The sequence below is a fragment of the Apostichopus japonicus genome, chromosome 14, assembly GCF_037975245.1.
Source record: "Apostichopus japonicus isolate 1M-3 chromosome 14, ASM3797524v1, whole genome shotgun sequence".
Lineage (NCBI taxonomy): Eukaryota > Metazoa > Echinodermata > Holothuroidea > Aspidochirotida > Stichopodidae > Apostichopus > Apostichopus japonicus.
Genome location: NC_092574.1, coordinates 12,007,323 through 12,247,282, shown reverse-complemented (window position 1 = coordinate 12,247,282; position 239,960 = coordinate 12,007,323). Strand labels below are relative to the sequence as shown.

The 239,960-nt window shown below is 37.5% G+C and overlaps 5 protein-coding genes and 5 long non-coding RNA genes across 31 annotated transcripts; 4 read left to right on the top strand and 6 right to left on the bottom strand.

Annotated features, from left to right (window-relative positions):
* The first annotated feature begins 371 nt into the window (after positions 1–371).
* On the top strand, positions 372–40,365 carry LOC139980284 (uncharacterized). The gene is made up of 4 exons (XR_011797498.1): positions 372–508; positions 1,579–1,626; positions 2,133–2,210; positions 40,345–40,365. It is a non-coding gene; the product is annotated as an uncharacterized lncRNA (long non-coding RNA).
* On the bottom strand, positions 18,163–22,285 carry LOC139979872 (uncharacterized). The gene is made up of 3 exons (XR_011797382.1): positions 22,147–22,285; positions 18,796–19,047; positions 18,163–18,226 (listed from the first exon to the last, which is right to left on the bottom strand). It is a non-coding gene; the product is annotated as an uncharacterized lncRNA (long non-coding RNA).
* LOC139980285 (uncharacterized) lies at positions 24,550–28,190 on the bottom strand. The gene is made up of 4 exons (XR_011797499.1): positions 28,100–28,190; positions 26,560–26,636; positions 25,095–25,175; positions 24,550–24,657 (listed from the first exon to the last, which is right to left on the bottom strand). It is a non-coding gene; the product is annotated as an uncharacterized lncRNA (long non-coding RNA).
* Positions 35,320–44,670, bottom strand: LOC139980280 (uncharacterized). Its single transcript, XM_071991824.1, has 7 exons — positions 44,641–44,670; positions 43,154–43,201; positions 42,571–42,648; positions 40,383–41,996; positions 39,736–39,799; positions 38,293–38,455; positions 35,320–37,281 (listed from the first exon to the last, which is right to left on the bottom strand). The coding sequence occupies exons 4-7, from the start codon at positions 40,794–40,796 to the stop codon at positions 37,158–37,160; spliced, it is 765 nt and encodes a 254-aa protein (XP_071847925.1). The 5' UTR covers positions 40,797–41,996; positions 42,571–42,648; positions 43,154–43,201; positions 44,641–44,670; the 3' UTR covers positions 35,320–37,157.
* Positions 44,671–46,919: 2,249 nt separating this feature from the next.
* On the bottom strand, positions 46,920–54,745 carry LOC139980073 (uncharacterized). Its single transcript, XM_071991438.1, has 5 exons — positions 54,550–54,745; positions 52,171–52,248; positions 50,832–50,915; positions 49,677–49,827; positions 46,920–48,636 (listed from the first exon to the last, which is right to left on the bottom strand). Exons 1-5 carry the CDS (start codon positions 54,743–54,745, stop codon positions 48,531–48,533), a joined length of 615 nt encoding a protein of 204 aa, XP_071847539.1. The 3' UTR covers positions 46,920–48,530.
* Positions 54,746–55,737: 992 nt separating this feature from the next.
* On the top strand, positions 55,738–62,736 carry LOC139980072 (galactosylceramide sulfotransferase-like). Its single transcript, XM_071991437.1, has 2 exons — positions 55,738–61,448; positions 61,666–62,736. Exons 1-2 carry the CDS (start codon positions 61,057–61,059, stop codon positions 61,859–61,861), a joined length of 588 nt encoding a protein of 195 aa, XP_071847538.1. The 5' UTR covers positions 55,738–61,056; the 3' UTR covers positions 61,862–62,736.
* Positions 62,737–63,465: 729 nt separating this feature from the next.
* Positions 63,466–203,862, bottom strand: LOC139980268 (clotting factor C-like). Of its 4 annotated transcripts, XM_071991809.1 has the most exons (20): positions 203,704–203,862; positions 100,918–100,996; positions 99,947–100,138; positions 97,856–98,032; positions 97,498–97,716; positions 96,371–96,589; positions 95,242–95,460; positions 94,115–94,333; positions 92,195–92,386; positions 88,660–88,836; positions 88,304–88,522; positions 82,088–82,294; positions 79,145–79,401; positions 76,292–76,430; positions 75,645–75,758; positions 74,973–75,182; positions 72,830–72,936; positions 69,551–69,644; positions 68,834–69,007; positions 63,466–64,286 (listed from the first exon to the last, which is right to left on the bottom strand). In XM_071991809.1, the coding sequence occupies exons 2-20, from the start codon at positions 100,985–100,987 to the stop codon at positions 63,850–63,852; spliced, it is 3,642 nt and encodes a 1,213-aa protein (XP_071847910.1). In that variant the 5' UTR covers positions 100,988–100,996; positions 203,704–203,862; the 3' UTR covers positions 63,466–63,849. The 4 variants fall into 4 exon arrangements, with proteins under 4 accessions (XP_071847910.1, XP_071847912.1, XP_071847911.1 ...); XM_071991811.1 differs by lacking the exon at positions 88,304–88,522; XM_071991810.1 differs by lacking the exon at positions 97,498–97,716.
* LOC139979865 (uncharacterized) lies at positions 105,202–161,434 on the top strand. 8 transcript variants are annotated; one of them, XM_071991034.1, is made up of 6 exons: positions 105,498–105,607; positions 108,110–108,219; positions 108,760–108,953; positions 109,435–109,591; positions 110,362–110,486; positions 159,401–161,434. In XM_071991034.1, the coding sequence occupies exons 3-6, from the start codon at positions 108,951–108,953 to the stop codon at positions 159,716–159,718; spliced, it is 603 nt and encodes a 200-aa protein (XP_071847135.1). In that variant the 5' UTR covers positions 105,498–105,607; positions 108,110–108,219; positions 108,760–108,950; the 3' UTR covers positions 159,719–161,434. The 8 variants fall into 8 exon arrangements, 7 of the variants coding, with proteins under 7 accessions (XP_071847135.1, XP_071847141.1, XP_071847137.1 ...); XM_071991036.1 differs by lacking the exon at positions 105,498–105,607 and adding an exon at positions 105,891–105,946; XM_071991037.1 differs by lacking the exon at positions 105,498–105,607 and adding an exon at positions 105,994–107,197.
* LOC139979854 (uncharacterized) lies at positions 110,861–139,799 on the top strand. 12 transcript variants are annotated; one of them, XR_011797377.1, is made up of 7 exons: positions 110,862–113,678; positions 114,008–114,037; positions 114,465–114,504; positions 114,742–114,964; positions 130,206–130,292; positions 132,311–132,407; positions 133,029–139,799. It is a non-coding gene; the product is annotated as an uncharacterized lncRNA (long non-coding RNA). The 12 variants fall into 12 exon arrangements; XR_011797375.1 differs by having other exon boundaries at positions 114,008–114,054; positions 114,465–114,493; XR_011797376.1 differs by having other exon boundaries at positions 114,008–114,054.
* LOC139979867 (uncharacterized) lies at positions 167,173–175,372 on the bottom strand. The gene is made up of 5 exons (XR_011797380.1): positions 174,685–175,372; positions 171,565–171,708; positions 170,588–170,761; positions 169,047–169,245; positions 167,173–167,309 (listed from the first exon to the last, which is right to left on the bottom strand). It is a non-coding gene; the product is annotated as an uncharacterized lncRNA (long non-coding RNA).
* Positions 203,863–239,960: the final 36,098 nt, after the last annotated feature.

Here is a 239,960-nt window from a genome sequence, read left to right as displayed (position 1 = left end):
AAAGAAGGTTTATCGTCCATATACATTTGCATTATCAATGGAAAACCTTGGATTATCGGTCGCGAAATCTGTAGCATCAACCGCTAAACCTAACTTGTATTACAGGTCGAAAATCCAGGTTCCTCAACGATAAACCTGTATCATCGCTCTAAAAACTCGGAATATCATCGTTGACCTTGGATTATCGTCTTTCTTACATATTCGTATTAGAGAGCATGCATCTGACATGACATTTCCCGTTTTATGCTATGAATCTAATCTACATGGATTTATCCAGATCACTTCAATATGACTACCTAAGTCTCCGCGACGACAACATAAATAAAGTAGTACATACGGCGCGCCATACTCTAGTACCGCGAAGATCGGATCCGACCTATTGCATGTGAAGCGGCATTGGTACTTGCTAGTGTATGCCCTGAAGACGAAGTGCGGGAAGTCAGCACGCAGTCAACCAACCGCCGGCGTTTATTTCATCTATCCTGTCAAAATGTCTGAGCAGAAAAAGGTAATGTATCACCATGCATGTGCTGTTGAGGAGTTCACCACCCAATGTGATATATGAGTCTAACTCCTACACCAAACATCGAGAACAATATTTTTATTGTTCCTTGTAAACAAAGCTAACAAAAGTTAGGCTAGGCCTAACCGATTAGTCACAATGATATAGGCCTATAGGCTAGGAAGCCTATAACCTGCCGTTGGGCTCGAACATGCCAACTATACCAAGCCCCGAAAAATCCACAAAATCAGTCATTTAAACCTACAATCAGAATCGCACTTTTTAATAAACTATCAGCCTTATTTAATTCGATTTATTCAACTAACTATTATATATTTGAAGACAATCATGTATCAACACTTATGAACTTACAATTCAAACTATTCATTCAATCAACATGTACAGTGCATCTACTCCCTAATATTGTCTTAACTACAATTCAGGCTACCCAGCGAACCTTCACATTTGAAGCAGTGTATACTTTCCTTATCAGAGAAAGCTTCCCTGATACATGCCTGTACACCAAGGTCAAATCCATACCTTAAATGTACCTTTCCGCCATGGCCGAAAGAGTAATGGAGTATTGTCTCTCCGTTTTAGAGTAATACTAACTTTTTTTTCTTTCTTTTTGTTTTTTTGTATCTGACATGAAGTAATTTCTCTCCTTTTTAAAGTACTTAATGTAAAGTAATCTACAAACTAGTTCCTAAACCATCTCTCACTACTCGAGCCCTTTAATGATCTTGGGATTCTTATGGAAAGACACTGGTACACGGCACACAGAACTGACAAATAACGCCCTACCCTTCAACTTTAAATGGAATTGTTTAGTGGAAAATGGGGTTCAGTCCTTTCGGTCATATCATTTTTTGTATTTGTATTGCCCTTAGCATTGCCCTGTGATGAATTTAAGTTCTGGTATGACAGTATATTTTGTGAACCAATAGTTCCCGGACTCATACCGCACTGCAATTTATCATACCTGAGCTAGGCGTACATATAACCTGCGTATATAATTTTTCTGACTTTTTTGTCAAAAATGTTACTTTCTCCAATTTGTTTCTTTTTGTCTGTAGGATGTGAAAGATGAATCAGAACACATCACCCTGAGAGTAATTGGTTCTGTGAGTATCAATCTTTCTTTGTATTAAAGACATGTAATAACATAACATCATTTACTGTAGCTTGTCAAACCATTTGCCTGCTGATCATTCCAACGTTTGACTCATTTTAGTTATTATTTAGCTATATCTAATATAACTTATGCAAAGCTGACATCAGGAGGTAATGACATCAACCACAGCACTCGTGAAAATGGGATTTGAGTGATTGAATTCCTTGAAGCATTTGTGGGGATATACTTGTATTCAATTGCTCAAATTAGGCAATTTGATGCAAGACAATTTACAATTTCTTACAAGACAGTTTTGGCACCTTTAAAGTACGACTCCACGATATCATACTTGCACTATGTACTACTGTGTACTGGTTAGTAATTTCTTTTCGGTCGGTCCCCTGGTACCTGTTCCCATCACTAATGTGTACCAAACAGTAGAATTTCCTGTGTACGAGTGGATGTTGTGAGAGATAATTAGTTTACTAACACCATCTTACATATTTTTTCTTGCAGGAAGGTTCAACCGTTCAATTTAAAATCAAAAGGCCAACACCCTTGAGGAAGCTGAAGAAAGCATACTGTGATAAGCAGGTATGAAAGCAGGATCGTTTTTAGTCTACCTAGCCAAATTAGAGTTTGGCCACAGATATTTGACCTGGATCTCACCAAGAGACTGAGTTAAGGGCCCTGTAGTCAAGGCTGGTATAGTCTGCTCCAGTACTTGACAATATTTTTCAGAGGAGCCTGTCAGGGCTTTGTCATGAGCCATGTTAACCCAATACATTTTGTAAGTGCTCACAACAAATGCATATATGTATATATATATATATATATATATATATATATATATATATATATATATATATATATATATATATATATATATATATATATATATAATGAAGAGGACAACATGTAATGCCTTTAAATCCAACATAATATTTAGAATAGAATAGAAATAACTACACAAATTTTCGGACCCCTGGTCCTTCGTCAGGTGTAAAAAGAGTGATTGAAATCATGTTAGTCTGCATAAGCCCCAGACTGCTCAAAGTGCTTGAACCCGGAAAGAAAAGCCATATCCCTATCGAGACCCTGACAGTGTGAACGTACTTTAAGGATCAATTCGACTTCCTTCAAGTTTCCAAGATGGATTATAAAACAAACAAGCAACAGTGAAGCCGTTATGGTATTGGTCTGTCTTTTTCTTCCTAAGTTTGAATGATCTGTTTCATCAGTCTGGCTCTTCTTGCTACCAATAAACATTTTGATGTATCTATTTATCTGCGAAAGGAGTTCGCCTGCCTGGATAGATATTGTTGATACAGTTTCCGGTATTTTCTGGTCACTACAGTTAACTGGGGCTCTGTGTGTATGTGTGTGTGTTTATTATCTACATGGCACAGTGCCCAAGGCATAGAACTCGGGAGCTGCAAAGATGAGGTTGAACTTGAGGTTCATTTACAGTGCAGTACAGGTCCTTTAATGCAGCGAGACAAAAAGAAATCAAGTACCCAAACCCGTTCTGTCTTCCTCCAACGACTGAATCTGCGACTTCAAAGAGATGATGTCTACTTCCAGAGATTTCACTTTACAGCCCATCTGCGTTTCCAGTCTCTGTAGCTCCTAGAAAAGTATTAGAAATATGTTAAAGTTAATCCAAAGTCAATGAACCTTAGTGCATCATCTCAGAATATTGGTACAAATGCTCTATTTACTTCAGAAACTGACTGTTCTAATCTTGTTGATAGAAAGCCAGTTCATACGCATTCACACACCAGTACACTCACTGTGGTCCAGTCTGTGACACAAATGTCTGAAGTCAGATTCCTACCTTTGCCTGATGAGTCCAAAAACTGCAAAATGGGTCACACACACACACACCCACACACATATATATATATATATATATATACATACTGTGTATATATATATATATAAATGAAAATCGTAATGAGTTGGAAAATCAAGAACAGTGAAAAAACTTTCAGCCTCCACCGGGATTCGAACCACGGGCCTCCCGCTCTGTACGCGGACACCCTAACCACTAGGCTATGGACGCTGATTGTATGTCCAGAGGTTCGAAACCGGTAAGGAAGATCGTAATTCCACTGTAGGCGTTTGTCACCTATATCGAACAATACTAGTTCTGTTTTTGGTGACATATTTTGCACTACTCTAGAGATCAAACATGATGCTATCCAACTCGAAAATCATTTGTGATTCCTAAAGCCGGATCTCGAAAGAGATACTTTGAACAGACTTTATGTTAATGCAATGGAGGTAAACGACAAAGGCAAATGAATATATATAAATGAAAATCGTAATGAGTTGGAAAATCAAGAACAGTGAAAAAACTTTCAGCCTCCACCGGGATTCGAAATATATAATATAATATATATATATATATATATATATATATATATATATATATATATATATATATATATATATTTATATAGCACTGGATTGGTATTTACGTTTACTTCTCCAAGTTGGTGCTTAGGTTTACCTGAGGTGAAATGATTGGATCAACTTGAAATTTTACATCAGTATACCTTATGGTACTAGGACTGCATATCAGTCGTTATAAGTTGCTAACTACTTTTTGGGTCATTTGGCAAGAAAAAATCCAATTGGTCAAACCCTTACGGTAAACCTAAGTCTTGCTCTCAAAGTATATCCCCCAGTTGGTATATAAGTTGACCTGACGTACAGGCATCCGTAGTTTTCTTGACAGCGGCAGTAGCCTGTATTCAGTGTATACGCTCTACACTGTGTACACTGTATACGCCAGGGCTAACGCTAAAGCATACCCGTAGGCTGCATTGCATGCAACCCAATAACAGTTTCGGCTAATATAAGATGATGTGTAGTACCTGTTTCCTCTCGATGCAAGGAGACTGGGCTTGAGATCGGGTCAGTCGTTCGCCGGGTAGTTTGGTTTTCGTGCCCAGGTTCTTTCCTTGTTGACTTTTTCTTAAAAAAGTACCGTTAAAACGAAAACGTCTCACCAACAACTTCAGGTAAGGTCCATGAGATTAGTCAATAAAGTTTGGTGATATTAATAACGTTGATATTATAACGTTGTTGCATACAGCTTCACGTTATTTGTTCATACCCATATTTCAATACTATAGTCTAGACTAGCTTCTAGCCTAAAACTTGTAAGGCCTAGCCTACGTTCGGCTGTAGCCTAGGGCCATAGTCCAAGTCCTAACACTACCTTAGCATTGGGTCAAGGGTAAACTGGTCTGTAGTTTGAGCTACAAATTAATACCAACTGCCAGATAAATTAGATTTCAAGTAGGTCAGCTTAACTTCTTAGCCTACTGTGCATGTATGTATCATGTATGTCCTTAGATTTTGCTGGACAATTATGTTACTGTACATTGCCCTAATCATGACCAGATACTGTAGCATGGTGGGCTTATAATTGACGCACTTAAGGAATTGATCAATGATATCTATCAAGGAAAAATCCAAATTACTCAACTGTATGTGTTTTTCATATGTGTAGTTCCTCAGAAATGTTCTAATCTCAAAATATTTAAGGTTCTGTGCTTATGCACCGTACAATTGAGCAGAATTTGACCACAAAATGTCTGCCGTGTCAAGTTCTTTCATACCTCTAAATTGACACATTCGTCGATAAGCTAACTGTAGTGTAGGCCTTAGTATACATCCATTGACTTTAGATGCTGTTTGCTATGCTCTGAGCCTCTAAGCTCTGACAGGTCATGTCCCAGAGAGTAGTGTTCTCATATTGAGGTAATGTTGGGTATTTTAAGGGTGTAAGATTTCCAAATGGCCAAAAAATGTGCAAAACTGGGGGGGGGGGTGTTAAAAGCTTAAAAAATACCACAATTTGGTCAGCAAATACCTCAAATGGATTTCAAACTCATGAAATATGTAATTTTGTTTGGCTGCAAAAAAGTTTAGGTGGACTGTTGTATCGTTGCTAGTAATCATTTAAGGTGCGTCAATTACGGGGGTGCGTCAATTATGAAGCCTTTACTATACTGTACAATAGCTATGCCTAGATTATTATAGACTGAAGTCACCATGCAAATGTAACTTACAAGTAGCTTGTATTGAATAAAAGATGCTATAATTGCTAGAACTTTTCAAAAAGTTCTTGGAAGTCTTTACTCTCCAATATATTCTCAGACATTCTAAACACCACTGTACTGTAAGATGTCTGAATATCCCAGTGAGGATATCAATAAAAACAGTTAAAGGATATAATACTAGAAAATCCAGCATCAAATTTGGGCCAATGCAGAATACCTTTAATCTAAGTCTCTCAAGTGATGCATTGTGTTTCAAGTGTCTTATTTATAACTAGCCAAAATTTGTACAAAATAACAATGCCATGCATCCAAAAGGTTATTGAGTCAGTACATTTCCATAATGTAACTATTACAAAAGCTGAGTGCACCTAATTAAAGGTTAACATCCTCCAAAAATCTATATAACACAAAAATTTGATAAAGCCTCTATCCCCTCCCTTGCATATACTGTAAGTCATTTTGTTAAGTCTATTTAGATCCATAAGTAATACCAAGTTGACTAAATGTGCAATATTCAGTGTTAAAGATCTGAGCTCTGTATTGGCCCAAAATATATTGGAGAGAAGTGTACGATAAAAATTGAAATAATGCACATCTACACTCTGACCATTTGATATTTATTTGATTGGCACTGTTAATGTTTTCTCAGACAAATTTGATGATCAACATTCTCAATCTCAAGATGAATGACAACAGCCCACTATCCAAGGGAATAACACTGTACGATGTAGCTGCCATGCAGTGAAAAAGTCAATGTTGGAACGGCAGCAATCATAGCTAGAGCACAGATGCCGTCTGGGACAGACTGATGTGGTGACCTACTGCATCATTGACAGCAAAATGGAAGACATTTTCTGAATTAACCAAAAAGAAGTTAATATTCTGTAGGTTTGACATCGCATAAACTTGATACCATAGGACTCTATTATCTCAAATACGAGTAACATCTGAGGTAATTTATTCCAAAGTTATGGAATGAAGAAAGAAACAATCAGAAGGGATGAAAACTTTTGTATGATCTGGTTAATGTGGTGGTATCTTTTCCTCTATCTCCATAGTATTTAACTACACTAGAGCTATATCCACTCACTGGTTTTTAATCTTAGGTCAATGCAAGACAACACCAAATTGTCAGGCTAGGTCCACATAAAATGTACATGCATATTTAAATTTTGAAATCTTTACAATTGGTAAAGCTTGAATGACTTGCAACTTTTAAAAGCACTTGCTATGGTAGGGAGCTGTTTCAGCTCCAATTGAATGCATGGCTGCATAAATAAAATGTGTTATGTTGTATACAAGGCAAGATGAATCAAGAATTAATGGGCCCAAAATGGGATGGATAAACGAATTGAAATTTACAGTGAAAATAGTATATATGAAAGGTTGTGAGATGATTAAAATATTGGCTGAATTACAGGAGATTTAGTTTTGTAAAGCAGTTCATTGTTTCCTTCATTTGTAGAGTGTGAGGTCATGTGAGGTCTATTCGGTAATCGCAAAACATTCCAAGCTATATTGCGCGTGCTATAATTGGGACCAAATCAGCATATCTTTAAGAGAAAGCTTTTCTTTTTGTACCAACAGATGGATAGATCTACAGGCTAATACAGCAAAGGATATGCTCTAATTAGAAATGCCAGGCACGATTATCACACAGTTTACAGTGGGATGAATACAATCATCAACCAAGCTTTTCATCATGCTGTACATAGTGGTATACAGTAGCTCCTTGTTGGGCTTATCAATTAAAAGCTTGCATAGAAGCCGATGCCAAGCAAAGCAAAAGTATGTCCTGTAAATCGCGAAGTAGATTCACACATCTCATGTATATCCTCTGGGACACAGCACATCTTTCAATGGAGTTAGGAAGTTGCTGGGAATAGTTGTTGGATTGGCACAGTAATGTAGTAGCAGTAACAGAAAACTAACTAGTTCCAGGATATGTTACACTGTTACACCATATAAAAGATAGAGGAAATTAATATTATAAGCTTCAAGCAGACAGAACCAAGAGAATGCAGACCAGTCTTCATGGGAAGTCTTCTACATATTTAACTGTATAAATGGACTCATTCATTTGCAATGTACTTCTTGAAATATTTTAGTTTGGTGACATTGTGGCACTACATGTTTTTGTAAGTATTAGGGAACATTTGCAGCTGCTTGTCAAGAACATGGAACTTGTTATACAACTAAAGTGGTCCTGATGGTTAAGTGTTGAGGTTACTGGATATTTTGCTGCCTTACCTTGCTTTAACTGTTCTTAAATGCATTACTCATGTTTTAAGATGTTTTAATTTTGTATTCCAAGCAAGATCAGCAAGCCATAGTACAGTAATTTTCAACAACCACCACACAGATACTTGTGCAGGACTAAGGGTATTTGTTAAGCAGATTACTATTATAAAAATCTTTCAAACTTTTATCCCTCAAAATCTCCAGGGGTACACTGCATTGTTTCTGAACCACAGTTTCACAATTCTACAAGTGGGGTTCAGGGGTTATGCTATGGGAAAAGTTTACAATGTTAGGCCTTGCTTAATTACTGAAAGCTTGTGGTCTTTTATTACACCAAGAACCAGTTTATTCTTTAAACAAAATTAAATTATTTCCCCTCAAAATTGAGGGGAGTGAATACAGCAAAGGCACATGCAACTAGCACCAATGTCATGGAAACCTAGTGCAGCCCAATGAAACATACTGTAAAACCACAACATTTGTAACTATAGGTATGAAATTGTGCAATCCAGGGGTATTGTGTATAATTTTGTCCCTCCAAGCATGGAAACTCCATGATATTGTGGTAATTTGCATTGGTTACGTTATTGGATACATGTTCCTATACTGGTAAGTCTAGATAAATACTTGAGGTATAAGTTAGTTCCCAAAATGTTTCTCATGTATGAGAGAGGTCAGTAAATTGAGGTCATGTAATAGTGCAAGTATCTTGGTTTATGTGAAATAAATCTTGTGGAAAATATAAACTGGGATTGAAAATACAATCAACTGCTTGAATATGATTGTACAATTTTTATTGTGTCTCGTCTATTAATATCATGCTAATCTCCACTACTGTATGTGTTTGGTAATAAGCCAGATTTCTGGGTAGAAGGTTAAAAAAGCAAATCGTCAACAATTTTTGATGAATTTTAAGCAATCACATTCACTGCCTCTATCTCTGTTTATGTTTTGAGTCAGCAACACAGTATACTGCACAGTAGTGTACAGAAAGGGACACTTTCTGTTGTATTCCTGATCAATTGAAAATTGTTTGTTGTTTGACTGTTTGTAGCAGTATTCCTCTGAGGAGTGAAAAAAATAAACATACAGTGAACAGTTGCAACTGTGCATGCATTTATACATTACTTAAATTATGTTCTGATGAAATTCATGTAATATTCACTGTCGATTCTAGTTCAAAACTGCCAGTACACCATTAGTTCCTGAGCCATAATTTTTTTGCTTTAAAAATCTGGCTTTGAGTGTATAGTATTTTGTCAAAAACATAAAAGTGGAGGGGCTGCTTATCATCATTCCCTGAACAGGCTTACCCAATTTGTTAACTATAATGGTAACATATCAAAATGTCTGGGGATTTGCCACAGTGCTGACAATTTTCAAATATTTCCATGGTTCCACCAGGGATGTTAGAGATGGACAAACAACATTTGAGCTTTCTTTAACGTTTGTTTTGTGCCGACATTAATACTGTTTTTGGTCCAATACTAATACCTAAATAGGGTGACAGGACAAAATCCCCCAGACAAAGTCCCCCTAGGACAAAATCCCCCAGAAACAAAATCCCCCTGGACAAAATCCCCCTAGGACAAAATCCACCCAAGCCAAAATCTCCCCAAGCTATAAAAAATCCCATCAATTCTTTACAAAAATGCGTCATCCCGGTCCCCGGTATCGTCATCCAGTACCGTCATCCGGTACCCTCACCAGTATTTCCATTGGTACTCTCAGTGGTTCCCGGACCAGTACTCCGACCATACCCCGACCGGTACCTTAATAGTGAGCCTGAAAGTTACCCCCACCGGTACTCCTCCCTGACCAGTACCCTGGACTGTACCCCGGCCGGTACCTCGACCGGTATCCCAACTGGTATCCTGAAAGGCACCCTGACACATACTCTGACACGTACCCTTACTAGTACTGGTACAATAAACAGTAATTTGACCAGTACCTTGACCGGTCCCTCAAATGTCACACCATGGAGCTATATCCCATGGCCACACTAACAGGTAGCCTTGCAATTACCCTCAATGAACTCCGGACTAGTCCCCTGACCAGTATCCGGACTGGTATCCTGACCAGTACCCTAACCAGTACTCTGAGTGGAACCCTGACTGGTAGAGTGACCAGTATGATGACCGGTACCCTGACCAGTCACATGACCAGTACCTTGACCGGTACCCTCACAGGTATCCTAACAGGAGCCCTCACAGTTACACTCGCCAGTACCCTCACTAGTACCCTGACCAGTCCCCTGACCAATCCCCTGAACGGTACCCTAACCAGTGCAATGTCCCATGCCTTGACTGTCACACCTGGGCCATCGCTGGTTGTTGCAGGCAGGCTTTGTATGGGTCAGTGGGATATTGTCTGGGGGAATTTTGTCCGGGGGATTTTGTCCTAGAACCCATAAATATCACTCAAAACGGATAATGGTACCAGACGGTACCTGTACGTTGTCTGCTAGATTCATACGATGTCAAAAGGCCAGAACATGCACTATAATACTGTTATCAGTCGTCAGTAGGTATATACCACACTCATCTCATATCAGTATTTTTTTCTAATGTCATAACAGGCAGTGACGGAGCGTCCATACAGTCAGGCGGGGGGGGGGCGGACTCAAATGGGAAGCTGGCGCCCTTTTCAGCTATTCAACACTTTTTACTTATTCGCGATTATTTACTTTTTTATTGCGCTCTCATCTACCTATTGACATTTGTCACATTTTGTTGGCGATGACACCTATACCTAAAGGGTCATTTCCGGCGATATAGGGAGTATCTTTACTCAAAAGATTTCTGTACGCTCTGCGCCAACCTGTGGTGGCGCTCCGCTTAGATAAAGTCGAAAGCGCCCGTACAGACCTTTCTCGCCCCTCTGACCAATATCCCTAGCTCCGCCACTGGCTACCAATCTTCTTCCCCGTCAATCCGTCTAGTACCCCCCCCCCTTCCCCAACCGAACCTCGTATGTTAAAGGAATATCTAATGATTAGAGACACTTATTCTAATGTTAAACCAGCAAAGAGCAAGCAATAATGATTTTATCACTAAGATTTTTTATAATTTCTCAGTTACACCGTCATTTAACTTCCCACTCAATCTTACACTCCCTGATACTCTTCCATCCCAATGTAGGAAACTTCATCGTTACACGCAGCACGCAACGATCTTTGTTCTACTTAATTGATCCTTACTGAGTCTTTCAACTAAAAAGCATATTTTTTTCCAAACAGATTAGTGAAAGTTACACAGTTTAATAAATTAGAAGCATCTCCTTGTTAATGTGTTATCGGCGTATAGTCTTCCGATAAGCGTAACTTAGGTTTGAAAGAAATCAATGGGAGCAGGCAGTAATGATATAAACTTACATATATATATATATATATATATATATATATATATATATATATATATATATATATATATATATATATATATATATATATATATATATATATATATATATATATATATATATATATATATATATATATATTCAAATCTCTTATTGAACGAATTATCAGCCCCCTGGTTACATCGTCATTTATCATCCCTCCCCCATCCTGCCCTACCCTTCTGCACCTCACACACTCCGCTCTATAGGGTTAAAAGAAATCAGCGAAAGCAGGCAGTAATGAAATTTACTTACATTAATGAATTTTTAAATCTCATTTAGGACAAATTATTAGGTCCCCCTGGTAACATCATTTACCCCCCCCCATTCTCCCCTTCCCTTCCTTACAATCACCGCTTCTCTTACACCTAATATATGAGATATCCTCGCAAAGCGTGATGAACTAGGTCCCTCATTTATCTAATGCGTGGAAGGAGCTCGAAACTTTCTTCCTTATCCGCCTATTCCAAGCTTTCTCCAAGAAAAGAGTTACAGTACCTATTACCCAGATTTTTAAAAATAGCCTCCCTTCTCATAAAACGTGATGATCTATGTCTCTCATTAATCTAAAGCATGGATGAACTACCAACTTTAAGCATATTACAAAGTTTTTCCACAAAAGAGCTACGGAACCTACTACACACTAATTATGTAAATGTCACTAAACGGCATCCGTAGGGACATCGTTTTTTGGTCCACATTTGAGTTTCCATCATATCTTTAATCTGCTTTTCATACATATCTTTTATTGTGATTGTTATGATAACCACATCTAAGGACTTTTGAGTCGTATTATTGTATCCAGTGGAATTGTCTCGCTGAGATATAAAAGGATGAATTTTCCGTACGTTTTCACGGTAGGCCCCTCTGTTCAAGGTCAATGCACGACTATAACATTAGGTCCACTAAGTGCGGATATTGGTCTCCATTTGCCACTATTGCAGTAAACCCAACCGAGCAACGTGTCTACGGTGTCTCTTAAAAGACAATATTATTAACAAATTCGAAAAGAATTTTTAATCTCTTTGGTGTCATTTTAAAAGTATTTCTGATAACATTACGTACAGAATTCTTTTATATGAGAAAGGTACATATGAGAAACATGACAATGACCGTGATAAAACCAATTTCAAGATTACTAGCGATCAATTCGCTCAATTTGTTTCAAAAAATGATTGAAAAGTGATATGAATTCCTCCTCATTCATTCTTTTTATTTGAGCATGTTGAACGCTTGTGATAACATGTCATTACGAATCATTGCAGACGCTCACCCAAACCGTTAAAAAATACCCTCCCTCCCCCCTTCTCTTCCTACACTGAGCTCCCAATAGTAGCGGGGCGTCAATACAGTCAGGGGGCGGATGCCCCCCCCCCTCAACGGGCTAATATGGACTGCTGGCGCCCTTTTCAGCTATTGATCACTTTTTTTACTTATTCGCGAGTATTGACTTTTTTATGGCGCTCTCATCTACCTATTGACATTTGTCACATTTTGTTGGCGATGACACCTATTTATTCTTCGTTTATCTGCAAATTAGCAAGGCCCGGAAAGGGTCATTTCCGGCCATATAGGGAGTATCTTTACTCAAAAGATTCCTGTACGCTCTGCGCCAACCTGTGGTGGCGCTCCGCTTAGATAAAGTCGAAAGCGCCCATACAGACCATTCTCACCCCCTCTTACCAATACCCCTAGCTCCGCCACGATAACAGGAGTGACTTTCCATATGTTATTGGTAGGAAATTGCAGGAATTATTGGAATCCTCAATGAAAACTATACGTAGGTAGTCTTGTTTGCGTGGGGATTGAGTTGTGTAGGTGTTACACAAAAATGTAGATATGCTTTCTTTATTCTTGTGGAAAGCCGCTTTCACTTTGATATCAGATAAACCTGTAGTACATGCAGTGACGTAGCCAGGATTGTTCCAGTGGAGGGTGTGGGCGCTTGGGGGGGGGGCTTGAACAATTCCTGGGAGGGCGTCTTGTTACTACCTGAGTGGAGTGCCACCATATGGGTTGGCGCTCAGCATACGGGAAATTTTCAGCTATAAAGACCTCCTAGATCGTTGGAAATAACACTTCCCAGGCCTTGTAAGCTGCTCTAAAGTTTCACAGCATCCTTTATTTTGAGATCCCCATGTCTTGATATGGTCATCAAATAGTTTAGAGAAATAGAAGAAAAAAGACAATCTGGTAAGTTGCTTTGAAATATCATGACATATCTCGGCCTATGCGCTATGTCACGTCAGGTTTTTCAGCAACTATAGCCTACTGCAGGTCCGCGGTCGAAGGGTCGTTCATGAGTGGTCATCATGGAGATTCGATACCATGCAGACCACTGAATGATATATTTTTCGCACAGTCTTGCAAGGTTTAAAGAAATGGCTCCTTACATAGTTGGCATGATTCAAATTCATCCAGTGCAAATTCATCCAGATGCAAATTCATCAATATAATTGGTCGAGAACTTGCTAGAACAGTAAGCTGTCTGAATTAGCATCTTCAGATCGAATATTGGTTTGCTGAGTTAGGGAGCAATATGTTCGAAGTACAAGGACCAACCAATGAACACAATTTTAACATAAGAGGCAGAGATAAGACACTTTAGCAAAAATCATTATGTCTTCTTTCTGTTTATTACTGATAAATGCAAATATTTTCATTAAAAATATCAATATGAAATTTCATGTTACTTTCAGAAATATATAAACAAAGCAACTTCAACAACTTCAGCTCATTCACATTCATGCTATCAGCTAGAAAATTCACCATGAAGCACATTTTCTATGAGGTATTGATGTGAATACCACTGACATAACTTGTGCTATTCAAATGGATAAAGGGCTTGGTCAAGTCATGAATAAGGCTCTGCCCCATATATTGCACATGTACAAAAAGGGTTACTGCTGTACATGCAATACTTTTTTGAAGGGGGAGAGAGGGGGGGGGGGGGGGAGATGTGGTAACATGTTGAAAAGACCACATCTTTTAATTTGTCATTTTTCTTTTGAACATATGCAAATGCTAGAAATGAAAGCACTTGGAAATTTCTTAAAGAGATAGGCAGTTGTTGCCCTTACACTGCTTTGAAATCTGCACCACTGTAAATATTGTTGAAGGAGTGGAGTTCTGCGAATCTTTTGATAGTCAAGTAATAATTTTTTCTTTCACTGTTTGTTAAACAGCTCCTAGCAGTAATATGCATTTGCACGACATTGTATCTGAGGTTCATTATGTAACCGGTGTTTTCTACATACAGTCAAATTAAAAACCAATGTTAAACTTGTTCACCTGCAATGGTCTAAATTCAGAAAGTACATCAATATCATAACTCTCTTGCATGTTGTATAACGGTACTGAATTTGAAGTGGATTATATTTATCAATGAATATAGCAATGTTTTGGGTAAAAGCAATTAAACCTTCCACTTGAACTTCATGTTTTCCTTGCATTGTTTGCTACTTCCTCCTATCTAGATTCGAAAGGGACATATAGATAAATGCTCAATACCTCAAACAACATAATTTAACCTTGTTTCCCACAAAAAATGTTCTGTCCCAGTTTCTGTAAACTACTCGAGATAAATGGAGTGGTGGGGGGGGGGAGGTGTTGGACAGGTTGGGAAACTAAATATTTGACAGATGTTGTATTTGACAATAAATTCACCTTCCAAGGAAGTACTGTAATACAGTTCTTTAAGTGGCATTTTATGAAGGACCTACAGTATGTAACGATAGCAGAAATGGTTATTGCCTCCTGCTGAAATGTCCAATAAAGACTTGCAGTATTGGAATGTTCATCAGATTCCTCATTTATAGAAACATCTGTGTTTATTGAAACTTTCCTAGGATGTTGCCAACAAGATGCAGTTGAAGTCTACTGTACCTTGTTGTCAAAGGTGGAGCTCACAAAAAGTCCTATCAACTAGTCTTATTCAAGCAGTGGCAACATATGGGAAAAAAGAAAAGCAAAATATGGTACAATTTTGTTAATATTATTTTGAACTATTTATCCCAACACCCTATCCTCCTTTTAAGACTTTTGCAAGCTTGTAAACCAGTTACAGCACTCATGCAACATGATATGACAAAGGTTCATTGCCAGAACATGAAACTAGCAATTTGGAGTAAATTTGTTAAAAGAATGATGAAGTTAATACACTGACATATTGAATGGGGCTCAAAAGAGCTTAAGAAGTCTTTTGAGGTACATTACTTGTTCTGATAAATATATTAATTGCCCTAAGATTCAGCTATTAAAGCAGCTACTAGTCAGATACTAGATAGTATGGGATCATGAAGGTTTTCAGATTTTACCTATATTGGCTTCAAATAACCTTTGACTTGGCTAAGAGCACTCAGCACATGATACACCTGCATACAAACTTCCATTCATCATTCCAATATTGAACTATCATGTTAACATGGCTTTCAGTTCAGATATCTAGTTATCTCAAATGGGTTTCTGCTATACTGTTTATAGAATAGTACTCAATGTCAGAAACCTATATGCACTACATATGACTACCAACTTTTCCTTGTTGAGTTAGATGCTCTATGTTACTCTACTGACCTTGAGTAGCCTTTGACCCTCAATGAAGCCAACACCTACTGAAAATTCCAGTATAAATATAAAATTAATGAAATGATTCAGAAAATACTTTAACAGAAAGGAAAACTATTATAAACACTTCTGTTCATACTGACCTCAGCGTAAACAATTTAGAGACCAAGAACATATGGTATAATAACTATTAGCTAACATTTCTTCCTTCTACTCTGCAATTTTGAGAGAACAATAAGCAAAATTGATACTGGCAAATGTAACATGGCAACAATAACAATAATTCACAAATGATGATGACATCAGAAAAAGTAGCAACCATGACAATGATGATGATTTGAAAATCTTAATGAGCAATCCTAAATGTAACTAGAATTTCACTTTTAGTAGAGCAGGGTTCTCACAAGCACGTTCTAACCTGGCGGTGGTCGTGGTTTGAATGTGATTTTGCCTCTCCCTGCATGGTTTGAAAGTTGAGCGCCCGGGCTGAACATTTATGAACCAGGAAAAGCTTGCTGCCACTTATCTGGTCCGAAAAAATTATAGCATGAGGTAAATTTCCTCCTGGGTGCATAATTACCATAACAGTTCAAGAATTTTTACCAAAGGTGATCATATTTGAATATCTGGAGTCGGCTCGGACTTGAAGGGTCTTGGATTTGGCTCATACCAAGTGGGCTCGGACTTGGCTCAAACTCTGGCTAATTGGACTCGACTACAGCTCTGCCATAAATATAAAAAGATAATGGATTGTTAATAATTTATATATGATGTTGAGAAGGTAGAGACTTAGAAAGTTAACTCCTAAATGTAATGGATAGCATTAAACTCTTTGTTTCACTAACAAAAGGATTCTCAAATACAGTACTAGCAACATTACAGCTAAAATAATGGATCACCAATACGATGCAGTGAAGAAAGGGAGTTTAATAAAGAGCATCCCTCAATGTAATGACTAGGATAAAACTCTTAGTTTCACTAACAAAAGGATACCACATGCAGTACCAACGAGAGGGATGCCCATTATATTGAGGGTCCACTAGACTTGCTAGACCCAACACCCCCATTGTGGGAAGCATTACTGAGCGTCTAGTTAGCATTTATTGGGTAACTGAAGTATTGAAGGACCTTGGTGTCTCCCCTCCCAGTAGTTTTATAACATTTATGAACCAGGAAGAGCTTGCTGTCACTTATCTGGTCCGAAAAAATTATAGCATGAGGTAAATTTCCTCCTGGGTGCATAATTATCATAACAGTTCAAGAAGTTTTACCAAAGGTGATCTTTGGTATCTGGAGTCGGCTCGGACTTGAGGGGTCTTGTATTTGGCTCAGACAAGATGGACTCGGACTTGGATCGGGCTCTGGCTAGTTGGACTCGACTACAGCTCTGCCATAAATATAAAGAGATAATGGATTGTTAATAATTTATTATATGATGTTGTGAAGGTAGACACTTAGAGAGTACTCCTAAATGTAATGGATAGCATTAAACTCTTCGTTTCACTAACAAAAGGATTCTCAAATACAGTACTAGCAACATTACAACTAGAATAGTTGATTACCAATACGCTGCAGTGAAGTAAAGGAGTTTCATAAAGAGCATCCCTCAATGTAATGACTAAGATGAAACTCTTAGTTTCACTAACAAAAGTATACCACATGCAGTACCAACATGGGGGGGGGGGGGGAGGATGCCCATTGCATTGAGGGTCCACTAGACTTAAGGTTTGCTAGACCCAACATCCCCATTGTGGGAAGCATTATTGAGCGTCTAGTTAGCATTAATTGGGTAACTGAAGTATTAAAAGACCTTGGTGTCTCCCCTCCCAGCAGTATAACAACTGGAATAATGGATTGGTGAAACAATGTTTTATTTGATACAGTGAAGTAAGGGAGTTACATGAATAATAGTTAATGCAATGAATATGATTAAAATCTTTGTTTTACTAACGAAAATTATTCTCAAATACAGCAACATAAGAATTTGTATAAATGGATTATTAATAATGAATTTTATGATGCTGTAAAGGAAGAAAATTCATTAACAAATTTTAATTTGAATGCTGCATGTCATATACCTGTCCAGAAACTAAAAAGAAAAATTCAAACTCATAGAATGCACCGTACCTGGCTCCAAGCAATGACATATAAATCTAGTCCTCATTGTACGTACAGAAGTTGTTTGTACAATTTTAATCGAAAGCCTTTCCTTTCATTGAAAATTTTGATCTTCAGTAAAAATATTCTTCTGTCTGCAGATTTATGTCTGCAGGAAGTATTGATGACAGTACTTCCTTCTCTTGTGGAGAAATTCCATCAGCTCTCGTTAACCTACAACAAACCAAAACAACATTTCAATCATATGTCAAAGTTTCACTGAAGTACATTCCATGTAAATATTTTTTTAAAGCCTCACATTTTGATATTGACATTGTTGCAAAAGGTACAAATAAACACATCATAATCAAGGTTAAAATGTGATGGTGTGTTAACACCTCAAGTCTTTGCTTCACAATCCTACCTACAACTCATTCCAGCCTGCCAGATGGCAGATTTACAGTACATTTGGTTTTCAAGACTACACATAAAGTCATTTCAATTCTGATAACATTCTATGATGGTGGAAGTAGCAAAGTAAAACAAAAGGTTTGGCAGTGGACTTGGTGGGAAGTGGAAAGTCTTTCTTACATTACTTTGTTAGCCGTTGCCTTAGATCGTTTACAGTTTTTGAAAATAAACAGCAAATTTTCATCATCTTTGTTCGTGTTGAAACTTAGTACAGCAAATTTATATTATGTATAGTGTGTGTTGATCAGACTTAGAGGATATTAAAGGGAAGACTTTAGAAAACTAACTTCATGTCATAGGGATTTAAAATATATCTCACAGTCAATACTTACTGAATATTAAAGACAACTGGGATGTTTGCAATATATGCTTGTGGGAGCTCCTTATTTCCATATAAGCCATTTCTCTCTGCATCCCATGGTCAGCATGAACCAGCAGCTCAAAGTTACAGTATTTTGATATCCTGTGTCGACCTTGAAATTGCAGCCCTGTACTTCTTGCAATAAAGTGGAGCATATCTGCTGTGGTGTTCTCATTCTGCATTCATGCATTCCTCAAATTGTGCCAAATTTAAGCCATCTTTTCTGACAAGAGAATGAACATAAATAAGTCCAGATAATTGTTTCATAAATTGCAAGTGGGAGTCTTGACAGTGCAGTTCCCTATTTGATGTCAATACTTAGTGTACATGTTGTCCAATATTCATGTCAGTTTAGTTAATTTAGCTATCACTTTTTTCATGGAAACCGCATATGCAACAATTGAGAAAAATGCCACACTACTAAGTTTGAATATTGATCTATTATTTGGTATGTAAGTTGTACCCAGGAATTTAGCATGCAATCACTTCAAGAGATTGACTGAGTATTCATGCATGGTTCAATGCCTCATCCCGAATGCAGTTCATTTACTAAAAAAATGCATGCACCCTAGACTTTGTATACCGGTACATTTAGTCCCTCAACGTATCATTTGGGGTTTAAGCTCAGGACTACTCGTGTACACAGACTTTGGCATTATGACTGAGTTCATTTTTAATGTTTGGTTTCAATGATGTTGAAACTTTCCACTCACGATGGCATATGTGTGCGTGTGCATTGGTAGGAGTACTATGTTTGTGATCCTAGCTTGTAAACACAGTTTCTCATGACAGTAAGCTTTATTGGACAGATCTCATAGTTGGTACAGTATGTATGTATAGATGCATCACAAGTACAAGAAGCCTATTGTTTTTGGTGAAGGTCAAAGGTTATTTAGGTAAAAATGGTCAAATTGTGAAAACTCAATTTGAAGCATGGATAGATCTATTTATTGGTATGTCTAGGCCAGTGGTTGGGTCAACAGGGCAAACTTGTGAAAACCTTATTTAAACCATACATCTCAAAGCAGGGTACACTAGCTTGCAGAGATATAAAATGTTTAGTATCATGTTATATCGCTACAGAAGGCTTTCAGTGGTCTTTTTAGATCCCCAACTGTCACTTTGAAAATGTTGTTTATCACAGTTCTCAATAGTTTTTTGCTGTATATTATTAAGATACAATAAGTTGTACATGCAGCCTACACATATACAGTAGCATACATGTCAGATTGACAAATTCATAAAATGAAACTTATTACATAATGGAAACCATGTGCAGTGCAGTTTGCATAATGGTGATCTATTTATACACCCAACCAGCTAGTATCGGATCATAGCAACATGTTACCACATGTATGCATTTAAGTGTAAGGGAACAACTCCCTGGTTTGTGCTATGGACATGAGAACTATCTAGTGCCTGTTGAACATTATTCTTGTGCATTTTCATGTTACTTACTAACACCAAATTACTGCACACAGATGGTCATTTTTAAAAGTATGAAAACTGAATACAATCAAGAGCTTTTATTTGGACATGATACCCAGTATGAAACTACTTTAGTTGCACATACTGTATGTATGCTGGTTTTTATCATGAATGATTTTTATAGGAGCTATGAATTTTTTTTATTTTTATGAAGTAGGTCTGGATTCCCTTGGCATTATAACCTGATTGAAATTTAACCTCTGTGATTGCACTAATATGTGAGACCATTGATCAACCTAATTAATAGCTTTTAATGATGAAGACACTGATAACAATTTCATAACTCATTAGTGTGAACACAATGCAAGGTTCAATGAGGTATATACTGTTTATTTCCTTAAAATGCATAGCTGGTGGTTTTTCAACATACTCTAATCCTTTCAAATATGTTACATTGAATCTTTACACTTTTCCATTGATATATCGGAGACCGTGTTTTTTTGTTATGGGACTCCGTAAAACTGGATCAAACCTAGCAATTTTGGAAAAGGAATTTGCTCTTTTTGCAAAAACTCCTAAGTGCTCAAGTGACTGTACAGTAGGTCACCCTGTGAAGGCATTGTGGGACTTTGAGGAATACTTTTGATCAAGCTATTACTTCAGCACTATTAACACTACCCACATCATAACGTTAATATCAAAATGCCTAAATTACTTAGCCATGATTGCGTTGTTATTCTAAAATGAATACTCAATTGTTTACCTTCAGCCATGATTCATCCCATAGGTGCAGGGGGAAAAAACTCATGTTACAGTACAACAAATTGTGGTACACTGTTACAATGAGGCCCTATGTGACTTAGTTCTCTGAATCAGAACCAATGACACACCACTACTACTGTACGCACAGGGCTTAGTGATGCACACTAACACATAGATAGAGAATATTGTGGGGATGAATATTGTATAGTACTGAGACCGCAAACGTTTTCATATTTTTCACTTTTGTAACTCGTTCATGGAATCTGTCAGGCCCTTTCTTTTACTGTAGTGTTCCGTTTGCTTGTGTATCTGTTTTTGTGGAGTTGTGACTTTCTGACTGCCTTATTTTATGTCAGAGAGATTGAGACATACCCAAAGATTTATATTTCGTGAAATGGTTCTAAATTGCATCGCACGAATGCAAGTTCTTTCATACCCCTAAATTGACACATCTGTCGATTAGCTTACTGTAGTGAAGGCCTAAGTAAACATCCATTATCTATGGATGCTGTTTGCTATGCTCTGAGCCTCTAACTTCAGAAAGGTCAGGTCCCAGAGATTAGTGGTATTATATTGAGGTAATTTCGGTTATATTTAGGGAGTAAGATTTCCAAATGCCCCAAAACATGCACAAAAACAATTTGATCAGCATATACCTGAAATGGATTCAAACTCATGAAATATTTAACTCTGCTTGGCTGCAAAAAGTTATGGTTGCCTGCTGTATAGTTGCTAGTACTAGCTACAGTAGTAGTAGGCTAGTATATAGTAATAGTAGTACTAGGCCTAGTAGGCCTAGTAATATTTGGAGGTGCGTCAATTATTAAGCCTTTACTTTAAAAGATCTGGAAGATCACCAGGCTGCAAAATGTGTAGGTTGACCAGTCTGTTACAAGTATATACTTTAATTTATGTATCACATTTATTTTCCGAGTAAAAGTAAAAGGCAGTCGCAGGCAGCTGTGATTTACCATAGCCAGTAATACTGATGGGTCCAATTTAGGGCTAACGTTAGGCCTAGGCTAGTCTACTCTAACTCTAACCATGGTCTTAATATATTTGTGTTCAGCATGAAGGTATTTACTCTAAATGTTATTAATATATCCGGAACACTTTTAAGGAATTTACTTACAATGCATATACTCCACCAAAGTTCCAAAAGCCAACTTCAAATGGGCAACGTTTACGGTAACCTGCGGCACTTTCCTTTGTAGACTACATGGCTAGGCTCACATAAAGTAACGTTGAATGTAGTCTATTGGGATAGCAACGATACGATCCGATCGACTGCCCTGCCACCGAACACAGAAAGAACTGCTTAAGAATGGGGGCGTTGTTCGTTACGTGTAAATTTGGCAGTTAAAATAGAAACTCTTATTTTCTTAAATATCCCAAATTAATGGAAGAAAAAGTACAATTACGAAGATTTCAGTGTAATTAGAGGAACCTTTAAGTTTCGGAACTATATATGGCCGCATTTAGTCAAAATCGAGGTGTAAGGTTGGGATCAACATATATACCATGTTCGTAATTCTGTATATACCCTTCGGAATTACCTCCACTTTTGAGGGGAAATTTTACCCTTTAAATGAACGATTTTTTTTGGTAACTTCGGAATTGAAAAGTTTATGAGGTTTTCTCTTAACTCGAAATAATCATTCCTCAAAGGAAGTGAAATTGATTGAACAAGAAGACCCTAGACTTAGGTTTACCTGGTGTCAGGTAAACCTATCCCGAGGTAAACCTAAGTCCCAGCTATCATGCGTTGAAGTAAACAAAAATACCATATATATATATATATATATATATATATATATATATATATATATATATATATATATATATATATATATATATATATATGTATATGTATATATATATATATATATATATATATATACCCAGCATATCAGAAAGTAGCATGTTAGGAAAGGATGTTAAAACAAACATTATGTATTAGGGTTTATAACTGACCTCAGTTTTACTCTGCAGCTGGTCCTGCAGTAGGTGCATTTCTTTGTTTTGCTGGACGTCATGTCGCTTCTGTGATATTTCTATTCCTTCCAGCTGTACAAAAGAGATGGTTTTGTATCATTCAGTGAACTCATGGTTGCTTATCTTCAATCTCCACTTGGAAAGTTGGAATTAGTCTACATGAGTTGTTACACAGGTTTTTTTTTTCTTCATGTTCAGTGTAATTTTCTCTCTTTTTCAAAAGCCGAACAGTTAAAGGGGCATATTGCATTAATTACAGCCAAATGTCACTGCCTGAAAAGTTGTGTGAAATAAATATAGGCCACTTTTCAGTAGGCGCTGTATACCAAGCACACATTTTGTACATTCTGTAAAACAAAGGAAGTTGTAATTGCAAAAGTTGACTTACAAGATAACTTTAAAGGATGAGATTAGGCAAAAAGTTTAGTCTGGAAATGCTTAGTTCCAACAAAAACAGGAACATTCCAGTGCAAGAAATGTTTCTCTAGCTATTACTGTTTTCATATTATTCACCTTTAAAATATATGCTAAATCCCTGGCATGATCCTTTAAGGCTAAAATGATGATACTGTCATGTGCTCAAATGGTAATCCATTGTTTTTATTAACCTCTAATTACTCAACCAAGACATTTCCTTTGAACTTCACAGAAAATAACAGGTAAAAGGGCCAAGAAGAGCACATGCCCCGTGGAAAGCCCAACCATGCAACCCCAGCACAGGAATATACACACAAACATATATATATAAAAAGAAATAAATTTTAAAAACTCATTAATTAATAAAAAAGTACACCTTTAACTCCATTAAATACAACCACTCTCAGTAAAGACTTATCAATGTTTTCTTAAAAGACAGCACAGAATCAGAACTAACAACCCATTCTGGCAAGTTATTCCATTCTTTCACAAGCCACGTTTTCTAACAGCCAGACGAGAAAATCTTTCATTAATTTTAAACTATAACTATGAGAAACAGTTGAAACCTTCAAAAAATCACAAGCACCTAAAGAATCACTAATTGTGAGGAACTTATAAACCTGTAACATGTCACCTTGGACTCTCCTCAAGTCAAGTGTAGTTAGCCCAAGAGCTCTTAAACAACTTTCACAAGGTAGTTGCCGAATATTGGAAATAATCCTAGTAGCTCTCCTCTGAACCTGTTTCAGTACTACTAATTTATCCTTTCCATTAAAATAACTCCAAAATTTGTGTAGTGTACACAAGATGTGGCCTTATTAACTGTTGTACAAGTTCAAAACAACATCTTCACGTAGGAGAAGGAAGTTTAGAACTAAGAAGCTAAGAACAAGACTTTTGACCTGAGAGTTGCAAATTGAAAAAAAAAAAAATACAAAGTTCTGCATTTTTAAATGAACAAATGCCTAACATCTAGGAGTCTTGAAGTATTGATACATCTAGACTATGATAGTTTCTATCGCTAAAGGTAATAATCTGTTACCTTAGTTTTCAGGGTGTTTCTTGCTTTGGTAGTGTTAAGCAGTTGTTTCTCGGTTTTGGCCAGAGTTGCCTGTAATTCATACTTTTCTTTTAGTTTTCTCTGAAGATTACCCTCCAGTCTTGTAACTTCATTTTTCTCTTGCTGCCGTTGACGATCCAAGTAAGCCTGGTATTTAACCAATCTTTGTACCTTTCAAAGCAATGAAAAATAAGTGTACACCAAGATCATGTTGATTACCTAAAACAATCCACAAAGATCTAGCTTCAAATATGCCACAACAATTGAATGGTCATCAGAGATAAATGATTAAGATTGAAAATGTAGAGAATACTAGAAACATTTTGTAACATATCTATGATATAAAACCTGTACTGCAATAAGTTTGGAGTATATAGACGGTAAACTTGGTTTTATGATTTTCTGTAGTACTACTGTAGTAGTACTAAGTTAGCCACTAAATGTTAACAAATTTCTGCAAAATGGACAAAATCAATCTAAAGTGAATGTGTTGGAATTATTAACAACAAAGGAACTTTGCAAACTTGTTCACTTTGTTCTAGATGTTAATTGAATTCCGAAATACATTTTGCCACCTAACAAACTTATTTGACAAGTGTTCCTCTTACCTCTGATTCCAGTTCCTTGAGTCTTCTGTCATCTTGACTGCGAGAAACTCTCCTCTTTGTTTGTGTACTTCCAGATGGAGGCTGTGGAGCAAATGAAGATGCATGTTCAAAAATCCAGACATTTCAAAAACAGCAGTCTTACATCAGCTCTGATATGTCAGTAATAATCACAATTCTCATTTATCTCCAGTGCTCACTTTTTAAAAACTAGAATGTCAGTCAGACCATGGAGTGGCATAGAAAGTAAGACACACATGATCCTTTTCCTCCCCCCTCCCATTGCCAAAGTTCTGTCACCTCTAAACTGACATTAAAGCAGCATTTTGCGTCCTCGACTATGGTATTTCTCAACCTCACTGACTCCACTATGCCATAACGACATACATAACTAGCTTATCTATTTATATTTTACTTCAAATGGTGGCATAAAAGTCGAAAAAATTGCAACTTTCAACTTTGTTGTTCTCCAAGATATTTTCCGTTGGGAACCCAATAAACCTCGCCCATAATATGAATATTTAAACACTACGAACGTCATTGACAGATACGTAATATAACACCACGCTTGATTTGTGTACAGTCTATATGGCAGTTGTACCAGGGAGTTGCATAACAACTCCCAACGCAAAGTCTTGAATCTATTTTTAGCAACGGCTCATAAGTAAACCTGCATCTCTGATTGGTTGAATTCAAACTAGTGGGTTTGGGAACTGAATGCGATTTAATTTTGTATGTGAAATACTCGCCAATTAACTTTTTTGGCAGGGAAAAACTTGGCTAATATCTTAATTTGCTGTTTTGTGATTTGATATATGTAAAAAACTCGATGGACATGTTAAAAGAGTAGAAAACGGCGACCAAACGCAAAATGCTCATGAATAAACATACAATGATTGGTGGAATTCAAACTAGTGGATTTGGAGATATGAAAACTTTGTCGAGGACACTTTTACTCATTATCGATATAAATCGTTAATTACTCGCTAATTAACGCTCTTGGCAGGGTGAAACTTGGATGGTATCTTAGTTTGCTGTTTTATGATTGATACATGTAAAAAAATCGATGCACATGTTAAAAAGGTGGAAAAAAGTGACCCAACGCAAAATGCTGCTTTAATAGTAAGTTATCAGCAGTTATTTAGTTTTATATTAGTTTAAAGATGATAAAGATATCTAGATAAGACTTGTGCTTCTTTTATCATGCCACTCCATATCGATGGGCACATCAGAAATGGCTACTGAACTAAAATGAGGGTAAATAATTACACTTACTGTAAATAAGCAGAAAAAAAACTACTTTTCTATTTGAAACTACTTTTGTATAAGAAACTACTTTGCTCTTTTGGGAAGAGCTTTCATGCATCTCCTGGTAGAGTAAGTAGAGAACCTGGCTGTGTTTAACGAATTCATTAAACAACATCAAAAGTTGTGTGACAATGCATTATTTGATGTATGCTTCACTTACGAGAGACTCAGTAGATGATACTTTTCTTAAAGGTGACATGAACAACAATGTGTTGTTAAGAGACTTTGGTGCCAGATCTAAAGAGAAAATGAGAATAAACAGTATTTACCAGGCATAATGTGTGGACAAAGTATACAAGGAAAATGTATAGGACCAGTACTGCATTGCAAAGATGCCAGTCGATCAAGTTGCTGTTTAAGTGTGGATATACATGTATAATACAAGAACCATCAAGTAATTAAACTGAGACAAATTTCAGAGCCTACATAGCTGCAGCACAACAACTTGAACACTGTATTATTCCCATACAATATATTACCAAAGGCCACAAGAAACACATTAACATGTTTCATTGCTCCAGTAACAAACACTATATATTATTCACATATATATTACCAAAGGCCACAAGAAACATGTCTCTTGGCTCCAGTAACAAACACTATGTACAATATATAATCAAAGGCCACAAAAAACACATGAACATGTTTCATTGCTTCAGTAACATACTACAAAGACTATACTGTAGATGTAAGGGAAATGTTCAATGCAATTTAATATTTGAAAGCTTTCATCATTAATAGGCACTGTACTAGAATCTACTGCAGGTCTACTAAAGTAGGCAGCTACAGTAGGTACTGCACAATCAGTGTACATCCCGTACAAGCACCTAGTTTAGTTAAGTATAAAAAGGGATCAGGAGAGACACTTAAGTCCCCATCAAGGTCCCTATACAGAGAGGAATAAAAACTGAAGACACAAACACTCAGACCCGATTACAATGCTTAAAGTGCTTGTCCAAAGCGTTCTTAAACCCATTGACATTACTTGCAAGTTCAACTTTCTCAGGCAAACCATTCCACTCATTCACAACCCTATTAGAAAAAAAGTTATGCCGAATATTAATCCTACTATGCGACTTTTGGAGTTTAAGACAACGACCTCTAGTACAACTACTGTTAGCAAACATGAAAAAGTCGGTAAAGGATAAATTGTCGAAACCATACACAATCTTGAAAACCTGGATCAAGTCCCCCAGTCCACGTAACCTCCTAAGCTACAGTTGTAACCGCCTATAATAAGGAACCCTCTTTACGAAACTAATCATCCTACAGTAGTAGCCCTCATCTGGACCTTTTCAAGTACTTCCTTATCCTTAGCAAAATAAGGGTTCCACTTAAGCCTCGTCTTCCACCAAAAACACAAACAACACATTTACATGTTTCATTGCTTCAGTAACATAATGTAAGGGAAATGTTCAATGTCATTTAATGATTGAAAACTTTCATCACTTAGGCACTGTACTAGAATCTACTGCAGGTCTACCAAGGTAGGCAGCTACAGTAGGTACTGCACAATCAGTGTACATTCCGTACAATCACCCAGTTAAAGCCTCGCCTTCCACCACATATAAGTCTGCCATAGGTGAATAACCTGGAACTTGAGTTTTAAACTTGAAAGAAACAAATTTCTGGTTTCCTGAGGGGGCATGAAGAAAAGCATGTGGTACAGTACATCCTTGCCCAGAAGGTGTAAACTGTACCTTATGGCTCCTTGAATCTCTCAGTAGTTGGCAAAGCCACACCCTGTGGCTTAGCTGATGCACTGACATTGTACTGGTCTGGGGCAGGTGTTGCATCTACAAACAAACAGAACCAAATGTTGAATATCAGGGCTGCTTAGTAAGGTGTACAGTATATATATTATATATTGTGCATCTACTTTCAAAATAGGCCTACAATCACAACTGGTTACTCGCTATTCACACCAGTAAGACTGTCCGCTGTCAATTAATTTCTTGATTCTGCAGTTTAATGATATATTATATATATTATTATATATTTGATTACAGTGTATCGACAGTTTTACAAAAATTCAATTAAAACTATTCATTCAACCTGTACGTTAAAGACTATACATCTACAGTATTCCCCAATTGATCTTGTCTTAACTACAATTAAAGTCTATGCAGTGAACCATTTCATTTGAAGACGGTGTACCTATCCTTCTAAGAAAATCAAAGAAAGTTTCACCGAAATATACATTCCTGTGTAATAATTAGAAATTGTAGCTTTCTGTCATATATTTCGATCCTTTCCGCCATGGCAGAAAGGATCGAAACTTATGGCGGAATGGTATGGCGGTTTGTACAGTACCAATGGCGGAATGGCACTGGAACCGGCTAGGTCTAGCCTAGACTGGTAACAACTAACAAAGCTACCACATATCAATTTATATGAAATTTAGATGATTTCTGTATATCATCTGTGAGAACTCACATGAAGACAGTTGCTACATAGCCTGACCTAGCCTATAATGTACAGTAGGATTTCTATAGCGCCTTATCCAAAACAGAAATTGTTCTAAGGCGCTTTACAGTAAAATACATACAAACATGATATATAAATCAATGATGTAAGGTACTGTATAAAAAGGGTACAAAATTTGTTTATACAATCTGACAATAAATTGTATAAAAACTGCAAATGGGAAATCAAAATTTGGGTTATTCTAGGCTTACATGTTATTACTGTTCACTTACATAGCATCCCAGCTCTAGCGGGTACCGTTATTTTCCGCACACGTTACTTTCCGCTGAAACAAAACGGTGTTTTCCGCAAACAAATTTGTCAGCGGAAAACAACGTTTTTTCAGCGGAAAGTACCGGTTTCTTTTGGGAGGAACAGAATGACTTACTGAAATGATTAGGCACATGGAAGGATTTAGGAAGATGGAAAAGATAGGATTTGACTGTACCAGGATTAAATGTACAGTAGCTTCGAGACTAGATTATTATTAGGATAGCTATAAAGTTGTAGCTTAGGCTGTAAGCACTAGCTTAGGCTGTAAGCACAAGTTTAATTTTAGTTAAACAGTGCCACCCTTTTGGGTTGTAGTTTTCGATATGCCGTGAAGGTGAAGAAAGGTGAGCTGCCGTGACGATTTGGTCTCGCTACAACTTTTTTTTTAAACCATCATTATGCGGACCGCAGTTTTAATACTTTATAAGATACTCAATCCTTCTTAACGCGGGCGTCCCTTTGCCCTTTTATCCGCCGACTGCCTCATAGTTCTTTAATAATCCCTAATTACAAACACCCCAAGCCTGCTGTAAATTATAAGAAGCTTAACTTTTCTGACATGAACTCAGTCTAACCATCCTTTATCGACGTTGTTTGATACTTTCTCATGTTATTTTAATCATCCTGCCTGAATTTGGTATCCTAAAATTAAGGAAAATATATAGTGTACAGGTAAGTGAAAAAAATGTGTTTTCCGCAGACGAATTTTTTGAGCGGAAAGTAATCAGCAGAAAGTAACGTATGTGGAAAACAGCTGAAACCGCTCTAACACTAGGCCTATGCCTAAACTAAAGTTGAAACTTCACAGCTGAATCTGGTCAAAGGAATTGTGAAATTCATATGACTGTAGCCTATTCTTCAAGTAATAGGCTACCGCAGATTAAAATCAAAGTTATTATCATTTACCTAGGCCTAGCTTTAATTTAAAAGTAAGTTTGCTTAGCATCGAGAAGTTGCGATAATCCTAAACAAAATACTACTAAGTAGTAGTACTACTAGCCCATTACTACAGCTAGCCTAGCTCTAGTCTTGCTTTTTATTAGCCTCAAGATAGGCTACTGTTAATGTGTGGGTTTCGGCGTAGTTGCGAAGAGTAAATGTCGGTCAAAGGTTTTACTAGCGTTAGGCAAAGGTTTTACTAGCGTTAGGCTTAGCCTGTGCCTATCATCGGTCTGCGTTATGGCTACAAATTTCGACTTTTCGTGATCTATCATTACCTTTAACTTCTAGAAATCTCTTAGCTTTTGGGAAGGACATAATATAGAGATGATAACCTAACGAACCGCCAGCCGATGTCAATATTTTTTCGTAATTCGAACTCTACTTGTCGCGGCTGATATGTAGCTTTTAATTTGAAGATTGCTAGATTTAAATATCCAGCGCCAGCTGACTTCGGCCAATAGTAAAGGAAGGCCACACGCTGTTATAGAACGCTGTTTGGTTTGCTTTGCTGTACACAGTATAATCGGTTGTAACTGATTTATTTATAACTTTTTGCATAGCAGGGGGTAACTCGGTTAAAATTTGAAATTGATCATATAAAATAAAAATGGGAAGAAACATGGGAAGAAAAAGAATTGGAGAAAAATAAATAAAGAATATATGATTAAAAATAGGCCTACCACCTAAATAAGACTCTAACCCATGCCCTAAGGATCACTTCGGATTCATTGATAAACGCAGACTACCGTTCCGGTTTTGATCAGCCAATCAGAATCGAGGAAATAATGTCAGTGTCAGTTCAGTTTTGGAGGAAAAAAATCGCAACCGGGCGAATGTTCCCAGAGGCTTTGAGTTACAAAATGAGTATACAGTACGTCGATGGTTGAAAGTTAGACAGTAAACGAGCAGTTTATGCATAGGAAAGAGAACATAAAGCATACAAAGTCGGAAAAGGGACATCAAAACGTAGTGACAGAAATATGAACAGTACCGTATATACCAGGGTTGTCCAACCTACGGCCCGCAGGCCACAGTCCGGCCCAACGCAGGGTTGCGTCCGGCCCGCCAGAGATGCTCTACGGTGTGAAATTTAGTGAGCAGATTTATTGATAACAATTTGAAGCTATATAATCAATCATTCGAACCTTCTGGGTCCAAAAAACTGCATACAGGTCAGTTTGTGTGACACTCTCTCAGCGGAGGGGAGGGGGAGGGGTGCCGGCTGGACTTTATTATTTTCCAATTCTAAACGAATAATGGGCTAAAAACCTTGAAAAGTGATGGGGCTAACGGATATTGTGGGCCACGACGTAGAATCACCTACAAAAGCAATGATCCACAGGAGATGCGATGAGGTCGAACATGATGTGTGACTGGTGACAATCTTCAAAAAGGTTATTGATGGAAAAAAAAAATATTGGGAAAATACTTGGTTTACTCAGGCAAAAGTGAACATCTAGTTGGTCTTTTTCAAGCCCGAGATGTGCCATTTCCGGTGATCTGGGGGTTGTCAAAACCAGAAATTTTCTTGTACGCTGCGCGCCAACCGATGGTGGCGCTCCGCTTAGATAGTAATTCGCGCCCCCCGGTTTGGATAATCCTGGATACGCCCCTGATATGTGAATATTGTACATACTTGTCTGTAAAACTTTCTATACATGTTCACACTAATCCTAGAATGTCATTTGCCTTGTTTCTTGTTCATTATTATTATTTTTGTTGTTGCTGCAACCGTTTCCATATTTCATTATAAAGACACACTGGTTCTAGTAAACCAGTAGAGACATATATGGTGCGCCTATAGTGTGCTATAAGTCCTGAAATCGACATACGTCGAATTAAGTTGACATATCTCAGCTTCTTGTGCTCTCATTTAACGACCAGTGTCGCATGTTACTTTCTAGCGCTCTGATTGGACGAAAGCGACTTACATTCTGGTCAGTGACTTGTCGGACCGTTTGATATTGCAAGGGAGAAGTTACCCAAGATAGAGCCTTGGCACAAAAACTTGCAACTTGATCTACTTTCAAGCTTGGTTCCCTTTCGATGCATGTCTATAAGAAATCTTTGCTCTCCTTCTCAATTTGATTACATAGAGCTCTAACCACTCTTTGCTTAAAATGTTCCATTCTTTGTCTATATATTGTGACAACTTCGTAACTGAGTTAGAACAGCCGGATTAACAGTGATGTAGTACAAGTTTATGGATCCCTCGGAATTTCCACAAAATCACCCCTCGATTTGTCCAATGCATCCTCCAAGATATGGTGAAACCAGATGCCAGTCGGGAAGGATGTCGGGAGCCTTTGTATACATACCAGCAAAGGAAATATTACAGTGATAATAAGTAACAAAATATACCCCAAAGATCACCCGGTTTTGGGGGGAATTTTTTGGTTTCATTCCAACTTAATAAATCAGTTAACAAAACGGAAACGATTAAAGTTGAATTCGATAAGGAATATAGCACATGACATCCGTTGTATATAATTACATTCCAAGTAGTCACCTCCATAATCTACACATAACAGGAAGTTTAAAGTAACATATTCTTGACCTCGCAGGTCGCAGACTGGTACAATAACATGATAATCAGGCCAACATCTATATGGGGGACACCCCCTCCCATTAGACCCCTCCCCCATTTCAGTCACCACTTCCAGATCCTTCGGCAAATCAAATTTGACTTAAATATGCACCAGATTGCATCTAAGGACGTTTCAAAACTAAAAAATTGCCAAAGGGCAGGGGGACACCCCCTCCCCTTAGACCCCTCCCCCATTTCAGTCACCACTTCTAGATCCGTCGGCAAATCAAATTCTCCACATCCCCAACAAAAACCCCTTCGCTCGGCCCCTGGGCGATATATATAAAAATTGCCCTTGATCTAATACAAATGGCTTGTCATATTACACTGATCAATATTTTGGCAGTTGGCATGGTGTTTGCTAAACTATAGTTTACTTCTCCCTTTCCTGACCTCACGTTCCTAAGCGGGAACCTAAGATTTCTAAAGGCGGGTATAGCTGGCAGTGGTATCGGTGAGGCCGACTCCCAGGGTTTTCTGGGGATCGTTCGACAGAAAAATAAAATGGAAATTTTTGACCGGAAAGTTGCTATTTTATTAAATGTGTATGGGGTTGATAAGGAAGGGTAGTGGGGTTGGGTGGTAACAACCTTCCCCCATAGGATCTGCGCCTGATATAAACATGTACCTAAAGCGGAATAGGAACAAAGGGCTAATTATAAGCTTATCACCTGTTATCTGATTTGCGCATATAAATGAACCATGCATTAATTAATATATAGTGACGAGGAGTGACGTACCTATAGTCGATAACCGGGTGAATCATTCCTTTGTCACCCCGTGCAGGGGGTGGTTGTTGAATTGCCATCTAAGCACGGATCAGGCGGAATTGTTGTCGGAAGTGATTTTATGCAGAAATACATAGGCCTGTATTCCTGCACTCTCATTGGTCAAATATTATGTCAGCATTATATCGAATATATGCTGACAATAAATCGAATATATGCTGATATTAAATCGAAAATATGCTAGCATTTATTTGAATATATGCTAGCATTAATTCGAATATTTGTCTTTATGAATTCAAACTTATGTCCACATTAAATCAATTTTAAGTAGACATAAATACTGCCTACTGAATTAGCTCAGAATTAATGAATGCATAAAATCGAATTTATGTTACCATTAAATCGAATTGATGTCGACACGAATAAATGTCGGCATACATTCCCGAATTGTGTCCACTGTGGCCAATCAAATACGTCAAGGAGGGTCTTTACCCCATATAAATTGAAAAGGGGGAGGCTCAGCTCTCCACCCAGCCATACCAGCTACAAGAATATATGAATAGGCCTAGGTAAATTAGAGTGCGACAGTTCCAACTATAGTCAGTTTTACCAATATTGGGGTGGGGGGGTGAGACACCCCACACCCCCCTCTAGAGACGTCCCTTATCCATGAGAGGCTTCCGTTTAATTAGTTTCCGTTGGATTGAATTGTAATCAATTCTTGTTAGGGAAAGCTGGCCTGTTCCTGGAAAAGTTTACGACCAGCCCCATAGAGACGGATCTACCCTGGAAATAAAACAACACCTCAAAGGCCGTGACCCGGACCCGTAATTCTTTTTCCTAGGAGGGTTAGGGGTAATTATCATATATAGACGTATCCAAACCCTCGCGCATGCGTGTTACTCATGGAAACCGTTACTCATCGATCGCTGTAATACACGAGTGGGGGCCGTGGGCACTATGTACGCTGTACAAAGCAATAGATCTCCGCTGTACAGTTTTACACGTAATGCAGTTTGCTTTTTGGCCAAGGATTACTAAGTGAGAATTGAAGAAAATAAGTGATGGGATGCGGGCTAAAGAAATACAAATTACAGCGCGATCAAATCGTCACATCAATTATTAATTTTTGAAGGTGTTATGGCTAATGTGGTGGACTTATAGTCTGCGTATCGGCTGTAGGCTAGCAGATTGACATTAACCAAACCCTTAAATTAATGTCCGTCGCGCACATTGATAACGACGGATGAAATCCGTACATTGTGTCTAAAATCTGGGTGAGAGGATTACTTTATTATATACAATTGTATCGAGTAACTTTACCTCTAATCTAGGGCAAGATTCCAGCTAAAGATTGGCGCAAGGATTGCCAGTCGAACAGGTCTCCATCGCTGCATGAACGCATATATATGTATACATGTGCAAAACGTGGATCGCGTAGCACAAAATGTACACTGTTAAAAAAAATTCCGTAATTTTACGGTAAAAGTACTGGCAGCCAGGACGCCGGTGCTATTCTGTAAAATAACAGTTTTTCGAACGTAACGAAATTAAACGTTAATACCGTACAGTTATTTAACGGTTTGTAAATTACGCGGCATTGCTGTAATTTTACGGCAATCGTACAGTTTTAGCATTGTTTTTTAACAGGGAAATGCCACGTCATTTTACGGGTGTACCGTTATTTGACTGGCCAAAAATCACGGTGTAATACCGTAATTAAACTGCAAAATTACGCGGTGAACAGTAATTTAACAGGGGAAATATGTTAATTAACGGTTACTTAACCGTAACGTTATATAACGGTGAAGGGACTGGCAGCCAGGACGCCGGTGCAAATTCTGTAAAATAACAGACAACCCACGTAAATTAACGGTATAGGTACACACGGTACACACAGTAGAATACACCTACACGAATGAAACTGTTTTTACTTCAACTTTTTTTTATTAACTTCTTTATTAACGATAGTAATGTTATCTTTTTTATAAATAAAGGATACAAGTTATATTTTGCTTGACTGTATCTGTAACTTCTAAACATATGACGCGTACTTTCTTATTACAGAAATGACCATAAAAACACATACACTAGTTATTTTCAAATTATTTCCTCTCAAAACTTACATCTTACCTTTACCTAACTGACCAACAGGCTTTTTCAATTAATGCTCTGCAGCTAAACTTTGACAATTGTTAAAAATTGTCCACTACTACTACAACTATAGGCAAAATCATGTCACATGCAATTACATATACAATCAAGACCTTTAAACAATTGGATACCTATCACAATCAAAACATATTAATCATTCTAATGAGGCAAATGAATATAATCATTCAGTTACAAATATGTCTCTATTAGCACAAAAGATAATAACAAATAAATGAAGGAACAAACAATAAATGCTATAACATACTGTTATTTGTGTTCAATTAAGTAACCTACTCAACATGAAACTACAAAACAATGAAACCCCCACTTATTCAGAAGTTTCTGTTAGATGAAATATGAAGAAGAAATTTTAAGAAAAGTAGTATTAAATCCTTTATTGGCTTTCACACATTGCAAAGTTGAACAGAACTAAAGAAGAAAAATCTTTTTAAGTTCATCAGGGGTGGTGGGGTGATAGACATGTAATATATTAGGGAGCAATGCCTCTGTGCAGGTGTGGTTTTACTGCACTTCTTTTAGGTCCCTTCTGTGATAGTACACAACAAGGTAATATTCTATTATGAGCACAACCGCAGACTGCTCCAACACAGGAAAAAAGAAGGGAAAAAAAAGATGAAACAGCCAGAGCATTCTCCTGACAATGTCTCTGAACATGTCAACTTACACCATAATTGCTAAAACTATATCAAGCATCATAAAATTGTTCCTAAACTATCTCAATAAAAAAGACAGCAAATGTTTGAACGCTCACTAACATCTGCAGTATAATGACCCCAGATGGAGTGTTACCTGTGACACCTAATGAATTCATACTGACCACTGCCTGTAAGTCTCATGACCACTGTAGAGAAATTCAGGAGAGTACAGTTCGATGCCTTTCTCTTTTGAAAAGCATTATATATGCTCCATATTACACTTACGAACTATTTCAACACATTACCTATCTCTAACACCAATAGGCGAATGGACTTTCCTATAACTGATTTGCCTTTCTGCCAGGTGGATTAACTTCTAACTATATCAAGCATTATAACATATGAAGTTCATGAAATATCAACAAAACTGTCACAAAGATGAGCCATTTTGCATCAGCATCAGAACCAAAACTTCATGGACCATTAATGAATAATTGTTCCTAAACTCTCTCAACAAGTTTTGTGATCACTCACATACTGTACATCTATAATGACCACAGACAACATAAGTGTTACCTGAGACCTCAACACACTTCATACTGATCCCTGCCTCTAAGTGCCACAACCACTGATATGTACACACTGAATGTGGAGCATCAAGTTCAATCATGCAAAGAACAATCCTAAACTAAAATGCCTACAGATTATCATGACCAAATATCAACTGTATCAAGCATGGAGTGTTACCTGTGGCCTCAAACTAAAGAGCACATTTAAATTGACCACTGCCTGTAAATCTCATGACCACTGTAGAGAAATTCAGGAGAATACAGTTCGATGCCTTCCTCTTTTCAAGTTTTGTGTTCCCTCACTTACATCTATAATGACCACATACGACATAAGTGTTACCTGCGACCTCAACACACTTCATACTGATCACTGCCTCTAAGTTTTATATGCTCCATTCACTTTCGAAGTCTTTCAATTTATTACTGATCCTTAACACAATTGGGTGGATGGACTTTCCTTTAGCTGCTTTGCCTCTTCCTTCAGGTGGATTAATTCCAACAATGAATCTGGTCAAGAACAGATAAACCATTACTTATACATACATATATTGGGTAGTATATTTCAAAGACAATTTTGTGATGATCCCAGATTTTCCCAATGCATCAAGCCCAGGAACACACTAACTATGGGGGAATGTAAAGTTCTAAATCTGCAGACCATTCCAGATTTAAGCACATTTGTGCAAAGCAACCTATTTATGGGTGTATTCAAAAGCCTATTGAATATCTTTGTCAGCAGGAATGAAAACATTTTATTGTTCTTTGCTGCTGTTCATTGATTACATTCACAGGAAGATTTTTAATAAAGTATTACAGTAACAAAAGCAAATTCCATGAACTCAAAACTTTCTTTTCAGAAATAATGCTAAGCCATGCATCCTCATAAATATGCATGATATCAAGTGTAACACACATCAGCATGTGTAGGCTATCTACTAATATCACCAAACCAATTTTGAAGAAATTTAAACTGATAGGTTGCAAAGTTATTGCATCATGATATTAAAGCTTGACCCAGGGAGCCCATTACTTATCATGATATGATCACCAAAACCAATCTGGGTTCATCTATTTACTATGGGTCACCCCCTCCAATAGGGTAAGGATCTATCATTCCCTTGATGATTTATAGTGCATACAAACTTAACTGTAACACACAACGGTGCAACCCACTTATGCGCATCACCCTGAAAGCACAGGTTCCTTTGCCAATTTGTACCTCAGTGGGAACGAAATGACTACTCCAGTCCACACTACAATACTAATGTTACATCAATGGTGCCCATCGAAACTTCTGGTCAATACAAAGCTATTTGTGGATAACACACAGGGCACAAATCTTTATAGAAATATTCCCCATAAAAACTTCTCTTTACTAGTTTAACTTTAACAAATTAGTATGGATTTAGAAAGTTTCCTGTCAACAGTTATTAGCCCTACCCCCCCCCCCCATGAAATTTGAAGGCCTAGTTCAACAACTTATTGTAATATTTCACTGAGCAGCACTACAACATTTACCTTTGAATAAATTCGGCAGTAGCTGATGCGTTAACAGGGTATTCAAGGTTGAATACATAAAACGCACAAAACCACACACACAGAGCATCTATCGGGTTGTTTACAGTTGTGATGAACTGCCCGTCTACAGCAATTTGGAACCTTGTTGCTTCCCATGGTTCTCCTGCAATGGAAGAAAAGCAATAAAACTATGTAGCCATAATTGACCACTCTTCTCTGTTTTTATGACGTACAGTAACTATACAGTACATACTACATATAAAAAAAAATATCTACAGTACCAGGAGGGGCTCAAAATAATTTTTGGGCTGTTTTACTGATGACGGGGGCTCTTTTTGGTTTTGCGAGGGCTGTTTCTCCTGTATAAATTGTAGAAACAAATTGATTACATTTTACAACATTTTATCAATAAAATTTATTGTTTGTCCGGTATATCTGGGTACCCGGGTACTTTTAGGCAGATTTCCCATTGACTTAGTGTGGTGTTAGGCTACCATGTGGTCACGGATAACAGCAATAACTAAGGTACCCATCCTGAGCGATATACCCGGTTCCTAATTTATTACCCAAATCCTACGCAAAGTGTGATTTAAAAAAACAAAAAAAAAACAATTGCAAACCGATGGTTAGGCAGATTTCCCATTGACTTAGTGTGGTGTTAGGCTACCATGTGGAAGAAAATACTATTTATTCATTCGTTTATTTCATAGAAGGGAAGGCTGACAAGGAATTTATGAGATGTTTATGGATTAAAGATGGGATAACTAAAAAATAACAACCGCAAGTGGCTTTTTATTAATTATTTTATTCCAAATGCGATCAAATTGCGCGAATCGCGCGGCTAATGCGAACCCTGGGCCTGCATAATAGATAGAAGTAATAACAACTGTTTAAGAGCTAAATCAAATATTTATATGGTCTGATCCAATAGACGTGGAAAGCAAGCATAAGCAGCGGGAGCAGTGTGATGTTAGTAGTAATGTTAATTATATGAAGTTATATGACAAGTTAATGAAAGAAAAAAAAAAATAGAAATTATTGAGGAAGGTTTTATACCTTATCTTACACATACGTATTTGAACATGAAAACATTGTCAGTAGAGTATATAATTCATTTGTTATAACATCCAATATGTAATTTCTTGAAAATCTTGAAACACGAGGTAAAACATTTTTTCCGGGTACCCTGACACCCACCTAGCTGGGAGAAAAAAAATATGCGGCGCCCGTTGACTGTACTGAGCAGTACATGTGGAGGGCGATTTTAGCGGTATTTGCATTTTTTTTTTGCCCTTGTGATTTCTTTTCTGGGACGATTTTTCAACTTCCTAGGGCGAATCGCTCTTCGCCCCCGTCTATTTTGAGCCCTGGCACTGACTACCAGGACACTGGTAAAAATACCCAAAATGTGATGTTTATCCTCTTTGCAATAATGTCACTTACCAGCTGTAACAACACACGGGGTGTCAGGTAAAGCAAGTTCCCCAGAAGTTTGAGATCCAGGTTTCTTAAATTGAAATAAAAGTAGTAATTATTGAAACTTCTGCTCACTATATATATATATAATGACTTCAAGAGTAAAAGAAGGACCATTTGTACAGTGTAGACAACATTTTAGGTTTGATTAACTCTCCTTTGACTTTATGCAACACCAACTTGCTCTTTGACCCCTACATATATGATAAACACCAGGGGCCACCTGAAGATATTTTAAGTACTGCTGTATTGTTACAGATGTGCAGTATATACTGTACTGTGGTTATAAACTTGTTTTCTGTTCAGATTGTGAGTGAACAGAGTCCAAGTTTCATGAAAGGTTAAAGGTGGATTACATATATGATTGTGCAACATGAGGTCAAATGGCAATTCGAAATATCAGGAGCCATTCCGCAACTTTGAAGCCCAAAAGGCTAATTCACTCATATATATATGGAATTTTCTTTAATCTACTGGGAGAGGATAGTTGATTGCCCTACAGTAGACAAGCAAAAATGAGATCATGACAGTGGCACATTTTCCAGGGAATGTAAAAATGCACAATTTCTGTTTCAGTTCACAGTTCGATAACTACTGAAGAATATGCAACTTACTTTGACAAAAATTGCTGCTGTGTCATCATCAAAGTATCTGCATAGCAGAATCAAGGAACCAATAATCTTTGGCAAGCTATCACCATTACTTTCCATCACATCCTTGATAGAATGCAGAGTCTGCCTTAATCTCTGAGTAGTAGATGCCTGCTGCTCCAAGAACCTATAGAGTGTTGGTATCTTCTTTTTCGCTGACTCTTCCACTTTCTCCTTCAAGTTTACTCCAGTTAATGTACTGACATGATCGAGCAGGTAGGCCTCCTCAAAGAGATATGGCCACTTTTCCATGAGCTCAACAAGGACACAGTCTTTACTGTTAATCATGTTTCGTTGGCTGGTATAGGTCAGATTCATTAGTTCTTTGATATTAGCACCCTGCTGACCAGATTTGTGGAGTGTTTGCAATTCCTCCATTTTTTGCTGTTGTGTTTTTTCAGTTTCCCCAGCCGGAAAAGTATCCGGTTGCCAACTGATGCAGCCATAGCTGTCTGTTTTTCTCTTTTTGGGGGGAGTACTATCATTTACTCTGAGTCGCTCTCTTGAAAGGATGGCTACCTGGCAGTCGTGACAAGTTATCTGCCCTATTGACTAATTGAGCCAACAAACTATCGTAGCTAGATCCAACATCATCTTTAAATGACTCAGGGTGCTCTGCAATTATTTTTTGAGCCAGGATCCTTAACTGCTTTTTTCGAGGTAGAGAAGACGGTCCTTTGTGAAAATGATCAATTATAATTCTAATCATTTCTTTTCGCAGTCTAGATGTTGGTCGTTTCTTTCAGGTCAGTGATTCCGTCAATTGTTGTGGCATTTTATGCCAGGGTATGTCCCAAGTTCTGTAGACACAACACCAACCATCTGGGGGTCTATCAAAGTCTCAACCAGCTGAGCAAGTTTGACTGCCCCTATTTTGGGCAGCACAAACAGAATTGCATCTTCTATTTCAGACAGCTTGATGGTGTCACTGTCACTACTACTAGGTGAATTTTCTGACTGCATCTTGTTTTTTTGTTATATCTAAAATGTTCAAGAAGTTTCTAAATTACTTGGCGAAGCGCACTACTGTATGAAATGTATCTTGAATTAATGCAATTTTTCGTTGCAAAATTAAAAAAACACAGCTAGTGTTGGGCACTATTTCACACAATAATAAACTGCTTTCTACACCATCTTAATTTGTTGCTAGTTACTACCATGTATCTTAACTTTGATGCCTTATTCTCTTGCACCAACTTTCAAATCAATGGAGACAAACTTATAGCACTTGTTTCTTATAGTTAGCCTACCATATGTACTGTCAGTATGTGTCTTAAATCTGCAATGCTGGCTTATGTTTTAAAGTTACCATTGTAACACCGTTAACCCTATAACCTAACAAAGAATAGTGGTCAAGAATGATTTTAAATGGTACACAGGTAACAACTGACTCATTTAAGGAGGTATCAATTTCATAAATTCCATAATCTGAGAGATAATGGTGGGAGTGGTTCCTTACAACAAAATAGACAAGATAGACCCCCAGATGGTTGGTGTTGTGTCTACAGAAGATCTACAATTTGTGTTGGAAAGTGATATCAACCACATACTGACTGCAGTAGAAGTGAGGAAACTGATCTGCAATTGGAGAAATACTGGTAAGTTGCATTTTCTAATTTAGAGGTATGTTGTATTGGCCCCAAATATGCCAGATTTTCAAATTCTTTAACAGTTTTCATTATCACCTGGAGAAAATTTACCTCACTGGGACAGTCTGTCATCTTGTGTGCTCATGTTAAATGTCTGAGACCAATTTGGAGAGTAGCTCGACCACGAGAAAACTAGCTAATATAGCTTGCTATAATTTGGGGCCAATACAGATTTTCTTTAAAGTAAAAGAACGTTAATTTCTCAGTAAGTTTTAATTTCCATCTGCCTGCAATGTTTTAAATGGCCTTACACAAATCAATATGATATGCCAAAAGTTTGCAAACCAATAGACCTATATGTCTGTATCTCAAACAGATCTTTACAATGCAAATTGCAACTCATAAACAACTAATAATTAGGACTTGACAGAAAATGTGCCCAACATTGCAATAGCACTATTTATATATAGTGATTTGTTTATAGATCCAGGTCAAATATCTGTGGCCAAAGCCTGCAGACTCTAATTTGGCTTGGTAGACTAAAAACGATCCTGCTTTCATACCTGCTTATCACAGTATGCTTTCTTCAGCTTCCTCAAGGGTGTTGACCTTTTGATTTTAAATTGAACGGTTGAACCTTCCTGCAAGAAAAAATATGTAAGATGGTGTTGGTAAACTAATTATCTCTCACAACATCCACTCGTACACAGGAAATTCTACTGTTTAGTATACATTAGTGATGGGCACAGGTACCAGGGGACCGACCGAAAAAAATTACTAACCAGTACACAGTAGTACATAGTGCAAGTATGATATCGTGGAGTCGTACTTTAAAGGTGCCAAAACTGTCTTGTAAGAAATTGTAAATTGTCTTGCATCAATTTGCTTAATTTGAGCAATTAAATACAAGTATATCCCCACAAATGCTTCAAGGAATTCAATCACTCAAATCCCATTTTCACGAGTGCTGTGGTTGATGTCATTACCTCATGATGTCAGCTTTGCATAAGTTGTATTAGATATAGCTAAATAATAACTAAAATGAGTCAAACGTTGGAATGATCATCAGGCAAATGGTTTGACAAGCTACAGTAAATGATGTTATGTTATTACATGTCTTTAATACAAAGAAAGATTGATACTCACAGAACCAATTACTCTCAGGGTGATGTGTTCTGATTCATCTTTCACATCCTACAGACAAAAAAAAACAAATTGGAGAAAGTAACATTTTTGACAAAAAAGTCAGAAAAAATTATATACGCAGGTTATATGTACGCCTAGCTAAGGTATGATAAATTGCAGTGCGGTATGAGAGCGGGAACTATTGGTTCACAAAATGTACTGTCATACCAGAACTTAAATTCATCACAGGGCAATGCTAAGGGCGATACAAAGGCAAGAAATGATATAACCGAAAGGACTGAACCCCATTTTCCACTAAACAATTCCATTTAAATTTGAAGGGTTGGGCGTTATTTGTTATGTCAGTTCTGTGTGCCGTGTACCAGTGTCTTTCCATAGGAATCCCAAGATCATTAAAGAGCTCGAGTAGTGAGAGATGGTTAAGGAACTAGTCTGTAGATTACATTACATTAAGTACTTTAAAAAGGAGAGAAAACACTTCATGTCAGATACAAAAAAACAAAAAGAAAGAAAAAAAGAAAAAGTTAGTATTACTCTAAAACGGAGAGACAATACTCCATTACTCTTTCGGCCATGGCGGAAAGGTACATTTAAGGTATGGATTTGACCTTGGTGTACAGGAATGTATCAGGGAAGCTTTCTCTGATAAGGAAAGTATACACTGCTTTAAATGTGAAGGTTCGCTGGATAGCCTGAATTGTAGTTAAGACAATATTGGGGAGTTGATGCACTGTACATGTTGATTGAATGAATAGTTTGAATTGTAAGTTCATAAGTGTTGATACATGATTGTCTTCAAATATATAATAGTTAGTTGAATAAATCGAATTAAATAAGGCTGACAGTTTATTAAAAAGTACGATTCTGATTGTAGGTTTAAATGACTGATTTTGTGGATTTTTCGTTGCTTGGTATAGTTCATATACAAATTTATGGCGGAATGGCACATTTTCTATGGCAAAAAGAGCACATTTTCTATGGCGGAAAGTACCGATGGAGGAATGACACGTCCCCGCGTATAGTAGTACAGGCAAAACAGTTGTAAATTGCTCAATCATTGATGTTATGTGCCTACTTTCGTGAATTCATTTAGGCCTACGTTACTATGTCTGTGTCTAGATAATAACCTTGCGTTTGGAGAAAATTCATTTCAGTTCAACTTATATTTCCGAAAGGCATGGAATCGAGGTTATTGTTCTGGAAATGCTTATTTCGATTCGCGAATTTCGGATCGCTGCTGTGTGCATGTTGTAACGCTAGTCCTGTGTTCCTACCGTTGGGCATGTTCGAGCCCAACGGCCGGTTATAGGCTTCCTAGCCTAGGCCTATATCATTGTGACTAATCGGTTAGGCCTAGCCTAACTTTTGTTAGCTTTGTTTACAAGGAACAAAAAAAATATTGTTCTCGATGTTTGGTGTAGGAGTTAGACTCATATATCACATTGGGTGGTGAACTCCTCAACAGCACATGCATGGTGATACATTACCTTTTTCTGCTCAGACATTTTGACAGGAGATGCAATAAACGCGCGCCGTATGTACTACTTTATTTATGTTGTCGTCGGGGAGACTTAGGTAGTTATATTGAAGTGATCTGGATAAATCCATGTAGATTAGATTCATAGCATAAAACGGGAAATGTCATGTCAGATGCATGCTCTCTAATACGAATATGTAAGAAAGACGATAATCCAAGTTCAACCATGATATTACGAGTTTTTCGAGCGATGATACAGGTTTATCGTTGAGGAACCTGGATTTTCGACCTGTAATACAAGTTAGGTTTAGCGGTTGATGCTACAGATTTTGCGACCGATAATCCAAGGTTTTCCATCGATAATGCAAATGTATATGGACGACAATCCAGATTTATCGTTTTTGTTGAAAACCTGAGAGATAAATTTATTGGTATATATATCCGGGTTTTTCGACCGAAAATCGGTTTATCACCAGATAATCTTAGATTATCAGTCGAAAGCCTGGATTTATGACGAAAACCTGGATTTTCGATGAAAAGCTGGATTATCGGCAAATACCGTTATTAACATCGTAATCCTGATATATTCGAGATATTCCAGGTTCATGGGTTAGTAATCAGGGGTTTAAACTGAAAACCGGGAACATTCATTATTAGGCATTTGACTTGCCATATGAGTATCAAGCGTAATAGCTGTTCCTTCCATGGGATTCGTGATTCACACTTAAAAGGAAAGGGGACTGGGGTTGCGAATGAATTATTTAGAATTATATATTGGGTGACTTATCCTTAAAAGTATCACAAATATACATCATGACACAAACACACTTACACACGCATGAGAGCCAAAAATACGCGACGCATCGTCAAATTGATAATAGAAATTTTTGTATATTTCTGAAACAAACAACTGTTGAACATTTAAACTATAACTGTACCAAGATTATCAGTTTAGGAGCATATTGCGCTAAAGTATCATCCCTGCATACCATTAATTATGACCCGTTAGCTGCTTAAGTTAAACATGCACCTAACATATTTTGCGCGAAAATTGTCTCGAATGTTACCAAATTTAGCAAAAGGATGAACGTTTTCGTCAGCAAAATGGCTAAGTATCTAACGATAAGTCATATAAACGTTATCTGTATTACATATTCATTGTTCATGCATAAAGGTCACGTTGGACTGCCTCAGTAGCCTACTGCGCAATAATTGTTAATTTTCGGAATTACTGACCACCCCTTATACTGTTCCAGTGTGCGAACGCCGTTTGATGCACACATCAGTCGCACATGTTCGGTTTATAGGTTTATAGGCTCCAGTTTGGCGACTACGGTTTGTCCTTAAGTTGCCAAATGGTTTCCGTTTGCTCCTTGAATCTCAAACATCGGTTGTTAAAACTTCTACCCAAATATGCTAGGTAACTCACACAATATTTGTCAGCCATATATAGTCCTGTTTTACTGCCTCATGATTTATATAATCTCACAATCACATCGAGGTAATAAACGGATGATTTGGATTCACGAAGAGCAATGAAAAAGGAGGCAATATGTTTGATATCAATTCACCTAAATATTTGTTTATACAATTTCACATGTAGTTTAGGCCACCTTGCTAAAGTCTCTTAGTGATCCATTCACCTTGCAGTAACTGTTGTATATTGAAATCGTTATGACGATCTATTGTTCCATATCAAAGATTTATGGTTAATGTTTATTTCCAGTTGCCATCGGAATTATATCAATCAGAAACTAACATTGAAATATGTCATATTATTTCAGAGGTCTTTCTTGTTTCATTGCAAGACGTTAGGTAAATAACACACCTCGTATTATGTTGACAAACTCCGGTGCAATTTTACTGTTTTAAAAACTTTCCTGCATTTAAATACAGAATTTGCACCTACTTGATACTACAAGTCATAGTTTTACTTAATCAACATGATTAAAGTAAATCCAAACCCCTCTTTAATCGCATTCACCCTAGTTAGTAATCCTTTCAATAATGTTTAGAGAACAAGTTACAAAACTGGTTTAAAAAGGTGAGTTTTGATGTTGATCTATTTCTCCATATTAACCTGTCAGTCCATTCACTAGCTGTTGTGAGTTTGGTCTCAGATGACGTGGATTCAGCATTAAGTTGAAAATGTATACTTTTAAAGTAAATTTTATTTGTAAATATGTGAAATAATTAAGTATTTTTGCTAATTAATTAATGAGATGTCTTCTTTGTCGTCTATATGTAGACCTAATTCGTTTTATAGCCATCTTAAATAACAAAGACGCCTTTATATCATGAAAAGTTCATATTCGCGTATTTATTGTTATATAAATCGGCACATCTTAAATGTTTCTATATTCTTCGTCAACTTGCATTCTCAAAGAAGATTTTTAGTACATATTCTTATATTTAGTACATGATCATAGAACCATCCCCTAAGAGCGTATGTGCCCAAATGCTAAAGGATAGTTGCGACATATTGCTAATAATTTAAGTAAAGTGTAGCATAAGTTAATCTTCGTTAGCCGAAATAAAGATAAACTTCATATTGAAAAAGAAATGCGCTTCGTAAGAACACCAAAACATGCATACTTTGGTCTCGTTCTGCCAACACATACTTTCAATTGGTCGTTCTGCGTTCAAACGGATAGGTACAGAGTGCGTCAAAACAACGGATGCTCCTCTTGCAGTTTTTTTTTTTTTTGGAAGATATTACTCTGTTAAAATTCTTTTAATAATTGAAGTTAACTTCTGTAGTAATTAACGCGTCACATTCAGTTATTAAATACGAAATCCGGCAGAGAGAAACAGATCGCTTAAATTGTTTAGAAAATGAAAACTTTTTAAAGATTCTTTTGAAGTCTTATTGTCACCTTATTGTGTATTGGACTTTTATACAGTACATAGGTTGTATTAGAGAACGTGTATGTATATACGTTTATGTAATATCTGGTGCGTTTGTTAATGCAGTATGCATGCGTAAAGCTTAACCAGCTCGCTTTCAAGTATATAAGGGTAGAATTAACAGGAAAGCTACCAACTCATGTTAATCAGCATTCTTGAAGCATTCAGTGCAAGGCATACAGAATTTGCTATCTGCAGGTTAATTGTGACGAATGACGAGGAAAGATATGAGGATTGAGGCTTTCGGGGCGTTTGGGCCTTGATAGATACGGGGAAAGGAAATGTCGGTTCCTGCCTGGAATCATGGAAATTTATATTTACCCTTTTTGCAGTTTGTATGAATTAAAAAAGAAGAAGCTCATAGAAACTAGTTTTGAGAAACAATACTTTATTGTCAAAGACAAAAGCTATATAACTTTAGCACTGTTCATGAGATGTTTAGCTACCCACTCTACTATCAGTTACACATCTACAAAAGCTCGATTAATTAGTTTTCAAAAATTCATCAAATATCTACTTCAAACTAAGAACTATAAGTATAGTTAATTGATGGCGAATCACTTCATTAAAATTCTTTAGGATGTCTCTTGTTCCAAAGATTTCCACCTTCCGGTTGCAGTTTGCAACTCTCGCTCATTGGTCCCAAAGTGATACAAATCCTTAATTGACCTTACTTCTCTTGATATATCCTATTCATGGGATCAAACAAACGACAAAACGACATATTGATTTATAGCATGACGACATTAGACTTAAAACAAAACTGCAGATTATTTATTGAAAGCAGCTCTCCGTTCTCTTGTTATAAGAGGAAAAGAAAAAAAAATGAAATCTAGGAGAAGTTGTAAGACATGCTACCCGGCTAAGTTTAACTCTAAAATTATGGATAAAAGTGATTGGAACAAATAGATACCAATACCAGCTGCCACATATTCTCTAACTAATTTTAATTCCACGTTGCTGCTTCAGGAATTAAAATTCAACGCTTTTCAATTAGTTGCAGCCACTGTTACCAAAGCGGATGGGTATTCGGACTTCCTTGTGATATTTTTTTTTCCAACGTGTCATAATTGAATTGTTGTCAATGACGTAGCGATACCTACAGATAAATAAAAACAGAGGTTTAGAAGGTTGATGGTAGTATAATGAGATGTTGTGATACTGGACCTAAGCATTTGTAATTTACACCCAATAAGTAGTGGTTACCATCCACAAAAGTATATATAATACTTTGTTGCAGTGATTAAGGAATATGGGTGGCAAATGAAGCGTCTCGCAGACAATGATCGACTCTTACATTTCTAACCAATTAGTGAGCTGTTGGCGTTAAAAATAGCTGCAGACATGTTCGGCTAATTTTATTACTTTTGAAACTAAGGGAAAGTTTTCTCTTCATGATATCAAAATCTCATGTCCTATTGAAGTTAAGCACGCAAAGATATAGCCATGTTACACTGAAAAAGAGCCATTTGCGTACCATCATTTAAAACCACACTATATTCATATTATTCGTGGTGATTCTGGGAACAAGGCAATTTTCCTATGTGTGATATAACTGTTAGTCGAAATGTTACTATCACAAGCATTATATATAGTCATGACTTATTTCACAGAGTATCCCAGTAGTAGGAAGTACGACATGTACTTGTTATCTTATTATCATATATGAAGATTTTGTTTTGAACACTAGACATTGTTGATGGTTACTTATTCCCACCAGACAAACTGTATACTTTACTCAAATATATTTATCACACGCTTATATCTTTTCTACTAAAATGTTAGCGGGTTGTCCTTGAAATGTTTCAACGAAAGGTTCACAATTAGACATCATTAATTCAACAGAAAGACAAGATTAAGTAGTATGCTATTTCCCTAATGTTGCGGTTCATTACTAAAGTAACATAATAAACTTCAATTTATACCAGTATTTTGTCCATTATTCCTGTCTATTTGCAAGAAAAGTAGCTACAATATGCTGTTAAAAGACATGTCTTCGCAAATGTGTAAATCAAATTCAGTTTTGTCAACGGACAACCCATCTAATAAGTTCGACGCTTGTCATCGTTATATATATATTACAGTATTACGTAACATAACATATCATGTTATGCTTCGTTGGCATCTACATACACTCACCCTTTAACCGCACCATTCCCGTCTGGTTCTGTATACTCCAATGTATTACTGCCAATTAACAAGTACTGCCTAATTTTCATTTCGGGACAACGACAAGCTCTGCTGAGCCAGAACTCACGAGAGTCATGCATATGGATATCTCTTTCATCACCTTTGGAATCGAAAGAAAGGCTTGTAATTAGATATCATTTTCTGTGGAATACTGGAAACATCATACGAATGGCAGCATTAGTTTAAACACTTGGTGGTTGAAATGTATCAATGAATGTCTTTAAATATATACAGAAAGTTGGCGCACGTATTGAATGTCATGAGATATCGCAGAATTAATTTCAAAAAATTGTGTTGATTCTGTGCAAAATCGATACTGTATAAAAAACTAAAATCAGACAAATCGTAAATCGTACCAAAATCAGACAATTTCGATAGCAATGAGTGTAGCAAGTCAAAACATGGGCTGCGATCGTTTATAACATCTGGTTGTTGGTTCATGTGAGATTAAAGTCTTCTTTTTAATCTTTTCTGCTTATTTAATGTTCTTGGTTTCCATTTAAGGCTATTGATGTCAAGACCACAACTATACTCTCTGCAACGTGGAATTCATTACAATGTTCCCTAATTCTGACTGCAGATTGAAGTTTACAGATTGTTTGGTATCTGTCGGTTGTTTCGTACAGTATTTCTATAGTAGAGTCGTTGCTGACTATTACAGAGGACCATCCAACAAACAACGAAGTTAAAACGTTGAATGGCAGCGATTAGTAACCAAATTATACCAGCAAGTCTATTTTTGAACTGTACAAATGGGGTTACCACGACTAGCATTTTATAACACAATATATATAGCATTTATATTGTTGTAGTAATGTTGAAGTTCCTCCATAAATCCGTCTGCAAATGTCTTAATAATACTGCATAAACATTCAAATTATTAATTGTCGGCACAGCGAGTGGTAAGTCATAGCCTTTATACTTTCTGGTTTATTTTCAAGTAATTCGACGTTTGAATAATGCTGTGTCCAAAAATGTCAAGGCAACGAAAGTTTCTCTTTCGAATGTAACTTAATTAGTGTGCTATCTAAAGATGTTCATTTGGTGAACGAAACTATATATTTCGTACTATTTTTAACGTATATTTCCTCCATTTGTCATTACCTCTCTTAATTGGATCCATAATAGTTGCGGTAACGACTTTGTATCCGTCTTCCTCTCGTATGTTCGTAACCTGCAAAGGATACACTAAACGAAGAACAACAAAAGACATCGAAATATTATGAAAACATATCTTGGACATGTTTTGAATAGACTGCAGGATAAACAAACACCATGGTACTGTGATAATTGTCAATATTTTGTGTATGTATACAGTCAAAACGCTAATAATTGCTAGTCAAACTCAAGTGTGCGCTACCATGCTATTTGTTGCATCATCACTACTTGCAAGCATCGAACTAAAGGATAAACTTTAGACATAATTTTAGTATCGATGGTTGATAATCCAACAAGAAATGCAATAATTTCAACGGCTGGTTTTAATGTTATCGGTTTTCAAGAAGTTCACTTTTAAAATATTTTTGAAATGACCAGAATATATAAGTCGCATATTCTGATGACTCAACCACTATAGCAGTTATGTATCTGAGACCATATCTCCTTGAAAAATTAAGTCGTACATTCTGATGACTCAATCTCTATAGCAGTAATGTATCTGAGGTCCTAATTTCTTTGACAATTAAGTCGTTCATTCTGATGACTCAACCACTATAGCAGTAATGTATCTGAGACCATATCTCCTTGAAAATTAAGTCGTACATTCTGATGACTCAACCTCTATAGCAGTAATGGATCTGAGACCATATCTCCTTGACAAATAACCTGTGAGTATCTTCTCGCTCACTATAAGGTGCTAGTGAGAAGTTGCTCACTGTCATACTCATGAGAAGTTGCCCACTGCCTTAATGCTTTCTACTAATTACGGATTTCGATTACTCACTGTTGGAACAAAAGAATTTACTCGGGAGGAATCTTAATTTTCTCACTTGCTCATAGTTGTGCAGTTGAATTTGTGTTGAATACTCAGACTGCTCACTCTTTAGTAATGTCAAGTTAATCTAGTTGGTCACTATGCATTTAGCAAATTAGATTAATGGTAAGGTATTGCGGCCCGTTTGCAGACTCGTTCCTCACTGGTCCAATCATTAAAGGTATCTCCACTCTTTTCTGGTTTCTCACATGCGCTGTGTTGAAACTGTTGACTTTCGGCGAGCGTTGCAATACCACCGTCCACTTGGATATTGTTTTCATTAGTAGATGATGATAATGAATAGGATATATTATTATTTTGAAATGAAAATTCATATCAGATGTTTAATACTGCTGTGTAGCCCACGGCCAATGTCGATGCTGTGAGGATTGCACACAACGTCTTCAGTGATGATGACAATTAAGGCATATCTGTGACAGATGAAAAGATCTTATGTCAAAATATACTTACCATATGTTTGAGCACTAACACACGCAGCGATCAATAGTTCACCAGTATCCGGACTATCAAAACAAGGAGGGCATTTACCTTGAAAGAAGATAGAAAAAGCTGATGTAAACACACGTATTCCCAAAGAACGGTTCCGTGCCAAGTTAGCTTCATACTTAGTGAATGAATTCAATCCGAACACTTTCAATCGATTTCTCACATGTTTGCAGTTAAGAGTTTATTATTTTATAGTCATAAAGACATATTAAAACTGAAGAAGTTAACTCATAAACATCTGTGCAGAAGTTTTACTTTACACCGAGTATAGCAGTTTACTTCGATCATTTAAAATGTTTAGCTTTGATGACAGATGATATTCTTATCACTCTTCATTTGCAAAGCTTTAAGAATTAGAATAATCTTGTTGGTTCAATTGATCGATTCAGCTCTAAAGTAGGCATTAGCTGATGTTTAAGAATGACCTTATGCCTAGAATGACCTAAGAATGACCTTAGGCAGAATTTAAAAGACTCGAAATGTTATAGTCAAAGACAAATTATTATATGTTACATTTAATGCTGAAACTTTGCAATACTCCTTTAATGGTATATATATGGGCTCCTCAGTCCGGACTGTAAGCCTAACTTTTAATATTTATCCATTGCTTTAAAAATTAGAAAAATATTCTAGATTTCTAATGTACCATGAATACGCTTTTTGTGTCCATATGGATGTTTTCATTTTGAATCTTGTGTTGCATCTGAGGTACTAAATACGACACAATGGTCGCTGTGTTACACTAAGTAGTCCATGCTCATTAAATTGATGAATTCAGATGTTTAAATGGTCATTATATATATATATATATATATATATATATATATATATATATATATATATATATATATATATATATATATATATAGAAATATAATATAATGTGAGTACATGGCCAAAAACTTATTCCTATTTCATTAATCCATACCTAATTTGTTTAGATGAAATCAAACAGGACAGTTCAATTTGAGGTGAAAGAATATGGTAAGTACCAAATTTCTTATTACGGCAGGTTTTGCATGGGGTTTAGTGGGTAAGGTTACTTGAATACAGTGGCTGTTAGAGTGATGTTGACTATTGATCATTATATGTAATGGAAACAGTTACAGGACTATATTCTGGTGGCTGAAAATGGTTGCAAGGCAAAATGACTTAAAACGTATCTGCATAGGTAAATAACCTAATCGCAGTTTGTACGGAGCTTTTACAGTGTATTTAATTATTAACGCGTGTATGTTTCAACAGAAGTGCAAATGATGCCGTGATACTTATAGGCAATTGAGCTGATTTTTTTTTTTATTATGATGTTCAAATCAAATAATATTCCTACAACAATGTTGCAATTTTATGAAGTTCTAAATATGGCAAACACTGACAACTAAGCAAACTTATCACTTCAAGGATAAATCAACGACGAGATTATGATAGTCAAGTAAAGCTTTTGGCGAACTAAATTCTGTCGAGGTTACACGGGAGGGATAAGCCAATGGTAATATGTTAAATTTGAAAGGATTTACTAGTGGCTGTATTTTATTGCTTAGCATTTCGTATCGCGAAGATATGAGGTTTTCCATTTTTTTTTAGATTTGTAAATGCATCTGGCAACAGTAGGATGATAGATGATGTCATCACTTGCACCACAGTCAGAATGTCTTTGTTTTAATTTTAGATAAGGGTTACATTGTCTGCCACTAGAATATCCTCTCAAAATGAACATCAATCCTGAAAATGGATAAGATGTCGAGAAAAAAGTAGACGTGATATTTGCTATGCTGTGACAGTCTATAACATAGACAGTTACTATACTTGGACAGTGATGGGATGTTGAATACATTACCTACCGTTACTCATGTTTCTTTTCATGTTACAGTGCTTCCCACGTTTTTCGTGGAAATTCATCCTCCGAACTATATTCTGCAAACGACTAGGTTTCTCGATATTAAAGTGAGAGGCAGGTATGGTATACATATACATAAAACAAACCTTTTTGCATAAACTAAACAGTTTATGCACAACACTACCTGCTATGGAGATGTCCGATATATATGTAATCATTACAGTATCAAACCAATGGAAAGCTATCACCCTAAAAATCACTACACCGGGAGAGAAAGCTGGGGGAGGGGTGGGGTGGGCAGTGGGGATGGTAGGAATAACACATAGCTGATATAGTATGTATATATATGGCTCATCATGTACCCAAGTTGTAAGACGGTCGAATGGTTGTTGGAGGTGGGCAGGACTAAATTTGTCATACGTAAACACTAATAGGACTACCAAATAACCTCGCTTGTGGATTCATCTGTGATATTGCTCGAAAGTTTGTAATAAAGCTGTATTTACCATGTTCTTGAGAATTGAAAGAGAATCTTCCATCCCACAGATACGTATATAACAAACCAGTTGACGGGCACAGCGTCCTAAAGATAGGATTGATTGATCCAGATGGTGAAATAGAAATTAAAGTAACGGATGTCCAGCAGGTAAGTATATCATATACACATGCACATCTGTTACTTAATATAGCTTTACGTTTCATTATTTTCCATGGACGTTTAATTCTCTAACAATAGCGATGCAATTTAATCAAAGAGAGTATATAATGTATAAATACTTATACGTGGGAAATCCACTCGCATTGTGGTACCGAACTGATTAGTTCTTTGTTCCTGGTCACAAGTCATGAAGCAGACGTTACGTCACAGTTGATTCAATCATTCTGTCATAATGTTGCATGAGAACATAACTTTAATGTTACTTCTATTTGCCTTTAGTTGTTGGATGGTAGAGCACGTCACCACCGAGATATCACATATTGGGAGACAACTGGTTTGATGAATATATAAGATGTAGCTTGTACCTGGAGACCACCGTATATGAAGAAGCCACTGGTCATTTTGAGAATGCCTCTGATACATCAGTTAAGATTGTCAAAAGCCCGTACATCTTCAGTCGGGAGAGGACTGTGCAGTATTTCAAGAAGGGTTTGCCATTTCAAGTGAAGGTACAAAAATGACTTAGTGTGGATGACCTGGTTGAGTTCTAAGCAACTTTCATTGTAAGATTACCATAGAGAGAGAGAGAGAGAGAGAGAGAGAGAGAGGTGGAGAGAGAGGTGGAGAGAGAGAGGTGGAGAGAGAGAGTTGGTTGGTTAGCGTCTATCTTGGCGCAGAGTGCTCTATGTCCAGTGGACAGAGCGGAATATATGTTGATACTAGTTGAGACTAGTGGAACACTAGTAGTTGTAACTCGGAGTTTCACGAGTTTTAGCGATCGTCAGACAGGAGTTGTCTGACGATCGCTAAAACGCGTGAAACTCCGAGTTACAACTACTAGTGTTCCACTAGTCTCAACTAGTATCAACACACACACACACACACACACGCACACACACACATATATATATATATATATATATATATATATATATATATATATATATATATATATATATATATATATATATATATATATATATATATAAGGTATATATATAAGGTCTGTAATGTATGCAACGCCCGAGTCTACTGTTGGGTTACTACCTTGATGTTTCAGTTTTCACAGTTAGGGATCTGTTGGAAAAGGCTGACGATTTCATACGGTTTAACTGCAGTCCCATGTTATAGTGTGTACATGAAATGTTAAATTTATGAAACGGTATTTGATAACTGAAACTACCTGTTTTCGCCAGAACGACATATGTAACTACTGCACGTATATGTGAGAACCACGTGATATATAAAACCGGGAGAAACAATTACATGCTGCATGATGCTCAATAGGCCCTATGGGTTCTTCAACAATTGCTATTGATTTGCTACATATGGACTGCCAGACTTACTTGTTACCGACAATGGAAGCAAGTTTACCAGTTCAGAGTTTGCTGACTTTTTGAGAAAGAATGGTGTGAAGCACATACGTACTGCTCCATACAATCCTGCTTCAAATAGTAGCGGAAAGGGCGATTCAAAGGGCGATTCCAATAGTAGCGGAAAGGGCGATAGATGCATTGAGGAAAATGGCAGAAGGGGGCCATGGACACCAAGCTTGCAAGGTTTATATACCATAACAACTAACACCCCCCCCCCCCCTTCCGGACACATACACACACAACCACAGGACAGAATCCATTACACTTGATGATGGGCAGAAAAGGTGAAACCCACATGGATCTACTGAAACCAAAGCTTTGTACAGGACTTTTTCTTACATTGTTAGATTGGAAGATGGACGCACCTTGATCACATAACAGTGCATTTAGGATTATATCCTACAACCAGATACCCTTTCAAGTACAACCGCACGACCAATCAAAAGGCAACTTCCAGTTTCAGACATTGTCAACAAACCAACTGAAAAATACCTGGTCAAAATGAAACGGTCCAAACGTGTTAGTAAACCGCCCAACGTATAAGATTTGTATGGGGGAGTAGCTACCATCATACTGATGGGGCAGAATAAACCTTCAGGATGTATCGATGTTGATTAAGTGTAGTCTACCCATGAACTCGATAATGTTAACTATTAATTTGTAATCTTATCTTTAACCCAAAATAATTATAATATGATTCAGTGCATATTTAATCTTCCATTAATGTAGAATTAGCATTCTTAATTGATGTTCCAGTTTGCATTTAAAGGGTTGTTCCGAAATTTAGAGGAGGTGAGGAATGTAGTATTTGTTACTATGGTTAAAAGAGTAGAGCGCAACCAGTTTGAGTTGGCGATAAATATGATGTATGCCACTTCGTACTTAGACGAGTCACCTAAATAAACTCTATCCTAGTCACCTTATTTTCTATGGTTACAGCAAAATGATCATCAAACATACATACATAATTATTAGCGGCATGTTAAATCATGACCTTTTTAGGTAATCATTGTCGCAAACTTCTAAGTTATCATCTGGGCGTCACTTGCGCTGTAGGGTAGGAAGGTATGTGGGTGTAACACCACAGATATTATTTTAATTTAGAGCAAAAGCAAAAATTGTCGGGAAATGTTTACGATGTGTCAGAAATATCATGTTGTTTTGCGGTGAAAATCTTACCAGGGCGATGGTCTTCATGGCTGTTGGGTAAAATGATGATCGCCAGGTGTGTCGGGAAGGAAATTGGTACTGTCTTGTTTGTAACAAGTCTACCATTTCGAAAATAATTACAATTTTACCATATAGCTGGTAAATCTTTGACCCAAACATTTCATTGTTCGATGCTGTACCAGTTACGGTAACATCTAATGTTAGTGGAGAGTAATATTCAATACTTAATTTGGACATTTGGATGATTTACTTTACTTTACTTTACATTTTGTATGTACATTATTAAAGTTTCTTCTCAAAATCTTGACAATTCATTGCAAAATGTTTATATTTTGTGTCGAAATGTTGACGTTTTTATATACAAAATTCTACGTCCCTTCTCTAAATGTCACGTTCTGTAACTAAACCTGCGATGTTACACTTCAAAATTCCACATTTTATGTCGCAATTCCAACATTTTAACTCTCATTTTGACTTTTTATCTCAAAATGTTGATGTTTTATGTCAAACATTTTAAGTTTTATCTGAGGATTTTTACGGTTATATACCGCGTTACTTTTCATGTTTCATGCCAAAAATGTGACGTTTATTCTTAGACTACTGCTTTCCACATTTTGTTATTGAAATGTTGACGTTTAACATAAAAATTTCAAAATATAATCCGAAAATGTAATGTTTTACAAGCAAGTTGTGACGTGGTTTAACGAATTTGGAACGTTTTAACTTCTTGATATTGAGGTTTCATGTCGAAATTGTCAAACTTTTGACACTTGTTTCGAAGTGTTGTTGCTTTACTCCTTAAATTTGTAATTTTGACATACTACGGAAAATATGACAGTAAAACTTGATCAAGTGATTGTTCATTTGTTCGTTGGAGAGCCCGTGTCAAAGAAATTACTATACAGAGCGCTGTATTATGGTTCGAATACCGTTCTAGCCATAAATATCATTGCTCTTTTCTATTATTTTTTTTTTCCCAGTCAATATCCGTTGTTTCTTGACATGAAAAATGTATAGTATTATAGAAATTCGACCTGGACTAATAGCAGTGTGTTTTAAGGTCGACGACAAAATAAAGTTATCTTAAACAGACCCATTACCTCTGTGAAGGTTGCAAGTCAAAGCAATGTTCATTGAAGAAGAAAAAGGCCCAAATTCAGTCGCATTCACTAATTAAAACAAACACCCGAGAAGGTGTTTGCGTTTCTGTCACGATAAGATATTATTGAACAAGCAACGTTAGCGGAACATATCAATCGTTCAGAGTATATTTATGTATCTTAACTTGTAACGTGGAAAATATGTCTATAAAATATCTTTTAATCTTCTTTTCATTATTGGCTATTTATATTGTTACAACGCATATTATCTATCAGCTAACACGTGGTTCGAACGAAACAACTCGGTGAGTATAACTGATCATATATGTCCTGAACTTCACGATCCTTTACAAACATGAAATCGTCGTGAAAATATCATTTGGAATTTTTTTATGAAGACTTTTTACTACGAATGTTAGTTGAATTGGCATTTGTAAATTGCATCTCTATTATTGCTAAAGGCTGTGTTCACTTGCTCTCCGCCCATTTGCCACCCCCCCCCCCCATTATTCAACCATAAAGTCTTGCGTTTAGAGCTACTCATATATACCTTATTGTAGTATATAAATATGCTGTAGAATGCACCATTTGACGTCTAATTTTGTTATCATGGGAGTCGACTTCAGTGACCCAATGGCAGCAATCCTCCTTTACAAAATATTTGACTCGCCTCTGGGCTAATAAAGGTTCAGCTCCTACTTAAGTACAGTCACAGAAAGTTTTGACTCGATCCCCCCCACACCCTCCTTCCCCAACCCACACCTTAACAAACATTCAACGCCACTGCGACCTTGTATGGGAATATATACCAGCAAGCCAACAATAATAAGCTATACAACAAATAACACACTATGACATTTGTTTAATATTTGGTCCTCATACTGCGAGACAATATTCGAGGGGTCGAAGATTATTGTCCTGAATATGTTATTCTTACAGGGTGTAATAATGGTAGAATAACAATCCTCAGTAAACCTTCAACACCACACCTCTCTCTTTTAAGCTCTTTTTCTTGAATACAAAGTGCAACAACAGACGATACCTTGTCCTCGAAATCGAACTTGTTTTTGTTACGTTATTGAAGGTATGTTATAGCGAAAAATTATCTTATGCAGTTTATTTGTCATTTTACAGAATAATAGTTACATGTACAATGGCAGCTGCATGGTTTGGGTCGCGACTCTGATAAATATGCTGAGCTTGTAGGTGACCATGAACTAAACTATTCTCAAGCTAATGAAACAGAATATTTTGTTTTTCTCATATTCGCCGGATAAAGTTTTTATGGTTCGACATCTTATTTACCTTAAAACGTATATGCAACCTTTTCCAGGAAGTTATATGGTTCATGATATAACAATTCGCCGGGTCGCAAAATGTTTTTAATTTTCCAGCGCGATAAAGGCCATCATTGGCATACTTAGCTTCTCATTGGCTGGGTCTTGCACTTTTGATGCTGAATTATTCAAATTGGGAAGTTCTTGCTTACGCGATGTACACGCATGTGTATATATGGATATGTACATACACGTGTACGCAGTGCATCGTGATTCGCATACACGTACTGTATGAACTGGCGACTGTCATAAGACGAAAGCTTTGTTGACAAGTTTTTTCTTTGCTTTTGCGAGGACTTGTATGTGTTCATTAACATCCATCAGTTCGTAACAAAAGGTTCAATTATTGTCTGAAAATCATCTGTCTTGGTATTATTGGCTAAATGAGTTAAAAATATTCTAATTTGGTAGGGAATAAAAATTTGGACTCTACATGGTTTCAACCCTACAAGCTGGTATTGTTTCAGCCCCTTATAACCTATTTACAGTCACTGCCTCTCTGCAGTAAGAATGGTCATGATGGTCCCTCAGCTAAAACAAAATCCTTGAAAACTATTACCAGAACAAACCAGCTTTCAAAAAATGATGCGCACGTTTCTACTTAGTATACATGTACCAACAGTTTTTAATTCAGCATAAATCTGAAACTTGGAAGAAAAATGTTTAGTGGAACATTTCTCAAAGCGTTGCTCTGTGCTCAAACTTTCTTTTTAAAGCCTTGATCTGTTTTCAACATCATTCTCTTCAAACGTTAACATTAACATACGGAAAATGCATCAATTCATTTTGGGTGCAAAATTGTTACGTTTCTATCATATGGTGATATTTTGTATCATCTTCAAACTGTTTCGGTTTGATTTAACTTCTTTACAGAGTTGTGCGATGCATAACCACAGACCCTTCACACCCGTGGCATAACACGCCGACAAATAAATAAACTTAATTGTCTACTCAAACGCGTACATTCTGCTGCTAGACTGTTTTCATTTCTGAGTGTAGCAAACTGGCCTTGCGAAAAGTGGTATGTGATGAGCGATTCTGTGCAGCTGCTGCTAGTTGATATTGTTATGAAGCTTATGCATATGGACCCCAGCCATTGGGAGCGATAAATGCAAATCTTGGCCTTTACCGCGCAGGGTGACGGATTGGGCGCGAAGGAGAGGGGCTGCAAACAAGTGAATGTTTAAGTGCGATGTTTATTAGCCATGAAATTTCAATTGTTTGTGATAAAGACAAGTGTTTATGTGTGAGGATTAGGTATTAAAGTTCTGTCACACACATTACAAGCACTTTCCCTCCCATCAGACTTGCCTTATTTCCCACAGATCGTCTTGCATTACTTTATGTACGGCTGAAATTCAATTTATCGGAAATGAGAAAAACCACCAATTTCACATTTATCATCTTTTCTTTTACGTTCTGTTGTTTGAAAAGGTCCCAAACTCTTCGAATCAACTTACATTCAGAAGATAATCACTGTCAACCAAGAAACAGCATTGTACTTGCGAAAACGCACAAAACTGGCGGATCAACACTAGGCACAATCATCGCACGTTATGGGTATGGGAGAAATTTAACATTTGCTCTACCATCAACTGGATTTATTCTGGGTTACCAAACTTTTTCACAGGAAATATTACTAAGGCAACCGACAGATGAAGGATTTAACGTATTAGTTAACCACGTGCCTTTTCACAGAGCTAACATGGAAAAGGTTATGAAACCTACCGATCAGTATGTTACTATCTTGCGTGAACCAGTTTCGTGATGGTATTCTGTGGTGCAGTATCACTCATTATTCAAACTTGCTCTTCGTCTCACTAAAGAGCAGTACGGAGCCATCAAAACGTCACCTCTTGATGATTTCCTCTCAGCAATAGCGAAGTGCAAATATTTTTCATGTAGTCTGGGTTATAATGGGCAACTGTTTGATTTAGGATTGACCGAAAAAGTTGATTATACAGATGAATATGCAATATAGACTGAGGGAAATTAAAGCAATAGAAGAAGAATTGGATCTGGTTTTAATTGCGGATTACTTTGATAAATCCTTGCTGCTGTTAAAGAAAATGATGTGCTGGAAATTCGAAGACATAATGTTTATTAAGAAAAAGCAACGTCGAAACGTGAGCCGCGAGCCCACACGTATAGAACAGGCCAATGCGATACGAAAATGAAACAAAGGGGATGTCATGCTCTATCAACGATTCGATCGAACATTATGGAATAAAATCCATAAATATGGGCCAAATTTTCAGAAAGAATTAAGACGTTTTAGGGAAATGAGTAATGTCACAACTAAATTTTGCGTGAATACTACGTCATCAGATATCAACGGGAATTGATGAACGTTTCGATAGTCTGGCACAGAATGTATGGTAAGATGTGACTACACAAAATGTGACAATACGGTTAGGAGAGTATGGGGAAACATCAGCTAACGGACTCATTGAGAGAAAATCATTGCGTTATGGGAGATCTGTTTACTAGTTTAATTACGTAATCCAAATGACTGAGTAGAAAGAAGTGTGTTTCTGTTTATATAATTCATTTATTTGCTATGAATAACTCAAGGGGAACATTGAATTGGCTTCCAACCTTACCGGTATATGTCAAGTACTATTTCAACATATATCTGGCTATACCACGGTCATTTCATATCATATCCTTAACCACTTGCCAGATATCCCCCAAATTAAGTGGTGAGGTGTATCCCCTGGTGATAATACGGACTTGTGCCTTGAACTTTCTTCAGAATAAACTGCAGACACGAATGGACGAGTAAAAGTGAAAAGTGATCTTTCATGTTTTCTAAATTCACAGTTACAATGGTGGCTGAAATTAAGGCTCAAGTGATAAAAGAAAGAACGCTGCCTCACTCAAAGAGGAGTTCACTCAAAGAGGAGTTTATAAATGAAAGGTGCGATCATCTTTAAACAAGCTAATATTCTTCCCTTAATCAATTAATTGTTCATGGTGGGTGTTGCGTTGAAAGCTATATATATATATATATATATATATATATATATATATATATATATATATATATATATATATATATATATATATATATATTAATATATATATATATATATATATATATATATATATATATATATATATATATATATATATATATATATATATATATATATATTACTGGTAGGTGTGCTTTTATTCCACATATTTCCACAGTTTAGACAATATGCAGTATCCTATAGTAGCCTTTATGTAAAAAGATCGGTAGTGTACCAAATATGTGGACTCCATTGGTTGCCTTAGATTCCTAGTTTGTTGTGATTTAGCCATGATATTTAAACACATACTTCGCTGATGCTCTAGATAACAGCCTGCAACATACGACTGTGCATGCATTAATCCTTTATTTTGCCTGAATAGGTTTAAATTTTTTTTTCCCAGAGAGGAGAGTTACTGTGGATATGCTTCCGTTATTTCTTGCATCAATGTTAAGAATATGTGGAGAAAATTAATTGACTTTGCGGCCTTTATAAATACGTTGTGTTTTATAATCAGCCCCATTGATTTTAGTTCTACTTGTTGCTCTCATCTGTGGAAGCTATTTCTCTCACCGTTTTGTTTTGTCCTTTATTATTGTTAATTACGAAGTAACGAAATGCCAAACCACAAAAACTCACTGATCATATCACTGAAGAACGCTATCATCACTAAAAAAAAAGGTACGTCGGGTTTGTATCTGTGTTGGTTCATGCGATGATATTGGGGCAGGATGAAATCGGTAGAAACACTTCTACTATAGCCGTTAAACTTAAAGCATCAATTGTGCTTGTCTTTATTCGTAAGGTCACAAGTAAAACATTTCATCACTTCTTGTCTAGCACATTTGGTGCGATATCCTCTCAGTTTAATCTAAAACATTCATTGGTTCACTTTTTTTATATTATTATTCTCCTGCTTTTTAAAGTGAATCTTTTCGTGGCTTATCTGACAACATTATGTTACAATAACTATCGGCTACTAATGACATTTCTTTACAAATTATGAGAGATGCATCAACATTCAAAGTAGAAACAAAGAAACTATTTCCAAAGTCAGTTTTTTTTAAAGTTCTGTTATGGGAAGTGTTCACTATCGATATATTTGTCCCTATCTATAAACCGTTACCGGGACCACGTCTGTATCTAATCTATGTGTTCCGCCTCAACCGCGCTGCTTCCGGGTTGATATTTTCATTAATCCAAGGAACAAAGTGTGGGACATTTGCGAAGAAATGTAACTCAGTTTGCAAAGCACATCCAATGCCCCAACTGGTAACTCCAATGACAGTCCAACGGCGTGAATTTCCTCTTTTAGCATACTTCACTAAAGGTCCTCCCGAATCTCCAGAGCAGGGTCCTACTTCTCGACCGAGGTACCCAGCACACGTCATAGTTTCATCAAACCAGTCTTCTTCATCGTTTCCAACCAGACTTACTTCACATTCTTCTCGCCTGCGAAGTGGCAAGGTTAGTTCCTGAAGGTGGGGTTCTGGTAATAAGTTGGATCGATCCGCACCCGCTTCAACTAACCCGTTGTGTCCCCATCCTGTCACAACTGCAGCGCCAACAGTGAGCAACCGGTTCTCTGTTGGTGAATTTGAATGATCGAAATGTGATTCATACAGCGTTGTACATTATAGCAAGGATGTGTTAACACATCCAAGCTTATATCAGCTACGTTCAGTTTATTATCATCGCTCTTACAGCGAGGATGAGATGTATTGTAGTCGGTTTGTCATTGGGCCTATATTTTGTCTATTTCAGTTGCCATAGCAAAGTTTGCCATGGTAGAAGTTGATGTTCCTGCTTAGAGAGTCTCGGTGGGGTCACCAATTACTGGTTGATCGGAAATCCCCAGCTGGGCGTAGGGTACGCCATTTTAACTTTAATTCAATAATTACAGATAACTCTAATTCATTTCTAGATATCTCTCATTCATTTCCAGATATCAATCATTAAAACATATTTGAGATATCCAAATTGAGTTCGAGATATCTCGAATTCTTATTCTCGATAACTCGAATTCAATTTTGGATATCGCGAATTCAATTCCAAATATCTTAAATAATGTTTCCCATTTTAATATTTAACTTTATTTCTTGATATCTTAAAATCAATTTGAGATATCTTAAATAAAATTCAAGATATCAAAAATGCAATTTCTGATATCTCAAATTGAATTGAAGATATCTCGAATTATATTGAAGCTATCTGTAATTATTGCAACAAATGTTAATATTATTCATAAATAGGAAACACAAAACGTATGTAATCACATAAATGTGATTACTATACAAATCATTTCTGTACTTAATAAGGGAACTATTTCTTTCGATTCACTTCAATTATCGTTCTTTAGAGAACTATACTAGCGAGGCTGCTACACAGGCGTGCCATTATACCAACATTTATGACTTTCTATGTTATGTTATGGAAATGTAGGCCCTACTCCTCACCCATTTGGCACTAAATTGAAATGTGGTTTGTTGAGGGCAGTGTGAAAAAGTAACACGATGAAATGATGTGGAAAAGCTTTTGAGCTGGGGGGGGGGGGGGGTTCAAAACATTGTGTGTGTGTGTGTGTTCCCATGTGTGAGGAGGAAAAGTGTGTCACGAACTCCCTCTCCTTATGGGCGAAGGACTCCCAATTTGGCTTGGTATTTGCTGGCCTTTAGATGGATTGTCAACGTCAGCTATGGTGTCATAAGGTTAAAGGTTCGAGGTCAAAGGTAAAAAAGGGTCATGTGTGATATCAAACTCTTTTAAGGTGAAGTTTCCAGTGCATTATTAAATGTAAGAGGCCAATAACGAATGATCAATGGAGGTCAAAGATCAAACTCCGCGAGTGTAAAAACAACCAAATGATCGACACTAAGTCGCTAACACTTGTCTTAAGTCGTAGAGGAAATTGCTGCCTTGACTGAAGATGATTAATTAATAAACTGCATGCAATTTAAATTAAAAGAACAGAAAGACTTCTTTTGGCTAATATGCACATGCTAAAACGAAAAAATAGCTGAAAATGTCATACTCAAGGTACCAAAGGTATTGCAATGAAGGTTTAAAAAACATTAATTAACGTAAAATGTCAAAGTCAAAGGTCTATAAAAATTTTGTAGCAAACTCCACTTCAATTGTGAGGCTCGTGTAGGACAACATTGCAAGATGTATGATGATCGATGTGCCTCTGGTGTGATGACATGTATATGTATGTATATATATATATATATATATATTATATATATATATATATATATATATATATATATATATATATATATATATATATATATAATTCACGCTTACGTCTCCGTGAATTTTTTGCCGACGAAAATGTTAATAACACCACGCAACAAACTAACGACTTGGATTCCAATTTTAAGCCAAAAAGCTCGTGGAATCTACCCAAGGCCCATTGTGCGCCTCTTGAATCATTTATTTCGGCCATTGAAGAGGATGTTAAAACACACACCTCCGCCCCAGTCTTCCGCGACAATCTCAACAAAACTGAGAGACAGGCCATTCATGAACTCCGGAAGCGCGATGACATTGTCATCAAGCCAGCCGACAAGGGTTCTGCAATTGTCGCTATGGGCAAACAATTCTACAGAGAGGAAGCCAACAGACTACTCGGCAACCCTCAACACTACAAACTCCTAGATTCTGATCCTACTCAAGAAATCACACAAAACGTGAAAAGAGTCATCCAAAAGATAGTCTCTAACGGTTCCATTGACCGCAAGTTAGGCCAAAACCTCCTGGAAAACGACCCAAAACCTGGTCGCTTTAATTTTCTGCCTAAAATTCACAAAGAAGGCAATCCCGGGAGGCCCATAATATCGGGTAATGGCACAGCGACTGAAAAAAATTCCAAATTCGTGGATCTCCTCATCCAACCTCTTGTTTCGGCCCTACCGTCCTATGTGCAGGACACTACGGATTTCATCCGGAAAATTGGGAAAATAAAAAATCTTCCCTTATCTTCTCTGTTAGTTACCTTGGATGTGTCTTCGTTATACACAAATATCCCTAACGAAGAGGGCATTTCGGCCTGCACAAAAGCATTCAAACCGAACCGTGGCAAAACCCCCACGAAGAAAGAATTGGCCGAATTAATGCAACTCGTCTTGACCAACAATAATCTGGTATTTGGCAACAAACACTACATCCAAATTCATGGCACCGCAATGGGTACCAAAATGGCACCGTCTTTTGCCAACATCTTTATGGGAAACCTCGAGAATGAATTTTTATCTCGACAAAACTTGAAACCACACACGTGGTTACGTCACATTGACGATATCTTTATGATATGGACCCATGGGGAGGCAAATCTAAAACTCTTCATTGATGACATAAACTCGTTTCATCACACTATCAAATTCACTGCTGATTTTTCTGGACTTGACGTTCACTTTCTGGACACCACCGTGACCCTACAAAATGGTTCACTCAAAACAGACTTGTTCAATAAACCCACGAACAAGCACAACTACCTCTTATCAAGCAGTTGCCATCCACGTCACTGTACCAGAAATATTCCGTACAGTCAAGCGTTGCGCATTCGACGCATTTGCTCCTCTGAAGTCGATTTTGATTCACGCACTAAAGAACTGTCACAACACCTCCTAAACAGACAGTATTTTCGGGGTACTATTGAAAATGCCATCAAAAAGGCTAAAAGCAAACCCCGTACCGAAACATTGACGTACAAAACTCGTCAAACCAGTTCCAAAAGGGTACCATTGGTTACTGAATTCCACCCTGGTCTCCCACCACTGGCTAATATCATTCAGAAGAATTTTCACCTACTTCAAGGCACCGAACGCCTGAAATCAGTATTCCCAGAATTACCTGTCATCGCTTTTAAAAGACCCAGCAACCTACGGGATATCTTAGTTCGGGCATCCTTTCGGGATGACACCTCATTAGGGGAAAGCATAACAGAAACTACAGGATCATCGCCCTGTACACAAAATTGCAAAACGTGCTTACTTGTCGATTCGACCGGGGCCTTTCAGAGCAACCAAACCAAACGCACGTTCCAAATTCGGCACAAAATTAACTGCCTATCCAAAAATGTCATTTACCTCATCTACTGCAATATTTGTAACTTACAATACATTGGAGAGTCAAAAAACACTCTTAGAATGAGAATGACACAACATAGATCGGCGATCAAAACAAAAAAGATCTACCAACCTGTTGCAAATCACTTCAATCTCCAAAATCATTCAATTGAGAATTTGCGTGTTATTGCCATTGACCAGAACGATTCTTGGACAGATAAATCTAGGAAAGCGAAAGAAAATTTCTGGGAACTAAACCTAAAGACCACGGCACCATTCGGTTTAAACATCAGAAACGATTTGCCGTCCCATATAAACCAAAACAATTCCTTTACAATTACGACGGAATCGGATTAAAATAATCCGACGCGGATTAAAATAATCCGAATTTCTAAAACTTCTGCTCAATTCAGCAGAAATCAGTAAGTCGCTTTGCCCTTACAACCATTCCGACATCTCCTCTATAAAAGAGTTTCAATTCCTGCTACTCCTTGTCACTTTCGGTGATCATGCACTGAAGAAGAGCTAGTTTTGCTCGAAAGCTCTGCAAAAACCAAACATTGGCTGTTTTACTTCCAATCACTTACCTAATTCAATTATTGTATCTCACTCGAGATCCAGCCTTTCTCTAAATGCAGCATAGTTGTTTAACAGTTTTTCCGTTATTCCTATATATATATATATATATATATATATATATATATATAATAAAACTCTAAAACTTCTGCTCAATTCAGCAGAAATCAGTAAGTCGCTTTGCCCTTACAACCATTCCGACATCTCCTCTATAAAAGAGTTTCAATTCCTGCTACTCCTTGTCACTTTCGGTGATCATGCACTGAAGAAGAGCTAGTTTTGCTCGAAAGCTCTGCAAAAACCAAACATTGGCTGTTTTACTTCCAATCACTTACCTAATTCAATTATTGTATCTCACTCGAGATCCAGCCTTTCTCTAAATGCAGCATAGTTGTTTAACAGTTTTTCCGTTATTCCTATATATATATATATATATATATATATATATATATATATATATATATATACATAGGGCGCTTGGTCTCACCTCTTGCGGGATCTGGCAGACAAGCTTTTCTAATATGAAAACTCAGTTTAACAGGTTTTCTGAGTTGTATCAATGCTATGTCATTCCTCTTTGTGGCAGGATCGTAGTCGGGATGCAGAATGGTCTGGTTGACTTGTAATTTCTTCCGTGACCCATCGAATCTATTAACAATGCCTATAAGGTATTGAAGGGAATAAGAAGTCAATCAATAAAAGGAACGAAAAGATACTTAATAAAACATGTATGCTTCTCCGCAAATCCCTGTCGGTATGCATGTTAAATATGATGACTGAAGTATTACTAAGCGCCAAAATACTCAATTTGAAGATATTGACTGCAATAAAACGATCACGAGATATATCTTTCGGAGTTCATTAAAGATATATGTCAAAACAAGCTTTACTAGTGTTTGTTTTCTATATATTATCAGAAAACCGTCAGATTATATGACTTTCAGCACATTCATGCACAATTGAATATTCCCAGAAAAAGAGATACAACTATAGGTATATTTAGACTGTAATTAACATCTGTAATTAGAACTAAACGCAAGGTTTTGCTAATGAATAAACCCCAGAATCCGCTTCGGTGGGCGACCTGGGCCAGAATTATTTGTCTACTTCTTTCATAGACTGAATGTAAAATTCCCCAGTCCCCGCCCCCACCCCTCAACTGAACGTTATTTCACCGACTAGCGGTGCAAGTGGGAGAACTCACCTGCATAAACATCGAATGTGAGATTACTATGGAGACAATGTGCTGCCGTCAAAATCCAGTTTGCCTCAATGAGGGTTCCCCCACAGATGGTGCTCTGTCAGAATTTGTGTTAATGTTGTTCAACTCAAAAAAATATCATGATATATAAAGCATTCTAAACATTCTTTCTATAAAATGATATTGACATTTCAAACACCTTCTTTTATGTGGTATGTAGTGCTTGGCCAACCAGATCATTATTTTAATCGATATGTTGTTAACAATTCATATATAAAGATTAATAATGATAGTATTTACTCGAATGTTTTAATGTCGAAGAAAGCATATATAGTAAATGATTTATTTAATGGTTATACCTTATACCCTATACTGCATTCACCAAGTTTGATATTACAAATAATGTCCCGTTTTACTTTTTATGATGGAATTTTAAGCGGCAATCCCAGAGAGTGGAAAGCCAATGTAAGGCCTATCACATGCTTTCTGATAACGTTCTGCGTTTGATAAGTTTTACAATTAACTCACGTCCAACTAAGGTTACCTTATTAAAAGAATTATTGGTACCAACTAATGCTCACATAAAATTAAGCTAAAGAATCTCCCATGCGTACATTTATTATTCTGAGGATGAGACCCTCGAACATCTATTTTGGTCCTGTCCAGTTACTCAGATATGTTTGGCAAGTTATTTCTGCAGCATGTTTGAGAAACAACTTTAACTTTCATTTGAAATATGTGAAGTTTGGATTATTATATGAAATTAAGAACCCGATAAACTTTTTCATAATGTATGTATTTCTCTTTTATCTGTAAAATAAATAACAAAATTCCCAACGTTTTAAATAGGAGTTCTACTTTCTGTTACAAGTAGAGCGACATTTCCTATGTACACGAAATGATAACTTGCGCTTTTTGCGTTTCCAAGAAATTTTCATTGACTGTGTAAATTAATCTGTTTAGGATATAGTTAAGAAAGTTTGGAAATTTAATTTTTGAAAGTGTTGAGGATTTCTATTTTAATTTTTAAAATATTATGAGAGCAACTCATCCATCTTAGGTAGTACCATAAATAGTTTAGTTTAGTAGAGCATAACATTATGGACAGGAACTTTAAAAATACTTGTAAACGCTGATACAAGCAATATTATGGGAGCAACTCATCCATCATAGGTAGTACCATGAGTAGTTTAGTATAGTAGAGCATAAACTTATGGACGGGAACCTTAAAAATACTTGTAAAAGCTGATACAAGCAATAGTATGGGAGCAACTCATCCATCATAGGTATTACTATGAAAAGTTTAGTTTAGTAGAGCATAAACTTATGGACAAGAAACTTTAAAAATACTTGTAAAAGCTGATACAAGCAATATTATGAGAGCAACTCATCCATCCTAGGTAGACTCATGAATAGTTTAGTTTAGTAGAGCATAAACTTATGGACAGGAACCTTTAAAATACTTGTAGAAACTGATACAAGCAATAGTATGGGAGCAACTCATCCATCATAGGTAGTACCATGAATAGTTTAGTATAGTAGAGCATAAACTTATGGACGGGAACTTTAAAAATACTTGTAAAAGCTGAAACAAGCAATATTATGGGAGCAACTCATCCATCATAGGTATTACCATGAATAGTTTAGTTTAGTAGAGCATAAACTTATGGACAAGAAACTTTAAAAAATACTTGTAAAAGCTGATACAAGCAATATTATGAGAGCAACTCATCCATCATAGGTTGACTCATGAATAGTTTAGTTTAGTAGAGCAAAAACTTATGGACAGGAACTTTAAAAATACTTGTAGAAACTGATACAAGCAATATTATGAGAGCAACTCATCCATCTTAGGTAGTACCATGAATAGTTTAGTTTAGTAGAGCAAAAACTTATGGACAGGAACTTTGAAAATACTTGTAAAAGCTGATACAAGCAATGTTATGAGAGCAACTCATCCATCATAGGTAGTACCATGAATAGTTTAGGTTAATAGAGCATAAACTCATTGGAAAGAACTTTCAAAATACATGTAAAAGCTGATTCAATCAATTGTATGGGGGCGACTCATCCATCACAGGTAGTACCATAAATAGTTTAATTGATAAAGCATAAACTCATGTAAATAACTTTAAAATAACTTGTAAAGGTAGCTGCTTAAACACAGGGAAGTCTAAACTTTATCATATGATTTGATGGACTTAAGAGTAAGAGCAAGAGTAATAAAACAACAGTTCAAAGTCAGTCAAGAAAGATGGAAAACTCCTTTGTCACAAAATGTGAATTACTTATTTTGCTATGTGCTTACGTAGACCTTTGACCTCCACCTAAAACAAGGAGGTTTATATAACATATTGGGAAGTCAATCAGCATAAATGTCACATCTTCATTGAGACCTGACCTGTAGAAATGTCGTATGGTTTGACTTTTGCAAACCTTTAATGAGCTTTCACCTATATAAAATTGTGCAGCAATTTTACTTATCATGTGGGTAATCTACCATGCATATATAATCTCTTTTTGAAGATAAATTTCTCAAGATACGGTGCTTTTGATATTTGGACATTTGGACTTCTGCTGAATCCATGTGACCTTTGACCTCCACCCATATGGTTCTTTAACTCACTATTAGTCATTGGGGATATCGTGTTTACAAAGTTTGTAATTACAAGACTTTACAGAGTGTGACCCAATGACCATCGACTCCACCAAAAGACAATAAGGTTCTTGTACTTATTATGGGGAACCACAGGCAAAATATGAAAGCCAATAACGTTCCTATCGTGCTTACCGGGATTTTAAGTTTTGACCCCCTGGTGTTCGTAAATGAACTCTGACCTACACCACATTGTGTACACATTTTACATTACAAAAGGCTGTACTACCATGCATATATTAGCTCCTTTGATGTTCAGGTTCTGGAGAAACAGCATTCTTGAGATTTTCACATTTTGTCCTCTGCTAACCCCAAATGATCTTTGACCTCCATCCAAAACATTATCGTTCTTATACTAATTATGGGGAAGCCACATGTAAAATATGAGATTAGCAGAGGTTGATTATCTTTTGCGATATCGTGTTTACAAGCTAGGCGTCTCACACACACACACCCACACACACGCACACACGCACACGCACACACACTCTTTGACTGCCTTGCCTTTCTATGGCACTATCCAAAACAGAAGAGAAATCAATAAACAAAGTGAAAATGAAATATAAATATATACAAAACTATAAAGGCAGTATGCTTTTCGCAGTGCATACAATCGAAACACTTACTTCTATTTGAATGTAAATTTGCCATGGCCAGTCACCCAAATTAGCAGGTGTATCTTGTAGGTTATCATTTATTGATCTTCGGGGAGAAACGCCGCATTCACTGTAATCTGAAAATGAAATCACATTTTGTATGAATGAACGGAATAATGCTTGCAGAAGTGTTGTATTTATAACGCAATTAAGAAATTACAACGTTAATTCTGATTTCATCTTATTTAATACCTCGTTAATGTTCATGCATTCACGCACTTACATCACTTGGGGTATTTGTATTGAAAAGTACACTAAGCATGACAATGCATGACAAAGATGTAGATATCGACCCGGTCCGACGATCAACGGGTTAAAAGAAAGTTATTTTCGAGTTAATCAAGTTGTAAAGCGATATTATCCAGCTGGCAGACGGAGTGGCAAAATATTTTGGACAGAAAGTTGAACGCTCCTTTGCAATTACGACGGAATCGGGTTAAAATAATCCGACGCGGATTAAAATAATCCGAATTTCTAAAACTTCTGCTCAATTCAGCAGAAATCAGTAAGTCGCTTTGACTGTACAACCATGCCGACAATCTTCTCTATAAAATAGTTTCAATTCCTGCTACTCCTTGTCACTTTCGGTGATCATACACTGAAGAAGAGCTCTGCTCGAAAGCTCTGCAAAAACCAAACATTGGCTGCTTTACTTCCAATCACTTACCTAATTTAGTTATTGTATCTCATTCGAGATCCGGCCTTCTCTAAATTTCTAAATGCAGCATAGTTGTTTAACAGTTTTTTCCGTTATTCCTATATATATATATATATATTTTTTTTTTTTCTTATTTTTAACTTTCTAACGCTCTTTTTTTTTTATTTCTCTTATCATTCTTGTAGCTTGGTTAATGAAACTCAAATACTTTGCTTGTTTTGTATCGTCTGCCTGTTGCGCGGTTTCTCCGAATGGATGCCGTATGACAGACTGGTTTAAATCGTTCTTATAAAACAGATAGAAAGTAACAGGCACCAAAAGTCACGATTATACTCACTAAATTTCCAGAAGAGAGGAGAAGAATGTATTTATGTGGTATTATTAATTAGTAATGTAGACTCCTCCCCTTAGCATTGTTTTTCATTTGTTTTTCGTGAGGGTAGCCTTATTTGGGCACTTGGTGGTGTTGGTGACGTATGACCGTACAGGGTGTGGACGAGTCGAAATTATGGGATAGGGGAAAGGGAATATGGAACTATAGACTTAAGATAGAGAGATCTGAGAGGATGTCGGAGAGAACCAAAGTAAGGCGAGGTAGAAGGGCGTCGAGAGAGAGTGTTGGTAGAAGAGGACAACACAGGAGGTGGAGATAGGAAGAGGGAGAATCGTCGAGGAGAGAGAGGGGTGGAGAGAGAGGTGGAGTAGGAGAGAGGAGGAGAGAGGAATAGAACTTCCTTCTCATTATTCTTTCACGAAGGAAACATGCACTTTATGCTTTTAAACATTAATGTTCGTTTAAAATGAAAGCAACATCTCCACATCATATTATTTTTTTATTATTTCGACGGAGGATATAATCGTGGGCTTCTTCTATTTCACTCAGTTAAAACCCAGAGAAGAAAAACTCATATTTGTATCATATGGAATATGAATGTACAACTTTTCAGTGGGGCTAATAGATCGTCGACGCTAACTTTCTGGAGCGGATGGTAATCTATTAACACTTAAACTATACTACAGCGGTCAACCTGTTGATTTTACCATTTGTGTATGTGAACTCTACTTCAATTGCTTTCATCGTGTCTCACGGTTACCGGCTATACAGCCTGCTTGTTTGAACATCAGTGACATGTTGCTTAGTACTTAGATACCAAACTTAATTTTAAAATTGGTTTTCGTACTGCACACTTTAACAAGAAGTCTTATTTTCCAAACACAAGCAAGCAAGAACATAAACTCATTAGCTTAAAATGCAAAAAAAAAAGCTACCTTAGCCAAGCCTGCCAAGAATGACATTCCAACTGCATCGATTCCGCACAATGCAACTTACAGCATGTTACAATATACGTTATATACACTACTGATGACAATTAACTCCTATACAGGAACTCCTCATAGGGAGAACATTACAATACAAAACTTTAATGAAAAATTTGTCTTACATGATAGACTTACCGATTGTTTGATTGGTGACTATTTTGATGAGACGTTCAAGCGTTGAGTAGTCTTTCCGAAAAAAGAGATGTTCGTGTAAAGGTTCACTTGCCAGAGCACTGAGTGACCGTCTGGTAGCGTTCTCGCTAATTCCAATACAACGTATTGTAACACCTTGGCGCTCAACTTCTCTGGCACCCTCTTGCGCGTCACCTCCTTCAGTAGCTTCCCCTGTTATAACAAATACATACACATAACACACACGTACACAAAACGGTGAAGATAATACAAACTGGAATTAATACGGTCTTAAAAGTTTTACACAAGTTTGTGTTAAAGGCGACAAAAAAAGTATTTGGAAACCACCACAATAAAAAAAAAAAATTGTTAACCTTAGGGGAAGAAGATAATTTTTTGAGAAAAGGTAGAGCTTTCGCAAAAAATTGTATATATTCGTCTCTACATGTGATAGCAGTAATATAACAGTGAATATAGGAACTATACGAGATTGAACTATTTATTTTAGCTCATACCCATGTTTGTATGGCATTAGCCACAAGCTCTTTCCTACAGAATCACCTGTGTTTTGTCCTTAGTTCTACATTATAGGTTAAGCACAATAACTTGAACCTTTCAATCATTACAATTGCTACAAAAATATACTTTAAGCGTCTTTATTATTTAGATACATACCGTCAGTTATAAGAAATACTGTCTTAAAGCTTTTATCCCTATTGAGCATTGCAGTCTGTGGGATCATCATAGTAGACAAAATCTCGAACGCCTTGGCTATATTTGTTCCACCACCTAAATAATAATAATAATAAGAAATTCATAAATAAAGACGTTGGAAGCTATCTGATATTGCCATGGTAACCATCTTAACTCAAAGAAATCTTAACTACATGATTCAAACGACATTCTGAAAATGTTTGTGTACCTTTATCAACTTTCTCCCTTATATACTCATAAAAAAAAAAAAAAACTAATCTGTTATTTGATTCTATATTTGTCAAAATGTATACCTTTTGCGTAACACTAATGTCGGTATGAATTGTATCAAAATGTACAATACTGTATTTTCAAACATTCAGTGCGAACCTATAGATGATGATAGGGTTCGTTGTAATAAATAGAAGTGATAGGAAACATATCACAGAATTCGCTTATGCTATTTTGACAGAAAGGACCTGGTACTAAGGCGTTCTGAATATATTTCTTCAACTATTATACCGTTCGAAGTTTTGTCAAGTGTTTCTTAAATAAACACAAACATATAGGTTAGGAAAATACGTAGGACTACAGATAATATAAGTATAAGGCACGCGTGAAGCTCTTACCTCTGTATTGCATAGAATCAATGGCATCAAGGACATCGTCAGTTGAATCAAATGCTATAGCATGAAAGCCAATTTCTGTCTCACTGTTGAAAACCAACGCTCCGACTCTCAATGAGTTTCGTCTATCGGTTACACCAATCTATAAAAAGTACAGTTTAAACTTGGAATTGTGTTTGGCAAATGACAGGAGCGGCACTGTGAGGGAGAGTGCGAGTGGGTGTTGTGCAGCGAAGTTTCCCAAAGGAAATATTTTTGGCCAGGCCTAAGTGACGGTCGTCGGGAAGCTTTTGCGATTTGCCAGGAAAATCATGACGTTCCGAGAAATAGTTGAAGGGAACTTCTAAAGTTTCATCAGAGCTATGATCTACCCATTGTATCGGGGAGAATGATTGTCGCCCGGTTTATTGGGAAGGAGGTGGTAAACTGTTTGAGTCCGATAATTACACCTTAAACACAAGTCATTCTGGTTACTTGATATAAAAACGCAAGATCAGTTTTCAGGTAGTTTTCATGAATTAGCCAGTGGCCTAGCCAGTGGCCCAACTATGGAGATTTTTCGATGAACATAAAATCACACCATGTTGCATGTACGTAAACCTTAGCTCACTCCAATTACATTGCTGTAATTAACTTTACCAATTTCGGACGTTAAACACGTGAAAAATGGGACGAACAGTCAGCTTTTTAGGAAACCTATTTCAGACATTCCTGAAACAATCCTAAGACATCAGGTGACAATGTGACGTCACCGTTGGTATACATCACTCACAACAATACTTTTAGTGTGTAAAGTTGTATACTTGAGCTGAAAAATATCAACGATATTACTCCTTTTTCCCGAAATGCCACAATTCGTTGTTGTTGGAGGTTGCAGTTATACCTCAGCTAACGAAAGCATCAGCTTTTGTAGCTTTCCGAGTTGAAGAACCGACGTAAAACGACGTAGACTTTGGACCAATTTTGTGAGATCCACGCGGAAAGATTTTTCAGCACCCAGAGTGTCTCATGCCCATGGGTCCACATGTATGACCCTGCCTCTGTGTATGCTGCAAATTTCTCATCCTGCGAAACTTATATACTTTCGACAGCTGTGGCAGACATAGCTAATGTGAAATTGACCCTTTCAAGTCTCCTCGTAAACACGCCTTGGACGTCCTTACATGTAACATTATATCACACAATTGACAGTTAAAGGCCTACTATATAAGAGATGACCGTGTATATAGGGTAGCATTGTTAGTACTTGCTCACAACATGTGTTATTAGTCATGTCAGGATTTCATAGCATTTATCTTTTTCATTTGTTGTATTCCAGTATCGTGAGTTCGTGATGCATGTGTTATATTGTCCGTTATGTTTATTCCGGCATCTGCCTGGGAAACGGTACTATGTAGCGATCGGACGTTTTATTTCGTTAGTGATTGTCTTGTGATTGTGGGATGTTACTGGTCAAGGCCTGTTTCAACTAGACCCTAACTCTATGGAATTACACAGAGTCACGGTAGTATTTCGACCAGGATTGAACGAGAGACGTGGATTTGGATATTCACTGCTAAATTTTGTTTATTGAAAGGATACTTTTTCTGTGTTTGTACTTTTGGATATTAAAATGAGTAAGTACTATGTTCAGCTGAAGCTTGGTCATGTATATGCTACCCTGGTCGGTTCGGGCCAGCGTCTTCTCGTAGTTGTTCGATTATGTTTAGTGTCTATTTGGTAATTCGTTGACAGTAACGTATTCATTTTCCCGTGACATATCATGCATGAGGCATCTTTTAGATCTATTTTTTTGTTCAGTTTGCGGTATCTTGCGATCAATTTGTATGACGGAATCGGCAAGCTGATTGCATGTTCTACAGTATATTGTACCGTACGTACCTATTGACGTATCCGCTATGTATGTAAACGATGCCGCCATTTGAGTGGAAATTTTGCTAATAAAATAACCTATTTTACTAAATTTTCTGCTTAAAATTGTCTTAAAACTAGTTGTTCACCTTTACGTGTTCTTGTTTTAAGCTAACAGCTTTTCAAACGCTCTAAATTGGAAGTCAAATACAGTTCAATTGTTCGCTATCTGTGTATAAACAGTGCCTACTTCAGCGTTTGATTTTCGCGGTATACCAATCATGACGTCACACGGTTACCAGAGGCACCTTTGGGTCAATCTCTGTTTTCAGACATTCCAGAGGTACATGTCACGCGACTACCCAAAATGTCCATTTTCGTGGTCGTTTTTTGTGGGTTATAGTAGGTTTTCGAAGAATTTATTTTTACATGTGTTTATTATGGGTATGTACACTCCCAAATTAATGGAAAATCCCCCCCCCCCCCCAAAAAAAAGGTGTTGTCTCCGTAGTTGGTCTTGAAGCTTCCAAAATGTGAAGAGCTGAAAGCTGTTCCACAGAGAATTTCATTGTAAGTATGCTTTAGTGGCCATCTCAACATTTTGACGTTTCATCTTAAAGTTTAAACTTATTATCTCAAAGTAATAACGTTTCTCCTCGAAATGTTGACATGTTATGTCAGAACTTCGTCTTTTGTTTTATCTCAAAGTTTCGACGTTCATATTATCTCTCGAATTTTGAATATTCAACTTGAACTTTTGATGTTCTACGCCAAGCTTTAATTTGCATAATATGTGTCACATACAATAATACACACACAAGATCACATAGATTTTGCTTTCGCAAGATATCAAAAATGCGTTGGGGTTTCGTTTTACACACACATCCACTCATTAATAATGCATGCCCACTTGAATAGCTGCCCATACTATAAACCATGATCAACATTTTCATCTTCAAAGTAAAGGATATAATTAGGCAGAGGAACGCTATTCTCAAAACTTACCTCTTTAACGAGTTCTTTTGCAAACCTTTTTGTCTTCTTGAAGTTATCCTCTCCAACGCTTGAAGATCCGTCAAACATGAAGTAAAGATCCAGCCCAGTATCGTGGCTCAATGGGATAAATCGTGCAGTTTGATCGACATTGTTGTTTGTAGTCTCATTACTCACAACAGCTTCAAAAAGTGCGCTAGCTTCAAACATGTCTAAATTTTCTCTCATCTTTAACGATATCTCGTCGATGTCGTCAAAATCTTGATCGCCTTTGAAAGGGTTAACAATGAGTCATATGATTAACCTCATCATTGATAATATTACCCTTATGTATGCGAATATTAAGGTACATTCCAAATAATATTCTTAAAAAGTTTAGAAATTTTAAACATATTGATCATATTGATGAAGCTCTTGCTTTTAATAAGAGAATATTATCATAGCATAATTGATAAATTGTTCACTATACTATTTAGTTAGTAATTATCTATATCTACAGAAACTTAAGGGGCCCGTCGAAATGTTAGGATCTATTCGTGAAAAAAATTAAACAACATGACCAATTTTTCAATTAATATGTTGACAGCTTGGAAAACTTTGATAAATTCCGTTCTATTAAATTGATCAGCCCGTTATTTGAATGGCTAACATTCACAATTTGGCAGCAAAAATATCCACATGGATCAAACAGGCATAACAACTAAATTTACGGGGCACAGGGGCATAGCCACCTTACGAATGTAACACAACGCTGATGGCCCTTGAGAAGTTACAAATAAGTTGAAATGTCGAGAAATAGTCAAAAGTTTCAGAAGATGTACCTACCTACCCACCCCCCCCCTCTCCCCGGATAATCTGAGTCAAAATGTCTTTATCGAAAGTTTACATTTGGAAGGGTGACGAGATTTTGAGAATGTAGTGGGAATTTGAAAGAAATAGTAAAAAATTTCGTTATTTTGGCCACCTCAGTATCTACAAAGTAAAAGTTTTTTTGAAAGACCCCCAGACCCCACCAGTTACCTGTATCGACCCCCCCCCCCTCCAGCCAGGTCACCTTCTTTTGCTACTGTATAGTTCTTTTCTTAATTGGGACTTTTTGCTCCTCTGATTCGTTGAGGGGCTCCTACACAATTGAATGTGTCCAAGTTGATGTAATTTGCTCCGGAAGAGATGAATGACTACGTAATTGAGATATACATGTACGATTATGATGACGGGGAAGAGGATGAGGGTGTAAATCGCACATTAACCGACTATGTATAGGTTTACTCTTTTTGTTGGACACAAAACTACTATGAAACTAACACGACAATTGACCAGAGCATGATGTTATTAGACCGTGGGTAGTTTCCTGTGTATTTTCCTTCGCCACCATAAATATAATTTGGGGGCCACCTGGGGCATCTTTGTTGGAAGAGCACCCCTCACCCGCTCTGTGAGTGACTGGAACCCATTGATGAACCTTCGTTTTGTATACCTACCAATGCATTTCACTGGTTCACCTGACCACATGCCGGTCGGTCGACAACTTCTAAACTGTGACCCAATCAACATATAACCTGCGTTGCAATGAAATTCTACGCCGTCATTTGCATTATACCGATCGCCAGTCTTATAACCGTTCAGTGGTATACCCAGAACAGGGCAATGAGTAAAAACACAAAAATAAATAGATATATCGACAAGCCAGCAAAATAATACGAAAGCCTCCTCTACGTCTCTATATGCTTAACCTGTCGTTAAATCATTCAACTCTTAACGTAGTAACTTGAAGAATTAACCTGAAAGGAGTATACAAATTGTAATTTATTTGAGGCAGGTTTGATGCCCATGGATTCTTGACTTATTGTTAATTGTTGTTTTATGAATTCTATAGGGACAATCAAAACAAAAATACCGTTGTTGTAACCACATATCAATCTGTATAGTTTGACACAGCAACTTCAGTGTATTTAGCTTCGCTTCTCAAACGTAGTTTGGTATATTGCACAGCGTGCGTAATTGCTGCATACTTTCATTTACTAACCAGATAATTACGTAAACCATTCATTTACTCTAGGTTTGCTCTACAATCTACAACTGAAGTTATTTTTTTAGTCAGTATAGTGTTTCTTTTGATCAACGTACTATAAACACAGGCACGCATACGATTTTTGATTTTACTGTATGTTTCATCTGACATGGCCTCAATGCATACATCACTTTAAATAACGTAATTTATTGCTGTCAATAACTTATTGATCCATTCCATCGTCCTGTTCGTGTACAGGTCAAACGAGAGTCACCTATCAACTCATATCCTGAATCACACCTGAAGGTAGCGTTTGCACCAACCATGTTCGAAGTCTCATAGGCTGCACCATTTTCTATATACCCCCTAAGTGTAGGACAGGTTATTTCTGGAATACAGACAAATCAGCAAATGCAACTGCTCATATTTAAGTTATTTCTGCCTTTATCAGTTAACTTAAGGAAGCTAAAAACATGTATAAGAAATGAACTAAGAGCAACCCAAAGCCTCAATTTGATGTAAACCTCGTTTTTAATTTCAACAGCCACCACCACCACCACGCACAGGGCTGCCCACGCTGCTTTGTCCCTATCTGAATACCGTGTTAAGACAACAACCTTCAATGTTGATGTAAGTAACAAACGATAATACTCATCGATAAAGTATCATTTAGAAAGAAAAGTCAAAATAATTAAATTTTTTCTTTTTTAAAGTTACTTTTTATTTTCCTATAATTTTCACCAGACGGAATCATTCCTTACTCGCTAAATAACCTTCATTTGATGAAAAAACTCTAGGGAAGCTTTCCAAAATAGTCACACAATTTTAAACACTTGAGATAGGTTACTAAAATTGCCAGAACTGGTAAACCAAACTCGAAAAGGTTTTGTAATGTGACTCCTTGTAGGTTTGGTATCTTTCATATGAAAAAAAAAACCCGTTACCTTGACACCGAGGGGTTACTCCAAGCCAGACTGCACTATACGTATGTCGGATATTTTTCAAGGAACACGCTCTCCATGATATACTAGTTGTTCTGTAGCCTTCTTCGCAATAATAACTGATTATTTCTTTTGGTGCGTATGTGCGATTTTCAGCAGTTGATCGTCCATGTTCTATTTCTTCCAGTAAAGGAGGGCATCTAGGAACATCTGGGGAGACATTGAAGATGGACACCATAGGTCAGCATGTTATTCTTATGAATCCTACGGAGAGCCAAACGTTCCATAAATGTCGAAAAAGAAAGTGAAGTGTGAAGTTAATATATATATATGTCCAATTCGATATCAACATGTTACAATTCCATACGAACATGTCGAAACAAAATGCCAATGTGTCATTACGTCTATCAACATGTCAAATGCAACATCAGCATGTCGAAAACTTGTAACAGCATGCCACTACTACATTGGTCATGTCAACATTGCTTGCTAGATACAATATTGACGTCATGCTATAATTTTGGCACATCGGCGCGCGCCATCGTTTCGTTAATGCCCAAAACTGTATATGTATGTCGAGATTTATATGAGAATGTCCAAAACTTGTGTCAGCATGTTGAGAGTAGGAAATAAAATATTGAAGCCACAGGGATCACGTTGATGCCTTAGTGCAATTTTTGGGCCCTTTTTCTTGGATACCGCAATGTCCAATAGGGCCAACGCCTCTAAAAGAAATATCCAGCTTTTTGTTAACAAAATCAAATCATGTGTGGGCCATGGGCCCTTTATGGCTGTTGCCTGGGACCCGGTACAGAAAAAAAGTCGTATATGGTACTCTTTTGGCTTCTCCAATGTATAAAGGGTCCAATGCAACTACAGGAATTATCCTTGTGTCTATGCACATGATTAAATCACGTTTGGGCCATGGGCCCTTGAAGTTGTCTGGGCCATGGCAGAGGATAAATTTGTAGTAAATCGACCTGTGACGTCATTATGATGGCTCGCGTCTTGCAGTGATGTGAGCCTTGTTTATTGCACTGCACTGCACTTGGCCCGCGTTTACTTTTACCCGGTTTGCATCGATACGATACTCAACTGGACCGGGAACCCAGAAGATTTGAAAAGAGACAGAGGGTTTGATGGGCAGGTTATGTCCGTTTATGACCAGGATTCAAGGTTATGTGTTGCTGCCGTGCCACACTATGTGCTTGTATGTAGTCTGAACGTGCCTTCAATTAAAATAGGGGGCTCAAATGTTGATTTAATCATGTGAAAGAGGCAAGGCAAAAGCGCTGGATAGAACTCAAAGTAAGATACTTTTAGAAACCATAGCAATGATAGTAATTGTACCTTGTGACGGGCCCTGCAGGAGGGCCTATCAAAATGGTATTTATCATGAGAAAAGAGACAAGGATAATTCATTTTGCGGTACACCAGTTAGACATTTGGGTGTCCCAAAATACTAATTACAGCAACTTTATGATGTACCGGGGCCCATGCAGGCAGCAACCAAAAAAGGCCTGTGGCCAACACATGATTCATTTATGTGAAATGAGAGCAGGATGATTCTTAAAGTGGCATTGGACCCTTTGGACATTGGGGTATCCAAAAATACCAATTACAACAACTTTATGATGTACCAGGACCCAGACAGCAGCCAGAAAGGGCCAGTGGCCCACACATCATTGAATCATATGAAAAGAGAGCATGATGATTTCTTTTTATTGGCGCTGTACCCTATGGGTATCGGGTATTAAAAAAAGAAAAACCTATGACTACAAATTGATCCTCTTCCATAGCCCAGACAACCTCAAGGGCCCAAAGCCCACACGTGATTTAATCATGTGCCAAGAAACAAGGATAATTCCTGTAGTTGCACTGAACTCTTTTTACAATCTAGAAACCAAAAAATACCACCGACGACTTTTATCTGTACCGGGTCCCAGGCAACAGCCATAAGGGACCCATGGCCCACACGTACATGATTTGATTATGTTAACAAAAAGCAGGATAATTCTTTTAGAGGTGTTGGCCCTATTGGACATTGCGGTATCCAAAAGTACCAACGACTTCTTTTTTGAACTGTAGTAGGGCCCATGCAGCAACCTCAAAGGCCCAAATGCCCACACAGTAATGCATCATTACATATTACATATTTATGTCCCCTCTCGTAATCTAAGATCCAGCTCTCAATTTTTATTATCTGAAATTAAGTCCAAACATTCTTGGGGGGATAGGTCATTTATTGTTTCTGCCCCTCGCTTATGGAACCAACTTCCCTTAAAAATCAGAAAAACATCTACTCTCTCTAACTTTAAGAAGAGCATAAAATCCCATTTAATGACAAAAGCTTTTATATGATCTTATACCATTAAGTTTTTCTTTTGTCATTGTTTTGTATTATTCTGTATTATTTGTATCATTTCTCATTGTCATTTGCGCCATGAACATTCTTTGAGTGGTGTGTGCGCATTATAAGTCTTATTATTATTATTATTATCATGTGAAAATAGACAAAGGGCCCAAAAGATGCATTAAGGCATCAACGTGATCCATGTGGCTTGAATATATTATTTCCTTCTCTCAACATGCTGACACGAGTTTTGGACATTCTCATATAAATCTATATATATATATATATATATATATATATATATATAGTGAGAGTGAGATACAATAATTGAATTAGGTAAGTTATTGGAAGTAAAACAGCCAATGTTTGGTTTTTGCAGAGCTTTCGAGCAAAACTAGCTCTTCTTCAGTGCATGATCACCGAAAGTGACAAGGAGTAGCAGGAATTGAAACTGTTTTATAGGTAAGATGTCGGCATGGTTGTAAAGGCAAAGCGACTTACTGATTTCTGCTGAATTGAGCAGAAGTTTTAGAAATTCGGATTATTTTAATCCGCGTCGGATTATTTTAATCCGCTTCCGTCGTAATTGTAAAGGAATTGTTTTGGTTTATCTGGGACGGCAAATCGTTTCTGATGTTTAAACCGAATGGTGCCGTAGTCTTTAGGTTTAGTTCCCAGAAATTTTCTTTCGCTTTCCTAGATTTATCTGTCTAAGAATCGTTCTGGTCAATGGCAATAACACGCACATTCTCAATTAAATGATTTTGGAGATTGAAGTGATTTGCAACAGGTTGGAGATATTTTTTGTTTTGATCGCCGATCTATGTTGTGTCATTCTCATTCTAAGAGTGTTTTTTGACTCTCCAATGTACTGTAAGTTACAAATATTGCAGTAGATGAGGTAAATGACATTTTTGGATAGGCAGTTAATTTTGTGCCGAATTTGGAACGTGCGTTTGGTTTGGTTGCTCTGAAAGGCCCCGGTCGAATCGTCAAGTAAGCACGTTTTGCAATTTTGTGTACAGGGCGATGATCCTGTAGTTTCTGTTTTGCTTTCCCCTAATGGGGTGTCATCCCGAAAGGATGCCCGAACTAAGATATCCCGTAGGTTGCTGGGTCTTTTAAAAGCGATGACAGGTAATTCTTGGAAAACTGATTTCAGGCGTTCGGTGCCTTGAAGTAGGTGAAAATTCTTCTGAATGATATTAGCCAGTGGTGGGAGACCAGGGTGGAATTCAGTAACCAATGGTACCCTTTTGGAACTGGTTTGACGAGTTTTGTACGTCAATGTTTCGGTACGGGGTTTGCTTTTAGCCTTTTTGATGGCATTTTCAATAGTACCCCGAAAATACTGTCTGTTTAGGAGGTGTTGTGACAGTTCTTTAGTGCGTGAATCAAAATCGACTTCAGAGGAGCAAATGCGTCGAATGCGCAACGCTTGACTGTACGGAATATTTCTGGTACAGTGACGTGGATGGCAACTGCTTGGTAAGAGGTAGCTGTGCTTGTTCGTGGGTTTATTGAACAAGTCTGTTTTGAGTGAACCATTTTGTAGGGTCACGGTGGTGTCCAGGAAGTGAACGCCATGTCCAGAAAAATTAGCAGTGAATTTGATAGTGTGATGAAACGAGTTTATGTCATCAATGAAGAGTTTTAGGTTTGCCCCACCATGGGTCCATATCATAAAGATATCGTCAATGTAACGTAACCACGTGTGTGGTTTCAAGTTTTGTCGAGATAAAAATTCTTTCTCGAGGTTTCCCATAAAGATGTTGGCAAAAGACGGTGCCATTTTGGTACCCATTGCGGTGCCATGAATTTGGAGGTAGTGTTTGTTGCCAAATACCAGATTATTGTTGGTCAAGATAAGTTGCATTAATTCGGCTAATTCTTTCTTCGTGGGGGTTTTGCCACGTTTCGGTTTGAATGCTTTTGTGCAGGCCGAAATGCCCTCTCCGTTAGGGATATTTGTGTATAACGAAGACACATCCAAGTTAACTAACAGAGTAGATAAGGGAAGATTTTTTATTTCCCCAATTTTCCGGATGAAATCCGTAGTGTCCTGCACATAGGACGGCAGGGCCGAAACAAGAGGTTGGATGAGGAGATCCACGAATTTGGAAATTTTTTCAGTCGCTGTACCATTACCCGATATTATGGGCCTCCCGGGATTGCCTCCTTTGTGAATTTTAGGCAGAAAATAAAAGCGACCAGGTTTTGGGTCGTTTTCCAGGAGGTTTTGGCCTAACTTGCGGTCAATGGAACCGTAAGAGACTATCTTTTGGATGACTCTTTTCACGTTTTGTGTGATTTCTTGAGTAGGATCAGAATCTAGGAGTTTGTAGTGTTGAGGGTTGCCGAGTAGTCTGTTGGCTTCCTCTCTGTAGAATTGTTTGCCCATAGCGACAATTGCAGAACCCTTGTCGGCTGGCTTGATGACAATGTCATCGCGCTTCCGGAGTTCATGAATGGCCTGTCTCTCAGTTTAGTTGAGATTGTCGCGGAAGTCTGGGGCGGAGGTCTGTGTTTTAACATCCTCTTCAATGGCCAAAATAAATGATTCAAGAGCCGCACAATGGGCTTTGGGTGCATTCCACGAGCTTTTTGGCTTAAAATTGGAATGCAAGTCGTTGGTTTGTTGCGTTGTGTTATTGCAATTTTCGTCGGCAAAAAATTCACGGAGACGTAAGCGTCGATAGAACAGATTTAGGTCAAGAGAAAGTTTCTGAGCGTTAACTTGCCGTGGTTTAGGGCAAAAATTAAGACCTTTGGAGAGTAGGTTTGTTTGTCCTGCCGAGAGTTGGCAATCAATGGTAACGACTGCACTTTTGGTGGTGTTGCATGCGGTCTGTATCTCTTTCCGACGGAATCTACGAGACCTGGTTCTTTTTGAGGTTTCAAGTTGGGTTTCACCAGAAGACTTAACTCTTTGCGTGACATTATCCCTCTTCAATTTGTGACATTGTCTTGAAGCTAGGGTATGTGAGAGGTTCACATATATATATATATATATATATATATATATGTATATATATATATATATGTATATATATATATATATATACATACATATATATTGACTTACAAATATACATATACATATATATATATAAACATATATACATACATACATATCTATAGATATAGATATATTTGTGATTGCATGTACATTTATGTAGTCACTGATATGCATCACAAAGAGAAAATGGAGTACTAAACTAATAATACAGCACACGTCTATATTACTTTCTTATCTTTTTGCTGAATAATATATAGTGCTCATATCCATACCATTTTGTTCTTTATAGCCTAATTTCTTAAATTGGAACTTCGAAGGCGAAGAGTAAAACTTTAACACTGTATAGACCTAGGAACCTGTGTAACTTTTAGTTCTGCAGAACTTAATCAATTAAGTTTATCTCTACCCTCCTTGTAGATGATACAGCTGCTGTGTTAGATACTGTACGATCTTGAAATGCAAATATACCAATGAAAATAATCATGCCCATTCTGACGTCCCACAGGTTCCCTTCGTTCAGGATATCCAGGGATATTGAAATGAATTTCTCCACATTTTTTTCTGGGCAGGAATCAGTTCGTCTATTCTATACTCACATAACAAGCTGGGGCACTCGAAACGTAGGACGTTCGATTATAAGTCGTTGCAACCGACCCCTCTCGTCAGACCTAGTTGTATTACAATACCATTGTGAGGAACATCTTAACATGACTAATGTTAGTTGAAGGACAAATCAATTCATTTGGCAACTAATCAGAGAAAGATGACGTAAAAGACAATCCACCATCGTAGACATAGATTATGTTGTAGGGGTTTTCGGTCAAATTCATAGTTTGATTAACATTACCACGGCAGATAGGAATTGAAGCATTCCATCCACTTCTTGTGCATTCAATCGATGGATAGAAGAAACCTTTTGATGTGGACGAGCTTCCTAAGATGTAACCTTCCTCACACGAGAAGGTATGCCTACTTCCGTATGTCCACAATCCCTCACGTCGACGGCCATTTATCTTTTGCCGAATCAAGTGATCTCGCTCCTCTACCTCCTCGCATATTGGCATAGCTGTAGGGAAAGATTTTGCTCCAAGTTATAAACGTCCATTGTAACAATACTACAAGTATAGGAACATTAAAAAACACTAATCACTCAGTTAACAAACCACCTGCGATGAATTAGTACGACACACTGGATGTACGTACCACGACACACTGGACTGTCAGCAGACCAGGTACCGTCACTTTGACACGTTAACCGTCTCTCGCCATGCAAGCGATATCCTCGTTCCGTACACGCATAGTGGGCAACCACACCGGCTTCTCCAGCTCTATACATAATTTCACCTCTTGGAAATGGGGGGAGGAGATCACAGTCCTCAGCTACAGAAAGAAGTAAAAAACAATCAATTAACCCTGATATCCATATTATCTATCATTTTTGAGCATGAGTTGGCCACATCAGCCAGTAGGCTACTCTTTTTGTCCGATGTCGCCAGCCTATATGATTACAGGCAAACTACTGCACACGACCAAGCGGTTTCATAAAGTAATAAATTCCAAAGAGTAAAGTGACTATCGCCGGCTCATTACTCTGGAGCAACTTACCTTCTGGTATTCGTGACAGTTCCTTCATTGACGCATTTCGAACATCTTTAAAAAGCCATTTTTACAAGAATAATTTTTTTAAATTTATTTCCGAATGACATAAAGATGGAAATGTCATGAAAATGTGTTTATTTTGTACCAACATCACCATACCAGCAAGAACCAAATTTTACGTTAAGCCCTGCCCGTTCATTAATATTCATTCACAGTTCATCTACCTACTAAGTTTGACATTGATTCAACTTGTGGTCGTTGAGATATCATGTTTACAAGCTATTTTGACAATTTCTTATCAAGCCTCACACATCAAAAACATTAATGAGGTAAAAATTGTTGTTACAAAGAACATATCTATGTAGTTACATCACCATACGAAGTATAAACTAAATCAGACACACAGTTGCAGAGATATTGACATTTTAAGAATGTTATGGTAAGCCCTTACCACTCATTCATATTCATGGCATGGGAACCAAAGACAAAATAGGGCACACCCACTAATCTACCCACCACGCATGACATCATTATTGCACGCGTCACACTGTCGCGAAGTTGACACCAAATGGCCATACGAATATGGAATTTTGAATTTCGCACGAAGATGGCCCCGAACTTGGTCAACAGCCAATCAACAGCCGAAGCAAGTACGATGCCTACAGAAGGTCACACGATGGCACCCGAACCACACACGAAGGCAACACGAAGATGTGCATTTCTATATAAGTAGTATTACACACGAATGCCACACGATGGCTATACACGACGACGTATTGATAAGTACATTGTCGAATGCTAGAAAGGCAAATAGCAAGAAATGACAAAGTGAAATAAAACAATGCTTTCTTATTGTAAGAGGAGGTGCTGGGCCTGTAAAAGTTGCTCATCATGTTCTCTGAGGTACATCAAAACAAGCAATGCTGCTGCTTTCTTTTTCCTGATTGTCTCATCACCAAAGTAGGCCATTCTGCAGGAGCTGAATTGTGGTTAATTGTGATTGTGATTGTAGCTTTGGGAGTTACACACGCCTCTACTCTGTAAAGTTGCTTAGGAATGACTGAGGAAGATGCTCTGAGGCTGACCTTTATATGTCCACGTTAACATGACACCTGGGAAACGCTTGAGGTTCTCAAATTCGGCTGTCTTCGCCGACACCGTGGTCCCATCGCGATGTCATCGTACTATAATACGATGGTTACTCGACGGCATTGCGAGGGCTTCACGTAGTCGTGTTGCCTTCATAAGACAATCGGGCAGCTTCTTGTTTCCTTCGTATTGTCTTCGTGAGGCGAAAATGCCCGATGGCACCGATGATCATACGAAGTAAAAACGAAGATGACACGATTTGATAAGATGCCCTCACGATGGCCTTACGAAGGGAAAAATGGACACACGCATTCAAGACGAAAATGAACCTTCGCAAGGTCTTCCGGTAATTTTTTGGCATGCCAAAGATTTTGCCACCGCTCACGAAGTTGCTGCCGGAGCCTGAAAAACTCCACCGGCGGTCATGCGATGGTTTAAGATGCCCTCACGAATGGCCCGATGTTTTTACGATCAGAGCCGAATTTGAACATTTTCTTTATCGTGTGTCCATCTCGTGTCAACTTCGGGACAGTGTGACGCCAGCATATGCAAAAACAAAAACAATAGGGAACATCTACTGACCATGACCAAATAACAAAGTATAACATCAATTACATATTTGCCTTCTTTAGATACCGTGTTAACCAGATAGAGAGTGACATATACCCACACACGCACACATACACAAACGCCAACTTAACTGCATAAGTTCCGATGGGTGCCAAAGCATCGGAATCAAAGTGAATAGACAAACCTTATTTTCAACCAGCTACGATTCGTGTACCTACTAAAGTGGAAACATAGAGTTCATTGAAGCTTTTTTTTTTTGGAGTAACCGTGTTTCCAAAGTTTATTGACGCCAGATGACCGTTCACATCTTCAAAAACAATACTTTACTACTCCAAAAAATAGTTTCCATAAAAATATCCTCTACTAAATAAGCTGGTTCGCAAGTTACATATAGAGTTCCTTAAAGCATTTCTTACCAAGTAACGGTGCTAACAAGTTTTCACATTTTGGCCTCTGTTAACTTCACATGACCTTTGACATTTATGATAAACAATTGGTAACTTGTGTTCACTAACGTTGATCCACACACATGTAGCGGGTCATCAGTCTCAAATCGTGGGGAATCGACATATACCGATTTAAATCGACATATACCAATTTCCTTCGACCAGTTTCTAGCAGCTTAAATTGACTTCTACCGATTAAATTGACATACCATCAATTTAAACTGGTAGATGTCGATTAAATTGACTTGTACCAGCTTAATTCGACATATCATCGTTTTAAATCAAACGCAAACGCAAACGCAAATCAAACGCAAACGCAAATCAAACGCAAAAAAAAAAAAAAAAAAAAAAAAAAAGTGGTATACCACTGTATACCACACGTCAACTATACACATCAGTGTATAGTCTAGTGGTTACGCCGGCGTCTCCCAGTCATGAGATCCCCGGTTCGATTCCCCGCCGACAGGAATGTGTGTCGTCTGGCAAGGTTGTTGTTCAATAACAACTTCCCGACATGGACGTTAAATGGATGTGTGCCGAGAGATTGGCTTCGGTCAGCTTGCGAGTCTATAAGCCTCCATGGCTTCTTTCGCGAGTTCCTGCTTGCGGGAAGATCACATATACATACATACATTGATATGTAAACTATTTCGGTACACGTCAATTTAAAACGACATCTACCAGTATAAGTCGATGATACGTAGAACTAAATCGGTATATGTCAAATTACCTGGCCTTATACCAGTTTCTATCAGCTTAAATTGATGATATGTCATATAAATCGGTATTATGTCAATTTAAATCGACATTTTCTTGTTTAAATCGATGATATGTCGAATTAAATCGGTATATGATATGTCGATTTAAATAGGTAGAAGTCAATTTATGGCATGCATGCATGGGTATTGTTTTTATTGTACTTCCCAGTCAAGAGAGGGCTCCTCTGGAAAGCAGTGCTTCTGCACTGAGTAGGACTACCCTCATTAAAGATGACAATAATAATGTAAAAAATATATTAACAAAACAGTACTTACGGACACATTCGATTGCTGGTTCCCAACTGTCTCCAACACATGTCAATCTGGCTGATTCTGGTCGCATCCGGAATGACGGATCACATGTTACTCTCATTTTGTAACCACGTCTGTAAGTACGGGTGGGATCGCTGTTGCGAGATAATATCTCTCCATTTGGTAGATCTTCTGGTTGTGTGCACTGAGTGTGAGCTGATTGAGAAAAGACGAGAAATAGAAGTGTAGTTATGAACAATTGAAAGTCTGTACTCTCCGAACAAGTCGGGATCGGATAGGCTGGAAATATCCAAGTGATTAACTTTCCAGCACTTAAAGTGCAGTTAAAGTACTTAAAGTGTAGTGCCTTTATACTTGTACGTGCATGGTACTATTATATTGTGAAATGCATCGTTGGAAAAAACACATTGAGGATAATTTCTACATTTTAACGATAAAAAATACACGATGTACTTGCTGGGATTCAGGGAGGAAGCAGAGGCGAGGATACAATCTATCGGAAGGGGGATGTTGGAATGCAGGAAAAAAGCAGCGAGGGATGAGGGTTCAATCTAGGGAGGGGGTCACAAACGTCGAGGGGTGCGACATGTGACTTTGATTTGAAGCCAAATTGAAGCGAAAGGCCACAAATTAAGCTTCATCAAACCTTTCCGACGGAGTGAATCCTCTGTACAACAAATTCCAGTATGCCTACTTGAATTTTTGTCAACACGAGGAAGCTTTTAAAATGAACCTTTTCCATAATTATTTAACAACAATGTTATTGCATTTTCGAGCAAATAATGCACTCTTTACTTGCAGAAAAGTGGAAAATGTGTATTTTTCATCAAAGGGGCATTTCTCATTTACGAAAGGGGTCTCTTGTGAGGCCTTTAGACAAACAGGGGGAGCACGTGCCACTTCGGGCCCTCGGGAGCGTCGCCCGTGGGAAGCAGCATAGTACTTTTGGCTATGCAATTATAAACAGAAAATGTTGTATGTCTAATCAGGTAAACCAGATTCTGGATAACATAAGGGTCTGGGTTTACTGTGCGAGGTAGTCTCTAACACGAGCCGGTCCTCTAACATTTATAAATCATCCGTTTTGCCCCCAATGCAGCATGCTGAATGATACATGTGTCCTATAAGACAACTGAACGACTTAAGGAGGGGCAAACTGCTTTGAGGGTATCATAGCATGCTTTTCGATATGTTCACATGAGTGGCCATTGTGGGACTTTGTGTACATTCATGTAGTCACTGATATGCATCACAAAGAGAAAATGGAGTACTAAACTAATAATACAGCACACGTCTATATTACTTTCTTATCTTTTTGCTGAATAATATATAGTGCTCATATCCATACCACTTTGTTCTTTATAGCCTAATTTCTTAAATTGGAACTTCGAAGGCGAAGAATAAAACTTTACCACTGCATAGACCTACGAACCTGTGTAACTTTTAGTTCTGCAGAACTTAATCAATTAAGTTTATCTCTACCCTCCTTGTAGATGATACAGCTGCTGTGTTAAATACTGTACGATCTTGAAATGCAAAAATACCAATAAAAATAATCATGCCCATTCTGACGTCCCACAGGTTCCCTTCGTTCAGGATATCCAGGGATATTGAAATGAGTTTCTCCACATTTTTTTTCTGGGCAGGAATCAGTTCGTCTATTCTATACTCACATAACAAGCTGGGGCACTCGAAAAGTAGGACGTTCGATTATAAGTCGTTGCAACCGACCCTCTCGTCAGACCTAGTTGTATTACAATACCATTGTGAGGAACATCTTAACATGACTAATGTTAGTTGAAGGACAAATCAATTCATTTGGCAACTTATCAGATAAAGATGACGTAAAAGACAATCCATCCTCGTAGACATAGATTATGTTGTAGGGGTTTTCGGTCAAATTCATAGTTTGATTAACATTACCACGGCAGATAGGAATTGAAGCGTTCCATCCACTTCTTGTGCATTCAATCGATGGATAGAAGAAACCTTCTGATGTGGTCGAGCTTCCTAAGATGTAACCTTCCTCACACGAGAAGGTATGCCTACTTCCGTATGTCCACAATCCCTCACGTCGACTGCCATTTATCCTTTGCCGAATCAAGTGATCTCGCTCCTCTACCTCCTCGCATATTGGCATAGCTGTAGGGAAAGATTTTGCTCCAAGTTATAAACGTACATTGTAACAATACTACAAGTATAGGAACATTAAAAGACACTAATCACATGCTGAATGATACATGTGTCCTATAAGACAACTGAACGACTTAAGGAGGGGCAAACTGCTTTGAGGGTATCATAGCATGCTTTTCGATATGTTCACATGAGTGGCCATTGTGGGACTTTGCGTACATTCATGTAGTCACTGATATGCATCACAAAGAGAAAATGGAGTACTAAACTAATAATACAGCACACGTCTATATTACTTTCTTATCTTTTTGCTGAATAATATATAGTGCTCATATCCATATCACTTTGTTCTTTATAGCCTAATTTCTTAAATTGGAACTTCGAAGGCGAAGAATAAAACTTTACCACTGTATAGACCTAGGAACCTGTGTAACTTTTAGTTCTGCAGAACTTAATCAATTAAGTTTATCTCTACCCTCCTTGTAGATGATACAGCTGCTGTGTTAGATACTGTACGATCTTGAAATGCAAAAATACCAATGAAAATAATCATGCCCATTCTGACGTCCCACAGGTTCCCTTCGTTCAGGATATCCAGGGATATTGAAATGAGTTTCTCCACATTTTTTTTCTGGGCAGGAATCAGTTCGTCTATTCTATACTCACATAACAAGCTGGGGCACTCGAAAAGTAGGACGTTCGATTATAAGTCGTTGCAACCGACCCCTCTCGTCAGACCTAGTTGTATTATAATGCCATTGTGAGGAACATCTTAACATGACTAATGTTAGTTGAAGGACAAATCAATTCATTTGGCAACTAATCAGAGAAAGATGACGTAAAAGACAATCCATCATCGTAGACATAGATTATGTTGTAGGGGTTTTCGGTCAAATTCATAGTTTGATTAACATTACCACGGCAGATAGGAATTGAAGCGTTCCATCCACTTCTTGTGCATTCAATCGATGGATAGAAGAAACCTTCTGATGTGGTCGAGCTTCCTAATATGTAACCTTCCTCACACGAGAAGGTATGCCTACTTCCGTATGTCCACAATCCCTCACGTCGACTGCCATTTATCCTTTGCCGAATCAAGTGATCTCGCTCCTCTACCTCCTCGCATATTGGCATAGCTGTAGGGAAAGATTTTGCTCCAAGTTATAAACGTACATTGTAACAATACTACAAGTATAGGAACATTAAAAAACACTAATCACATGCTGAATGATACATGTGTCCTATAAGACAACTCAACGACTTAAGGAGGGGCAAACTGCTTTGAGGGTATCATAGCATGCTTTTCGATATGTTCACATGAGTGGCCATTGTGGGACTTTGTGTACATTCATGTAGTCACTGATATGCATCACAAAGAGAAAATGGAGTACTAAACTTATAATACAGCACACGTCTATATTACTTTCTTATCTTTTTGCTGAATAATATATAGTGCTCATATCCATACCACTTTGTTCTTTATAGCCTAATTTCTTAAATTGGAACTTCGAAGGCGAAGAATAGAACTTTACCACTGTATAGACCTAGGAACCTGTGTAACTTTTAGTTCTGCAGAACTTAATCAATTAAGTTTATCTCTACCCTCCTTGTAGATGATACAGCTGCTGTGTTAGATACTGTACGATCTTGAAATGCAAAAATACCAATGAAAATAATCATGCCCATTCTGACGTCCCACAGGTTCCCTTCGTTCAGGATATCCAGGGATATTGAAATGAGTTTCTCCACATTTTTTTTTTCTGGGCAGGAATCAGTTCGTCTATTCTATACTCACATAACAAGCTGGGGCACTCGAAACGTAGGACGTTCGATTATAAGTCGTTGCAACCGACCCCTCTCGTCAGACCTAGTTGTATTACAATACCATTGTGAAGAACATCTTAACATGACTAATGTTAGTTGGAGGACAAATCAATTCATTTGGCAACTAATCAGAGAAAGATGACGTAAAAGACAATCCATCCTCGTAGACATAGATTATGTTGTAGGGGTTTTCGGTCAAATTCATAGTTTGGTTAACATTACCACGGCAGATAGGAATTGAAGCGTTCCATCCACTTCTTGTGCATTCAATCGATGGATAGAAGAAACCTTCTGATGTGGACGAGCTTCCTAAGATGTAACCTTCCTCACACGAGAAGGTATGCCTACTTCCGTATGTCCACAATCCCTCACGTCGACTGCCATTTATCCTTTGCCGAATCAAGTGATCTCGCTCCTCTACCTCCTCGCATATTGGCATAGCTGTAGGGAAAGATTTTGCTCCAAGTTATAAACGTACATTTTAACAATACTACAAGTATAGGAACATTAAAAAACACTAATCACATGCTGAATGATACATGTGTCCTATAAGACAACTGAACGACTTAAGGAGGGGCAAACTGCTTTGAGGGTATCATAGCATGCTTTTCGATATGTTCACATGAGTGGCCATTGTGGGACTTTGCGTACATTCATGTAGTCACTGATATGCATCACAAAGAGAAAATGGAGTACTAAACTAATAATACAGCACACGTCTATATTACTTTCTTATCTTTTTGCTGAATAATATATAGTGCTCATATCCATACCACTTTGTTCTTTATAGCCTAATTTCTTAAATTGGAACTTCGAAGGCGAAGAATAGAACTTTACCACTGTATAGACCTAGGAACCTGTGTAACTTTTAGTTTTGCAGAACTTAATCAATTAAGTTTATCTCTACCCTCCTTGTAGATGGTACAGCTGCTGTGTTAGATACTGTACGATCTTGAAATGCAAAAATACCAATGAAAATAATCATGCCCATTCTGACGTCCCACAGGTTCCCTTCGTTTATGAAATCCAGGGATATTGAAATGAGTTTCTCCACTTTTTTTTTCTGGGCAGGAATCAGTTCGTCTATTCTATACTCACATAACAAGCTGGGGCACTCGAAACGTAGGACGTTCGATTATAAGTCGTTGCAACCGACCCCTCTCGTCAGACCTAGCTGTATTACGTTACCATTGTGAAGAACATCTTAACATGATCAATGTTAGTTGAAGGACAAATCAATTCATTTGGCAACTAATCAGAGAAAGATGACGCAAAAGACAATCCATCCTCGTAGACATAGATTATGTTGTAGGGGTTTTCGGTCAAATTCATAGTTTGATTAACATTACCACGGCAGATAGGAATTGAAGCGTTCCATCCACTTCTTGTGCATTCAATCGATGGATAGAAGAAACCTTCTGATGTGGACGAGCTTCCTAAGATGTAACCTTCCTCACACGAGAAGGTATGCCTACTTCCGTATGTCCACAATCCTTCACGTCGACGGCCATTTATCCTTTGCCGAATCAAGTGATCTCGCTCCTCTACCTCCTCGCATATTGGCATAGCTGTAGGGAAAGATTTTGCTCCAAATTATAAACGTACATTGTAACAATACTACAAGTATAGGAACATTAAAAAAAACACTAATCACTCAGTTAACAAACCACCTGCGATGAATTAGTACGACACACTGGATGTACGTACCACGACACACTGGACTGTCAGCAGACCAGGTACCGTCACTTTGACACCTTAACCGTCTCTCGCCATGCAAGCGATATCCTCGTTCCGTACACGCATAGTGGGCAACCACACCGGCTTCTCCAGCTCTATACATAATTTCACCTCTTGGAAATGGGGGGAGGAGATCACAGTCTTCAGCTACAGAAAGAAGTAAAAAACAATCAATTAACCCTGATATCCATATTATCTATCATTTTTGAGCATGAGTTGGCCACATCAGCCAGTAGGCTACTCTTTTTGTCCGATGTAGCCAGCCTATATGATTACAGGCAAACTACTGCACACGACCAAGCGGTTTCATAAAGTAATAAATTCCAAAGGGTAAAGTGACTATCGCCGGCTCATTACTCTGGAGCAACTTACCTTCTGGTATTCGTGACAGTTCCTTCATTGACGCATTTCGAACATCTTTAAAAAGCCATTTTTACAAGAATAATTATTTTTTTATTTATTTATGAATGACATAAAGATGGAAATGTCATGAAAATGTGTTTATTTTGTACCAACATCACCATACCAGCAAGAACCAAATTTTACGTTAAGCCCTGCCCGTTCATTAATGTTCATTCACAGTTCATCTACCTACTAAGTTTGACATTGATTCAACTTGTGGTCGTTGAGATATCATGTTTACAAGCTATTTTGACAATTTCTTATCAAGCCTCACACATCAAAAACATTAATGAGGTAAAAATTGTTGTTACAAAGAACATATCTATGTAGTTACATCACCATACGAAGTATAAACTAAATCAGACACACAGTTGCAGAGATATTGACATTTTAAGAATGTTATGGTAAGCCCTTACCACTCATTCATATGCATGGCATGGGAACCAAAGACAAAATAGGGCACACCCACTAATCTACCCACCACGTATGACATCATTATGCAAAAACAAAAACAATAGGGAACATCTACTGACCATGACCAAATAACCAAGTATAACATCAATCACATATTTGCCTTCTTTAGATACCGTGTTAACCAGATAGAGAGTGACATATACCCACACACGCACACATACACAAACGCCAACTTAACTGCATAAGTTCCGATGGGTGCCAAAGCATCGGAACCAAAGTGAATAGACAAACCTTTTTTTCAACCAGCTGCGATTCGTGTACCTACTAAAGTGGAAACATAAAGTTCATTGAAGCTTTTTTTTTGGAGTAACCGTGTTTCCAAAGTTTATTGACGCCAGATGACCGTTCACATCTTCAAAAACAATACTTTACTACTCCAAAAAATAGTTTCCATAAAAATATCCTCTACTAAATAAGCTGGTTCGCAAGTTACATATAGAGTTCCTTAAAGCATTTCTTACCAAGTAACGGTGCTAACAAGTTTTCACATTTAGGCCTCTGTTAACTTCACATGACCTTTGACATTTATGATAAACAATTGGTAACTTGTGTTCATTAACGTTGATCCACACACATGTAGCGGGTCATCAGTCTCAAATCGTGGGGAATCGACATATACCGATTTAAATCGACATATACCAATTTCCTTCGACCAGTTTCTAGCAGCTTAAATTGACTTCTACCGATTGACATACCATCAATTTAAACTGGTAGATGTCGATTAAATTGACTTGTACCAGCTTAATTCGACATATCATCGTTTTAAATCAACATATACCAATCATTGATATGTAAACTATTTCGGTACACGTCAATTTAAAACGACTTCTACCAGTATAAGTCGATGATGCGTAGAACTAAATCGGTATATGTCAAATTACCTGGCCTTATACCAGTTTCTATCAGCTTAAATTGATGATATGTCATATAAATCGGTATTATGTCAATTTAAATCGACATTTTCTTGTCTAAATCGATGATATGTCGAATTTAATCGGTATATGATGTGTCGATTTAAATAGGTAGAAGTCAATTTATGGCATGCATGCATGGGCATTGTTTTTATTGTACTTCCCAGTCAACAGAGGGCTCCTCTGGAAAGCAGTGCTTCTGCACTGAGTAGGACTACCCTCATTAAAGATGACAATAATAATGTAAAAAATATATAAACAAAACAGTACTTACGGACACATTCGATTGCTGGTTCCCAACTGTCTCCAACACATGTCAATCTGGCTGATTCTGGTCGCATCCGGAATGACGGATCACATGTTCCTCTCATTCTGTAACCACGTCTGTAAGTACGGGTGGGATCGCTGTTGCGAGATAATATCTCTCCATTTGGTAGATCTTCTGGTTGTGTGCACTGAGTGTGAGCTGATTGAGAAAAGACGAGAAATAGAAGTGTAGTTATGAACAATTGAAAGTCTGTACTCTCCGAACAAGTCGGGATCGGATAGGCTGGAAATATCCAAGTGATTAACTTTCCAGCACTTGAAGTGCAGTTAATGTACTTAAAGTGTAGTGCCTTTATACTTGTACGTGCATGGTACTATTATATTGTGAAATGCATCGTTGGAAAAAACACATTGAGGATAATTTCTAACTTTTAACGATAAAAATACACGATGTACTTGCTGGGATTCAGGGAGGAAGCAGAGTTGAGGATACAATCTATCGGAAGGGGGATGTTGGAATGCAGGAAAAAAAACAGCGAGGGATGAGGGTTCAATCTAGGGAGGGGTTCACAAACGTCGAGGGGTGCGACATGTGACTTTGATTTGAAGCCAAATTGAAGCGAAAGGCCACAAATTAAGCTTCATCAAACCTTTCCGACGGAGTGAATCCTCTGTACCACAAATTCCAGTATGCCTACTTGAATTTTTGTCAACACGAGGAAGCTTTTAAAATGAACCTTTTCCATAATTATTTAACAACAATGTTATTGCATTTTCGAGCAAATAATGCACTCTTTACTTGCAGAAAAGTGGAAAATGTGTATTTTGACTTTGTAGCATATTTGGGGGCAATGCAGAACCGTGGAAGTGGCATAATAAGGGCAAAACAAAATAAAGCAACAATTGAGGAATATTGAACGAATGAAACAATAAGTATACTGTTAAGAGTAGGAAGTCATTCTTATAGTGTGTACCTACCATGTTGCATAAGACAGCTGAATGCAACCAACACCAGTATGATCCACCCCTTGGGCGTAGTTCCCGACATGAGATATAACTGTCGAAAAACACGAAGTAGAAATACACGTTTTTTTTTTAAATTATCTGCTTGCATGGTAATATTGATAATTCATCACATACTCCACGAGGCTTATTTTTAACTTTAAGCACTAGATCATGATATCATCAACGTGATTTTAAACTACAGAAAATATAAGTACGAGGGGTTGTTAATTGCCGTTATGAGTCGAGTTCACTGTAATTTCGGTGAACTTTGGAGGCTTGGGAAGCCGTAACGACATTACATAGAGATAGAAATGATGGTTACAAAAGCCGTACTTAATGTCTCTGGCATCAGCATTGCCACACATAAAATGTTCTGAAATGGTAACGTATAAATTTAATGTTAATATTGCATAGCTCAAGAATAGAATGAGTGCTGGAAATGTTTCTATGTAGCTATTCTGGTTTTCAAGATATCATCCGATGCTACTAAAATTGTTAGTGGGTGGGCCGTTTCGAAAAGGGACCATCGTGACACTATGTTAGCTTAGCGAAGCCAATAAATTTTTGGCAAAACTGCCTCCCAGACTGCCGGAAGTGGCACTTCAAAGGCCTTGTAAGTTGCATCTAAACATTTTTATTTTGAGATCTCATATTTTAGAAATTTACACTCAAAAAAAGAGATTAATTTAGAAAAATTTATTCAGTAAAATAACTTTCTAGAAAAATAGGACTTTAAGATACTTTATAAGCTCTGCTTTATTCATTGTTTTACACAGGTTGATGACGATATAACAACACGCTATGCCATTCAGATGGTAGCCATAGCCTTTATATTCTGAGGGGAAGCCACGTGGAGAATTAAGGTGTTGATGAAATTATTAGGTTTGTGTTGACATCATTTGTTTTACATTCCAAACTGGGCCCAACTGGAGAGAGGGGGGCGGGGTGTGTAAATGAGCTGAGTGGGTGGGCCGTGTAGGGGACAGTGCCTCAACATTCTTAGTTACTTAGTTAAACCATCGTATATATATATATGAATATATATATGTAGATACATATATATGTGTATATATATATATATATATATATATATATATATATATATATATATATATATATATATATATATATATATCGAGTTGGTTAGCTTCATGATCAAGATCTAGATCATCTAAAGATCATTGCAGTACATTATTACTTCCATTGTATCATGTGATAAACCGGGGTTTCCGTTTTCCAATTTCTTGAAATTTCGTGATTGTTTTTCGGTTCTTTCGCTAAGGGTTTTTTGCAGGGGAATACCCATTTCTATTCGAATTCCTTTTTATTTGAAGAGTCTTTCGAGTTCGTTTCATGCGAAGCGGAAATAGTTAATGTACTGATAGGTGTCTGTAGAGCCTTTAAACGATCTGCTTACGGAAATGGCTGATAGCTTCTGCAAGGTCACGGATCAAGTTTTCTGAACTATAACGCAAGGATTGGTCGAAATCGATAAAATTTATGGTTAAAGCGATATCTGATTGTAAGTTATTGAAGTCTGGTTTTTTACCTCCAAAAACTACTGACTCGGCGATCTTCATAGACCAACTTGTTTTTGTCTCTAACTTTACTGTCGGTATAGGCCTGTGCGATGGCAACTATACGCTATCATACTATATATTAAATTCTTCTCCTTTGTTTAATTTCTGTTTTGTTTATATATATATATATATATATATATATATATATATATATATATATATATATATATATATATATATATATATATATATAAATGCCTAGATGATACCTTAGGTGGACACCAAATGGTAAAAAAGCGACCTTAGGTCGACAGTGTACCTTAGGTCGACATTTCCGTGTCCACCTAAGGTTTTTACTACCATTTTAAGAAACTTTTTTATTGTCGCAAATAGCTTTATAATGTTCTCCGTCCTCTAAAACGTTCATTTAAAGGTTTGGTTAGGGTCGGTTCAGGATATTATTAGAGAAAACCAGAGAAATAAGATATGACTCATAATTGACAAATAAGGAGTAAGTTTTAGAAAATATATTGGAATTTTCGGTCCCCCTGGGACCTTCGTCAGCAATACTTGGCAGTCGAATGAAAAGTACAAAATGTGACACAATGAAAGTATGACGCTAGATTAGTGTAAGGTGCAATGATGGAATTAAAACCAAATAAACCATGACTATACAGGAAGCGGATTAAGGAGCAAAGAAAGGATTACATATGCTTGTAGAACTGATAGTTGTTAAGGGGTCCCAAGTCTTTGTTGAGGCCGGTGATGTGAGACTTAATACGAAAGATCCAATGATTTCTTTACGTTTACGTTCAGTAGTTGATTTGAAGTTCGAGGCAATTAAAATACGTTTTAGGCTTTTTTTAGAGAATGACTATGAAGATTGAAATGTTCGGAGAATGGGAATCCTGCAAAATTATCACGAATAGATTTTTTGTGATTATTAAAACGTAAGCGGAACTGGGAGCCTGTTTCACCTACATAATTGCCCTCTTTGCAAAGTACACAATAGAAAATGTAAATAACATTAATAGAATCACAAGAGAGGGAAGGGGGTCTTAGACTAAAGTCGTTATATTATATTTATATATATATATATATATATATATATATATATATATATATATATATATATATATATATATATATATATATATATATATATATAATATAAAAGATAAACAAGCGAATATTTTTAACAACGACATACTGCTATATTTCGGAGTGGTCACCACTCCATCGTCAGGCAATTGTACAAGATCAATTAAATACAAGAGCTAATATACATCCAAGGACGACAATAGTGATAAGCATGAGTGATTTTTAAACTAGGAATGATTAGAACAACCAGCAATTGTTTTAGTGAATATTATTAACTTAGAGATGAATAGAACAACCAGCAATAAAAAAGTAAATAGGGATTAGAATAGCTCCAACCCGTAGCTCGCTACATTTCTATTGAGGTCAGCTTTTAAGTCTTTTATTAGGAGACTCTCTTTAATCTTCCTCCTGAACCACTGGGGTTCATTACCAATAGTTGCACAATGGTCAACAAAAGTAGGCAGATGATGTTTATGCGCAGTACAATGAAGGTTAATAGCGCCTTTCTGACCACCAAAGGAGCTCATGAGATGTTCGTTGAACATATCCTTAAGCCGTCTATTGGTTTCTCCGACATAAAAGGAATCACAGTCAGGACAGTTAGTCCTGTAAACAACATTGTTGGCATAATCTAACTATAAGCATCCTTGAAATTGAACAAAGCAGAGATTTTCTTTTGCAGAAAAAATTATTTTGATATGTATATTGTCATTACACAACCCCTTAATGTAACTACCTAAAGTCTTAGCGAGTTTATCACTGCTGGGGCCACAATATGGTAATTTAACATACACAGTATTTACTTGGGTCTCCCCATGATCGAATTTAATTACAGGACCCATGCCCAGTTGTTTTCTTAATTTATAAGTATAGTTTTCTATATCGTGCAACAACTTCCTAGGGTAACCATTTAAAGTCAAAATACGTCTAATAAATTGCAATTCATGAACGAACAAGGAATCCGACGAACGCAATCTACGTGCACGTTCATGTAAAGCCTTAATAACCGCAATTTTATACTTTTTGGGACACCAGAATTTCCAATTAATGAACAACCCTGTAAAAGTTTTCTTACGGAAAACTGAAGTGGCGATAATGTCAGTACCGCTTGAGCCAACCATTCTGAAAATATCTATATCAAGAAAAGCACATTTACCCCCGCATTCCATTTCATAAGTAAATTGAATAGATTTATGAAAAGAGTTCAATACATGTAGAAAATCATCCACATAGTCTGCTGAAATAACTACAAAAATGTCATCCACATATCTTCTATAAAAGTTAAGTTTAGGACAAATTTGGATCAATTTCTCCTCAAGGTGGCACATAAACAAGTTGGCTAAACAGACACTCAAGGAAGAGCCCATGGCACACCCATCAATTTGCTCATACATGAAATTGTTAAAAATAAAGTGGGATGATTTTCTACATGTATTGAACTCTCTTCATAAATCTATTCAATTTACTTATGAAATGGAATGCGGGGGTAAATGTGCTTTTCTTGATTATAAAATTGCGGTTATTAAGGCTTTACATGAACGTGCACGTAGATTGTGTTCGTCGGATTCCTTGTTCGTTCATGAATTGCAATTGCAATGTATTCTTTACAAAAGCAATCAAATCTACTGCACTCTAAAAAAGATGGGTAATATTTTCTGGGCAAATGCTCGGTTGGGGAGTTCTTTAACAATATTGGGCAAAATCCCTGCTCTATGTGTTGACCAACTTATAGTAAAACAGAATTTAGTAAACCGCTGTGCAAAGTGAATGAAATATACCCAACATTTGGTAAGCGTCCAGCCAAATCGAAAGTCACTGGTACTGACTGGGGCGACGCGCACATCTGCGACGAAAAAATGAACGTTTTGCCTAGATACATTTGTGTGTGTTTGCATGGACAAACACCGTACGTTACGTATCATCGCATAGCTCATACATACAGTGTAGATGACGAGTGTAGATGAAAATAAAGATGATTGGCAGGCCCATCGAAGAAATCCTACAAAAATGGGGGGTTGAAGAGCTGATAGACAAGTTTCAAGGTAAGAATGTACTATTGAAGAGCAGGCTAACAAAATTACAAACCTATATTATGTTGATATGAAAATGATGTAAATATTGGTATACAAAGAGATAGCGTCAGGTAAGGTCGAAAAGCATAATGAGTAACGTTACTCGATAGGTCAAACGTAACTTAACTAGTGTAGCCTAGGTCCAGATTAGGCCTAGCTTTTGGCTATATTTAATATTGTTATACTACTACTAGCAGCTGCAACGATCGAATTGGAATTGTATTGATGTTAATATTGATGAAAGACATTGGGACCTAACTTGACACCAGATAACCGTGCATGAAATTCATTAATGTACAAGTTCCAAGGGTATGTAGATAGTAGGAGTAGTGTACGTAGTATAGTCAGTATTGCGAAGTTCGCCATACTGCGAATATCGGCCACCCTTAAGAAATACACGATTTCACCATGAAAATCTACAGGAAGAGTCAAATTTCACCAAAAAGTACGAAGCTACAGTTATTTTCTCTCCAAAATGACCCGTGTGCAAGAAATTACTTACATATTTGTCAATAAAATGACGAAGATCTATGAAGTCTGTTATAATTACTGAAAAAGCAACTGCGCCCCCAATTTTATCACCATCGCCACACTGTGGGTTGCGCGTCCGAACTTCGCAATACTCTAGCAAGAAATACCAGTTCCACAATCACGAAGAATCTTCTTGGAAAACAACGTGAAAACAGTTTGCAGGAAAGAAAGTTTGGCCGTGTATCGTACTATAACAAAATTCTCCCACCATATGAAGTATATTTTCAAATGATTTATACCAGAAGATTTAGTTTTGGGGTGTTTTAAGTCTTAAGTGGCCGAACTTCGAAGTCACCATCCTACTTTTCTAGCCTACGTACTTAGCCTATATGCTACTGGCCAACTAGCACAGGTTCAACGTTAGGCTATGCCAAATTTGCTCAATCGAATTTGTACAAATTAAGCTACCAAGCAAACCCTACCGTCTGACGTTAGGTCTAGTAACCTAGGATTGTGCCCAGGAATTTTTAAATGTAGAATTAGCGAACTGGTTGTTATTCTAGTGACAGATTGGGGAAGGGTCAAAACGAGGGGAAATGTCAACTCGAGTCAAACTCAACGTGAGAGTAGGGGGATGGAAGTCAAATTAAATTTGCTCAGTATCAGATACCAGATTATGCTACTTTTGGAGCCCTTAAAACTGACGATGTCTTTGAATATTTACTTCAAACATAACCACTTAACGTAGTTTAAGCCTGTATTACCCTAGCCAATACATTGTAACTTAAAAAAAATGGTAAGATTGAGAACAAATCCTGTAGGCTATGGGCACAGGAATAGGGCCAAGTTAGTTTAGTGATCACTATATGTGCACCAGTTAACTGCTTACTTGCTTGAAGCTAGCAGCCATTAAGACTAAGAGCAGCCACTAACACTGTAACAGCATTCATCATTTCATCATTGATATTGAGCTATATATATATATGCATCAGAGTACTGTCTGCGCTTGAACTTAGTGGCCGCTAGCTTCAATGAGGCAAATCGCTTGCATATAATGACAAATGCAGTATTCAGATCCAGTAACTAACGGTACGTACAGTAGGTCACATGCAAAGCTCGCCAACGATAATAAGCTAAGCCTATGTAGGTTAACTATATATGAACTGATGCTTTAACGATGCAAACTACCACAATAATTTAGAACGTAAGATTGATTTAATACTATACACAACATTTTAAGTGTAGAATTTCAAAATTTCTATCAGTAATTGAGTAATATAGGTTAGATATTTGAAGTTTTCCTTGCACCAGATGGATATAGTGAACAGCGTAATTGGCGATTTTTGATATAGTGCTGGGTGAAAATGTTCAGTGCTGGGCGGAGCCAACAGACTTAGGCACCGTACTTTATAGTGCAACTAAGTGTAATACAAGTTTACAATGTACAACACTGTAAGATGGGGCACTAATGGCAAAATATAAAGGGCATGATGGCGCAGCTTCTTTCAGCTGTGGGTTATGTCAAGCCATGCATCAGATATACCTTGATGGCAATGAATTTAATTGTTGTCACAATTGTGCATGGTTGTATTTATTAATGTTGCAACCACTGTCATAAAAGGGGGGGGGGGGGGTTAGGGCACTGTTCAGTTAGTCGTAATAATGAATATATACAATATAAATTAATTTTAAGGGATGTTCCTGCAAATAAATTAAAGCTGCAAACTGTTAAAAGTGTTATCACTGAGGATGCTTTGCAGGTTAGACCAGAAAAATAAATTGCCCAATACCACAAACAAATTAACATGTGCTAATAGTATATGGAACTTCCTTCAAAACTGACTTCAAAGTTAAAATTTGAAAGCAAAAGCTTCCAATAGGGCAGCATCCATCAAAATCCAGTCCTATTACAGTCAAATGATTATGACTCCCGAAGCTTTCAAACTCTGCTGCCAATGCTAAGTTGTGGTTCATTGTTTTCTTCTTTTTTTTTCTCAACAGAAAATGGAATTGATGTGACTGCATTCGCCTTGTTGGATGAATTAAGTATAAAAGAATTGATTCCTAAAGTCGGACTGAGACTGACATTTTTAAAGGGTTGGCGAGAAGAGGTAAGCTCTAAAGATGTCATGCACCTGTTTCAAATGCCTTAGGACTATAGAAGGAGGCAACAAGAAACTTTTTTTCCACCTCAAGCATGTACATGGCATTGCCAATAAAAGCAGGGTCAAAGTTGTTTGCAGTCAAGGTAAATGTGTGCTAACATTTAATACAATATGTGGCTACAAAAGCTTGTAAAGACTATATCTCTATAACAATTATAATGGATTGATTACAACAGATGCCTTGTGGTGAGTGAAGTCTGCCTGTTTCTTGGGGTAGCTATAACAAGAATAGTAACAATGAGGCATGACTTAAATTATCCTTTCTCAGTTTTAGTAGGATAGATTTCTATCATCTTTTGCAGGATAGTGGTACTGTAGGTACATATTACATATTGAGTAACATCATCCAGTTGAATACCTAAAGTTGTATATAACAGCATTAACAAGCCTATCCAGTTCATGCAGTCAGCATACAAGAGTAAGTGCAATAAGCCCGCACAAAGCAAAAACAATTACATAGAAGTTACTTTACAATTCATTTCTCAGCACCAGTAGCACCTGAAAATGAAGAAGAACTTGTTATGATGAATCAATGGCTTAAATACAACAAGGAACCTGAAGACCAAGTTACTGTTTTCATGGGGAAAACAGCTTTCTACCGCCAAAAGAGAATAAAAGAAAGTCTGGGGAGTGTTAACACCACCATTGCTGAGTTTCCGTGATTGTTGGACCCAGGAATGGTAAAATTCTATTAAATACTTTGCTTTTTTTTTAATGATTAATATGATTGCACCTGACACTCATTCCAGCCAAGTAAGGCATTTTCATATATTTTTTTATCTTTAAAGACAGCTGGCTATAGACAAATTTGATTTGTTTTTGTAAGGCTTAAATGAAAGTTGTGTATGTAAAATCTGCAGGTAATCTATGTTCTTACACATTGAGGGGGAATAGTAAAGCAGAATGCCAAACAGTGTTCACTGATAGTTTGTTCTCATGAAACCATCGTTACCCTGGGTTACTTTATGTATGTTGCTTGGCTGTTAAAGGTCTGAAATAATTATCATTAGTTATCATTTAATCCACAAATAATTGGGTTCCGAAGTAACTATGTGCTAAGCTTTTTAATGTGTGAGTCTTTCCATGTATAGCATGCAGCTGTTCCCAAAAAGAGTCATGTTCCACTGGTGACTTAAAAAAACTATTTCATTTTCATTTTAGATTGAGCAAGACTTTGCATTGCTGTATCCATCAAGATCAAACAAGCTCTATCAAAGATGGGAGAAGGTGGCAAGAAAAGTTATTTTATACAGCCAACAGCTAAATTGGAGGGAGGTCCTAGGGATGCAGAATACAAAAATTGATGACCTCACAAAGGGTAAGCCTAAATATACAAAACAAACAGACATATGTTGACTTGTTGGTCCATCAAATTAGATTCTCATGAGCTGTAGGTACATGAATGGTGATATTGACAGTAAAGTATGCTCACTGCTTTGTACTTAAAATACGGTTCCTGCAATTAATAGTATGCTGCCTCTCATTGGTGATTGCTGTTCAAAAATCAAGGAATAGAGCCTTTTTATTGTTGGACAATTGGAAAAACCTTTTAAATGGTTAATAATGAAGTCTAACATTGGGTTAAGTTTTAGGGGGACTCCAAGTCTGTGGTACTCTCACATCGGCAAGGCAATATTTCCATCTTTACATCAATCAGGCAATGTAAATGGCACATGCATGTCAGTGACAACCCTTTATCAGACTGTGTCTCTGTGAATCTGTCCATGCACATGCACCATTGTGTATTGATATATGATCATATCTTGTGAGGTTGTTATCCTTAATTTACTCCTGTTAATAGAAATAGGTCACCAGCCAGAGGTCAAAATCTGCAAAGTGCCTCTTCTAGAGACTATACAAAAAATTTTACGTAATGAATATTTGGAAACTTGGTTGTTTAACGTTACCAAAGGTTAGAATGTATACTGCTTCTCTCATTACTACAATGAAAGTTTAACAATGGAAGTGATTCTCATAAACAGAAATTTTAAAGGGTGCCTAAATATTATATTTTGTATTCTGCAGAAATTTAACAAGCCAGTTTTAAGGGTTGAATAATTAACATTTTAACTGTTTTTATCTTCACAGAAGAAACAAAGAATCTGTCCTTTTCCCTGTTAGCTATCATATTCAGAAGTGGAAGGAGTGGAAAGGGTAGAAAGGGTCACAACTCAGCAAATGATTCAGTAAACTGCTTCATTGATGTGCAACCAGTAAGTTTTTCTACATCTCCATTTGAATGCAGGGCTCAAACAGCAGGTTTGAAATAATAACTCAAATAACTCAGACTGGGAAGCTCAGACAGATCTCATATTTGATGTGTATATCAACCATATTCAGTAAAAGAAGTCTTCCTTTCTTTCTGGGGGGGGGGGGGGGTTAAATGTTATTTGAGGTCACTGGGTAAAATTTTTGAAAGTTTTCTTGACAGCTCCAGTAAAATGGGGAGCTTAGAGGGATCTCAAAATTGTTGAAGACTGCTCATTTATATTTACATTTTATATATATATATATATAAATATATATATATATATATATATATATATATATATATATATATATATATATATATATATATATATATATAAACCTAATTGCGGAATAAGGAGAAATATTTGGCAAAAAAATGTACGGTAGGGAGAAAGTGCCGTTAAGGGGAAAAAAACGTTTCCCCCTAACGTTTTGAACGTCAGTTTTACCAATATAACGTGATCCGACACTCAAAAAAAGTATCAGGTTGTGAAGAGGAGTCGATGTACTGCATATTCATGAAATTTGAAAGATTTTCAAAGTCCCTAACAGGTACTTTTTTGCTTTGTTATAAAACAAGAAAAATATCAGCTATGAAAAAAAATGAACGGTCGGGGGAAACGCGGTTTTTTGGTGATATTTCTTGATTTTTATATATATATTTTCATTATCTCTTGACATGCAGTACATAATAACATGCTAAACATCTCCAATAGTCGGATCGATTGATTTTACCTGCCCTGAAACAGAAAACCCCCATATACCATTTTCGGCTGACCTATTTTCAACAGTCAAAACATGTATCTTTGTGCACATGCGCAGTATGCGCTTGAATCTTTGTGCACATGCGCAGTATGCACTTTTACTTTTCGTGTACAGGATTGGAGGAAAGGTACCGTACATCATACATTATTTATATCATACAGCTGTATACAACAACTCTGGTCTTAGTGTTGTAGCGACGACGAAATGTTCGTTGTTGATGGATCGCTGGTAATTGAATTTGGCGATAGTGACAATGGGCCCGTAAGTTTAAATTTAAACGATTACTCGAAGATTATTTACTAAAACAAACTAAAAATCAAAACCACAGATGTTACGTTTGATTTCTTTAATCGCTCTGTGACACAATCGCCGATGTTCTCAGTTCTTACTGAATAATGGTCAGACAAACCATGTGGACTTAATGTGACTTCTGTAATGCATTTGTCGATCGAATGATTTTCCCCTGAACTCAGGACAAAGTTTTCATATGCCATCGGTCTTTGGAAATAAAAATGTCAGACATCAGTGTGACCGTGGGGTGAGCCATTTTAACAGGAATGAGTCAATGTACGTGTGGGTCATGTTTATATTATGTTGCACGCGCAAAAAAATAATGACAAAAAGGATGTTGTATCATATTAGCAACAATAGTCTCTTAGTGCATATTTTTTCGCAGAACCAGCTGGGTCTAACGTTGTCAAATAGGTATAGGCCCAGTGTGTTGTGATCGTCCATTTCTTGAGCATAGGGTTAGGGATAGGATTACGTTCGAAGGATATGGTTTCTCTTTTGATCTGTTGTGTGACAATGTAGCGTGCTGGTTCCGTGGGTCAATCACCTAATTAGAATCATTTTCAGTGAAAAGTGCGGGATAAATCAAGAAAGGTTGACCTTGCTGAATATTCATCAAACTTTTGCAAATCCGAATTCTGCCAAAAAAGTGTGAAATAGGCCAGCATTAATGGAACTGTATTACCATATATGACAAACACATTGCAATGAACAGATGTGTTGATTCAATCACATACCTTTACTTGAATAGCATGGTACAGTGCAATAATCGCATAATTGAAAGGGTAATGTTTTCTTTGGTTGTCTTCATCAAATAACGAATTACTTCCATGTTTTGATGCATCTTTACATTTCTTGAGGGATGCAAAATTAGATATATGAAGGGATTTTGAAAAGATATATATTTGTCTACGTTCGAACCATTTGTCTCCTATGTGCTCTACTATCATTTTGTACGCGCTAATTTACTCATGGTACTGATAAACTCAAATTTTCCCATACTATGCCAAGAATTCTGAATTGATTTAGTGACTATGTAAGGCTTATTGTAGGTAGTTCGGGAACGGAAAGCCGGGCCTTAGCTTTCACTGATAACATCTAATTTACTCAAAGTACTGATCAACTCAAAATGTACAGAACATACACTTCTAATAGCGAGTGATTTTAATCCCGCCGCACCACAGCGCAATCCAACAATGCGCGAGCCATGGGTGATATCATAATAACAATAACAAACTAGAATATGCTTCACAGCTATATAAGCAGAACAAACAATTAATTACAGACGGGTGTACGTTTCATTTGCCTGTAGGCCCAAGTTATGCACCTATCAATGGAATGATTGTACCCTAAACATGGAGAGTTAAATGTGGATCATTTGAATCCCATATGCCTCACTTTACCCATGGAGCTTTATAGCTCCATGCTTTACCTAAGATGTCAGTTATCAGTGTGACTGTGTTGTGAATCCCTGGATCAGGGATGAGTCAGAGGGTCATGATTATATCAGTGTTGCATTTATAAGCAAGATTGATGGCAGTAGGAAGTGTAGTGTATTTGTGTTGAACTTTAGACCCCCATATATATGCAAATTAGAACTGATGTCACATCAAGCTTCCACTTTCAATTGTTGTCATCTAACTGACATGCACCCAGTAGCATATATGCTTGTTGGAGGCAGCTCAGTTCCACTACTTCAAGCAGCAGGAACAGCCGTTTAATATCTAACCATCCTGGACTTTGCCGTGCATCAAGTTATTTGTTAATTCCTATGTAACTTTACCTGGTGTACAGTAGTTTGAAGATATGGTACAGCATCCAACACAAATACCACCAAATTACCAGCAGTTTTAAAACATTGCCATAATCGCGGAATGCAGTTACTCCGACATCCCGCAATAGGGGTTGTTGTCATACCGTAGAACCTGTGTACATGCAGTCTCATAGGCAATGGCTACCCTTGTGTCAACGTTCGCCACAGCCATAAAGCAGGAGGTATATTGCTTATGCTGCAGTACGTACAGGGCTTAGCCATCGTTTAATTGAGGGTAGTGCAAGGCTGATGAGGAGTACAGTCGAGGAATGAAGAATTATGAAAGGTGAGTTTGTATCAATTCAATATCCCTTCATATAAATGGCAAAATTTATGTGTGATTTGGAAAATAACTAATGGGAATGGGTTCATGGGTTCACGTCATTAAAGATGCCAAAACAGCATGAATTGTAAAATTGATTTCGTTTTGGGCCACATTTTCCATAGTTATGTAACACTCAGCCATGTTTATTGGTAGTGAGTAGTCTGTATTTTAAGCAAATTGTTAAAAGGATAGATTAAAGTAGCCCTGGGATAATCTGCAGTTAGTAAATTTATGTTTGATGTGTGTGTACATGTGTAGTGCAGTGCAGGGATTATTCTTGTTGTTTTCAGTTAATTGGGAGACTGAATCGTGTTGCACAGGTATTACATGTAAGACTGTGAGTACATTGTAGTTTGTTCACAATTACAGTAATGTTAATTTAATTTGGAAGTTTAGTCATATCACTTGTATTATTTAATAGTTGTAACTAAATTGTTTTGAAGTTAGTTTTCAAAGATATATCATGTTTGATGGTCTCTTTTATTTTACATCAAGGTCAAAGTTAAATTAGGTCAACTTAGGTCAAAGTCTGTAAACATGACATTCCATGAGTGAAAAGTTAGCTTCAAACTGTTTGGTAGCAATTAGTAAGAAGATAATCGCAGTCGTGTTTAATGCTAGTCATGATGTCAGTTTAGGTCAACAGATCATGGTTGGAAAACCTCTATAGTACAATATCTGAAGGTATGAATGTAACTTAGGGGAACCTATAGTATGCTGAATAGATGATCCCATTGTTTTCCATAGAGTCAAGGGTCACTTGAAGTCAATTAGAGGTTAGTTATAGGTGAGAACCTTTTTAAGTCTCACTCTCATCACTGAAGAAGTGGGAATTTGTTTGAACTCCAGCTTTCTTTGTATTTGCATGTACATCAATCATTGCTGCAAGCCCATTTTACTAAATTACACATTCTGATCAGCAATACTAAATGTAGATGAATATAGTATCCACAGTTGCTTATCATATTGGCAAGAAATCACCAAATCAATTGACTTTCTGGCTTTGCAAATCTTTTTTTAATAGCATGGATGCAACTGAATAGTCAAGTGGTGGGCCATCTTTGGAACTGTTGGTGAACCATGGAAGTGGAAAATGCCAAAATTGTCAAAAGACCAAGATGAAAGTTATCATAGCAAAGGAGAAGCAAAGCTATGTAGACCTGTTTGCATTGATAATCAATTGGAAGAAAGGAGGAGCCCTGTATGACTATGTGATCAAGCAATTACAATGGACTCTACCAAACCAAGTAAGTACTGTAAAAAGCCCATCCCATCCACTAATCTATCAGTTTTATTAAAATATTAGAAACTAGGTCAAAGTCATCCAAGGTCATCAGAGCCGCAATGAAGGTATGTTTCCTGGAAGTGTTGAAACCTGGAGTTCTAGCTGTAAAAGTTGAGTGCAAGCTTAGTATCCCAAGAGAGGATGAGATAAATCCATATGGTCCAGAATGAGAGAAATGTAATAACCAGCGAATATGGGCAATTTTAGCTGGCAATTACACTAAAGGATGGTAAGATTAGGAGAAGATAAAGCATAAGTACTAAAAATCAAACAATAGAATATGTTTGATCTCAAAAGTAAACCAGCAAAAGAAGTTGACCTATAGCAGATTACAAATGAACAAGAGAACCAATATATACTCCTGAATGTAACTGAGCTATTAAAATGTGTGTGTGAAAAAAGGTACGTTGTATGAAGTTTTAATTGCATACTTCCACTATAGCAATAACTTGCTCAGAGAGATGACTGTGTACAAGGGGTGATCTTCATTTAAGCCAATGAAGTTTGAGTTGGAGACACAGTATTAAACACTTAGTAAAATTCAGCCTGAACAGCTGGTGAATCCTTATCACAATTTATACACCTTTTTAAACATTTCAAGAAACTTATTCGCACAGCTGCCACCCTAACACACAACACAGTAAGTCAAAATACTAATAACTTGAAAAAGTAGTGGGTAGAGAGTACATTTCTCCTTCATTTTTCTAAACTAGGTCAAATCTCCTTCAATCGTCCTGATTTTCATATCATCTGTACTTTAACTTGTAAGTACTCATAAACATCCTAACTTACAAAATCGAAAATGATAGCTGGAAATTAGCCAAAAACAACAAGTTCGGTGGCTCATTTTAGGCATTTTTTTGGCGGATGTACATTACCTAATTGTAGTATGCTACCTTAAGCCTCGTGAAATTTTTCTTCTTCTCCTGAGGTAAACTAAACTACAAAGCATTAAAATATCTGTAATTTTTTTCTGTTTGATCCCGTATATCAACTTTTTAAGAGCTCAGTTGGGTCAAATTTGAGCTTGAAATGGATTTCTGCTCTAGCCTCGTTGCTGTGCTTTCAATCCATCTGTTTCTTACATTCTCTGGAAAAATTCCTTCTGTTGATTATTTTGTACTTCAAAAGTCCTTTATTATGCACAAACCTGTCTCCAGGTTTTGCGAGTCCTTTCTAAGGAGATGATAATCGGGCTGGGAGAGGAGGGTCCCAGACCTGGCATAGAGCAAAAGAAACACTAAATATAAATTTGATCTTATTTGGGATGTAAAGAGTATAAATTCTTCAAGGAGATAACTGAACTGCAGGATAAAAGTTTACAACTGGCAGAAAGCAATTGAGATTGTAAAGTAGGTGTTTTTAGGTGTTTATTGATTGAGATTTCATTATAGAGGGCGCCCTCTAAACACTGCCTTGTGTTAAATAAGGTTAAAACTAGCCTCACAATTGACTAGTCAAGGACTGCTATACCACATTTTCCTGTTACATTTACATTTAATGCATATTTGTTCAATTCTACACCTTTCCCATGGTCTGCAAATAAGTAAAAGGGGGTTGGTGTTTACCGAGAAGAAGCAAAGTACATCACCAACTAACACTAAGAGCTGGATTAAGCCAGGCCATGCCCATGTCAGGGCACATTTTGGGAGAAGCCAGTATATATTATATTTATGCATCTGAACCATGCAAATTGAGGTGTTTAGTTGTACTGTACCTTGCAGATATTTTATATACTTGTGTCTCAATTAAGGACTCACAAGTCAGAATTTGTTCTATGAATACTGTAAACCAGCCAATTATATAGACCTATATTGATGATTCTGCCATACATTTTTGACAACTACTGTAAGTTACACATAAGTATAGCCCAACACAATGTATTTTAATACAGAGAAGTAAAAATGATACCCAGACTGACAATGACACATGGTAGGAGCACTATGCGGGCTATACCTGGGACTATAGCATCCCAATTGCTAGTAACAGCAGAGATCTGTGTTATCCCGGGCTTACTTTCGTTCTAGTTCATTGTTATAACATTACTTACCTTCAGGTGTAAATTATGGGAGAAATCATGCTCTTCAACAACAACACTGACACGGCAGGGCTGAATCTGAACTGTATCAACTCTGGAACAATGAAATTCCAAGTATAATTTGCTAATTTGTACTGCCCAAACATTATCTATAGTTGTTCAACTGTGTTACTTTTGAATTACCATTGGTAAGTAAATTTCATGAAACTTCCTTTCCATAGTCCTTCAACTGTGGTAATGCAATCTTGAACTTAAGCCTACTGAAATATGTTGGAGACTTGGAGTAGCATCATCTTCACCATTCTTTAAAATAATGTCAAACATTACAAAATGCAACTTGCTATGTGAGACAAAAGCTCAGCCAAAAGTGAGTTATATATATGATCTCAACCCTGAAAATCCATTTTTTTAGCTAAATAAGAATTTCCCCACTCAAAATCACTCAAGCATGAAATCATGAAACATTTCACCTGAAATATCAACGGCTACAGTAGCCTGACCATGTTAGCCTATAATTTGCTTTTTTGGGGCTAAACTGAGAGAAATCACATTTCTTATAAGCGTACCACAAAATTTTATTCTTCTCCATTGACTAACACACTAAACTTGTCTTCCTTAGAGGGCCCCTAGAGCATAGAAGATATGCCCTTTATGGCATTCCTACCCATTTCCTCATAGCTGATGACTTGGCCTATCATGGCACTTGTTAATCCCATACCTTTAACGTCAAGATTTTAAGCTGCAAGGGATGAAAGTTTAGAGCAGTGGTCCCGCTCCTTTGAAATGGCTATCCAGGCAAAATCTCACCATTTCTACTTCATTTTTCTAAGATAGGTCAAATCTCCTTCAATCGTCCTGATTTTCATATCATCTGTACTTTAACTTATATTCTTAAAACTGTCCTAGTAATAAAATCAGTGATGATACCTGGAAATATGCCCAAAAATAATTTTCCTGAGGGTGGCCGATATACATTGCCTTATTGTGGTACACTGTCTAAGTGGTCAGTCTGATCATTTCATGCAATGTCTTTATTGAACAACTTTGCAACTGAACACAAATAAGTTCCAGACCTATAGTTGAAGTGAATATACTGCGCTTATAATATATCTTGGCGCTTTATACCCAATTAGGCAGTAACTTTGCTGATGTTCCAGTTCTAATATACAGCACCTATACTGTACCTGAGAGTGACAGAGTGACAATGGTTTATTCCCATCGTCCCCTCATCCCCATTTTACACTGCACATAACCAGTAAACAGTTTCCTACAGGAAATTTTACCACACTGTATTTCTCCTCAAGGGGTATTTGCATTTCCCCTTAAAGCAGTATTTTGCGTTGGGTCGCTTTTTTCCACCTTTTTAACATGTGCATCGATTTTTTTACATGTATCAATCATAAAACAGCAAACTAAGATACCATCCAAGTTTCACCCTGCCAAGAGCATTAATTAGCGAGTAATTAACGATTTATGGCGATAACGAGTAGAAGTGTCCTCAACAAAGTTTTCAATCTCCAAATCCACTACTTTGAATTCCACCAATCAGTGAATAGTATATTTATTCATGAGCATTTTGCGTTTGGTCGCCGTTTTCTACTCTTTTAACATGTCCATCAAGTTTTTTACATACATCAAATCACAAAACAGCAAACTAAGATATTAGCCAAGTTTTTCCCTGCCAACAACGTTAGTTGGCGAGCATTCCACATACAAAATTAATCGCATTCAGTTCCCCAAACCCACTAGTTTGAATTCAACCAATCAGAGATGCAGGTTTAGTTATGACCTGTAGCCAAATTGTTGCAAATTTTTCGACTTTTATGCCACCATTTGAAGTAAGATTTAAGTAGATAAGCTAATTATGTATGTCGTTATGGCATAGTGGAGTCAGTGAAGTTGAAAAAAATCATAGAAAAGGACGCAAAATACTGCTTTAAAGTCATATGTCGTAGCGTCTACCTACTGCCAAGTGATGTACTTTAAAATCCTAGGCTGCCTCTAGAGGTAATCTTTTCTCATGAGCTTTCCTATTTATTCAATACTGCTGTGTACTGTAGAAAGTAAAATGCAAAGTAACAAAGTACAGTTTACTGTATAGAGTAAATGTAAGTTTATCACGTAGAGGAAGCTGGAAAAACTCTGTTGCGATGCATGGTCAGAAAGTTCCTGTTCGAGCTGGCTCTTGCAAGTTAATTAGAAATTTTTGGTAGAACAGACAATAGCAGTTTGGTGTGAAGAGGAAGTGTCTTCGATATTTCTCCAAAGATGGGCGTGAACTTATGCAAACCTCAAATATCACATTTTACCAATATTTTGGGTATTTCAAGGTCAAATTCGGTCACAATTAAAAGGTTTATTTTTGGTTTTTAATACAAAACTAGTAAGATATGTATAGTTATGATGCAAAGAATGGGCTAAAACATCTTTTATATTAGTTATTAATGCTCTGATGAGCAGCTTAAAGTGGCATATATGAGAGTAACATCAGCCCTACAGAAACATGCATACAAGGGGAGATAGCACTAGTAACATTGTATAGATCTTCATTCAAGGAGACCATGTTAAACATTATTAGAATCTATTGAAATGTATTTATTAAAAGTGTTCTGTCTTTGACTCCCTCCCCCCAACACCCCCCCCCCCAACACCCTCCCCTAGTGCAATATGCAGATCATTGTATACAGTATATTACTGACTTTTACTGCAAAGAGACTGCATAGCACATGCATTCAAGGCATACTGAATTATTTGGTATGGTAATCTTCTGCTTCAAATTGTCTGTATGCATGCATAACCCAACCCCCCCCCCTTCCACTCACATCTTCTACCCAACCCTATATCAGAATAGAAAATGAATGTGTACCAGTGCATACATGCACAGTGTGTACTTTATATGTGTGTTCAGTACAGTGTTATTTTACACCAAGCACTAAATAAAAACACAGTTCCACTGTCCACAATCATGTGCAGTACACACTGTACATTTCATTTCATTTATTTGTTTCCACATTCAAAAGGTATTACAAAATAATAGAACAAAATGTATGTGACAAGTGGAGGAGGTCTGAGAAAGCCGAGGCTCTTTAGAGGCAGACCCGCCGCCCCCCCCCCCCAACAATATAAGAAAAGAAAAAAAAATGAATTGCACACACAAATAAACTATGTTACATTTAAGATAACATGATACTATTTAAATAATTATCATATTATATATACGTAATGACAAAAAAAGACAAAAAAACCCCCATATATACATGTAATGGTGATTCAATTCAATACTGTGCATATTTCAATGTCATATTAATATATTATATACTGGCAATGTAGTGTCTGCTTCTGCTATAATTCACTAAGTTAAAAGTCTTTTGTAACTTAAAATGAAGTTGACCAGTGTACATATGTAGTACATATAGTACACACTATACATATAGTACACACTATACATGTACAGTGTGAACTATGTATACATGTTCAGTACAGTGTTATTTTACACCAAGCACAATAAATGCATAGTCCTACTGTTTGCATGCAATCATGTACAGTACATACTGTACATGTATGTACTGGTCATTCAATTCAATACTGTGCATATTTCAATGTCATATTAATATATTACTTGCAATGTAGTGTCTGCTTCTGCTATAATTCACTAAATTAAAAGACTTATAGTATAAACTGAATGTTTAAGCAGTTTAACCTGTTATATTTAAATATATATATTTAAATTAGTTTAACCTGTACTTAACATGTACCTGTACACACATATAGAACACACTGTACATGTATATTCACTGGTTCACATTCATTTTCTATTCTGATATAGGGTCGGGTAGAGGATGTGGGTGGGAGGGGGGTGTATAAACTGAATGTTTAAGCAATTTAACCTGTTATATTTTAATATATATATTTAAATTAGTTTAACCTGTACTAAACATGTACACACATATAGAACACACTGTACATGTATATATGCACTGGTTCACATTCATTTTCTATTCTGATATAGGGTCGGGTAGAGGATGTGGGTGGGAGGGGGGTGAGTTACATGTAAACAGACAATTTGAAGTGCAGATTACAACTATATATAATTCAATACCTTGAGTGCATGTGTTATGCAGTCTCTTTGCAGTAAAAGTCAGTCACATACTGTATGCATATAAGAAGGCTAATTCTCAGGGCTTAATGCCTGATTATTGCTTTAATTCTTTTTAAAGGCATTGATCGAGACTCGCCCCAAACCGCGTGCAGCCATCTGAGAAAGTTAACTTTCCGTTGCTTGCAAGTGACGTTTTGTTTGTGTCGCTGCAAAATGCAGACAGTACAGTAATGAAACCTGATACGTTGTTATCTTTAGCTGGACCTGAGATGTCCATCGCTGTATTGCATGTACACTGTGCTTTGGTTATTGACCGCAGCTGTATGCACTGACTGACATACACTTGTGTCTAATTACCAATGGTAGCAAGCTGTGTGTGTGTATTTTCTGTGATCGATGGTGGTGTCTAACACTTCTGTTATACCTCATTCGATACTAGGTCAGATAACCGGCATTAGACGTTTTCTTGTGCGCGAGTCTTCACACCCTTTAAATTCCTGGCAAAAAATGCTGGCAACATATAGTAATAACATGCTGCAGTGGTGGATCCAGGGTTTATGAAAGAGGGGGATCATTTTAGGACATCACATGAGAGCACTGACAGCTTGTCTACATTGAAGGGGGGAGGGGGATTTCTGGGGTTTATCTCACAGAAAATTGTAAAAGAGGAGCCCTTCTACCCCACCCACCAAAAAAATCCAATGTACAATAATTTACAATTATGCACACACAGAATTAGGGGACTCAATCAGCCTGGTTGGGCATCCCCTGGATCTGCGCCTGGTGTGTGTACCTGTGTATGTATATGAAACATTTACCACTTTGTAATTCACTTAGAGAATCATCCTGCTCTCTTTCCATATAAATGAATCATATGTGGGCCACATGACCATTATTGGCTGCTGCCTGGATGGGCCATGGTACAGCAAAAAATTGGTGTATATTTAGATACCCTTTATCTAACAGGTATATATACTGCAAAAAAGAGATTATCCTTGTCTTTTTTCAATTTTGGATCCCCTATTTGAAGGAACCTAGACAACATACATGCACAGAGTGTGAAAGGTAGCACACATAACCTTGAATCCTGGTCATAAACCAACATAACATGCCCATCCAACCCTTAGTCTCTTTTCACATGCATATTCAGGGTACCCAGTTCAGTGGAGTATAGCACTGATGGGTCAAAGTAAACATTGTCAAAGTGCAGTGCAATACAATAAACTAGGCTCATACTGTATCACTCATACTGTATCACTGCAAGATGCCATTTATTATGATAATGTCACAAATCAATTTGTATCACATGATCACTGCTTTTTGCAAATTCTCACTTTGTAACAAGAAAATGACAAGTTAAGACCAAATTTTACAGTTGTTCCCGCATTAAGATTACTTCATTTTTCGAATTTGTGAACAGGAGAGCATAAATGGTTATGTGTGAATTTGGGGAAGAAGATGTTATATCCATTGAAGGTTACGAAGTAGGAAGAAATTCCTTCCACACATTTTTTAGTTGCCCTATGGTTTACATTTCTTTAAATTTAATCTATTTGTATGTTGATTAGTGGCAATGGAACTAAGCCCTAAAATCTCTGATATGCTTTATCTCCCATCATGCAAGGTGAAGTCATCTGCCCCAAAGCAAACAAGATTATTTCACATATGTAGAACAAGAATCCAGCTCTAGTTGATTGTTGAGGTGTTCACCTTCACAAAAATACCATTAATATCGACACCTCTGGTTGACTGATGGTAGCCGATTTATATATTTTCCCTCATCTCACTTACTGTACATCCACATCACATCTCACATATTAAATGACTCACTTAAGCATTATTTTATACTAGTAGTTGGGAGAAAATCATCCTGGGACATTGTCACCCATATCGAAGATAGGGAATAAAATTAAAATTTTCATAATTGGACAGATCTCAAATATCAATTTTGATTTGAAATCTTGTAGAGCTCCTAAAATGTCATTAAATGGTGCAATTTTCCTGTTCATGAATTTGATAGTAAAAACTTCATTATTTCTTAACAGTTGCAGTATTGTCACAAGGTGACCAGCATGCCCACTGTCCGGAAAATTATGATGTTAGTACAGTAGATGTTGACAATTTCTGTGAGAGGTTGTCTTTATTTTGTCATCCTCCATGTTGCAGAGTTGTGGTTAATTAATTTTGTATCAAAGCAGGATATCTGGCGAAATGAGAACTGGTTGGCAATGTCCCACTCTTTCACACTCCAAATATGCAAAAAGTTAAAAGATTGTGGACAATACATGCACATATACAAAATGTGAATAGTGAATATAATGTTTAATTTAATAGAAATTGGTTCAATGTGTGTGAGACCATTTTCCATTCAAATTTTCAAAAGTAAACCAATTCTAGACCCAGTTTTAAATCACAGAGAAGAAAAGAAAAATATTCCCTGAATATTCAAGCTTTGTCTTCCAGCTACTAAGATTTACTTAGACTGGACAAGTATTATAAGGTGTACTGTACGTGTATGAGCCAAGAGGATTGTGCATCGTTAAAAGGACCTTATTCCCCAACCCCCCCCCCCTCCCCTTCAATCAAATCCTTTTTGTAACAACTACAAAACTTGCCAGAGGTTCTAACACTCTCAAAAGGATTTACAAAATGAAAAAAAAGGCACATCCTCCATGAAGCTCATTAAAAGAAACTTCTGTATTGGCACAAAATTATAGCATGCTGTAATTGCTAGAAGCTTCAGAAAGTACTTCCTTGAGGCCTTTTTTTTCCAAATTGTTCTCATCTAAATGAACACAATGACTGAATGTCCCAGTAAATTTCCTCTAAGGTGGTTATAAAACAGTTTAAGGAATTTGGATTATAACCACTGCTTTCATGACCATATTTCCTGACCTAATTGTCTTCTTTCATCCAAGTTTCAAATTTATGAAAACCCAGTATAAATACATGAATGTACATATTTATAAAACGGGATATGAAAACCAGTTAAGAGTAATAAAAATGAGAAAAGTCCCCAGAATCCTAGATTCAAGTACTACAGCTCAATACTGGTACTTTGTCTTGTACATGGCCAATGTCTACATAGCTGGGTTCTATATAGGCTACATAGCTAAGTAGTTGCATGTAACTGGTGAGTTTTCAGCTCTAGCACCTAACACTGCAGGAGTATGCTGCCCATAAATGTTTCAAGGTTAATGGCCTTGTGATGTGATTTTATAGTTACTGTGACTTCCAGAAGCACACATAGCTCAATGCCATTATGAGTGATGAGTGTGTAGCATTGTGTGTGTACACAGCTATTACAGATTTTGGGCTGATTCTTACTCATTGAGAAAATAAAATATGGTAGTTTTCTGCTCACACAAAGTACAAAACACTGAAGATCACGTTTTAATAAATTTGAATAACACAATGGCTGCTTTGTCAAAAGTTGTGATATCTCTTGTAACTGAAATGCCCCTCCTTACATATGAAGTATAACCTATCATTTCCAGTAGGTTTCAACTGGTTAAATCATGAGCTCACCTAGGTCAATGAGGGGATGGGCATTTTGGGGGTCTACTGGCAGGGGTACCCCACTAATGGAAATTACTGGAAATGCCCATCACTTACATATAGAGTCTTGCCAATCAGTTTCAAGTAGTTTTCAACTGGTTACCTCATGAGCTGACCTGGGTCTAGAAGGGATGGGCATTTTGAGGGTCTACTGGCAGGGGTACCCCACCAATATAAATTACTGGAAATGCCCATCCCTTGCATATGAAGTGATACCTATCATTTTCCAGTAGGTTTCAACTGGTTACCTCATGAGCTGACCTAGGTCAATGAGGGGATGGGCATTTTGTGGGTTTACTGGCAGGGGGACCCCCCCCCCCAATATAAATTAAGTGGAAATGCCCATCCCTAACATATGAGTGATACCTATCATTTTCCAGTAAGTTTTCAACTTGTTACATCATGAGCTCATCTAGGTCAATGGGGGATGGGCATTTTGGGGGTCTACTGGCAGGAGTAAGCCACCAATAAAAACTACTGGCAATGCCCATCCCTTGTATCTGAAGTCCTAACCAACATTTCCAGTAGGTTTCAAGTGGTTACCTCATGAGCTGACCTAGGTCAGCTGTGAGGGGTCAATTATTGATCACTGGCAGGTGTACCCCACCACCAATAATTATTGGCAATGGCCATTTGTTGCTCTTGGGGCCATACCTGACACATTGTACTTACTTTGATGTGGTTACCACGAAAGCTGATCTAGGTTAGCTAATAGGTGACCTTAAACTTGCTCTCCCAGCCACACCCAAAATAGCCAGTTTGCCAGTCGTCTGGTTTCATATACAGGAATGCACTGTGAACAATTTGATGTACCAGGCAATTGGTTACCTTCCCAGCTAACCAAACCCTCTGGGCTCCCGCTCTACTATGAGCGTATCAACCTAGCTAGTGCACGAGAAGCGTGCGAACGTTTCTCTGGTCTAGCCATCAACTATGCATTCAAATTGCACAAAATCTAACACAGCATAAATGCTCAATATGCTAGTTCTGTCAAAAAATTACACATGTGGATGCAAGCATATGGCCACTGAAAAAGATGCTGTAAACGTTCACGAAGGGGGCAAATTTTTGAGGTGATATTAGTTAAGTTATATACAACTCATCCCTACCAAATGTAACTTTTTAAACTTTTGATTTACTTGTGATTGATTTTCAGGGGCATGTGCAGGAATTTCCATGGGGGGGGGTCCAAAATGTTATGAAATGTAATGATTGCCCTACTGGGGGTCTTAGTGGAAATTTCCGTGGAGGGGGATTGTCCGGGGGAAAATTGTCATGGGTGGGAATTGTCCGGAGTGGGAATTGTCCAAGGGGCAATTGTCGGGCTTTGCAATTGTCCGGGTGGGAATCGTCCGGGTGGGAATCGTCCAGGGGGCAGTTGTTTGGGAACCGTCTTACTAACTATTGGATTTTTAGAGGAACCCATTTCCCATGATTGCGTCCATCAAACGAATGGGAATACTGGAACCTACCAACTGAAACGGAAAACTTGCATTGCTTCCATTTCTGTTTTTTGTAATCATGTTTTTTTACACAAATCAAAATTAACTAACATAACAAAAGTATGAAGCTAATAAAAAACAGTTAAAATTAGAAACCTTCAACCCAGCTATTGAGACAGTTGCGGTGTTTATAAACAGAGCACATTGACTGCACATGAGGTACACACTCTCGTGTACACCTACACATATATGTACAGTAGGTATTTACGCAGTCTGGGAGTTTCTAGCAACACAGTTATATGTGAGAATAATGCATGGATGGCATGAGTTTTGATTGGCTAGTTTTTAGCTCATACTAGTTTGAGCTATAGCCATGTTGCAGCTCTATCCTATGTGACTATTGATCCACCTATAAAAAAATACATATATGTTGCTTAGTCCTTGGTGGATAAACGAAGAAACTTGTACAGTGATTATCAAGTAAGGTAGCATCAGTGGTATTCAAGAAAGTTGAGGTCACAGGTCAGTTAGGGGTCGATAATTATCAGGGGTTTTTGTCAACACACAAAATATGCTTCCCTTCTCACGTTAAAAATGGTTGATGGTGACGGTTGGTCAAAATTATCATAGGTTAATGGCCTATTTAGCATGTTCAGAAATTTTCATTTGGACAGGATCTATTTGGGGTACCTTTACATTTGTCACCATAAGTTAATGCATTTAGAACTTTTTCAGGTGTAGGTTTATATAATGGACCTATCAATTGTATGATGCACCCTCGGACCCACAGGATAGGTGCCTCAATATTTAAAATTATTTAAAATTTAAAATTAAGCTGGACATTTGACACATCCTTGCATAGTAAATTTGATACATTGATGCATGTCGTTGACCCACATCAAATTTACATTAATTGACTGACCATTTGCTGCCCGTGAAAGATTCTTTGTGGCACATTGATGCACCTTGACACACTTATTGTAGTTGTAATGGTGCACCAAATGTCCACTTTGACGGATGCCTTAGTCACATAAATCTTTGGACATGATGCACATTTAATGCACCACTCCAGGGGTGAGGGGGATGTCACTGAGTCCCTCTTACAACTGATAGGTACATAGTCATAGTACAGCCATATACCACCAGGGAGTTGTTATGGAACAACTCCCTGATACCACAGCCTGTGTCAAATACACATTAGTGTGCATGAGAGGGAATCAGTTAAGTTGATTGATTATTCCTCTCACTGTTTACATGTGATTGTAATCTGAATATGTGAACAAGGCCATGGTGTTTGCCAATTCATGGTCTGCCTGGTAATCATATCACATTACATGCCTTTAATACTAGTTGAGTTGAAACTGATCAGAACTGAGCCTTTAATTGGTAAGTGGGTCATTATTGCCGGTCCACAGCACGAACCACAGTATTCAGTTACATTTTGTTGACCTGATCTGAGTTCATTTCCTTTTCAGTAATGTGAATTTATATTGCTTATAGAGAGGAGCATAAACATTGCAGTGAAAATGTTTACTAAAAATAAGTTTCCAATCAAAATGAAAGTTAAAAATTTAAGAAAAACTGTTGTATTTAAGTACATTTTACCACTTTAAGATTGTTAAAGCTTTTTTCCACAAATATCTCTTTTTGCAGACTCGGTTAGAGTATTAATTTGCTGTATATTGTTGTGCATTGTCTGAAAGTTTACGCCCCCCCCCACCACCCACCTTTCTACATTGACCTTGCAAATGCAATCTCCTCTAAATAAATATCACATTACTTAGTATTAGTTTATGCACCATTGGTGCTCTTGCTTTTATTTATCATGGATGTCTTAACAATATTTTAAAGAAACACCAAAGTTCTGCTTCATATCCCTTATCCTATGATGAAAATACATGTAAGTTTCATTTTAGTTAATAATTATTTTGGCCTCTGAATAATTTTTTTAATTGTGACCAAATGAAAATTGAAGAATAATTATAGTCAAGTGGGGTAAGAAAAAACAATTTACCTAAAGTTTGCTCTAAAAATTGATGAGTAAGAGACCTGTATTGTTTCGGTTGCAATGTTCAAGTGTGTAGAGTGGGATTCTCTTCAAGAGAATCTAACAAAAATAACTATTTTGTAAATGGAAAGTGTCGTTTTTTTGAGAAAAATGTTGTTTTTTTTTTTACCCCCAAAATTTGCTTAATTCGGGGTAAAAAAAAACAGTGCCGGGGTAAAAAAAAACAATGCTAGAAAACAGCTATTTTCTTCATGAATGTATCTTAAAATCATGTTTGCATATAATTACATCTAAGTATGAGCTATTACCTTTACATGAAAATGGAAAAAAATTGTGAAATTGTCTTAATTCGTAATTATGGATGGCTCGTGTCATGTCATGCTCAGCCATATTCATACTGTACAGTGTGTATATGATGCTACACAAATGTGGTGTAATATAGTAGAAACATTAGAGTTGAGCCAATTTCAGTTACTTCTGCCCAATTATTTAACATTTTTGACACATGACAGACATGAAAACTATTTGCCTAACCTCTAAAATCAACATTATGGAAAAATTTATCCATTCGGGCAAAGTAGGGAGTACATTGGAGCCGGAAAGTACTTGTTTTTTTTACCCCATTCGCATCATTTTTTGGGGGTAAAAAAAAACAAGGCCCCCCCCCATGAAGCGTGAATGAAGTTGGAGTAATTCTACCATGGGGGAGTGTAATATCACTAACTGCTATGCTGTAACTGCTGGAATAATCTCCACATCATAGAAGCTGGGTATGCAGGAGAAAGTTTCGGATATGTGGTACAAACTTCAAATTTTGCTCGTTTAGCATTCGCTTGATTCGATGAAGCGCTGATTGGCAGCGAAGTGACATAGGGTTCCAGAAATTATATAATAATAAACTAGACATATAGGGCTATCACCCAAAATAAATTGGAACTTTGGCTAAATATTCCCCTTCTATAAAAAGGGTTGTTTTTTTTTACCCCAACTGACTATAAGTGTTTTTACTGATAGAAACAAAATCTTGTGCATATTATTAATGGTGTATTTACGCATGTGCAGTTGACAAACTGTTCATCCTACTCCAGCATTACTGATACAAATGTCAAGATGTCCGACAAGCTTAAAGTTACTAAGGTAGTATCAATCTATAAGCAAGGTCATACAGATGACATTGCTAACTATCAACCAATGACAGGGTTTTCGTCTGTTTCAAAAGGTTTTGAAAGATTTATGTGTAATAGCGTAATGGTTTCCTCAACAAACATTGCATTTCATCTAATATTAAGTAAGGTCTTCACCAAGGTCTTTCTACTGAACTGACACTGACATTGATGTAATCAACAAACTCATCCATGTTACTATTAACAATCATTCTCTGACGCAGTGTTCTAAGACTGCTTCAAAGTCTTTGATACCATTGACCACTATATAATTTTTACAAAACTATACATATGGTTTCCCTGGAAATTTGTAAGGCTGGATCAGAAGCTAGATTCAAACAACAGAACACACATTATGAGTTTCCAAAAATTACAATACTGATCTGTTAGATATCAGTCTATCCTTGAGCCTCTGCTTTTCATAATTTATGTTAATGATCAAAAAATTATTTCTGAGAATATCCATGTTAGTTCTTTATCATTTCAGTGGTAGTGATCCTCATTCTCTAGAGATTTTTGTCAGCAGAGGACTAAGTCCTTTTTGGAATAGCTTAAAAAAAGTTAACCCTTAGTAAGACTAATGACATGGCTTTTTGTACACATGTTTACATGTTTTAAGTATTTAAATTGACAGTCAAAGCTTCAATCCAGTTAACAGTGTAAACTTTTTGAGGTCTACATTGGTTCAGACTTGGCGTGGCATTTAGGGGAGTCAATTGTTGAGGGGCACAAAAAGTTGAAAGTTTATGTGATGTCTATGCATTTTAATGTTGAATGGGTAAAATAAGCATAAATGCCGTACAATTGCCTTTTCTTAAACAGGGAATCTGATTTCTTGAGTCATCGAAGCTCATTGAAGGTTAAATTTGTATTGTAAATTATTGTTTTATTCCAGATGGAGAAGAAAGTAGTGACAGCCAGAAGGATGTTCATGACAATCCCCAGGCATGGGTACATGAAGCAATGCTAGAAGTTGGTAAAGGTGTGTTCATATTAATAATTAACTACAAACTAAGATGCTATGATGACAAAGATTCAGTGCCTTTCATAATGCATTTTTGGTTCCTTGCTAAAAGCAACCTACCTGTATGTATTCAGGTTGGCATGTGTGTGTGCGTTTGTTTTTCTATCTGACCGAGGACTTGAACAAAAGCATTCCAGGTCCTCGGTTGTGCTCTCTAAAGAATCACCATATCCTTGGAAGAATTCTATTGTATGGGGTATTGATAAGTTTAGGATACGTGAATTTGAACAACGGAAAATACAATGGGGTCCTCGGTCGGAATGTATTACAAACGTGTGTGTGTGTGACGCTTGAGCTTGTATGCACGATAACTCAACAAGGGGATGACCGATCATTACCATACTTAGTGGGTGGGTGACCCATAGTAAGTAGATGGACTCTATTGATTTTGGTGCTCATTTCATGAATATTAATGATGTCACAGGGTCAAATGTGAAAAACTCCAAATTGCAATAACTTGGCTTCTATTAGTCGGAACTTCATCAAAGTTAGTATGATGATATTGGTAGATAGTCTTTAAAAAATGATGTGTGTTGCAGGAATGATGCATATTTATGAGGGGGAGGGCTTAGCAATATGTTGGTATGAAAAGTTTGTATGCACGATAACTCAACAAGGGGATGACCGATCATTACCATACTTAGTGGGTGGCCCATAGTGAGTAGATTAACCCTATTGATTTGGTGCTCATATCATGAATATTAATGAGGTAATGGGGTCAAATGTGAAAAACTCCAAATTGCAATAACTTGGCTACTATTAGTCGGAATTCCGTCAAACTTGGTATGATGATATTGGTAGATAGTCTTTACACACTGATGTGTGTTGCCAGTGATATCATGCATATTTATGAGGGGGCGGGCTTAGCAATTTTTCGGTTTGAAAAGTTTGTCCAGATAACTCAACAAGGAGATGACCGATCATTACCATACTTAGTTGGTGGGTGGATCATAGTGAGTAGGATAACCCTATTGATTTTGCTGCTCATTTCATGAATATTAATGAGGTAATGGGGTCAAATGTGAAAAACTCCAAATTGCAATAACTTGGCTACTATTGGTCAGAATTTCGTCAAACTTGGTATGATGATATTGGCAGATAGCCTATACACATGTTGTAAGTTGCAATTGATATGATACAAATTTATGAGAGGGCAGGGCTTAGAATTACTTTGGTAACAAAACTCTGTGTGCATGAATTGCTGTTGTTGTCATAGCTAGGGCTTTCTTAGAAATTTCCCTATGAATGGAACTAATGAACAGCAGCAAGGAACCATGAAATGTTTTCATTCTGGTTATTCCTGCTTAGCATAGCTCCAATATATGGCTAGAAATGTATGCATGTTCATGACCTCGTTATAATATTGTTTATGAAAGTTACCAAGACTCTTTTATGGCCGGCTGAAATGACGTGATATCATGAACATTTCCATCAAATGTTGTTTTCAGCAACTGCTGACTCTCTCTATCATCCATATCTATGATTTTAATTCCACTTTGTTATGTTGAAAGTGTTAATCTTTGCAGATATGTTTCCCATAAATTTAGCCTTAACATCAGGGGTAGTCCATAGAAATAAAGTGTTATTTCCAAAGAAGCCTTTTAATGTAGTGAGTAAGATAATGGTAAACATATTGTATAGGTGTGAAGTATAAGGTGACATCATCAATTAACTTAAATGTAGTTCATACTATATCAGTTCTAGAAATAAATATTGTTTTTTATGTTCCTCCTGGGTCTGGCAATGTTCTGTGTTAGTCATAAGGGGGTTTGGATAATGCCAGTGTTGTTGAAAATATTAACTGCTAGTCATCATTACAGTCAATAGGCTATTTATGTCCAGTTTCTTTATACAATTTTATATACTGGCACACATTAAATGTAGAGAGTAATGAAGTACTGATACCATTGCCTCATTACTCTCTACATTTAAAGTGTGCTTACAGTCAAGTGTTCTTTTCCTCTTTTCCTGTAAAGGTTCGCAAATATTACAAGTGGAGTGGAAGGGACACATCTGCAGTCTAACAACACTTTAAAAATTTTTACAAGAGAAAGGCAAAAATGAAATTGCCAGGTAAGATTATACTGCAACTCAGGGAACTTTTCCAATTGTTACTTATCTGCTAACATCAGATTTACAGTAGCCTACATGCAACGTTCTTCGCATTGCAGCTGAACAGCGCAATGTACAGAACAAAGAGTCTGCTGTTCAAAGTTATCTTGTGTTACATAAAGATCACAAAACATACATGATGGCTTAACGATATATTAAAAAGATCTAATTTATAAGAAATTTCACCAGAAATTAGGGAAGAAATTAATCTGTACTCAAACACAGTTTTTGTTTTGACTACTGTAGCAACTGCAGCGTGGGATATGTCGCAATCTGCATTTGCTCAGATGACGTCACGTTTGCAACTTTTTAAAGTATATTTGAAATATCCATCCTAAATGATTAAAAATTGTTTCTCTGTCAAAACGTAATATTAGCATTCTCATACTTTGAGAACACATTTAGAAAATTATTTATCGTTTTTTAAGCTCACTTTCAAGGGCTACCAGACAAATCTTTTGAATTGTTTTTTTTGTATATAATAACACCAAATCTTTCACATCAAACTATGTCCTTTCATCAGTTTTAACAAATGTGCAGTAATCTAACTAGATGCATTTACTATTTTTGTTGCATTTTCAGGTCGGAAAGAAGTACTGGCTTTCCTTGAAAGTCACCCAGATTTAAAGTACGATTGGAAAGCATTCCATAACAAAGAAATGAATGAAGTTCGAAAAGCCCAACTGAGGGCCAGCCTAGAGACAGGGAAGAGGAATGGCATAAAAAGTAAAGTGGCCAAATAAAGAGGTGTATACAGTAAAATTTAAGTAATGATGTTTTGATGGTACCAGTTACTGCACACAAATAAAGGGGTGGATACAGTAAAATTTAAGTAATGATGTTTTGATGGTACCAGTTACTGCACACAAATAAAGGGGTGGATACAGTAAAATATAAGTAATGATGTATTGATGGTACCAGTTACTGCACACAAATAAAGAGGTGTATACAGTAAAATATAAGTAATGATGTTTTGATGGTACCAGTTACTGCACACAAATAAAGGGGTGGATACAGTAAAATATAAGTAATGATGTTTTGATGGTATCAGCTACTGCACACAAATAAAGGGTTGTATACAGTAAAATATAAGTAATGATGTTTTGATGGTACCAGTTACTGCACACAAATAAAGGGGTGGATACAGTAAAATATAAGTAATGATGTTTTGATGGTACCAGTTACTGCACACAAATAAAGAGGTGTATAAAGTAAAATATAAGTAATGATGTTTTGATGGTACCAGCTACTGCACACAAATAAAGGGGTGGATACAGTAAAATATAAGTAATGATGTTTTGATGGTACCAGTTACTGCACACAAATAAAGGGGTGTATACAGTAAAATATAAGTAATGATGTTTTGATGGTGCCAGTTACTGCACACAAATAAAGGGTTGTATACAGTAAAATATAAGTAATGATGTTTTGATGGTACCAGTTACTGCACACAAATAAAGGGGTGGATACAGCAAAATATAAGTAATGATGTTTTGATGGTACCAGTTACTGCACACAAATAAAGAGGTGTATACAGTAAAATATAAGTAATGATGTTTTGATGGTACCAGTTACTGCACACAAATAAAGGGGTGGATACAGTAAAATATAAGTAATGATGTTTTGATGGTACCAGTTACTGCACACAAATAAAGAGGTGTATACAGTAAAATATAAGTAATGATGTTTTGATGGTACCAGTTACTGCACACAAATAAAGGGGTGGATACAGCAAAATATAAGTAATGATGTTTTGATGGTGCCAGTTATTGCACACAAATAAAGAGGTGTATGCAGTAAAAAATAAGTAATGATGTTTTGATGGTACCAGTTACTGCACACAAATAAAGGGGTGGATACAGTAAAATATCAGTAATGATGTTTTGATGGTATCAGCTACTGCACACAAATAAAGAGGTGTCTACAGTAAAATATAAGTAATGATGTTTTGATGGTACCAGCTACTGCACACAAATAAAGGGGTGGATACAGTAAAATATAAGTAATGATGTTTTGATGGTACCAGTTACTGCACACAAATAAAGGGGTGGATACAGTAAAATATCAGTAATGATGTTTTGATGGTATCAGCTACTGCACACAAATAAAGAGGTGTCTACAGTAAAATATAAGTAATGATGTTTTGATGGTACCAGCTACTGCACACAAATAAAGGGGTGTATAAAGTAAAATATAAGTAATGATGTTTTGATGGTACCAGTGACTGCACACAAATAAAGGGGTGGATACAGTAAAATATAAGTAATGATGTTTTGATGGTACCAGCTACTGCACACAAATAAAGGGGTGTATACAGTAAAATATAAGTAATGATGTTTTGATGGTACCAGCTACTTCACACAAATAAAGGGGTGGATACAGTAAAATATAAGTAATGATGTTTTGATGGTACCAGCTACTGCACACAAATAAAGAGGTGTCTACAGTAAAATATAAGTAATGATGTTTTGATGGTACCAGCTACTGCACACAAATAAAGGGTTGTATACAGTAAAATATAAGTAATGATGTATTGATGGTACCAGTAACTGCACACAAATAAAGAGGTGTATACAGTAAAATATATGTAATGATGTTTTAATGGTACCAGCTACTGCACACAAATAAAGGGGTGTATACAGTAAAATATAAGTAATGATGTTGTGATGGTGCCAGTTATTGCACACAATTAAAGAGGTGTATACAGTAAAATATACGTAATGATGTTTTGATGGTACAAGCTACTGCACACACATAAAGGGGTGTATAAAGTAAAATTTAAGTAATGATGTTTTGATGGTACCAGCTACTGCACACAAATAAGGGGTGTATACAGTAAAATATGAGTAATGATGTTTTGATGGTACCATCTACAGCACACAGATAAAGAGGTGTATACAGTAAAATATATGTAATGATGTTTTAATGGTACCAGCTACTGCACACAAATAAAGGGGTGTATACAGTAAAATATAAGTAATGATGTTTTGATGGTACCAGTTACTGCACACAATTAAAGAGGTGTATACAGTAAAATATAAGCAATGATGTTTTGATGGTACCAGTGGCTGCACACAAATAAAGGGGTGTATACAGTAAAATATAAGTAATGATGTTTTGATGGTATCAGTTATTGCACACAAATAAAGAGGTGTATTCAGTTAAATATAAGTAATGATGTTTTGATGGTACCAGCTACTGCACACAAATAAAGGGGTGGATACAGTAAAATATAAGTAATGATGTTTTGATTGTACCAGCTACTGCACACAAATAAAGGGGTGGATACAGTAAAATATAAGTAATCATGATTTGATGTTACCAGTAACTGCACACAAATAAAGAGGTGTATACAGTAAAATATAAGTAATGATGTTTTGATGGTATCAGTTATTGCTCACAAATAAAGAGGTGTATTCAGTTAAATATAAGTAATGATGTTTTGATGGTACCAGCTACTGCACACAAATAAAGGGGTGGATACAGTAAAATATAAGTAATGATGTTTTGATGGTACCAGCTACTGCACACAAATAAAGGGATGGATACAGTAAAATATAAGTAATGATGTTTTGATGGTACCAGCTACTTCACACAAATAAAGGGGTGGATACAGTAAAATATAAGTAATGATGTATTGATGGTACCAGTAACTGCACACAAATAAAGAGGTGTATGCAGTAAAATATACATAATGATGTTTTGATGGTACCAGCAACTGCACACAAATAAAGAGGTGTATACAGTAAAATATAAGTAATGATGTTTTGATGGTATCAGTTATTGCACACAAATAAAGAGGTGTATACAGTAAAATAATGTCTTGATGGTACCAGTTATTGCTCACAAATAACGAGGTGTATAAGGTTAAATATAAATTATGTTGTTTTGATGGTACCAGTTACTGAACACAAATAAAGAGGTGTATACACTTAAGTATAAGTAATGATGTTTTGACTGTACCAGCTACAATATGAATAATATTATATGTGCATGATGTATCAAATGTATAACTTGCATTTTGCAAAATGTGTCCAAAAACTTCCTTTTTATGTAATTATTAAATGTTTCTTTGTAAAGTTAGTTTCTCAGATGAAGTCAAGTTCAAACACCCAAACAATGTTGCATTGATTTTCATCTATACCTTTACACCAAAAAATTACACAAAATGCAGCAACTAAATTGACTAATCTTATTATTAATTTGAATGTTTGTGGAATCAATAGAGAAGACCAATTTGTTCCTGTCACATCTTTATTGTGTATTCATTTGTAGTATCTCTGGTTTTCTTCATGACTCTGGTTTTGATTTCAACCATGGTAGACGAACAACTATCATTTTCATTGAATTGAAGAAAACATCACAAAATAAAGGAGCTTTGTTTATCCACACTTCCTAGTTTGTTAAAAATTTAACTTGCATATCCTGATTTGCACAATGGTATTTACTGATCCATTCTTTTTCCATTATGCTGTGTTAATAATTACATTTCATAATGAGCCACACTTTTTTCATGTAAAAAGCAATGTTTCTCACTTGGCACATAAATTGTTTGTACGTCAAATTGTGTTAAGTGTAGTAAAAGGCCTTGTAGGAATAAAGAAATTGTATGAAAATACATCCTAAAGAAAATAGTTAAAGGCTCTGTGTACTGTGCAGTTTCCTTGAAGAACAGAAAGTGATAACTGATGTTAGACAACCCCAGCCCATGGACATGAACCTCAGCCAGAGAACTTCCACACAGAGAATGGCACAGAAAACACCTAACCCTGGTAATTCCCAACTATCTTAAACTCATACCCCCTAGCATTTTCTGATCAATTTGGTGGGGCAACTTTATTTGTCTGAGGAGAGAGCTTTTGCATCAAACTGATTTTAAAATGTCCTTTATTAGTGATGAACATACTTTGAAAACTGGAAAGCAGGTTTTCAATTGGCCAGGACGCTGCTTACCAGCTGAGCTTTCTTTTACTTTTGTCAGTCTATGGCTTATTGTGCTCCAAGCCCTTTTCATGTTCACAGTGAATGTAGCTGATGTAAGGTGAAATGGGGTACCCCTCCTATTATTTCTTGGTAGAAGACATCCGTAAATGTAGCAATTTGCAAATGTTGTTATTGATGCAAAGCATTTCATGTCGCAGTGTGATTTGACACCACTGTCCTCAGGTACGCAATGAGCAGGGACATCTCAGAGGGGGCAAGTGGGGGTGTCTCACTCCCCAATCTTGGTAAAACTGACAGTAGTTGGAAAATTTGAGTGCCGCAGTCGGAACTTGCCGACTGTCGCACTATAATTTACCTAGGCCTATTCATATATTCTTGTGATTGTGAATGGCCTAAAAATTTCGGTTAAGATTGACCTTTAATCAGTCATATTTACGTTTTCCTTGCCACTTTGAGAAATTGTTTCTCGCGATCTTTATACTCCACCGTACAAAACTTCGTAAGATTTTGAATACTCTAAAAAAAAATGCCTAATAGAACATCTGTACAACGTTCGCCAGCTTCAATGTGGTTTATCTATGTACTAATTTTGCTATTGGGTGGGATGATCCTGTTCGCTAGCAGGCTGGCTTCAAATAAGTTCAGGATATATTTGGTCTGTGGAATACAATAAAACACTCAATGCTAATCTACGGAAGCTTAAAAGTGCCATCAACATAAGGAAAACTTTGCCCCATGAGTTGGACATTTTTCAGTAAATTGTTAAAATAGCAACAATAGAATCTTATCAAAAATCAGGAAAATGTTGGATTGCTCAGTTGCTTTAACTGAGCAATCCAACAATTTTCTGCAAAATGTTTAATTGACAACTTATCATACCTCGTCAATTGGACAGTTTGCTGCAAAATGTTCAATTGTTCACTTCATTCCAACTGAGCAATTGGACATTTTTCTGCAAAATGTTCAATTGACATCTTATCGTATCTCGTCTACTCAACATTTTCTGCAACATGCTTAATTTTTCACTTAATTCAAAATGCTCAGTTGGAATGAAGTGAACAATTAAACAAATTTCATGTAAGTGATGAATAGCCCACCCCTTCCCCAAGAAATAATATTAAGCGCGCTAGGAAAAAGCACTGTATTTTTGGCAATTTACTATGTCGTCAAATAATTTGTTGCCAAAAAAAAAGAGATTTTTTGAGAAAAAGTGGTCCAGGAAAGAACGTGGACACGAAAACCAAACTACCGAACGACTGATCCGCTTCCAACCCCAGTCCCCTTGCACCGGTACTGTGACTGTTACATTAACATAGCTTTTGTAGTAAGTAGTCTATGTAGCCTTCAAGCAGATAAATTATACTCAGTTGCTTATTTGGTTAACCAGAGTGATTAATAAGTTTGTGAAGTGAGGGCCAGTGGAACAAATGTATCGAAAAAAGGTTGAAAAGTGCAGTCGCGAAAGATGGGATGTCTGACTGACAACTGACCGTAACGTTGACAACAGAGATTTCTTTTTCCTTTAACCTGTTTCAGGAACATTCAATAATTTTGAATTCAAATTCATCAATATGTACAACCTAATTCATAAATCAAATTAAGTTCTATTAATGCAATAATTCAAATTAAATTTAAAAAAAAGGAAACTAAATAGTGAAAAAAAGTAATTTAATTACACTGAGAAAAAGGTACACAAAGAAATAAAGACCTGCAAGCAAATTACAACAACCATCAACTACTTTAAATCAAAGGACATCCCTCCCTCATAATTAACACATCATACAAATGACCTGGGACGTGATATTTCAGGTCTGCACTTCCATTTGTTTTAATAACAAGGGAGCTATTTACTATATGGGTCAAATTTTCGAGGTGAGTGGTCGGAGTCTGGCCCTCAGCCCCTAAAGTTATGTTAAAAAGAATACAGAGGTCTACTATGTGCACAAGATTTTTCATAGGGGTATAACCTGCCAGTGTTTCAAATATTCCCTACGGAGTAGGTGGTAAGGGAGGGGTGAGATTGAAGCAACTCGACGAAAGCCGTAGCCCCTGTAATCAACCGCACACCATGTATCCCAAGTAGTGGCCTCCAGTCTTATCTTCGATAGTTATATAGTTCGATGCAATAATATAATTTAAAGGAAAATTCGTGGTTCAGCGGTTAGAGTGTCCGCCTCACAATCCTTAGGTTCCAGGATCAAAACTCCGTCAGGAGCCAGATTCTCTTGGCCTATTCATAAATCGCTGCAGTGCAGTGGTGATGTGCGGAGTCTTCCGTGGATTTGGTATTTCTGGTTTGTGATCTTGGGAAAAGGGATTTGTGTCTGTTCTTTTCTTGCTTTCGAAATAAATTTGTTCGCCATGACTGCACTGCAGTGAAGTCGAATGGTGTGCTTTTGTTTACCCCAGTATATGAGAAAGTGGTCAGATGTTGGAGCTGTCGGATGGGGATTTTAAAAGGCGGTCCCGGGAGCAGGAATGGGAGAGAATTCACACTCCTGCCTCGTTATCCTCTGAACAATTATCGAAAATAGAAGGCTTGAAGTAAGCCGGTGTTCATCCATGATCTAACACGTATAGGGTCTCAAATAAGCTACTGTAAAGTTCCTGATCCTTGGGTAACTTAACTAAACTAATAATTAGCCAGAGTGAATACTGTTATGCTGGAAAACTAATAAGGTATTAAAGTGGTCGCAATCCCCGCCCCTACCAACAACGCCCCTGGTAGCTTTCCTTTACCTATTTCCGTATACGAGACGCTCGAACGTTTTAGAACAGAGGGTTGGGCTAGAGTTGCCCACGAAAGAGGGGAAGGGGAAAGGGAGGTAGGGTAAGTGCGACCGTGTGAGTAGTTTTTAGCCCTTTTATTGCGCTTTTAAATGTGCCCCTCACAGTCCTGATGATATAATATTAAACTTATCATAGTTTATATTATTGATCATTTTCATGTATCATCAAATTTTATTACATATCATATATTTTGTCTCCGGAGAAATACCTCTACCACTCAATCCTCCCCACCGTAACCATAATTCTGTTCTACGAATACATATTTGTATTTCTCCTTAAGGGAAGTTTTGCTTATTTCAACGTTAAGGAGAAATACAAGAAACCTGTATTTTTTTAGAAATGCAAATTTTGACTGTTACATTAACATAGCTTTTGTAGTAAATAGTCTATGAAACCTTTAAGCAGATAACTATACTCAGTTGCTTACTTTCTTAACCAGAGTGATTAATAAGTTTGTGAAGTGAGGGCCAGCGGTACAAATGTATCGAGAAAAAAAGTTGATGGGCTTTAAAAGTCGGTCCGGGAGCAGGAATGGGAGAGAATTCACACCCCTGCCTCTTAACCCTCTGAACAATTATCGAAAATAGAAGGCTTGAAGTAAGCCAGTGTTCATCCATAATATATCACGGATAGGGTCTCAAATAAGCTTCTGTAAAGCTTCCTGATCCTTGGGTAACTAAACTAAACTAATAATTAGCCAGAGTGAATACTGTTATGCTGGAAAACTAATAGGGTATTAAAGTGGTCGCAACCCCCGCCTCTACACACAACGCCCCTGGTAGCTTTCCTTTGCCTAATTTCGCATACGCGACGCTCGAACGTTTCAGAACAGAGGGTTGGGCTAGAGTTGCCCACGAAAGGGGGAAGGGGAAAGGGAGGTAGGGTAAGTGCGACCGTGTGAGTAGTTCGAAGTTTTTTAGCCCTTTTATTGCGCTTTTAAATGTGCCCCTCACAGTCCTGATGATATAATATTAAACTTATCATAGTTTATATTATTGATCATTTTCATGTATCATCAAATTTTATTACATATCATATATTTTGTCTCCGGAGAAATAACTCTACCACTCAATCCTCCCCACCGTAACCATAATTCTGTTCTACGAATACATGTTTGTATTTCTCCTTAAGGGAAGTTTTGCTTATTTCAACGTTAAGGAGAAATACAAGAAACCTGTATTTTTTTAGAAATGCAAATTTTGACTGTTACATTAACATAGCTTTTGTAGTAAATAGTCTATGTAGTCTTTAAGCAGATAACTATACTCAGTTGCTTACTTGCTTAACCGGAGTGATAAATAAGTTTGTGAAGTGAGGGCCAGCGGTACCAATGTATCGAAAAAAAGTTGATGGGGACTTTAAAAGGCGGTCCCGGGAGAAGGAATGGGAGAGAATTCACACCCCTGCCTCTTCAAGTTACACTCTGAACAATTATCGAAAACAGAAGGCTTGAAGTAAGCCGGTGTTCATCCATGATCTAACACGGATCGGGTCTCAAATAAGCTACTGTAAAGCTTCCTGATCCTTGGGTAACCAAACTAAACTAATAATTAGTCAGAGTGAATACTGTTATGCTGGAAAACTAATAAGGTATTAAAGTGGTCGCAATCCCCGCCCCTACCAACAACGCCCCTGGTAGCTTTCCTTTACCTATTTCCGTATACGAGACGCTCGAACGTTTTAGAACAGAGGGTTGGGCTAGTGTTACCCATGAAAGAGGGGAAGGGGAAGGGAGGTGTGGTAATAAGTGCGACCGTGTGAGTAGTTCGAAGTTTTTCAGCTCTTTTACTGCGCTTTTAAATGTGCCCCTCACAGTCCTGATGATACAATCAATATTATAAAACTTACTGGTTTATAAATTTACGAGTGACCCACTTACCTGTCTCCCCACGGGCATACTAGACACGGTAGAATGCGGTGCTAAGGTTGTGGGAAGACAGGTAAGTGGGGAACGAAGTAAATAGTATTAAACTTATCATAGTTTATATTATTGATTATTTTCATTTATCATCAAATTTTATTACATATCATATGTTTTGTCCCCGGAGAAATTACTCTACCACTCAATCCTCCCCACCGTAACCATAATTCTGTACTACGAATACATGTTTGTATTTCTCCTTAAGGGAAGTTTTGATTATTTCAACGTTAAGGAGAAATACAAGAAACCTGTATTTTATTAGAAATGCAAATTTTGACTGTTACATTAACATAGCTTTTGTAGTAAATAGTCTATGAAACCTTTAAGCAAATAACTATACTCAGTTGCTTACTTTCTTAACCAGAGTGATAAATAAGTTTGTGGAGTGAGGGCCAGTGGTACCAAAGTATCGAAAAAAAAGTTGACGGGGACTTTAAAAGGCGGTCCCGGGAGCAGGCATGGGAGAGAATTCACACCCCTGCCTCTTTACCCTCTGAACAATTGTTGAAAATAGAAGGCTTGAAGTAAGCCGGTGTTCATCCATGATCTAACACGGATAGGTTCTCAAATAAGCTACTGTAAAGCTTCCTGATCCTTGGGTAACTAAACTAAACTAATAATTAGCCAGGGTGAATACTGTTATGCTCGAAATCTAATAGGGTATTAAAGTGGTCGCAACCCCCGCCCCTACCCACAACGCCCCTGGTAGCTTTCGTTTACCTAATTCCGTAAACGAGACGCTTGAACGTTTCTGAACAGATGGTTGGGCTAGATTTACTCACGAAAGAGGGAAAGGGGGAGGGAGGTGGGGTTAATGCGACCTTGTGAGTAGTTCGAAGTTGTTCAGCCCTTTCTTTGCACTTTTATATGTGCCCCTCACAGTCTGATGATATAATAAATAATATTAAACTTATCATAGATTATATTATTGATTATTTTCATTTATCATCAAAGTTTATTACACATCAAATGTTTTGTAGCCGGAGAAATTACTCTACCACTCAATCCTCCCCACCGTTAACATAATGCTGTACTACGAATACATGTTTGTATTTCTCCTTAAGGGAAAATTTGCTTATTTCGACGTTAAGGAGAAATACAAGAAACCTGTATCTAATTAGAAATGCAAATTCTGGCTGTTACATTAACATATAGCTTTTGTAGTAAACAGTCTATGTAGCCTTCAAGCAGATGACTATACTCAGATGCTTACATGCTTAACCAGAATGATTAATAAGTTTGTGAAGTGATGGCCAGCGGTACAAATGTATCGATAAAAAAAGTTGATGGGGACTTTAAAAGGCGGTCCCGGGAGCAGGAATGGGAGAGAATTCACACCCCTGCCTCTTTACCCTCTGAACAATTATCGAAAAGAGAAGGCTTGAAGTAAGCCGGTTTTCATCCATGATCTAACACGGATAGGGTCTCAAATAAGCTACTGTAAAGCTTCCTGATCCTTGGGTAACTAAACTAATAATTAGCCAGAGAGGAGACTGTAATTCCCGAAAACTAATAGGGTATTAAAGTGGTCGCAATCCCCACCCCTACCCACAACGCCCCTGGTAGCTTTTCTTTACCGATTTTCATATACGCGACGCTTGAACGTTTCTGAACAGATGGTTAGGCTAGAGTTACCCATGGAAGATGGAAAGGGGGAAGGGAGGTGGGGTTTGTGCGACCATGTTAGTAGTTCGAAGTTTTTCAGCCCTTTTTTTGCGCTTTTATATAGGCGCATCACAGTCTGATGTTATAATAAATAATATTAAACTTATCATAGTTTATATTATTGATTATTTTCATTTATCATCAAATTTTATTACATATCATATGTTTTGTCCCCGGAGAAATTACTCTACCCCTCAATCCTCCCCACCGTTAACATAATGCTGTACTACGAATACATGTTTGTAATTTCTCCTTAAGGGGAAATTTGCTTATTTCGACGTTAAGGAGAAATACAAGAAACCTGTATCTAATTAGAAATGCAAATTCTGGCTGTTACATTAACATGGCTTTTGTAGTAAACAGTCTATGTAGCCTTCAAGCAGATGACTATACTCAGATGCTTACATGCTTAACCAGAATGATTAATAAGTTTGTGAAGCGATGGCCAGCGGTACAAATGTATCGATAAAAAAAGTTGATAAGGACTTTAAAAGGCAGTCCCAGGAGCAGGAATGGGAGAGAATTCACACCCCTGCCTCTTTACCCTCTGAACAATTATCGAAAAGAGAAGGCTTGAAGTAAGCCGGTGTTCATCCATGATCTAGCACGGATAGGTTCTCAAATAAGCTACTGTAAAGCTTCCTGATCCTTGGGTAACTAAACTAAACTAATAATTAGTCAGAGTGAATACTGTTTTGCTCGAAAACTAATAGGGTATTAATGTGGTCGCAATCCCCGCCCCTACCCACAACGCCCCTGGTAGCTTTCGTTTACCTTATTTCGTATACGCGACGCTTGAACGTTTTAGAACAGATGGTTGGGCTAGAGTTACCCATGGAAGATGGAAAGGGGAAGGGAGGTGGGGTTTGTGCGACCATGTTAGTAGTTCAAAGTTTTTCAGCATTTTTTTTGCGATTTTATATGTGCCCCTCACAGTCTGATGATATAATAAATAATATTAAACTTATCGTAGATTATATTATTGATTATTTTCATTTATCATCAAAGTTTATTACATATCATATGTTTTGTCCCCGGAGAAATTACTCTACCACTCAATCCTCCCCACCGTTACCATAATTCTGTACTACGAATACATGTTTGTATTTCTCCTTAAGGGAAAATTTGCTTATTTCAACGTTAAGGAGAAATACAAGAAACTTGTATCTAATTAGAAATGCAAATTTTGACTGTTACATTAACATATAGCTTTTGTAGTAAATAGTCTATGTAGCCTTCAAGCAGATAACTATACTCAGTTGTTTACTTGCTCAACCAGTATGAATTTAAGATTGTGAAGTGAGGGCCAGTGGTACAATGTATCGAAAAAAGTTGACGGGGACTTTAAAAGGCGGTCCCGGGAGCAGGAATGGGAGAGATTTCACACCCCTGCCTCTTTACCCTCTGAACAATTATTGAAAATAGAAGGATTGAAGTAAGCCGGTGTTCATCCATGATTTAACACGGATAGGTTCTCAAATAAGCTACTGTAAAGCTTCCTGATCCTTGGGTAACTAAACTAAACTAATAATTAGCCAGAGTGAATACTGTTATGCTCGAAGACTAATAGGGTATTAAAGTGGTCGCAACCCCCGCCCCTACCCACAACGCCCCTGGTAGCTTTCGTTTACCTAATTCCGTAAACGAGACGCTTGAACGTTTCTGAACAGATGGTTGGGCTAGAGTTACCCATGAAAGAGGGAAAGGGAAGGGAGGTGGGGTTAGTGCGACCGTGTGAGTAGTTCGAAGTTTTTCAGCCCTTTTTTTGCGCTTTTATATGTGCCCCTCACAGTCTGATGATATAATAAATAATGTTAAACTTATCATAGATTATATTATTGATTATTTTCATTTTTCATCAAATTTTATTACATATCATATGTTTTGTCCCCGGAGAAATTACTCTACCCCTCAATCCTCCCCACCGTTACTATAATGCTGTACTACGAATACATGTTTGTATTTCTCCTTAAGGGGAAATTTGCTTATTTCGACGTTAAGGAGAAATACAAGAAACCTGTATCTAATTAGAAATGCAAATTCTGGCTGTTACATTAACATGGCTTTTGTAGTAAACAGTCTATGTAGCCTTCAAGCAGATGACTATACTCAGATGCTTACATGCTTAACCAGAATGATTAATAAGTTTGTGAAGTGATGGCCAGCGGTACAAATGTATCGATAAAAAAAGTTGACGGGGACTTTAAAAGGCGGTCCCGGGAGCAGGAATGGGAGAGAATTCACACCCCTGCCTCTTTACCCTCTGAACAATTATCGAAAAGAGAAGGCTTGAAGTAAGCCGGTTTTCATCCATGATCTAACACGGATAGGGTCTCAAATAAGCTACTGTAAAGCTTCCTGATCCTTGGGTAACTAAACTAATAATTAGCCAGAGAGGAGACTGTAATTCCCGAAAACTAATAGGGTATTAAAGTGGTCGCAATCCCCACCCCTACCCACAACGCCCCTGGTAGCTTTTCTTTACCGATTTTCATATACGCGACGCTTGAACGTTTCTGAACAGATGGTTGGGCTAGAGTTACCCATGGAAGATGGAAAGGGGGAAGGGAGGTGGGGTTTGTGCGACCATGTTAGTAGTTCGAAGTTTTTCAGCCCTTTTTTGCGCTTTTATATAGGCGCATCACAGTCTGATGTTATAATAAATAATATTAAACTTATCATAGTTTATATTATTGATTATTTTCATTTATCATCAAAGTTTATTACATATCATATGTTTTGTCCCCGGAGAAATAACTCTACCCCTCAATCCTCCCCACCGTTAACATAATGCTGTACTACGAATACATGTTTGTATTTCTCCTTAAGGGGAAATTTGCTTATTTCGACGTTAAGGAGAAATACAAGAAACCTGTATCTAATTAGAAATGCAAATTCTGGCTGTTACATTAACATGGCTTTTGTAGTAAACAGTCTATGTAGCCTTCAAGCAGATGACTATACTCAGATACTTACATGCTTAACCAGAATGATTAATAAGTTTGTGAAGTTTTGCCAGCGGTACAAATGTATCGATAAAAATAGTTGATGGGGACTTTAAAAGGCAGTCCCGGGAGCAGGAATGGGAGAGAATTCACACCCCTGCCTCTTTACCCTCTGAAAAATTATCGAAAAGAGAAGGCTTGAAGTAAGCCGGTGTTCATCCATGATCTAACACGGATAGGGTCTCAAATAAGCTACTGTAAAGCTCCCTGATCCTTGGGTAACTAAACTAATAATTAGCCAGAGAGGAGACTGTAATTCCCGAAAACTAATAGGGTATTAAAGTGGTCGCAATCCCCACCCCTACCCACAACGCCCGTGGTTACTTTTTCTTTACCGATTTTCATATACGCGACGCGTGAACGTTTCTGAACAGATGGTTGGGCTAGAGTTACCCATGGAAGATGGAAAGGGGGAAGGGAGGTGGGGTTAGTGCGACCATGTTAGAAGTTCGAAGTTTTTCAGCCCTTTTATTTCGCTTTTATATAGGCGCCTCTAACAGTCTGATGATATAATAAATAATATTAAACTTATTATAGTTTATATTATTGATTATTTTCATTTATCATCAAAGTTTATTACACATCATATGTTTTGTCTCCGGAGAAATAACTCTACCCCTCAATCCTCCCCACCGTAACCATATTTCTGTACTACGAATACATGTTTGTATTTCTCCTTAAGGGAAAATTTGCTTATTTCGACGTTAAGGAGAAATACAAGAAACCTGTATCTAATTAGAAATGCAAATTCTGGCTGTTACATGAACATGGCTTTTGTAGTAAATAGTCTATGTAGCTTTCAAGCAGATGACTATACTCAGATGCTTACTTGCTTAACCAGAGTGATTAATAAGATTGTGAAGTGATGGCCAGTGGTAGAAATGTATCGAAAAAACTGATGAGGACTTTAAAAGGCGGTCCCGGGAGCAGGAATGGGAGAGAATTCACACCCCTGCCTCTTCAAGTTACCCTCTGAGCAATTATCGAAAATAGAAGGCTTGAAGTAAGCCGGTGTTTATCCATGATCTAGCACGGATAGGGTCTCAAATAAGCTACTGTAAAGCTTCCTGATCCTTGGGTAACTAAACTAAACTAAACTAATAATTAGCCAGAGTGAATACTGTTATGCTCGAAAACTAATAGGGTATTAAAGTGGTCGCAACCTACGCCCCTACCCACAACGCCCCCGGTAGCTTTCCTTTACCTAATTCCGTAAACGAGACGCTTGAACGTTACTGAACAGATGGTTGGGCTAGAGTTACCCACGAAAGAGGGAACGGGGAGGGAGATGGGGTTAGTGCGACCGTGTGAGTAGTTCGAAGTTTTCCAGCCCTTTTTTGCGCTTTTATATGTGCCCCTCACAGTCTGATGATATAATAAATAATATTAAACTTATCATAGATTATATTATTGATTATTTTCATTTATCATCAAAGTTTATTACACATCATATGTTTTGTCCCCGGAGAAATTACTCTACCACTCAATCCTCCCCACCGTTACCATAATTCTGTACTACGAATACATGTTTGTATTTCTCCTTAAGGGAAAATTTGCTTATTTCAACGTTAAGGAGAAATACAAGAAACCTGTATCTAATTAGAAATGCAAATTCTGGCTGTTACATTAACATGGCTTTTGTAGTAAATAGTCTATGTAGCCTTCAAGCAGATGACTATACTCAGATGCTTACTTGATTAACCAGAGTGATTAATAAGATTGTGAAGTGAGGGCCAGTGGTAGAAATGTATCGAAAAAACTGATGAGGACTTTAAAAGGCGTTTCCGGGAGCAGGAATGGGAGAGAATTCACACCACTGCCTCTTCAAGTTACCCTCTGAACAATTATCGAAAACAGAAGGCTTGAAGTAAGCCGGTGTTCATCCATGATTTAACACGGATAGGTTCTCAAATAAGCTACTGTAAAGCTTCCTGATTCTTGGGTAACTAAACTAAACTAAACTAATAATTAACCAGAGTGAATACTGTTTTGCTCGAAAACTAATAGGGTATTAATGTGGTCGCAATCCCCGCCCCTACCCACAACGCCCCTGGTAGCTTTCGTTTACCTTATTTCGTATACGCGACGCTTGAACGTTTTAGAACAGATGGTTGGGCTAGAGTTACCCATGGAAGATGGAAAGGGGAAGGGAGGTGGGGTTTGTGCGACCATGTTAGTAGTTCAAAGTTTTTCAGCCTTTTTTTTGCGATTTTATATGTGCCCCTCACAGTCTGATGATATAATAAATAATATTAAACTTATCGTAGATTATATTATTGATTATTTTCATTTATCATCAAAGTTTATTACATATCATATGTTTTGTCCCCGGAGAAATTACTCTACCACTCAATCCTCCCCACCGTTACCATAATTCTGTACTACGAATACATGTTTGTATTTCTCCTTAAGGGAAAATTTGCTTATTTCAACGTTAAGGAGAAATACAAGAAACTTGTATCTAATTAGAAATGCAAATTTTGACTGTTACATTAACATATAGCTTTTGTAGTAAATAGTCTATGTAGCCTTCAAGCAGATAACTATACTCAGTTGCTTACTTGCTCAACCAGTATGAATTTAAGATTGTGAAGTGAGGGCCAGTGGTACAATGTATCGCAAAAAGTTGACGGGGACTTTAAAAGGCGGTCCCGGGAGCAGGAATGGGAGAGATTTCACACCCCTGCCTCTTTACCCTCTGAACAATTATTGAAAATAGAAGGATTGAAGTAAGCCGGTGTTCATCCATGATTTAACACGGATAGGTTCTCAAATAAGCTACTGTAAAGCTTCCTGATCCTTGGGTAACTAAACTAAACTAATAATTAGCCAGAGTGAATACTGTTATGCTCGAAGACTAATAGGGTATTAAAGTGGTCGCAACCCCCGCCCCTACCCACAACGCCCCTGGTAGCTTTCGTTTACCTAATTCCGTAAACGAGACGCTTGAACGTTTCTGAACAGATGGTTGGGCTAGAGTTACCCATGAAAGAGGGAAAGGGAAGGGAGGTGGGGTTAGTGCGACCGTGTGAGTAGTTCGAAGTTTTTCAGCCCTTTTTTTGCGCTTTTATATGTGCCCCTCACAGTCTGATGATATAATAAATAATGTTAAACTTATCATAGATTATATTATTGATTATTTTCATTTTTCATCAAATTTTATTACATATCATATGTTTTGTCCCCGGAGAAATTACTCTACCCCTCACTCCTCCCCACCGTTACTATAATGCTGTACTACGAATACATGTTTGTATTTCTCCTTAAGGGGAAATTTGCTTATTTCGACGTTAAGGAGAAATACAAGAAACCTGTATCTAATTAGAAATGCAAATTCTGGCTGTTACATTAACATGGCTTTTGTAGTAAACAGTCTATGTAGCCTTCAAGCAGATGACTATACTCAGATGCTTACATGCTTAACCAGAATGATTAATAAGTTTGTGAAGTGATGGCCAGCGGTACAAATGTATCGATAAAAAAAGTTGACGGGGACTTTAAAAGGCGGTCCCGGGAGCAGGAATGGGAGAGAATTCACACCCCTGCCTCTTTACCCTCTGAACAATTATCGAAAAGAGAAGGCTTGAAGTAAGCCGGTTTTCATCCATGATCTAACACGGATAGGGTCTCAAATAAGCTACTGTAAAGCTTCCTGATCCTTGGGTAACTAAACTAAACTAATAATTAGCCAGAGAGGAGACTGTAATTCCCGAAAACTAATAGGGTATTAAAGTGGTCGCAATCCCCACCCCTACCCACAACGCCCCTGGTAGCTTTTCTTTACCGATTTTCATATACGCGACGCTTGAACGTTTCTGAACAGATGGTTGGGCTAGAGTTACCCATGGAAGATGGAAAGGGGGAAGGGAGGTGGGGTTTGTGCGACCATGTTAGTAGTTCGAAGTTTTTCAGCCCTTTTTTGCGCTTTTATATAGGCGCATCACAGTCTGATGTTATAATAAATAATATTAAACTTATCATAGTTTATATTATTGATTATTTTCATTTATCATCAAAGTTTATTACATATCATATGTTTTGTCCCCGGAGAAATAACTCTACCCCTCAATCCTCCCCACCGTTAACATAATGCTGTACTACGAATACATGTTTGTATTTCTCCTTAAGGGGAAATTTGCTTATTTCGACGTTAAGGAGAAATACAAGAAACCTGTATCTAATTAGAAATGCAAATTCTGGCTGTTACATTAACATGGCTTTTGTAGTAAACAGTCTATGTAGCCTTCAAGCAGATGACTATACTCAGATACTTACATGCTTAACCAGAATGATTAATAAGTTTGTGAAGTTTTGCCAGCGGTACAAATGTATCGATAAAAATAGTTGATGGGGACTTTAAAAGGCAGTCCCGGGAGCAGGAATGGGAGAGAATTCACACCCCTGCCTCTTTACCCTCTGAACAATTATCGAAAAGAGAAGGCTTGAAGTAAGCCGGTGTTCATCCATGATCTAACACGGATAGGGTCTCAAATAAGCTACTGTAAAGCTCCCTGATCCTTGGGTAACTAAACTAATAATTAGCCAGAGAGGAGACTGTAATTCCCGAAAACTAATAGGGTATTAAAGTGGTCGCAATCCCCACCCCTACCCACAACGCCCGTGGTTACTTTTTCTTTACCGATTTTCATATACGCGACGCGTGAACGTTTCTGAACAGATGGTTGGGCTAGAGTTACCCATGGAAGATGGAAAGGGGGAAGGGAGGTGGGGTTAGTGCGACCATGTTAGAAGTTCGAAGTTTTTCAGCCCTTTTATTTCGCTTTTATATAGGCGCCTCTAACAGTCTGATGATATAATAAATAATATTAAACTTATTATAGTTTATATTATTGATTATTTTCATTTATCATCAAAGTTTATTACACATCATATGTTTTGTCTCCGGAGAAATAACTCTACCCCTCAATCCTCCCCACCGTAACCATATTTCTGTACTACGAATACATGTTTGTATTTCTCCTTAAGGGAAAATTTGCTTATTTCGACGTTAAGGAGAAATACAAGAAACCTGTATCTAATTAGAAATGCAAATTCTGGCTGTTACATGAACATGGCTTTTGTAGTAAATAGTCTATGTAGCTTTCAAGCAGATGACTATACTCAGATGCTTACTTGCTTAACCAGAGTGATTAATAAGATTGTGAAGTGATGGCCAGTGGTAGAAATGTATCGAAAAAACTGATGAGGACTTTAAAAGGCGGTCCCGGGAGCAGGAATGGGAGAGAATTCACACCCCTGCCTCTTCAAGTTACCCTCTGAGCAATTATCGAAAATAGAAGGCTTGAAGTAAGCCGGTGTTTATCCATGATCTAGCACGGATAGGGTCTCAAATAAGCTACTGTAAAGCTTCCTGATCCTTGGGTAACTAAACTAAACTAAACTAATAATTAGCCAGAGTGAATACTGTTATGCTCGAAAACTAATAGGGTATTAAAGTGGTCACAACCTACGCCCCTACCCACAACGCCCCCGGTAGCTTTCCTTTACCTAATTCCGTAAACGAGACGCTTGAACGTTACTGAACAGATGGTTGGGCTAGAGTTACCCACGAAAGAGGGAACGGGGAGGGAGATGGGGTTAGTGCGACCGTGTGAGTAGTTCGAAGTTTTCCAGCCCTTTTTTGCGCTTTTATATGTGCCCCTCACAGTCTGATGATATAATAAATAATATTAAACTTATCATAGATTATATTATTGATTATTTTCATTTATCATCAAAGTTTATTACACATCATATGTTTTGTCCCCGGAGAAATTACTCTACCACTCAATCCTCCCCACCGTTACCATAATTCTGTACTACGAATACATGTTTGTATTTCTCCTTAAGGGAAAATTTGCTTATTTCAACGTTAAGGAGAAATACAAGAAACCTGTATCTAATTAGAAATGCAAATTCTGGCTGTTACATTAACATGGCTTTTGTAGTAAATAGTCTATGTAGCCTTCAAGCAGATGACTATACTCAGATGCTTACTTGATTAACCAGAGTGATTAATAAGATTGTGAAGTGAGGGCCAGTGGTAGAAATGTATCGAAAAAACTGATGAGGACTTTAAAAGGCGTTTCCGGGAGCAGGAATGGGAGAGAATTCACACCACTGCCTCTTCAAGTTACCCTCTGAACAATTATCGAAAACAGAAGGCTTGAAGTAAGCCGGTGTTCATCCATGATTTAACACGGATAGGTTCTCAAATAAGCTACTGTAAAGCTTCCTGATTCTTGGGTAACTAAACTAAACTAAACTAATAATTAACCAGAGTGAATACTGTTTTGCTCGAAAACTAATAGGGTATTAATGTGGTCGCAATCCCCGCCCCTACCCACAACGCCCCTGGTAGCTTTCGTTTACCTTATTTCGTATACGCGACGCTTGAACGTTTTAGAACAGATGGTTGGGCTAGAGTTACCCATGGAAGATGGAAAGGGGAAGGGAGGTGGGGTTTGTGCGACCATGTTAGTAGTTCAAAGTTTTTCAGCCTTTTTTTTGCGATTTTATATGTGCCCCTCACAGTCTGATGATATAATAAATAATATTAAACTTATCGTAGATTATATTATTGATTATTTTCATTTATCATCAAAGTTTATTACATATCATATGTTTTGTCCCCGGAGAAATTACTCTACCACTCAATCCTCCCCACCGTTACCATAATTCTGTACTACGAATACATGTTTGTATTTCTCCTTAAGGGAAAATTTGCTTATTTCAACGTTAAGGAGAAATACAAGAAACTTGTATCTAATTAGAAATGCAAATTTTGACTGTTACATTAACATATAGCTTTTGTAGTAAATAGTCTATGTAGCCTTCAAGCAGATAACTATACTCAGTTGCTTACTTGCTCAACCAGTATGAATTTAAGATTGTGAAGTGAGGGCCAGTGGTACAATGTATCGCAAAAAGTTGACGGGGACTTTAAAAGGCGGTCCCGGGAGCAGGAATGGGAGAGATTTCACACCCCTGCCTCTTTACCCTCTGAACAATTATTGAAAATAGAAGGATTGAAGTAAGCCGGTGTTCATCCATGATTTAACACGGATAGGTTCTCAAATAAGCTACTGTAAAGCTTCCTGATCCTTGGGTAACTAAACTAAACTAATAATTAGCCAGAGTGAATACTGTTATGCTCGAAGACTAATAGGGTATTAAAGTGGTCGCAACCCCCGCCCCTACCCACAACGCCCCTGGTAGCTTTCGTTTACCTAATTCCGTAAACGAGACGCTTGAACGTTTCTGAACAGATGGTTGGGCTAGAGTTACCCATGAAAGAGGGAAAGGGAAGGGAGGTGGGGTTAGTGCGACCGTGTGAGTAGTTCGAAGTTTTTCAGCCCTTTTTTTGCGCTTTTATATGTGCCCCTCACAGTCTGATGATATAATAAATAATGTTAAACTTATCATAGATTATATTATTGATTATTTTCATTTTTCATCAAATTTTATTACATATCATATGTTTTGTCCCCGGAGAAATTACTCTACCCCTCACTCCTCCCCACCGTTACTATAATGCTGTACTACGAATACATGTTTGTATTTCTCCTTAAGGGGAAATTTGCTTATTTCGACGTTAAGGAGAAATACAAGAAACCTGTATCTAATTAGAAATGCAAATTCTGGCTGTTACATTAACATGGCTTTTGTAGTAAACAGTCTATGTAGCCTTCAAGCAGATGACTATACTCAGATGCTTACATGCTTAACCAGAATGATTAATAAGTTTGTGAAGTGATGGCCAGCGGTACAAATGTATCGATAAAAAAAGTTGATGGGGACTTTAAAAGGCGGTCCCGGGAGCAGGAATGGGAGAGAATTCACACCCCTGCCTCTTTACCCTCTGAACAATTATCGAAAAGAGAAGGCTTGAAGTAAGCCGGTTTTCATCCATGATCTAACACGGATAGGGTCTCAAATAAGCTACTGTAAAGCTTCCTGATCCTTGGGTAACTAAACTAAACTAATAATTAGCCAGAGAGGAGACTGTAATTCCCGAAAACTAATAGGGTATTAAAGTGGTCGCAATCCCCACCCCTACCCACAACGCCCCTGGTAGCTTTTCTTTACCGATTTTCATATACGCGACGCTTGAACGTTTCTGAACAGATGGTTGGGCTAGAGTTACCCATGGAAGATGGAAAGGGGGAGGGAGGTGGGGTTTGTGCGACCATGTTAGTAGTTCGAAGTTTTTCAGCCCTTTTTTTGCGCTTTTATATAGGCGCATCACAGTCTGATGTTATAATAAATAATATTAAACTTATCATAGTTTATATTATTGATTATTTTCATTTATCATCAAATTTTATTACATATCATATGTTTTGTCCCCGGAGAAATTACTCTACCCCTCAATCCTCCCCACCGTTACCATAATTCTGTACTACGAATACATGTTTGTATTTCTCCTTAAGGGAAAATTTGCTTATTTCAACGTTAAGGAGAAATACAAGAAACTTGTATCTAATTAGAAATGCAAATTCTGGCTGTTACATTAACATATAGCTTTTGTAGTAAATAGTCTATGTAGCCTTCAAGCAGATAACTATACTCAGTTGCTTACTTGCTCAACCAGTATGAATTTAAGATTGTGAAGTGAGGGCCAGTGGTACAATGTATCGAAAAAAAAAAAGTTGATAAGGACTTTAAAAGGCGGTCCCGTGAGCAGGAATGGGAGAGATTTCACACCCCTGCCTCTTTACCCTCTGAACAATTATTGAAAATAGAAGGATTGAAGTAAGCCGGTGTTCATCCATGATTTAACACGGATAGGTTCTCAAATAAGCTACTGTAAAGCTTCCTGATCCTTGGGTAACTAAACTAAACTAATAATTAGCCAGAGTGAATACTGTTATGCTCGAAGACTAATAGGGTATTAAAGTGGTCGCAACCCCCGCCCCTACCCACAACGCCCCTGGTAGCTTTCGTTTACCTAATTCCGTAAACGAGACGCTTGAACGTTTCTGAACAGATGGTTGGGCTAGAGTTACCCATGAAAGAGGGAAAGGGAAGGGAGGTGGGGTTAGTGCGACCGTGTGAGTAGTTCGAAGTTTTTCAGCCCTTTTTTTGCGCTTTTATATGTGCCCCTCACAGTCTGATGATATAATAAATAATGTTAAACTTATCATAGATTATATTATTGATTATTTTCATTTTTCATCAAATTTTATTACATATCATATGTTTTGTCCCCGGAGAAATTACTCTACCCCTCAATCCTCCCCACCGTTACTATAATGCTGTACTACGAATACATGTTTGTATTTCTCCTTAAGGGGAAATTTGCTTATTTCGACGTTAAGGAGAAATACAAGAAACCTGTATCTAATTAGAAATGCAAATTCTGGCTGTTACATTAACATGGCTTTTGTAGTAAACAGTCTATGTAGCCTTCAAGCAGATGACTATACTCAGATGCTTACTTGCTTAACCAGAATGATTAATAAGTTTGTGAAGTGATGGCCAGCGGTACAAATGTATCGATAAAAAAAGTTGATGGGGACTTTAAAAGGCGGTCCCGGGAGCAGGAATGGGAGAGAATTCACACCCCTGCCTCTTTACCCTCTGAACAATTATCGAAAAGAGAAGGCTTGAAGTAAGCCGGTGTTCATCCATGATCTAACACGGATAGGGTCTCAAATAAGCTACTGTAAAGCTCCCTGATCCTTGGGTAACTAAACTAATAATTAGCCAGAGAGGAGACTGTAATTCCCGAAAACTAATAGGGTATTAAAGTGGTCGCAATCCCCACCCCTACCCACAACGCCCGTGGTAGCTTTTCTTTACCGATTTTCATATACGCGACGCTTGAACGTTTCTGAACAGATGGTTGGGCTAGAGTTACCCATGGAAGATGGAAAGGGGGAAGGGAGGTGGGGTTAGTGCGACCATGTTAGTAGTTCGAAGTTTTTCAGCCCTTTTACTTCGCTTTTATATAGGCGCCTCACAGTCTGATGATATAATAAATAATATTAAACTTATCATAGTTTATATTATTGATTATTTTCATTTATCATCAAAGTTTATTACACATCATATGTTTTGTCTCCAGAGAAATAACTCTACCACTCAATCCTCCCCACCGTTACCATAATTCTGTACTACGAATACATGTTTGTATTTCTCCTTAAGGGAAAATTTGCTTATTTCAACGTTAAGGAGAAATACAAGAAACCTGTATCTAATTAGAAATGCAAATTCTGGCTGTTACATTAACATGGCTTTTGTAGTAAACAGTCTATGTAGCCTTCAAGCAGATGACTATACTCAGATGCTTACTTGATTAACCAGAGTGATTAATAAGATTGTGAAGTGAGGGCCAGTGGTAGAAATGTATCGAAAAAAACTGATGAGGACTTTAAAAGGCGTTTCCGGGAGCAGGAATGGGAGAGAATTCACACCACTGCCTCTTCAAGTTACCCTCTGAACAATTATCGAAAACAGAAGGCTTGAAGTAAGCCGGTGTTCATCCATGATTTAACACGGATAGGTTCTCAAATAAGCTACTGTAAAGCTTCCTGATCCTTGGGTAACTAAACTAAACTAAACTAATAATTAACCAGAGTGAATACTGTTATGCTCGAAAACTAATAGGGTATTAAAGTGGTCGCAACCCCCGCCCCCACCCACAACGCCCCCGGTAGCTCTCCTTTACCTAATTCCGTAAACGAGACGCTTGAACGTTTCTGAACAGATGGTTGGGCTAGAGTTACCCACGAAAGAGGGAAAGGGGGAGGGAGGTGGGGTTAGTGCGACCGTGTGAGTAGTTCGAATTTTTTCAGCCCTTTTTTGCGCTTTTATATGTGCCCCTCACAGTCTGATGATATAATAAATAATATTAAACTATCATAGATTATATTATTGATTATTTTCATTTATCATCAAAGTTTATTACATATCAAATGTTTTGTCCCCGGAGAAGTTACTCTACCACTCAATCCTCCCCACCGTAACCATAATTCTGTACTACGAATACATGTTTGTATTTCTCCTTAAGGGAAAATTTGCTTATTTCAACGTTAAGGAGAAATACAAGAAACTTGTATCTAATTAGAAATTCAAATTCTGGCTGTTACATTAACATATAGCTTTTTTAGTAAATAGTCTATGTAGCCTTCAAGCAGATAGCTATACTCAGTTGCTTACTTGCTCACCAGTGTGAATTTAAGATTGTGAAGTGAGGGCCAGTGGTGCAAATGTATCGAAAAAACTGATGGGGACTTTAAAAGGCAGTCCCGGGAGCAGGAATGGGAGAAAATTTACACCCCTGCCTCTTTACCCTCTGAACAATTATCAAAAATAGAAGGCTTGAAGTTAGCCGGTGTTCATCCATGATCTAACATGGATAGGGTCTCAAATAAGTTACTGTAAAGCTTCCTGATCCTTTGGTAACTAAACTAAACTAATAATTAGCCAGAGTGAATACTGTTATGCTCGAAAACTAATAGGGTATTAAAGTGGTCGCAACCCCCCGCCCCTACCCACAACACCCCTGGTAGCTTTCCTTTACCGATTTTCGTATACGAGATGCTTGAACGTTTCTGAACAGATGGTTGGGCTAGAGTTACCCATGAAAGAGGGAAAGGGGAGGGGTTTGGCGTAAGTGCGACCGTGTAGGTAGTTCAAAGTTTTTCAGCCCTTTTATTGCGCTTTTATATGAACCCCTCACATTCCTGATGTTATAGTAAATAATATTAAACTTATCATAGTTTATATTATTGATTATTTTCATTTTATCATCAAAGTTTATTACATATCATATGTTTTGTCCCCGGAGAAATTACTCTACCACTCAATCCTCCCACCGTACCCATAATTCTGTACTACGAATACATGTTTGTATTTCTCCTTAAAGGAAAATTTGCTTATTTCAACGTTAAGAAGAAATACAAATTTTGACTGTTCAGGAGAAATACAAAAAACTGTTAAGGAGAAATACAAACTTTTCACCCTAATCCTCATTAGTAGGAAAAATACGTTTGGGGGAAATTTTTTCAGGTCCAAAAAAGGTATATCCTAAGATCTTATTAATTTAATCTCAAAAAACATGTAGCACATTAGAGCACATCATGACAAGTATTTCATGAAAATTTAGATATTAAAACATCATTTATTTCCATGTTATTCGTGTTTTCCCTCAATTTCCCCTTATGGTACACTTTTTTCCATTTCCCCCTATTGGTCAAACCAGTGGTATATATATATATATATATATATATATATATATGTATATATGTTGATACTAGATGAGACTAGTGGAACACTAGTAGTTGTAACTCGGAGTTTCACTCGTTATAGCGATCGTCAGACAACTCTGACGATCGGAGTTGTCTGACGATCGGAGTTGTCTGACGATCGCTATAACGTGTGAAACTCCGAGTTACAACTACTAGTGTTCCACTAGTCTCATCTAGTATCAACATATATTCCGCTCTGTCCAATGGACATAGAGCACTCTGCGCCAAGATAGACGCCAACCTACTCTATATATATATATATATATATATATATATATATATTCATAGCTACATGGTTTTTTTAATTTGTGTCATTTCATGAAATTGTAGATAACTACACTTCTTAAAATATTGCATTTTTCTTTCTTTCCATAGGAAGTGTTTGACATAGACCAATATGTAAAGACCCTCAAAGCAACAGAAACCCCACAGCCATTTGTTGTGTGCAGGGGAAGTCGGATAACTCCATCACAAACTTATGTCATCATAGAACGGAATGCACTCCCTCAGCAGTCACTCATGAAAGCTATTGACGTATGCTTTAAGGCCATGTACATATTTGACATTGAATATCAACCAACGTGTAAGATTGCATGGCAGTTTTTGCAGGTTGTGATCTATGACTTCACTGAGGCAAGCATCACAAGTTCCATTCGAAATCTGCGTGCATTCATCGCATCAGATTCAAAGTAGTTCTTTTATTCCTAACTATTCATTGTATTTATATCATGCATTACATCTTGATAGAACAAATTTAAAGTGTAAATACTGTGTAAAATTACAGATGATTTTTCTTAACTTCCATTGTTCTATTACTTAGCTTTCATGGCTTGGCGTTCAAGGAATTTGGTGAATTACAGTATCAGTTAACTTGGTTTCATCATTCATGTTTAAGTGTTTGCCATTTTATTTCATACTGAATCAGCCAAAAATAATTTGTTTTAATAGATTATATTCATTAACACCATCACAGTAATGTCTTACAAAATCAGTTAATATTTCGGAAAACCTGTGCATAGAGTACTAACATGACATGATGGTACCCCTAGCTTTGGTTTAGCATCACAATGATCTGGTGTTAGCTAACCAGTCTCGTTCCAACAAAACTAAAATGTAATTAAATGTTGAAACATAAGATATGTGTTTCCACCTGTGCTGTCTCATTTGGATTAGTTTTCTATTACTGATAGAAGATTTAATATGGGAATCAGCCTTTGGTCATCTTTTAAAGCTTATCTAGACTTGCGCCAAAACAGTTTCTGATTTATGATCCTGTGCCCATAGCAGTTTCTGATTCATGATCCTTAAACTATTGATTACATTGGTTGGTAATGCTTCCCTGCTCATATATTTCTTGAATTTGAGAACTAACCAGGCACAGTGTAAAAATAAACACATTTTGATAAACAATGACAGGAGAAGCAATGGGTGAACGAGAGAAGTATACTACAATAGCAATGGGTGGATGAGAGTAGCATGCTACAGTAGCAATGGGTGGATGAGAGTAGCATGCTACAATAGCAATGAGTGGACGAGAGTAGCATGCTACAATAGCAATGAGTGGACGAGAGTAGCATGCTACAATAGCAATGGGTGGATGAGAGTAGCATGCTACAGTAGCAATGGGTGGATGAGAGTAGCATGCTACAATAGCAATGGGTGGATGAGAGTAGCATGCTACAGTAGCAATGGGTGGATGAGAGTAGCATGCTACAATATAGCAGTGGGTGGAAGAGAGTAGCATGTTACAATAGCAATGGGTGGAAGAGATTAGCATGTTACAATAGCAATGGGTAGACAAAAATAGCATGCTACAGTAGCAATGGGTGGATGAGAGTAGCATGCTACAGTAGCAATGGGTGGATGAGAGTAGCATGCTACAATATAGCAGTGGGTGGAAGAGAGTAGCATGTTACAATAGCAATGGGTTGGAAGAGATTAGCATGTTACAATAGCAATGGGTAGACAAAAATAGCATGCTACAGTAGCAATGGGTGGATGAGAGTAGCATGTTACAATAGCAATGGGTAGACAAAAATAGCATGCTACAGTAGCAATGGGTGGATGAGAGTAGCATGTTACAATAGCAATGGGTGGACGTGAGTAGCATGCTATAATAGCAATGGGTGGATGACAGTTACATGTTACTATGACAATTGATTGACAATAGTAGCATGCTACAATAGCAAAGTGGGATGTGATAAGTGTATTTTTTCTTTATGATTTTAATCTGTTTTATCTGCTTTAAATTTGTTTTGATATGCTGCTTCAAGAAAGTAGATGTTCAATAAATCATTCTACAATACACTGTGTTGTTAGATCTGTCTTTTTGGTTTGGTGTATGCTATACTTGTTCACAATCATCCAACCTTCCATGTTCATCCCACCTATTTTAATTTATATCATTCAACATTTTTGTGTATAGTCAGTAAAAAACCGTGAAATACCTGTATTGATCATTATGAATATATTGATTAACTATCCATTACCCAATAAAGGGAGAAAAACTGCTTAAATAATGTCGAAATATCGACCAATAAATAGCCCTATGTTGCCCAATTAGTAGTAAAGGATACCCAACCATATGATATTCGTATTCAATATTTCGCCAACAAATGATAAACATTGCCCAACAGGCCAGTTGGGTAATTTCTTAATTACTATTTATGGGTAAAATAATATGCCCAACTATGAGTAAAAACATTACCCAGCGGCAATTGGGCAAAAAATGCTCAACAGTTGGTTGGATACATACTTCCCCAGCGTTGGTTAAAAGTTGGGCAAAAAAAATGACCAATTTTTTTAGAGTGTGTATGAAGTAGTACCAAGTATAATTTTAATGTTCCTTTGTTAATTTAATTAGCCTGTTGAATGTTTTTCTACATTGACAAACAATGCAAACCCTTCGATTTTAATTATATTGACCTTTCTGAGAAGGACCGTCGCTGACCAACTCACGAAGTCTTCGGCTTTGAGTACAGCGTTTCTGTATGTTGCCGTGTTGGATGAATCTAACCGTAATAGTGGTTACCGACTGTGCGATCGGCGGTGTAGTCAATGTCGACTTAACAATTCGCGGTTGCCTCACAATTTTGCAAGGTCGGTTAGAGTGACTCCATAGTCAAAAGGAGTGATGTTTCACGCGGACGGACTGATTTATTGGGTGTGCATGCAAACACATCACTGGATATAAGAAACTTGAAACGTACACTTTGGATGTTCTTGTTTACTAAAGGTATCAATGGATTTGCGGCTTTAGATATCACATTGCTCCAGTGTTCCAGACAGTCATGATTTAAGGTTAGGGTAATTAGTTCAATTCTTTGTCATAAAGGGGACACAGTGACACATTTTATCGGTTAGGCGTTAGGAGGCACGTTAATTATGTGGGTGTGGGTGGGCGGGGGATGGGGTTAGGGAGCCTACTCAGCAGCTGCTTCATTTAATCATTTAACGGAAGGATGTGATTACTGCTCTACATTTATGAGACTATAGGCTGTATGGGGCTCAGTTCTTAGAACTTCGTACTAACTCTTTTGTTATGATGCAGCATGTTACTTTAAAGGTTAACTACGCTAATTGATGTTATGCAATTCCTAAATGGTGTATTATTATGCTAATTTGTAAACGTAGAGCACAATCAGTGCAGTTCTAAGCTACGGTCGAGTAACCTCACCGAATGTCATATAAATTAGTTTTCAAGGAGTGGCTCTCGCTCTTCTCCCAGTGGCACCAACCTGTACGTCACGCCACGTAAAACGACTATGTCTGCCTATACCCTTACAAAACCTATCTTTTCCGTTCCGGCCTTTCTTCACCATGCCAACCACGCTGTGTGTGACTTACTTTTAACTCTCTCTTGGATACCATTCTTCTGAACTTATTATTTACCTTACCTGGTCCTGTTCTCTATACCGGAGCTGTTATTTATACGAAAAGCTCCTTCCGGAAGCTTCCAGACCCACCCGCACTACGGTTACAGACTACCCTGGGATTTGACACCCCGACGGAGAGCCCAGCGGTAGCCGAGGTACCTTGCGTGCGCGCTAAGTTAACTTTAAGTATTAAGGTATGTAATGTATTTATGCCAAGTTATATATATTTTTGTTACCAAGAGACACGCATTAGATTCTTTTAAAACAAAACCTCTCTAACCTACTTTATTGTGTTCGTTTCCCAAACCATGATATCTGGACTTCGTAACACTTTGGATAGGAATGCAAGGAGGAAACTGTTTTTAAAGACGTTGGGGTTTTCAACATTTCCCCCTTAAAATGGTAGTCAAAGCAAACTTTGTTTTTGACTAGGGAAAAAGCACATATACTAAACTTCCTGGTGAAATTTGCATGTAGTTCTTAAATTGCGTTTTCGAGATCTTGATAGTTGAATATGTCATAGTTTGTTACCATGATTGAACTTGAAGCACACAGGTCTGATGTCATAGTTGCGCAATGACAGCAATATTGGTTTACTTTTTCATTATTTTCACTTTATTGTTTTGACCTTGGATTGGACAATATTCCAAATTTGGTGTTGTGCAGTGATCAATACCCAATTGACTGTTTATATGAGTATTCAGATGTTAATGCATTGCACTTTTGAGGACGAAAGTGTATTTTATCAACTTATAAACATAAACAAATTGGTCAATGTGCATCTATAGATACACATCTCTATGTACTCTTGAGCTTTAAATTTAGTTATCTCGAATACGATAGTTCTGAACTGAATGTCAATTTTACTAGAATGCTTACGCTATGTTCCGCTTTCATCAGACAAACATGAATTTTCCTCTTGGCTATTCAACCCCATAAAAAAAGGATACTGGTTTTTAGCGCAACCTTGCGTGTTTATCTAATTTAAAACCCAAGTTATAGTCTAACTATGCCTTAGTATGCACTATTGCACGACTAACATTTGTTTTTTTCCGGGAGATGAACTAAACACATCCTTATACACGGCACTCCGCCTCATTTACAATGGTAACATTGTTTAAAACCAATCAATGTAATTGTTTCATTTGTGGTATTTGCCGTAGAATGCACCATTTGACGTCTAAAGGGGAGGATCCCCCCTACATGGGGGAGTCGGCTTCAAGGACCACATCAAACATTCGCAATATGGTGATGACATCGCCATCTGGACCATGGCCACTCAGAGCAGAGGAATACCTACAACGCTACCTCAACCGAATATACAACTGTTGCAACGACTGGGGAATGGAACTCAACTCAACCAAGTCACAGATACTCTACATCGCCAAACACAAAGATAAAAGGAAGCAACCACATCTTGAACATCATCATACCAGTCGCAAATCAAGTTCGCTTCCTGACATTACTTATCGATAAACTCAGCTTCGGAAACCACCATCAAAACACCCTCACGGAGAGTCAGACAACAAGTGAATCTATACTACGAAGAATAGCCGGTTCATCGGAAACCCCAGAGCATCACCACTAACAACCATGAAGATTTACAAGATTTTATGTCATTATTTGCCACCGCATGAACTGTGAACTGCACTGTTGTGGTAGATTTTAGTATCAAATGGCTGCTTTATCTGACTAGGACAATCTTCACCCTGCAATTTGAATCTCCAGAAGCTTCCATTAACGTCAATTATTTGAGAAGATAATCAAATATGAGAAGCTGGCAAGAATAGTATACTGCACATCAATTGAAACGAGGAGATATACATAACAGTACTGCTGCAACTTGCAAGCAGTTACTTCAGATAATCTATATGCGGTGAGCAACGTACCAGCCCTCCAGGTTTATTGTGCTACCTTTATGCGACTGCTGAATGGTTATTAATCCAGGGAGCTGTTTAATCTGAATAAACCAAGTGATTTAAAGGGTGTGAAGACTCGCGCAAAAAGAAACGTCTAATGCCGGTAATCTGGCCTAGTTTCGAATGAGGTGTAACAGAACTGTTAGACACCACCATCGATCGCAGAAAAAAACACACACAGCTTGCTACCATCGGTAATTAGACTCTAGTGTATAGTCAGTACATACAGCTGCGGTCAATACCCACAGCGCTGTGTACAAACAATTCAACGATGGACATCTCAGGTCCAGCTAAAGATAACAAGGTATCACGTTCCATTACTGTACTGTCTGCATTTTGTAACGACACGAAAAAAAACGTCACTTGCAAGCAACGGAAAGTTTACTTTTTCAGATTGCCGCACGCGGTTTGGGGAGAGTTCAATGCCTTTAAGTATCGTGTGGGTTATTCTTTCTTTCAAGTTTTAGAAACAATATCTTTTGATCTTGTCACCACAATTCTTGTAGAAAACTTTCAGTTGACTCTGAGGTACCGTCAAAATCATATGATCCTTATATTCATCAGTGCTTCTTTATACCCTATAATATTGCTGTTAATAAGCAAGAGGCTAGGAAACATTTAGGGTTTCTAGGAACTATTTAAACCTGACTTTTGTCCAAGAAAAAAAAAACTTTTTGTTCAACATTGATAAATTTACCAGAAATTATGTTGCTTTTAATGACGTTTGCACTCGGGTATAAAAATATGGTATATATAAGGGAAAAAACTGCAATATGACTGTCATTGTCTATAAACCTTCAAAATGTGAGTTAAAAAGGCAAATGCATTGTAATCATACTGCAGATATATAAATTTGAGACAAAAATAACACAATGAGAAAATTATTCTTTGTTTGTACCAACTTATGTATTTCATGTTATATTTTATCTACATGACCATAAACTGAAATTAAGTTGGTTAATATCTTACATGAATTAAAAGGAAGTTAAATACCTCTTTTCCCTGTACAGAAGTGAATCAGTGAAACCAATACACCCCACAACTGCATGGGAGTGTCATTTAGCACCAAGAAGAAACACCATTAAGTGGCTTACAATACAGCTCTGAGGGGCGTACCAATACGCCCCGCTAATGGTTGGAGTGTTATTTTACCCCAAGAAGTAACAACATTTATTGGCTTACAATACAGTTCTAAGGGGCGTACCAATACGCCCCGCTAATGGTTGGAGGGTCATTTAGCACCAAGAAGTAACAACATTTTAGTGGCTTGCAATACAGTTCTAAGGGGCGTACCAATACGCCCCACTAATGGTTGGAGTGTTATTTTACCCCAAGAAATAACAACATTTATTGGCTTACAATACAGTTCTAAGGGGCGTACCAATACGCCCTGCTACTGGTTGGAGTGTCATTTAGCACCAAGAAGTAACAACATTTAGTGGCTTGCAATTCAGTTCTAAGGGGCGTACCAATACGCCCCGCTAATGGTTGGAGTGTTATTTTACCCCAAGAAGTAGCAACATTTATTGGCATACAATACAGTTCTAAGGGGCGAGCCAATACGCCCCGCTACTGGTTGGAGTGTCATTTAGCACCAAGAAGTAACAACATTTAGTGGCTTACAATACAGTTCTGAGGGGCGTACCAATACGCCCCGCTACTGGTTGGAGTGTCATTTAGCACCAAGAATTTACAAAATTTAGTGGCTTGCAATACAGTTCTAAGGGGCGTACCAATACGCCCCGCTAATGTTTGGAGTGTTATTTTACCCCAAGAAGTAACAAAATTTATTGGCTTACAATACAGTTCTAAGGGGCGTACCAATACGCCCCACAACTGGTTAGAGTGTCATTTAGCACCAAGAAGTTACAACATTAGTTCTGAAATAACATAATAACACCATCAAGTGGCTAAGAATGCAGTTCTGAAGTCTGTACCAATACACCCCCTACTGCTCGGAGTGTCATTTAGCAATAAGAAATTACATCATTAATAACATCAGTAAGTGGCTTACAATGCAGTTCTGAAGGATGTATTCAGACCCTCAGATTGCTCTAATGGGCATACTGATACCCATACTAATTATTTTTCACCAAGAAAATGCAATAGTAGGAGAAGTCACTGTAACCTTACCCACCCCCTCCTTTTTTTATCTTATTCACACTTAAAACAAGCATTTTAGGATTTGCAGAGTAGTAGACCACGTGGCTGTTTCAGTGTTGCCACTACCTGAATATGAACACATATACCCTTCAGGACAATTAACCTCCCTGTTGTCCCCAAATGATCTTTGAATTTCACCAAAATCAATACGCTTCTTTTAATCAGTGCTGTACACCTTTTTTTCATCCTCTGTGGTCAGAGGATCATCTCTAGCAACAGTTAGCACATTAAGATCTGGCCATCATCCCATCAGAGTTTCCTTGCAATGGTTTTCCTCTTGAACGCAATGGCCAGACCAAACAGACTGTGTGAGCATTTCTGTGTCATCTTCAGAAAAAGTAGAGAAATAAAACTTTATTCTACCCTGACAGTCTTACCATTTTAATTTATTTTTTATCTGTCGCATTGATAGTAAAAAAACAAATGAACAAAGGCTGCTGTCCTCTACAATCTGAGTAATACTATGAAAAAGGACATGTTTCTGCCTGTATTAGTGGCCTACATGTTGTTCCCATTATACAAGTGAAGATTTCATTTGAATGTAATGTTTCCCCTTGAAGTAATACTGAATTCAAATATTGAATTTAATTTGATGTGACATTTGACCTATGTTTCAGATGTCTGCTAAACATAGAAGTTTACCCTAGGACACCTTCATACCAAGTTTTAAGAAAATCAACCCAACCCTACAAGGGAAAACTAACCACTACCATGGCAACTGTTGCGTGTTACTGTTAATGGTCCAACTGGCAATATTGTACCTAATCCTCCCTATGAGCAGGGGCGTAGCGAAGGTTTTTTGTTGGGGGTGTGGAGAATTTGATTTGCCGACGGATCTGGAAGTGGTGACTGAAATGGGGGAGGGGTCTAAGGGGAGGGGTCGTAAAAATTTTTAGTTTTGAAACGTCCTTAGATGCAATCTGGTGCCAGGCACGTAGCCAGGAATTTGCTAAGGGAGGGCGAAAATGTTGGCAAACTATCAGAGCGGTAGATACGGTATTGCAAACTATCTAAGCGTAGCGCCACTAAGAAAATTTGGGCTGAAAATGCCTCCCAGATCGCTGGAAATGGCACTTCCCAGGCCTTGTATCTTAGCATTTTCTCTTTTGAAATTACTAGCGATATCATAAAAAAATATGCTCTTTGACTACGCGCCTATTGACTACGCGCCTATCAGCTGGTGCATATTTTAAGTCAAATTTGGCACCGTAAAATTTCCATTTCGATATTACTTTTATGGCAGTCGGCAGAAGAAGAATTAATTGGATAACAAAGAAAAATTGCATACCGGTACCTTATATTGGAAAGTAGATTATACAAATCGCAGCTTGAAATTAGGAAGTCAGATTCTGATTGCTGAACATTGGTGAATGTAATTAGGCTTTGCCTACGCCTCTTTGGCTCAAACCATCGCAATGAGTATGTATACCTTTTCATCAATATTTTTAGTTGGAGCAATACCACTTTTCTCTTTCACTGAGTTGCCGGCGATTCTGGCACTCATCTGGCTGAGCCTGGCTACAGTAGCTATACTGACGGCCGTGACATTATCAGTTATTTGCCGAGAGGTTTTTAACTTGCATGCGTCGGGTGATTGGATTGGTGAATGAGTTTATCAGATGAAGAACTGGAAAATCGAAATAACCGATAAAGAAGCTCCCGTTCTCCTTTTCTCAATTTAGCTTTCCTTCTTTCTTCCCCTTCCGCTCTCTTCACCTTTTCTCCTTTTGCCGACAGACCCAAAATTTGCAGACAGCGACCAAATTATTGGGGGGATGTGACACCCCCACCCCCCCCCCCCCGCTCGCTACGCCCCTGCCAATGAGAGTGATTAGATAACAATCATTTGAAAATTCACATACTGTAACAGAGCTATTCTGTGTGCAGTGTGCACAACACAAAGTTATGTGTTATGTATAGACAAGGACTTTCCATGCACACTTTCAATGTCATAATGCATTGGTCATTGCAACCTGAATATACAATATGGAGAATGAGAAGAATAACTGCTCGGCAGAAATTCTTCGATAAAAACAATGTTACATTCACAGTTGTCACCTTTACCTTAATGCTCAACTGATGCCAGGTTTCCCCTTTTTTGTTGTGCTTGTTTGCTAACCAAAGTTTGCATCTTTAGACAGAGACCTACTGTAAATTATACAGAGACGGGAAGCGAACACATTCTTGTCTGGATTTTTCTCCCTCAGCTCCTTACAGGCTGATTGTGGATGCCACCAATAACTTCATAATGGTATCCATTCGCCTGAAAGAAAAATTTGTTACAAAATGTGTAAATGAGTAATTTAAGTCAAAGTAGCGTAATGTCAGACTTTTGTCCTCAAAGATCAGGTGTACTTGATATGCAAACAGAAAGCCACGAGACTTAGTGATTCCTTTGCCTATTAATATTGCAGCGTATTGGAGGGGAGAGTTCTACTGAGTACATGGGATCCACAGTGAAATGGAAAAACATCTCTTGCGACTATTAGCAAAGGAGAACTAAACGTGTACTCAAAGATAAGGTGTGGACAACTCTGAGTTTTCGTGTTTTCAAAGGTTCTTAATATTATTATGTATGTAGGAATCCACATGTCAAGTAAAAGATCTGTTCATTTGTTCTTCTAGTCTAGGGCTTATATCTCACCATGTGCATGGTGAGATACCTTGTTTACGAAGTTTTTCAGACTGTGAATTTACCTGACCTCGAGTGACCTTGACCGAAACAGCCAAAAAAATAGAAGACAAATGCTTATTAATTCGTACCAAATTTGACATTAACCAAAACTTCACTTCTTCAGCTAGAAAAGTTGTCAGTTGTTGACCACTAGTGACCTCAAATGACCTTGAATTCTCCCAACAAACTACCAGCTGAGTATTTATTGAGAGTGTCTACATACTGAGCATTAACTTCATGCAAGCTGTATGTTTTCAGATTCTAACTAAAATTGACCTCAAATGACATTTGACCTTAAAAAAAGTAAACATTAAAGATGGCAAGTATTCAATCAGAGGGACAAATTTGACATTCTGTGTAGCTTTATTCCTTGAGTTAGCTCATTCAAAGTTTTCAGGTTTAGACCATTGGTTATCTCATATAACCTTTGGCCCCTCCCAAAGCAATAACAGTGCAGAATTTACTAAGGTGGTAGATACCGAATACATTCTTCTAATTGTTCGAAGTGTGAACTTGATGTTAGCTGTACATGGTGAGATAACCTGTTAACAAAGTTTCAGATTTTTAGGTGGTGCGGACCTAAACAATTTTTGTCGTACTAAATTACAGCAAGTGGTAAGCACTCGATTGAGGGATAAGCATACTAATTTCACTTAACCTTACTTCAGTAAGGTCATTTATAGGGTTTTTAACTGTTGACCACTGGCAATTCAATAACAATTGCAGAATTGAGAAGTTGCTAAGGGGTAGCTTTCTACCAAGTATGAACTTCATGCATATTGCACTTGTTGAATTATCAAAATTTGAGCTAAGGTCTCTCTCTCTCACATATGCACACACACACACACAGTCACTGCTGCATGGTTTTGATAAACAATTAAAGAGCACTCCGTTATAAAATTCACTATATAATCAAGTGCTGATTGCTCACCGTGGGTTCTGAAAAATTCTTCCAGTTTTCCAAAGTTTTTGCTTTAACAGTCAGTGGTTGATATTGTGGTTGTTAAAATCTAACATAGCCTCTTCCAGTTTGGTGAGAATTACACATTCACTTCTCTCAACTTCAGACAAACTTCTAGATTTTCTTTGTCAATATTTGCAACACCTGTGGAGAAGTTAAAACAATGGTAAATAAATTTCTGTAACAAAGCTAACATCAACTGACAGGGAAATGCCATACTGTAGGTATGCAAAAGGTTTTCCATAAAGCATTCCAATACTATTCAAACCAAATTTGTAAAATGACTATAATGATTGTTAAAGTATGCTGAAAAGCAAAGTTCAGTTAATGAACACATTATTTATGGGGTTAACTTCTGACCCCCTCCCCGATAACACTCAAATAAAAACTGATACCTCTATCAATGTTGTAAATTTCTGTTGAAAAGTCAACAGTTGAGGCAGTTCTTAATGGGCATGCAGTAGGAGGCATGCAGATGGCTCAGTATGAAGGAAACTGCACAGAAACTGATGTAAAATGAATTTCACAGAGCTGCCTATTGTCCTTTTAGTTGTCGGCTGCTGAATAATACTCATACAGTATGGGGGCCCACCATGGTAGCCACTGGAGGAAATTTTGACTAATATAAGGCCAAAAATAGGTTGCTGAAAATGGAAGATGATTGTTTTAGAATCTAGGACAAACTTTTATCAATGTTTTTTTTTTTTTTTTTTGTGATGAAACTTAACGCTTATCCCAATACTCTTCACGTTTTTTTTGTCCAGTAAGTTGGTGAACCAAAAAGTTTGGGTTTTTTTTTTCCTTCATTTTTTGGTGGGCCAGATTAGATTGTCTGGCATGCTCAATCTGGCTAGTAGGGGCCCCTTGTTCTAAAACCACAACAGTTCCAATTCCTAAGGCAGTTTATTGTACTCTGACCATACCTGACAGCGTCTAAGGGTTCTCACCTAAGAATGCTGCATTGACTCCCTTCTTGATGCTTTCTAAAGGGCTGACAACTGGCTGATCCTTTTTACTCTTCCTCTTCTAGTGAAACACAGGTAACTTGTGCTGAACCTTTCTTTTCTATTTACTTCCTGATGTTGAAGGGTCTGTTTCAAAGTGGAAAAGAGCAGTTAGTAAACCTGAATATGATAATATGCTAGTGTCCTTGGACTCCAACATCTCAACCCCGATCAGTGTCTGACCCAGAGTAGAGAAGGGGTACACATGAGGCGTTCACCCCCATGAAATTGAAGACTGTCAGCATTTTACTGCACTGGTACATGTCAGTCTCTGAAACTATAATATTCCCTGTTACTATATTATTTGATTCAAAACTAATTATATAGTTGCAATAAAACAATTTCCACATTGTGTGTTTTTTCTCTTAGTGTAAGTATGGTTTAATGTTAGAAACACTGAAGACTTATCCACTATTTGCACACAAAGATTTAGCATGTGGGAGGCATAACAGCAGGCCAAACTGTTATTGATCTGTGTAAACTTCTCTCATTTATTGACTGATTGAAAACAAATCAAGGGTTAGCGAAACAAAATAACAACCTGTTGTCTGCAATATTGGGATGGCCTTTCATAATTATGTTTGTGTTATGCAAACATCTGTATTTCTTTTCATGTTTTCATGGACTTTTGGTGTAGCCAACAACAGGAACGAAATTAGGATTTCGGAGCCCTTCACGTTTTAACAATTTTGATATGTTAACTATATCCTAGCTTCACTGATAAAAAAAAGCTTAGCTCTCATTAGAGTTGGACGCGACAACGTTATTTTCTACAAAATTTTAACAGATTTGTAGATGCAAACAAAAAAGAAACACGTTTTTTTTTTGTTTTTTTTTTGTTTTGTTTTTTAAATGAAAGCTAAAGGTAAAGGATGCGTGGAGCATCAATCGAACTAATCAAATAGCTGCACGAAATTATGACCCACCTTTGATGCTGTGACCTAGCCTACACAGACTTCAGTCTAGAATTTAGAAATAGTGTGCACGCTACCTAGGGCCTAAGTTAGAGCTTTTAGAGGCCTCTTTTCTTCTATTTGAGGCGTATTACAACGAACCGAACTTCTCTAGAAAGAATCAATAACTTGCCGGGCTCCTGCCTTTAATTGTACCGTAAATTGTTGAGAGCAAAAGCAAATTTAAAATGCCGGAAAATCCTAGTCATTGAATCAACTTGAAGCAGGCCTAACGTTTAATACTAACTCACATCATGTAGTGTACTTCACTTTTTCACCTTTGACCCTCAAGTTTTATGTCAAATTCACGTACGTACATAATATAAGCCAACGAGGTAAATGAATCTGGAGAAACTATCACACAGTAAATACGCGCATACGCGCGTACCATGTATGGAGGGTCATGTGATGTGTTCCAGGGTGGTACTAATATACTACTCTCCCTATTACGCATGATGATTTCACCCAACTAGTACGTAAATGTGTTTGCGTGGTTTGCGTGCTTAGAGCAGCAGACGACACCCGTTACCTAGCAATAACCGTGCCTGTAGCCTAACGTGATAGCTATATTCCCGTCGCGCAGCATTAGGCTCTGTTCCATGGAGAATTCCGTGGTTGCACTGAACTAAACATTTCCCCACATTTCCCATTTCTACATTCACTTATAGCGTGTAGTAATAACGTTAAGCCATATGAGACAAAGCTTGCCCCTAGAGCTGTATTAATAAGTAAGATTATGTAGAAAGCCTGCCTTCATTTAAGAGAATAAGGTTGAACGTTAGCATATTAGCACTATTTCGTAGGCCTGAAGTACCAGTACCTTCTTATGCCGTTAGTTCCCATGTCCGAACCGACCAATCTGTCACGAAGTCACTAACACTGTTCTCGAACTGCTACAGAGAAATATCAGTATAGTACCACCCTGGAACACATCACATGACCCTCCATACATGGTACGCGCGCACCCAAATGACATGAATCCTCCAGATTCATTTACCTCGTTGATATAAGCTTAAGGAGGTAGCACTTGTATGTTACTACGCGACTGTGGTCGCCGTTTTCTTGTTCGTCGGAAAATATCACAGAAACAGATTGTAGTAGTAGAAACCGTCAGGAGTGTCACTCGTTAATTAAATGGCTGTCTGCAGCTTTGCTTGTTATTTGCACTTGCTTCAAGTAGCATTCTTTCACTCACAATCAAGTCAGAATTGATTGAAATATCTTCTCTCATCAGTTTGGGTTGTAGACAAGCCACACTACATGACACCGACGGTTTATTCGTAAACTAAAGTCAGTCTAGAGCAATGTATAGGGTGTTCATTATGTGTTTGCATGAACAACTTAAAAATAGTAAAAAGATACACAAAATATGACGAAAGGTCATGAAGAAATTCGAATTCAAGGCATAAAGTTAAACGCTTTTCTACACTGCGGTTGGACATCTGCAATCACAAATAAGTTACGCTTGGCAGTTACATTAGCACACTGCGGTTCAATCGTCCTTTGTCTCGAGTCAGAGAACAATAGTATTCACTGTTGATGTTAGTTCTGTGTGAAGATAAAATTAATGATAATGTGCATTCTGACAGTTTACCCACCACAATGGAGGTTATAGGTCGGTTAATTACGCGGTGACTTGATTCGGGTTTTCAAGAATGTTATGGTTTAGACATTTTATCCTTCACTGACCTTTTCAAGTTTGCCAAGCAGAATTACCAGAGATCAATGTCTCAAACTCCAGAAGTTAAATAAGTACCATATATTTGTCAAAACTCCTTTTTTTTCTCAGAGGGTTATGGAATGTTTTGCCTGAGAAAGTTGTACTTGCAAGTAGTGTAAGAACATGGGAAGTATCACTTCCTTGGTAAGAATGGCTTTGTGTGTTAATTTAGAATATTTGAGAACAAATGGAGAGTAAATGCCTCCAGGAAAGTACTTTTTGAAAACGCCTAGCAAATATAGCGTGCTATGATGTGGGCGATTGGCTATTCACTTTCAATTATTAGTAAAAGCATACCCATATACATGCATCAACCAAAAACTCCACTTGGTTATTCTTAAAACAATATATATTTCATTATACGGAAATGAGTCCAACAATTTTCCTCACCTTAATGCAGTTCGGGAGCGGCTGGTATATTTCGAATCTTGTAATTGGTGACAAGGGCTCTTTGGTTCCAAAAGTAGAGTCCGGACGAGTCCGATATAAGTAAAATCTTTAGAGTCTTCCTCTGCCACCCACCAATTTCTTGGTCTCGTCAGTTTCATCAAATTATTGTTTAGGCGTTTCGAACTTTTTCGCAACTTCGGCTTTACGATTGTGCGTTTGGTGCATCCGTGCATGAGAAGTCTAACCTTGTCAGGGAATAAATACGTTCGTGGTCTAACAAACGTATACGTATGTGTATGCAACTACAACAGTGAAAATTTACGATATCAAATAATCGTGCGGATGTTTTTGGTAGAAAAAAGACAACCAATTGTCATACGGTTGACGTCTCCACTTTTGCGGTCAACATTGAGAGGGCCGATGAAAGATGATATTACGTAATCTTTCCTATCACGTTGCGTTCTCTCACACAGGAATGCAAGGTTAACGTTTTATTTCGAGGATTTTAAGTTGACGATATGCCATGGCCTTACAGCCTTTTATTAGAGCTATAGTTATAAATAATGAAAACAGTGGGTTTGGCGAATAGGATAATTTATATACCTATCAGTATGTGTATGCATGGAGGTAAAAAACAGTTTTACCTCCATGGTGTATGTATGTATGTGTGCGTGTATGGGTGTATGTATATGGGTATATATACATATGTATGTATGCAATGCATGTACGTATATACATATATATATATATATATATATATGTATATATATATATATATATATATATATATATATATATATATACATATATATATAACCACTAGGCTATGGACGCTGATTGTATGTCCAGAGGTTCGAAACCGGTAAGGAAGGTCGTAATTCCATTGTGGGCGTTTGCCACCTGTATCGAACAATACTAGTTCTGTTTTTGGTGACATATTTTGCCTTATATATATATATATATATATATATACATATATATATATATATATATATATATATATATATATATATATACATATATATATATACATATATATATATATATATATATATATATATATATATATATATATATATATATATATATATATATAAATGTATACATGTTATAGAAACCAAAGAAATAAGATATGACTCATAATTGACAAATAAGGAGTAAAGTTTTAGAAAATAAATTGGAATTTTCGGTCCCCTGGGACCTTCGTCAGCAATACTTGGCAGTCGAATGAAAGGTATACAAAATGTAACACAATGATGACGCTAGATAAGTGTAAGTTGCATTGTTGGAATTAAAACCAAATAAACCATGACTATACAGGAAGCAGATTAAGGAGCATAGAACGGATTACATGTTTGTAGAACAGATAGTTGTTAAGGGGTCCCAAGTCTTTGTTGAGGCCGGTGATGTGAGACTCAATACGAAAGATCCAATCGATATCTTTACGTTTACGTTCAGTAGCGGATTTGAAGTTCGAGGCAATTTAAATACACTTTTAGCTTTTGAGAGAATGTCTATGAAGGTAGAAATGTTCGGAAACGGGGAATCCTGCAAAATTATCACGAATATATTTTTTTGTGATTATTAAAACGTAAGCGGAACCGGGAGCCTGTTCATCAATTGCCCTCTTTGCAAAGTGCAAAATAGAAAATGTTAATTACATGAATAGAATCACAAGGAGAGGGAAGGGGGATAGTTGACTATAGTCTGACCAGTTACCATTAAATATCATTGAATTTCTGTTATTGTGTGATTCCTGAAGAACCGATAAATGAAACGTTAACCTATGAGTACAGCACATTTTATATCATAACTCACTATATCACACATTCCCACTAGGATATTTTTAGTATTCAACAGGATTGTATAGTATTTAGGTTGTCCCTTGCAATTTTAAAGTGAGCGTACCTATATACACGGCACGTCGAATAATACACGGGCGAAACTCGCAGTGTCCTGCAATACCATATTGAACTTCTCAGTTATGATAGTAAGAAACCCGTTACCATTAAGTACCATTGACGTCCCCATCAGTGGCGTCGCCAAGGGGTGGGCTGGGGCCTGAAAAAAATCGTTCCCCTTCCAGGTGCCCCTCCCCCTCAGATGCGGTTGTTGTGTTAAAAAAAAATACTCGGACCAAAAAACTTTATTTGCCTCAATTAAAAACATCAATATCGGACAGATTAAGCCCGAAAATTACTTCAAGTTGCTAAATATAGCACCATATTGCATCTAAGGACCCGTAATTAACGGATCAAGTTATTTGCCCATGCACAGGAGAATTTTTTCATTACCTTTTTGGGGGCAAGTGAGGAGGGGGAGGGTCGCTCCGCCCTGCTTTTTTGTTGTGCTATATTAGTACTATATGAATACTGGATCTTTTTCCGATTATGAAAAACGGACCTTTTTTGCTATTAAGAACATCGAACCTTTTATTCAATGATGTAAAGCGAACCTTTTTTGCTATTATGAATAACGAACCTTTTTTCCGATTATGAATAATGGACCTTTTTTCCTATTATGAATATCGAACCTTTTTTCCGATTATGAAAAACGGACCTTTTTCCCTATTTTGAATATCGAACCTTTTTTTTCCGATTATGAATAACGGACCTAATTTTGTTATTATGAATATCGAACCTTTTTTCAGATCATGAATAACGGACATTTTTGGCTATTATGAATATCGCACCTTTTTCCCGATTATGAATAACGGACCTTATGAACAATGCCCCCTTTTTTTTATGAATAACGAACCTTTTTTTCCGATTATGGATAACGAACCTTTTTTTCCGCGAAATAATGCACGTTATGCATATCGAACCTTATGAACAATGACCCTTATGAATAATGGTTCTTATGAATATCGGGCTGACCCCCAGTAATGATGGATGAAGAATCCGAAGTACATCTTTTTTTTTCCGTATCACATATTATTTCACAAAAATTACAAAGTTTAAACCCCAATGACGTGCGGGCATATTCTATACGAATTCAATACATCACTGGGTGGTGGCGAGATCCTCAACCCTAAATGTGATAGATTTTGTGTAAAACTTCTCCATATCAGTGCCCAATCTTATTTCCGAAAATATTAATCAATAAGAAGTGCTGAATGTGAACAAATCCTAAATGAGAGTATATGCCTAGAGTCGGCGAATAGGCCTAAACATTTTGGTTGTAAAATGTATACATGATATTTTTCTCGAATTGATAAATATGACCTTGAATTTTACCCATCTTTTAAATTGTGTTAATGACAATGACATATTTAAAGGAGGATTTTGTAACACCTTTAGATCAAGAGATATGTGTGTTTTTCATTTCGCAAAAAGTACGCCCTCTATTCCATTTTGTTGCTAAAATGTGTTGTTTTTGTTTCCTCTTTAGTTGGAGACTAGGTATTTTCCTTTATATAGTAACATGATTCAGCTAGGAGTTGATCACAATGCACAGAGTAAATTTGTGTTTATTCTTTTCCATATCTGATTAATTTTAGACAATTCAAACAAAATTAAAATAACCCTATCAAGACACAAGCATTTTACTGTTTTTCAAAATTATCATGGAAGTTTGATGCATTTTGCCACATTAGGACGCTGCAAATATATTGCCAATGTTAGTGCAATTAATTAAGTGAAAATAGCTATGGCTGTAGAAAATCGGAGGATTGAGTGCCGTAGCTAGGACTATATTGTAATGGACTAGTGGCAACAGAAATGTGTATGTGTTTGTGTATGGGGGAGGGGGGGGGGGTTATAATGATATTCTTTATAGCAAGTAGTTTTAATTTTATGATCACAAGCTGGCTGAAAAAAAACTATACCATAATTTATCTTACAAGCATGCAGCTTTTTGTTGGTTGGGGGGGGGGGGTGGTCAGGTCGACCGTTGCTTATATAGGATCAGCAACGTAGTTGGGAGCTGGGGGTAGCATCGATGTGGGGCAGATCGCCATGCCCCTGCCCCCATTCCCACACCGTGGCGCCGCTACTGTTTACAAACAAGTGAAAGTGACCTTTTCCAAATGTATTCCTGTAAACCACATATGAATACTTCCACAGAAAGGCTAACCTAACACAAATAAGACTACAGGCATGCATGTGTGTTTGACAAGTAATACTGATGATAACTCCGCATAGTGCTTATAATTTTTCTACAGAACATTTTTGGTCCAAAATTACTTCAAGCCAGACATATCATACACGGTATCGGCGCGTCGTTGTGCGTTAAAAGTTGTTAACTTTAAGTACGAACGATGTTGACGCTGGGGCATACCATTCAATGTTAGCGACGTTACCTTAGCGGTTTTTCCTCAGTTTGTTGTGTTGATATTGCAATAGAAGTATACGGTGCGTTTTATGGTACGCCATTTTAACATTTGTTCAATAAATACAGAAATCTATAATTCAGTTTCGGATATCACAAATTCATGACAGATATCTCGAATCATTTCCAGATATCAAAAATTATATAAAAAACGTTAAAGATATCCAAAATTGAATAAATGATAACAAGAGTTAAATAAGAGATATCCAAATTTGAATTAGATATGTCCATAATTCGAAATAGAGATATTCAAATTTGAATTAAGGATTTCATTTCAATATTGAATATCTCTACAGCAACACGATCCCAGTCTCAGTTCCGGGGCGCCCCCTCCCCCGCATTGGACCTGGTGCAGGAACTGTGATCAGGCCAGAGTGTAGCTCAGTCTGTTTTTTCTCCCGGTACATAACAGTAGAACAGAAACTATGATCGATCTTCACAAAAGTCTGTGTAGTTCGCTGTGGCTATGTGGAGATAGAGATCGAGGCAAGTGTTGTTCACTGATACAGATTATTTCAAATCAGTGTACGAGTCATTGAGCGGTTAGCACGAACTGTTTTTGTGTGTGTTGTATGGCGAAAGAAAGCGGAATATATTACGGACAAATATGCTGTACTTGCGAAATACATACATGGTTAACTTCAAAAATACATTTTAGACATTTTTATATATATGTTTACACATATATATTCCCTGAAAATTATATTTATTCCCTTAAGGTATATATTTATGTATTCTCCAGGCGTACAGAAAGTATTTTCTTAAAAACAAATATGTATTTTGTGCAAAAGTATATATTCTCTTACAGTAAATATTCTGTCAAAAATATATATTCTCTAACACAATTTTTTTTTCTCTGCCAAGAATATATTTATTCTCTCAGAGAAAAAAATGTATTCTCTAAAGAAATATATATATCCTTTTTAAAAAGTATGTCAATTCTGTGACCGAAAAATATTTTTGTCTAACAAATTATATAAGTTCTGTGACAGAAAATAGATATATTCTATAGAAATAGTTTTTGTCTGTGCAAAAATATTTTTTTATTTTTTGTAGGAAATAATATATATTCTCTATAACAACAAAGTTCTATTCTGTGCAAAAAATATATTCTGTAAGAAAAATATATATGCTAAACAAAGTACGGTGCTCTGTAAGTGCCAACTGAGATGTTTTGTTCTTCAGTAACTTCAGTGACCAGCTTATTCATTATATTGCTGTTTTCTTCACATCCACTTTCTTTCCGTTGATGTATAGAGTCCTTACAGAAATGCAACAAATTAAATGAAAGACTGTGGTTGGAGAAGAGCAAATAGTGGATTATATGCTAAGTCTTAGCCTAGTGTAAGTAATAAGTATGCTGTTAAGAGTAGTCTAACGTTAACATCACACTACCAACTATCCTACTAACACGCTATATCTGGACACCATGATTGCAGTACTGCTGCTATACGTATGTTACCTATGTTACACCAGGGAGCTGCTATTTTAACCAGCTCCCTGGTTATACGATATATGGGACTGTTAAGCCGGCTAGATACAGTTGGCTTTTCTGTCGATCGTATCGTCGTAATATCATGTGCAATGTGATGTCGCAAAACCACTAACTTTTAACTGCATTTCGGTTCTGAGCAAGGAAGTAGCCTACATTGTACTTGCACATTTATGGCCAATATAATGCATAAGCTGTTCACTGAAGTTACTGAAACACCAACATCTCAGTTGGCACTTACAGAGCTCCGTACTTGAGCATATATATTTTTCGTACAGAATATATTTTTCGTACAGAATATATTTTTCGTACAGGATATATTTTTCGCACAGAATAGAGCCCTAATGCTAGAGAATATATATGTTTTCCGTACACACAATACAAATATATTTTTGCATAGAATATAATTTATTCTGTAGAATATATATAATTTCTGTAACAGAATTTATATATTTTGTTTGAGAAAAAAAAAATTTCAACACTTGAAAATACGCCCTGTAGTAAACCTGCCGTCCATTTTGGCCACTGCTCACTTCTTCACATTTCAAGGTTATTTGTTTGGAACGTTAGCCGGTGTGTTACGTAATCAATTTGTCAAGGATTGCAAAAGAAACGAACGTGGGAAAGTCACTTGCACAGCTCAAATTTCCTGCGATCTGCCGCGAATGCCTATTAAAATGTCCAAGGCATGTAAATTGTTACAGCAGTGGTGCAGGGCGCATTTTCACTCAAATGTTTATACTTTTAGAGAATAGATATATTTTCTCTTAGAGAATATTTATTTATTTTCTCTTAGAGAATTGATATATTTCTTTACATAATATTTATTGTGTAAGATAATATATATTTTTCTTTAAGAGGATAAATATAAACTGGTCTAAAGAAAAAAATTTGTGTTAGAGAATACATATTTTTTTTACAGAATATTTGCTGTAAGAGAATATATATTTTTGTTCAGAATACATATTAGTTAGGCCTATTAAGAAAATAATTTCTGTACGCATGGAAAATATATAAATATATACTTTAAATGAATAAATATAGTTTACAGGGAATATATATGTGTAAACATATTTACATATATATAAATATGTCTAAAATGTATTTTTGAAGTTAACCATGTATGTATTTCGCAATTTTTTTTTTTTTTAAATCCACAGTTTATTTTCTTGTATTATTTCCTGATTGTTATGAACCGTTTTAACTTGTTAAAAAAATCACTAGACTGCCTATGATATGCAGGCGCGTATCCAGAGGGGCGTTGGGGCGCGCGCCCTCCGGGTACGAAAAAGAGGAGAGAAAAAAAAAAGAGAAGAAAAAGGGAAAAAAGAGGGGGGGGGGAGAGGAGGAAGGAAGGGAAAAGAAAAGAAAAGAAGAGAGAAAAAGGAGAAAGGGAGTGAGTAAAAGAAAAACGCCAAGACACCGGGAAGAGAAAGAGGAACAGTGACAGCATTACAGCGATGATCCCTATTATATACACAGGGTAGCCAGTGACGGATCAATGATTTCGGAAGGGGCGTGTGCCTCACCCTACCCCTTACACCGACAACTCCATTTTTGACGTTTCCATTTCTCCTCTCTCGCTAATGATCTATGGTCTCTCATAACACGTGTCTGTGAATATACGCCTTACACAATTGTAGAATTGTGCTATGAAACCAACTGTGGCTGGTCTCGAACTCGACCGTGTCGTCGGGGAACATGACGCATTTCGGGAAGGGGGCGACCGCCCCCCCCCCTTCAGCATGTTTCTTTATGATATCGATAGTAATTTCAAAATAGAAAATGCTTAGATGCAACTAACAAGGCCTTGGAAGTGTCATTTCCAGCGATCTGGGAGGCATTTTCGGCCAAAATTTTCTCGTACGCTTCGCACCAACTCATGGTAGCGCTATACGCTTAGATAATTTGCCTCCCTTGGCAAATTCCTCACTACGCGCCTGTACGAATTTGTAAAGCAAACAGCAGTTATCACATCATATACCAGTGAGCATGAAGATGGCGTTCCAGGATGAACAGCCTCAAAACTGCCCGACTTGCCCGAAAAATATAACCAAAGTTTTCGCGCGCTCAGCGCGCGTTCTATATCTAAATGTCAATATCATATAAGCAAGCATCGGTTATTACATCGCATGCCATCGTGTACCGTACAGTCCGTGAAAGTTGCGCAGTATACCTCGGGATGCTAATGTAAACAACGAAATGTCTTGTATGCAGATGGAGAAAAAGCATGGAGGTCCAATTATGTCATAACTCTCTTTTACATTAGTAATGGCGAATTAGGTGCTGCACTCTGCAGCCCCCCCCCCCCCCCCCGCCTCCTACGCCTATGTGTGTAGTGTTCGGTTTCGGAAATATCTGTTATTTTTTCATTTCCTTCAACGAAGTTTTACAATAGAAGTTTTAATATTTGTACACCAATAAATGAACTGTATCTGAATTATGGAAAATTTCCTGACCAACATTCTTCATCACACTTCCCTCTACTCGTGCAATTTTGACCGCTCTGTTAGGGGTTGAAGGAGGTTTTTCTATATTGGTTGAAATTTTGTGTAACATTAAGGGTATGTTTTGAAGTGAGTTTATTCACGAGAAATGTGAATTTTCAAATTCTGAACAAATAATGGGCTTAAAAACTTCAAAGGTGGGGCTGTCGGGTATTGTGGGCCGTTACGTATTACCTACAAAAGCAATGATCCACAGGACATGCGATGAGGTCGAACATGATGTGTGACTGGTGAAAATCTTCAAAAAGGTTATGGATGGGAAAAAAACTATTGGGAAATACTTGGTTCTCAGGCAAAAAGTGTACATCTGGTTGGTCATTTTGAAGCCCGAGAAGTGCCATTTCCGGTGATCATGGGGGTTTTAAAACCAGAAATTTTCTTGTACGCTACGCGCCAACCGATGGTGGCGTTCCGCTTAGATAGTAATTCGCCCCCCCCCCCCCCTCTCGGATTAGAAAATCCTGGATACGCCCCTGATACGAATCAGTGCAACGAACAGTCAACGAATACACAAGCGAGTGAAACTGATTATCTAGCGTTTCTGGGGTTTTATTTTGGCAAACTAACGATTTTGTCAATTGTCGCTGGTAACCCTGATTATTATTATGTTAACCGCTGAATGACCTTTGTTTAACCCGTACTAGTTTGAAGTGATTGACAGATCAGCTGTGCCGCAACTCATTACAACTATCTGGTACACACTTGTTGTACTCCCTAACTCCGAATATTGAGCCTATCGTTTTGAATTCTACACTTGTTGCTAGCGTGAGTAGCGTCAATACACGATTTTTATCGTCAACTCTTCTCCGAAATCGGGTGTTTTCCGTAAAAAGCTTGCATCCTGAAATCCAGATCATCCTCGGTGCAATATATTCATAACTGACCTATGAATCTAACGGAGCATTGTCACTCAAGGGCTATGAACCTTGAAAACGAAACTTTTGGAGCATATGTACTACGCGATTTCCGGCTGAGAATGACACATTTCCAATCCGAATTTTTTTACCTGCCCGGGCGAGGATCAGATCCAGATTACGGCTCAAGTGCAAATGCGACTGGGTCAATGCAACAGTTTACCCCGTGGAGAGATGATCGTCTGATAAAATCAGAGGATCTGATCTGGATCTAGTATAATAGCACAAGTCCAAGAACAGATTTAAGAGCTCAGGTAAGTGCTAATTTGCACATTTAATCTTTATAGCAACAAATATGCTCATATTCTTCTCTATTGCATACTGTACATGCTGCATATTTCTATAGTTTATTTCAGGCTTTTCCACTTACAAACATATCCCCTCCCCCCCCAAAAAAAATAACAAAACATAAAAAACAGTTTGGGCATACATAGGCTATGTCCCTGCATGGTCCAGTCTGCAGATTTTTACTCACATATCTTGCTCTCACTCTGTGTGATTGTGGAAAATAAGGACTGTGCCCCCAGGACGTGACTAGGAAAGTTTTGAAGGTCAGGCTATTTTATTGAAGTTAATGAGTTTTGTCCTTTGTTACAAGTTGTACTGAAGTTTGGTAGAAGAGTACCATTTTGACAAACTATCAAAGTTAAACATTGTCAACTAGAAATTCACTTTTCACTACACAGTCTGCATAAAGTACTAACCTCAGAAGCAATCAATCACAACAATATTGTCTTGCCTGATTGCAACTCCATTGTGGAAATATAACCTGAAAATTGTGTCCCTTAGTATTTGCATGGAGTTCTGTTTATAGCTCCATGGTATTTGCATGGAGCTATCTGTTTATAGCTCCATGGTATTTGGTTGTGGTCAAACAGTGTGTCAATAAAGGATCATATGACACCTAGCCAGTTCATATCACAGTGTAAGGCAGTTTATACTGCAGCAACCATCAGTGAATATATACACAGTTTTCAAAAGCAGGGTTAACCACAGAAAGGGAGTAAAACTGTTGAGCAGTGGTCATGCTCTGAGGACTTAATCTTTCAATGCATGCCCTTGGATACAGTTTCATATTCATGGCTCATATTATTGTGGTGTGCAGCTGAGTAAAGGAGAATTTAGTTGTGCTCATTTTGTCATTTTGCTCCACTTAGATGGGAAACAAAATGTGCGAAGGAACTTATAAATATTAAAAACTTGCCAGTTTTCTGTCAGAATGTGAAGAGGATGATCCTGACAACTTGGACTTTGTGCCAACTCTTTTCTCATCTCCACACAAAAGCAAGGGAAATACATCCCTATCTAATACACTTAGAAGGAACGTGAGCATGGATAATGAAATGGAAATTTTGGAAGCGGAACCAACTTTGTATAATCACATTTAAACAAAACTTTCACTGTCGTTTGAAGGGGGCAGTCACAACATAAGTAACAATCATCAATTTAGTACTATTTCTCCAGCTACAACAAATGATTCGCTGCGGCTCTACCTTGTATAAGTTCAAATGGAAGTACTGTAGCAGCAGTAGCTTTGGTATTGCCAGGGAATTTTCTGCATCAACTTCTTCATGTGATCAAAACCTTTCTTTCACCAGGAGTGGGAAAAACGAAGGAGACGCAATAAAGCATTTGATCCACTGCCTATGTTCCAATCTGATTGCTGTGATCGTAGCTGTATCAAATCGCTTGTTTACGATGACCTAGAACAGTCTTTTCTTGAAGTTAGTGAAGTAAGGGAAACTGAGCTAAAGCAATTCACTCTGGACAATATTAGGATTCATTAGGAAAGATCACGTCACACCAGATACAAATCTTGTTCTATTTGTGTAATTTGTGGGAAGATTGTATGTGAGAAAGCATTTTGTATGTTTTTTGGTATTAGTAGCAAGTTATTCAAAGATTGTCTGAAATCATTTCAAGCTGACAAGAAAAATGCAATTCATGGCAATAACTTTTAGGCAAGAAAAGGATGAGAACAAAATAACATCTGCACTAGCTTGGATGAGGTGTTTATTCGAACGTATTGGGGATTGCATGCCCCACAAAACATAAGTGCACCTTGCAGTGTCATACACAAATACTTCTCTTTATGCACGCATGAAGAAGGAAATGATAGAAATGGGCATTGGTGAACAACAAAGCATCATTTCCAAAGAATACTTTATGGAAAGCTGGAGTAAATATTAATAAGAGTTCAAGATTCCTAAGGTATTTTATCTTGTGAATTTGCATTATTGGATTTATGACAGTTACATGGGAAAATGGAATACAATTTCAATTTCATCATAGCTAGTAGCTTTAAATTAATTAACTAGCATGAAGTCATTGATAAAGTATACTGAAACTTGTGAGGTCCCAAAGTGCTGTTGTAAGACTATTTTGCCAGAATTCAATTTCACACTAACAATAGCAATGTGGATGCAACGCCTTCGCACCATTCAACCTCATGGGCTCAACATTCAGGAAGGACATGACAAACATTTCTTCTGCCCCCCTCCTTCCCTTGTTCCCCACCCCCTCCTTCACTCCTCTTCTCACAGCCCTCTTCCACCCCCTTTTCTTCTTTTTTTTTTTCTCTCCACACCTTTCTGTCTTTGTCCTTCTCCAGTTTATTCCCTACCCTATTCCTTTAATCCTCTCTTTGTCCCTCCACTGTTTATCTCCTACCCCTCCTCTTCCCCTGTTGCTTTCTTCCTTCCATCCCTTGTCTACTAATCTCCTTACATGTATTCAACAACTCCCTGGTATCTCATTGTGTTCACCATGTGCTCATTAACCTGTCTGTATTCTGTGCATGTTTTTGTCCCATTTGTTACTGTTACTTGTCCTGCTAGGATTGAACTAACTCTGTTTTTACCTCCATGCTTTTACACACTAACAAGCTCTGTGTACATTACAGATGATAACTTTAAGTACATGGGCTGCTGATCAATCACAGTTGGTGGGTTTCACAGCCAGGGGTGTCAAAACCACAGGCATTGCATCCTATTATCTTTGCTGACTATGGAGGCTTTAACTTCATACAATCCAGTGACATTTAATCTGTTCAGTTAACTACATGTGCAGTCCATTAAACATTTCTTCAGAAAAATTCATGTGTCTCTATTGTTAGCTTCAGCAAGCACAAAGACTGTACTGTACATACTGGAGAGAATACACCTCACAGCTAGTGTACCACTACAGCTGCATTATCATTCCTTAAAAACGTTAGAATTATTGTCAAAAAATTTGATTTAAAAGAGTTTTAAAGAACATGTTACATAACTTTCATTGTAACCTCCCCTCAAATCAGGAAGAAAAGTGCTTTCTGCTGAAATGTCAATAAACAACTCCTTTAAATGTTGACATTTTCAGAAAGTTCCTTGAAGGTGTGAAGTATTGTCCCAAATATGCCAGAAATTAAATGCTCACCTTTGATCAAACTTCTTTAACTGTTTTCATTTCCACCATTGAGGACATTTACCTTAACTGTCTGAGACAATTTGACAAATGATTACCATGTGTGTTCATTCAGAATGACTGAGCAGAGTAAAGACCTCCAGGAAAGTACTTTTTTGAAAACGTATAGCAATTATGCAGTAGCGTGCTTTAATGTGGGGCCTATACAGACTATGGAAATATCAGGTTTTATTCCAATTTTCATTAGGTGCGGATGATATCTGAGTGAAATGAATGCCAGCAGGACACTACCTTTCTCTCAAATTAGGGTCTTATTTCCAAACATCCCTATCAATTGGTCTAATAAATAACATGAGAAGATGTTGTACAGCTTTACTTGTTCTTTTCTCAAAGCTACTCTCAACACCCTATACTCCTTTAAAGGAATTTTCTAGAGTACCTAAAAGAATGCTTAGCTTCAGTTATAATTATTTAAACAAAATTCCAGCATGCCCATTGCATTATTCTATGGGTAGTCATTAAAACAACATGTTTCAAATTGACACAATAAAAGTCTTTACTAATCATTACCTAACTTTTTCTTGATTAGGTTAAGCAGTTCAGTTTAACACCATTGTGTGAAGTCTAACTTATACTTTAAATGCTTAATTAAAGTATTTCAACATTATATTTTTCTAGACAACTGAGTTTACTGTGTGTGGTACTTATCAGTCCTTGAAAGAGGTAGCGGAAAGAGCGAGAACTGGAAAGGAAGATGAAGAATGCCAACAATTGCAAGAAGTTCATCTTAATCATGTTAAGTAAGTCAAAATATGTTACTAATTTAGAATTAAAAGTTTATGTCTGCTTTCCTTTTTGAATCCTTGCAGAAGTCAAAAGGAATAGATAAACTATTTATTCCTTCAGTCCTCTATATGTGTTGGTGTGCCAGTGATGCTCCTTCTTAACACTTATCTCTTTCAAAAAGTAGAACTTGCTTGAACTACAAATTGGATATGTAAGTAGCCTTAACTAAGATGATAAACCCTATAGTTCAGAGAAAGGTCATTGGATCAACAGAGGCCAAATATTGAAAACCTTGTATTCATGATATCTCAAGTTGCAAAATTTGCTTGAATTGCCAACTTGATATTTATGTGGATAGCCTAGATGGTGTGTAGTTACAGCTAATGTATGTGGGTAAAAATTCAGTTGTGTTCAATATCTCTCACACAATAGTATGAATAACTTGGGATCACCATATGTCAAGATGTTACCATTGTTCAAACTTTTAACTTTGTTTCAGACAAAAGCCACATTTAGTTGTTTCCTAGTATTGGTTTATGGAGGTCAGAGTTCATTTGAAGTCAGCACAAGGGAGGAATGGGGCAGGCAAGGAAACTTAACACAGCTTCATATTTGAAGGGTAAAAAAATGCAAATACCATGAGTTTGCTGTAAAGTCATGCAAGAAAAGTGGTGGTGCCAGCCTTGAAGATTTAGGGAGGGACAGGTGGGGGGGGGGGTGATAAAAAAATTTGTTTTGGTTGGGGACACTTAATTATTTATATTTAGCAAAATGGTTCCATCACTTATAATTATTCATGTAGTATAAACACTCAAGATATTGTGCTTTCTTTGCCAGCACTCTGGTGACAAAAATCTTGGAGATTTGGTCTTAACCTGTCCTACGATATACTTAATATGGATTAATATGATTTAATATGATGTATTTCAGTTAGAGTTCTGGTGATATGAAGTTTTTATTATTGGTATATTGCAAACAGTTTCCTGAAAATAGCCAAAAATACTGGGATATTGTAGCATTCTTTTTCATATATCATTTATATTATTTCTCAAATGATATCGGATCAAAACTCAAATCAATATTTCTTATCTGATATCGTTAACCCTGTATCAGTTAAGAGTTTATTTTGTATCATAGTATGTTCTATTTTTACTAGGTCAAAGGAGAGCAGTAACATCTTGCCCGCACTAAGGCGTGCCAGGTTTCTTTGGAACTGAATACCCTTGTAATGGATGGAATGGACCAATCAAAGACTGATCTGCCACATTTTGTCCAGAGTGATAAGGATGTTAAACATCCACGTCCACATAACAGGTCACTATTATCATGGAGCTATAATAGTTCCATGGTATTATGAAGTGACCTAAGAGTGCACAACACGGAAAGTGTTTATGTCATTATAAGTGTAAACATCACATTTTCTTGTTTCCAAGAAATTGTAATCCTACAGTATGAAATTGTGATGTCATGTTGGTGTATAGTACATTATGTATGTGCTTGAGCAGTATGTGTGTGTGGGTGTGTATACAGGGTGTTTGTTTGTATGATGCCTTGTTTTTCAACACAATGTCTCAAGAGGGGAAGCTTGATTATCTTAATAAATAGTATAAGGATGGACACCTAAGGTAACAAGAAGTATAGTGTTCCGATTGTTTGGTTGAGGTCAAATCAATTCTGTTCTTTATTAAAGTTGTTCTGATAAAGATAATGGCCTTGGTATCCATTAAATATTATGTGACTGTTTTTTTTTGTTAAAGCACGTAGTAGGTTAATTATCAAACTTAATTTAAAAGTAAAAAACAATTCATAACAACCTCTTTATCATACATGTCAATGAAGTAGTATTCAAACATGACCATTACATGCAATTTGTGGACACTAGTGAAGCACAAGGATACTCTTGGGAAGGATCTGATTTTGCAATGGATAATTGTTACAGGGAGAATAAGAACCGCTATCTTCTGTCCTTCTGCCCTTCTGCTCCTTGCTTTTAGAGTTGAAGATCTTCAGAGTGGTGATATATATAAATGTTATAACTTTTCTAAAGAAGTTATTGAAGTATCTGACTATATTCAAGTTGGGAATATAGCAGCCGTAAACCTCATTGATTCAAGACCATACTTCGGAGAAGTCACTAAAATTTAAAAGTATGAGGTTATTTTACATTGGATGAAGGGATCCTGGATTGGAGACTGGAAACTACTAGACTGTGGCCAAGGAAGAAATAAGCAGCCATACACATCATCAGTTTCTCTCCATTCCTTAATGTTCTGGGACTTTAATTTAACCCATAAAAATCGCCTTCCAAAGAGGGAAGTCTGTGACTTGAAAAAAAAAAATATGCAGCTATAGATAAAGAATTTGAGCTGAATAACTAGGAAACCTTATGTTTTACACATATTATTGATTGGGCAGTGTGTACTCTTATTTTCTTGCAACAACTTGTGTAAAAAAAGATATGTAGTTTTGAGAAACACACATAATTTTCTCTGTGGTGTATTGCTACACTTAACTGGTTGGGGCGTACTGGTACGCCCCAAAGATATATACAATTTATCATAGTGGTGTATAGCTACACTGAACTGGTTGGGGCGTACTGGTACGCCCCAAAGATACTGTATATACAATTTATCATAGTGGTATATTTCAACACTTAACTGGTTGGGGCGTACTGGTACGCCCCAAAGATATATACAATTAATCATAGTGGTGTCTTGCTACACTTAACTGGTTGGGGCGTACTGGTACGCCCCAAAGATATATACAATTTATCATAGTGGTATATTTCAACACTTAACTGGTTGGGGCGTACTGGTACGCCCCAAAGATATATACAATTTATCATAGTGGTGTATTGCTACACTTAACTGGTTGGGGCGTACTGGTACGCCCCAAAGATATACACAATTTATCATAGTGGTGTATTGCTACACTTAACTGGTTGGGGCGTACTGGTACGCCCCAAAGATATATACAATTTATCATAGTGGTGTATTGCTACACTTAAAAGCACACTCTCAGCTAGGACATTTTTAGAGGGCGGGCCAATTTCATATGTTTCGATGGTTCACCGTTAATCACGTGACACGGTATTTGTAATATACTGTTACTGCCAGTGTACAGTGTACCCTGTATGTAAATATACGTAATATATAGCACAGTTTCATGCAGTGGTAGCATAACACACGCAACGTGTATATTGCGGCCGCGTCGCCGCGCTGTTGAGGTGGAAGGCACAGGTTGCTTTATTGTGGGTCCCGATGCCAAAAGCAGTGAGCGACAAAACGGACATGAAATGAAAAGTGTACTTGAGCTGGTGCTACGTACGTGGACTGGGTCTCCAAAAACGATCTACTGGAACAGAGATCGGGGATCGACAAAATGACCAATGCTACCTTCGCGGATTATTTACTGGCATGGCAGATCATACGAGAAGGTAGGCAGCAAATTATGCTAACGACTAACGTTATATATTTACTATTTAGGCTACTGCATACTGTTTTCCGGCCGAAGTGTTTGGTCTGCCGTAGGCTTCATTGTGATATTGTTCGATAGATCATGCTAGCTAGGCCTACTACTACGAGTACTACAAACTAAGGCAACTAATACACCGAGAGACATAGGCTAGTACAGTAGTAGTATAGTCAGTTTTGCGAAGTTTGGAACACTGCGAAGTTCGGACACCCCTAAGAAATACGCGATTTCACGATGAGACAACCTACAGCAAGAGCCAATTGCACGAAAAACTACGAAGCTACAGTTATTTTCTCTCCAAAATGACCCAACCATATCAAGTATAGTTTCAGGTGAGTTATACCATCCCAGCCAGCATGCCCAGTTGGGGCCCAATTGGGTTTCACTCGGGCTGCCAAGTGGGCCCCAATTGGGCTTCCCAATTGGGGCCCATTCAGATTTGTCATTCCGTTCCACACAGGACCCAATTGGGCCAAACAGATTGGGGCCCACGAGTGGCCCAAACTGGTCCCAGTTGGGCGAGACTGATTGGGGCCCAAACCAATCCCATACGGGGACCAACCGGGCCAGCTGTATGGGGCCCACCTGGGACCCATTCTGGGCCCCAATCGTTTTGGCCCACACAGAACCTATACTGTGCCCAATCAGGCTAACTGCATGGGGCCCAAATGGGACCCATTTCGGGCCCAGTTGATTGGGCTTGACCCAAGTGAAACCCACACTGGGCCCAACTGGGCCAACTGTGTGGTCCAAATTTTAAGCCCAGCTGTTTCACTGTGTCCCTTAAAATAGTTCAGTTATCTACAGGTTTACCACCTCTCAGCATTCGGGAAAGTGGCTGAAGGCCAAGTTTCAATTACGACCATGGGATGGGGACGTAAAATAACAGCCCTGGGAGCATGCAGGAAGTGTTTGTAAAAGTCATAAGTTTGTCTCAGCGTGAAAGTGTAGTCGCCCCTATCATCCAAAGGACGAGAGAAGAGCTGGATATAGCTTGGTTGCACTTGTGTCCCACATATTATAGTAGGTTGTTGAATCAATAACACTTGAACTGTTCATGTACTGTCGTGGTACAGCAGAGATTAATTGCCTCAGAAACAAATCCAAATAAAAACAAATGTATTCATGTCTACATTCAATGAAATATATTTTTCAAGACGACAACAATGAAAACTAAACAATAATTTATAAACTCCATAATTACATTTTAATTTAAAGAAAAAATATGAAACTCTCAGAACTGAAACTATATGCATCCTAATTGGAGGGAGCATTTTGGCATTTGGAGAAAGAATAGAATGTCCAGGCAAACCCTGCAAATGTTAACGATGAGGGCAAGATGCTATATATTGAACATACTTTTGCATTGCAAATGCAATGCGAATGTTGCTCAGGGCCAACAGTATGTATCCTCTAGATCAAATGGAATCATAAAAACATGAACTCATTTAAAATCGCGACCGAAAGCGGAACTTTTACTTTTTCTGGCAAGGTGAGAATAAACATCTTCTATGTTTTATGACAAGATAATGACATAGGTAATAAAAAATATTGCTACAGTAAATCTGGAAAACACAAAAATATAAATGGATGGATGTACTCTAGAATAAAGAACATTGATGAGCAAGAATTAAGGTGTATAATCGTTTAATGTAGATACGACACAATGAAAAAGAATGGAATGGTTTAGTACTAAGCATAAAAATTCACATTAAAGGGCAAGTGTACTCAAAATGTGATTTATGTATGTTATCAAGCTTTAAAAATCATGCCAGTAGCTATCCATCCCATCTCTACACAGGGACGTAGCTAAGGCCTGATGATGGGGGGGGGGGGGGGGGTGTAGTGGCTGAAATTCCAACTGGATGGATTTTGGAGCCAGAAAATTCCAACTGCTGCCTTGTACCCCCCCCCCCCCCCGTACTACTCATCAACATTACCATGTGGAATTATGCGGAATTATTTTTCGATACATCTGTACCACTGGCCCTCACTACACAGTAAGCAACTGAGTATAGTTATCTGCTTGAAGGCTACATAGACTACTGACTACAAAAGCTATGTTAATGTAACGAAAGGGAAAACTTTTTTTTTCAACAAATTATATTCGACGACATAGTGAATTACCAAAAAATACAGTGCTTTTTACTAACACGCTTAATATTATTTTCCTGGGGGGGGGGGGCTATTTATCACTCACATGAAACAATTTCAATTGTTCACTTCATTCCAGCTAAGAATTTGGAATGAAATCAACAATTAAACATTTGCAGAAAAATGTTTATGTTGAGTTGATGAGATACCATAAGTTGTTAATTAAACATTGTGCAGAAAATGTTTCAATTGCTCAGATGGAATGAAGTGAACAATTGAACATTTCGCAGCAACATTTCCAATTGACGAGATATGATAAGTTGTCAATTAAACATTTTGCAGAAAAATGTCCAATTGACGAGATATGATTAGTTTTCAATTAAACGTTTTTCAGAAAATTTTTCAATTGCTCAGTTAAAGCAACTGAGCAATCCAACATTTTCTGATATTTGATAAGATTTTATTTTGCTATCTAAACAATAGACTGAAAAATGTCAATTTATGGGGCAAAGTTTTTCTTATGTTGATGGCACTTTTAAGCTTCCATAGATTAGCATTGAGTGTTTCAATTGTACATACCATAGTGCCAATGTAAGCTAGTGAACAGGGTCAACCCACCTATTAGCAAAATCAATACGTAAATTAACCAAATTGAAGCTGAACGTTGTACAGTAGTTCTAGGCATTTCTTTTAGAATATTCAAAATCATACAAAGTTTTGTTATGGTGGAGTATAAGGATCGCGAGATACAATTTCTCAATGTGACAAGGAAAACGTGGTAAATATGACTGATTAAAGGTCAATTTTGACCGAAAATTTTAGGACACTCACAAATTACAAGAATATGTGAAAATTAGAGTGCGACAGTTGGAAAAATTGAGTGCGACAGAATATGAGCATTTGGAAAATTCCTAAGAAATAAAATAGAACGGCAACACTAATATTTGATGACATCAGTTCCTTAGGTTTGTAGCAATTCCTATGTTTTAAATTGTTATTCATAGTCATATAAACATGGAAGTTATAACCCTATCCATTCTAAAATGTTAACATGTTATGTCAGCACTTGGGATTTAGATGATGTTTACACAAAATTATTTATTTCACATGTAAGGAATGTGTGGAAACATATTATATATATTTCAAAGGGAAATATAATACTTTTAGTAATAGCCAGGTATTGACATGAAAAATATGGTGTGGCCATTCTACTCCTATTAAATAACAAACTGCAAACAGTCATATCTTGGTAACTGAACATGCTATGAATATGGAAATAGGGCTACCGATATGATTTTCAATGCTCTAAGTATCAGATAGGTGAACTACAGTTTGAATAAATGCCCCCTTTAATCTACAAAAATGTAAAAAAAGTTTGAACATGAAAAATACATATTTACGAATGTTGAAATTGTCTTGCGGTTGATGATTGAAACAATGGATGAATAGGTTGACTGCGTCCAATTGATTGTCGAGATCGTGTTGACAGGCCTTGAGTTGTTCAGTAGTGAGTATTGGCGAAAACAGCTGCCTACTTTCCCGGAACTTAACAAAGGAGGCTGTAGGAATAGTAATGAAGGCAACAATAATGGGTGGGTGCTCTCGTTGAACAGCGTCCTTAAAATGTTGGAGACGTGAGATTAGCCAAGGAGCAGTAACTGGAGATCGACGGAGAACTCTGTGACCTGAAGAATTGCTGGCGAATTCCGTAAGGTTGTTAAATGCCTGCAGCACAGCGAAGAATGACCCAGTCGTTGGTAGGATAGTGACGTAGCTTATCTATGGTATACAGAAGCAAGTCTGCAACAGTGGCTCCTCTTCTAATTACAAAGTCTATGCTACGTACAGGTCCTTCAGGCCTACGATAGTGATCGAAAGAATATGCTGTTGAATCGGTTACAAAGAGAAAATTAATGCGTGGTGATCCACTACGAGACAGGTGTATTTGAAAACGAACAAGGAGACTTATCTATGAAAAGTTTATAATAATACACCAACCGCGATTGCTCTGCAACTGTAAAAGTCTAAGTCTATGTAGACCGTAAGGATAGGCTGTCGCGAGTAATACACGAAATGACATGCCATTAGGTCTAGGCTAGTTGCCTGATAATGCTATAACTTATACTAGATTAAGGGTATTGTAAAACAAACCTCTGATCTAATCATTTGGATCAGTCCGTCTAGTAAAATTAAATGAAACGTGGTCGGTCCTCCAATACACGAAAATACACACAGTGCACCGTCGCTCAGTCCAAGCTTAGATCGGTGGCGTGAGAATCTTTACGCCAAGCCGTGGTTGGAACTTCCAGAAGGTGGCGCGAAGTAGTAGTAGACTATAGGGCGCCTAGGCTTACCATCCTATGAACAGCAACCACGCTAGGCTACGCTGATAAACAATAATCACCTGCGACGCGGACAGGAGGTGATCGTTAGGCCAAGAGCTCGCGAGCAGTAAATTACACGAGCGGGCAATGTCCGAACAAATATTGATATTAAGGGTTGAAGTTCCCGAGGTAAAGATATGCGTGTAGAGCTGTAATTAAGTATATTAATAAAGGTCAGCTGGTACTCGTAATAGTAATAATCCACATGTCGCGGAGGTCCCAAGCTAAGATGACGCATGTATTCCTCTGGTGAGTCCCTTAGAGTATTTTCCAAACGAGGAAACCCGTCACAGAAAGTTTACACTTCCGGAGATGAGGGTGCAATGAAATAAAACTTGCTACAAATTCACCCAAATGAGTCACACCCTCACAGAAAAAAAATTGTTCCAAAATACTCACCGAGTACCAACTCCTTTCGAGTGAATGATTGAATTATCAATTGTGAATTGAACTATTTCGATGGATTTCGTTGAATCATATCGGATTTCGGAAAGCGTTCTCGGTCATTTCTTTAGCTTTATTGCCGTAGAATGATCACGTGAGGGCATATGGAGCGCGATACGTATTGGTGGCAAAAAAACGCGCCTAATTCGGGAATCAGTGTTGCCAGTTGGCTTTGTCATAACGATAGTGCAGTGTGGAAATGAGATATATACATTGAAGTAGGTCAGCCGAAAGAGTGAAACCCAGGGGCGTACCGTACGGGGGGGGGGGTGGGGGGGTGTTTGTGAGTTCCTCGGTAAAATCAAATATACTGATGACCTTCTTTCTTTTCTTTTTCTTTTCTTGTCAGTTTTTTCGGCTAACAATCTTACCAATTTAACATATTTTTCGCAGACTAACCTCATTTTTTCGAGCGAGATTGCTAACAATCAATTTTGGTCGGTAAATTTGGGTCCGTACACCCCCCCCCCCCTTACTCGACGCAGTCACAGAAAGCCCCTGGTGAAACCGTCTTGCTCCCGAATGGGCCCGAAGCGGGCCATACATGAGGGCCAACCTGATCAAAAACCGAGTCTGTCCCAATTGGGCCACTACGTTAATGAATTAACTGTTGTCAAGGATTGGTGGCCTAAGAAAAGAACCTAAGCTTTCCAAAGCAAAAAAAAAAGTATGTATTGAACATCTCAATAATGTTTTGAAGTATGTTAACCAGAAGGGCCAAACTGTATTGTTCCCGAATGGGCACTGAGTGGGCTGGCCCTGGCCCAACCAGGCCCAATTCAACCGAGTGAAACCCAATTGGGCCCCAACTGGGCATGCTGGCTGGGATGAGATATAGCCTACTGGGACATTGCCATTGAAACATCAAACGTTATGACATTTAGTGTATGTAAGGTATTAGTAGATGAGTTATAATACTGCAGGTGTATACTACTAACATAGAAATTAAAAATTTAATAGAAATTCTTGCACATCACTAGTTTAGGTTTGCACTATATTAAATGGACCATTCTTGAATACTTGCAGAGTTGACACTATACATACTGTAAATCATAAAACAGATGTGATGAATTTATGCTGCCAATAGCAAACAAAGTTCTGTATTAACTAGTAGTGTAACTACTGTTCTGTGTTTGCAAAATTGATTTGAATTTTTGACTATTTAGTGAAGGGCAAAATGTGGTATTCAGTAATTTATGTTGGAAGTTATATAATTCACTATGTCAGGGATTTGCTCACACTGGGCAGCTAATATACGCCCAGTAGTTCTGAATGCCACCCCGCACAAACAGTATTTAACCTGTTTCGCCCAGCACTCTTTGATGATAATTTAATAAGTTTTACCATAACCAAAATCTGGGAGAATATATGGCACAGACTAGGAATATAGCACCACCTAAGCATACTTCATGTGCAAAATTTGTCCATTTGGGGGGGGGGGGACCCCACCCATGAAATATCTCTCCCAGGGTGTGGATCACGCTACCGCCCAATCTGCCTGGCACTCAAATATTCATGAGCACTTCCCTGCTATGTGTACAGTATGCATTCTGATATATTATTAACTTTGCACATCCCAGTATTATTTGTCTTTTTCAGTTGAAGGTGTGTGCCCAATTAAGAAACTTGAGAGGTTGGTATCCAAACTGATCAACCAGAAAAGATAACACCAGTTCCTCAACGAAAGGCCATGCCCAACAGAGGCTGATGCAGCAATGCACTCCAGCAGCTATACCCCAGTGGAGACTGGTAATTTTTTTGATGTACATACTGTAACCATTCCATGCTGTAAATAAGTCTACATTTTAACTATGTGTGCAGTCTACTACTGTAGGACTGTATATGACTAACCAGATTTAGGACATTGGACACATTTATTCATTTATTGTATTATGTTATATTAATGACATAGACATGTAGTGCTAAATATGGTGCTAATACAGCCACTGGAGGTCTGTAAATGTGAGGGACCCAAAAATGTTCAAACCCCACAAGTTAATGATAACAGTACCTGTAGTATTTTTCCTTATCTCTGAAAAATAAAGACATTTACCAATCTTGTAGAATGTGCTACCCCCTGTACCTACCTGTCTGAAGCAGTTTGTGTTCAAAAATTGCACATTTATTCTTTTCTCTTTATGTTTTCTTTTTATGTTTCATGATGATGTGGCATCATTTGTACATACAGTACAGTACTTGCACTGCTTAAAGATAGTTACTCTTAACTGCCTATACTGTAGTCGTCATCTGATCAGGTTGTCATGTGCATATAGTTTCATATCAGCAAAGACATTGACATTTTTGGCAAATTTTGAGTGTGAGCTATATTTCTAGTTTAATGTGTTATGGGCATCATTAAGGGGTCTACTTTCATCCAGATTTGAACAATAATTTTTAGTTATTACAATGAGTACAAGTTACAATCTCAGTGAATAAACAAACATAACATTTATGCTGGCTCCAACCCAGTTACCTTGGCTATGAGCCTGAATGTCTCTTTTGCAATTAAAATCAAATAAATCATATCTTGGAAAATCATTTGAACAGGTATATCTTTGTGACACAGCACAGCATAGCGTTATTGCATGATGGATGTTTTGCAAGCAGATATAAGGGTTGGAACTGGAAGTATTTGTGTTGGATTGTTTCATTAATAAATGTTTGCTTCTCTACTTTACGTAAGATGATTGTCATATTTCTTGTTCTCCAGTGAAAGCTATGGATTTGCATAGTGAACGTTATTAACATGGATACGGACAATTTTGAAATAGCTGATGTCAAAGCAGTTTCTCAGCTTATTTAAATACCATACATCAAGGACACAAGAGTGGACAATGGGAGTAACAAGTATCCAGAATGTAGATATCACAAGGCTTCAAGACAATTGAACAAACTGTACCATAACAGACAACAACAAACATGGTGTCTCAGTAAAATGAAGTTATTAAGCTAGTGCAATGTATCATAAGAATTTATCTTCTCCATGGTGTCAAACATTGATTGTTGCATTCAGTGCGTTATGTATCCTTCTCTTTTCTGTAGTATTTAGCATTGATTTGCATGTTCATTCATAGTGTAAGTAAACTACATAATTGATGTCATCAAAGTTACAACTGTGTCATATTAAATAAGTAAATGATTGAAATATTGGTTTCACTACATACTTGATTGTACACTATTTGGCTTTCCATGATAGCAATATCTGATGTTTTTAATTACTGTAGCTTGTTCAGTCATACCAGTAGTTCTAATGTGACATTGATCTTGGGTTATTTATTGTTGGTGCAGAATAACTTGTCTTTATTTTGTATTGTGTGAGATCAATTTAACATAACATATATTGTGATGTCATAGAGTGTTGAAGAGGTACTCTAACTTGCAGCTAGTAGTGATAAAACAGTTCATTCAGTGCTCTCATGATAACCCAAGTTGGGCCCAGTGGCAGATGTAGATAGTGGTAGATGGAGATGTTAGAAATGCAGGGGACATTATAGGGTCTTTTGAAGTTTCGGCAAAAGTTCGGTAAAGCTGCTATACTTATCATGGAGAAGTTCCACAATGGAGGCATGGCGTCTCCTAGCCTTATTTGGGTATATGTCCTTGCATTCCGTATTTGGAACACTGCACTACTATTGTTTGTATTGCTTATTCTAAAGTTAGGTAAGTCAGTATTGTAACATGTTTTTATTTTTAACACATTGATTGCATCTGTACAGTTGTTACATTGAGTTCAAATATATACAATAACCATGAGCAGGGAAAACTTACCACTATCTCACTTGCATTTCTTAATGTTCAAGTGACCATATTCATACTTTAACCAAAACATTTCTTCCATATTAGATAGTGTTTATCCAGAGTAGGTTACAGGATATTTTCAAGGTGGGCTATGTAGTATTGTCCCCAATTTAGCATGCTATAATTGCTAGAATATTTAATATGTTCCTAGAGGTCTTTACTTTCCAAATTGTTCTAAGGCATTCTAATTGAAAGCATAAGATGCCTGAATGTCCCAGTGAGGTAAATTTCCTGCAAGGTGGTAATAAAACCAGTTTCAAAACTTTGACCAAAGGTAACCATATTTGAATATCTGGTTTATTTGGGGCCAATACAGCATACTCTGGTCGAGAGTTGGCGTGGAAGCCACCATATGTTTGTAGTAATGCAGTAAAATGTAGTATAGGCAGCTGGAGGAGTCCAGTTTACCCCTGTGCCGAAGGTCATTCATCTTTTAGGGTTTTTTGGAGAACACTTTAACCTTCCCAACCACAGAGCTCCCAACTGACCCACAATTCGCGGGTTGGACCCGCATTCTAACACCCAAAGCCCCTGACCCGCGCAAGCATCCCAAAAACCTGCATTGTAATTGACAAGTATACATAAAAAAATTGCATCAAATTTGGACTTAGCAACCATCATATCTTTAGCATTTAGCATAATAGAGTATAAAACCTCCTTTACATCATCATTTGAACCTCAAATTAGGCTATATTTCATTTCATTGGGGCGAGCAGCGAACATTTTCATGCCACGGGCAAGAATGAATTATCACCTACTACTCAATTTATTGATGTTACACATAAAAAAATGCATATTTCTCAGAAAATTGTGGGTGACAAAAGCCTTTCTAGGTGCCACCATTTTACATGTAGGCATCACCAGGATTCCCAAAAAATAAAACGGGGAGGGAGACACCCCCCCACATACCCCTCCCCCAGGACGGCAATTCGTGGCATGGACCAGCATTTGCCTTCTCAAGAGTTGGGAGCTATGCAACCATACCATTAACGACATGTTTCTATAGGCCCAGGTGATTGAATCCTTAGGTAGCCGTCCTGAGCTGGTGCGAATCAGCAGAGAGAGAGGTTGTGGATGCTACGCCTTCGCACCATTCAACCTCATGGGCTCAACATTCAGGAAGGACATGACTAACTTTTCTTCATTCCCCCTCCTCCCCTTGCCCCCCTACCCATTACTCCTTTTCTCATAGCTTTTTCCACCCCTTTTTTTCTCCACACTTTTCTGTCGTCTTTCTTCAGTTTATTCCCTACCCCTTCCCTTAATCCTCTCTTTGTCCCTCCACTGTTTATCTCCTACCTATCCTCTTCCCCTGTTGGTTTTTATCTTTCATTCTTCTCTCCATCCCTCGTCTACTAATCCCCTCTTTGTGTTCACCATGCTCATTAACCTGTCTGTCTTATGTGCGTGTTTTTTTCTACACAGGGTCTCTAGTGGATAAGCTGTTTGCTCAATGTTTTATTTTATTTTGAACTCAAGTATTGAAGAACGTTAGGCCAGAAGCAAGTCGTTTCGTCAAATAACAGTACATAAGCAGCACACATTCAGTCACATGTTTATAGAGAATTACACGACGAAACTATTCGCATTTTATTTCTTCAGCAATTTCTCCAACAGAAATCGGCAGCACGAGATCATACGGGCCCATATATGACTTTTCATAACAACTACCTGCTGCTACGAGCTGGTATTGCGTTTTCCCAGCAGTACAATATGCACTGTTCCATATAGCAAATCGAAAAATTGCGTAACTCGAATAGCACACAGTACAATTACACTGTGCCAATAGGTTACGCAACACTGAGAGGCAGATTAGAATCTCGGAAATCTGATACCTTCGCGGTAACGGTACCCATTTGCGTATGCTGTTTATAGCTAAAGATGAGAATGCCATATTAAAGAAATGAATATGTTGCCGCTGTGAGAAGAGGGCAGCATTGTTTTTATTTTTTAACCGGGGAATACGTTGAGACAAGAGTTTTGATTTTAGCAATTTCCTAGCTGAGAGTGTGCCTTTAACTGGTTGGGGCGTACTGGTACGCCCCAAAGATATATACACTTTATCATAGAGGTGTATTTCTACACTTAACTGGTTGGGACGTACTGGTACGCCCCAAAGATATATGCAATTAATCATAGTGGTGTATTGCTACACTTAACTGGTTGGGGCGTACTGGTACGCCCCAAAGATATATACAATTTATCATAGTGGTATATTTCAACACTTAACTGGTTGGGGCGTACTGGTACGCCCCAAAGATATATACAATTAATCATAGTGGTGTATTGCTACACTTAACTGGTTGGGGCGTACTGGTACGCCCCAAAGATATAAACAATTTATCATAGTAGTGTATTGCAACACTTAACTGGTTGGGGCCTACTGGTACGCCCCAAAGATAGAACTTATTACAAGTAGTGGTGTATTGCAACACTTAACTGGTTGGGGCGTACTGGTACGCCCCAAAGATAGAACTTATTACAAGTAGAGGTGTATTGCTACACTTAACTGGTTGGGGTGTATTGGAACGCCCCAAAGATACAAAAAAATTGTACAATATATCCATTTTGCCCCAAAATGACTATTTATCAAAAAATACTTGTATTTTATGTTCGCTTTGGGAAAATCATACCAAAAATAATCATATATTAAATTTTTGCTATATTTTGTCAACTTGATTGATAAAAATCTTTGCTTTTGTTAGTAAGTGATGGTTTATTCAAAATTCAGTGAATGTTATGGCTAAATTGGTTAATTTGTTAGTATCTGTAACAGCAAACTCTTTTAAGACATCTAATCCACCAGAATAGAGATAAAATGTTTATGTCTGCTCATTTTACTATGAATTAACAAGGTAACACTGTTGTGTAAAATTATTCCATGTAAATGGCAATGTATCCTGCATTTCTGAATAAATGTATATTTACAGAATTTTACAAATAAGAAATGTTACATGCAAATAAATGAGAAAATACGCAACATATTTCAAATGTCATATTTTTCATGTACTTATACAATGCAAAAACCAGGCCTTGGTTAACAGACCACATTTCAACGTAAAAGGGTTGAATTCACTCGTACATCTTTCATTTTTCAGCTTTCACTTGGAGAAAAAGTGAAAAGTTATATTTCCTTAATTACCCAAATGTTTCCTAGTCTCTTAAGCACGTTTCACCCGCATGAAAGAATAGCAAGTTCGATAAAAAGGGTCACCATACACGAAGGCAAAATTGCACTAGATGCATCGACAAGAAGTTCACATTAACTGGAGAATGTAGTCGGATTTGTGTTATAATCCGTATCTTATAAGATAATAGCTTCTTCTCTTAACAATAATGATGTCTATAAAACTTAAATGATGCTCAAGTGGCATAATAAAAAGGTTTATACTTACAGTTTGTCCCTTTTAGGTCTCGTTGAAAGTTTAATCTTGTGCAGTTTCTCTGTTGTTGATAAGCTGCTGCTTAAGCACTGATATGGCTTGATGTGTTACCGAGAAGCCTCTTTTATTGCGGTTTAACGTTTACATAGAATTGAACCACAGGGAAACAGCGGAAGAACATGATATGTCGCAACGCGTTAAAGAGATTCCCATTTCGTAGACACTCTTTCCCTGATAGGTAGATTGCACCATACTTATGCGGCATGGAACCGAGGATGAGAATAAGTGCTGTGTTGAAATGATACCTTATTTAAATATTATATAGTTAGTCAAGATTTCACCTTCGCGAGAGAGTACGTATCGGCTTCACGGAAACAAATCGAACTACACTTTCTTTAAAAAAACTTAAGGAACATAAAAGATTAAATCATAAGAATGGTACCGGTTAGAGCACTGATACAATACGAAATTACATGCAGGCTAACCGAGAACCATACGAAAGAGCATGCAGGGTAACCGAGAACTCCACGAAAGTACATGCAGGATATTCGAGAACTCCACGAAAGTACATGCATGATAACCGAGAACTCCACGAAAGTACATGCAAGCTAATTGGAGGGTCAGAGCTTCCAGAAAAGTAATTTTGAATACTTTTAGCAAGTTTATAGCAGACGAAATTTTAAACATAATGCTCTATATAAGCCAACTTATTATAGAGGATTACAAATCAAAAGTAAATGAGATGTCTAATGAGAAATCCAAAATGTGGCATCATGAAAAGAGCTCGCACTCAAAGGAAGTAGACTCGACTTCCTACTTTTTGAATTTGGAAACGCCCCTCCCCCCCCTTTAATAAAAGTAAACAATCGCCAATCCTACGCGTACAATAGGTGAAAGTTGGAACATGGGAGTATTAACCTGTTGGCAAAGTACTTGAGTGCTTGGACTTTGTGCAGGCCTAAGCCTTGATACACACAATTATTATTTTAACAGTTAGGCCTACATTGTTGTTGAAAGAAGCCATATTTTATATAGATATGTCATACAATCTGGGTATTACGTTGCATGAAGAACAAAACCGCATTCCAACAAACGCTCTTGAAAGGATGTCATTGATATATTTTCAATGGGTTGGTTAAGATTTTCTCCATAGTGGCCTGCACGACCGCGCGGGAAATCGACTATCATATTGCTTTGGTTGTTACAGTTTATTGAGTATTACTAGAGGTTACATGATTGTAATGCATCAACGGAGTTTTAAGACTAGCTTCGACTGTTTAAAGCAAACCCTACAAAATCCGTTTGTAACTAGACCAACTGATTTTGTTATATATACAAACACATATCATTTTAGTGCGTGGTCACGAAAGGCCAACGTCAGTTAGTTGTTCATATTCGGTCACAAGTTTTTTTCGGTCACAAAGAAGCCAGTTCGGCGTTTGGTCCCTTAACGTAGCTAGGCAATATTGTGTTATGTGTTTGAACAAACTCTAGCTAGCATGTGTCTGCAATATAAACGAATAAATGATAACTAAAACCATCACAACCTAGCCGTCAATCACGAATCACGCCTGGTTCGGACGTGACAGAGAATACACAGAGTCCTGGAAAGTGATTGGTCAATTTGTACTACATGTTAAAGAGGCAATACAGGCAGCACGCAATCATGAACTTAATTGTTGATTAAAATATAGGCTCTAAAATGAACCACTTCTTTATCACAAGAACTTATCTAATATTTAGTACCGACCTTTTGAAAGTTGAGACTGGCGCCGATGGCGCCAATTGAGATTGATTGAACAAAATCGCTGGATAATCGCCATACAGTAGATATTCAAATACCTGTGACCTGGTTCACGTATGACGTTTTATCCGGACAACTTGCTTTTAACTTCAACATCCAGACTCGATGTGTATGCTAGGCTATACTTATACTGTGTAGCTTGTGCTGCATATGAAAAATGTAACGTACGTACGTAGCCTACATGTAGGTCCGACGTTACTCGAAGTGAAGCCCAACAAAATGCCGTACTGTCAGGCATTCAGTTGTAACAGTCATTCTTCCCGAGTAAAGAAATCACAGTTTTGGTTTCAACATCCGAAGAAGAAACCAGACCTTTTCAAGAAATGCACTCTACTTCTTTCTAACGTTGCACAAACCAAAGTCACACCATGCAGTTCGTATTACCGAGCCGAACAACATTAGGCCTAGGCTGTTCGTCTCGGACTACGTTTGGTTCTCATCGTCATCGCTAATTCCATCATTTTCTATTTATAGTAATTCTGCGGTGTTGAAACGTAGCTCATAATCGTAAGGATCAGGTCTGGCCATTTACACAAGCAAAGCAATTTTCAATTGTTTTTCATAATCTTACTTTCTGTGATATAACAATATGAATATCAAATGTTTACTAGGAAAATATAAGTGTTAGTTACACACTGCACTTGTACAGTTAGCTAATGTTTTCGAAACGCTAAGTATGCCTATAGTTTTTCGTATAGTACGTCACAAAGAGCCCGGATTATTGCTATTTCAAATTTCAATGGCGACCCCCATGTTCCCAGGGTAGTGTCGTAATAAAAGTTAATTATCTCAGGTAAGAAAAGAATGTGGTTGATATGGTTATGTAATATTCGTCTTTTGAGTGGGGAAAACAATCTTGCCTTCAATTCTCATTTAACGTATCCTCGTCAAGTTAGCAAAATTTTACGAACATACGAGGTTTTGCACCGGAGGCCTAATGGACGATTAATCTAACGAAAACATGTAGGCCTATAGTCTATTATTAAAACTGTAACACTCTCCGGTCCTTTAAAGGGAGTGAAGACTCACGCACAAAGAAACGTCTTTTGCCAGTAATCTGATCTAGTTTCGAATGAGGTGTAACAGAAGTGTTAGAAACCATCATCGATCCCAGAAAATGCACACGCAGCTTGCTATACCCTCGGTAATTGTGTGTGTATGTAAGTATGTATTTTAGATCCTCCTGCAAGCAGGAACTCGCGAAGAAGCCATCACTGGCTTATCAAAAGCCGCAATCAGTCTCTGAGATTCATATTTTACCGTCCATGATTATGAATTGTCAACAACTCTGTAACTGGACGATATACATTAATCTTGGAGTGACTCGAATTCGGGACCTTATAATTGAAAGGCACCGGCGTTAACCACTGAGCTAACACTCCTAATTAGACACTAGTGAACAGTCACTACATGCAGCTTCGGTCAATACCCACAACACAGTGTACATAGCAGCGATGGACATCTCAGGTCCAGATAAAAGATAACAAGGTATCACGTTTCATTACTGTCTGCATTTTGAAGCGACAATAAAAAAAAACTTCACTTGCAACCGACGGAAAGTTAACTTTTCAGAGGACAGCACGCGATTTGGGGCGAGTCTTCAAAGCCTTTAAAACTGCTTGGTCGATTTCCTGGCGCTGGTTTGTCATCATCCAAAACAAGGGCGTAGGAACCGGGGGGCTGGGGGCGCCAGTCCCCCCCAGTGAAAAATGTGGAGGGGAGGATGTATTATTCCGCCCCCCGCTTCGCAAGTCAGAAAACCCCTTTTTTATTTCCAAATGACAAAAAAAATCTCATTTGGAGCACCAAATTGCATCTAAGGCCTGGTGAAAATACAAAATTAAGTTTACAAAATGGAGTGGGTGTTGAAGTGTGCTATATTGCACCAAATTGCATCTGAGGCTACCTGGAAATGCAAAAAATTCCAAAGGGGAGGGGGACACCCCCTCCCCTTAGACCCTCCCCCAGGCCGGCCATCAGTCTTCAGCCTTCCCCCCCCACTCAAAAGTACCTTCCTACGCCACTGATCCAAAACACGTACTATATGCCATACACGGCCATAGTATATAATAATGCCATGCCACAATAATAAAGTTAAAGTGCCTATGATGCAAGAGCTGACGTAGTACAGATAATGCCGAGTCGTTGCGGATAAATACGATTAACATTTGTTGCTTCCAAGTTTTTTGCAGAATGTTGTTAACTCAAATGCGTTCAAATGTTACCTGTCTTGTTCAATTCGAGGATAACGAACCAACGCAGTTAATTTAACGTATTGTTTTGAAGAAGAACAAGGAGATCTATTTTATTTACGTGTGCAGAATTAACTGTTCGCCACTACAATTCTTCGCAAATCTTAGTCTGGATTTTTCCTGCGAAGCCAACCTGTGAATTTGAGATGTCTATGAAGAGTGTATGTTCAGCTGGCATTCACCAGCCAGCCATGTAGAGGATGGAGCGGGCTAGTAATCCCAATATTGAAGCGCGCATGCGCACTACAATAACTACTGTAGCAACCCATTAAAGCCTTGGAGATCTGGAACTGAGGAACCATATCTGCCAGGTCTCCTCCTCTTCACCTTTTACGCGAAAAAGCATCATTTACTAATATGGATTACATATATTTACCACTTTGCAAGGATAACGTAATGTATAGCATTATTTCTATTTTTTGTTTATATGTTGTATGTTGACAGTTACAAAACACTGCTATCACTGGTTAGGTTTAATTTCTTTTCCATCCCCATTTAAAATTTTCAGAAGTGACCCTGTTAGAAAATCCCAGCCTAATCAATAAAAGTTGATTGACTAGTTAGCTTTACTCTGGTCTCTCAGATTCAAATCTAAAACTCAATAAGAAGATAAGACTTTCATGCCGCAAATTACGCATTTACAATTCATGCAAAGACTACAATTGTCAAGAACGAATGGGTGAAGGGTGCTCTGGGCTTCATGTGGAATTACATGAACATGTTTTGATTGGTTTATAATAAAACAAAGAATTAATATTAACATTAGATTGCACTGAAGATCTGACGTCATCAAAAATTTAGCCTCATTAACAGCATTCCATAGAGTTACTATATCTGAGAGCTTAAATTGCTGAGAACCGAAATATTAAAGAAACATCAATTGCAATGACATGTACTGTTTTGTACTGGGTATATTTACCAAATGCACCCTTGAAGTTCTATCAATATAAGTTTCTCGAACAGGAAATTTCACCCAGATTTCAACTCTCACATGGGCGTTAACTTGAAAGCTTATACCACACTTCCCATCATATGATATTAGATAGCATTAGCAGTTAGTTTTTAGACAAAGAAATTTCAGACAGGAGCTCTTGTGAATAGTCTTGACCGTACGAAAGTGAGCGAGGCACAGTTTTGAAAATTTCTCATTTTCACTTGCGATTGGTCCTTTGTGCCATGCACGCATTCAAATATATCAATCTGTTTAGGACAGTGTTTTTACTTGGCAAACAATGGACCTGTCAATAACATATCAGAGCTTCAAAATATATAACAAATTATTGAACAGAAAGTATTTTGATAGGTCGTGTGCATATTACCGCGTGTTTTTGCAAAATGCTTCATAGTGTGACCACACGCTCCGATTCTGGCGATCACTGAAGATTAATCATCACATTAACATTTCAGTGTAAAATATTGTGCGACTACGTATAGAGATGCACACCAAAATTAGAGTAATTTAAAAAAAGGTTAAGTATTATCTGGAAAAAATGCCTCAAGAGAAGTAAGGTACTCATGTGACCAACTGAACAAATGTAAAGACTCAACCCAAGTGAAAGAACTGACTTTTCTGAGCAGTTATTTTTACCTAATGACGTAATTGCTATATAGCACAATCTCATATACCGGTGCTGTAAACAGCAGCTGTAAACAGCCTACATACAATAGTTCCAGTGCTGTAAACAGCCAATACATTCCAGTGCTGTAAACAGCCTATACATGCCAGTGCTGTAAACATGCAGCCTATACATTCCAAGTGCTGTAAACAGCCTATATACATTAGTTCCAGTGCTGTAAACAGCCGTGACATTCCAGTGCTGTAAACAACCTATGTACATTAGTTCCAGTACTGTTCCTTTTACCTCAAAAACTCCCCCCAAAATTATCATACTATCGACTAATTTCATTCTGTACCGAGAAGTGTTTTATTTCGATGCGTTATAAAATATTTGATTTTGAATTTTCATACATAAATGTTGACGTCTTATAATTACGATCGTATAAACTATTGAATTTTGTGACATTTTACTACGAAATCTTTCAATTTCAGTCAAATCGTCTACAATAATTTATTTTAATTGTCAGGCACATATTTTCTAAGGCTGAGTGGTATGTACAGCACTGCCGTGGAGTGCATCTCTTTAGTTAGAATTGTAGTCGGGAGGGAGAACCATACTCTTGCCCGCCCCAACGTTGAAACATGTGAGGAAAGCTGCCGCTCTATACCGACTGATCATATTCCTAATATATGATAAACATTATATATGGCCGGATAACAACTCCGACCATAACGTTTATGGTTGGCCAAAGTGGACAAAATTCGGAAATTTATGCCGACATATATTCGATTTAATTCTGACATAAATTCGATTTTATGCAGATATAAATTCCATTTAATGCAGACATAATTCTGAGCCAATCAGGAGGCTGTTTTATATGTCTATATATGGCATATATTTTGGCTTGCTCCGGTTTTGTTTCCATGACGCACAATGTATGTGCTTGAAAAGCTACTTCAGTTTTGTGTACGTTTAGGGGTCATGCATACTAACAATTTTAGTGTCACTATGTAGTCCCTTTAATTATCTTAAGCGTTACTGCCATTAATTTGTTAGAAGGGTAGAAATGGGCCACCGCATTCAAATTTGACCAAGCATTGTTTATTTATCACCCTCCGAGCAATTCCTTTCGTTGAGTATCTTTCTTGGCTAAGCTATAACATACAAGTCTGGTAATAGCTTACTGCAGGGGTCCTGGAAAGTACATAATTTGCAGAGGAAATTGGGACTATACTGAAAATATACCGTTCAGTATGTCTTGCACCTATGAAGTGCGAACACAAGTACACCGGATATAACTATTACACCAACAATGGACAAAAATACGCTTTTTTTAATGTTTAGCTCAGCTGGAAGCTTTCAGGCGCTGTAAATATAATCTAAATCTAATATAAATCTAATAAAAAGCAACAAATCAATTAAACGAAACAATAAAATAGTAAACCTTAAAAACCTTAAACCTTAGTAAAAGGAAACGAGCAGGAATCACTAAAAAAGCGGAAACGCCCTTACAATGTTAATACACAGTAAAACAGGATAAGAACTAGTATAACAGGCTAAAACAAGGAAAATTATTATCAACATAAACTAAACATATGAGTTTTCAGGTTTTTCTTGAAAGTATTCACGTTTGTGCCACCGTGTTTGAATGACTGCCATTTCACTGATGTGGCTGAATTTTCGTCAGTGGCTTGCGTGAGTTAAGTGTTCATACATGCGATCATATTTTATAAATTGGACGGTCATGAGAGGTCTTCTTCTGAAACCTCACAAAATGCTACTCCTATAGAACATTTGTCCAAACCTGCTGTAAGTTGTGGAAATAACTTTTGAATGGAAGTACGAGTGTTGTATCAAGTGTGTCGTCGGCAACCCTTATATACTTGGCATGTAAAGGCTGCCAATATTAGATAAGGACCTTATTGATATTATCAAGTTGGAGGTCGAGAGACATCTGAAGACAACAAGATAAATTAGTGAAAACATTGTACTGGCCTTATCTCAAGAATGGAACATGTAGGATACCTTTTCTGAGTTGGACAAACCCGTTGATATACTTTTAGGCCAAAGTCATTTAAAGTCAACCAGCTCAAAGGTGAAACATTGTGACCACCATGCTCAGGATATGTAGCATTGACAAGTCTCCTTTATCCATGAGGTCTCATTATGAGTATAAATGTATTAACTATAGTGAAGGTCAAACTTTATCAAGGGTCAACAGTATCTACAGAACACATGTAAACCAAACTTTTTCATGATATCTTACAAGATTGATTAACATTGGCTCATACCCTGTTACGATGAAGTAATCCATCAAACACTAATACAGTGTTGCAATTCTGGTTTAAAAATATACTACAAAGGCATCTCTGCATTTTAAGTATTCAAGAACACAACTTAGCGGTAATTATATCATTTGACTTTTTACATTTATTTCAAAGTTTTTCATGGTTTATTTCAATAAAAGTAAAATAATAAATCTATCTTTATGTGCTTTCTTCATAACAAATGTTTACAACATTCTAACGTTGTAATAAGCTATTACTGCTAAAGAAGGAGCATAAGCCAAAGGGAAAAGATGGGAGGAAAGGAAATGACACCGTTATCCAGCCTAACGTCTTATACTTTTCGCACAAGCTGCTCAGAACTTATTGCCAATCAAAAATAAATTCTCAAATAGAAGCTTAACTGAGCTTCTGCGACAGTGGCGGAGCTAGGGGTATTGGTCAGGAGGGGCGAGAATGGTCTGTAGGGGCGCTTTCGACACTATCTAAGCGGAGCGCCACCACTGGTTGGCGCGTAGCTTACAGAAATTTTTGGGGTAAAGATACTCCCTAGATCGCCGGAAATTATCTTGTATTAGTATTTATTCAGTCGCGTAGCGAGGAATTTGCCAAGGGAGGGGTGAACCTGTAGGCAAATTATCAGAGCCGTAGATTCGGCATTTGAAGCTATCTAAGCGTAGCGCCACCATAAGTTGGCGCGAAACGTAGAAGAAAATTGTGGCCGAAAATGCCTCCCAGATCGCTGGAAATAGCACTTCCCAAGCCTTGCAAGTTGCATTTAAGCATTTTCTATTTTGAAATTACTAGCGATATCATAAAAAACGTACAAAAAAATATGTTTAAGGGGGAGGGGCCGGTCGCCCCTTCGCCCCCCCCTCCCTTGGCTACGCGCCTGTATTTATTAGAGCAGGAATTGTATAATTCGACGGTAGTTCACATGTGTTTTCAGTACAGTGCGACTACTTTAGATGTCCTCTCGGATTATGCGCTATGTCACGTCAGGTTTTTCAGCAACTATAGCCTATTGCCGGTCCGCGGTCGAAGGGTCGTTCATGAGTGGTCATCATGGAGATTCGAGACCATTCAGACCAATTCTATATTTTTCGCACATGTATTTTTTTCAACCCCCAAAATCCCAGTGGGAGGGCGACTGGGGGCGACAAGCTTTCATGGTGGCTGTCGCCCCCACGCCCCCCTTGGCTACGCCACTCATACACTACCAAATGTACAACGCTCTATTGAAGAAGTTGATATTTACATCACAAAGTTTGTCGCAAAACATTGTATGTTAGTATGGGAATTTGTAATGTCTCATAATTTGTTTCCCCAAAACAAGATGGAACTCATGGGGTTCACGACATAAATACATACTTCTATAGATATATAATAGCCAAAGCCAACCAGGATACTCCTTACTATTGCCTACGAGTACGACCTAACTTAACTTAGCCTTGTCAATTCATGAATGAGGTAAGGCCAGTATAGGCTTGTAACATTGGTACTATTGTAGGCTACCATACCAAACAGGTGACGAATGGTCCAAGGTATATTCTTGGCCTATATAATAGTATTCACACGGTAAGAATTTGTTAGCTCAATGATAGTATATATCACTGTCAAAGTTTGAGCCTACAAGGCTACAACAACACAATCCCACGCAGGCTGAAGTTATTAGGCTACACAACAGTAGGCCTAGCTTTAGGATGTTCATTTATTAAAGGTATAGTGATAAATCGTCGATAACCGATTACTTCAAAGGTTTCAGATGACACCTCTCGCTGTGGAAGTCAACGTGGGCCAAATAATGAACATTTATTAACAATAGGCTATTGCTACAGACAGAGAGCCTATTGAATCCGTGTTTCAAAGATTTTTACGCAAAACTCTTCTACCTAGCCAAGAATCTTCATCCTGAACTTTCAGTTTCACTACATAAATCTACTAGAATATACTAGACACTGATCAACCTTTCGAATCGGAAGCGTAATTCGCAACCTATGGATCGCGACCTGGGCAAAAAGTGTTTCTTTATCAAACGGGACATGATCTACATATCTTATCATTATTTAATAAGTATTAAAATCTTTTAAGTTTTATTCTGGATATCTTTTAATTTTAAAAGAACCTACAAATCAATAAATATCAGATATTTGAATCACTTAAAGAGGCCATGACACGAAAAATCCAACTAATCGAGAGTAACTCCCTCTGAATCTATGATAAAATCTATGTTCAAAACTATCCTCAACACCTTGAAAACCTAAAGGACTAATTAGAAATTAACGTTTTAATATTCGCATCCGAAAATAGATATCTGAAAATGCGATTTCAAAACAAGACAATGATGACGTCATGTTAGGAACACAAGTGCCAAGCCCAGTCACGTACCGGATGCGCGACAATCATACCGTCACACATACACGCACATTTACACTGAGAGAACAACCACTGTATAACGCTATATCGTTAGAAATTTCAAGTTCGTTTACAACATGTTGTAAAATATCCGAGAGAAATGCCGGTCCGTTGTGTTGTTGGGGGCTGCACAAATGCCATAAGCCATGCAATTAGCCTTCAACGATGACCGAAGGCGAAAAAAAAAAACACGGCGATTATGATGCGCGACAATCCTACCGTCACACATACACGCATACTACAATCCCTCCTTTTTTTATGAAATGAAACAAATGGACTTTAACGGATCGACATTAGCGAGGCGTTCTTCTGTCAAGTAATCCACATTTAAACTACTCCGAAGACCAGATCGGGGAACAGGAAACCTCCAATGGGGCAAGTGGCGATCCTCTGGAGGGAGCGCAGCCGAGCACTAGTAGTACTATATAGTATTAACGTTACTACACTGAAGTCGCAATAGACGAAGAGATTTTGTATGTATCATCTAAATGAACACCCCCCCCCCCTTTACTCCCCTATTGTATAGTAGTAAGCTATGAGGCTAGCTTCAGAAGTGATGAGGTACATCTTCATGTGAAAAATCTCAGTGCCCCAATTTATTTCTGGAATATGCTGGGTCAGTTAATTATAGCAGTAATTTCTTATTCGTATTCCAGGAAAACCATTTGTTTTAAGTTGGGGAGGGAGTGGGGTAATGGGATGGGTCAAAATAAGAAGGTAAAAAGATTTCATTCCAAAGGGTGTTTAAATCTCACAGCGATTTATTTAAAGACACAGAGCAAAAAATTTACACAACGTAGTTCAAATCTTTAATCATTGAACACAGCCTGTGACTAAACTTACACAAACAACAATTATTGTATTATATGACATAAAAGTAAAACTGTACTTTCAATAGACATTATCATTCTTAAATAACACTAATATAATTTGTGACATCGAAGGAGGTTTAAAGAAAACGACTTACATGAAATGTTTTACTTAAAGCCTACAAAGCAGTTGCATGTCCATCGCTATCAATCGTTGTTGTGACAAATTAATTAGAATAATCCAGAAGCAAATACAATAATGGGTAATTTAAAGAAACACTGCACGACGCAACTCACATGCAAAAATGCTACCCACGCACGACGACATGTACAGCACTGACGGGCAACGTGAAACACAGCATCACACGCATTAAAACAATCGAAGACCATTAACAGGGTGTATTGCTGAGTTTCTGAAGGAAGATTTTAAAACAAACCAACTGCTGCTGAAAAAACAAAGTCTAACCATGCAAGAGTACTGCTGCCTCCATTGTTCTTTATTATGACTTTCTGTCCAATATCAATGGTTATATGGATATTTTGGCTTCCAGATTAAAGTACGAAGCAAACATGTCTGGAAGGTAAATGCTCCTAAAAAGGTCAATGACTGTTCCCTCATGTACATATTATATGACATCACGGTCACGCCAATACTTGTGTCCAAATGCTTCAAAACATGCCTTTTCTTTTATTGTTGATGTTGGGTCTGGAAAATAAACATTTCATCCTTTATTAAAAGTCTTGAATTTCAATATATCAACACTGAGGGAACCCTGGCGGATTGATAATCTAACACAATAGCAGAATAGAAAAGGTGTTTCTGGAGGGATTTCTCAACCAAGGCTTCCTATAAGTAACAATGAGTTTTCTCCTGGCAACTTGAATCCAGTGTAATGACAATTGGCTGGAAACTCAATTCTGATCCTTTGGGCTGCACATGATGGTAGCAAAACCCTGACATGTCTTGCTAGGAACCCCCAGTACCATTGAACCTGTTGACCGTAGGCTATGTATCTGTCCTGCCTGGAAAAAAAATTATGAAAGTTCAAAATGTATTAATGTTGGCCCATGATGTCCACAATAACAAGCAGGGATAAAATGTACAGTTATGGTTACATTTGTTGTGAATTTACACCTTCCATGTTTCATGAAAACATTCTTTTCTTTCAGAAAATTGATTTTCAAAACCCCAGGCCAAAGTACTAGCTTAGTAATAATGAGTATGAAATAACACATGCCTACCTAGCATGGCTGCATAATGCAACTTACTTCCCCGAGCCAAACTTTCAGTATGCAACCAACCCTACTACTATACGCACCATACTGTACATGTATGAATACATAGCTAACACACTGTACATATGGGTTGTAAGTCACCGTAACACAACGCACAATACGGTTGAGGGAATTCCAACAACAAATGCACAAAATGGACTGGATTTGGTTTTTAAATGCTTCGTTAATAAATTCTTACCACGTTGTATGTTCCTTGCAATAGTTCCGAACGGGTTTCTTCTTCGATATGTTGTGGAGCTTCAATATCGGCTCGTTTAACAGGCTCGAACTGATACAGTTCTAACACCTCAGGTCCACCCTCACCGTTCGGTTCAATATTGGCATGATCATCGAGAGCAAAATCGTGTTCATAACATGACGTCACATGACGTCATGAGATTAGGAACATTTTCAGGCGAACGAACTTTTCAAGCTCGAAGAGGGTAAATTAAATCTCAATTTTCGAAGGGAAAAATCAAATTTTTAACTGGCAGAATGGTTGATATATGTTCTAGAGAGCATGCTTAGATAGATCCCAAAAAGACAGGACGTTGACAACTTCGTGTCATGGCCACTTTATTACTTTGTGCCTTATAAACATATATATATATATACAAGGTAAGTAATGTATGCAACGCCCACAGTCAACTGTTGGGTTACTACCTTGTATCACTCCAGATGATAAATGTTTCAGTTTTCACAGTCAGGGATCTGTTTGAAAAGGCTGACGGTTTCATACGGTTTAGCTGCAGTCCCATGTTATAGTGTGTACATGAAATGTTAAATTTATGAAACGGTTTTGAGAACTGACAACTACCTGTTTTTCGCCAGAACGACAGATGAAACTGCTGCAGGTATATGTGAGAACCACAAAATATATAAAATTGCGAGATACAACTGCATGCTGCATGACGCGAACTCAATATGGCCTATGGGTTCTTTAAACATTGCTATAGATTTGCTACATATGGACTTCCAGACTTAGATTTTACAGGCAATGAAAGCAATTAGTTTACCAGTTCAGAGTTTGCGGTGTTTTGAGAAAGAATGGTGTGAAGCACATACGTACTGTTTAATACAATCCTGCTTCAAATAGTAGTGGAAAGGGCGATTCAGACAGTCGAAGATGCATTGAGGAAAATGACAGAAGGGGGCCATGGACACCTTGCAAGGTTCTATACCATTACCGTAACACACCCCCCCCCCCTGCACTGACACATACATACACACACGCACAGCCACAGTACAGACTCCATTACACTTAATCATGTGCAGGAAAGGTGAAACCCACATGAATCTATGGGAACCAAAGGTTTGTACAGGACCTAGCCATTTCTTACATTGTTAGATTGGAAGACGGACGCACCTTTAAACGTCACCGAGATCACATACGTTTGCGTACATGTTCTACACTCCGAGCAGAACAGTACATTTAGGATTATATCCAACAACCAGATACCCTTACAAGTACAACTGCACGACCAATCAAAAGGCAACTTCCAGTTTCAGACATTGTCAACAAACCAACTGAAAAACACCTGGTCAAAATGAAACGGTCCAAACGTGTTGGTAAACCGCCCAATGTATTAGATTTGTAGGGGAGTAGTTACCATCATACTGATGGGGCAGAATAAACCTTCAGGATGTATCGATGGTGAGTCAGTGTAGTCTACCCATGAACTCGATAATGTTAACTATTAATTTGTAATCTATATATCTTAAACCTAAAATAATTATAATATGATTCAGTGCATATTTAATCTTCCATTTATGTAGAAGTTAGCATTATGGGGCATTTAGTTTTAGTCGGCGATATTATATCAGAAAGACAAACATAGTGCTCTTTTACAACTTTTCCAGTAGGATAATACTTGTTTACTGTCCCATGTCTGGACTTTAATACATTTTAAGAACTAAACTGATGGACAATATAAAACTTTCATATTTTGTGAGACAGCCAGATGTGCATTGGCCTAAAAACAAATATCGTTATCGCAGTGTATTAACAGTGTAATAATTATTTATAGGAAGCGCGTAACACGTACGATTGCTAGCTAAGCTTCATATCATGCTGTTCGACGTCGTGCAACAACTTATGACGAATCATTGAAAGGATGAGAACGAACGTTGTCGACGTTGTTGTGGATACGGTTCGTGACATTCCATAGAGTGCGGTTAGGTATAGGCAATATGTATTTTATTACGCAGTTTCCAACTGTAGGCTTGTATAGGCTATAGGCTTAATTTAGCAAATTGCATCTGCCAAACTAAGTAAGTATAGCTGCATCAATAGGCCCGTAGAATGTTACTACGATTATAATCTAGTTAACGGAGCTGACTAGTATTCAAGATCAAAAGAGCACTGACAAAAAACCATTCTAAAAAACAACAGTTTTTAACATTTTTTCGACACTGAAAGGGGAAGCAGTCGCTTCCCCTGCCCCCCCCCCCTGCTACGTCTCTGTCAGCTAACACGTGGTTCGAACGAAAACAACTTGGTGAGTATATCTGATCATATATGTCCTGAACATCACGATCCTTTACAAACATTAAATCGTCGTGAAAATATCATTTGGGCTTTTGAAAATATCAATTAAATTATGAAGACTTTTAGTGCCTTGTGTTGTATTGTTTTAAATAGCCCACAAAATACGAAAAAAACAAGATGAAAACTATTAATACCGAATGTTAGTTGAATTGGCATTTGTAAACTGCACCTCTATTATTGCTGAAGGCTGTGTTTACTTGCTCTCCGCCCACCTGCCCCCCCCCCCCCCCCATTATTTGACCATACAGTCTTGCGTTCAGGGCTACTAATAAAGACATAATTGTAGTATATACATATGCTGTAAATGCACCATTTGACGTGTAATTTTGTCACAGAAAGTCTTGAATCCCCCCCCCCCCACCCTCCTTCCCCAACACACACCTTAACAATCATTCAACGCCACTGCGACTTCGTATGGGTATAATACCAGCAAGGCAACAATATTAAGCTATACAACAAATAACACACTATCACATTTGTTTAATATTTGTTCCTCATACTGCGAGACAATTTTCGAGGGGTCGAAGATTATTGTCCTGAATATGTTATTCTTACAGGGTGTAATAATGGTAGAATAACAATCCTCAGTAGGCTTTCAACACTACGCCTCTCTCTTTTAAGCTATTTCTTCTTGAATACAAAGTGAAACAACAGACGATACCTTGTCTTCGAAATCGAACTTGTTTTTGTTACGTTATTAAAGGTATGTTATAGCGAAAAAGTATCTTATGCAGTTTATTTGTCATTTTACTGAATAACAGTTACATGTACAATGACAGCTGCATGGTTTGGGTCGCGACTCTGATACATATGCTGAGCTTGTAGGTTACCATGAACTAAACTATTCTCAAGTCGCGATTTTTTCCCCAGCGCGGTAAAGGCCATCATTTGCATACCTTGCTTCTCATTGGCTGAGTCTTGCACTTTTGATGCTGATTTATTCAAATTGGGAAGGTCTTGCTTACGCTATGTACGCGTGTGTGTGTGTTCATGTACATACATGTGCACGGAGTGCTTCGTGATTCACATACACGTACTGTATGAACATACACGTACTGTATGAACACGTACTGTATGACTGTCTTAATGACAACTAAGTTAAAAAGTGTTTTCTTCGCTTTTGCGCGGATTTGTTGGTGTATCATTTACATCCATAAGTTTGTTACAAAAGGTTCTTTGGTCTTTGAATTATTGGCTTAATGAATGAAAAATATTCTAATTTCGCAGGGTAGAAAATTTGGACTCTACATGGTTTCAATCCCTACAAGCTGGTATTGTGTTATAGTTATAAACTATTAACGGTCGCATGCGCATGTTTCTACTTAGTAGTTAGTACATGTACCAAGAGATTTAATTCAGCATAAATCTGAGACTTGGAAAAAATGTTTAATGGAACATTTCTCAAACCGTTGTTTTGTGCTCAAACTTTTTTGTTAAAGCCTTCATCTGTTTTCAACATCATTCTCTTCAAATGTTAACATTAACATACGGAAAATGCATCAATTCATTTTGGGTGCCAAATTGTTACGTTTATATCATATGGTGATATTTTGTATCATCTTCAAACTGTTTCGGTTTGATTCAACTTCTTTACAGAGTTGTGCGATGCATAATCACAGACCCTTTACACCCGTGGCATAACAAACCGACAAATAAATTAACTTAGTTGACTCTACTCAAACACGCACATATGTAATGAAGGTTTCATTGGTGGTCAGAAAGGCGCTATAAACCTTCATTGTACGGCGCATAAACATCATCTGCCTACTTTTGTTGACCATTGTGCCAATATTGTTAATGAACCCCAGTGGTTCAGGAGGAAGATTAAAGAGAATCTCCTAATAAAAGACTTAAATGCTGACCTAAATAGAAATGTAGCGAGCTACGGGTTGGAGCTATTCTAATCCCTATTTACTTTGTATTGCTGGTTGTTCTATTCATCCCTTAGTTAACTATATATATATATATATATATATATATATATATATATATATATATATATATATATATATATATATATATAAACATTGGGCACTTGGTCTCACCTTTTGCGGGATCTGGCAGACAAGCTTTTCTAATATGAAAACTCAGTTTAACAGGTTTTCTAAGTTGAATCAATGCTATGTCATTACTCTTTGTGACATCATCGTAGTCGGGATGCAGAATGGTCTGATTGACTTGTAATTTCTTCCGCTGCCCATCGAATCTATTAATAATGCCTATAGGGTATTGAAGGGAATAAGAATTCAATCAATCAAATGAACGAAAAGATACTTTATAAAACATGTATGCTTCTCAACGAATCCCTGTCGGTATCCATGGGTTAAATATGATGACTGAAGTATTACTAAGCGCCAAAATACTCAACTTGAAGATATTGAATGCGATAAAAAAGATCACGAGATATACCTTTCGGAGTTCATCAAAGATATATGTCAAAACAAGCTTTACTAGTGTTTGTTTTCTATATATTATCAGAAAAACCTTCCGATTATATGACTTTCAGCACATTCATGCACAATTGAGTATTCCCAGAAAAAAAGATACAACTATAGCTGTCAAATTTTGCATTATGAGGTATATTTAGACTGTAATTAACATCTGTAATTAGAACTTAACGCAAGGTTGTGCTAATGAATAAACCCCAGAATCCGCTTCGGAGGGCGACCTGGGCCAGAGAGATTTGTCTACTTGTCCATAGACTGAATGTAAATTTCCCCAGTCCCGCCCCACCCCTCAACTGAACGTTTGTTCACCGACTAGCGGTGTAGGTGGGAGCACTCACCTGCATAAGCTTCGAATGTGACATTGCCATGGAGACAATGTGCTGCCGTCAAAATCCAGTTTGCCTCAATAAGCGTTCCCCCACAGATGATGTTCTGTCAGAAATTGTGTTTAATGTTGTTTAACTCAAAACAATAATGATTCATAAAGCATTCTAAACATTCTTTCTCTAAAACGATATTGACATTTCAAACACCTTCATTTATGTGATATGCAGTGCTTGGCCAACCAGATCATTATTTTAATCGATATGTTGTTAACAATTCATATTTAAAAATTAATAACGATAATATTTACTCGAATATTTTTATGTCGAAGAAAGTTTATATAGTATATGCTGTATTTAATAATAATAACTTATAACCTATACTGCAGTCACCACGAAGTTTGATATTACAAATAATTTCCCGTTTGACTTTTTATGATGGAATTTTTAGCGGCAGTCCCGAGAGTGGAAATGCAATGTAAGGCCCATTGAAAGCCTTTCTGTTCTGATACGTTTTACGATAAACTGGCGTACTTCAAGGTTACTTCAAAGAATTATTTGTACCAACTAATGTTCACATAAAATATAGCTAAAAGACTCTCCCATGTGTCATTTGTAATTATGAGGAACATCTATTTTGGTCATGCCCGGTTACTCAGATAATTTTGGCAAGTTATTTCTGCAACATGTCTGAGATACAACTATGACTTTCATTTGGAATATGTGAAGTTTGGATTTTTATATGAAATTAAGAAATCGATAAACTTTTCCATACTGTATGTAATTTGGTTTTCAACTGTAAAATAAATAACAGAATTCCTAACGCATCAATTTTTCAATAGAAGTTCCACTTTATGTTACAAGTTGAGCAACATATCCTTTGTAAACGTAATCATGACTTGCGCTTTTACGTTTCCAAGAAATTTTCATTGATTCTGTAAGTTAATCTGTTTACCATATTGTTAAGAAAGTTGAAATTTCATTTTTGAAAGTGTTCGTAATTTCTAATTTGTATAAAATGTACAAATTGTCAATAAAGACAATTGACTGATATCACGAGGTAAAATCAGAGGGAAACGCCTCTCAGCGGTTACTTGCCTTTAAATGCATTGCATATGCAGCGCACGAGTAGTTTACAAGCTAAACCTAGCTGCAGTTCATACTTCAGTATAAATCTAAACAAAGGCAGTGCTTACATAGTAGTATATAGAATTTGTCACCAGACAGGACAAGCAGTGTTTTTGACAGAAAAACCAATGCAAGTGGAAAAAAAAAATTGGGGTCCTACATAGATGGCGATTAACCACTTCTTAAAGTCAAGAGGTAACACGCTGATACAAGCAATGTTATGGGAGCAACCAATCCATCATAGGTAGTACCATGAAAAGTTGAGTTTAGTAGAGCATAAACTCCTGGAAAGAACTCTGAAACTGCTTGTAAAAGCAGATACAAGCAATATTATGGGAGCAACGTATCCATCATAGGTAGTATCATGAATAGGTTAGTTCAGTATTGTATTAAATCCTGGAAAGACCTATTAAAATACATGTAAACGATGATACAAGCAATATAAAGGGAGTCACTCATCCATCATAGGTAGTACCATGAATAGTTTAGTTTAGTTTAGTAGTGCATAAACTCATTGAAAGAACTTTAAAACTACTTTTAAAATCTGATACAAGCAACTTTATGGGAGCAACTCATCCATGATAGGTAGTACCAAGAATAAGTTAGTTTAGTAGAGCATAAACTCATGGAAAGAACTTTAACAATACTTGTAAAAGCTAACACAAGCAATAATATGGGAGCAACTCATCCATGATAGGTTCTACTATGCATAATTTTAGTTTAGAAGAGCATAAACTCATGGAGAGGATCTTTAAATATATTTGTAAAAGATGATACAAGCAATATTATGGGAGTCACTCATCCATCATAGGTAGTACCATGAACAGTTAAGTAGAGCATAAACTCACGGTAAGAACTTTAAAACTTTGTAAAAGCTGAACAAGCAATGTTATGGGAGCAACCAATCCATCATAGGTAGTACCATGAAAATGTTAGTTTAGTAGAGCATAAACTCCTGGAAAGAACTCTGAAACTACTTGTAAAAGCAGATACAAGCAATATTATGAGAGCAACTCATCCATCATAGGTAGTACTATGAATGGTTTTAGTTTAGTAGAGCATAAACTTATGGAAAGGAACTTTAACAATACTTGTAAAAGCTGATACAAGCAATATTATGGGGGCAACGTTTCCATCATAGGTAGTATCATGTAAAGGTTAGTTTAGTATTGTATTAAATCCTGGAAAGACCTATTAAAATACATTTTAACGATGATACAAGCAATATAAAGGGAGTCACTCATCCATCATAGGTAGTATCATGAATAGTTTAGTTTAGTTGAGCATAAACTCATGGAAAGAACTTTAAAACTACTTGTTAAAGCTGATACAAGCAGTGTTATGGGAGCACCTCATCCATCATAGGTCGTACCATGAATAGTTTAGTTTAGTAGAGCATGAATTTATGGACAAGAACTTTAAAACTACTTGTAACAGCTGAAACAAGCAATATTATGGGAGCAACTCATCCATCAGAGGTAGTACCATAAATAGGTTAGTTTAGTAGAGCATAAACTCTTGAAAAGACCTATTAAAAAACATGTTAAAGATGATTAAAGCAATATTATGGGTGCAAATCATCCATCATAGGTAGTCTCGTGAATATTTAAGTTGAATAGAGTATAAACTCCGCGAAAGAAATTTAAAAATACTTGTTTAGGTAAATGCGTAAAAACTCAGGGAAGTCTAAACTTAATCATATGATTTGATGGACGTAAGAGTAAGAGCAAAAGTAATGTAAACTGTTCAAAGTCTTAAGACAGTCGAAGGTTGGAATCCTCCCACTTCACATAATGTGAATTACTTATTTTGCTATGTGCCTAGGTAGAGCATAGACCTCCACCTAAAACAGCAAGAAGGTTCTACTACATGACGGGAAGTCAAATCAGCATAAGTGTCACATCTTCATTGCAACCTGACCTGTAGAAATGTCGTATGGTTTGACTTTTGCAAACCTTTAATGAGATTTCACCTTTATCAAATTGTGCAGCAAATTTACTTATCTCATGTGGGTAATCTACTATGCATATATAATTTCTTTTAAAGTCAAATTCTCAAGATAAAATACACTTGATATATTGACATTTGGACCTCTGCTGACCCCATTTGACCTTTGACATCCCCCCCCCCAAATAATAGGGTTCTTGTACTCACTATAAGACATTTGGGATATCATGTTTACAAAGTTTTATTTAAAAGGCTTTACAGAGTGTTACCTAATGACCTTTGACATTAACCAAAAACCAATAAGGTTCTTGTACTAATTATGGGGAAGCCACAGGAAAATATGAGATTTTCACATTTTGTCCTCTGCTAACCCCAAATGATCTTTGACCTCCATCCAAAACATTATCGTTCTTATACTAGTTATAGGGAAGCCACATGTCAAATATAAGATTAGCAGAGGTTGATTTTCTTTTGCGATATCGTGTTTACAAGCTAGGCGTCACACACATACACACGTTGGCTGCCAATGTTACTTGCCTTTATATGGCAATAACCAAACACAGAAGAGAAATCAATGAACAAAAGTGAAAAAGAAATATATATATATATATAAAACTATAAAGGGAGTATTCTATTCGCAGTACATACAATTGACCCACATACTTCTATTTCAATGTAAATTTGCCATGGCCAGTCACCCAATCTAGCACGTGTATCTTCTAAGCTATCCCTCCTTGATATTCTTCGGGGGGGGGGGGGGACACGCCGCACTCACTGTATTCTGAAAATTAAATCACAGTTTGGATGAATGAACGGAATATTGCATGCAGAAGTGTTGCAAGTGTAACGAAATTAACATATCACAATGTTAATTCTGATTTCTTATTAGATAAATCTTTAATGTTCATGCATTCAAACCCTTTACAGCCCTTGGGGCATTTGAATTCAAAGAACACTAAGCATGGTACGCCGTCGTGAACTTCCTAGCATGACAATGCATGACAAAGATATTGATATCGACACGGTCCGACGATCAGCTGGTGAAAAGAAAATCATTTTCGAGTCCCTCAAGTTGTTAAGCGATAATATTTTTCTTGCAGACGGAGTAGCAATCTATTTCTAATAGGAAGTTGAAAGCTCCTGGATATATTTTGTACCTATATAAGTCTATACATACAGCTGTAACCAGGGTGTCTACTTGTTAAAATTGCTTTATTTTGTTCTTGTGTTATTCCGTCTTTATTTTCATTCTCTTTATTATTCCTCACTTTCTAAAGCTTTTTGTTTTAATTTCCCCTATCAATTATTGTAACTTGGTTAATGAAACTCAAATACTTTGCTTGTTTTGTATCGGCCGCCTGTTGAGCGGTTTCTCCGATGTGATGCCTATGCCATGTTGGTTTTAGTCGTTATTATAAAACAGAGAGAAAGTAACAGTCAGTAAAAGTCACGAAATTACTCGCTTTATATCCAGAGAAGAATGTATATTTGTGGTATTCTTAATTAATAATGTTTGTAGACCTTAGCATTGTATTCCTTTGTTTTTCGTAAGGGTAGCCTTATTTGGGCACTTGGTGGGGTTGGTGACGTATGACCGTACAGGGTGTGGAGGAAAGGAATTTATGGGATAGGTGAAAGGGAATAATGAACTCTATACATAAGATAGGGATAGGCGAGAGAGTGTCGGAGAGAGCTAAATGAAGGAGAGGTAGAAGGTCGTCGAGAGAGGGAGAGATTTGGTAGAAGAGGACAACACAGGAGATATAGAGAGGAAGAGGGAGAATCGTCGAGGAGAGAGAGAGGTGGAGAGAGATGTGGAGGTGGAGAGAGGAGGAGTAGAACCACTTCTTTATTATTCTTTCACGGAGGAAACAGACACCATATTCGTTTGTACATTAAATGTTCGATAAAGTCGTTTAAAATGAGAGCAACATTTTCACATCATATTATGTTTTATTCTTTCGACGGAGGACATAATGTTGGGCTTCTTCTATACCACTCAGTTAAAACCCAGAGAAGAAAAACTCATATTTGTATAATATGGAATATGGCTGTATAACATCTGAGTGAGACTAATAGATCGTCGACGTTAGCTTTCTGGAAGCGGAAGGTAATCTTTTTAATATTTTAACTATACTAGAGCGGTCTACCTTTTGATTTGTGCATGCGCATTTGTGTTTGAGTCGCATCTGTTTAATGTTCTTTGGCTTTTGGGGGAAATTAGGATCAGGAAGGAGTCTCCCGGGAGCCAATTATCCGTGAGTTCGTTTTACCTTTATTTTCATGTAATCTTTTCTACTCTAAAACTATTCGATACAGGTCAGTAGAGCCGAGTTAACATCATATTGATGCATTATATTAACCAGAGAACTGTGTTTGTGTTTTTTTTTTCAGTCTTCTTGTGTCACTTCCCTACCAGCCCCAAGATTGATAAGTTCAAACATTCACGTGTAACTGACACGTTCCAAAGTCACCAAACCTTACTCAAATTTACCGGTCTAACCACGACTCTACTTCAATTGCTTTCATCGTTTCTCACGGTTACCGGCTATACAGCCTGCTTGTTTGAACATCAGTGATATGTTGCTTAGTACTTAGATACCAAACTTTATTTTAAATTGGTTTTCGTACTGCACACTTTTATAAGAAGTCTTATTTTCCAAACACAAGCAAGCAAGAACATAAACTAGTTAGCTTGAAATGCCAAGAAATAGCTACCTCAACCAAGCCTGCCAAGAAAGACATTCCAACTGCTTCGATTCCGCACAATGCAACTTACAGCATGTTACAGTATGCGTTATATACACTACTGATGAAAATTCATAAATCCTATACAGGAACTTCTTATATGCAGAACATTACAATACAAAACTTTAATGAAGAATTTGTCTTACATCATAGACTTACCGGGTGTTTGATTGGTGACTGCCTTGATGAAACGTTCAAGCGTTGAGTAGTCTTTCAGAAAAAAGAGATGTTCGCTTAAAGGTTCACTTGCAAGACCACTGAGTGTCCGTCTGGTAGCGTTCTCGCTAATTCCAATACAATGTATTGTCACACCTTGGTCCCTAACTTCTCTGGTATCCTGTCGCGCGTCACCTCCTTCAGTTGCATCCCCTGTTATGACAAATACATACACATTACACACACACGCAAACAAAATGGTCTAGAAATTAGAATATGAATTAAGACGGTCTTAAAAGTTTTATAAGTATGATAGTATACAAAGCTATATTGCTATTGCTAGACGCCCTCGGTCTACCGCCCGTGCTCATGCATTGAGTAATACCCCCCCCCCCCCGCCCCGATCGTGCATTATCCAGCGATAAACAATAGACCGCATCTAACTATTAGGCCAGGCTGAGAATCAGGGCCACAAACCAACAGGGGAATATAATCTGTAGTAGTTTTTGTTTCAAACTGTAATGGTGGATCCAAAAATTGCAACGTATGGTTAGCTTCCTTCAGGATGCAAGATTGTTTTCTCACAATTTATTTTCATAATATTACAATGGGTGTTTACACCGAAGGGGCTTGTTTCCAAATCATACTTGTTTGCTTAAGTCGAGTAGCTTAGGCAGTTGGGGTTAAGCTTGTCGATATACTTTGTTTTGCAAGTTATATTAATCCTCCTCTGAGTCTGGCGTGTATTATACATAGGTTAATGCACGGTCAGCTGACGACAACAGGCCAATCAGATTCGAGATTTTTTAACAAGTGTGAATGAATAGCGAGTAATAGGGATGAAAGATGCAAAGGAAGCAGTTGAAAAAAAATATTAACTTAAATATGAAATTAAGTTTCAGACACTGTCATTACTGATAACTTTTGGAGAAAAAGGTTGAGCTTTCACAAAAAACAAATGTTTATCTTTGTCTCTACATGTGATAGCAGTAATATAACAGTGAATGTAGGAAATACGAGATTTATGTATTCCTTTAGCTCATACCCATGTTTGTATGGCATATCAGTCACATTCTCTTTCCTACAGAACCACCTGTATTTTGTCCTTAGTTCTCCATTATACGGTAATCACAATAACTTGAACCTTTCAATCATTACTAGTGTTTACACGGGTCCAAAAATCGGGAACCGGGTACCCGAGGGCCGTTACCCGTCGGGTATCCGGGTACCCGGAAAAAAATTGTTTACCCTCGTGCATCACGATTTTCAAGAAATTACATATTGGATGCTGTAATAAATGCATTATATTCTCTACTGACAATGTTTTCATGTTCAAATACGTAGGTGTAAGATAAGGTATAAAACCTCCCTCAATAATTTTTATTTGCTTCTGTTTCTTTCATTAACTTGTTAATAAATTAATTATTTAATTATAATTAGCATTACTACTAACATCGCACTGCCGCCGCTGCTTATGCTAGCTCGTGCACGTCTATTGGATCAAACCATATAAATATCAAATTTAGCTCTTAAACAGTTTTTAATACTACTACTATCTACTATGCAGGCCCAGGGTTCGCATTAGCCGCGAGATTGCGCGATTCGCGCAATTTGATCGCATTTGGAATAAACGATTAGTAAAAAGCCACTTGCGATTACTATTTTTTAGTTATCCCGTCTATAATCCATAAACATCGCGTAAAATTCCTTGTCAGCGTTTCCTTCTTTGAAATAAACGAATGAATAAATAATAATTTCTTCCACATGGTAGCCTAACACCACACTAAGTCAATGAGAAATCTAGCTAAGCCTAACCATCTATTTATTTGCTGGAGTTGTGACGCAGTTATAAGACATCCATGGAATACTTTCGTTATTGCTGTTACGTTCGACCACATGGTTGCCTAACACCACACTAAGTCAATGGGGGAAGTCTAGCCTAGCCATCTGTTTATTAGCTGAAATTGTGACGCAGTTATAAGATATCTATGGAAAGCTTTCGTTATTGCTGTTATCTTCGAACACATGGTAGCCTAACAACACACTAAGTCAATGGGAAATCAGCCTAACCATCGGTTTGCAATTTTTTTTTTAAACAATCACACTGCGTATGATTCGGGTAATAAATTAGGAACCGGGTAGTATCGCGTCGAGCTCGTTATTGCTGTTATCTTCGACCACATTGTAGCCTAACACCACACTAAGTCAATGGGAAATCTGCCTAACCGTCGATTTGTCATTTTTTTTTTTTTAAATCACTTTGCTTAGGATTCGGGTAATAAATTAGGAACCGGGTAGTATCACGTCGGGAGGGTACCCGGGTACCCGGATAACCCGTGCAAACACTAATCATTACAATTGCTACAAAATATAGTTAAACGTCTTTGTTATTTAGATACATACCGTCAGTTATAAGAAATACTGTCTTATAGGTGTTTCCCCTATTGAGCATTGAGGTTACTGGAAGCATCACGTTAGACAAACTCTGGAAGGCATTGGCTATATTTTACCCACCAGCTGAATAAGAATGAAATGAGAATGAGGATGGGAACGAAAACGGGAAGGGGAAAGGGAGGACGACGAAGAAGAAGATGACGACGATACAGAGGAGAAGGAGAAGGAAAAGGCGAAAGCGAAGGCGAAGGCGAAGGCGAAGGCGAAGGCGAAGGCGAAGGCGAAGGCGAAGGAAAAGGCGAAGGCGAAGGCGAAGGCGAAGGCGAAGGCGAAGGAGAAGGAGAAGGAGAAGGAGAAGGAGAAGGAGAAGGAGAAGGAGAAGGAGAAGGAGAAGGAGAAGGAGAAGGAGAAGGAGAAGGAGAAGGAGAAGGAGAAGGAGAAGGAGAAGGAGAAGGAGAAGGAGAAGGAGAAGGAGAAGGAGAAGGAGAAGGAGAAGGAGAAGGCGAAAGAGAAGGCGAAGGCGAAGGCGAAGGAAAAGGAGAAGGAGAAGGAGAAGGAAAAAGAGGAGGAGAAGGAGAAGGAGAAGGAGAAGGAGAAGGAGAAGGAGAAAGAGAAGGAGAAGGAGAAGGAGACGGAGACGGAGAAGGAGAAGGAGAAGGAGAAGGAGAAGGAGAAGGAGAAGAAGAAGGAGAAGGAGAAGGAAAAGGAGAAGAAGAAGAAGAAATCATAAATAGAGATGTTCGAGGCTAACTGACATTGCCATGGTAACCATCTGAACTCAAGGAATCTTAGCTACACGATTCAAACGACATTCTGAATATGATTGTTACCGAACAAGATAATATATAAGGCAAGCTTGAAACTTTTACCTCTGTATGGTATATGATCAATGGCATCAAGGACTTCGTCAGTTGAATCAAATGCTACAGTATGAAAGCCAGTCTCTGTCTCATAGTTGATAACCAACGCTCCGACCCTTAATGAGTTTGGTCTATTGGTCACACCAATGTACAAAAAGTACAGGATGAACTTGGTATTGTGTTTGGCAAGTGCCAGGCACTGTGAGGGAGAGTGCGGGTCGGTGTTCTGCGGTAAAGGATCCCCAAGGAAATATTTTTGGCCAGCTTTTGCGACTTGCCAGGAAAATCATGACGTTCCGAGAAATAAAAAGTCTCATCAGAGCTATGATCTACCCATTCTATTAGGGAGAATGATTGTCGCCCGGTTTATTGGGAAGAAAGTGGTAGACTGTTTGAGTCTGATAATTACACCTTAAACACAAGTCATTCTGGTTACTTGATATAATAACGCAAGATCAGTTTTCATGAAGTTTTCATGAATTAGACAGTGGCCTAGTTTAAGCTTCCAAAATGTGAGGAGCTGAAAGCTGTTTCACAGAAGAATTCCATTTTATGGATGTTTTGATGACCACCTCAACATTTTGACGTTTCATCTCAAAGTTTAAACTTTTTATCTTGAAGTTATAACGTTTCTCCTCAAAATGTTGACATTTCATCTCAGAACTTCGTCGTTCGTTTTATCTCAAAATTTCGACGTTTATATATCTTTAGAGTGTCGAATTTCTATCTCGAACTTTTTATGTTCTACGCCAAGCTTTATATTTGCATAATATGTGTCACATACAATAATACACACACACGATCATACAGAGTTTGCTTTCGCAAGATATCAAAAATGTTGGAGTTTCGTTTACACACACATCCACACCATCACCATCACATGGATACTATTTACCTTCGTCAAGGAATTAAGAGTAATAATGCATGCCAACTTACATAGTTGCCCATACTATAAACCATGATCAACATTTTCATCTTAAAAGTAAAGGATATATTTTGGCAGAGGATGCTATTCTCAAAACTTACCTCTTTAACGAGTTCTTTTGCAAACCTTTTTGCCATATTGAAGTTATCTTCGCCAACCCTTGAAGATCCGTCAAACATGAAGTAAAGATCCAGCCCAGTATCGTGGCTCAATGGGATAAATCGTGCAGTTCGATGGACATTAGTGCTTGTAGTCTCATAACTCACAACAGCTTCAAAAAGTGCGGTAGCTTCAAACCTGTCTAAATTTTCTCTCATCTTTAACGATATATCGTGGATGTCGTCAAAATCTTGATCGCCTTTGAATGGGTTAACAATGAGTCATATGATTAAAGTCATTATCGATATTATTACCCTTATGTATGCAAACATTCAGGTACATTCCAAATAATATTCTTAAAAATGTTAGAAATTTTAAATATATTGATGAAGCTCTTACTTTTAATAAGAGAATATTATCATAGTATAATTGATAAATTGCTCACTATACTATTAAGTTAGTAATTATCTATATCTATAGAAACTTAAGGGGCCCGTCGAAATGTTAGGATCTATTGGTGTATATCTTTAAAAATAAATAAACAAAATGACCAATTATTCAATTAATATGTTGACAGCTTGGAAAACTTTGATAAATTCCGCACTATTAAATTGATCAACCCGTTACTTGGATGACTCACATTCACAATTCAGCATTTGGCAGCAAAAATATCCACATGGATCACAAAAGAATAAACACTAAATTTACGGGGGACGGGGCATTGCACTTTACGAATATAACTCAAAGCTGATGGCGCCCATACGAATTTAGAGCCACTCAGAAAGACAGTTGACATTAGTAGACAAATTTGTCGAAATTTTGAGACAGAATTTCGAATTTTCGACATACAATGTCGTAATTTTGAGCAGATAGTAGAAATATTGAGATAAGATAGTTTCAGTTAAATGTCAATGCAAAACGTCGAACTTTCGAGTTTTTATGTCCAAAGTAAATGAAGCGGAAATGAGTAAAGATTTGAGACGAAGCAGTACAAATTTCGACATAAAAATGCGATTTCGAGAATTTATGAAATTAGTTGAAATGTCGAGAAGAAGTCAAAATTTTCAGTGGATGTTCCCCCGGATAATGTTAGTCAAAATGTCTTTATCGAAAGTTTAAATTTGGAAGGGTGTCGAGATTTTGAGAATGTAGTGGAAATCGAAAGAAATGGTAAAAATTGAATTTCCATTTCGTTATTTTGACCACCTTTTTCTTTGAAAGACCCCCAGACCACATCAGTTATCTGTATCGCCCCCACCCCCCGCCAGGTAACCTTCTTACGCTACTATATAGTTCTTTTCTTAATTGGGACTATTTGCTCCTCTGATTCTTTGAGGGGCTCCTACACAATTGAATATGTCCAAGTTGATGTAATTTGCTCCGGAAGAGATGACTAGGCTAACGTAATTGAGATGTACATGTTTGATTATGATGATGACAGGGAAGAGAATGAGGGCAAAAATCGCACATTAACCAACTATCTATAGGTTTACTCTTTTGTTGAACACAAAAGTATGAAGTTAACACGACAATTGACCAGAGCATGTTATTAGACCGTAGGTAGTTTACCTGTGTATTTTCCTTCGCTACCATAAATATTATTTGGGGCCACCTGTGGCATCAATTGTTGGAAGAGCTCCACTCACCCGCTCTGTGAGTGACTGGATTATAATTGATGAACCCTCGGTTTGCATACCTACCAATGCATTTCACTGGTTCACCTGACCACATGCCGGTCGGACGACAACTTCTAAACTGTGACCCAATCAACGTATAACCTGCGTTGCAATGAAATTCTACGCCGTCATTTGCATTATACCGATCGAGGGTCTTGTAACCGTTCAGTGGTATACCCAGAACAGGGCAATGACTTTCTAAAGTAAAAACACAAAAATGAATAGATGCATCGACAAGCCACGAATAGCCTCCTCTACGTCTCTATATGCTTAACCTGTCGTTAAATCATTCAACTCTTAACGTAGTAACTTGAAGAATTAACCTGAAAGGAGTATACAAATTGTAGTTTATTTGAGTCAGATCTGTTGCCCTGGTATTCTTGACTTATTGTTAGGGTCCGTTGTTTTAGCAGTTCTAAAGGAACAAACAAAACGAAATTACAAATGTCGCAACCACATATCCATCTGTATTGGTTGACACAGCAACTTCAGTGTATTAAGCTTTGCTTGTCAAACGTAGTTTAGTATATTGCACAGCGTGCGTAACTGTTGCATATACTTCCATTGGCTAACCAGATAATTATGTAAACCATTTATTTACTTTAGTTTTACTCTACAATCTACAACTGAAGCTATCTTTTTAGTATAGTGTATCTTTTGATCAACGTACTATAAACACAGGCATGCATATGATTTTGTTTGTTATATTTCTCATCTGACATGGCCTCAATGCATACATCACTTTAAATAACGTGATTTATTGTTGTCAATAACTCACCTCCCGTATCGCAAACTGGTATTGGTCCATTCCATCGTCCTGTTTGTGTACAGGTCAAACGAGAGTCGCCTATCAACTCATATCCTGAATCACACCTGAAGGTAGCGTTTGCACCAACCATGTTCGAAGTCTCATAGGCTGCACCATTTTCTATATACCCCCTAAGTTTAGGACAGGTTATTTCTGGAAAACAGACAAATCAGAAATGCAACAATTCATTGTTTAGTAATTACTGCCTTTATCAGTTAACTTAAAGAATAAAAAATCATGTATAAGAAATTTAATAAAAGCAACCCAAAGCCTCAATATGATATAAATCTCGTTGTAATTTCAACAGCCACCAACACCACCTGCCCACGCTGCTTTGTTTCTGTTTGAATATCGTGTTAAGACAACAACATTCAATGTTGATGTTGGTAACATTCGATAATAATCATCACTTAAGTTTCATTTACAAAGAAAAGTCAAATAATTAAATGTTTGTAAGTTACTTTGTATTTTAATATGATTCTCATCAGATGGAAATAACCTTCGTTTGATGAAAAACCTTTAGGAAGCTTTCCAAGTAGTCACACAATTTTAATCACTTGAGATAGTTTACTGAAATTGCCAGAACTGGTCAACCAAATTCGAAAAGTGCTTGCAATGTGACACCCAGTGGGTTTGGTATCTTTTATACATATATAATTGTTACCTTCGCACCGAGGGGTTACTCCAAGCCAGACTGCACTATACGTATGCCGAAAATTTTTCAAGGCACACGCTCTCCATGATTGACTAGTTGTTCTGTAGCCTTCTTCGCAATAATAATTGATTATTTCTTTTGGTGCGTATGTGCGATTTTCAGCAGTTGATCTTCCATGTTCTATTTCTTCCACTAAAGGAGGGCATCTAGGAACATCTGAGGAGACTTTGAAGATGGACACCATAGGTCAGCTTGTTATTCTAATAAATCCCAATCAAGCAAGAACGACTGTTTTCACGCTACGTTTTTATATTGTTGCGCACTCCACGAAAAACAACAGTAAAAATGGGTTCGTCTTTACAAGAAAACAATCTTATTAAGTTCTGCCAACACTTGCATACGTTCTATTGTCTATTTAAAGTGTAACATTGTTCATCAATTCTCTACACATCTGTAATAAAACAAAAACATTCTATTCATGTGGCCAAACCCTGCTATGTATATATATATTTACATAATTATATATGTTTATAAATATATATGTATATAAATATATATATATATATATAAATAAATATACATATTTAGATCCGGCTTTGAGAATCAAAAATGATTGTGAGTTGGTTAGCATCATGTTTGATCTCTAGAGTAAAGCAAAATCTGTCACCTAAAACAAAACTAGTACTGTTCGATACAGGTGACAAACGTCAACGGTGGAATAACGACCTTCCTTACCGGTTTCGGACGTCTGGACATACAATCAGCGTCTATGGCCTAGTGGTTAGGGTGTCCGCGTACAGAGCGTGAGGCCCGGGTTCGAATCCCGGTGGAGGCTGGATGCCTTTGTACTGTTCTTGATTTTCCAAATCATTACGAATTTCAATTACATATATTCATTTGCCATTGTCGCTTACCTCCTTTAATTAGCATAAAATCTGTTCAAAGTATCTCTTTCGAGATCCGGCTTTATTAATCACTAATGACTTCGAGCTGGTTAGAATCATGTTTGATCTCTAGAGTAAGGCAAAATATGTCACCTTAAACAAAACTAGTACTGTTCGATACAGGTGACAAACGCCTACAGTGAAATAACGACCTTCCTTATCGGTTTCGGACCTCTGGACATACAATCAGTGTCCTTAGACCAGTGGTTAGGGTATCCGCGTACAGAGCGGGAGGCCAGGGTTCGAATCCCGGTGGAGGCTGGATGCCTTTGTACTGTTCTTGATTTCTAACTCATTACGATTTTCAATCTAATATATTCATTTACCATTGTCGTTTCCCTCCATTTCATTAATATATAGTATGTTCAAAGTATCTCTTTCGAGATCCGGTTTTAGGAATCACAAAATAACTTCGTGTTGGTCAGAATCTACTTTGATCTCTAGGTAAGGAAAATATGTCACCAAACAGTACAAGTATTGTTCGATATACAAAGGCCTGTGGTCAAGTGGTACGGACTACGGTTTGTGACACAAGATACGGGGGTTCGATTCCTACCTTCGCCTGATGAGTCCCAAAAGGACGAAACCGGTCGTGAAATGGAATTTTTCTGGCGTGTTGTTCTTTATCCATTTACTATATATATATATATATATATATATATATATATATATATATATATATATATATATATATACATATATATATATATACATATATATATATATATATATATATATATATATATATATATATATAATTGAAACCGTAATGAGTTGGAAAATTAAGAAAACGGTGAAAAAACTGAAGAATACATTTTTAGTGTCATATACCCCTTTGTTCTTTATTTCTTAAATTGGAACGTTATCATTGTAGAGACCTATGGACTTGTGTAACTGTTAGTTCTGCAGAACTCACAGCAATTAATTTGGTCTCTACCCTCCTTGTAGATGATCCAGCTGCTGTGTTAGATACAGTACTATCTTGAAATATACATATACATACCACGACACACTGGATATACATACCACGACACACTGGATATATGATACCACGGCACCCTGGTTATACGTACCACGACACACTGGAGATACATACCACGACACATCGGATATACATACCACGACACATTGGATATACATACCACGACACACCGGTTATACATACCACGACACACTGGATATATGATACAACGGCACCCTGGATACACGTACCACGACACACTGGATATACATACCACGATACACTGAATATATATACCACGACACACTGGATATACATATCACGACACACTGGATATACATACCACGACACACTGGATATACATACCACGACACATCGGAAATACATACCACGACACACTGGATATACATACCACGACACACCGGATAAACATACCACGACACACTGGATATATGATACCACGGCACCCTGGTTATACGTACCACGACACACTGGATATACATACCACGACACACTGGATATACCTACCATGACACACTGGATATATGATACCACGACACACTGGATATACATAACACGACACAGTGGATATACATACCACGACACACTGGATATACATACCATGACACACTGGATATATACATACCACGACACATCGGATATACATACCACGACACACTGGATATACATACCACGACACACTGGATATACATACCACGACACACTGGATATATGATACAACGGCACCCTGGATACACGTACCACGACACACTGGATATACATACCATGACACACTGGATATATACATACCACGACACATCGGATATACATACCACGACACACTGGATATACATACCACGACACACCGGATATACATACCACGACACACTGGATATATGATACAACGGCACCCTGGATACACGTACCACGACACACTGGATATACATACCACGATACACTGAATATATATACCACGACACACTGGATATACATACCACGACACACTGGATATACATATCACGACACACTGGATATACATACCACGACACACTGGATATACATCCCACGACACATCGGATATACATACCACGACACACTGGATATATGATACCACGGCACCCTGGTTTTACGTACCACGACACACTGGATATACATACCACGACACACTGGATATACCTACCATGGCACACTGGATATATGATACCACGACACACCGGATATATGATACCACGACACACTGGATATACATAACACGACACAGTGGATATACATACCACGACACACTGGATATACATACCATGACACACTGGATATATACATACCACGACACACTGGATATATGATACCACGACACACTGGATATACATAACACGACACACCGGATATATGATATTACGGCACACTGGATATACATACCACGACACACTGGATATACATACCACGACATAGTGGATATACATACCACGACACACTGGATATACATACCACGACACACTGGATATACATACCACGACACACTGGATATACATACCACGACACATTGGATATACATACCACGACACACTGGATATACATACCACGACACACTGGATATACATACCACGACACACCGGATATATGATACCACGACACACTGGATATATACATACCACGACACACTGGACTGTCAGCAGACCAGGTTCCGTCACTTTGACACGTTAACCGTGTCTCGCCATGCAATCGATATCCTCGTTCCGTACACGAATAGCGGGCAACCACACCGGCTTCTCCAGTTCTATATATAATTTCACCTCTTGGAAATGGGGGGAGGAGATCACAGTCTTCAGCTACAGAAAGAAGTAAAAAACAATCACTTAACCCTGATATCCATGTTATCTATCATTTTTGAGCCTGAGTTGGCCGCATCAGCCAGTGGGCTACTCTTTTTGTCCGATGTAGCCAGCCTATATGATTACAGGCAAACTACTGCACACTGCCAAGCGGTTTCATAAAGCAATAATTTCTCGAGACAGTTAATGACATGATGTGGTATATCATAGGAAACACACTTGGAAATCTACATATCAAGAATTAACCTTCCCATTGAAATACCATATTAATGCATATTCACATACCAAAATAAAGCTCATTTAAGTTACTGTTTGGCTGTTTATTTTTTTTTTTGGGGGGGGGGGGTGATTGGACCTCTAATTACCTCAACTTTGATAACTTTGATATCTACATCAAATGTCGGGGTTCTCGAGCTTACTAAAGTGGATCCATTTCAAGTATGTACACAGTTCATCCAAGATTTACACTAAGAGTTAATGTGTTACAAGCTCTCATCACTTTGCTCTATGTTGAAATGAAATGACCGTCTACGTCTACAACCAGAAAACGAAAAACGTTTAGTGCTTACGATGTCGAATCATATTCATAGTGTGGTTAATCATACATGTTAAATATTCATGAGTTCATGTGTTCATCAAAATAAAGAGTAATGTCTATTGACTAATGCGGCAACATATAAAGGAAGGTGTCAGAATCAGATGTCATGTTGTCGATGTATATTTAGTGACATCGTATAGAAACATATACAGCATGATTATTTAAGAGGTAAAATTTTACGATCTCATAAGCATGTATCTAAAAAACTGTCCTTACATTTTAATATCCAAGTACATATATACAGCAAGTTAGACATACAATTTCAGAGATACATGATGAAGAATTTTATGTTCACTGATTAAACTTCATGATATTCACCAAATAAAATACGGTTGATTGTATTAATGTAGTGTCACAAAGCATTTGGCTCTTTTCCTGTGTTTAAAGCCGTTTCTTGCAATTTGATGAATATGAATGACATAAAGATGGAAATGCCATGAAAATGTGCTTGTACCAACATCACCACACCAGCAAGAACCAAATTTTACGTTAAGCTCTGCCCATCCAATAATATTCATTCATTAATATTGATGGTGGAAACCTAAACAAATATACTCATCACAGCTAGGGCATCTATACTTACTGAGTTTGACATTAATTCAACTTGTGGTTGTTGATATATAATGTTTACCAGCTGTTTGACAATTTCCCTTGAGGCCCCACCCATCATAAAATATTAATAAGGTGAAGTTGTTGCAAAGAACATATATGTAGTTGCATCACCATACCAAGTGAAAACTGAATCAGACACACAGTTGCAGAGATACTGACATTTAAAAACATTTACGGGGAAGACCTTACTACTCATTAATATTCATAACATG

Excerpts from the sequence above, each read along its gene's own strand:
- LOC139980280 (XM_071991824.1), bottom strand. The coding sequence starts at position 40,796 with ATGGAGGAATTGCAAACACTCCACAAATCTGGTCAGCAGGGTGCTAAT. Across the intron at positions 39,800-40,382 it reads CAGCAGCAATTTTTGTCAAA|AAACCTGGATCTCAAACTTC; the intron begins GTAAGTTGCATA and ends TTTCAATTTAAG. Across the intron at positions 38,456-39,735 it reads CCCGTGTGTTGTTACAGCTG|GAGAACCATGGGAAGCAACA; the intron begins GTAAGTGACATT and ends CTTCCATTGCAG.
- LOC139980073 (XM_071991438.1), bottom strand. The coding sequence starts at position 54,745 with ATGAAACGTAAAGCTATATTAAGTAACAGATGTGCATGTGTATATGAT. Across the intron at positions 50,916-52,170 it reads TGTTAGTGCTCAAACATATG|TGTATCCTTTGCAGGTTACG; the intron begins GTAAGTATATTT and ends TTCTTCGTTTAG. Across the intron at positions 49,828-50,831 it reads TATGGATCCAATTAAGAGAG|GTGATGAAAGAGATATCCAT; the intron begins GTAATGACAAAT and ends TCGATTCCAAAG.
- LOC139979865 (XM_071991034.1), top strand. Across the intron at positions 109,592-110,361 it reads AATTGATGACCTCACAAAGG|AAGAAACAAAGAATCTGTCC; the intron begins GTAAGCCTAAAT and ends TTATCTTCACAG. Across the intron at positions 110,487-159,400 it reads GCTTCATTGATGTGCAACCA|GAAGTGTTTGACATAGACCA; the intron begins GTAAGTTTTTCT and ends TTCTTTCCATAG.
- LOC139980268 (XM_071991809.1), bottom strand. The coding sequence starts at position 100,987 with ATGTCGGGAACTACGCCCAAGGGGTGGATCATACTGGTGTTGGTTGCA. Across the intron at positions 98,033-99,946 it reads ACCAGCAATCGAATGTGTCC|CTGAAGACTGTGATCTCCTC; the intron begins GTAAGTACTGTT and ends TTCTTTCTGTAG. Across the intron at positions 82,295-88,303 it reads TTCAATTCCTATCTGCCGTG|ATGTTCCTAGATGCCCTCCT; the intron begins GTAATGTTAATC and ends ATGTCTCCCCAG.
- LOC139980072 (XM_071991437.1), top strand. The coding sequence starts at position 61,057 with ATGAGAAAAACCACCAATTTCACATTTATCATCTTTTCTTTTACGTTC. Across the intron at positions 61,449-61,665 it reads ATCTTGCGTGAACCAGTTTC|ACTGAGGGAAATTAAAGCAA; the intron begins GTGATGGTATTC and ends TATGCAATATAG.